Source organism: Diabrotica undecimpunctata, chromosome 3, assembly GCF_040954645.1.
Source record: "Diabrotica undecimpunctata isolate CICGRU chromosome 3, icDiaUnde3, whole genome shotgun sequence".
Lineage (NCBI taxonomy): Eukaryota > Metazoa > Arthropoda > Insecta > Coleoptera > Chrysomelidae > Diabrotica > Diabrotica undecimpunctata.
In genome coordinates this window covers 40,926,860-41,215,217 of record NC_092805.1, presented here as the reverse complement: position 1 = coordinate 41,215,217, position 288,358 = coordinate 40,926,860, and the positions used below count along the sequence as shown (strand labels likewise).

The 288,358-nt window shown below is 33.8% G+C and overlaps 4 protein-coding genes across 5 annotated transcripts; 1 reads left to right on the top strand and 3 right to left on the bottom strand.

Moving 5' to 3' along the window:
* Positions 1-12,215: 12,215 nt before the first annotated feature.
* On the bottom strand, positions 12,216-44,664 carry Nop17l (PIH1 domain-containing protein Nop17-like). The gene is made up of 4 exons (XM_072525781.1): positions 43,911-44,664; positions 35,136-36,399; positions 28,240-28,585; positions 12,216-22,593 (listed from the first exon to the last, which is right to left on the bottom strand). Exons 1-4 carry the CDS (start codon positions 44,313-44,315, stop codon positions 22,410-22,412), a joined length of 2,199 nt encoding a protein of 732 aa, XP_072381882.1. The 5' UTR covers positions 44,316-44,664; the 3' UTR covers positions 12,216-22,409.
* A 6,947-nt stretch (positions 44,665-51,611) lies between these two features.
* Positions 51,612-98,732, top strand: LOC140436724 (uronyl 2-sulfotransferase-like). Of its 2 annotated transcripts, XM_072525780.1 has the most exons (7): positions 51,612-51,949; positions 67,811-68,013; positions 73,855-74,206; positions 78,325-78,482; positions 83,743-83,877; positions 91,882-92,048; positions 98,491-98,732. In XM_072525780.1, exons 3-7 carry the CDS (start codon positions 73,862-73,864, stop codon positions 98,643-98,645), a joined length of 960 nt encoding a protein of 319 aa, XP_072381881.1. In that variant the 5' UTR covers positions 51,612-51,949; positions 67,811-68,013; positions 73,855-73,861; the 3' UTR covers positions 98,646-98,732. The 2 variants fall into 2 exon arrangements, with proteins under 2 accessions (XP_072381881.1, XP_072381880.1); XM_072525779.1 differs by lacking the exon at positions 67,811-68,013 and having other exon boundaries at positions 51,614-51,949.
* A 4,711-nt stretch (positions 98,733-103,443) lies between these two features.
* On the bottom strand, positions 103,444-283,769 carry LOC140436728 (obg-like ATPase 1). Its single transcript, XM_072525783.1, has 11 exons — positions 283,665-283,769; positions 270,885-271,070; positions 239,846-239,902; positions 205,556-205,683; positions 203,329-203,504; positions 188,699-188,776; positions 176,190-176,287; positions 139,919-140,065; positions 115,466-115,562; positions 108,808-108,937; positions 103,444-103,747 (listed from the first exon to the last, which is right to left on the bottom strand). The coding sequence occupies exons 2-11, from the start codon at positions 271,067-271,069 to the stop codon at positions 103,647-103,649; spliced, it is 1,197 nt and encodes a 398-aa protein (XP_072381884.1). The 5' UTR covers position 271,070; positions 283,665-283,769; the 3' UTR covers positions 103,444-103,646.
* On the bottom strand, positions 251,274-266,092 carry LOC140437889 (adenylate kinase 9-like). Its single transcript, XM_072527683.1, has 3 exons — positions 261,696-266,092; positions 257,694-258,043; positions 251,274-252,707 (listed from the first exon to the last, which is right to left on the bottom strand). The coding sequence occupies exons 1-3, from the start codon at positions 266,090-266,092 to the stop codon at positions 251,467-251,469; spliced, it is 5,988 nt and encodes a 1,995-aa protein (XP_072383784.1). The 3' UTR covers positions 251,274-251,466.
* Positions 283,770-288,358: the final 4,589 nt, after the last annotated feature.

Genomic DNA, 288,358 nt, shown 5'->3' with positions numbered 1-288,358 from the left:
AGACGACTTTTTTGATAAAATAGCTCCACCTTACGTAAATAACCAGATGGGTGTAATGACATCTGAAACGCTCCTATCTGATCAGAAACATTTTCTCTTAACACCTTTTTCAAAAGCTGAATTAGAGTTTGCCCTTGATAATCGCATCAGTACCTCACACACAATGTACATTTTCTCTGGATTAAAGCACATGCAGGATTTGAACATAATGAATATGTTGACTTATTAGCCAAAGAAAGCATTTCAACGAACTTGAAAAAAGGTACTTATTGGTAAAGTATCGATAAATTTCAGCTCCGAATAAAACGTGTTTTTTCTTGGTTTATACCAAAACTTTAAATAATAGTTTGTACTAAGAGTAAAATTAAAGTATTTTCTAATTACATGAGAGAAAAATTAAGTATAATTTTTATTTGATCCACATAAAACCATTTAAAGGATTTTATTGAAAACTAAACAACAGAAGATCTATTTTATTTTCAAATAAAAACACCGATAAGCCTGCTTAATTACCTTAAATCAGTAGCGGCTCTAGTATTAATACTATTATACTATAAGAAAATAAAAATTAAAAATAAGTAACAATTTAAAAACTTACACAGTAATCACCAAACCATTATTAACATCTTATGCACCAACCTCTTCTTCAAAATTAACCTACTCTAATGCCGTAAGCAACTTTAACTTTCCATCCAAAGAACAAGCAATTGTTTTGTCATCAGTGCCAGATATAAAAATACACGAATACATAGCATCAAAAGGAACTTTAGTACAACCAAAAAATATCATCTTCGCGTCCAGAATCTCAAATAACAGAGTGTGCATTTATCTCAGTAACACTACAATCTTAGAAAAATTACTACATAATCACAAATCCGTTTCAATACAAGGAAACGACATAGAAATTAGAAGATTAATTACTCCTGCGAGCCTACTAGTCATATCAAATGTCTGCCCCAGTATTCCAAACACTATTATCGAAGAAGAGCTCAAAAAATTGGAGCTTATTGCAGTGTCTAAAATAACATTTTTAAAAGTTGGCATACCAGAATCTGAATACAATCATATATTAAGCTTAAGGCGTCAAGTATTTGTTGTTCCAACAACTAATAATCATATCCCAAATTCAGTTCTAATATCTCATGACAATACCCCCTACAGAATTTATCTTTCCTTAGATGGCCTAAGTTGCTCTAAATGTAATACCACAGGATACAAATAGAAAACTGCACTATCGTACCAATTAATATACAAAATATTGACCAGCTATCTCAACCAATAAATGTTAATATTTCTTAAACAGAAAATTATCCAATAAATAAAACATCCTTTACATCACAAACCCCAACTGCTCATCAATCCAGTAGTCCTGCTAATTCTTCAACCAGAATACTACCAAATACCTCCTCCAACTCACAAAACCTACCCGAATCACTATCTAATAATACCAACATAATATCACATATTTCTATAAAAAGACAAATGTCAACATCTCCTGAAATAATAGAGTCAGAAAATCAAAAAATAATAATTCCTGTTCCAAAGAAATCTGCACCTAAAAGAATTAAAAAAGCTTTGAACATCTAAACCTGAATGAAACCTATAGAAGCCATTTTATCGTCAGCTACTACTCCTTACACACTAAAATACACAGAACTATGCGACTATATTACAAATGCTATAGGTTCAAAGTTTCCTGAAAACGTAGCAAAGGTTTATACAAATGACCTAGAAGGACTTAGCGCTGAATTGCAAATGGTACACACAAACATAAACGACCGACATCTTAAAAACAACATATTAAATATCTTACAAAAGATACATGGAACAGACAACTCTTCTATTACTGAGGAAGAAAGTGACGGCAACTCTATCCAATAACTAAATTTATAGTTCAATGGAATTTGAATGGCTTTTACAGCCATATCGAAAACTTAAAAATATTAATCAATGAATTCTCACCTTTAGTAATATCTTTAAAAGAAACACGACTTTCTTATATTAATGTAAAATTGAAAAACTATACACCATACATCAAAAATAGACCGGTGCAGCAAATAGCTAGCGGTGGTGTTGGCATCTTTGTGAAATCTACGGTCGGGTCCAAAGAAATTCCGTTAGATACAAATCTGGAAGCTGTTGCAGTCTCAATAGTTCATCATTTCAAAATTAACATTTGTAGTGTATATTTACCACATCCGGAAGAATCCATACTCCTAGAACTACAATAAGTGATAGAACAAATTCCATCTTATAAATCAATTCTTGCTGACACAAATTGTCATAACGAATCTTGGGGATCCGCGAAAACTGACAAAAATGGCAAAACTCTATTAGAAATAATTAACAACCTCAAACTGGAAAAGAAAAAACTTTTTACTCCAATACAAAGCAGATACCGTTCAGACAGATCGACAACTGATAACATTGTTGCACTAGAATCCAAAATTCATAAAGCATTTACAAATCAGCAAAAAGTAATCGCAATATTTTTCGACATCAAAAAAGCTTTCGACACAACATGGACGCATTATATCCTCAAAATTATGAAAAACTGGAAAATAGATGGTAACTTTCTCGCTTTCACCAAAAACTTTCTTCAAAACAGGTCCATACCAGTAAAAACGAATGGATTCATGTCAACATCGAAATCACTCCATAATGAAATTCCTCAAGGATCGGCCTTCAGTCCACTATTATTCTTAATCGCAATAAATAATATAACAAACCACATCAAGCTTACCGTAAAAGCTAATCTTTTTGCTGATGATCTAGTAATATATGTTAAAAGTAAAAATATAGAATTAGCTACGCAAATTTTACAGAGAAAATTAAACAACTTAGAAATGTGGTCTTTAGAGACTGGTTTAACTTTTTCAACTGAGAAGACGAAAGTACCTAATAATGTTTGACAAAAGAAGAGCAGAATACAACTTAAACTTGTATCTAAACGGTCATTCTCTGAAACAAGTTCGCGAAATCAAATTTTTGGGTGTAATATTTGACTCACAACTCACATGGATTTCACATATCAACAATTTGATCAAATCCTGTCAACAAAGAATAAACCTACTAAGAGTTTTATCCAATCATAGATGGGGTTCAGATACTAAAATTCTTCACTGATGCCTCCAAAGATTGCAACGGAGTAGCAGCTGCTACTGTATCAGAAAACGTAATATCTGCCACTAGATTAACTTACGGCTGTAGTATTTATACCGCAGAGCTCCAAGCAATACTTGACGCACTAAATCATTGTAAAACCACAAATGAAAAACAAATTCTAATATTATCAGATTCATTAAGTTCTTTACAGGCCATTAAACATGTTTATCCTATACACATCAATCTATTACTAATTAAAGACGCGTTGCAACAGCTCCAATTTTCTGGGAAAACCGTATCATTTATATGGGTCTCATCACATGTCGGAATAACTGGTAATGAGCTAGCAGACAAAACAGCGTTTGAAGCAATAAACAATGTGAACATTCCGACTACAATAGGTATACCAATATTAGATACTAAAACTTTATTCAAGACTCATGTAAATAAAATCTGGCAAGAAATATGTTATCAAACAAACACAAATCTTAAAAGCATCAAACCAGACGTATCTTCAAAAAATATTAATATACCACCAAAACGAAAAGACCAGGTAATTATCAGCAGACTCCAGCTTGGGCATACACGACTTACGCACGGCTACATAATCTCCAAAGAACCACTACCAATGTGCCAAAGATGCCAAACACCTTTCACAGTAAACCATATAATAATAGAATGTCCAGAGTACACCTCAGCCAAGGCGATATTCAAGATACCCAAGAGCCTGAAAGAAGTACTGGTTACAAAATTCAATGAAGTTCTGTTTTTTTTAATTTACTGTAAACTCTAAAATAAATTATGATTTAATTTTTGTTACATATACATACATGTACATTGTACCATATTGTTGTAAGTCATGACTTTTAAAATGTACCTTATTTTCTCTATTTGTATCATAAACCTACCGCTAATAACCCCAGTGGTTGATGCGGATAAATAAAATAAAAAAAAACAATTTCAACCGATACTGATATTCTGCATAAAGTAACGCTTTCTGATAGTATTATTTCTTGCAAGTCAACATTGCTTCGAGAGTGGAACTACCAGTGGAAGGAATACTCTTTTGTGAATCAAAATAGATACTCGTTAATTCAGCCAGATATTCCTAAATTTCCTTGTCTTGTAGAGCTTCCAGGAGGAACATAACTTCCATTATTAGAATACGATTCGGGCACGCATGTTATCCTAAACACTTATTTAAAATACAGGTTTTGGATGATGACAAATGTGAAGAGCATTGTGGAGAGGAAAGTGATTTAGATCATATATTTTTTGGTTGTTCTAAAAATACAGTCTACTCATCCAAACTTATAAATGATTTATTAAAATATAAAATAGCAGCTCCTTGGAACATACTATATTTATTATCACTTGGCTCTGTAGATGTTTAGAACTCTTTAATTAAATTTTTTAAAGACAGCAGATTATCATTAAAATTCTCTAAAAATTATTTAGTTAATCTTGTTACCTTTGTTTTAAACCATTTGTATAATTTCCTTTTCTCCGTGACCTAAATCAATGCCTTGATAGGTCCATAGGCGAGAAGAGTGTATCTCTGTTCTCCTAATATCGATGTAATCTTTTATTTTGATAGGGCACTTAGGTAAATTATAATTATGTATATTGTCTTATTCCTTTTGTGTCTGGCTATATGACGATAAGTCTAAGAAAAAAAACTATTTCCGGACTTATTTTGAACGTATGTTTTTGTTTTTGTTTTTCACCCCTGAGTAGTGGTGGCTTTCACCTCCCAAGTAAAAGCCACCCTGGGTTGAAGTCCAAAAGTGAAGTAGAGAGTAAGAGGAACCTAAATCGAAATTTTCAAACAAATCAATCATGACGATGAAAATTACACTCTAAAACGGTCATTTAGTGACCTACTGTATTATTCCAGTAAAAATGCTGTAATTTTCCGATCAAAGCATATATGTATTACAATTTATAAAAGTCTTATAAATGTTCCAAGATGTTTTAACATTCTACACATTTCCCAGCATCACCCTACATCCACCACCACAGTAACCTAAAAATCTTTCGTCCGTTTACAGTCAAAGCTCGAGTTGAAAACTTCCGAAACTTTTTATTACTTTCTTTTAATATTCCCCGGACATCTACCTGACAATAATATATATCTAGAGATGCTTTATTGTTTTCGGCGTTTTCAAGCTTTTGTGGTTTGACAGAACTTTTGGAGATGTCATTAAATATCGTTATCAAGACAAACGATAACGTTATTGCAGAAGTTCTAGATTCAGGTATTTCATTAAGAAGGATATTGGATAATGTGAAGTAAGAAAACGTAATCTAGGTCGCAGCAATATAATTTATGTGAAGTTTTGAAATTTTAAAACGTAAAGAAAAAATCAAATTAAAATTTGAACATTCTCGCAATAAAAGGTCTTCTTCTATTACGAATTGAGCGTTGACCGTTATATAATTTCTTGGAACGTGCAATATATTTCTATAATTACTTAAATATATTTATATATTTTTATATATTTATCCTTCGCTAAAATATATGCAGGATATTTCTTATTTAATTTTATAACAACCAAGTTATTTAGCCTCTTATGTTTGCTCAATTCTAAGAGCAAGTAAATTAATTTATATTTAAATGGGAATAAGCCACAATTAAAGGTTAAAATACGTTTATTGACGTTTCAATTTCCACTTCGGAAATCGTTCTCAAAATACAAACATTGTATTGTTTATTTATATATAATGTTTGTATTTTGAGAACGATTTCCGAAGTGGAAATTGAAACGTCAATAAACGTATTTTAACCTTTAATTGTGGCTTATTCCCATTTAAATATAAATTAATTTAAAATGCCACAAGAAAATAGCTTCAGAACAATACTAAGAGCAAGTATTATAGGCGTACCGTTCGCGTCACACACACCCACAAAAAAAACAATTTTTGTAGAATTTCAGCTCCGAGTGACATCTGTGTTCCAATAGAACAGTGTGGCCCACACGTTTGAAGATCAAACCGGTCACACTCCGTAATGGAGCGGTACCTATCTGACCCCCAATCTATAATCAACTACCTCTTCCCATCGCAGGACATAACGAATGAGGAGGCTTTGTACTGAAAGTTACTTTGGATGCCCTGGGTAATGAGACTCCTCTGTTTTACTTTATGTGGTTAAGCCACCTGATGTTAGGGGTAGGTAGAAGAGCTTTTCTCCCTATGAATGACTGAAGTTAATTTTTACGTGACTTTGGACTTGTGTCCCAAAATATGTGTTCCGGACAGCGAGTCACCAACCTTAGTCAGTGGTTACTCAGCCGACGAATTGGCAAAATAATTATTGTTCTCCTCGTCGGCTGAGCGTCCGAATGGTCAGGCCATCAAGCTCACGTTTGTCGGTACGTGACCTCGATGCTCAAGTTACGCGAGCTTTTTACCTACTTGAAAGGCCTTTTGCCTGTACTGCTTTTCTGCCTGTACTGCTGATCAGCATTCACTATACTTTTTTGTATTGTATTGGCGCTGCATGGCTGCTTTAATAGAAGGTTATTGTTATCAGTATTAAAAATAAAAATAACTAAATAAAATATAAAGATAGGGTTTTTTGGGTCTTCTCTAACTGCGTACATTCGACTACTACATGGCTATCATTTCTTCACTGTTCTTCTGGGTCTTCTCTATATCCAGCTAGCTGCTTTTTGGTCCACCTACGTACTATCCTTTGGTTTTCGTCATAGTTTGTCAACTCTCTTAATGGTCTACTAGGATGGCTCCTTAGATCGTTGAACCTTTCGCATCATAAAACAATTGGTACAACTCTTATAACCTAAAATCGTGTTTTTCAAGTTATGTAAGTTGATCTTGTCACATGCGTCATTCCGCATTTGCCAATTTCTAGGGCAACATTGTGAGTTTAACAGGGCACACACGCCTTACACATGGACACCTAATGAATTCCAGTAATCAGATTTTGTGCCAGTATTGCAACACCACGACTTCCGTAACACATGTACTTCTTGACTGTCAACACTATCTAGTGGCCAGAAGAAAATACAATCTTAGTAACAACCTAAAAGACATACTTATCTCAAACAGCAGCAACTATGAAAATGTATTAAATTTTTTTAAAAACACAAAGTTATACAATTTAATTTAAAACAAAATGTATTATCAAAGATGTATTTTAACTAACTTGTACCCAATGTAAAGTATTAACCATGTAAACATGAATGTAAATTGTACCTGTGTCAACGACCATTAGCTGTCGAGACACATATTTTCGAAATAAAAAAAAATTGTTCATGAACAGCTAGAGAAATCTCAAAAATCAAATATTGTGTTATTACTGAAAAAATAATTAAAATTTTAATTTATATTTGGTTTCAATAATTACTAAGTAGTATTATTGTATTTTTAAAACAATATAATATTCGAATAATTATTTTGCAGTATCCGTAAATCGTTAAACTTTGTTTAACAAAACTTATTGGGTTGTAATATTCTGTCCAGATTTGAAACTTTTTCCTTGGGACTTAAAAAGTTTACCGATATAAATTAAAACAACCGAATGCGTTGGCCAATCCGTTGATATTTGATATTCAGGCAAAAAACTGGACGATAATTACGTAGCAAAACTTATTGTGAGTGGTGTAGAATATATTCTGCCTCTTCCTCTTTATAAGCAATTCTGCTTGTTCATTGGCGTATTAATAAGTACCTGTATGGAAAATTGTCACACATTCACCTGTACGGAATGCATCACATGTTGCATTCTGCTTATTTGGTTATTCCATTCTTTTTTTTCTGTCCATTCATTTATACACTCTACGTTACATTGTCTTCTGTCATCACTTCTCTTTCGATCTCTCCTTGTATTTCCTGTAATTCTTCTCAGTACTCTTATCTCTGCCATTTCCAGTAGCCTTTGTGTTGTGGCTGCGTCGGGTCTTATTTCTGAGGCACATGTCATTATTGATCTTACACTGGCTTTATAAATTCTTGACTTCATCTTAGTGTTAATGTGTCTGCTTCGCCATATAGTGTTATTAAGGCATCCTGCCAGTCCATTTGCTTTTTGTACTTGATCTCTCACTTCTTTGTCCAGGTCTCTATAGCTGGACAGTGTAATGCCAAGGTATTTTGTTTCCATTACTTGTTGAATACTGAAGCCATAAATTTCCATTTTACATCTGGTTGGTTCTTTGCTGATTACTATTGTTTTAGTTCTCTGTCTGTATTAGGTGTAGGGTGAACTGAGTAGCTTTACACCTGATACAGCCGGTCCCAAGCCCGGATAAAAGAGGAGGGGAGAGGAGTAAGACCTCTATAAAAAACCAGGATTCAGCTGGCCCGGCTGATAGCACCCTGTAAGGGCCCCTTGTCTAGGGTTACAGATAAACCGAATGATTGCGTAAGCAATCTCCCACTTACTGGCCAACGGCTTCGGGCGGATGAGTTGCTGAGTGGTAGGGCACTCTGTTGTCCTAAGACCGAGAAATCGATCTCAAAGGCGGAGGAACCAAGAAATGGTCAACGGCATCAGGATGTAGAAGACCAGGAGAAGCCACTACATTAAAGATCATTGTGGATATCTCTAGTACAGCTTTCCATGACAGGGGAAGAAAGTATGCATACTTTTAATGATCATGGACTTCGGAATCCAAGATCCGGCAGGGGAGGAAGATCACAACCAGACCACGGGGCCTCTCAGGTCGTAAACCCACGAAAACCCTCTGTCGAGGAAGTCCACAAGATGGCTACGTGTAACGTCACAACTATGTTTGAAGGCTCGAGACTACACAATATTCAGCTAGAAATGGCCAGACTAGACCTTCCTATCCTAGGTATCTGCGAGACGAAATGGCTAGGGTCAAACATATTCGAGAGCAATGGATACATTGTCTACCACTCGGGAAAGGCAGAAGGACCCAGATGTAACGAAGTCGCAATTATTGTCAAAGAAGAAATTCGTAACTGTATTAGAAATTTCGTTCCTTTCAATGATCTCATCATGATGATACAGCTGCAAAATAAATTATTGAATATTAATATAATACAAGTCTATGCACCAACAGCTGACAAACCAGATAAAGAAATTGCGCAATTCTACAACCAAATCAAACAAATTCTCCGGAGCACAAAAAAACATGAAGCTACAATTATTATGGGAGACTTTAACGCAAAATTTGGTGCCGAAATAACACAAGATATAACCGGAAAGTATGGACTTGGAGAAAGGAACGAAAGAGGGCAGAGACTAATACAATTCTGCCAAGAAGAGAATTGCATTATAGCAAATACATACTTTGTTTCAACAACCTAAAAGACGACTATATACCTGGAAATCTCCAGCTGATCAATAAGGAAAGGTAGTCAGAATTCAAATCGACTACATTATCATCAACAGAAGGTTTAGAAATAGTATTACATCTGCAAAAACATCCTTAAGTGCAGACGCAGCAACTAACCATAATCTGCTCTGTGCCGGATTTAAACTAAAATTAAAAATAATAAAAACCCCGACAGCTTAGAAAAAACATAATAATCGACTCCTAAGAAATGCCGAAATAGCAGATGAGTTCGGAAATAAGATAAATCATGCAATTAAAAAACAGCTAGAAAGATCTGAACAAGAAAATATATGACAAAATATAGATATAATGAATTCCGCCATGGTTACCATAGCAGACGAAGTATTGAAATCAGAAAAAGAGCCAGTAAAGAAAAAGGATTGGATGACCGATAACATACTAGACCTTATTCAGCAAAGAAGAAATTGTAAAAATAAAGATGAGACTCGATATAGAGAAATAGATCGAGAAATAAGATACGAGATTAAGCGAGCAAAAGAGGCTGGATGGAACAGAGATGTCGTGAGATGGAAGAACTACAAAGAAAACATGACGAGTTTAATATACACAAAAAACTTAAAGAAATTACCTACACTCAGAGAAAAAGAACTCCTCACTTTAAGAGAAACTCCAAAGGTAAAATTATTCTCGACTTAAACGACAAAAAGCAAGAATGGACGAACTACATGACACAGCTCTTCCTGGATACGAAGCTACCACTTAACACCACAAAGTATACGAATAGTGGTCCTAGTATTTTAAAAGCAGAAGTAGAGAAAGCCATCAAACAAAGCAAAAATGGGAAATCTCCAGGCCCTCACCAAATACCATCAGACTAGCTCAAACTTCTAGACGACGACAATGTCTCAGAACTAACAACCATTTATAACCACATATACGAAACTAGAACACTGCCACGAATTTGGTTGGTCTACGTTTATCCCACTTCCAAAAAAACCTAATACATCATCATGTAAAGACTTTAGACTATAATTCTCATGAATCACTCTCTCAATCTACTTCTTAGGATAATTCTTAATAGAATCAAGCAGAAATGTGAACACAGGATGGGAAATAAAAAATTCGGTTTCAGAGAAGGATTGGGAACAAGAGAAGCTTTGTTGTCAATGCTAACAGTACTTCAACGATCATGGGAAGTACAGAAACCAATTTACGTCTGTTTTATAGATTTTGAGAAGGCGTTTGATAGGGTTCAACATGGTAGGCTGTTTGAATATCTAGAAATGATTGGAATAGATGATAAAGATCTAAAATTTGTATTCAAAGAGGTGTTAGACAGGGTTGTGTGTTGTCCTCGACTTTATTTACGTTTACTCAGAGTATCGAAGATCTGCAATTCCTTATAGATCGAGTCACTAGAGAATGCTCTAATAACGAACAGCATAAATACAACAAAGACAAAGTTACTTGTGGTTGGTAAACAAGACCTCGGTGCTATACAACTAATTGTCAATAATGAACCGATAACAAAAGTTAACCATTTTAAATACCTAGGATGTTGGATAAACGAGATACTAAATCCGGATGAAGAAATTAAAACTCGTATAGAAATTGCAAGAGGAGCATTTATGAAACTTAGATCTATTATGAGCAATTCTCAACTGAACTTACAGTTGAGAATTAAGTTCCTAAAATGTTATGTGTATCCTGTATTACTGTATAGATGTGAAACCTGGATTATATAGTTTAACATAATGAACAAATTAGAAGCCTTCGAGATGTGGTTATATCGTAGAATGCTCAGAATATCATGGGTTCAACACATTTCAAACAGAGAAGTCTTGAACAGAGTAGGTCAAGGTGAAGGCGACTTATAAAGATGATAAAAAAGAGAAAACTCGAATATCTGGGGCATATAATGAGAGGAAGCAGATACAGGATAATGCAATTGATACTCAACGGAAAGATCGACGGAAAAAGTGGAATTGGTAGGAAGAAATACTCATGGCTCCGAAACCCTCGTCAATGGACTGGCTTATCAGCAGATGAGAAGCTCAAAGAAGATTGTTTTAGTTTTCTGAGATGAGATTTTTATATTAAATTCTTTTGTTTTTATGTTAAATCTGTGGACCAGTCTTTGCAGACTATCTTCATCTTGGGCTATCAATTGCATCGTCTGCGTAACAGAGTACTTTTATTTCATTTTTCCCATTCTCCGCCTGCAGTTTTGTTATGTAGATCGAGTAACTCGACAGAACTGTTGCTGGTCCCAAGCCCGGATAAAGTAGGAGGGGGTCTAGAGCCAGGTTAGCACACTATTGATATACTTTAAAACCATACAGTCATAGAAACAGGATTATGCCTCGGAACAGGAATGATTTCATTACGACGACTAACGCGAGAAAGGGGACAACGAATTTATGGAAAACGTAGAAGATATTAGACGATCTTTTTTATTTGCTGTTATTTTATGTGATGTGGAAATTAAATTAATTGTGTAAATGGAAAGTATTATAATCATTACACAGAATAATATTTTAAATTTAATCGGGTTTACTTTAATAAAATCTACAATTTGTTTTGAAAAAAAAAAAGTCTTAAGGCATATATAAAGTTTATTTGAAAACTTTGAAATGACTAATATTATTGTTTTATTTACTTAAATGTATATTTTTAATTTAATGTACAGGGTGATTTATTATGTTAGTATAAACATAGATCTGAAATCCGTGAAACGTCAAGATACACCCACACAGAAATTATCCAAACACGACGCGGTCTAGACTCGAAAAGAAGAATAAGTGGTAATTAAAAAATAACATCTTTTAACGTTTGAAACATTTTATTCGTCTAAGAACATGTATAAAATTGAAATATTCTATAAAATCAGTGAGTAAACTTAATAAAACACAATATAAAGCAAATTGTATATGTAAACTTATCACATTCATTTTTTTTTGTTTTTTTTTCTTGTACTATTTTACTAATCCAAAAAAACCTTCCAATACAAATACTACAATTATCCTTCGTTACGTTACTGTTATTGATTCGTATATTGACCATCTAATTGATAATATTTAAGTGCTTAGATAATCTAAGTTCTCAATTATACATATTAAAAGAATGTTTCCTGAATTACGTTCTGCATTATATTATTACAAATAAAAAAATATTGTTCTTTATAAATAGTACGTACATATGTATCACAAGAATGGGAGATAATTATTTCCAACAGTAATAATTGAAGCAAATTAAAGAAGGGCGAAAGAAGGGCGGAAGTTGACTAGGTCCCCTATCTATTCATAGGGGACTACATATTGGCTGAAGTACGATCGGTTTAATCAAAAAAATAAATGGTAAGAGAATATAATATGTGAATGTAGGAAAGACCTTCAATGAATGCGGTTTTTTCGTAGAGATCTGTCTTGGGACCCCCCTTGTGGAACATATACTATGAAGAGGTGCAGCGTCTGCAGGTGCCACTGGGTGATTGGATCTGTTGTTGCGCACCTCAAGTGAGCTAAAAAGGCTATTTTGCATCCCTAAGAGACCGATGGCAACTATGGAAGAGTCAAGATAAGCGTAACAACATTACTACTATTGGTCTCCCACTCCATACTCATAGATTACAGACGTGGGTAGAGACTATTTTTGTAGCTTGTGGCCTTGGCGAAGACAATTGGCCAGACTATTTTTTGTACACAATCAGTGGCTGGATTAGTGTAAAAGGATTAGTTTTTGTTTTTTTTTTTTTGAGATCGAGAAATACGCCTCCAAAATTAGATGGCCTCAGAGGAAGGCAAGGAAGAAAGACGTATTGAAATTGCCAGGTCTACCTTTATAAAAATGAAAAAATTATTTTGTAATCGTGATATTAGTATTCAGCTACGAACTAGAATGTTAAAATTCAGTATTTAGTACTTTGCTTTACGGTGTTGAGGCATGGACTCTTAAACAGAGGAATGTTAAACATCTTGAAAGCTTTGAGATGTGGTACTACCGCCGTTTACTAAAAATAAGTTGGGTGGATAAAATTACAAATGAAGAAGTAATACGCAGAATAAATAACGATCCAGAAGTTATACTGAATATAAAAAAGAGAAAATTTGAATACTTTGGCCACCTGATGAGAGGACAAAAGTACACATTCCTACAAAATATAATGCAAGGAAAAATCCAAGGACGCAGAAATCCAGGCCGTAGAAGAATGTCCTGGATGAGAAATTTAAGAGAGTGGTTTGGCTGTACCACTAACGGATTATTCAAAACAGCAGAAAATAAAATTAGAATCGCCCTAATGATATCCAATCTCCGATAGGAGAGGCACTCAAAGAAGAAGCAGAGGAAGGCAATGTTCACAGTTTGTAGTGGCTATCCTATTGTGTAAGTAATACGATTACCATGGTTTGGCTACCTAAAAAAAACATTAATCTAAAAACCATACTAATGACTGCTACTTCTGTTTCACTCCCAATATCCCAATCTTCCATCAGCCATTCGACCTATTTCATATTCAGATAGTCTATCAGTTCTAATTCTACTCCAAAATTATTAGTTGGAATTAAAAAATGAAGATAATGTTACAGAAGATATTACGGAAGAAAAAGAATCAAACAAATCTTCCAAATCCTGTGACCCCAGTTTTGAGTGGACGATGATAAATAGTACAAATTAGGTCTTGACTTCTCATAGTAGAAGGCAAAACTTTTGAGCCCAGATTAAAGCAACCGAATCTTCACCGAAAAAGCGAAAAACATTTAATTTTTTTAAGCATGTGTAATCATTCAGGTCCAACGACCATCCTCAAAATTTAACACACTGATCGAGGAGCATTGAGTACATTTTTAAGACAACCAAATGAAACTCAAAGCTAATTATAAATATTCAGGTTTCCTACCTCTTAACGTCTTACAGTATGACTTTATGTATTCCGATGTTCCAGTGTTTACATTACGTGGTAACAATTGATAAGAATGATAACAAAATTAAGTTAATTAATCAAAAGTTTCTTGAGCCGGTCATACGCATATGAAGGGTGACAAAATTCATGCCTCCATCGTAAAAGTCAAGCTAAACACAACAGTCAAATTGATATACCAAAAGATTGGGTAAATTGGGTATTAGATTAGTTTCTAGGAAACCAATAGAAGTACGTAAATTGGTTCAAAATCATTTTTACAACTTTAAGAAACTATTGTCAAGTAACTTTGTTAATCGGAAACAAAACACAGAGGGTGAAACAGTGCAATGGCTAAAAATAAAATGGATTCAGTACCGAACAGAGTCTAAATTTAAAATGTTTTACAGATATTCATTTAGTGAAGAAAAATAGTTCAAAGTACTCGATTTAACAAGAGTAGAAGTAATAATAACCCGTTCAAATCTTAATCACCGATCTATTAGAAAGTGATACTATCCCCAGAAGCTAAATTAAAAGACCTTCAATCCTACTAGCCACACACTTATGTTTAGATTTGGGTGCTAAAGCTACAAACGAAGATGAATACCTGCCACATGAAGAAAATGACTGACAATATTACTTTTTTTTTGATAAATTTCATTGGTAATTATGTTTGACTTAAATGTTTTCACCAATCAGAAACTTTGTATTATTTTTGCACTTACAATTTTTTGTTTAATAAAATAATAAAATACTTATGTGTGAAAAAAAAACTAGAAGACTTTAAAATTGTTTCTTATTGTAACAATGCTAAAAGCCACAGTGAAATTAAATCAATGTCCTTGGAGTTTTCAATTTCTTTAAAACAAGAAGTACCAATATCACAAATTAGTACAATGTACCAATAATTTCGAAACGATTATGTAAAGAAATATATCGTCGGTATACTGCGAAAACCAGGTAAATGACAAATTTTAAAATATTGAGTTAAGTATACCAAAATTCTCAGCTTTTTCCGCTCTACATACAGGTAAAACCCAATAAATGATACGACTTACCATGCAGCAGATAATTTATGTAATAAATAAGTTACACCTAACCAACTTTCCATTTTCAAATAAAACAATATATCTTTACTTACTTCCATAAAATTAAAGTTCTGTTGTACGTAAAACAAAGTAAGCCCGCATATATTATTATGCCGAACAACAATATATTTCTACTACTGCATACCATATTCAGTAAAAAGGTGTAAGGTAAAAGGTCTTTAATATATTTTACGTGTATGATTTATTAAAATTTCTCTTTCATATCGAGTAGTAAAAACCTTTAAGTACACTTACTTCATTCTACCTGAAAACGGGTTGAGTTAAAATTTAGAAATGATTACTAAGCTAAAACCATAAATGATCTTAATGGTGTTAAGTTAAAAGATTATGCTAAAATTAAGCAGACTATTAAATGAAATTGCTTGTCTTCTATATTTGTGACTAGAAAGTTTTGAAATACTTTGTTAATAGGTATTAATTAGTTACTTGTTGTGCAATATCTTGGGTTTTTTAGATCTCTTTGAAACTGAAGACAGCAGTTCAATTCTTGATGATTCTCAGAACAATATAGTCTCAATTATGGAATTCATTTTTGATAGTGACTTTTTAGATGTAGACCCCACATATCAGCCAAGTGAAGAGGGATCACTCTCTCTAGGAAGTCTATATGAATTACAAACAGCTGACCTTGATAGCCTAAATGATGAGAAAGAAAATACTGAAATAGGTGCACCCACGAACAATTTAGTGTCAACTGAAATAGCTAGTTGGATATTAAATCTACTTTTTGACAAAGTATGGAAATACCTACATCCACTAAAACGGAGAAAAGCTAACTCCAAAGAATGGGTAATAAATGTCGCAAAAATGAGGCGTGCTAAGGGTTTGCCTTAGGAGATAAAAAAAAATAGACTAGCAAAATTGGCAATACCAGTTAATTGTTCAGAGCGCGTGTACAAATGTGCCAGTTATTTCAGCGAAGATTACAGACAAAGACTATGTCCTGATTATTGGAAGTTAGAACACATAGGCCAGAAAATTTTTTTAATTGCACGTATTAAAATGGAGCCACCAAAGAGAGTCGTTGCAGTTTGTCGTAGTTTAAAAAAACCACATGCATTTTCCAAAAAGTGTTACTTTTCTTTGAATGGTCAAGACATACAGGTATGTGAGAAATTTTTTTTTAAGACAGGAAAAATCGTGAAGGCTCATATTGAGTCTTTTCCAACCATGGGCCCACCTTATATTCGCCAAAGTTCCAAGCGTAGATATTTGGACAAAAATTTAAGTATAAGAAAAATGTACCAACTTTATATAAATGGCTGTGGGTAGAAGAAACTGGAAGGTGTTAGCGAAATTACATATCGAAGAATATTTTCTAACGACTATAATTTAAACTTTTTTAAATCCTAAATCCTTTTTTGTTCCTAAAAAATATCAATGTTTAGTTTGTAATAAATATGACAGGGCTAATCCAACTGACAATTCGAATTTAGAAGACAGTTACAGAGAACATCAGAAAAGAAAAGAAGTATGTAATCTTGAAAAACAAAATTCTAAAATTTGTGTGTATATGAGCATTACCAAATGCAGCTTACTGTTTTGCCTGGTCAGAAATTAACGAAATTAACGGTAGAGGAGGAAGTTCTGAAATAGGAAGCATTATATTCCACTACTTATCAAAATGTGTTCCAGAATATGTAAGTGAAATAAGTATATTTTCTGATACCTGCAGAGGACAGAATCGTCATCAGCATATCGCAGCCTCACTATTGTGGGATGTTCAAAACATAGACCATTTAAATATTACTGAACACACATTTTTAGAGTCTGGACATTCCTATATGGAAGTTGACTCTATGCATAGTAGTATCGAAACAGCTGAAAAACACAGATCTATTTATGGGATACCAGATTACTTGTCTGTTTTTCAAAATGCAAGAGAAACTAAAAATATCAAGGTTGTTCATAAAAAAGTATGTATAGAACCATACAAATGTAAAGAATTTAAATACTACGACTTTTATGATTTAAAAAATTTGTCACACACTTTAATTCAAGGCCGGGCAAAAGACCAAAACGGCGAAAAAATAATGTGGTTGAAGATAAAAAGAATGAGATTTGTAAAAGGAGAGACAAACAGGATCTATTTTAATTATTGCATGTCAACAAGCTTCAATTATTTCCTTACTAATACTGCACGGCAGTCAACAAGAAAAAAGTTATCTCTAAACTAGTTATCAACTAATACAAACAAGCAATCTTGAAGGACTTAAGCGACTTTATGATCCACATTTACCAATTAGCATAGCAAAAAAGAGAGATTTGGTACAGCTATGTAATAAGGGAAATGATGTAACAGACATCTTGCCAGAGCCTGCTTTCAGTAACGAATCAGCTACTAACTATATAACTATAGCTATATAACTACAAACAGCTGTTAATATAATTTTCAGCAAAAACCAGTTAAATGTCATAAATATCGACTAATACCTTAAAACATTGCTATTACCTAGTAAAAGTCTCATATCTCGATCACAAAACAAAAATATTATATTTGTGTTAAATATATTATTTGAAAAGTAACTGATTTATTTAGATTTGCAGGTAAAACCAGATAAGTGATAGCATTTCCAACTTAAATTTAGCACTAGTCAGATAGGTGTCTCAACTTTTTCAAACTAATGATAGAATATTATTTCAGATATATGCATCTTTCACTAGAATACCTAATATCGAAAACAAGCTGACTGCTTAATTCACAATAAAAAACTAAACTTTAAAAACGTTTTTTCTCGATTTCGGTATTCCCACATTTACCTGATTTTCGCAGTATACCGACGATATCTGAGATAGTAATTATCTAAATACTTTATTGCCAAAATATAAAGCACGTGAAATAAATTATAGAAGAACAGTGACTAAAAGAAATTGCAGCCTTTTTTTGAATAGTGAATGCTGAAAAACTAATTTTCTAATATTGGCACTTCTTGAACCAAGGCGCAGATATAAGCCACGAAACTAAACAAATCAAACAAGAAAATAAGTCAGCAATGGGACACCACGGCTATGCCTGATCATTATGTTTTACTTCACCCACCTTTCCCAGTGCGTGTCTCTGTACTACGAACCGACTTAAAAATTTGAAATGTCTCGTATTTTCCAGAAAAAAATTTCTGTAATGACGATAATTTTACAATAATTACAGAAATTTATAACCTGCAGAACTTTACGTAATTATGGATCGGAAACATTCTTTTTATTAATTATTCATAAACATATAGTGTTTTATGAACGTTAAAATCAGTGGAAAGGCATCTTATATTGTTACAATTATCATAATATGACTAAATAACAAGAATTCTTTTTGGTAAATATATCCTAATTTGGATAACGATTTCCTATATACTTTAATATTTCATTTAGTTAAAGCAACTAATAGTACGAATAGTTTTTTAAGTAAAAAATAAAGACTCAAAAGAGTGAATAATAAATAAAAAATACTAATGTAAAGAGTAAAAATAAAATTAAAAGATGTATACACTGGAAAAAATAGACTATGTTAAATCTTTTCTTTGGCTTACAAATTTAGTCCAGTTACTGAACAGTTTCTGCTACGAATTCTTTAAAACTGTATTGATTTACCTGAAATGTAAACAGGAGTTGTAAAATAACTCAAATAACAAAAGTTATATAGTTCCGATTTGTGCTTTTACCCTGGGGGTGAGTGTCACGTCTTCTTAGGGGTGAAATTTAAAACGTCAAAATAACATCACCGAAATCGACAGATAACCAAATTTTAAGCCAACAATATCGTAAGAATTTTTTTGTTAACCCAATACTTTTTGAGTTATTCGTGATTGAAAACGTCCAAAAAACATTTTAACTGTTTTTAGCGACGACTTCAACGTTAAATAACTGAAAACTGAGCAATACATAGGGAAAAATTATCCAACATTTTTGAAACTGTTGCAAAATGAGCTTTTATAAAAAATGTCTTTGGGACAAAAATTGAAAAAGTTATGCTGAGAATAAGATAGGCCTCACAATTTTTGTAAGAAAATATTAGCAATAAAAGTGAAGTCAAAACCTGTAAACCCTTTAACAAATCATGTAAGTTATGCCACAATAATCTGTTACAGACGTTTTAATATTTTAGAAAGCAGAGATTTAGGAAAGAAGTGGTTTAATTTTTACGTTTTATTTTCAAAACAGCTCTGAAAGTAATAAAATTACGAAAGAAAGTGTTCTTAGAAATTTTTTTTTTTTTATAAAGATTTGGTTTTTTTATTATTTTTTGTATTATATGTAGTAGCATAATTCTCAATGAAATATTACCATTCAAAAGTTGCATTTACGTATGAGGGAGGCCGTGTCCAAGCACTTTAGTTCACAACTTTCTAAAACTATGAATTCCAAAGGATTTAAACATGACATTGTATCCCATAAAATTCCCTACAAAATGGTATTTTGATGGGTAAAATAGCTCAAAAAGGAACGGACTTATGGCCAAAGAACTAAATGTACTTTTTTAGAGAAAATTCTGAAAAATTCGTTTTGAAATAAATTAGGTATGTTTTTAAACTCTAAACTCCATTGAAAACTTTAAAAATACAGTATATTATTATGATACCCCTTTAAATCTAATATTCACATAATTCACCTCTCAAGCCGTTTTTAATCACAATACATTTGGGACAATTAATAGAAAGTACACACACAACCAAACTTATATGGAATCATCTGATATTTCTTAATGTTTTAATTGACTTTAAAAAAAAACCAACCTACGAAGTCAAAGAATATTTATTTTAAAGCAGTTTAATCACTAATACATAAAAATTAAAGAAACCCATAAATTCTTAAATAATAAAACTGAAATTATTTGTTTTAAAGTCAATAGCATACAAAATTTCAATGTACAAGGAATGATGTTTAAATTGCTTTTATTTATTTATGTTGTTTTTGGTAGTTGGTATTATTAATCCTAGTCCTTATACAAGCTCCAATTCGTGTGGGCATGCTCCTAAACAAATTGTCAAGATTTTATTATGGTAGATTGTTTCCATTCTTCAAGAGCAACTTGTAATAGCTGTACGGTGTTTTGTGAATTCCCACAAATACTCTATTGAGTTAAGGTCGAGTTAGTAAGCAGGTCACTACAGAATAGTGATATCTTCTACTTCAAGGAAGTCTGTAGTGACTTTGCTGGTATGTGGAGGGAGGTGCATTATCATGCATGGAAATTAAATTTTTTTCACTGCACGTTTTCAGAGTCTAACTAAAGGTTATAGAACCAAATCAACATACCTGTGAACTATTAAAGTTTTTAGAGTTTTTTCATCGACCATATTACCTCCCCTGAACATAACACTTCCTCCTTTATGTCTGTGAACAGATCTGTCTATTTACGTTCGTGCTTGTCATCCTAGCCCTGTAAGTACACGAATTCATTAGTTATATGATTTTACACAAATCCTGGTTTCGTCTGAAAATAGCACATTTTGCCAATTTCCAATGTTCCAGTTTTGGTATTGAAGACACCAATTTAGGCGATCAATCTTGTGCTGCCTGGTTAACTCGGGAACCCGTAACTGTCTACTACTGTACAGTCTTCGAGCACGAAGTCTTCTTCTTATAGTTTCAACTAAAACATGTATACCTATACCTTCCAAGAGCTGCTTTTGGGGTTGCAGGTGAGAAAGTGTTGGTTCTCTTCTAGCAACTTGGACAATAAAACGATCGTGGCAAGCCGTTGTTACTTTTTGGCGACTGTATTTTTGTCTATTGTTAAGCGTTTCTAACTCCTGATACCTAGCATAGGTTTTTAACACAACGACCTGTGTTACGCCTACCACTGCAGTTATTTCCCTCTGAGACATTATTTGCTCCACAAGACCAATAATCTTTCCCCTTTACACATTCGTTAACCCCACATAAGGCATATTTTCGGTTTTGAAAGTGAAAGTTAGTTTATTTTCAATAAAAACCTTCATTCGTCGCAACAATAACAAGTTTTTTCAAAAGAAATAAATATTGGTTGAAATATATGGTGATTCCATATAACATTGGTTGCGTGTACACACATCAAGAGTTGGTAATATTCTTAAATATCATAAATCAACATTCCAGAACATAAAAAAAATAAGAATTGAATATATTCACACATAATTCAATCCTATAAAACCCTTAAATCTATTAAAACAGATCTTTTCTATATTTTCATTATAAGGGGTGATGTTTAAGGGTTGAAACATTAAAATTAATTTATTGTACCATATATACTATAAGGAACCATTTCTTCTATATAAATTTCATTAAAAACATTTTAAACTGTTAAAAATAAATTTTTATAATTTATTTCGTTATATAAGTGATGGTTTTTAAGGTAAGAAATATTTTTAAATACCATAAATCAACATCACAGAATATAAAACAATAAGAATGTATGATATTTAAACATAATTCTATCCTATAAAACGCTGAAATATATTGTTTCATGTTTTTAATTCAATGGCCTATTTTCACACCCTAAAACCAAAAAGAACATGACACACTTATATAACTTTTGAAGTGGAGGGTACGATGAGCTTAATTCTAATTTTTCCAGTGCATTTTTAAAGAATTTGGAGGTAATATCCCATTTTTAGGTTCAGTAACCAGACTAATTAGCCAGTAAATAAAGTTAAAATTAAATTCATTATTTGATATCTTATTTGTTACATACCGTTTAAATGTTTAATTTTATCTTAGGAGGGTTATAATTTGCGTTAATACTAATTAGAACAGGTCGCTTCAGCGTCACATGTATAGGTATATCAAACACTTTAATAAATTTCCCTGCGCATGTCCACACTCTTAGTTACAACTTTCACCGATAAATTCACGTATCCTTTAACGAAAATAAACGACTAAAATGATCCCTAAAAATGACTTTCCCTACATAACTAACAACATAAAAGATGCCTTTCTAAGAATCGTTACACTTAAATCAATGCAATCCAAGTCATTATCATATTGCTGCGTATATCGTTAATAAACCTAAACAATCAAAACCAAATCAAGATTCTAGTTATCCACCTCCAAATGAAAAATGTTATCTTCTTTCTTGTAACTGCAGTCCGTTAAATCTCCCTCCTTCTTCTCATCGCCCGAGGCTTCGCTCTCGCTATGTCGACGTTCCAGAGCACGTTTCTTATTTCTGGCTTTCCTTTGATTTTTCTTCTTTTGTCCTAAAATACTCGAGTTGGACCTAAAAGAAATAAAAATGTTTATTTTTTTATATACACGAGATATAAATAAACAAAAATAAATACTAAAAAGTACTAGGTCTGTCCCAAGGTATCCCTAGGTATCCAAAAGGAAGCCATACGTTCCAACGCCCTCTGTGGGCAATAGAACGAACATAACCAGTGACACTTCACATATATATTATCACAGTTTCCAACGGGAAGAATCTAGTTCGTAATAACATACTTTTCAACAATGTCTTTTTTGCGTTTGTCATATTTTGTTATGGCTGCAAATAATGATCGAACGCGAATAATGAATTTCCATTAAGTGGTGCTTTAAACGCGAAGAAAGTTGATGGGAATCTTAAAATTATGCAAAAATCCTTTAGATTTGAATGAATGAGCCAAACCTAGGTAAAAGAATGTTTCAATTGGTTTAAAAATGGTCGCACCGAAAACCAAACACCGGAAAATATCGAACATGTCAGATTTTCGATTTAAGATGATTGTCATTTGACACTGTACGAATTGAAAAATGAACTTGGAATACCGAAAATTTGTGTTTCGTTAATTCTAACCAATAATTTGGAAATGAATCACATGTGTGTCAAAATGTATACCAAAATTACTCACAGAAGAACAGACAATTCGTTTAGAAATCGCTGTGAATAGTTTAAAAACGATCGGTAATATAAATGTATATAATAATTTCCGGTTCATAGCGTCATGCGCCTTCCGGTCCACTGTCTCTATTCACGTCCAGTCTCCTGGTTGTAGATCGCCCCCTGGCATTGAACTCCATCAAGCCATGTTGTGTTTGGTCTTCTTTGTTCTTTTCCCTCAGGTGGTTGTCAATCCAATATTCAAATCAATCCAATAAATAAGCCGTTTTTGCTGTACTTTTTTTATGACGGTGGTTATTCTGTCCACGATTTGTCTTAATCTTTCATTTGTTACGAGCATCATTCTGGATATACCTGCTGACCTGCGCCAAAAATCCATTTCCAGAACAAGGTGTTTTTGTTCCATTCTCTCGTTGCCAGGTTTTATAATTACAAAGTAGAACTTCTATTTCTGTTTAGAGACAGGTTTAGACTAGAGTAGTGAGTTCAGTGTGCCTACTGTTTTCCCTTTTATAATCTGTTCTTCGATTTCTGTTTCAGTGCGTCCGTTTCTTTCCATCTTTGACCCAGATATATTCGAAACATGATGAAATTACCTTTCCATCTTCTAAGTTCACCGTTTTTAACGCATATGCATGAGCATTTTTTTTTTTTTGCCTTAGGTTCAAGCAATGAATGATCTCGGAATCCGACAAACACTAATAAAAGCAGTTAAAGCACTATACAAAGAAAACAAAGTAGCTATTAAATGTGGAAATAAAGCCTACAATCCATTTAAGACGACAAAAGGACTTCTACAAGGCTGTGCTACGTCCCCTACTCTGTTTAAAATATTCTTGGAAAAGACACTCAAACCATGGAGGAGAAAGTGCGAAGGAATGGGCATACCAGTAAGAGACGAATACCTATACACCTTAAGTTTTGCCGACGATCAAGTAGTCATCGCACAAGATGAAGAAGATCTCAGCTTTATGCTCAGAAAACTAGAAGGAGAATATAAAAACAACGGAATGGAAATAAACTTAGAGAAAACCGAATACCTAACAACAGAAAACAAGGATATGAGAAACCTAGAGATAGACGAGGGAAGACAAATAAATGGAACAGATAAATTCAAGTATTTAGGAACCATAATATCGAACCAAGGAACAACAGAAGAAGATATAAACAACAGACTGAGACAAACAAGAAACTGTATAAGACAACTAAACTCAGTGTTGTGGGATAAGAACATTACGATAAAGACAAAAAAGAGAATATATAACACCCTGATAAGAAGTATCCTGACATATGGGTCCGAAAACTGGACAATAAACAAAAGAAATAGAGGTAGAATAAGAGCAGTAGAAATGGAGTTCCTGAGGAGAAGCTGTAGACTTACAAAAAGAGACAGAATTGAAAACGCAGAGATTAAGCGGAGAATGGGAGTGCAATCAGACATAATCGACTATATAGAGGAGAAGAGACTATCCTGGTACGGCCACGTCAGAAGAGCGGACAGAGGACGCTGGATAAACAAAATCACAGAATGGAGCCCGATTGGAAGAAGAAAGAGAGGAAGACCCCGAAGGTCATTCAGAGATGAAATCGACGAGGCTATGGAGAAAAGAACCCTGCGAGATGGAGACTGGAATGACAGGGAAAATTGGAGAAAACGGTTGAGTGAAGAAAGACAGTGAAAACTGTGGAAATCCTTAGTAGTAGTAGTAGGTTCAAGACCTATTTAGCCAGACAATTGGTTGAATACGTAAAAACAATTAACTCCTACACTTTGCCTGGTCTTGTGCGATAGTTACTTGGTCGTCCGCGAAATTAAGAGTGTATAAGATTGTCCTCCTCCATTTCTTCAGTGTCTCATTCAGGTAGATTTTGAAGTGTTTGACTGCAGCCTTGCCTTAGTCCCTTATTTACCATAAAATTATCGGAGAACTGGTTGTTAATCTTTATTTTTGATCGAAGTTGATTGTAGAATCGTTGTATTGCTTTCAGAAGTCTAACAGTAATAGGTGAGCTTTCCGATACTTGTCATAGTATACACAGGGGTATGTATTGTATTATAAGCTTTCGTTAAGTCCACAAAAATTTAGGTGAGTTGGTCTATCCCTCATTATCAATTGGTGCTATAGCCCTTCGTGAGCCATGGCCTGCCTCAAAATATTCTTCCATCCTTCCCTGTCCAGTGTCTGTCTTCTGTCTTCCCTGTTTTCACGATATCTGCATCACCTAGCCTAGGTCTATTCCTAGCCATTATTTTTTCATTTAGTTCGGTTAAAGATCGTCCAACTCAAAATCCTGTTTGCTGTTCCAGCTCCAATGGTTAGTATTCGTTTTCTACTAGAGTTTTTATAACTTTTAGTGGTTTTGTGTCCTGGTGCTGAGTATATCTATGTATCATTTTGTGGGGATAGAAACCACTCCTGATTTTTAGGTCAAATTTGTAGATGGGGTGATAGTCTATTTCCGTTATTATTTGTCACTTCTTCGCCGAAGTTACCTATTAATTATTAATTATATGCTTAAAAAGATCTTAAAGCGATTGATGATATAGTTTATCTAACGAGTCAATTACTAGGTGATTGTTTTCTGTATATAGATTTATTCCAAGAATCCATTTTCGTAGATTGTATTCTTACGATGTAAATATCCTAGAAATACTATCTTAGACTTTCATCTTAGAGTAAAAGAACCATTAACAAGTTAATTAACTGACTGAGCATAAGACTGAACAGACTGAACAGAAGATTGTGCCCATAAAAATCATTGGTTTGACTATGAATGCAAGAATGCAACAAAAGGAAAAAATAAACCCTACAGAAAGATGCTTATCCGATGAACTAGAATAACTGGAGATAATTACCAGATAAAGAGAAGAGAATAAAAGAGGATACACAAAAGAAAAAAGCGAAATCACTTAAATAAGGAACTTAAATATATAGAAAACCTTAACAGAGAGGAAGAATTCAGAGCATTCACATAATATCAACAGAAAAGAATTCAAGGTAACCACAAGTCAATGCAGAAGTCAGAATGGTGACCTATTAACAACAAAAGAAGATAATTGAATAGATGGGTGGTATACTTTAACCAGGCACTTAATATAGAGGAAGAAGAAAACTTGGACACCGAAAGAAATGAGATACGCGGAACACACGAGAGTGAAAGAGAGGGAAGAGGAACCACCAACGATTCTCTAAGTTAAAGACGCAGTTAAAAAACTAGCCAGAAACAAATCACTCGGAATAGATTCTCCCAGCTGAACTGTATAAAGAAGATAGCAACGATACCATAATGACACTACAGCACCTCATAAAAGAAATATGGACACAGAAATCCCTCCCCAGTGATTGGAATATTCGAATACTTTGCACCATACACAAAAAAGGAGATATGGTCTAACCACAGAGCTTCTAAATGCAGCGTAAAAAAAATTTTTCACAGTAATATGCCATCGTATGGCACCATATGTAGAAAGAATAGTAGGAAAATACCAGGCTAGTTTCAGAGGTGGTAAATCGACAATCCATCAGATTGGAACTCTGAGACAAATTTTAGAAAAAACACTGGAATATGGCATAGATACTCATCAAATATTTATAGACTACAAAGCAGTCTGTGACTCTGTAAATAGAAGAGAAATGCTCAAAGCAATGAAAGGGCTGGGAATACCAAATCAGTTGGTAAATTTAACAAAACTAACTCTTAAAAAAGTTGAATGTAGAGTACGAATCTAGGGGAACTGTCTGAACGTAACAAATAACGGGCTGTCACAAATCACAACCATCGGTTCAATATAATAAATCAGTGCAAATCCTTGCATATGCTGATGATATCAATATTGTTGAGAGAACAGTAAACGCTGTACGAGAGGCGTCATCATCATCATCATGCAACCTCTTCTGTCCACTACTGGACATAGGTCTCTCCCATTTTTCGCCACTCTTCACGGTTCTGTGCTTCTTCTTCATACGAGAGGCGTATGTAGTATTAAAAGAATTAGCTACAAAAATAGGTTTAATAAAACAACAAAACGAAGTATATGAAAATAAGCACGCAACCACAAATCCTACGACCACTTGTTATAGAAAACGATATCATGGAAGCAGTGAACGAATTTATATACCTGGAAGCACTCAACAGGGAAAATAACACTACTGCAGAGATAAACAATAGAATTTGCACGGTCAGCAGATGATATTTTGGGCTCAATTTTCTTCTTAAATCCTGAATTATATCGAGAAATACAAAAGTAAAACTCTACAAAACAATAATGCGCCCAGTCATAACATATAGTTCAGAGACCTGGACTCTATTAAAAAGTAATAAAAACATGTTAGGATGTTTCGAAAGAAAAGTAGGTACTAAGGCGAACCTGTGGAGCAGTGAATGACAATGGAGTGTGGAGGAGACGATACAACTTCGAACGTGGTCTGTAGAACGAAGATAGAACGTCTGAGGTGGATAGAGCATGTAATGGGGATGGAACAAAATCACCCAGCTAGAAAAACGCTTCTTGAAAGACCCATTGGTCAGAGAAGAAGAGGAAGACCCAGAACAAGGTTCCTTGATAACATCGATGAAGACATGAGAAATATGAAAATACGTGCTGAGCGGAGGAAGGCAATGGATGGGGACGACTGCAGAGAAATTCTTGAGGAGGCTAGGACCCATGCAGGGTTGTAAAGCCAGAATAATGATGATAACCACTATCTGACTGGCTGATTTTGACTTTCTCTCTGTGGGTGAAAGTAACTTATCCAGTCTCTAATTATCCTTTTTAATTTATTTTAATTAAATATATTTAACCAACTATGAATACCTAATAATTTTATTAGTTATCTATATTCACTAATGGCGCCATGATCTGTATCCATTAATTCCTTAATGATCTACATTTTATCAGTTGTGTTTTGTGATAATGCATTACCAATTTTAAACCTTTGTACTATGAGAATAACAGAAAGAAATTTACCTTTTTTGACAATTATTATTTCTTATGGCTTGTATACTCTTATTAAAAAAAAACAATAAACCTACGAAACTTACCTAAATAACTGGCTCATGACAACATCATTGAACCTCACAGTCTTCTTTTCACTAGACGAAACTTCGCCATCTTCGGGTATTACCGAATCCAAACTGGTGTAGCAGTTTTCTACAGAAGAAAAAACGAAATTGTCCAAACTGGATTCCGATATACTACGACCTACGGTGAATCGTTTGGAAGACATTCTTTTAAGAATGCCTTTGTTTCTAGATGGACTAAAGCTGCTACAACTTAATTCGTCACCGCTGGATTCGTAAGACGTGCCAACGATGTCAATAGCTTTGGACTGTTTGCTGTCAACGGAAATAGAATCGTCGAAGCTGGATGCTACTTTTTCTTTGGGTTCTAAACAGAAGAAATAGGTTTACATGAAAAATATCAAGAGCATTATATTATGATTATATTAGATTATATAATTAAGATTTAAATACAAAATCAGATTTTAAGACGGGCATCCTTTTTTAAGACTCTAAGCAGTTCGACTGGGTTTTTATCGAAAACAGTTGAAATTATCATGTTTAAACAAGAGTACCAATTTTACGTAAAAATTATGTTTATGTCATATTTTCTAATAAAAATTACTAAAAAGTTTCATCAGAAAAAGTTTAGACTCAATTTGATCATTAGGAATGATCCACGTGGCGCCCTCTATGACAAAACGTAAAATTATAAATAAAATACTATTTCTTGTCTAAGATTATGCCTCTGTGCCAATTTTGATAGCAATTTATTAATATACAGGGAAACTATTGGCAAGAAACGAAAAACAAAAATTAACTTTAACACCCCGTATCTTTTTTCTCAGCAACATTTTATTAAGGCATATTTGGTCCAATAGCCATATTTTGGTCCAAATTACCTGTCCTTAGTCTATGTCCCAATTGTTATGACTCACCCTGTACAATCATTGTATGAATTAATGTTTTTGTATTCTTTTTCCATTTTTTTCTGAAAAACTTCTTAAGCAGCTTTTTCTCCGAGATTAAGCATTTTATTATTTCCGATAAAGTGACCAATAGATAGTAATCCCCCATCATGTTGCTCCAACGTCCCTGGTATCGTTTCTCCATCAACTTGATGTCTTGATGGAATCGTTCGCCTTATTCTTCACTAATATCACCCAGATTTTCAGGGAAAAAGTCAAGATGGATGTGCAAAAAGTGGACTTTAAGGCTCATTAGACATACCAATTGTTTAAACTTATCTAGGAAATAAGCTACTATATAGCTCATAGTTAGTGTCTTTCACATTACCAAATACTTGGCTATAACTTGTCTAAATGCAATCCAAGCCTCTTTTTCCATCATAATATAATGTTTGTTTCGAACGTGGAATCGGACATGATTTTACGAATATGTGGTCTAATAAAAAGAATAAAAACACCTTTTAATTTGGTTTGTGATAGATTGGTAAATTTTTTACTCAAATGCTTTAAATGTTTTTCATCTTTAGGCAGGACTTTCACAAACATATATCAAAGTTTTGTACAAAAAGTTTCTCTCAGCTAGTATTAAAACTTTTTTTATATACCATTATTTTGTGGACCAATGTTTATCTCTTGCTTTACTTCCTACTACTACTACTACTAAGGATTTCCACAGTTTTCACTGTCTTCCTTCACTCAACCGTTTTCTCCAATTTTCCCTGTCATTCCAGTCTCCATCTCGCAGGGTTCTTTTCTCCATAGCCTCGTCGATTTCATCTCTGAATGACCTTCGGGGTCTTCCTCTCTTTCTTCTTCCAATCGGACTCCATTCTGTGATTTTGTTTATCCAGCGTCCTCTGTCCGCTCTTCTGACGTGGCCGTACCAGGATAGTCTCTTCTCCTCTATATAGTCGATTATGTCTGATTGCACTCCCATTCTCTGCTTAATCTCTGCGTTTTCAATTCTTTCTCTTTTTGTAAGTCTACAGCTTCTCCTCAGGAACTCCATTTCTACTGCTCTTATTCTACCTCTATTTCTCTTGTTTATTGTCCAGTTTTCGGACCCATATGTCAGGATACTTCTTGTCAGAGTGTTATATATTCTCTTTTTTGTCTTTATCGTAATGTTCTTATCCCACAACACTGAGTTTAGTTGTCTTCCCATTCACAAATAAAACAAAATCATTGTAAATCCTTTTTGTTGAGCATCCAAATAACATTTTGTTGAGCATTATCACTTTCTCGGGCACTTTCATCAGATTCTGATTCACTGGTCTTTTGAACGTAATCAATACACTGAGGAGGCTCAGGGACAGGCAGTCCAGGTCCATTTTCTACAGGACGGATAGCAGGCGAAAAGTTTAGATAAACTATCACTGCCTTATTTTTTGAGTTACACTCAGAAATATCCAAAGTACAAAAATATTAATCATTTGTATGATTGTTTTGCTCTCTCCATACCACAGGCACTTCAAATCTAATAAGCTTTCTTTTGTTTTTTAGATCACTTCCTTAAATGTTTAACATAAACATAACAAACCTTTTGGGGGGCACCATCTTTTATCTTAATCACCGATTTTAATACCACAATAGGCAAAGTACACTTTTTATGAAGTCAGTTATGTTTTGTAATGTATCTTCATAAGAAAATCACCACAGATATAGCAAAATGTATTAGGAACATTTTTAAAACCACCACTAATCGTACTTAAAGCACATAGATTTAACACTGAAAAGTAAGGTTTTGTTTATTGGAACAAAACGACTGTACAGCTGTTATTAAAGAAGAAGAACAAAGCTATTGAAAAAGGTGTGTTACATATTCCCTTAGACAAGGAAAGAGAGAGGACAGGTAACGTTCATTAATAAACCTTCGAAAAGTGAAGCCTGTTTCGGTGTGACCGCCATGTTTTGAGACTGTGCCTTGTCCATTACTACCTCTCGCAGGGTTACCAGCTCTACTGATTTTTCAGTAGATCTACTGATTTCAACTTCAATTTAGTGAAACACTACAAATATATTTTATGATTGTATATCGCTAAAAAATATGTAATGATAAAATCATGTTCAAAAAGTGATCATTATGTCAGTGTTCAATTATAAATTAAAAAAAAATATTTATTGATATGTAAATATATATATACATATATATATATATATATATATATATATATATATATATATATATACATATATATATATATATATATATATATATATATATATATATATATATCCATTATTCTTAATCTCCTGAACAAATAAAATATGACCTGTCAACTTCTTTGGTGTCGGTTGGTGCCAATTTAGGCTTCAGTAAATTCCATGCGATTACGCGTCCCCTCTCTTTCCTTGTCTAAGCGTATTCCATTCCCCAGTGCTACCAACCTAGTAATCTTTATTTATCTGCCTGTTTAACTGTAATAAAATTAAAAAAAAACACAAAAATGTAGTTTATTTAATTTTAAATATTTAATTGTGAAAATTGGTGGGTGCTACAGCATTTATATTATGATTTTCTTGACATCTATTCGCAAAAATTTGACCTTTGCTCTTGTGAAGCTCGTGCAGCTTATAATTTAAACAGTTTAATGTAATAAAGTTTGTTTATTGCTAAAACAAACATTGTGCAAAACAATGCAAGAGATCAAAATTGTATAAAATACAATTCTCTCCATTTTTTATGTACATTCATGTCGTAAAGTTAATAATAAAGGGGATAATTCAATAATATTATGCTTCCCCCCTTCCACTATTTTCCTTATCGTTTTTGTCGAAAAGTTGAAAATGGCGGAGATATTGAGCAAAAACGGATCTCCTTTAAATTTAAGATGACCGCTAAGGCAACTTTAAGGATTTTAAATTTACAATATTGATCCTCCCTAAAGGTTGAAATAATAAAATTTGGAGTAGCTCGCCATGCAAGGGTAGGCGTTTTTTTCGTCCAACCCAACTGGACTACTAAATGAAAGTCAACGTACTTAGAGATCGGCTGGTGACGATTCGTGAATTGTACAAGATCATCCATGGTGTTAATATCAACAGTGGTCATCCATGGTGTCAGCGATAAGATTTTCGATAGAACAGTTTAATTACCGTAACATATGCCTCACCATGACTTACCAATGTAATAGTATATTTCTCTTAATTTTAGATTAGTTAAATATCCATCAACAAGGCGTTTTGATTGCCATTTAAAAATTTGATATCAACAAGAATACTAGAAACAACCAAACGGATGAGGTATGTAAGCGTTTTAATTTTTTGCTGTGTACGAATTTGATACATATTAATATACCATATACAAACTTGATCGTCTTGAGACCCAATGCTTATTGTCAGTGGTTTTTAGTTATACTATTATAGTTTTTAGATAGTCTATATCTAGATATGTACAAACTGTGTATCGTGCGCCCAAAAAAAATATAACTATCAAAATTGAACCAGGCAATGCAATTAATAAATCAGGTTGAATTAGACCGATGACATGGGTTATGTTGGCTTTGAGGGCTGCTGTAATTTGTGGCTTGTTCGCATAATCTTTAATTTAAGAAAACCCCAAAAGAAGAATTCTAACGGTGTCAAATCACACGATATCGGTGGCCAGTTCACATCACCTCCTGGTGAAATGGCTGTGTGGCACGTATCGCGGTTCTGTCTGTTAAAACCACATGTCGTTGATGACATGTGGTTTTATTGTGGGTGGGATGACCTATTATGCTCGTCGCTGACAGCAATGGCCTGGCAAACGCCTAAAAGAAATATGTACCGATGTCCCAGCCCAAAATTCACACTAAAAACTGACTTGTTCGGGCGGGATTGGGCGCTCTACATTCATATCTGGATTGGTATCGTCCCAATTTCGACAATTATGTTTGTCAACACACGTCTTTGTCTATGGTCGTTTACATTCAGTACCTGGGTCAGTTAAATTTTATACGACTGTAGGCCCAAGTCACGATTCAAAATTCGATAAGTTGTAGTATTTTAGAGGCTGAGTTCTTGTGAGCGACGTGAAATCAAATTGCCTTGGATTCTCCTGAACACTCCCGAACAGCGACGATGTTTTAAATAGATCTTGCGTTTTGTCGACGTACGTGTTTTGGTTAATTATTTACTTAACCACTGGACTCAAATTTATCAACCACACTGCGGTTATCAATAGTCCTCTCGGTAGAACGATTATGGCGACCGTAAAATAAGGAAAGCTCGCCGAACATTTTCTGAACAGAACATTGTATTCTATTATATTATTATATATTGTATTAGAATACACTATATCCATCCACTGTGATTTAGCAAAACAGACTGAATAAAATGACGCTAATGAGATATAGCTAGAATAATGTAGTCACTACTAACTGTCAAAGGTCGAAAGTCCCTATTGGAAGACCCTGTATATATGTATACACATACTTATCTCTTTTTCATATGACTATACCTACATAACTCCCAAATACAAAAAAATACTGTTGCTATGCAAAATAAGCTAACTTTTTTGTTTATTTTGATATATAGCCATAGATAGCAATTCATTTGATATTAAAATGACATATGTAGGAAACACATGGTATCCAATATAAAAGATTACTTATCAATCTAAAAAAAAAAGTTGATAACCCACTAAAAACGAGCATATTCGATTTAATAAGCATTTAAAAAATACATATAAACCTATTATCATTGCATTCTTTATAAAAATTAAACAAACAAAAATATTATAATATGAGATATAAGACAAATCTCAGTATAATATATTCAAACAAGATTGCATTGAAACAGAATTTTCCAGAGAACTCTACAATTATTATATTTGAATATATTTTTATTATTAAATCATAAATTAAAGATTTCATATTTAAAGTTTTCATAAGTACTATATTATCGACATAGGGTGGTCAGATAATATTCCGCCTTTAACACTCGTGTGTGAGTCGCTCAAAGTAAAGGAGCGATCTCATAGAAGGTGGAGTGGCGTTCTACATCGGCAAAGAGAAATATAAAATACGTGATAGAAAAAGACAAAATATAAAGAGGGGAACCAACACAACGTGGAATACCGTTTTTCTTCTCAATATTTGTGGTTTACGATACCTGGTATAGAGCGAAACAAAAATTAACAACTGATTTATAGCACGCACTTATCCCATCAAACCTTCCGATATGACTAGAGACCGTCAGTGTCATGGTAATTTTACTATGAAGTGATCTAACGAAGTTGTGTTGGAATTTTTATTAACAAAAAAGACTAAAGTGGTATGGACATGTAAGAAGAACTAGCGACAGCAGATGGATAAAAAGAATAACCGAATGGAGCCCCATAGGAAGAAGGAAAAGAGGATTCTACAGTGAATACTGTAGAATCCCTGAATATATATAAGAGTGCAGCTTTCGTACTTATGCTATTTTTTCTATTTTGCCGCAAATGAAGTCAGTTTCATAAATCCGTTAAATAAATATGTTGTGAGATTTTGCCACTTTTTCCTATTCTAATCAAGATCAATAAAATTAATCAGTTCCTTGTAGAATCCTTCTTTGCTGTTGAATTTTTTATTGTTAGGGCCTAATCTTCAAAATCTATGTTTATGAAGAACGTATTGAAAGTAGCTTTTTAATCAATTCTAATCGTAAACAGACAATAACGTATAATATAAATAGATGATGGTAATTAAAATAACAATTCAAGTCAACGTACTTGCAACATTCTCAGCAAAATTCAGCTTGTTTATATTATTTTTTAGAGGTTCAGTGGCATTTTCGTTTCTAGAGTATACCATTTCATATGAATATCTACACCAGCAGTCAGCAAGCATATGTGAATTATCTATCATAGAATTTTTTGTCAGTGTGATTATTTTACTATTATCATAAATAAATAAGACTTCAAATTTTTATACAATAGTGCAATATATTATTCTCAACTTAGAAACATATAAAATGACATAACATGAGCACATTTTTAAATATTACCTGTTTTCTCTTTAACCATCTCTATGGTATGCACAGGAACATTCACCTCTTCCTCCTCCTTCACCTCTCCAAGAACTTGATTAATAATCTCGGGGTCCTCCACATGTTTCTCTACCAGATCATTCTCACTAATACCATACATATAAGAAACAATGGGTGTATCACAATTGACGGGTACTTGAAGTATAACATTGTTGTCCCATACTTCCACGGTTGTGCATTCTTCATCAATCTTGCCTAGAGAAAATTTGACAAAGAAAGCATAATGACTTGGGTAAAAGCTACCTCCTATACTAGTAAATTTTATATGAACACATGAGTCTGAATTAAGAAATACTCTCTCAATTGATTTTTCTTCGACATTTTTAACATTCAATGTAAATGCAACAGTTTTTTCAAATACATGACAAGTAAATTCGGGTAAATTATAATGTAAACTGTTATCCAAAAACTTAGTCCGGAAATCAACAGATTTCTCTAGGTATAAATCACTGGTAGGTTCACTAGGTTTATTTTCAGTAACTAACTGTTTTTCACTAATGTCTTCTTCAGATTCAGGAGTTCCTGGCGAGCACTGATCACTTTCAACACCACTATCACTGAAATCGCCAAATGCTGATGCTGCACGCTTCACTGGTAGGGTGATAACCAATTTTTTCTTATCTTTATCAAACTTAGCATTACCTGTGGATTCATTCACTTGATAAGGTAATGTTAGATTAAGTTTGTACTTCGCAGGTTTTTCACTAACAACCTGTACAGTTTTTTCTGTAACATCTAAAGATATATCCCCTGAAGATTTCAATAAAGGCAAACTGATTTCCACAATAAGTTCCTTAGGAATAGTAGAGTTCATTTTGGCTCCTTTGTGTTCAGTAAATTGCTCCATCTCTATATGACTTCTGTGTTTAATGAAATATGTAGGAGTAGTGTACATTGATTTTTCATCCTCAAGAATATTTTTCTTGGGTTTTTTGTACTTTTTAGGACTGGATTGATTTTTATCAACATCTTGAAATATTTTCTCATACAATTCTTTTTCTTCTATAGTACGTTCAGGTTTATTTTCTAATGGCTTTCTGATAACACTTGCGTGGCTCTCTCCTTTGTATGACAGCTTGGGAAATTTCAGATTCTTTTTGTCGAGGGTTACACCAAAATTGTTTTCAACAGCTTCCAGCGCCGTTTTGTTGACCATATCGCGAAAAGCTCTGTTTTTGCTTGCCAAGTGTAGGGTGTCTGGATGGAAAATAACGTCAAAGACCTGAAAATAAAATCAAATTAATAAAAATGAAACATTATGTCAGTTTGATATTTTTCATGAAAACTTTTAATAACAACAGATACCAAAATATGTCATCAGTTTAGGAAAAAAGAATCAGCAGTAACTAAATTTCAAGTTTGGTTAATATTGACTATTAAATTCCATTCTACTTTAGTGAGTGTAAATGGGGTGTAGCGGGTAGGAACTCCTCTGGATAGTCCTATCAGGGAAAGTGAATCAGTCCCTGCCCTCCGCAGATTTTAGGGGTTTCCTGACCCGGGAAACTAGTACCTGCTTAGGGTCCCTTATCCAGGGTGACGGATGAAGTCCACAACGGCAGCCACGGCGGAAAAGAATACCTTCGGTACGGCGTGGATGGCGGAAGTGGCAATCCCCTGATTTTAGGGATTGTATAGAATCACTCGCCAATCCGCTCGGCAAGCGTGGCGTTTTACATATACTAAAACCTACCAAGTTGAAAATGTCGAGTATCAATACGAAATTACTCCAGGTGAGTAGAGTTACAATCAGAATCTCACACTGAGCAATCAGTCAGCCTCATGGATTCTGGGGGAGTCAAATATTCGACTGAATCTAATAAGAGAAACTACCCATAATTGCTTCGTATAGCCACTTACAATATAAGAACTATGAGGACCCAAGAACACCTTGACGAACTGGAACAAGAGCTCTCAAATATCAAATGGGATATAATTGGACTGTGCGAACCTCGCTTACCAGGAGAAGCACGTACCATCTTAAAATCTGTTCACCAGCTATACCAGAAAAACTCCGTAGAAAATCATCACATAGGCGGTGTAGCGTTCCTGATAAACAAACGAGCTCCCTATAAAGTAACGAAGTTCTGTGCAGTATCAAACAGAGTCATATATCTTGACATCGCTTTGAACAGCAGATACAGCTTACAGATAATACATGGATATGCACCGACAGGAAACTCAACAGACGAGGAAGCTGAATCATTTTATGAGGATCTGACAACAGCAAGGAACCAAGAAAAATCACACTTCGTAATAATCACAGGAGATTTTAATGCGAAAATTAGAACAAAAGAAGAGGGCGACACACAATATATCGGTCGCTTTAGGCTGGACATTAGGAGCGAAAGGGGTGAGATGTTGTACAACTACTTAAACAACGAAAATTTATTTTGTCTCAACACTTTCTTTAAAAAATCTAAACAACGTAAATGGACATGGATCAGCCCAGACAAGAAAACTAAGAACGAAATAGACTACATACTCTCCAATAACAAAAACGTATGCACCGACGTGACAGTACTAAACAAATTCTATACCGGGAGTGACTATAGATTGGTTAGAGCGAATAATAAAATACAGACGAGAGTAGAACGAAACTAACTTATTAAACGAGAACGATACCCAACCACCGATGTCCCGTTTCAAAAACAAACGGATTACCAAAAAGAGCTAAGCACAAGACTAAAATCAATAGAGACATTGAAACAAATGGATATAAACGGACTAGCCAATAAAATAAAAGCAATTGTAACAACATCGGTTAAGAAAATATGCTCAAACACGAAAACAGCCAAAACATCTAAACTCCAACCTAATACAATTAAACTACTCCAAGAAAGACGAAACAGAACAGATCGAACTTCTTCTTCACGTGCCATCTCCGCGACGGAGGTTGGCAATCATCATGGCTATTCTGATCTTAGATGCTGCTGCTCTGAATAGTTCAATTGATGTATATCCGTACCATTCCCTCAAGTTACGCAACCATGAGATTCTTCTTCTTCCTACACTTCTCTTGCCCTGGATTTTCCCTTGTATAATCAATTGAAGTAGGTTGTATCTCTCATTACGCATAACATCCCCCAGGTATTGCAGCTTTCGTGTCTTGATGGTTTCCAATCGAACTTCGGACAGCTTCAAAAGTTTAAACAAAAACGCGAAGAAAGAAATTAGGAACGATCATAGAAACTATACTAACAATCTAATAAAAGATATAATACAAGATAACTGCAATATGAAAGTACTGAAAGCAAAAAACTACCAGTAATAGACCACTTGCACAACGTAAGAACACTGATAGAAAAATGCACCGAGTATAATGTTTCAATTCATATGGCGTTCGTCGATTTCCATAAAGCATTCGATTCCATCGAATTATGGGCAGTGCTTGAATCTCTTGAATGCACGTATAGATTCAAGATACACTAACATAATTAAAAACATATATGAAAATGCCGCCATGCAGATAAAGCTGAACGAAAGCACAAAAACTAATCCCATAAGAAAATAGTTTGGGAGACAAGGAGACACCATCTCTCCTAAACTATTTACCCTTGCTCTAGAAGACCTTTTTAAGAAACTAGAATGGAACAACAAGGGTATCAACGTAGACGGATCATACTTAAACCACTTGAGATTCGCAGATGACATAGTTTTAATAGCAGATAATATCCAGTAACTAAATGATATGTTACAATTGAATGCAGTTTCAGGAGCGGTAGGCTTAAAAATGAACTACAACAAAAATACTGAACCAAGACCAGACAAATATAACAATATAAAATCATACCACAGAAAATGTTGAACATTATGTAAGTATATCTAGGTTATGACATCCAACTGGGAAAACCAAATCAAGATGATGAAATTAAAAGAAGAACACAACTGGCATGGGGCGCTTTCGTCAAACTAGCATATATTATGTATCTTGAAAAACACCTCCATTCCTGTCAACTTAAAGAAAAAGGTAACACATGCATACTACCAGTTTGTACCTACGGCTTGGAAACAGTAGCCCTTACCAAAAATCTGCTAAAAAATTAGAAACAACGCAAAGAGCAATGGAACGAATCATGCTTGGAATATCACTGAGAGACAAGATTAGAAACACTAAGATGATAAGACGTAGAACGAAGATTACGGATATTGTGGAAGAAATTACAAAAATTAAATGGCGCTGGGCAGGTCACGTAGCCCGATATAATGACAACAGGTGGACACGGAGAATTCTAGAATGGAGACCAAGGACGACAACCAGAAGCATGGGAAGACCTCAAAAAAGATGGGAAGATGACATAAGAGCAGTGGCAGGCAAACAATGGATTAGATTGGCGCAAGATAGAGAAAGATGGAAGCAATTGGGAGAGACCTACATTCAGGAGTAGATAGAAAATGGTTGACAAAGAAGAAGAGAGAAGTGGGGTGTAAATTTCAAGCCGACAAGCGGTTTTTTTTATTCTGCTGTTGATCAGAAAATACGATAGGAACTAGAAGGAACAGGATTCAATATTTCGAGTAAAATGAGAAAGACAAATGTTTTGAACATATCGATTAAAATCAATTAAAAAAATTGATTTGCTAATTGTGGCACTTTATTTTTTTCAATAACTAGACTTTCTCTCTCTAGACTAGATCTCTCTCTTGTCGTTTCCCCATTACTGAGAATCGTGATTTCTTCCCATATTCCTAACAATTTTTCTCCATTGTCGATTACCTTCAGCTGCTCTGAGAGCTTCGCAGAATGACTTTCCACCTGAATTCTTAATTTGGTCGGACCATCTAGTTGGTAATCGTCCTCTTGATCTTCTCCCCGGAACGTTTCCAGAAACAATTAATCTCTCCAAACTATCGTCACCTCTGCGAACCACATGACCGAAAAATTGCAGAATACATTGCAGACATATTGTGGACAGCCTTTTTTTAATCTCGAGTTGTTTTAGAATGGAAACGTTTGTCCAATGAGCTGTCCAAGGTATGCTTCTCCAGCACTACATCTCAATGGCATCAATTTTTGGCGCTCGCGTCCGCGAAGGGTCAAAGTCTCTGCCCGGTATAGAAATATTGAGAAAACAAGGGCATTCACCAGTCTAATCTTGATATTTTGAGAGATAGATCTGTCTTTCCAAACTGTAGTTAGGCGACTCATCGCATTTTTTAGCATACCAATACGTCTCTGAACTTCTACTTCACAGTTACCATCGTTAATTATACTAGACCCGAGATAGACAAAACTGTCCACTATCTGCTATTCCTGTAACATGTTAGTCAGTTGAATAGCGTGGAATCTGTCGACCACCATTATTGTTGTCTTAGCTTTATTGATTTTCAGACCAACTTTATTGCTTTCATACTCAACTCAACTCAACTCTTCGCAGACTCATTTGCTGCAATAAGTGTAGTGTCATCAGCAAATCTTCTTCTTCTGGTTCCTATCCGTTTCGGATGTTGGAAATCATATTGGCAATCATGACCTTGCTCGCTGCGGCTCGAAACAGCTCCGTTGAGGTTTTCTTAAACCATGTTCTTAAATTCCGCAGCCATGATATTCTCCTTCTACCGGGTCCTCGCCTACCTTTGACTTTACCTTGCAATATAGACTGCAGCAGGGAGTAACGGTGCTGATTTCTCATAATGTGTCCCAGATATTGCAATTTTATGTGTTTGATCGTAAACACAATCTCTGGTTCCTTCTTCATTTTTTCTAGAACTTCCTTGTTCGTGATCCTTGCTGTCCATGATATTCTCAGCATTCTTCTATAAAGCCACATCTCAAATGATTCAAGTTTTTTAACAGTGGTGTCTGTAAGCGTCTCGTTGTCCCATACAACACAGAGAAAACATAGCATCTCAAATGTCTCATTTTTGTATCTAGGGATATGTTGTGCCTTTTGAAGATGGCGCTCATTTTGTTAGTTGCTTTGTAAGTAAATCTTAAATTGGAGATTTTCCTACCAGCCACAGTTACTCCATCTAAAACCATCCTCATGACATGTTCACCATAAATGTTGAATAAGTCAGGTGACATCACGCATCCTTGTCTAACACCTCTCTCGATCTTGAATTGGTTTGAGAACTTCTGATCTAGTCGTACTGTTGCTATATTGTACCAGTACAGTAAATGTCTTCTGGTAGTCAACAAAGCATATAATCATAGGTACTTGAAATTCTCGAGACTTTTCAATGAGTTGTCTCAGGTTCAGGATTTGTTCCCGGGTACCTTTATGCTTTACAAACTCCGCTTGTTCCTGATGTATTTGGTAATGTAGAAAGGTTTTCAATGTTTTTGATGATATGCAACAAAATTTTACTAGCATGTGTTATTAGTAACAGTGTGTGGTAATTTTCACATCTGGTGGTAGTTCCTTTTTTGTGTAACGGGATATAAATTAAGGCACACCAATCAGATGGCCATTTTCCTAAATTCCAAACAGCGACACAGATAGAATGGATGATATGTAATCCTTTGTTACCTAGTAACTGTAGTATTTCACCGGGTATTCAATGCCTGGGGATTTATTTCACTTTAGCGATTTAATTGCATCTTTGACTTCAGCGAGCAAGACAGTAGGTTCTCTAGGGTAGGCAGAGGGCCAATAATTTTCTGCTGGTACCTCGTTATTATTTCGTCAGTTGTTTTCAATATTTCATCAGTATCAGTCTTTAGATTACTTTCCTTATCTATTACAGACCACATTTGAGATTTAAATTCTCTGTAGATCTCTTGAGAGATGTAATCAGCTTTGTCTTTGCGGCACTGTTTTCTGATTCCAATAAACAAATGTTTTAAACAGTAAATTAAAACAAAATGTTAAAACGAAACAACCCTGAAAATTTCTGATCCCATTTAAAATTATCTTCTACATAAATACAGCAATATTTAATGTTTGTCTTTTGAATTAATGGTAAACCATAGTTTACCATTGTAAACTATGGTCAGGTATGCTTTATTGTGAATAAGTTGCGGCAATTGTTTAAAATTCAAATTAATATTTTGAGATTCTCTGTGTTATTCTATGGATTTCTGTGTTTTCTACATCTATTACATACTTGTATTTTATATTGGCTATAATCCCATTCTTTGAGTACATACCGGTAGATATTTAAAGTTTAAACAGAAGCAGCTGTTGCATGTACTTTAAATGTATTAAAATGTTTCCAACAAAGCAATAATATGCATGTAAGAGCTTAATTGTTTTGTTTGCATGCTGTGCTCTTTGAATTAAACTTTAATAAAGTAATTATAAACAAATATTTATTCATGTGTCTAATCTAACTTAAATAGATGAAGGCAAAGTATACTTAAATAAATACAATAATAGACACGTCATTCTCTAGAATCAAACATAACAACATGATTGTTGAAGAAAATTTTATCTGCTGGCATAATCTGAATGAAGTTGGGCAAGGTATGGGTAGGGAGCAAGCATTGTATGTATATGAAATTAATTGCCAACATAATTTGGCATCAAAGTTGTTTATTCTACACAATCAATTAGATAATATATATTAATCCCAATGTTGATCCTAGAAAGGGAAAGGTAGAGTAAATATTTTAATGTGAGTATTGATGTCAATATTTATGTAATGAAATTTTTATTATGTTGGATTAATTGAGGTAAATCCAGAAAAAACTGTAGAAAGAGCAAAATGGTAGAATTCTCAGGCAGGATCAACTCTGTCTGCTCTGTCAAGCAGTGCTAAAGGCTGTGGAAGCAGCCAAAGTCAGCTCTAATCTGAAGAGAGCAGTGGCTGATCTCAACAATCAAAAATCAACGATAATATTTATAGTATACTACCAAAGAATATAACTGCTTAATTCTTTGATACTACTTAACTAAGTCTTTGATGAACTAGAAACCTAAGTAACTGAAAGAAAGCACTAAAAAAAATAAAAGTAAGTGTTAAGACAGACCCAAAAAGAAGTAAATTATTGTTGTAGATTTCAAAGGGGTCACTTGGCCTGGTAGAAAATTCCACACCACAGTGACCTCAAATCCAAAAGATTTTTTTAGATAGAATGACATTATAAAAGAAGAAAAATCAAAGTAAACAAAAAACAATAAAATATTCATCTAAAGAATAAATAAAATTACTCTTCAGTTATAAACTATACTATTTAAATTAGGGGAAAATAAAATCAGTCTAAATCATATGTAACCAATAAAATCCCCTAAGGTTTTGGATAGAAATGGATAGAGACAATGACACCATAATATGAAAAATAATAAATTTTAGAAATTAATAATAGAAAGTTAGTATCTATGTAATATTAAATTTTGTGTTTAGCACAAGGGAGCTCTTTGAATTAATTCCATTATTTTTGCTGTGCATAATTTATTGTGAGCAATTAGCAAACTTTATATACCTTACCTATCTTATATATTTTGGTTACTCATATGAATACAATAAGTACTCATATTTTTATTTATTGCATCAGTCATGATGGATTAATAATAATATCTAGAATATTCTGTACTTCCACAGGGTAATGGTTCAATATAAAGTCTTAAAAAATACTTAATGCTCTTAAAAAAATTAAAAATTTTCAAATAAAAGTATAGAGAAGGGCATATTAAACGTAATTTCCATTTAGTTGCTACTGTAGAAGAAATACATTTCCTTAAACAGTATGTAAAGAAAAGAAAATCATAGGATGTAATATTTACAGATATTGATTAATTTTTTTAGTTCCTAGCCTTAAATAAGAGAAAATAGCATAAAATTGTGTACCTGGCACTGTTGTCTTTTATTATCGATGTCTTCCCTTGGGGGCGATAAAGAATGAGGTAACGACCAAGTTAACCCTTTTTCTCCTTCCTTGACAGTTGGTGTAGATGATGGTTTGCCGACTAATTCGTTACTACAAATATTTATAAAACCTTTTTGATTGCCGTCGACACTAGTTTTAACAACGTAACACGGTTTAGGATGAATAAAAGTTATGTCGTTTCCTCGTTCTTTTTCGAGCTCTGTTATTTCCTTCTCGAATATGGCCTTATTTTTAGGATCTTTTATTTCCTCAACGTATTCCGCCAATAACTTTCGAAACTCTGGTTTCTTTATTGCTTCTCCTATACGTTCTACTTCGCTACGAGACAGATTCAACTCCTTTAATCGCTCAAAGGTATCTGCCATCGTATTTTTATATTATGCAATCCACTGATAAAAATATGATAAGACTAAAAACACGTAGTAGCGCAACAACCAAAATAAACAAACTGCGTCTGGAATTTTCCGTAGCTCACGTGGACTGTTATTACAGGAACCACGAAAATCAGCCGGTTTCTGTTGACAGTTCGTAATAATCGATAGTCTTTCTAGCGGTAAATTTAAATAGGGTTTGTCTTTACACTTACGAGATTAAACTAAAAAAAATTAAGTTAATTCACAATAACGGCGTAGAAACAACAGTTCTGAAATACAACGTAATATTATACTACGATTTTTACTGGCTGGGTTAACGACATTTCAGACAATAGCCTTGAGAGATAGAGATAACTAACCTAATTTTATATATAACTCTTGGCAACGATTTTAGGAAAACCAGATTAGCAAAGAAGTAAGACCAAGCTACTGATTGAAATACAAAATGTTAACTTTATATTATAAAAATAACTAATTTTATATTATCTAAGTTATGACGTTGGTTTACAAAACTAAAAAAACACAATTAGGTATATTAGATTAGGTAAGTATGGTAGCGTATATTTGAATCGAGAAAACATCGATACACAAATGTTTAAGCAAAAATTTATTTGGTTAAAGAAGAAAATAAAAACCAACATAATAGTTAAATACTGTATTTTATAATGTTCAATTTACATTTGGGTTAAAAGCTACTAAGTTATAAAAAACAGAACCAGTAACCGCAAAATCGAAACACAAAAGTGTTTCGATTTTGGTTTGGACGTGGCTAATAAACCGTTTGTATTAGTTTATATGGATCAAGAGAAAAAAATAACAATACGCAACCTCAAATAATTACAGTAAAAACTGGGGTACTAAAACAAGGATCAGATTTAATGCCCAATTTTATCAAAATCAGAAAGCAAAGAAGCCCTGAAGAAAATGAAAAATAATCGAACCACAGGTGAAGATCGAATAGTGTCAGAGGCATTAAAATTTGGAGGAGAACTATTATTTGAAAATATCTGCCTTTACAACGCTAATATTCCAACAGACTGGAACAACTCTACTATGATTCTATTGCATAAAGGAGGAGACAAAGCAGGTTTAGGCATATGCTTAGGTATATTGTAGCGTGTGTTTCACTAAAAAGATCCTGTTGAACTTTTGTTGTCACGCCTTATCTAGCACTCTTCCTCTCTGCGTAATCAGACATAAATTCATTAAAGCTTGGTCGCCGGTCATCTTTGATCTCATGTTGAAGGGTTCGTGCTCCTTCTGTTTCATTTGAGACAGCATATGATGCAAGACGATTTATGTGAACTACTTTTGGTTTACCTTTCGGCAACTTCTTAATTCGGTATATTACGTCATTTATTCCCTTTTTAATTTCATACGGACCTTCCCATTGTCTTTGCAGTTTAGGAGACAAGCCTCGACGACGTTGTGGACTATGAAGCCAAACAAAATTATCTACTTGATAGCTTTTATTCTTGCATCGAGAATCATATTGATTTTTCATTCTGTTACTGGCTAACTGGATGTGTTGTCGGGCAAGTTCATGAATGTTGTTCATTCTTAACTTCAGGCGGTCGACATATTTTTCGCTTGCAACATGGTCTCTAAAGTCGCGGGGCAAACGAACTTCACGACCTAACATCTGGCAGGTTGGAGTCTGACCTGTAGTTCATTCATTCACGGCCGAGCGGTAGGCCATTAGGAATAAATGAATATGCTGGTCCCAATCTCTTTGATGTTCTGATACAACTTTGGACAGGTGTTTACCCATCGTTCGGTTCATCTTCTCGACCATTCCATCTGATTTAGGATGTAGGGGTGACGTTCTGGTCTTATTGACCGTATTGATGATCAATCAATTTACAAACGTTTTGGAAAAGAGTTGACTCGAAGTTTCGCCCTTGGTCGGAGTGGATCTGCAAGGGAACACCAAATCGGCTTAAGAATTCTTTAACAGAAAAAGGAAGAATTTTGGAGGGAACTTAATTGCGAGATGCTCGAGATTCCTGTAGACGAAAAGTGTTTCATTGGAGATGATTTAAATGGACCTATTGGTACAGAAAGACCGGGACTAGAAAGAGTTTATGGAGGTTGGGGATGGAAATAAGAAATGAGATTGACTTTGCAGTAGAATGGGATTTAGCTGTCAACCAGTATGTTGCCTATAGTAGCGGGGAAAGGCAAAGTCAGATAGACTTTATGCTGGGTAGAAAAAGTCAGCTAGGCTACGAACTGTAAAGTGATAAAGTGTAAGTGTGTAGCTAGTCAACACCAACCGGTGATACTGGATACGGAGATAAAGGTGAGGCGGAAGGAAAGCAAGTAAGACAATAGAAAGTAAAATGGTGGAAGTTAAAGGATAAGAATTTGGCTAGAGTCTTTAAGAGTAGAGTGCTGGAAGACCTTGAGGAAAAGATAAGGTAAATGACTGGTGAGAAGCGAGTGCATTGTGGGACATGAAGTACTAGGAAAACATCTGGTAAAGGGCTTCCTACAGACAAAAAAAGTTGGTGGTGGAACGATGAAGTGCAACAGCAGGTTAAAGAGAAGGAAGAGGCTAGGGAGAGGTATGAGAGGTCTAAAAGAAAGGAAGATAAGAATATATACAAGGTAGCAAAGTGCACTGTAGCTACTGCTAAGGAAATACCGTCTACACAGCTGTATGAAGAGTTGTAAGTAGCCAAGTGAATCAAAAGTTTATACAGCATTGCTAAAACAAAGGAAAAGTCATCAAAGGACTTAACTTATGTGCGGCAGATTAAGAGTGCGGATGGAAGACTATAACCGATGTTGAAATAAAGCAAAGATGGTATGAGTACTTTAGAAAGTTACTAAATAAATAACACCAAAGGAGAGACAAAGGATACGGGATCCCAAATGAGAATGTAATACCAGGGATATCGAGAGATGAAGTTGTCGACACGTTAAATAGGATAAAGAATGGTAAGGCAGTGGGACCTGATGGAGATTTGGAAGGCTCTAGAATAGGAAGGGGTTAATATTATTCACTGAGTCCTTACCTGCAAACCTGAAAACGGCACCCAAACTTTTCATTACTTAAACCCGAACCAACATCTGCTGTAAGGGCTGAAGCTTGAAGCTAAAGTTTCATGGCGCCTTTAGCACGATATTGCGATATGGCATTAGAAAAGTTTCTTGATAACAACCCAGGCAGAGTTGCAATGGCTTTCCAAATCTGTAAAATTTTTGGTGAGGCTTTCTTATAAGCTGTAACACCTTTGACTGCTAAACGCTTTTAAAAAATGTGGAATAATTCCTTATGATCCCAATATATTTACAGACCTAGATTTTGCGCCATCTGCTACGACTGAAAAGATTTGGAGAATAATAGTCTACCGCTGCCAAGTCAAGATGAGGCAATTGCTTCAACTTCAACTGCAGAACCTCAGCCAAGTTAAGATGAGGCAATTGCTTCAACTTCAAGTGTAAAGATTCATACCGGTAACGATTTTCACTTGACAGTTTCTCCTGAAGTCAATATAGCAACAACTTCATTTGGAGCAAACAGCCCTAAAGACATTCGTCCTCTGCCAAAGAGAAATAAATTAATGGAACCAAAGAAGAAAACTAAAAAGACATCTAGTCCATATAAGCTAGAATTAGAACTTAAAATAAACACGAAAGAGGCAAAAGAAATAATGAAAAAGGAAAAAGCCAAGAAAAAAATAAATGATGATAAACACGAAAATAGCGAAAGAAGTAAAAAAAAAATTAAAGTTTGTCCTTCCAAAGATGGTAAAGGAAAGAAAAAAAATAAATGTAACCACGATGTACATGATAAAAGCAATGATGAAGATGCTGAATGTTTCTACTGTAACCAGTAGTTTTCCTCATCGGCCGATGAAGAAGGATGAGTACGTTGCTCGGTCTGTCTGAAATGGGCTCATGAAGCATGTGCCGGAAGATATTCAGAAGATGATGAAGCATTTCAGTGTGAATTTTGTATTTCTGAATAAATATAATATGTATCTATTTTTACTAATGTTCTCTTAACAGTTTTCTAAGTTTTTTTTAATAGCAAATTACTTTTTTCTTGATTTTATTTGTAAAACATAGCCATTAGGTGATGAAATAGTTTGATTTTCCTCAGTAGTTCGCATTGCCCCACCCTATTGTTCAATGTGAACTTTTGACATACAGTCAGTTGTCATTTTTTGCTGCAAATACGTTAAATGAATCCAGTTTCAATTGCAGCTAAATAACCGTTCTTAATAAATTAACCCTGCTTAGTGTGCGTAGATAAATTAGCACGAGAAGTGTGCCGGGGTATGTCATACCCCAAACTAAACTAACGCAGGAAGTTAATATTTTTAAAATGTAATACTTATTTATATTTCAAATAAATTTAATATTGTACTGTAAAAGTTTTATATTTAAATGTTAAACATCATTTATCCAACATTTTGCAATTATGCTAGTCAAAAAACACGAGTGAACAATAATACATTCAGATAGGTATGAAACTTTTTATTGATCATACAACTGTAAATAAACTAATAGCTTAAGATTCTACAAATTAAAGAAAATAATGTTTGCCAAAATAAATTGAAAACTGAAAAAGTTACGACTCCTCAAAATTGTCACAATTTGAACATGTCATTATTGCCCGTTCCAAACAAATTGGAGTATCACATCGCATGGATATGTAAAAAGTCTTCCTATCTTTATTTTTTGGACAAACAGAACATCTACTGCTTGTCCTACGATGCTTAGGTCCCAATTGATATACCTCTGTTTGCTGATTAGCACGTAGTGGTCGACGAAAGGTAGGGTTTTGTCTTCGTTGGTTTCGAAACTCAGAAATCAGCTGCATATCCAGTTCTTTAAAAAGAATTCGTATTTTAAAATTAAAGTTTTTTGTATTTGTTTTATATATAACTCGAGCATTCACTCCAGCTGTATTCAAAAACGAAAAAAATAGTGTCAAAGTCCGACGACGATTAGTTCTTGATACGCTGTAATTAACAGATAACTCATCCAATGTGTCTACACCACCTTTGGTTGAATTGTAAAAGTCGATAATTTCAGGTAATATCTTTTGACCAGTTTCTTCAATTATAGTATCATCATGATGTAATGTAAAAAATAGGATTACATTTTTTGACTTTTTTGGCACATATGAGTCAGCCGTTATATCTTGTTTGAAGGCAAATTTTAAACTGCAAATTTCTCTTCCTCGTGTATTCAGAACTGCTGTTGGAAATTGTCTTTTATTCTTCCTATTTGTCTCAACTGATGTAAGATGATGAGTCTGAAGTAGATTGATCATGAGCGGATAACCAGTTATCGAAAGTAATATTACCTTTAGTACCAGAAACTGGCTCAATCAAACGTTCAACAATGTTTTGCGGATTGTTACTCTGTCGGAAAGGTCCTTCTGGCTGTGTGCCGATGTAAACTCCCATGTTTAGACAGTGGTAAGTTTTGGAATCCACTAGCGCAAATACTTTTAACCCGTACTTCGCTGGCTTATTCGGTATGTATTAAAGAAATGACACACGTCCCCTGAATGATCCCAGTTTTTTGTCCATTGTAAGATGTTGACTTGGTATATAATATATTTTACAGTTGCCAACGAATTGATTCAATAATCCTCTAATTGCTGCCAATTTGTCGATCTGTTTCCGTTCTACTCTATTTTGCACATTGTCGAATCGCAAACATTGCAACAAAATGGAATATCTTTGTTGTGACCTTGTTATTCGAATGAGAATAATACTGCTGAAAGAATAAGAATGAGAATAATACTGCTGCCAAAGATCTGAAATATCTTCTCGGTTTGACTTACAAAGTCCCGTCAAATAGAGCAGGCCTATAACAGCTTTAATTTCTTTTTTGTCGGTCTCTTTAACTAAATACCGATGTCGTGCATCGTACCTTGAGGGTTTTGTCGCCAATTTTACATTTGTGTAGTGAACAATGGCATTTAACATTTCTTCTGTAAAGAATAACAACCAACAATTAAGAACACTCTGTTTTTCTCATGGTATTCCTCTTACACCAGGCAAATATGTAATTATATTGTCCAACCTTGTTCTTACTTTTTTGTTCTTTGGAAGCATGAACCACTTTGATTTGTTTTTATATAAAAAGTATCTCTTACCAATATTATCAGTACCACTTTCTGAATCGCTTGAAAATTCACTTTCTTCTTCAGTTTCCACTTCTTTGTGTGCTGTCCCCCCTTGAGCCTCTTCTTCCAATATGATTGTCTCGTGACTTTATAATGCGGTTTGTTCTACTTCAGATTCACTATAAATGTTTTTTCGTAAGACATAATTATTGTATAATTCAATATCGGTAAAATAAAAATAAAAATCATAGAAAATATCAAAAATATCATGTAAATTTACATCTAGAAAACAAAACAACTAAAAGTTACAACAGTAGTGTACCGGTGTTCCGGGGTATGACACACCTCAACCGTCTTTGACCAAATCCTAATTGAAAGTGAAATTGTATACCTATTGTATGGACAGTTGGCAACAAGGGCATCGCGAGAAAACATGTATAGACTATAGCACCTAGGCGCTATTTCATCGACTTTCGATTTTATAGTAATAAAAGGAGTACCTGGGGTATAGTATATCCCAGAACACTAACCAAGGGTTAAACAAAAAAAATTATTTCTTGTTTAACTATATGTACATATATTCCTTAGATGGTTCACAATGGCGCATCCTCCGATAACAAACACGGAAACATTAAGAAAGATGAAAAAAAAAAAGAAATACTTAATGAAGGAAAGAAAAATGAGCTACTTTGGTCACATATTAAGAAATGAAAAATATGAGTTGATGCGATTGGTTATACAAGTGAAAGTGGAAGCAAAACGAAGACCGGGGAGACGACACACATCCTGGTTGAAAAATGTATAGCAGTGGACTCTTCAGAACTGCTGCAGACAGAGTAAAATGTGTCGTGATGATCGCCAATGTCCTTAAAGGTTGGGGCACACGAAGAATAGAAGAAGTCTGCGATCTCTTAGTCCTACGGTATAAAAGGAAGATAACAGGGCCAGTGCTGCGCTTCAACCGCCTATTATTACCCCTGATTTTGCGTATTATTACCCCAGTATTTGGTTTTAAAATTTCTACCTTAGTTTGGTAAAAATATTTTCATTAATCTTCGTAAATATTTTTAACCAAATTAATAGAATGTTACTAAAAAAACTGTTTGTTGTTTGTGGAGTTTCCCAAATGACTCACACATAAAAAATTTCTCGACAACACTCCTAATAAAACCAAATTGCTTTGCATACCAACACAAAACCATCCTGCTCTCATATTACATAAAATACGATAGTTACACCTACTTTCGCTGAAATTTTTTTAACGGTGAGTTTTGTGTTGTGAATTGAATTGAAAGTATGTAATGTTGCTGGTATATTCTTTTGTATGACGCTAACGATAAAATCGCTATAATCGTGATTCTCGTTGAAACAGCGGGAGATGTGCAGAGATGGTTTACCTTTCACCTTTTTAAATATCAATTTTAAATTCCAGTTGGTCGTTGTTGGTGCACCCATCACATTAATATTAAACATTAGATAAAAAGAATTGTTCAATGGCAAACTGCATTTGGTAAACAAATAATTTTAATTGGTAAGTTTCTTTAATATATTTAAAAGCAAATGTATGTGTACTTATTTAAGTATTTAAACGGATGCTTTTCTTGTGAGACTGAAATGTTGATATTTCGATGGGATAATTACGCAGAGAATTTCAACAGTGAAAAATATACAAGGTGTTCTCTATAAGTGTTTCAGAAAAATGTGAAATATTATACGTTGACTAATTATGTCCTCTTTTTCTTCTTTCTGCATTATGCTTCTTTCTTGGTAGGCTTGCGCCTGCTCTATCTTCGGATGACATGTTATTGAAAGACCAGTTTATCACTTTATCCTTTTCTTGGCATTCAGAAACTTCTTTGAACGTTTGATGATTTAGCTTGTGCTACTTTTACTAGCAAGTATTCTCCCATTCTACCATGTGGTTGTTTCACTCCTTTTTTCTCTCCTGTTCATTCCTTTTTTTCTGTCTTTCCAGCTTAATCTAGTAGTTTATGTTCTCTATGTAACATATTTACTTCTGATCTCTACTACATACCTGTTCCATAGTGATTTGTCTGTGATATCTCTAACTGTGTTCATTTTACATGTTCTTGGCCTCAGTATTGTTTATCTTCTTCTTCTTATTGCGCCGTCTCCTTTCGAAGGTTGGCGATCCAAATTGCAATTGTAGCTTTGAAAACTGTTGCAAGAAAGATTTCTGTGAATGAGCGGTAAAACCATCTTCTCAGATCTTTCAGCCACGAGTTCTGGCGTTTATTATTGTTTATCCAGTATAGTTACCTAAATCTGGTTAAAATGATTTTCTTCTAATGCGATTTTTGGAAATTACCACACTTTTTGTTTTATTTTTTGATATTGCCATATTAAATTTCCTTTCTGTTAGATTTTTAATTGATTTGATATAGATCATCTTCACCCTTAGTTATCAGTTTGACGTGTATTTATAATCTTTTACCAATTTACAATTCACGGTGATTGACACTTTATTTTTAAATCGGAAGATTGTTTATAAAAACAAGAAATATTTTTGCCAAAAGAAAAATTTATGTTTACTTTTATAAATATGTCGCAAAAGTTTAAGTTTGAATTTTTGATTCAACATTTTTTAGCGGCCAAATAAATGTTGGGAAAATATAAACGTGCGTAGGTGATTCTTATTGCGTATCACTGATCGGTAAAAATACAGGTTATGAAAAAAATTTCTATTATTATTAGGAGATTGGATTTTCTTAATTCAAGTATTTTTTAATATTGGTGTGAAGCTATTTTTTTAATAGTGGAATTTTAATATAATTTTCGATTTTTATTGGGAATTAATCACAATTTTAAATTAAAATATGTTTATCCTTAAACTTCGATTTCTACTTTGGAATTCGTTCTCAAATTATAAATAAAACAAATTTCGTTGTGTTACTTATTAACAAAAAAACATTTTCCTAATAATTTAGTTTGGTCTGACTCATTCATATTATCAATTCAGACATAATATTATCATTTTTAAAATATATGACTTAAAAATGATATTATCAATATATTTAAGTTGTGTTCCTGAGACTTTATTGGAAGATAGTTCATTCGATTACATGAAATCATCTTTAATTTAAGAATACCCTTCAAAAAAATCATAGCATGTTATTTCTCTTTAAAAAGACAACCACACGTAATCATAACAATAAAATTCTCTCGTTGGTGATCCCATAGTAAATCATAAGGAAAAAGTGGGAAGAAGCTTCTTTGATTTTTCTCTTTTCACCATTTGCTTTTTTCAGAACTATAGGTACTTAAATCGTTCCATTGAACCGTATGTTCATTTTCATAAAAGTACCGTATGTCATAAAAGTATGAGTGTAAAATTGATCGTGTGCATGAACATTTCCTTTGTATGGTTACCATATATGTTGCCCACCTACCTAACCGTGGTTTATGTCTTGTTTGTTAAAATAAAGCCGCTCTGATGAATCCCTGAGCGTGAAAAGTGTCCTCCTTGTACAATCCTGTATGAATGAATACTAATATTCATATGTAATTACGTGCCTAAACATTCCAAGCAAAAGCCAATAAGCAAAAAAAAATCTATCAAAATTTCTATTTTTGTTCTTATGTATACTTGTTCTAATATTTAATTGTCTTGATGTTTCACCTAAATAATATTTAATAAAATTAATTCTTTTTATCTAAAACTAGCTGACCCAGCGACCTTCGTACCGCCTTTAGAATAAAAAAAATTGGTATAAAAATTAACAGAAAAAAAACAAAAAAAAATTCTCAAACATATTATGTATCAAAAAAGTTGAATCAATTTAATGCTTTCTGATAAAAAATATTGTTATTTCTTTTGAGTTGCATAAATATACAACAATGTTGGTTTTCCAACGCGCGAATAATTGTCCACACGTGAAACATGGAAGTTAATTCCGCACACTTCCAACAGTTGGGGTTGGAGTGATTTGTTTATTGTCACTGCAAAAGCCAAACGTATGGGAAATTGTAAACGTTTAAAATCAAATGGTACAATACTTGGAATCATCGGTATACGCGGGATCAGGAATCCTATCCTTTGCATTTTTGCTTGATGATCGTTGCTTTAATGATATTATTTATTAGTCTTCTCACAGTGTGGCGATCATCGCACTATCAATCTGATGAGTCATATACTGAAAATTTTCCTAAGAATACTGCACTCGAGAATTTACAACAAAATAGAAGTACAACTAAGTGAAACACAATTTGGTTTCAGAAACAACCTCGGAACCAGAGAAGCACTCTTCAGTTTGCAGTCATGCAGGTTCAAAGATGTAGGGATGTAAAACAATCAGTATATATGTGTATTATCGACTTCGAAAAGGCCTTTGGCCGAGTAAACCATGACAACAGGTGTCAACAGGTGTCTTGCAACAGGTGGGAATTAATGACCGAGACCTCCGTATTATCAAAAAATTGTATTGGCATCAATGTGCAAACATACGAGCTTGACACAACACGACGGAAGCAGCGGAAATACTACGTGGAATGAGGCAAGGATGTATTCTATCGCCTCTACTTTTTAATATCTACTCCGAATTTATTTTCAAAGAAGCCTTAGTTGAAGATACAGGCATTAAAATCAACGGAATTAATGTCAACAATCTCAGATATGCAGACGACACGGTACTTATTGCCTCCAATGAAGAAGACCTGCAACGACTTATAAACAGGGTAACCGAAGTATGTGATAAATATGGGCTAAAACTTAATACTTCTAAGACAAAACTTATGGTTGTCAGCAAAACGGAGTTACAACCAACGAACGTCAGAGCGTATGGAATAGAGTTAAAAAGAGTCCACAATATTACCTACTTGGGTGCAAACGTTAACGATAAATGGGATATAAATAAAGAAATAAGAATACGCATTGAAAAGGCCAGAGCCGCCTTCTATAAATTAAAGAAAAGTCTAATTAATAGAGATATTACGTTAAACCTTAACGTCAGATTAATACGCTGCTACATATTCTCCACATTGCTGTATGGTATGAAGAGCTGGACCCTTACAGAGGGATTAATGAAAAAATTAGAGGCCTTTGAGATGTGGATTTATCGACGAGTATTGCGGATAAGTTGGGTTGATCGAATAAGAAATCAAAATAGTTTTACATCGAACGAAAAAGAGCACAGAAATAACAAAAACGATAAAAATGCGAAAGTTACAATATTTCGGTCATGTAATGAGACATCCAGAGAGGTATAACCTTCTACACCTCATAATACAGGGTAAGATCGCTGGAAGGAGAGGCCCAGACCGACGAAGAACATCCTGGCTCCCAAATCTCCGAGAATGGTATCAAGAGACCACCGCTAATTTATTTAGAGCCGCCGCAAACAAAGTTATTATTGCCAATATGATCCTTCATAAGCCTTCTCACAGGCAGCCTCGTTCCATTGCACAATCGAGGTTGATTAATGTTACGCAGCAAAATACCAACTGATCCTACTTTTAATTGTAAATTGTTAGGTGGGAATCAGCCGATTCAAATGCATTCAAAACCTCTGTAGGATAGTTAACTGCGTCACCCTAATTTATAACTATGTCAACTGATTTGATAATCGACATCTGTATTTTTTGCCGCCAATATTTCTGGTCCAGTTATGGTTTTTGAACTGATAAGCTATATCCGGAAAAAAAAAAACATTGAATAAGCTCGTCCTAGCAAATTATTAATAATTTTATTTAAGAATTACATTGCTTAGGTAAAATGATAATTGTAAACGTCACTACTACACTTATTGACCAGGCTTTAATGCCATATCATAAAAAACTAAAAATAAAAAATTTTGTGTAAAAAATAAAAAATTTTGTGTAAAAAATAAAAAATAAATGTTTGGTGTGACCATCCTCATCATTTAGGGGTATACAAAATAAATTACGACTGATTCTCAGACCTACCGGATAGAAACCGATAGAAGATTGCTATCGAGGATCCATAGAGAGACCTTGTCTAGGGTTAACAACCCCTGGGAGTCTTGAGTTGCCATAAAGTAAATCTGTTTAAAACAACAACATTTAAAATTATCGACAAATATGTAATAATTAACACAGTTAACATAATTTGAAGGGCCGCATATTTAGTGTCTTTGCCCGTCACCATCCGACGGGGGATCCAATCAATTGCCATTTACAGTCACTCCTCTTAACTTTTTTTGCCTTCCTCCTATTTAAGGTAAAGTCATCTTATGAAATCGACCTAACTATAAAAACCAACGTAATTTCAGTTTGGCAATTGATTTTTTGTGTCAAATGTATGTGTTGAAATTTTTCTTACAAACTAATTATTTAGTTATTGCTCAGAAACCGTTTAAGATATGTAAGTGAAATTTGGTGAGTTTTAAGAGGTAGTTATAATGAATTTTTTTACATACAACTAAGAAACATCTTAACGCATATTTTTTATTTATTTAATCAATTCTGAAGAACTATCTAATACAATAACATTAAAGCTACAAAAAATGTTCAAAATGATCTCCCCGAAATCTGACACATTATTCAACTCTTGGCCTCATTGTTTGTCGTATTCACGCAAATATTCCTGGTGTATTCGTTATTTAGGTTATGTAAAAGTGGTTCAGTTAAATTTACTGAAACTTTGCAGAGAGGTAGCTTTGGTTATGCTGATCAAAACTTCTTATTGAGCAACAACTAAGAAATCAAGTTTTCTGAGTTATAGAGCTTCAAAGTGTCGGTTTTTAGTCCATCTTTCAAAATCATAAATTTGGAAATCTCAATGACTTTTTTTTGACAGGGAAAACTAAGAAATATTTACTGAATTTAAGATGCCGTATATTGAATGTATCTGATATCACGTTAACAAATTCAAAATGTTCAAAAATTTACTAAAAACCGCCACTTTAAACTATATAACTCACAAGCAATTGATTTCTGAGTCTTGGAGTTGCAAATATACCTAGTTTCACTTTTAACTATTGTTACATATGTATTTAGTGTAGAGCAGTGCCATTTTTTTGTATAGGGTACGCCTACAATTTTTTTATTTCGTAATAAGCTTTGTTTCTGTGTATAACCCAACAGTTTGATGTTCAATACTCTAGTAATCAAGAAATAGTTTTATACTTTTTGTTCAGCTAATTTGAAGGTATATTTTATTAGATAGTAAGTTATAAGTAAGTTATAAGTTATATAATACCACTAAAATACGATATTTTATAACTTAGGTAATGTCATAATATTTTTGGTAATTTTTGCTATTTAAACTAACACTTTAGCTTTACTCAATTATAAAGGTATTGTCTAAATTTAAAAATTGTTAATATGTAGCAATTATTTGTTACTCTCTCTTCCTTTCTTTTGGGAGATAATAAGATAATTCTGACAGGAATATGGAGCGACAAGGTAAAGTAAGTGTGTTTGTTTCTCTCTCTTTTTGACTACGTTTGCATTTTGGTTTTCTTAGAGAGACTTAGCATATTTATCATTCTTTTGGAATATTTCTTAAACCAATCTTCTCATAGGTTAAGTGTCGAGTTTTTCTCGTCCCTTACCAAAGGACAATGTGCCCTTTATATTTCCCATTTCTTTTCGTACCAAATTCTGTCATGTCCATTAGTACGTTTCGATTCCCAATGTTTTATCTAGATACACCCCATCCTATATCTATATCAAACACATTCCAAAGCTCACCTTTGTGTCCTTACAAACACCTGAGCGCGGGTTTGCAAGGTGAACATACTTGCACCTGGAATTCTCTTCTCTCTTTTAACCCCCAATATCCCTTGCGGGCAAGTTACGTTACATTGCATTAGATAGTTCTTGAGAATGTATTAATGAATTGAAAAATACGCGTTAAGATGTTTTATTTTTTTGCATAAAAAGGCGCCTCATGTGAAAGAAAAAGAAAGATTTTTTGTCACAAATTAAACGAAGAAATTAAAATTAAATTCTCAAAAGTAAATTAAATTCTTAGTTGTATGTCCAAAAATGCGCAATAACTACTTCTTAAAACCCACCAAATTTCATTTGAATATCTCAACCAGTTTCAGAGCAATAAATAAATCGTCTCTTTGTAAGAACAATTTTAACAAGCCGTATCTCGCAAAACGAAGCATTTGCGGATATACATTTAACAAACTGTCATTATTTTTCATGCAGAGCTACTCTCTGACGTTTGTTGCACTTATTTACTAACATCCTGCATATTATACAAAAATGTACTATTCAAATGGACTAAAAACCGACATTTTAAGCCTCTGTAACTCAGAACCAATTGATTTCTTTGGGCAACGAGAACTTATGATCAGAATGACGAAAGCTACCTCCCTGCAAAGTTTTAGCCAATTTAACTGAAACCACTTTTACATAAGAAAAGTGTTGAGGTCCTTTCTACTTGTATTTAAATACGATTAAAAAACATAAAAATTGCACATTAATATCTTAAACAATTTCTCTCACCTTTGTCATCATTGAAACTTTAATTTATGAACTGAATTAATGTACCAGTTACTACGTTTTATGCATATTTAGTATATATAATTTTCATTCATTTTGTTTCAATTTGAATAAAATTTAAATATAAATAAAGCGTAGGAGGTTTATAAAACTTGTCCGAAAATACTGAGTAGGACAAATAAGTACTATTTTTATAAAAGAACTAATACATTTGTTGAAAACATAATTTTAGTAGATCAGTTTAACAGTTTTTTGTATTTTGGTATATTTTCAATTCTATTTTCAACACTGTATATATTTGTATGTTCAAATTTAACGACTTTAAATATCTAAAATATCAGAAACACAAATTCGGGGTGCTGTATAGAGTCGTAGGCAAGGCAATGCAGATCTGTAACTATGATCAACACAAAAAGAGTAAAGAGATTGGAGAAAGAGAATATGAATCGCTATGCAACTTTTTCAAGACTCTTCAACAGTATATAAAAGACTGGTACAATTCCGCAAGATTGGTTAACGTCTACGTTTGTGCCTATACCCAAATCAAACTACGCAAAAAAATGTAACGACTTTCGATTAATAAGTCTCATAACCCATATTCTGAAGCTATTTCTAAAAATTATCTATAACAGAATTTACAAAAAATGCGACGAAGATATGAGTCCGGAAAAATTTGGCTTTCGAAACGGTATGGGAACTCGAGAAGCTTTGTTCAGTTTCATTGTTCTCATGCAAAAGTGTCGGGATCAACAAAAAGATGTCTACTTGTACTTTATAGATTATGAAAAGGCTTTTGACAAAGTCAAACACGACCAGCTAATAGAATGCTTGCAAAAAAAGAACCCGGATCCAAACGACATTAATACAATACGTGAACTCTACTGGAACCAAAACGCTTCTGTCAGAACTGAAATGGGTGATACTGAAACCATAAACATCCAAAGAGGAGTTAGACAAGGTTGTATACTATCACCATTATTATTTAACTTGTACTCAGAGAACATCTTTGCACATGCTCTAGATGAAGCACAAGAAGGAATAAAAGTCAATGGAGAAATCGTGAACAATATCAGGTATGCCGATGATACAGTACTGATTGCTGGCAGTGAAGAAGAACTAGAAATTCTGTTAACCAAAGTAGTGCGAGAAGGAGAACTATACGGCATTAAGGTGAATGTAAAAAAAAACCAAAACAATGGTAATTTCAAAAAAACACACACCAGTTATAAACATACTAGTCAACAACAATCTAGTTGAACAAGCGAAAAAGTTTAAGTATCTAGGCTGTTGGATACATGAAACCTTAGACAAAGAACAAGCGGTTAAATGTAGAATAGAACAGGCAAGAAAGACCTTCTTAAAGATGCGACAGTTACTCACTACCCGTAATCTTGATTTGTCCCTACGATACCGCATGATAAAGTGTTATGTATATAGTGTACTGTTACACTATATTTAGACACGATAGGTATAACTTCCTTCAGCTTATTATAGCAAGAAAAATAGAAGGCAGACGCTGCCCGGGTAGACGACAAATGACCTGGCTGCGCAACATCAAAGATTGGACAGGATTAGACTTTCAAAGTTTAATAAGGAAAGCCCAAAATAGGGAAGACTTTGCAGAGGTCATCGCCAACCTTCGCTAAGAAGACGGCACCTAAAGAAGAAGATGCAACATTTTGCATTCGATTTTGGAACGTGTCAAAAAAGTTTGTTGAACAAAATAAGGATAATGTATTTCCAAAGTGCAATGCAATACGATGACGAAGATAGTCCCCGAGCTACCTGGTGCTGAGAGTGGATCTCGTCTCCTGGAGTGTTATATTTTCATTCGAAGTCATTACTGTGGAGGCTTTTGGAGATGCTAAATACGAATAGTACGACGGCGATGGTATCCAAGATATCTGGTGCCCAGATTTGACCACGTCTCCTGAAGTTTTCTGTTAATTTGTTACTTAAGATTTTTATGAAAGTGTGGGATCAAATAGTAGTTAAAATATGATTACTTAATTATAAATACAACACTATTTTTTAATTGAAAAAAGATTACCAAATAATCGTATCATTCAAATTTATTTTTTCCTCATCTTCGTTTGATAATTGATTTTCTTCATAGTCCTTTATATTTGTGCAATTGGACAAATTGCACAATATGGACATTTTCAGCTGTAGTGAAACCCCATCTTATTCCATACCTAAAGAATATCCAAAATCCAATTTTTTAAACAGGACAATGCCAGACCCCATGTTGCCAGAGAATCGTTAGGCTTCATGGATCACATCAACCATTTATCTTGGCTACCACCATCGCCTGATCTGTATACAATTGAACATGTCTGGGACATAATAGATCGCAGGTTCTTAAATTTACAACATCATCCACAAACTATATCAACTCTTATTCACCAAGTTACAATAATGTGAAATGAAATGAGATACCGTAAAAGTATGTCGACCATATAATCAGAACGATGCCCAGTGGTATCAATGACTGTATAAGAAATCATGAATCCTTAACACATTATTAAACCAGCTTTTGGAGAAAGTTGATGAATCAAGCTTAAAATTTAATCATTTTACTATTATGGGACACTGAACATTTATACCAAAAATTTTTAAAATTGGATAAAGATTAATATATGTAGGTGTTTACGTTTTTTTGTCACTCAGTGTACAGATAAGGAAAAAATTTATGGTGGTTATTACAAAATTAGCTAGAGATATTTGCACTTATTAGACAGAGCTCAAAATTATATTTCCTCCTAGTCTGCCGATTGAAACCCGACTGTTTCCGATTGGGTCTATCACTGTTTAAAATAACATCCTACGTTGCCAGGCGTATGATACTTATCGTTTTATATGATAATTTTAATGTTGGCCTCAACGTACGATAGTGCTTATACCATAATAGTAAACTATACAATAATTTCAGTTGATGCTATGATTATCCTCTTTAAATTTTTATCTCGAATATATTGTGTAACACATACCACCGTTAAAATGAAAACAAACCTATCTCGGACACAAAGTCTTAACGTAACGCAAGTAAAATAAAATTAAACGTAGTGGATGAATTGGAACAGGAAATTTTTTGCCTACTTTTATAAACTACTTATTACAAATTTGCACAGCGAAATGATCACAGTATATAAAGATCTATTGCTTGCTTACATGGGCCCACGATATAGAACAGTGGTGCTCAGACTTATACTGCATGGGATCTACCACATAAACTGCAAGCCTCCGGAGATCGACTGCTATACCCTGTTTTTAAACCAGGAGGGGTAATTCAAATTTACCGCACCGCAATGTTTGTTTGTAATTGGTCCAACCTCAGGCAAGTTTACTCCACTGTTACGAAATTTTGACACTAATGGCATTTCAGAGGTTAATTAAGTTATATCGGCGATTTTTTTGTGTTTTCTGCGTTATTCTTTTAATTTTTAGATTTTTAGTCTGCTTTTATATAAAAACAGTTGTTTTTAGAACTCTATACATTTTTGGATTACCGTCGAAGGCCGATATGATCAACCAAAAAAGAAGATGTATTTGGTAACTTTTCTAGTGACTTTTTTGGGTGTGAATCTGTCTCTTTAGTTTACTCCTCCTGGTTTAAAAACAAAGCATAGTAAAAAACAATTTTGAAAATAAAAAAATTAATTGTACATTTCTAGTTGATAAAAAGTATCTACAGAGAGTTGTAATTAAAGTCATGTTTTTCATATTAATTTTATTTGGATGTTGATGCATGGCACTGCATATCATCCACGCGTATTTCATAATATGATGGTACGTAATTACCGAGGGCCAAATGCAAGCATGAAGAGAGATGTTCGTCAGTTAGCCGATTACGATATTTTGATTCACTATCTTCATTTGGGAAAATACAGACTCACACAAGTATGTTGATCCAAAGAATTCTGTGAGCTGCAGAGCTACTTGTCTCAACGACGGATATTTCTCAGATGATATGAAAGACCAAAATTTCGTATCGGTCGCTCTTTATTTAAGGTGTATATCCGAAATTATTTTCAGTACCTCATTTTGGACGAAAATAAACATAATTCAAATGAGCGGCTACCCTTTTTTTTAACAATGGAAAGTTGTTTAAATCCTTTCTGCTAATTGGCTTAATTAATAATTTCAGTTTGTTGACAAAAGAATGTACTGCGCTCATCATATCGATAATTGTTTTATTTCAACGAGGTTTAAATGATTTGTTAAATCTGTTAGGAAAGCCAGATCACTGAGCCATTTTTCGTGTTGAAGTAGATGAGTGTCGTCCCCTCGTTCTTCTAAAAAAGAAATTATTTCGGGAAGTAGCTTCTGGAACCTATCTAAAAATTTTCCACGGCTCAACCACCTCACATCTGTATGCAGAAGTAAATCAGTGTGTTCAGCAGAGTCGCTAGCTTCCAATTTCGCTTTAAAAAGACTTCGTTGCAAGCTTCGCGCTCTGATTGAATTCACAGTTTTTGTTGTCATTTTCATGATGTCGTCCATATTTAAAATTTTGGAACACAAAACTTGCTGGTAAATGATGCAATGAAATGAAGAAAATGATGGAAATTCATCGTTAGCTCAACATAATGCAACAAATCCATTGTTAACGCCAGTCATGGATGGTGCACCATGTGTTGTGTGCGCAAACACGAGTTTGTAAATCGGTAGCTCTTTTTGTTTCACAAAATTTATAAAAACGTTGTATATATCTTCTCCGTGAGTTTTTTCTTTCAGAGGCAGCATTGGTAACAATTCTTCTTTAGCCAACATGTCAGAAAATACCATCCGAATGAAAATACACATCTGGGCGGTGTCAGTCATATCGGTTGATTCGTTAAATTGCAAAAAAAAAGTACATATCATCATAATAATTTCGATCATGCACGTGTAGTGAGTGAAGACAGTCCCCGTATTTTCATCGTTGAATCGCGATCGACTTCAAAAACTTTGGCGATCGACCTTTTGAGCACCGCTGATATAGAAGAATAACTAATGTTGAAACAATTGTTCCTCAAGATATTACAAAATTTGTCAACATTAATAACATATATGTAGGAATTGGGGTGACACAAAATATTAATGATTTAGATGATTAACTGATACAGGATTTTTACAAAAGTTGCAGGCGTTTCTTGGTTATAGCTTATATGAAATAACGAAAAGAAATGATATTGCAGATCCAGTCATGAGCAAGATTTACCTTCTAAACAAAAGTAGCTTTAACAGTTGTCAAGGTCTTTTAACACGAATTTCAAAATTGGACCAAATTTTTAATCCTACAAACGATGCAAAAGATCAATAGCGAATGCAGGAAACTTCAACAATACCAGGATATTCCAATAGCATTCAAAAATCTGTTCATTCAAAATTCGTTTGTTTCTTTTACAAAAATTAAATATATTTTTTTTCTTTGCTAATTTCTTGTTTAATAGAATATAAGTAAGTACGATAATCCGTACTATAAAATACGATAATTTGAACAGCAACACACCATTTTCTGACTTTGATAACCTGGTAACGCTGCTCTTATAGAAACATACCTAATAATCGAATTGGTTTGGTGGCCCGACCTGCTAATGTAGCTATATCGTTTAATAGCTAATAAGCATTAAAAAATTAATTTATCGCAGTCTAACACCAAAATTAAAAAATTCTTTTGTTTTAACACTGACTCAGTTTTTTTTATATTCACATACAGGCTGTTTCAAAAAAAGGTAACCCCGTCTCTAGGGTAGGTAAAAAACTGAAAAATAATTGGGGTTTGCTTAGTAAAAAATTTTTGTAACGCCATCCGTTTTCAAGATACAGGGCGTTGAAGAAAAAAAAATTTTACGCATTTTTTACGATTTTGCCAAAACTACTGGGAACATTGTAATGAAATTTTATACGAATATGTTTTGGAAGCTGATACATTTCATGAATTTGTTTTTATATCTGATTCTCATAGAGTGCGCTAGTTACACGGATCGTACTAAGTATTAGTCAATATAACTTTTTTAAGAGTATAATTATTAATCAAAATTTCAAGTAAACTTATAACATCATTCAATTTTACACGAAAAAGGTACTCTTGGTAAAACTCGATACTGTGTACCGTTTTCGGAATATTTTGATTTGAAAATTATGAAGTAATAATTGATGCTGGTAGTAATGATAAAGTTCTAATAGGTATACCTCTATTTTCTCCAAGTATGCCATAGAAATCTGACATTTATTGATTGTTATGACGATAAATCAACAATAATTAGAGTTTTGAAACCTTGTTATTTGTAAAATCAAATCAAAATGTACTCAAATGTTGAATACACTGACATGCTATTAACCTTAGACGAATGTTTAGGATGTTCTAGTGCAGCTGTGACACGTTATGCAGAAAAGTTTCCTAGAAGAAACTTACCAAGTAAAAAAACATTTAGAGCCGTTGAACGACGTTGTCGAGAAACTGGGAATGTGAGACCAAATAAAATAAATTCTGGTAGACCAAGAACAACAAGAACAATTAATAAAGAAAATAATATTTTAAATTTACTTGATCAAGATCCAACAGTTAGCGTAAGGAATATAGCAAGACAAACAAATACTTCTTCTTCAAGTACTTGGCAGATACTGAAAGAACAGCAATTAAATCCTTATCATTACAGACAAGTCCAAGAGCTCTTGCCAGATGATCTACCGGTTAGAGTGGATTTTTGTGAAACATTGCAACAAAGGACAGCGTACAATCCAAATTTTTTAAAATGCATTCTTTTTATGGACGAGGCCACCTTTACGCGACAAGGTATGTTTAACTCCCATAATGCACACTACTGGTGTGATGAGAATCCACGAGTCAAAAGGGTATCACATTACCAACACTCATTTAAAGTTAATGTTTGGGCAGCAACTTTAGGTAACAAATTAATAGGTTATCATATTCTATCTGGAAATTTAAATGGTGATATGTATCTTGATTTTTTAAACAATTCCTTATTTGAGATATTAGAAGATTTAACGCTAAACGAGCGAAGATCCTTATTTTTTATGCACGATGGAGCTCCACCACACTTTGATAGAAGGTGTCGTAATTGGTTGAGTAATCATTTTCCGAATCGATCGATTGGTAGAGGTGCAGAAGCTCCGATTGATTGGCCTCCTCGGTCATGCGATTTTAACCCTTTGAACTACGCAGTTTGGTCGTATATTAAGGAAAAAGTCTATGCTACAGAGGTAAATTCACGCCAAGAATTGGAAGAAAGAATTCAACGTTAATTTAATGACATCATAGCTGATCCTCTACCGTTTAGAAGGTTAATGGAATCTTTAGAAAAAAGAATAGACTTGTGTATTCGCGAAAATGGAGGGCATTTTGAACACTTACTGTAATTGAATTTTATTTTATGTTCTTAGTCATTAATTTAATTTTCTTCTTGTGAGTTTTGTTTAATTACTAACTATTTTATACCAGCATCAATTATTACTTCATAATTTTCAAATCAAAATATTCCGAAAACGGTACACAGTATCGAGTTTTACCAAGAGTACCTTGTTCGTGTAAAATTGATAGATGTTTAAGTTTACTTGAAATTTTGATTAATAATTATACTCTTAAAAAAGTTATATTGACTAATACTTAGTACGATTCGTGTAACTAGCGCCCTCTATGAGAATCAGATATAAAAACAAATTCATGGAATGTATCAGCTTCCAAAACATATTCGTATAAAATTTCATTACAATGTTGCCAGTAGTTTCGGCAAAATCGTAAAAAATGCGTAAAATTTTTTTTTCTTCAACGCCCTGTATCTTGAAAACGGATGGCGTTACAAAATTTTTTTACTAAGCAAACCCCAATTATTTTTCAGTTTTTTACCTACCCTAGAGACAAGGTTACCTTTTTTTGAAACACCCTGTATAATCCAGACGCTAGAGATTTTACACCTAAAAATCATATAAACAAGCTGAATTTTGCCGAGAATATCAATTATAAAACCCCAAAAAAGATGCAAAAAATTTACCACTTCTACCCCCGGTCTTCCTCCTAAAACTCCGCTCGATTTACCAAGAATCTGTACGCCGTAAAAAAATGTTTTAAAGTAACAATGTTTATTAGCACTTTTTCTGTAGAATAAACCGTTCTCTCAGAAACAACGCTTGCAGCGCCATGTGTTTATAAAAATTGCATACGAAAGCTGCTCTCTTTTCCTTTAAAACGCATCTTGAGTTTTGTCAATAGAATACTCGGATCAAAAGATATCCAATTTTTACCGTCGAGCTGATACAAATGTTATTGAACATTGATTTCGCGCGTGTAACTGACATTCAAAATCACCGATCGCTTCAATCGTTGTTTCTGAGAGAATGGTTTATTCTACACAAAAAATTCTTATTAACATTTTTATTTAAAATTATCTTAGCTACATTTTTTATTTGAAACATTTTTTTCTATGGCGTACAGATTCTTGGTAAATCGATTTTTTTCCGCTTTCCTTCCTCTAGGAGGGGGCTTTTAGGAGAAACCCCAGGGGTAAAAGTGGTAAACTCTTTTGCACCTTTTTTCGCGTCCTAAAATTGACATGTTCGGCAAAATTCAGCTTGTTCGTATGATTTTTAGAGGTTCACAGTGGCATTTTTGTCTCTGACGACTGGAGTAATACAAAAAATGGTAATTTTCATAATAATGTAAAATAGAACAGAGAGACAAAAATGCATGTTAACTATGTAACTTAGAGGATTATGTGTAATGGTACGTGTAAGAGAATAAGTATAAGAGCACATGTGAAAGTAAAAGGGGAAGATACTATAGGGGAGATAATAATATGTATCACCTGGTACTTCATTAGTGCTACCAACTGCTTAAATGCACCAAATTTAAATAAAAATATTTTGGATAATTTTTTGAAGATTTATATAGTTGTAGTTATAAAGTTGCATGAGGTATTCTGAGATGATTTATCGACGAAATATTCTATTTCAGCGACCTAGAAAACCCCCGAGTAATGACTTAAACATGAAACTTCAAGAGACGAAGTTTACCCTGGGCACTAGATAGCTCGAGGATCATCGTCGTTATCATATTCGTGTTCGTCCCCCTAGAAAACCACCGAATAACGACTGTCGACTCATTTAGAATAAAATTAACAGAAAACTTCAAGAGGCGAGGTCCGTCCTGGGCACCAGGTAGCTCGAAGACCAACTTCGTTATAAGATTAGTGTTCAGCGACCTCGAAAATCCAGAGTAACAAAATTGAACCCATTTCTGTCGATATTTTTCAAATTTTAAATTTTTCATTTTCTATGCACTTTGGAAATGCATTTTCCTTATGCACAAAATGCAATTTTGATTTTATCATCATAAATTTTGTTCACAAATGTTCTTGACTCTCCCGAATCGAATACAAAAAGTTTCACAGCGAGTCATCTGTCATCTTACTAGGTATTGGTAGGCTTAGTGCTTCATTACCTCGCCTATCCGTCGCGAAACTCATTGTTACTTCCAACTATAGAGCACAACGTTCTTTACACAAATAAGAATACAATAAGGTGATGCAACAACATACAAACGCACTTTCATGAGTATGCGGGTTGTGCGAAAACTATAGTAGAAGCCACAGTTAGAATGTAGTGAAGGTAAAATAGGCATATTCACACATATAGACACATAGGCAGGATAGGTTTATACATAATCGATGTATAAACATGAAAGTTACATTGTAGAACTAAACAATAATATGAAGAAAAATACTATAAAAAAAGTAAAATATATCAAAAACTCAATTTTATCCATGATTTAGTACCTAAATCATGGAGCCGTTGCCAGTATCTGTCATGAATTTCAAACCGGGTATGACTCTTAGAAATAGAGGTAGATCTCCCACACGATACACGGACCATATTGTTGCTACCATTGGCGCTCCATTGTCAGAATGTGCTAGAATTTCAGAAGATAGAAAAAAGTGGAGGAACATTGGGAAATTTAGCTAATAGCTTCATGATATCACGATACCTGCATCAGGTCAACGACTAAGAAGAAGAAGAAGATGACTCTTAGTGTGCAAGGTACAACGTGTACAACAAATTGCATTAAACTACCATATGAACTTAAAAAATGATGACAGCTTAACTATTACTGTGAAAAAAATTTCGAAAATGTGCGGTGTGAGTGTTCGCAAAATGTATGACATCCGCGAAGAGGTCCAACAAGGCGAAATGAAACCGGTACAAAAAAGGAAGAAAAACAGTTTCCAGTCCAATTCACCTGAGAATACTTACGATAAGGGAGTGAAATCTTGAATAAGGAAAATTGTCCGTGATTTTTTTTTTGAAAAACCTACCACCAACCGTCAACAGCGTAATGAACAAAGTGAAGGATGATGAGGACCTACGAGCTCTTTCAAAAACCACATTTCGTAGGCTACTAAATAACATGGGTTTTCAATATGGTATTAGAGGTGGAGATTCGATAATGATGGATAGAAAAGATATCATATCCTGGAGACACAAGTACCCTAGACAAATAAAAACATTGAGGAAAAAGGATAATGTAAACCTTGTTTTTACCGATGAGTCTTGGACTAACGTCGGTACTTCAGTCAAAAAGGAATGGAGGGACGCAACCAACAAGAATCCACGAGATGCCTTCATAAAAGTGTTCTCTACTGGACTGAAAGCTCCAACCCAAAGAGGTCCTCGGTTTGTTTTTCTTCATGTTGGAAGCGAAACTGGTTTTGTGGCATGGGCCGAATTAACTTTCTTGGTCAAGAAAGGAATCGCTGATTACCACGACGAAATAGACGGGGATTTATATTAAGAATGGTTTGAGAAGACGTTAATTCCAAACTTGTCGAAAGACAAAGAAAACGTCGTTTTGTCTAATGCGTCATACCCCTCCCGCAAATTTGATTTCCGGAAAAAATTGTGGAACAAAAGGCAAATCAAGGATTGGATAATCGAAAAGAAGATTTTATTCGGAGAAGATTACCTAAAAAGTGAATAAGTGAATTACTGGATACTGTGGCCGCATTTAGAGACGAGTACAACAAATACAAAATTGAAACAATTGCTTAAAAATATGGAGTTAAGATTTTTGAGACTGCCGCCTTACCATTGTGAGCTGAACCCGATTGAGATAATGTAGAGTCAAGTGTAAAGGTATTTGGTTTCAAACAATGTCGGTTTTAAAGAAAAAACGGTAGAGCGGTTGATAAAAGTTGTGTTGTGAGCCACACTTTGAAAATATTTCTACGCATCATCCATAGTAGAATCAGAGATAAATGTGAAGAAGACCAGGATGAAACACAATTTGGCTTCAGAAATGGACTGGGAACTCGGGACGCCCTCTTTGCACTAAATGTATTACTGCAGAAATGTCGAGATCAAAGAAAAGACGTCTTTGCTGTATTTATTGACTATGAAAAGGCCTTTGATCGAGTACAGCATCACAAATTAATTACAATATTAAAAGATAATGGAGTTGATATTCAAGACATACGATTCATAGAAAAGTTATACTGGCGTCAAACAGCGACAGCTCGCATAAACGGAAAATCAACAGAAATATGTAAAATACAAAGAGGTGTCAGACAGGGTTGTATACTATCCCCACTGTTATTTCATTTATATTCAGATAGCATATTTAAAGAAGCGCTGCATAATTTGGAATGGGGCGTGAAAGTTAATGGAATTCTGATAAATACAATCAGATATGCAGATGATACAGTTATTTTAAGTGATGACATGAATGGATTACAATGCCTTTTAAATGCCATTGATACAGTGGAAAGAGAGTTTGGCCTAAACATAAACTGTTCAAAAACAAAACACATGGTGTTTAGCCGTTTAGCACATCAAGATGCGCGATTATATGTTGATGGTCATATAATTCAAAGAGTGTAAAGTTTTAATTATCTTGGTTGCCATATTACTGAACAACTATATCCAGATCAAGAGATAAAACGTAGAATCGAGATAGCTTGCACGACATTTTTAAAAATGAAGTCATTCTTCTGTAATGATAACTTGCAACTTCAACTTCGAAAGCGCATGGTTCAATGCTACATTTGGTCAGTCCTCTTATACGGTGTCGAAGCATGGACATTAAAAATATCCACCATTAATCGTCTGGAGGCCTTTGAAATGTGGCTGCACAGACGTATACTAAAAATTCAATGGGCGGCTATGCTGACAAATGTGGCAGTCCTTGAGAGAGCAAATGCTGCTCGCGAGCTGCTTGATAACAACAAATGTATAAAGATGGCCTATTTTGGACACGTAGTAAGGGGAGACCGATATAATATTCTTCAACTATGATGGGTAAAATCGAAGGAAGCAGAGGAATTGGTAGAAAGCAGGCCTCTTGGTTGAAGAATATCAGGGAGTGGACAGGAATGAGGAAAGCTGAGCAACTCTTTAGAATAGCTCAAGACAGAGACAGTTTCGCCATGTTAATCGCCAACGTCAAGGGGACTTGATAGGGCACGTTAAGAAGAAGGTTGATAAAAGAAGCTTACCAATGCGTATCTAAAGAGCAGTGGCAGAATTATGTGAACCACGTCAAGAAAGTAGAAGAAAAAATGTTTGCAGTGGACAATTTGCAGGAAGATATTAAACTGGTGATAATTATTATAGAAGATTATTTAGAGGATAAGAACGATTTAGATATGGATTGCGATTAGTATTAATTAATGAGAAATATCTCAGATTTAATGCTCATTTGTTTTTTTAGTACTGTACGTACAGTACATTTCAGTTATGATCTTCTTGTGTATTTTATGTATATATACTTCTTTAGAAGTATAAAGTATAAAGTACTAAAGAAGTAAAACAGATAATAAAGAATGAGATACAACCCAATAAGGCTCCGGGATTCGACCTCATAACGGGTAAGATCCTCCAGGAACTAACCAATGACTGTTACAGAATAATCACTATGATCTTCAATGCTATGCTTAGTCTGCATTACTTCCCTCTGCAATGGAAAGTGGCACAGATTATACTCATTCAAAAACCTGGTAAAGATCCAAAAGATGTCAACTCATACCGACCGATTAGTCTACTCCCAGTCATCTCTAAGGTCTTCGAAAAACTTCTGCTACGAAAAATCAAACCAATATTGGACGAAAAGTGCCTCATACCTGACCATCAATTTGGTTTTCGTAACCAACATGGTACAATCGAACAAGTTCACAGACTATACACAACAATAAGAAGTAGTCTCGAGAACAAACAATACCGTACTGCAGCCTTTTTAGACACCTCTCAAGCTTTTGACAAGGTGTGGCATACAGGACTTCTGTACAAATTAAAGCAAAATTTATCTTACCCTTACTTTAAACTGCTTCAATCATACCTTACAGAAAGGAGATATCTGGTAAAATATAGTGAAGCCTATACAAAACTCTACCCCATCCTATCTGGTGTACCCCAGGGTAGTGTGCTCGGACCGATTCTGTACCTGATATATACGGCTGACTTGCCAATAAGCAATAACCTAACGCTTGCAACATTCGCAGATGATACTGCTTTCTTGGCCTCTCATAGCAACCCAATAATAGCATCAGAGAGACTGCAACTACATCTGAACAAAACAAATGAATGGCTTAAACTCTGGAGAATTAGAGTAAACCCCTCAAAATCCACACAAATTACATTCACTCTAAGAAGAGGCACATGTCCACAAGTTAACCTCAATGGACATCCTTTGCCCCAAAAGGATGACGTAAAATACTTAGGTATTCACCTTGACAAACGTCTAACTTGGACCAAACATATATGGACGAAAAGGCTTCAATTGGGAATTTTATACAGAAAACTTTACTGGATGTTGGGAAAAAACTCTCACCTATCGATTGACAACAAGCTGCTGATATACAATACAATAATAAAACCCATTTGGACATATGGCTCACAGCTCTGGGGTTCAGCTAGCAAATCTAATATTATGATAATACAAAGATTCCAATCCAAAACTTTGAGAACAATCGCTAATGCACCTTGGTATATCCAGAATGATGCAATACATAGAGATCTTCAGGTACTAACAGTCTCTGAAGAGTGCAAAAAATCTTCTGAACAATATCAAAACAGGTTGCGGGTGCATCCTAATACCCTGGCACACAATCTTCTCAACAACCAACAAGCGAAGAGATTGAAGCGACATGACCCCTTGGACCTACCACACCGATCCTGACAGAGCCTACAGCAGTGGGAGTTACGCCTTCAACAGCACCCAGCCATTGTGATCAGTGCCGCTTTTAGTGCTCGCGTATCAGTGTATGTGCGCATCCTACCGGTAAACAAGCCAATTTGTGTCGTGATGATTTGGTCACTGGACCTTACATCTCTCTGTCATGTAAAGACAAAAATTTTACTTATTGTTTTCACTGCAAAACAGATTGTAAAAATCTTAAATGTTAATAAAAAAAAAATGTATATATATTTATCGTGTCTTATAGAGTAAACTACTTTTTGTGTACACACACTATATATATAATATATATATATATATATATATATATATATATATATATATATATATATATATATATATATATATATATATATATATATATATATATATATATATATAAAGTATTTACAAGGTATTAAATATTTTATGTACACAGGCATTTTTTATAGAATTAATTTGTTTTTTTTTGCTTATTCTCTTATTTAACTCAGTTAAATTAATAAGTAAAGTTTTTTGAAACAAAGCGCATACGATCCTGATTTCTGTCTATCGCCAAACTACCACACACCTACCACTGCGCCGACATAAGCGGCATCGCTGCGCAGAAGACCAACACTGCATTCTAACATTGACTTATACCAAAGAATATAGACCCTTCTATATAAGCGTCTATATTCTTTGCTTCTACTATAGTAGCATTTAAGCGCATACCGTATTTTAAAAAACATTAGTTTATTACTTATAATATATTTACTATGTTTTTATAGATATTTGTGTGAAACAGAAGTTTCACACAAATACAAGTTATATTACATGCTTAATTTTCTTCGCAGATACAAAATGAAACTTTACTGCAAGCTTCAATGGTACAGTATTATTCTATTTTTTACGATTATATTAAGTGCTTCCCTGTTTTTTAAAAAAGAGGATATCGGATTGTCAAAAACAACACCAAAAACGACGGAAGGGGCAGTTTCTTTAGCAAACTCCAAGCACGTTACAAAATCCTTGGCGCAACTAGGAAGAATGGATGAAGTAAACAGACATTTGCTGTTTTTAAATCATGTGCCAAAATGCGGAACGGAGATATTGATTTTATTGTTACAGAAGTTACAAGGGTATAATAATTATAGACATGTAAGATTAAAATATGGAAACAAAAGGCTGCTGTCTAACTTACAACAAGTAAGTAGGAAATATTAATATTCTCAAGATACTGACACTATTTTCTTGTGACATGTCTAATTTAAATATTACTAAATTATGTGTATGTGATTAAGCCACAGATATTGGTTGTAATGAAAATTACACTTTTAACCAACTAGTATTTGACGTTTCGACTTGAACTACATGAACAGCATGTAAACGGTGTAAAAAATCGTAGGTTGGGGGTTTTAATGAGGTAAATCCTCAGATATTTTCAGCCATTTAGATGCTGTTGTCTAAAAAATCGAGGCCAAGTATATCAATTTCGAAATCACATAACCTAACAACAAACAACTTGTTTATACAGTATCGCAGAATCCTTTAAAATATTTTTTTTTGAGAACGGTCTCCGGATGGAAAATTAGACACGTCAAACATTAGTTGGTTAAAAATGTAATTTTCGTTACAACCAATAATTGTGACATAATCTCATATAAACATAATATTTAAACTAATATTCTCATTCTTAGTCGCATTTAAAATTATGTCTTTTTAAATTCACTTATTCATGTTTTATTTTAAATTTATAGGTCTCATACACAGCCTCTATAGGTTGACAATTCAAACTAGTTGGGCCTAACTCGATGAGTTGGACTGATGATTAGTCATCAGCGTTTTTTCTTAAATTTTAATGTAGTAAACTATAGCGAAATCGTTAACCAGAAATGTGTCTTTACACTAATATTGACATATGCGCGTCAAGCAATCATGTCACTACTAACGTTCCTAATTTCCTAATTCAAAAAACTCTCAGATCCTGCCTAAGGAATATGGAGCCAGCATTCGGAAGAACAAAGATGCGCTTTACGCATAGCTGATTGACTATCTCTTCGGTTGAAGTTTACATTCTGATCAAATAGATGTATAGATAAATAATATGTAATGTAAAGGTTTTATGGCAAGTTTATACTTTTAGATACAAAATAAATCAGTTGCGTTAACCTTGAGAAATTTTCTGCTCCATTGAGCTGTATATTAAACTGTTCTAATCAAGTGACTTACTCTTTTATATCGTCCTTATAACGTGTTAGACCGAGTGGCAGATTGATCATTTTTTGACATTTGACTTTTAACTATTTAAAAAACAAAGGAATATAACGTTTTGTTTTTTTCTGAAATTAGATTTCCCTGCTCTTTGATTGTATACATATTACACATTGTCATTTTATGATTTAGGGGAGGATGGGGCATCATGGACTATGGGGGTAATGTAAACCACATCGGTTATTTTGTTTAAAATTGGCAACACTGCATCTAGTAACTACTACAAATATGCGTAGACATCTTATCTACTTTTAGTATGAGTGTGAACGCACGGGGAGTACGTTCAGACGTGTTATAATTAAAAACACGTGTTTCGTCGCTGCTGATCTAAGGAATTTACTACTTTTGACTAAAGATTTCTCGGTAAGTAGACATGATTATTTTAACTTTTTGATACTGTGGTGTTGCTTGTAAAATGTGCTTTTAATAATTAAGATTTGCTTTTGATACGTTGTGAACTGGTACGTTAATTTCCATATTTTGAATGTGTACTACGCATGGGGCAACGTGGACTAGGAGTGGTTCACATTGCCCCATTATATTTTCTTGACACTTTTTTAATTATATGCTTCTTTTGCAGTTAGAAATGGTACGAAATTATGTGAGGAAAACTGAGCAACAATCCTGGTCTCTTGTTGCCTTGAAGAATGCTATCCGGACAGTTAAAGCTGGGGAAATGGGCTATTTAAAAGCTAGTAAAGTTTATGGTATCCCGAAAGCAACGTTAATTCGCAGATGCAAAGAAAAAGTAACAAGAATTTCTCCTGACGAAAAGGGTCTAGGTTTCTACAAAACGGTTTTTACCAAGGAACAGGAAGAAGAATTGTATAATTATATCTTAGATATGGAGAAGCGTTTATACGGAATTACTTTGCTTGATCTTCGTCACCTAGCTTTCCAGTTAGCCGAAAAAAATAACATAGACCATCCATATAATAAAACAAACAAACTTGCAGGTTTAGATTGGGCGTACGGATTTCGAAAACGGCACCCAGGGCTTTCATTACGTAAACCCGAATCAACATCTGCTGCAAGAGCTGAAGCTTTTAATCGTTACAATGTAAAACAATTTTTTGATCTGTATAAAGCTACTTTGGATTCTAAACATGTCAATCCAACGCGTGTTTTTAATTGTGACGAAACAGGTCTAGGTACAGTCCCCAAATGTAATAGTAAAATCTTGGCGCATAAAGGACGGAAACAAGTTGGACGGCTTACTTCTGCTGATAGAAGTGGAATAACAACAGCCGTTATTTGCATGTCATCATCAGTAATCTTCATACCGCCGATGTTAATATTTGCAAGAATGAGAATGAAAGTTGAACTCCAAGCTGGTGCACCTCCAGGTTCAATATTCGCCTGTAGCGATAGTGGCTGGATAAATAGTGAACTCTTTTTAATATGGTTTCAACATTTTCTTCAACAAACGAAACGAAGTGAAGACGATCCGATCTTATTGATTTTGGATGGACACAGCAGCCATACAAAAAACATAGAAGTAATTAATTTGGCTAGGGAAAAACATGTACATATCATTTGTTTGCCTCCACATTCCACCCATCGAATGCAGCCAACCGATGTTGGTGTCATGGCTCCTTTAGCACGATATTATGATATGGCATTAGAAAAGTTTCTTAATAACAACCCAGGCAGAGTGGTAACAGCTTTCCAAATCTCTAAAATTTTTGGTGAGGCTTTCTTACAAGCTGCAACACCTTTGACTGCTATTAACGCTTTTAAAAAATGTGGGATAGTACCTTATGATCCCAATATATTTACAGACCTCGATTTTGCACCATCTGCTACGACTGAAAGAGATTTGGAGAATAATAGTCTACCAGTGTCAAGTCAAGATGAGGCAATTCCTTCAACTTCAACTGCAGAGCCTCACTTAAGTCAAGATGAGGTAATTGCTTCAACCTCAGTTGCAAAGCTTCATACTGGTAACGATTTTCAATTGACAATTTCCCCTGCACACAATAGAGCAACAACTTCATTTGGAGCAAACAGCCCTAAAGACATTCGTCCTCTGCCAAAGAGAAGTAAATTAATGGAACCAAAGAGGAAATCCAAAAAAGGTAAAACGGCTGTACTGACATCTAGTCCGTATAAGCTAGAATTAGAACTTGAAATAAACACGAAGGAGGCAATAGAAACAATGAAAAAGGAAAAAGCTAAGAAAAAAATAAATGATGATAAGCACGAAGATAGTGAAAGAAGTAACAAAAAAATAAAAGTTTGTCCTTCCAAAGATGGTAAGGGAAAGAAAAAAAATAAATGTAACCATCAAGTACAAGATGATGGCAATGGTGAAGATGCTGAATGTTTTTACTGTAACGAGTGGTTCTCCTCATCAGCCAATGAAGAAGGATGGGTACGTTGCTCGGCCTGTCTGAAATGGGCTCATGAAGCATGTGCGGGAATAGATCCAGAAGATGATGAAGAATTTCAGTGTGAATTTTGTATTTCTGAATAAATATAGCATGTGTCTATTTTTACTAATGTTCTGTTACCGGTTTTCTAAGTATTTTTAATAAAAAAATTCTTTTTACTTGATTTTATTTACCAAACATAGCCATTAGATAATGAAATAGTGTGACTTTCCTCAGTAGTTCACATTGCCCCACCCTATGGGGCAATGTGAACTTTTGACATATAGTCAGTTGTCATTTTTTTGTTGAAAATACGTTAAATAAATTATGTTTCAATTGCAACTAAATGACAGTTAAATGTTTAATGAACGTCCCTAATTAATTAAACAAAACAAAATCATTTCTGGTTTAACAGTATGGGCATATCTTCCTTAGATGGTTCACAATGCCCCATCCTCCCCTAATTCTTACATCAATAAATTTCTGTCGGTGAAATAACCAATATCGTGATACGTCCCTGGACAGCGACTACTCGAATTTCTTGAACATTTACACTGCCACATTTTCCAATGGAAGATAGAAATATGGTGGAAACTATACTCTTTTTATCTGACAAACACCTCGTATTATACGATTATAAAAATAATTTTGCAAATACTCAATTGTAAAAGATATTTTTAGGAACACCTAGTATATGAGATATATGACATAATGAAAAAAGAAGCTGTGCCAGTAAGCCTAGATAGACACGTTTTCTTCATTAATTTTACTCAATTTGATAGACAATTTCCAACGTATATCAATTTAATCCGACATCCCGTTGACAAAATAATATCTAGGTAAGTGTTAATCGAATCTAATTAATCAGTTATATAAAATTAAGGTAATTAAAACAGCGAGGAGACGTTTTAAATGATTTCGAAATTAAACTATATTATTAAAAACAGTGTGCAATGAATTAGGAAGATATTATTATATTTATTAAACATTTCTTAACAAATTAACATAGTCAAATAAAGTAGGGTCGAAGAAACCAACTGAATGACCAAAAATGTAAGAAATAAAATTTCAGTAAAATATATTATTAAACCATGGGTAAAAGACACCAACGGAATAATAAAAAGTGGGAGAAATGAAGTTAAAAAAAATGAGGAAGAATTAAAGTCAAGAATGAAACAACAGCAATATCGGTGAGATCTATGCATTAAATTATAAAATTATAAGGTTAAAACTCTTCCAATGTTCTTGCCAACAGCACAATATCGTCTGCGTACCTTATATTATTTATTATTTCTCTATTGACGAATATTCCTTTATTTGCTATATTGTTTGGTTGATAAAACTTCCTTGCAAATTTATTCAAAATAGCAGGGGCGGATACACACGAAAGGAAAATGAAGAATTTCCCCTTCCCCCGTCATCATTCTGGCTTTACAATCCTGCGTGGGTCCTAGCCTCCTCAAGAATGTCTCTCCAGTCGTTCCTATCCATCGCCTTCCTCCATCAAATACGTATTCCCATATTTCTCACATCTTCATCGATGTTATCAAGGAACCTTGTTCTGGGTCTTCCTCTTCTTCTCTGACTAATGGATCTATCAAGGAGCGTTTTTCTAGCTGAGTCATTTTGTTCCATCCACATTACATGCCCTATCCACCTCAGACGTCCTATCTTAATATGTTCGTATGCTGTTTTGTAGTCTATAAATATGTGATGAGTATCTATGCCGTTGTTCAATTTTTTCACATGCGAAAAATCATGACATTTTTTCGCTGTATTACTAACTACCATTCTACCACAATTTTACAATTATTTCCCCTTCTCCAACCCTTCCTACTCATATTTTAACCCCATTCCATTAGAAATACAGATAGTTGTAAGATAGCAAAGAAGAAAGACTCTCTCTTGATTGTTGACTGTCGCTAGGGACAGTCGTTGGCTCTTTCGTCTGCTGAGTCTCGCTAGGCAGCCGTATAATCTCTCTATCGCTACCTATCGCTTGGTACAGACTTACCGCGCTTTTTCTCCACTACTATAGTTACGCCAAAAATACCGCAAATACTATTTTAAATCGTGTACAGACGCAAATGTGCTATATCTCGTGATCTCAGTGTTAATACCGCGAAACACGTGTTCAGAAACCGGTACCCGGACAGATCCCCCGTATGAAGAATAACCGCGACTGAAAGCCTCTAAATACCGCGAGTGTGTGTGTGCAGCAGAAGAATTGGTAAGACTTTGTATAAACTTAATTTGCTATAATCTGTATAACCTTTTACACACATATCCTAATTTATTTGAACCAGCCCTATGTAATACAGCCCTCATTAACTGAAATTATAGTCATAATTTCACATATGTACACCCATTTTTGTACAGCCGTATTCCAGTGTTTTTTCAAAAATTTGTCTCAGGGTTGCAGTATGATGAATTGTCGATTTACCACTTCTAAAACTAGCCTGGTATTTTACTACTATCCGTTCTGCATATGATGCCATACGGTGATATAGTACTGTATGAAATATTTTATACGCTGCATTTAGAAGCGTAATTCCTCTGTGGTTAGAGCATTTAAAGATATCCCCTTTTTTGTGTATGGTGAAAAGTATTCCAATATTCCAATCATTAGGTACAGATCTCTGTGCCCATATTTCTTTTATTAGCTGCTGTAATATCATTATGGTATCGTGACCACCTTCTTTATATAGTTCAGATGGGAGATTATCCCTTCCGGGTAATTTGTTTCTGATTAGTTTTTTCACTGCATCTTTACTTTCAAGAATCGTTGGTGTTTCCTCATCCTTTTTATCTGTTCTCCTTACCTCATATCTTTCGTCTTCCAGGTTTTTTCTTCCACTATATTAAGTGCCTGGTTAAAATATTCCACCCACCTATTCAATACATCTTTCCTTGGTCGACATTCTGACTTTTGCACTGACTTGTTGTTGCCTTGAATTTTATTTCTCTTGATGGTAACTTTCTTATAGAATGCTCTGAATTCTTTCTCTCTGTTGAGGTTTTCTATATACTTAAGTTCCTTATTTAAGTGGTTTCTTTTTTTTTCTTTTGTGTATCTTCTTTTCTTCTCTTCTCTTGGTCTGGCAATTCTATATAGTTGTTCTAGTTCGTCGGGTAAAGCATCTATTTGTAGGCTTCATTTTTTTCTTATGTTGCATTCTGACATTCATCGTCAAACCAATGATTTTTACGGGCACAAATTTCTCTTCCTATTGTATCTTTCGCTGCTACTTTAATGTATTCCTTTATTCTGGTCCAGTAGGAGTCTATATCTGTCTTACCTTCTTCATATACATTTTGATTCCTTAGCCTGTTGGTGATGTTTTCCGAGTACTGTTCTGCAATTGTCGCATCTCTCAGCTTTTGCGCATTTCATTTTTTTCTACCGTGTTTGAAATTCTAGCCCTCAATGTTGAGATCACTAGGCAATGATCTGAGTCTATGTGTGCGCCTCTATAACTTCTGCAGTTTATTACGTCATATTATGATCAATCTGACTCGTTTTTATTCCATTCCTCTCCACCCAACAAGGTCCAAAATTAAAGAAAACCTATGTCTTTTATGTCGTTTGTGTTTATCTTTTTTATGTCTTTTGGTGGGTGTTTCATTGAAAGTACTCCTCTCAAGGCAAATCTCTAGATTTGCTACTGCACTGTAGATGTTAAACAGTAGTGCTCACTCACTCCGCGCATTATTCTTATTATATTTGCTCGCTGATTCCAGTATAAATTCAGGATTATTCTCAGATGTTTATCATCTATGCCTTTGCTCTCAAGAATATCTTTAAGTAAATCAGGAGGTACCCGGTCAAAAGCCTTTTCGCGACACCATGACTCCATCCAGACTTGATTGAGTCCTAGCATCGCTGTGTAAGATCATTTTGAGCAAACAGAGCTTCTCTAGTGCCTAGTCCTTTTCCGAATCTCAATTGTGTCTCGCTAATATGAAGTTCCAACTTTCTGTGTAACGAACAAGCTATCAAGAGTAGATGGTAAAAAAACGAAACATTCACAAAAGTTTAACAAAGGCTACGTTGTTCAATTCGGCAGCTTCATTAGGTGTGGATAAGGATGTAGTTAATATAGAAATAACAGATCAACGACAGATAGATAAATAAAAGGTAGATAATAAAAAGATAATAATTTGACAGAAATAGAGAAAATAGGAAAACAAGAAATAATAAATACAGCAAAATTGTAATAATTAGGGCAACAATAAGTCTTAACCTGAAAATTATAAAGAAACTCAAGATTAAATTAATTAAACAATAGATCTATCTACATTTCACTTAAAGACGTCAAGATCCCTTCAGAAAACATAGCAAAGAATTATCAATACAAAACTATAAAATCAGAATATTTACCCATAAAATGAAAGAAAAATTATATCTCCAATAAAATACTTCAAAAAAAGTTATACCATCTCTAAAATATTATTATTTCAAAAATATGTTTATTAAATACTCAAAAAAATATAAATAAATACCTGCCAATATCAGGAATTAACAAACATGTATTTACTGAATACTCCACAAAACAATAAACATTGTAATCCACAAGGAATCAAAGCTCCTGTAGTTTGGCTGCATACCATATATAACAAAATTTTTTATTAAAAATCCTTTATAAAAGGTATATAATTTAAAATACCCAATCTGGCTATATCACAAAACGTTTTCGGAATCCATGTTCCATCATCAGTGCACTAGGTGGGTATACATGTATTGAGCCACTAAATATATGGGTAAAAACCCGTTAAAATTTGTTGTTTAAATTTAGATTACATATTATTGTGATAAATTCTAAGATGTTAAAGTTACCAGTGGATTTGGTAACATGGCGACGTATGACTCCACGTGAAGTTGCTGGTCCTGAGACGATGTGTTTACGAGGACATGATGAAAGCAACGGAGTTGCGACATAGTCTTCACGAATGTTGTTATTGTGTATGTATCTCAAATTTAGAAAAAGCTATTTCACGTGGGATACGTCAGTCGGTTCGTCAAATATCACAAAGTAATAATTTGCACTTTAACCTTGATTCATTATTTGTTCAATTATTTCTTCACCACAACATGCTACCAATCGATTTTGACTGGTGCTACTAATGTATCTTACTCTGGAAGATGCTGCAGATAGGTGTTTTTTTAGAGTCTCATCTCCTGATGCGATTTTAAACTTTACCAATTCCCTGAAATTCCCCTCATTGCTAGGTCCAGTATCTTCGTCCAGAAGCAGAAGGCCATCATCAAGATGAAAGAATGGAAGGGGGACGGCAGAGGCAGACGCTCAGTCTATTGCTTTTTGCAACAAAGCTCGCTTGTGTTATACATGCATAGATAAGGTTAACTCACACTTTACCTCGTTCGGCATAACGTCTACTACCCTCAAAACTAAAAACATTTTCTCGTAGCAAGCGGGATATGTGTTTGAAACTAAAAATATTTGAACTACAAATATTTAAATTTATATTTTTTAAATTCTCAGGAGGGGCCCCCTCTCTGGATCCGCCCTTGGTGTATGCTAGACAATGGACATAATTAATCATCCCTTCAGTAGAAGCAATTTTTGAATGTCCAAAACAAAGATTGTGAACAAATATTGAAATAACATATCGATTTTAAATTATGTACACGCTTATATGAAAGCTGGAGACGTTTAATTCACCTATATATTTGTTTCTAATAATAGAATACAGGTGTCAGTCACTCCGCGAATATTTAAATCAGAATACATTATTTTTAACTTTAATATATTGGTTTTATTAATAGAAATCTTTATGTTTAATTATTGATTTGCAAATAATTTTAAAATTAATTTTTCCACATTCAACTCATTATATGAAGCTATAAAGTCAGAGATCCGCTTGTTTAAAATGTAGAATAAATAAATCTTTATTTCGTATTTACCTGTTAGTATGATTTCTATTTACTCGTATATTCTGTAATACTGCAATCATTAAACATTTAGTGATTATATTAAATATTACATAAAGTTCTGACAACATAAAAACAAAAATATCTTTCATTATTGATTTATTGTACCTAAATATTATTGTTTAAATAACTTATTACATTTACAGGTCAATAGATAAAGAAGTGAGGAAAGATTATTTTTATAAATGCTTGGTAAGCAAGAGAAACGGTTGCAATTTCAAAAACGGACAACCTTACGAACTTTCCATTCCGTATTTCTGTGGGCATGATAAACGTTGTATGTAAGTAAACAAAATGTGTAAATAAAAACAAGGAATAATCTATAGTAAATTGCCAAGGGTCGTTTAAAAGTAATATTTATACAGCAAGTGCATAAAGTAGTACAGGGTATTTACTTTGAAAATATAAGTATTACAACATGAACTTAGTTTTTCTCGGGGATTTTAAGGTTTTTACAAGAAATTTATAAACATGCATAAAAAGATGTAGGCCTTTATTGAAGGTTAAAACTCAATTCTCTCTTAAAACTAACTTAACTAATGCCGTATGTATTTTATCTAAGTTTGGGTACCAGATAACAAAACACTGCTTGGATTACATAAACACATTAGACCACTTGACATCTTCTGATGCACATGGCTAGTTTATCCCTCATACCCTCATGGGCATCACGGTAGGGATTATGATTTGTTACAGTCTCCCTTTTTTGGCATCGAACTCGTTGGAGGAGGGACCAGCAGAAGATGCAGGTTTCTTTCTGCGGCGTCCTCGTCTTCGTTTTGGCACTACAGGCGTGGGAGCTTTAACATCATTGAGGTTAACGTGTAAGAGCAGGTACGTGGAATACACCAAGAACAGTAAAGGTGTCCACTTCACAAAACTCGTAATTCCTGACCTGCCTGACCTTTCGAGCTGTTATTGGGAGCGGTGGTTTTAGCCCATACTGAATATCCTTCTTTAAATGAACTGGGTTCTTTCAAAGGTAGATCAGCATATTTCTTTTGCCTATCTTGGGCATTGTCATGCTCCATCCTCGATTCATGCCAAGTTTCAGCCATGTGTTTTAGGTATGGGGTCATCTGAGGTATAAAATTCTCAGATTCTATAACTTGACGGATATCTCGATTAACTTGATCTAGAGTTCGTAGCTCACGTCCAAAAGTTAAGTAGGCAGCGGTTTGTCCTGTGGACTCGCTCCATACTGAATATATGGCAAATTTAACCATTGATATCATCTCAGGCCAAGTGTTATACTCAATTCTTGCACACCATTATCACTGATAATTCTTCGGGGTAGGCCAAATCGTAAGAATACCTCGTCAATAATATAGCGCATATCAAGAATACCTTCATAGCGCATTCTTGTGCGGATGCTTGAGTTAAGGCAAATATCTCCACCCACTTAGTAAATGTGTCTTCTACTATCAAAATCCAACGTTCACCTTTTGATCCTTCAGGTAACAGTCCAAATAAGTTGATGGTAAGTGTTTCGAAACTTTGCGCATATACAGGGGTTTGTAACAGTTCACCTGATTTCTGGTAGAATAATCTTTGACAATTTGGGCTTTTATCAATATAATTAGCGACAAAACGGCGCATGCCTGGAAAAGGGAATTTTTGAATTCTTCTCAAAGTACGTTCAATGGCCAGCAGTTGGCACATCATGATATTCCTTCATAATGGCTTCACACTACTGTGGGTACTACTAACTGAGCCTCTTCTTCCGACGAGTAACGGTAGAGTACTTCTTGTGTGAATAAGTCTCCACGGTCTGTCCATTTTACTTAATCATTCGAATTTGGGTCTTCGAATGATTGGATTATTTTGGCAACATCTGAATCTTTCAATTGTTCTACCCTCGTCTCATATGCTGACCGATGGAGCAAGTTAATTTGCACTTCAAATTTCACGCAGGATAGTATATTATTCTGTTCACATGGTAGTCTGACAAGTGTATCGGCTACCATGTTACGTTTGCCGTAATCAGATCCTGCTGCACTTTGCCGAGGAATTTGCGACACAATTGGTCTCATTTAGCATAATTATAGCCGCTTCTTTGATTTTTCTCTTTTTACCATCTGTTTCTTTTAGGACTATACTTAAATCGTTTCATTGAACCCTATGTTCATTTTCCCATGCGTGTTTACATATTTGAGATGTATCAAATTCTCTATTTTTAATGGCCTTGATGTTTCACCTAAATAAAACTGATCGCATTCACAAGGTATTTTATAAATACAATTATTTGTTCTTTCTTGTTCATTGTTAGGTTTAGTTTTAGATCAAATAGATTTCAATGTGTTTTTTTTTTAAGTTTTTCTAATAATCCTTTTATGTATGGTATTGTTATTTTCCACGTACATATTATTCCTTGTGTATGCTGTAGGATTTCGTTCTAAATTGTTTTGTTCTATTCGGTCGATTGTTGAAAATTCCTTATTTTTAAACAATAAAGGATAATCATTTTTTAATAAAACATATGTTAACAAATGTTTCTTCTCTAAGAACGATTTTTAGTTAAAACAAGTAATTTTGGCTCTATCGTATAAGGATTTAATGATTCCCTTTTAATTATTGATGTTGTGATTTGATTTGTAATTTAGATATCTGTTGGTGTGTATTGGTTTTCTATAAACCTGAGTCTCGTTCCAGAATCTCATATCCAGAATTGTTCTTAGAGATTAAAACTCAAGGATAGGAAGTGTGTTATTATATTCCTTTTCTATGCTAAATGTTATTGTCTCTCCTTTACCGTTTATATCAGTCAGAAATGTGTCCAACAACTCCTGATCCATGAGGCCATGTTCAGAGTACTTCATTCTACATATCTTGTTTAGAAATAATATTTGTTTTGTATAAAACTTAAGAGGTCGCTGGTTAAATGATATTAGATAAATAATATTAAAGAAAAAATGCAATATTTTGTTTGTAAATAAATTAGCGAAATTAACTAGCCATACTCATTATTGTTGTCTGTACAAAGAACATAGACTTACCCTTTGAAATATTGAAGTCGTATTCTTAGCAAGTGAAATCTCGTTGGTATACCATGTCGGGACGCCCGAGGCTCGATAGGACGAGAACCGATCACACTAGGTCCGTTTGGTTCGCTGTCTTGGAATGAAGTGTAAGTGTCGTCTTGAGATCGTCAGAAACCACCCTCTGTCCACGCTTCGAGGTGGTCGGTAGCAAGAGGGTATACCCATAAATAACTCTATTGTATTGCGATTTTGAGTGGCGATAATTTAAGTTAATTGTCACCGTAATGCGATACTGTACTCTTGTGTGTATTGGCGACACAAAAATAACAAAAGAAGTCAAATTCTCCGTACTTAAAACATAATAAATGAGATAGCCAGTTTAACAATTTTACGAAATAACAGGAAACAATATATTTTAACAAAGTCGTTAGGATACACCATTGAATTAGATCACATTATAGTACACTAAAAGAAAAATATTATTAGTAAAAATATGAAAAGAAATAGTACATACTTTCCCAAACAATATTTGTTTTAAAATCTCCCATAAATATATCGGCTAATGGAGATTGCCCATTGCTAGATCAAAATTTTGTTTATAGAATTAATTATTTAGTTAAAAATAGGTATTATCAGTACATAATGTCAATAACTCCATTACAGTGGACATATTTAGTTTTGTTCTAGTTGCCAATGTATCATCATTTTGAATTTATTTAAAAAATGTCTATTTTTTATAAGTTTAAGAATTACAGTGAATTCTCATTTTTAGTGAAATAAAGTACAAGTTAAAATACAGTATACAGTATTGAATAAAAGTTATGGCAAAAAAGTAAAATGACTGACTTTCAAAGAATAATTTGTTAGCTTTGGATGTTAGATGTCTATACTTCCATTGTTCAGGTAACAGTTTTCCGCAGTTGCAGCCTTCATCGCTCCAGCATATCACCAACACAGATTACGCAAACTTCACCAATAGTGTCTCACCGCTTTCCAAGAAAACAGCGTTTTTGAAATAATATCAATCAGTAGCGCACCTAGAATTTGCCTCTGGGGGGGGGGGGGTTTGGTTGGTCACCAAATTTTTTTTGTGAAGTGAAGTATTTGAGTCCACACCAGCACATACTTGCAGATCATCTAATGAACTTACTGTAATGGATACTGATTATAGGTCAAATAATATATTACAACAAAATATAATAAAATATATTTGCGGTTATTTAATTAACAAAACTCTTTAAGTTCATATTTGATACCTGTGACAATTATTCAAAAATCTATAGTCTATACAGGGTGAGTCATGAGGAACTTTACATACTTCTACCATATGTAGAGTCCCTCAGGGAGCATATCATGTGGCCACTAAAAAATGTCAACTCCTCTTCTTTATTAATTAACAGGGTGATTTGTGTAATTGACCATTTATTTCATTTTACTGTAGTGTTTATACGGCTCATTTGATTTTTTTAATTTTTGCATGATACAGTACACTACTATCAAGCATTCGACTGGTATTAGCTAAACTAAAAAATTCCAGGTCTGACTTTGGTTATTAAAATTCGTATTAAATATTACACCCTGTATAATTTTTTTTCAAAATGCAATAAGTGATTTTCAAACTACATAAATAGCCAATGAAAACGACATATGCGACAATGTTGTCGCACTTTTATTAAATTTTTAGTGAACTATCAAATCTTACCAAAAATAGAACAACCATAATGAAGTATCAAATTATAAGGTATTAATTTAAACAAATGTTATAAATTTCAAACATTTTAATTAAAATGAGTTCCTACAATATAATCTAATACGTAGAAAATTAACATCTTTACTGTCACTTTGTATTATCTCTACGATAGAATCAATTGTTTTTCAATTTTAAATTTTTACTCATAGATCGTATTGGGGCATTATTTTCGATAAATAATAAATTAAATTGATTAAAAAGTCAAACCTCTTGTATGTGTTAGTTTTTGTTGATTGTAAATGATTAAAATTTTATGTCAAATAATAATGCATTGCATCAACTGTACTAAATAAAAATAAATCTAAATAAGTTTAAAATGAAGGTTGGCGTTGACCGTTTGACGTTTCTGGATATTTTATACCCATTGTCATTATTGTCATTATCAATTGTTATTTATGTGTACAAGAATACATATTTCTTCTGTCATATCTACGTTAAGTACATTGTGTTAGTTTTGGTAGAGCTTTTGTTACTTTCGTTCAAAATGCCACATCAGTTTTCGACCACAGAATATGCAGACATAATATTTGTTTATGGATTCTGTAATGGGAATGGTAGGGCTGCTAGTAGAGAATATCGCAGGAGATTTCCTAATCGTCGAACTCCCAGTCATTCAACATTTGGGTCAGTTTTTAATTATTTGCGAGAAAATGGCACTTTTCCTAGTGGAACAACAGAGCGACATGTAGATGAAGCGCAGGAAGATGACATTATGGACGCCGTTACTATGAACCCTACAATAAGCACTAGACAAGTAAGTCGAGAACTCAATGTTACTCAATCAAAAGTAAGTAGAGTCTTACAAAAAAATAATCTATACCCATATCACATTCAAATGGTTCAGCGACTACATGCTGGAGATGAGATCGATAGGTTGGAATTTTGTAGATGGATTAACAATAATCGACCAACGCTATACAGGACACTATTTACAGATGAAGCCCAATTTACCAGAGACGGGATAAATAATTCACGAAATTCACATGTGTGGGCAGAAGAAAATCCCCATGCTATTCGAGAACGTAGTTCTCAATTAAGGTTTTCGGTTAACGTGTGGATTGGTGTCATAAATAACCAATTAGTAGGTCCTCACTTTTTTGATGGTCCTTTAACAGGGCAGGTCTATTTGAACTTTCTACAAAATATTTTGCCGAATTTGCTTGCCAACGCGAACGTTGCTATCCGAGGGATGTATTTTCAGCATGATGGGGCACCCCCACACTTTTTACTGGCAGTGAGACAACATCTCAATAATGTTTATGGCAACAGGTGGATAGGACGTGCAGGTCCTATTTCGTGGCCTTCAAGATCCCCTGATTTCAATCCCGTTGATTACCATATTTGGGGACGATTGAAGCAACTAGTTTACGCAGTGAATATTAATAACCGACAACAATTAATTGATAGAATTATACATTGTTGTAATACTATTAGAAACGATCCCCAGAGTATCCGTAATTGAATACGTCAATTAACAATTCGGCAACAAAAATGTGTACAGGCTGCAGGGTTCCATTTCGAAAATCTATTTTGAATTATTTTTATTTTGTTACCATTATTGTATCTTTTCCAGTTCTAATTTATGGGTTTATCATAACTATGTACATATTTTTAGTTTTTTTTTAAATTGTTCTTCGTTATTGTTAGTAGTTACTGTTTTTTGTTGTGCAGTGACTCAGTTTATCATTTCAATTAAAATGTTTGAAATTTATAACATTTGTTTAAATTAATTACCTTATAATTTGATACTTCATTATGGTTGTTCTATTTTTGGTAAGATTTGATCGTTCACTAAAAATTTAATAAAAGTGCGACAACATTATCGCATATGTCGTTTTCATTGGCTATTTATGTAGTTTGAAAATCACTTATTGCATTTAAAAAAATATATATACAGGGTGTAATATTTAATACGAATCCCTAAATTAATTTTTCCAAAGCCAGTCCTGGAATTTTTTAGTTTAGCTAATACCAGTCGAATGCTTGATAGTAGTGTACTGTATCATGCAAAAATTAAAAAAATCAAATGAGCCGTATAAACACTACAGTAAAATGAAATAAATGACACAAATCACCCTGTTAATTAATAAAGAAGGAGTTGATATTTTTTAGTGGCCACATGATATGCTCCCTGAGGGACTCTTCATATGGTAGAAGTATGTAAAGTTCCGAGTGTCGATCGGATAGCCAAGCGGGCTGGGCGGCTGGCTTCTCCTTCGCTTCAATGCGAGAGATGTCAGTTCAAATCCCCGGCCCGGTGAATAGAAAACAAAAAGGCTAACGCAGCAGTTTAAAATTCTAAAATGGATCTGCGGCTTAGTCTAGAATATGCTGGTATCTGATCGGCCTATGGTGGAGCAGTACGGCAAGAGATAAGGGCTTGCGGCTAGGTGATACTCCTCCATAGATCCCTACCGGAAGGGCGTGAAACGCCTAAATACCGGGTATATATATATGTAAAGTTCCTCATGACTCACCCTGTATATAAATCTATAAAGATTTAGATGATAAAACTGGCTCCTTAGATACATATGGCAACTTAAGGATAACAAACAATAATTTTGCATTGTTCATATCTTCAGAAGTTTATTTTTGATACAAATTTTAAATAAATGATATTGCAAAATAATGTTGGTAATTTTGTACAATGTTTAAAAAATTTTTTTATACATCCTTGTCAAAATTTTCTACTTATATTAAAATTGTATATTCGAGTACGACTATTTTCTACTTTAGAGTATATAAATCGTAATTTTAAAAATCAATTTAATATTAACAATTATATAATATTTATATATAATTTATATATTATATATATATATATATATATATATATATATATATATATATACACTAATCCCAAATAGTGAACATCCTAACACGCGCTACCATTGAACTTTTTAATGCACCAGATAAAATTTCACTACACAACACTGGTTCCGTTTAAAACATGGCTGATTCCGTCTGCGCGGACGAGATGCGCGTACTTATCTTGACAAGCAGAGTGGGCATTCTGATTGTTTTATTATTCTGTGGTGGTAGTAGTAGTAGTAATAGTAGTTGGAAGTACATTTTGGTATAATACAATTGCTAGTCATCTTAAACACATACGTTGTTTTAGCTAGGTGCATGTGCATTCATTTATTTAAAATCAATTTTCAGAAGAAATGATTACCTACATATTATTCAGAGATTAAATATACATAAATGGTATGAAACAATTACTGTGATCTTAGTAATTCAACGACTCACAATTCACGTGGTTAACTTTACCAGCATGCACCAACAAAGTATTTACCCTTGCCAATTGTTTAACATGTGAGGAAAATATGGATTTTTATATTATATACGATTATATTAACAACATACCATACAAATCAACTATTAAACTCGTCTACCTCTATTACCTCCATTGCCAAATATACAATATGAGAGTTTGAGAAGTAGAGATGGCTTTGTCGCTCACTGCATAGTTTTATATCGTATATTTTACAGTACTGTTTTGAAGAACACGTTTACAAATATCGTATTATATCTTATGTGTATTTTTATAGGAGTCTAAACAACGAATGGGCTTTACAACGTGCCAAACAAAATGTAGCGAAATATTATCCAGTCGTTGGTGTTTTAGAGGAACTCAATGCTACACTAGAGGTTTTTGAAAACACAATACCGTACTTTTTCAAGGGGGTACAAAAATTGTACCAAAAAGAGTTTCTTCGTAAGTATGCTAACAGATGTATAGTTTATTTGTAGAAAAAATATGTTTTCATACCAAAAGTTGCTTCTATTTTAGAAGTAGGTACGTACATAAATCGGATAATTCACTTTAATTATTTTTATCTAACCTTAAAAATTTATTTTTTTTATAAACATAATTATTTAGATATTACACATTGTTTCTTTTTTATATTTCAGTTAAGTATGAAATTTCGAGCATTTTTATAATTTTGTGTAATAGCTTTATAAATCTGGTACTCGTTCATGAAAACTTTCATGAGCGTGTATAGGGTTAGACTTGTACCCTTTGTTTATCCTATATGTAACAATACCTTATCCGTGGTCCAGTATTGTTTGTCTGTTAAAATAAATGTCTTGACGGACCCCTAGACGAGAAGCGAGTGTCCTTGTATTTTCCATCGACGTGTTCTTCTATTAATTATTCGTCTATTTCGTTTTAGGGATATCGGTGTGCATTTGTCTGAGAGAAATAATCTCTACTTATGTGTATATACTTTCTTAAGGAATATATTATAACCTTTCGAGACTGGCTGAATGACGAAAGACTATGCCACAAAAAAAATTGTGTATAATAGTAAAAACTCATAAATTACTCAACTCAACCAAAATGTACTTCCACTTACCACTTAAGTACACTTATATAATTGAAATAGATTTACCTACGTCTGCTACATTTATTCTTTCTTTTTATTAACGTATATTCCTGAATCGTCGAAAACTATTTGCACGATTTTCAGTTTATCTACTGCTACTTGTAATAGTAATTTGGTGATAACGTTTATCTTTGATTAGTTGCAAGAGCTTATATTTTTGATGTCAAACATTTATTGGTGCGCCTAGTGGGCGAGAATAGTATGGAATAATCGTAAGCACGGTCCCTTACTGGTATAATATCAATATTAACTATCAATTTCATTTTCACCGTCCGATCGTCCAGTAAGGGCCACCTTTGTTTTTCTCATGGCAGGATATAAAAGGGGTTGTGTTATATAGGTAGCACCTTTTATCGGAACGGCCACATAGATGAGAGATGATTCTGTATAACTGGTGCTCATAAGACATCTAACTCTCACTTATGGCTCCACGTGCCATTTCCCGTATTGGTCTGCAAGATAAATTGAGTATAAGCAATTCACTTCCATTTACTGGCCACTATCCACAACAACTTCGGGTGGAAGAGCTGGTAATTGAAAGAACACGCTTTTCTCTTGAAACTTACAAATCGGCCTCGAAGGCCGGTAAGGATGGAAAAGACAAGAGAAAACTATTGTGTTAAAGATTTAACGTGATAAATCTACTATAATAATCAGTACTAAAGGTAACAAAGATTGTTTATGGGACATTGCAGGTTTGTGACTATGGGAATTGAAGCACAAGATCCGACAAAGGGGGAGTAGAAAAGGACTACCAAATCGTTAAGCGGCGAAATACAGAAAAAAAGACACTAAAATTGTCTAACGTGACAATATGTACATGGAACGTAAAAAGGATGTATCAAAACGGTAAAATGCATAACATTATTTAGTAAATGAGTAGACTAAATGTAAACATTGCGACATTTTGGCCTAATTCAGGATATATTTCGACAAAAACTGGTACATTATATTACTTTGGAAGATTTGATAACTAAGATTGATGAGAAGTAGCAATTCTTGTCGATACAAGGGTCAACAAAGCAGCCGAAGGTTTTGATCTAATTTTAAAAAGAGTTATGCTGCTTCAAAATAAGGAACTCTCACACAAAACTAAATTTGATTCAGGTATACAGAAGCTGGAACAGAAACATTACCAACATATTGAAGATGACTTAAAAATAACTAAGAACAGACAAATCAATATAGTTATAAGCGACTTCAATGCAAACGTCGATGGGGGGAGAGCTGGAAAAATAATGGGAGACCAAGAACTACGGAGAGTAATAAAAAATGGATCTATTTATTCTGCTAAGAATAGGAGCAGGTAATTACAAACAAGTTTTTTAACTGAGAGGGTTGTACACATTGAGCTTGCCGGCGGATAAGCCAGAATATCTAGTAAGGGACTAAATAAAATATCATGATAAAAGCTTACATATAAGAAAATAGGAAAGAACCCCAAAACTAGAAGTAAAAAAACTGAAGGAAGTTGGTGTAAAAGAGAAACTCGAACAAAAAATATCTAAAAGCCTTGACAAATCGGACACCAACATCAATGAAATCAACAAACAGTGAGAGACGCTAAAAAACTGCACCTTCGTTCCATATCAAGGGATGTTAAAAGAGCCGGTAAGAAACAAAGATAATTGGATGAGTGATGAAATACTGGATATGATGGACCAACGGGGACAAGCTAAGAATAAAGACAATCACAAATACGGAACCATTATCACTGAGATCAGAAAAAGGATAAAACACAAAACAAATTGTAAAGAATCATGTATAGATTGAAGATCTTCATAACAAATACGACCTATTTATCCTACATGGTTAAACCTACAGGGTTAAAAAAATTATAAATAAAAATTACAAAGCAGAAACCAAACTGCAGATCTCTTAGATAAAAATGGGAATCAAATAATGAGGACTGAGCAAAAGCTAAAACGATCGAAAAAGCACATTGGGTAAAAAATCCTGGGCCAGACGAACTGCCTAGTTACATCCTTAACATAGTAGAAGATGAGCACCTGGATGCACTGGTAAAGCTCTTGAATCTACCAAAAACTTGACATGGACATAGAAGAAACACAATTTGGATTGCGTGAGACTTTCGACAAGTCCGCCACAAAATGATAAAGGATAAATGTCTTCAAAACAAAACAAAGAAACTACAAAACTTCGAGTTATAGAGAATCTATAGTATTGGCAGCGATGAAAATAAACATTACACACATAATCGTTTCTCTTCTACCGTTATGTGTCGAGGGATGCAAAATAAGCATTGATGAGCACATAATCAGAATAAGTCTGAAATTAAAAAAGGGGGTTAGGCAGGGTTGTGTACTTCTCGCTACTACTGTTCAACGCATATTCTGAAGAAATAATATCCTAGAAGAAATAACAACGGAAAACACAAAAGCTGCAAGTTAGGCATTGTGAGAGATACTACGTTCCTCAATTGATTATGCAAGGAAAGATCCAGAACAAAAGTTACAAAGGAAATAGAAGAACCTAATAGCTTCGTAACTTGAAGAAAGTGGTAAGGCATGTAAGATTAAAATAGTCTGGATAATTGCCAACCTCCGTCGCGGAAATGGAACGTAAAGAAGAAGGATAAAAAATAATCAAATTTACGATATGGCAGAAAGTAGGCCTGATAATGAATAAATCAGATTGGCTTGGGCGGCATTATGCAAATTAAGTTATATATTGAAAAACAACAGATATTTACAATACCTTCAAACGAGAATATTTAACAAATCTAATATATATACTCCCTATTTTCACATATGATAAAAGTTTGTAACATCAAACCCTTACAAAGGCAAGTAAAACTTAGTATATAAAACCCGAGTAACAATATAGGCACTAATGTGAACAAGACAAAATTGTGAGTGAGGGAATAAACAGGTAATATAAAAGAGGAGAAATATGCTCCTGGGACAGGGGTGCTCGATCGACAGCAATAAGTTCTGGGTAAGTATTTAAGTAATAGCTTAATTGTTTCATAATGTCGACGGAGTTAATTTTAACATCGTTCGTCTAGTCCCTGCTCTCTCTTGCATAATGGCTGTTATTCCGAATGTCAGCTTCACACGGGTGCTCTCAGAGTAGAGTTCTCTGAATTCCTAATATTCAACAAACCCTTATATGTCTGCACTATGTATATATGGTCAGACCTACGTCGAAGACAGAGTGCTGATAGTTGACGGACACTTCTTTCAGAGATCTTTCGGGCTTGTTGGGAAGTAATACCATGAACAGTCAGTTGCTCGGAGTAAATTCTGGGAAGTCATGTGGTCCTCTTTATCCGAATGAGCGAGCTTTTGGCTCACCTAGAGAGGTTTTTTTCATGGGAGATCTCTAACTAACTTTGTGTCAGTGAAGATATAGAATTGATCGTGGATTAGTAAGCTGTCATGGCGGAAACACCTGGAACGATTTCATGTAAAGAAGTCCTCTGCACCCTTCTGAGTGTACAGGAGAGCTTTTGGATCTCAAATGGGGTCTGCGGCCAAAAGTTGGATCAAAAAACTCTAGAGACTCACCTTTTTCTTCAGGTGAAAATCTCATCCTGCCACAAACGATCGATTTAATTTCGATCCATAACATAGAAAAATGATTTTCGCCCCTTCTAGATCTACTTGTTCACGATGACGCCAATACAAATGAAAGTTGCTGACTATAGTGGCTGCAGGCTAGGCTGTATAGAAGTTATGGGCATACAAAAGCCTTTGATGCCATATTAAGCCATCCGGCTCTTTACTGTATAGCACTGGCTATGATAGCCGTCGATCACCGAAAGTAATTGGAGGTGTAGGTGGAGGGGTACAGTGGTTGGAGGCGACCAATCTCCAGGCGGCTAGACAATAACCAAGGAGGTTATTGTGAAATTTGGAAGCAGGTTCTAAGGCACTGTCCTGTGCTTTCCAGTGTACAGCAAATTATAATCCACAATACTGAGCTCTCTTTAACATTCTCTGTTCACATTCCTGACGTAAATGTGAACAGCTTACAGAAAAAAAAACAGCATGGACCTGAGATGAAGTGACGATATTAATCAATCTGACGATCAAGACGGATCATTAATAGCCAGCGGAATAAACAACGTGATTCATATGTCAAGAATCAATAGAAGAATATACAGTACATACATGCTACTTTATGGTCTTCTGAACTAACTTGTTTAAACTCGCGTTCATATTATGAAACCTACTTTCTTTTATTTCTTATAATGATGGGAATAAGCCACAATTAAAGGTTAAAGTACGTTTGTTGACGTTTCAATTTTCACTTCGGAAATCGTTCTCAAAATACAAACATTAGTAACTTAAACAAATTTTGTTTTTTTGTTACTTCGTGAAAAGTTATTCCCATAATTTAATTTTATCTGACTCATTTATATTGACAATTCAGACATACATTATACATTTTAAAGTAGACGACTTTAAAATGATATTGCCAATATTGTTAAGTTGCGTTCCTGGGACGACTTTACTTGTAAGATAGTTCATTCGATTACATGAAATCAACTTGAGAATATCCGTCAGAAAAAATCATAGCATGTAATTCGTCTTTAAAAAGACAAACACATGCCATGATGACAGTAAAAATCTCCTGTTAGTGATTCCATAGTAAATTATGAGGGAAAAACCAGGAAAAAAACCTCATAATACTATCCCCACATGGTCAGTATTTGGTCGTGCATTTAGTTTACTTTCAATAAACACCAAATTCTGATTTTATATGTTTTTTATTAAAAAAAAAAAAACATAAATGATGTATCCTCTATATGTTACCGACTTATAATACCGACTAATACTGGCATTTCTCTTTTAATAACCTCCCCTTTTAATACGGTTTAATATCTTAGAACGAGATCCTACAGCATATACAAGGAATAATACGAGGAAAATAACAATACCAGACATAAAAGGATTATCAGAAAAACTTAAAAGGATAGGAAATAAATTCAACATTTCAACAACATTCAAAACAACAAACACATTGAGATCTATTTTGTCTAAAACCAAACCTAACATTATATTAAAAGGAAAATATCAGTATTAGTAAGTCGGTAACATATAGAGGATACATCATTAGTAGTAAACTAAATGCACGACCAAATACTTACCATGTCGGGATAGTATTATGAAGTTTTTTTCCTGGCTTTTCCCTCATAATCAACTATGGAATCACTAACAGGAGATTTTTAGTGTCATCATGGCATGTTTCTGTCTTTTTAAAGACGAATTACATGCTATGATTTTTTCTGACGGATATTCTCAAGTTAAAGTTGATTTCATGTAAAAGTCGTCCCAGGAACGCAACTCAACAATATTGGCAATATCATTTTAAAGTCGTCTACTTTAAAATGTATAATGTATGTCTGAACTGTCAATATAAATGAGTCAGATAAAATTAAATTGTTAGAAGAATTTTTCACGAAGTAACGAATAAACAAAATTTGTTTAATTTCCTAATATTTGTATTTTGAGAACGATTTCCGAAGTGGAAATTGAAACGTCAATAAACGTACTTTAACCTTTAATTGTGGCTTATTCCCATTTAAATAGTAATTACTTTAACATGCTACAAGAAAATAGCTTCAGAACAATATTCTTATAATGAAAATATAACTCATTTTATTTTCACTAGTTTTTAAAAATATGCATCACATCTTTGCATTTCGTGTTTTTTTTTATTTACTGATAAATATTAGAAGAAAATTTAGAATATGTAAGTATGCAGTTTCTCATTCTGTTTGTATAAATATTTATTTTGTAGATCTCCAAAATAATAGGAAAAAAGCGGATGTTCCCAAAATAGTAATACAACAATTAGAAGACACTTTAATCAATGAAATAGAGTTTTATGAATGGATAAAAAGTAGACTATTTAGGCAGCTACAAATTTTGTATGGAGAACATCATAACCATTAATACTCAGTGTTTACTAATTTGGAAGGTAGTGCAGACATCGACACTACTTTCACATTGATATTTGGGAAACAAAGTATTAGCTTTATCAAGTAAGATATTAATCTGTATTATATGAAATTTAATAAAAATATGTTTTCAGTATTTGCATTATTTTTATTTTCAGTATAGTCATAGTTACATAATAGGGAACAGAGATCCAAATAATATGCAGACCGAAGATGATCTCCAAAGATTAACGGACATTTTCAATACAAGAGCAAAAAAAAAAAGAATAAGAAAATTTCAGCAGGAAAAACCAAATGTATGGCAACATCGAAACCCACTACGATATAAAATCGAAATGGACGGGAAATTTTTTAAGCAGGAAATGCAGTTTAACTATCTGAGAATAGATAAAACTATGTATTTATGGAGATATTGAAGAAGTTTGACAAGTCTTGAAGCAAATAAAGTGGAGGAATCTCTTAATGATACAGTCTGGAAGAACAAGCACACAAGGATCTATAAAACGGCAATTAGACCTGTAATGACATACACGTAGAAGACATAAATACAGGTTACATTAGCAGAACACATTAGCGGAATGACAGAAGATAGGATGGTAAGAACAGCACGATCATCAAATGGTCAAGAAGTGTTGGAAGACCAAGAAAGATATGGTGTCATAATTTAAACAATGCAGGAGGCTAATATCGCAAAAGAAACAGGTGTAAGGAGCCTATATATAAAAAAGAAAAAAAAGCATTGATTGAAAATGTATTTAAACCCTTAGAGACAAAAATACATATTTTTAAACCAATAAAATTATTTATTTGCTATCAGCACATATCCAGAAGAATGGTTATAGCTTAGATCATAGACATTTTTTAAAATTTAGATCATGGAGACACAATGTTTCGTCTATACGTGCCCCATCATGTCTATCTTACCCTTTCTATTATTTCCAATAATTCTACAATTAGCATATCTTATTATTATGTAATACTTCCTTCTACCTATAAAGTCATTAACGCAAGATATTACAAGTACTGGTATATTCCAATTGTCTTTTTTCTTTTCCTGACTTACTATTTTTAAAATTATTATTCCTTTTCCTCACTTTTAGTTCTGCCTTAAGTCTTTCCAAAAAACAACATACCATCAACATATTTGCAAAACCAATATATATCTTCCTTCAGCTAAGTAAAGACAATATTGATCCCTAATTCCACTTGAAATTGGTCATCCTTTCCAACAAGTTAATATTCTAACTAATCAGTAGATACTTCTTCCGCATTCAATGCATATGACAAAACTTCTTGGGATATTTAACAGATTGGTGTCAGGTATTTCTGTTTATCCAAGTATTGGCATTCTTTCATTCTCCTTTATATTTCAAATTAGCTAAAGGTTGTTCGGAAGATATTTTTGTTTAAATTATTCCATAACGAATCCAAGACGATAACATTTACAATCAAATAATTAATTTCCTAATTCCTATCGACATAACAATAATTTCATCGATTCCGGTCCTGATTTAAGTAATCAGCAAATAATTCGCTCTGCAATAATTATTCTAATCAATCTCTAATTTATTTGTAACACCCATTCCATCAACGCAGATCCAAAAGTCTTTCTCTCGTGCATGTCATATGCAATTTTGAAATCTAAATACAACTGGAGTACAACTAACACTTATCTGTAATTTGTTTTACAGAAAAGAGCTGGTAGTTCGTAGATCTATTACTCTTAAAAACGCCTTTCAGGACAGCTTCAGCTATAGGAAATCAGTCTTACTTCTAATATCCTAATAGCAAAAATTTTATACCTACATTTGTCAGTCAAATCGCTCTATAATTTGAACAATCCAGGACATCGTTTTTCTTACAGAGGATAATATTATCGTTGTGTTCCATTTTTTTGTCGTTTCTTCTTTTTATTATATTATGCAATTTCTCTAACGAAATGACCTTCTGGGTCACATTGTGTTATATAGCTAGATGCATATATTTTTTGGGTATCAACGTCGCTTGCTGCACACTATTCATCTATAGCTTCCCATAATTTTTTTCGCATTCATTATTGTATCCACCATTGAAACAAACTTTATCTTCCACTAATCAGCTGGCCTTGCTTACCTTTAATCATTGGTTGGAAATCCTTCTTTACTGTTCCCTCTTATATTTTTACTTTGCTTATATTCTTTTAACTCTTCTAAAAGGGATTTCTCATATCTATATTTTTGTCGGCATTTTTCTTTACGTTCTTCTTAGCTTCTGATTCTTCATAGCTACCGATTCTCTTATTCACCTGTTTGTCATTTCCAGCCAAGAATTAATTTACAAACTGTTCACATTGAGCACCAAACTAATCTGTTTTCCTACATCTGCTCTTGTTTTCAAGTATATCCTCTGTTATAAAATTTATAAGTCTCATTTGTTGGAAATGATGTTGGATTGATGTCTTCACTGTCATCTGCTGTTGGCAAATGGACATTAATTAATGTACATATCCTATGGATAATGGTTTAATTTGTGAGATGTTGATTATCAATAAAATCCACTCCTCTGTCTTCGTTGTATATTGAATAAAGTATGCAATTTCCGTTCCATCTGTTCTCCTAAACTGCAACAATTTTTATGTTATACTTCAATTAATGTTTTATTATTCTTAATGCTGTTTTCTGAGCCACAGTGGGTACATTCCAAGTGGCTAAAACTAGATGATTATTCTTTCGTAATCCGTGTCCTCACCGGGTCATATTTGTGAATCCAACTATTCCATATTTGTAGGTCTTTCGCAATAAGAGTATTTTACGGAATGAACTTGTTAGCCCAACTCCCAAACGCCAACCTGAAGGACCAGGGATTTTTTGTTGTGGTCTGCTTCCCCTAGGTGGTGTTCCTTTTTCTCAATTCTAGTTATTCCACTGATTTTCGGTCGTCAGTGCCTCGTTTGTTATTTAACAGGTAGTGCCAGGTAACAAGTTACCACTTGTGAATGTGAGTGTGACATTTAAGAAGAAAAGGCTATTCGGGTAGCTTCCTACCCATTGCTTCCCTAAAATGAGTCTATCTATCTATACAGCCCTTGCTGTCCAATTTTGGACATAGGCCTCCTCTTTCTTCTTCCACGTCTCTCTATTGTAGGCAGTTTGTATCCACTTCGAGCCTGTGTATTTCTTGTTTCTCTAAAATGTGTATATTATACAAAAAAAGCATGCAGAACATGACAAATACACTAACTGACAGTAACACTAACAGTTAAGTACATTCTTAACTGTTCTCTTCTTGAAAGCATTGTCGCAATGATGTTGATAATACTTCAAAGGAATTAAAGAATTGGAATAATGTAGACGATCTTTATTCCAACTGAATGTTCTTAAATAATGAGAAATTGGCTTTAAGGTTTGACGAACAAAGCCTTAACCTTTTAAATATTATCCCAAAGTTTGGTGACCACTGAGCGACCTAATAAATTACAGTGACATCATATACCTTCAATGTCACCTCCAGATGATGCAACCTGTAGACTTGTAAGTGTTTCACCCGAAGTAGCCAACCATATTAACCCAATCCTAAAGCCAGTCGACTTCGACTGGCCACGACACACATGGAAGAGCCGTGGAACCTCATTATAACGAGACATGATAATGTATGTCCACATAAATAGTAATGGGACGAAATTTCACTACCGGTGATTTAGAAATCACATAACTACCGTTCCTTGCTAACTTCGGTAACCGTGATCACTGACCAGATATATCAGTTACTAATTTCGTCATCGTCTCACAAAACTTGTTTATATAATAAATATTATAATATTCACGGTGAACGCTACGGTCACGGGGACTAAATCATCACTAAATCAGACTACCAGGTTTCGTATAAGTGACTTGTGTTGTGTGATTCATATCAAAATTTCAAGGAAGGCATACTTCTCTTCTAGCTTGATTATCTTCTGTTGTGAAATATTGCGATCGGGTTAAGTTTAAGTAATATTATATGCCTATACAGTATATCTGTATTATCTAAATGCTTAACCTCAAATTGAATATACCGAATAACCTCTAGCTTTGTATGTTCCAAAAATGGAGCTTGGCTGTATATGTTGCTAATTGAGGTTTTTCTTTTTAGTTTGGGATTATGGGTGTGAAAACATTTTATGGAAAGAAAACGAGTTGTTCAGCTGACACTATGAACAATCCAATCGATGACCTAACTGAGAAGCAGTTTGATTATGTAGATATATACTAAACTTTTAACATCTGGTAATTTAACAAAGGTGGATTTTAGGAACGGCACTTTTTAAAATAATAAATTTAAAATAATGCCATTAAAGGTATTGAATATATTTTATGAAAGTTCATAAAAAAAAATTAAGTGAAATACTAGAGTTAATTTTTAGTTGTATTTAAAGAGGAAGAATTGTCAAGAAGCTTTTATAGTGATTTAATAGATCACTTTTCACTTTATTGTCGGCATTGTAAATTTATTATTATGTCAGACCATCTAGTTCGATCATGTTGTTTAGTTTACGATTACTATGACTACCTGTTATTGTACATAAAAGAACGGTGATCACAGTCACTATTTAAAATTACGGTCATTGATCAAGGTGTGATTTAAAAATCACCACCACTACCACATAACCAGCATAGGTAGAGAAAACGACTTATTTCAAGCTGAGTTTGTGGTGCTCCATGGTGATAAATACTTTATCTTTATTACACTTTCAAGCATTAAACGGATAGCTTAGGGCAATTTTTGATAAATTTGATTTAAGAGGGAATTTATAATTTCTTTTACAAATGCTAGGATAATATTTAAAGTTATTTATTTAAGACAATGTTATAAGTTTAAAAGGCTGGTATATCTATGCAAAATTTAATTTAATGGCAATAAAAAACAGCGTCATATAACAAAAGTGTAAAGATATTTTTCAACAACTAATGCTTGCATAGAAAAAGATCATATTGATGTATAAATAAACCATAACACAAACAGTAACGGAAAGTGTTAATCATTTCTTCTTGGCCTGCAGACCTGCTCCAGCATTGAATTTGAAGAAGATTATATCACCATCCTCGACCACGTAGTTTCTTCCTTGTTGGCGGTATTTACCTAAAAATATTGAAAATTGTTAGAATACTGTCAAAATACCATCGTTTTGTTTATTTATTATGTATGGCTGTAGTCGATTCATTAAGCTTAGGAAATTTTTGAGAATCATTTTTGCTAACATACAAAACGAAAATTCCTAGCGCTAATTATTAATAGCTAAAATAAACCTAATGGTGGATATTTATATTTATCCACCATTAGGTTTATTTCTCCACTCATATAAACCCCATTCATACGACAGGACATAAAAGCTTTTATGTGTAGTGTATGTGCTTAAAGTACTGTTACGTAAAAATATGAGTCATATTAAAAACCTGTAAACATCTTGTTTATTCACTTATATGTTTTAGATTTTACGAGACCCTTAGATTAGCTGGCAGAAATCTACCTGAACGGAACCTTCCAGAAAACGGTCGAAACGATGACCCGGATTGACCTTCTAGTATAATCAGGCTGAATTCTCGACCGGCTGTATTTTGATATAATAACGGAGCTTTCATGAAGGGAACAGTTAGTTAATATCTGAAGACCCGCGCCCGCGATTTTAATTGTAGCGTTCGTATAAAATAAATTATGTATTATTAGTGATTAAATAAACTGATATAAATTATCGTGCTTTTTAATAAATTAAAATAAGAACAATATAATAAATTAAATAAAGACATAGCAGTTAAATAAATTCACAACAATACACTGTGTAAAAATCTTATTTAGTCAAATATTATGTTTATATGGAGTTAAGCCACAATTTATTGGAATGAAAATTACATCTTATGTAATTATTTTGATTCTTCATCTAAATAAATATTATAAAATTTTTATTCTACCAAGTCAAGTTTGAATGGAGAATATTAGAGAATTTTATTTTATTGCCCTGAAAGTCTGTTAATGAATTTATAAAAGCATACCTACATTATGTTGGTCTCAATTGTAAGTATTTTTTTAAAGTACGTTACATGATCTTACATGCTAAATGTGACTTGGGGCAATAGTATTATTTTCATGTTTCAAGCTGTTGGGTACGAACATTTACGGAAGAAAGTTCATTTTACTTCTTTACACACAAAGTATGATGGTAAAAGCGACATAATATTTATCGATAATTCTTCGATAAGTGACACTAGTCTAGTATATTGCGGTACTATTAATTCGTAATTGTTTCAGTTAGAATGGCTAGAAAACAGTGGTCCTTTAGGGAGTTAGAAAACTTAGGGTCAGATGAGATTGAAAATATGTTTCTTGAAAACAACGAAGGACACATAAATTTAGCATATAATTCAGATTTTGGTGGAGACAGTGACGCAGAAGATGTTTTGCCTACATCGTTTTCAATCGATGGTGCTTCAACGTCAAGAGGAATATCATTTATGCAAAGACTGTCTAAAAGACTAAACACGTCGAAAATAATTTATGACTCGGTATGATTCTGTCGAGGATCCGGACTACGTTTCTGATACTGCATCTGAATTAGAAAAATTAATGACAGGAGCATTACGAGTGAGCAGAAAATTGAGGAAAGCGAGTTTGACCAGCAAAATGGAGGAGAGGATGGAGAAGACGAACAAAATGATGAAGGTGGATCGGATAATGAAAACGGTGAATTTGTGTGGTCGAAAATAGCAAAACATCCGGTAGGCTATAATAGTTTTAATTTTAACGAAAACACATTACGCATTGTACGAGAAAATTTAGAAAAACCTATTCAATATTCTTGTAATTTTTTAAATGAAACTGTATTAGATAATATTATCAGAGAATCGAATAAGTACGCAAATCAAAAAGGAGTAAATTTAGATTTGAATACAGATGAGCTAAAGGCGTTTTTGGGCATTTTGATAATCATGGGATTCCATCAATTACTTGGTGTAAGATTATACTGGTCAACAGAAGCGAATTTTCACGTAAACCGGATTAGTAAAGTCATGAAACAAAAGAGATTTCTACACATTCCTAGATATTTACACTTGAATGACAATGAAAACATGGCTCCACGTGACAGTCCCTTTTTTAATAAACTGTACAAAATTCGTCCACTGACTAATATTCTTAACAACTTATTTTTAAATTCTTTTAAGCCTTTTCGTCATATTGTAATTGATGAAAGTATGGTCGGATTCAAAGGGCGCACGTCCATGAAACAATACATGTCCCAAAAACCTATCAAGCGAGGTTTTAAAATATGGGTAACAGGTATACAGGTACATATCCTATGGAATATGGTTTAATTTGTGAGATGTTGATTATCAATAAAATCCACTCCTCTGTCTTCGTTGTATATTGAATAAAGTATGCAATTTCCGTTCCATCTGTTCTCCTAAACTGCAACAATTTTTATGTTATACTTCAATTAATGTTTTATTATTCTTAATGCTGTTTTCTGAGCCACACTGGGTACATTCCAAGTGGCTAAAACTAGATGATTATTCTTTCGTAATCCGTGTCCTCACCGGGTCATATTTGTGAATCCAACTATTCCATATTTGTAGGTCTTTCGCAATAAGAGTATTTTACGGAATGAACTTGTTAGCCCAACTCCCAAACGCCAACCTGAAGGACCAGGGATTTTTTGTTGTGGTCTGCTTCCCTTAGGTGGTGTTTCTTTTTCTCAATTCTAGTTATTCCACTGATTTTCGGTCGTCAGTGCCTCGTTTGTTATTTAACAGGTAGTGCCAGGTAACAAGTTACCACTTGTGAATGTGAGTGTGACAAGCGAGGTTTTAAAATATGGGTAAGGTCTTGTTCCGTAACAGGGTATAATTTAGGATTTAAAATTTATGAAGGTAAGGAACCTATTACCAATAATAAGTGGGGTCTTGGTGATAGAACTATTCTGCAAATGTCACAACCGTTTCAGGGTAAAGGTTACTGCTTGTATTTTGATAATTTTTTTAATAGTTTTCCTTTGTTGCATAAATTGCTAGAAACGGATACTTTTGCTTGTGGAACCTTGCGTCAAAATAAAAAGCACTATCCCAAACAACATCTAGTAGCTGATAAATCTCTCAAAAGGGGAGAGTACGATTATTGCACAAATGATGATTTATCCATTTGCAAATGGAAAGATCGCGGCCAAAAAGCTGTACTACTTGCTAGTAATTCACGATCCCTCATCAAAAACTACAGTCGAACGAACAAATATTAAAGGTGAGAAAGAAAAAATTCCTTGTTCTCAAGTAGTACATGACTATAACATTCACATGGGAGGTGTAGACAGGTTCGACCAGTATATGTCTACTTATTCAATTCAATGGAAAAGACGTCGATGGTGGATGAAGCTCTTCTATTTTCATTTTGATGCTGCTATTGTAAATACATATGTTCCAGAAATAAACATATTGTTTTTAAAATATAAAAAAAAAATGTAATGTTTTAGACTTTTCTTAGTGTAGAATAAGTAAAATAGTCAATTTATCAAGTTTGCTCGGGACACCCGACTCATTGGCGCCACAACCTCTTAAATAGTTTTCACACCTAAATAAAAGAGGGGTAATGTTCACTTTTACGCATCAAGTAGTATTTTATCAGTTCGTTCTCACACACCGCCCTTGAGGCATGTGCATTTTAGAACACTCTCAATTCATGTATAAAATATTTCTCTACGCCGAAATCGGGCATTTTTCTCATAAATACGGTTTTCTCTTTTACGTGTGATAAAGAAAGAATTATTTGATATTGTACAGTCAGCTACGGCCGTATTGGGCCACTCTACTCTAAAAATATTTAATTATAAGTCGATAAACTTAAAGTGCTTTTATTTCTCTGGAGCTATATTTGCTCACATTAACAATCCTTATCCTTCAACGGTCACTGAAGAACCAAACCTATGGAGATACATCCACTCACAAGTCCTTTGAAGTAAGGCTTGAAATCAAAAGATTTCCAACCCTCTTATGTAGGGAGCCAGTTACAAGGCTCCCCCTCAACATATATTTTGTATCGATGCAATGTTCTTCAAAATAACAACAATGCAAAACCAATGACCCATCTATCATTTCGCAACATATTAGCCAATGAATTAATAGGAGACTGTATGGGGCGCAAAATAAAAAGTCCTTTGCCAAATTATGGTAAAGATAAAATAAATAAAATCGACGGGCGCAAATTATTTGTACTAAACCTAACTCGAAAATATGATGTAGGTAAGCATATGCCAACACCAGGAACAAAACGGAGATGTGCTTTGTGTAGCACTAAAAAAAATGTAAAGACAACAAAAATTGAATGGAAACAATGTAGTGTAGGACTATGTTTATCATGTTTCGAAGCATTTCATAAAAAATAAATATATTTTGTTTTTAAAATAAGTGGTACTTTATTGATACCATCCAACATTTCTTTCACTTTAAGTACATAAACGGTCAGTGGTTCCTAATCGGACCACCCCTTAAAACATAACTAAATCAAGAATAATTTTTTTAAATAATTTTTAAGTGTTTCCAAAGGTATCCCAAGTTATCAAATCGATCATAATAGACAAAATAAAAAAAAATTCCGCGCGTTAAAGGGTTAAACCAACCAATTGCTGTGGCATAAAAACGAATGTTCACTAATTTCGAGTAGGAACTGTCCATTGGTAAATATTTATCTGTTTTATCAGAAGACTAAGTATGTAAATTCGATTTTGAAATTATTATTACAATAAAACTAAAATATTAAAAAACTATTCTTCAAAATAAGTTCAATATTATTTTATCGAACTATACAAAATTATATCTACATTTCATAATAATTTGTTTACTGTAAATTGGTAGCTTGTTAATTGTAAATTACTATTTATGTTTAAAAAAACCATTTATTATAATTAACGACACAGAAAAGTGTACCACAAAATATAAGATTTAAACTTATTTATCTTATGAGGGATAGGCCGATTTGAAGACATATCTAAAAAAAAACGGCTGATTTATGAACAGAAATAATTTTAGTTTTGCAAATTTAACACCTTGTATCTACCTCAGAGCGAATTATTTATTTCTGAATATACAGTTATAATTTGGTACATTTTTATGAGTTACTCTGAATATAAATCCTTTAACAAAACAAAAAAGTAAAAAAATTACCTGCAGCTTTGCATGCTGCTTCTGAGCCCTCTTCTTTGAAATCCTGGAACTTCATTACTTCGGCCATGATGAATCCTTTCTCGAAGTCCGTATGAATGCGACCTGCAGCCTGAGGCGCTTTAGTTCCTTTCTGTAAGTTAAATTAAAATTAAAAGAGGGCGCACAACGTCTTTTAGGAAAATTCAGTATAATAAACGTTTAAAGAACAGTTTAATTTGGGAGGAAAATTTTTTATTGCTGTAGAAAAGTACCTACTCAACCAACTAAACATTCCCATGTTGAAATATTTTGTTCAATACTACACTAGGGAATATAAATAAAACTCTTATACCATGAAAAGTGTAGAGGTATTTGTGATGAGACATGAGACATCATGCTTAATATTCGATAGTCATCGCAGTGTATGGCATTGGATTTTTTTGGTAATTTTACGAATGTATTTGTCGTTTGTATCCTACTGGATTTGTTTTATGTTTTCGTCTTACGTCAATGAGGTCCATGATCTCTTGCATGATCCATTCTTGTTTTCTGTTATTTTTCGTGAACCCGATGTCGTGTTCCTGTATCTTTGTTATTTTCGTTTTTAGAGCAGTCCATGTTACTTCAACGTCCGTCTGTACCAAGTTCTCTAGCCTTTCTATTTCTTTCTTAATCTTGATACTTATTCCGTTTTTATTTTCAGGGTTCTTCAGTATTTTATTACATACAAATAATATTTTATTACACTTTATTAATACTTATATTAAATATATTACATTTAATTCAAAAATATTAGTTAACATCAAAATATTTTCAGTCTTATCAGACCATTATTAGTGATTCTTGTACACCTGCAAAATGCGACTTACAACTAAGTATAAAAACATTTGTTTCACATATTAAAACTTATATAAATTAGAAATTGATGGGATAATGCGGATTATTTTTAACTTTCCCCATGTTTAATAAACAATTATCAGTTACTGTATCAGAGTTTAGTTTTGTTGCGTATGCCGAAAAGCACACACATTTTAAAAAGTTTAAGACGCTTATTTAGAAGGAGGACTTCTAGTTAACATATCTTCCTCCTCATTCCCGTGCCATATGGACGGCCTCATGTAGAGATTTTCCCACCAGAGACTTCATTTGGTCTGCCCATTATGTTACAGATATTTGACTTGGTCTTTGGCCTTCTACCTTTCCTTCTACTACAAACAGATAGATGGTCTCCGTTCTTCTAGCGATGTGTCTGAAGTAAATTAGGTATGATCGGTTTACTTTTTTAATAGCCTATCTTTTATATGAAGCTCTTCCAGAATTGACTAGTTGGTTCTATGTTCTCTGCAGGACAGGCGTAGAATTCTTCTACAGACCCACATTTCGAAGGCTTCGATCTTACTCCTATCGATTTTTTTGGGAGTCCATGTTTCAGCAGCTTTTCCTTCACTTGCTGCTGATTTTTCTGCCTCCTATAGTGATTCCTCCATCCCATTCGTCTAGTACCTTTCTCATTGTATATTCAGAATATATGTTGTATAATAATGGTGATAGTATGCAGCCCTATGTAGTTCCTTTCTTTGTTTTGAACGCATCTGAATATACGCCGCGTACTTTCCTTTGGTTGAGTTTTTATTATACAGATGTCTTATTAGGTTAACTAGCTGGTTAGGTACTCCCATATTTTCCATTATACTCCAGAGGGGATCCCATTTTACTAAATCGAAAGCCTTTGTGTAATCTACGAAACAGAGCAGCATTGGTATGTTGTGTTCTCTCGCTTTTTCTATTATCTGTTTGGTGTTCAGTATCTGCTCCCGCGTTCCTTTTCCTGGTACGAATTCGCATTGTTCTTCGGCTATCTCTGACAGAAAGTTCTTGAGCTGTTCATTGATTATATGTAGCATGGTTTTTCTTGCATAAGGAATAAGGGCAATAGTTCTGTAATTACTGCATACGATTAGTGATCCTTTTTTATGGATATGGATAAAGGTTGATTCGAACCGTTTATCAGGCGATTCACATGTGATCCATATCATTTTGCACATATCCAGTATTACATTATCGATTCTTGGGGATTTTTTGTTTCTTAGTTGGTTGAGAGCCTTTTTTACTTCTGCTCCTAAGATTATTGGTTCTGTCTATCTGATTGCATGTTTCTTGTGTTCTGAGACTGATCTTTTAAAATGTCTTTGTACGGTTCTGAGCAGTAATTTTTCCATGTCTCCTGTTTGATCAAGACTTCGATGATATGCTCAATTGTGCCAGCGAAGTGAGAAGAAAAATTGAGTTTAGACTATAATAAGTTCTATCACGGAGCATATGGAAAGTGGACATAGAATTGAAATAATTTTCATTCAGATAAAATCCATCTTTTGCAATGATAATATCAATTTAAAGCTACTACAACGGATGGTAAAATGTTCCAAATCGACAACGCTCTTATACGGCATGGAAAACCCGACTCTGACAGTACCAATATAAATCAGCTAGATGCCTAGGCGTCCCCTAGACGATCAATTATATTGCGCAATATTCCTTTGAGCTCCTTATAAACTGTGCAATATTCGTTTAAACAAGAAAACATTGCGCAGTTCGTATTATTGTACAATGTTATTGTAGGTCTAACGGTCGCCTTAGAGATGTGTATTCATATAGGAATACTACGGATATTATGGGTGGAAAGACGATCAAATAAAGAAGTCCTACAAAGTTCTAACACTTGTTGGGAACTAATAACCATAAAATGTCGAAAAATTTACTAACTGGCTTACATTCTTCAAGGCAACCTGTATTTTATCTTACAACTGTAGGCAAATGAAAGGAGGAACGGTAGTTGGTTTAAACAAGCATCACGGCCCTGCCGAACACCTCTTTAAACTTGAAAATGTAAGAAAGACCGGGTAAGGTACAAAAATACAAAGAAGAATGTAGATCGACCGTGACCGTAGACCAACTGAAATATCGACATTCACAATACAAATATAAAGAGTAAGTAAGATAATAATTATTTTAAGAATAAGAATATCACAAATAACCACAATTTGATAAGAAGGGGAAATGGAAATATAATTTATAACGTGAAAAATAAAAATGGGTGGGTGATAAGACTTAAAGATTAATGAAATGACCAGGGCAGTAAAATGACAAAAAATATAATAACATAAATAACACTAATTCAATTACCAATCGGTGAATGAATATTGTCAGGCAAGGAAAAGATGGTATAATTACTTACAATTAAATATCGAACAGAATTTGCATACTATTATAAAATGTTGATCTAATTTATTTTTTTTTCCCTTTGTTAGAAGAAAACAGATCAAATTGAGTATACTTTAGAAAAACACTGTGTACTTTTGGTTTCCAATAAAACTCAACTTAGTTTTCGTCGACATACCGAAGATGATATATTCAGAACGAAAGCCCCCTATACAAAATTCATCACCATTCCGTCTACTTTTCGAGCCCATTCACGTGAAATTATTCGAAAATTTGAGCGTGTTCTTGTCGTTTTCCGTCATTCCGTATTTTTCCGGCTGGCAGAAGAGAGGTTATTCTTATGCAAATTCAGTCCAGAGACAATTTCAGAGCATGGGTAATTTATTTACTTTCGCATTGGCAGTTAAATGGGACCTTTATTTTCATTTGTAGCAATTTCGCGGAGCGGAACGCCACCATTCAACGAATATTCTAATAAGGATACTCCCGCTGTTGGATGGAAATGGTGAACTTTCCATTTTTGAGATGATGAAAGACGACCCGAGTGAAAAGTGGAAAGTCGGTCGGTATTTTAACCGGGTAATTGAGATTATGATTCATTGTGATGTTAGATATTATAATAGAAGGATATCAGCCGCGTATTTTATAGTAATGATGAATGTATATGTCTAATAAAAGGTTAAGATTTTATTAATTTAACAATGAAACTAAAGAAAAGAAAAACTTTATTGTTCTATTATTTTAAGAGCATTACTTATGAATTTATACTAGTTTAGAAACACAAATAATTGTTTAAGAAAGATTTATGAAGTAGCAAGAAATTCTGATGCAGATACTCGGTTGGGTTCTAAAGTAAATGTATGAATAAACTGTGGATGATGAAACACTTGCTTTCTTCGAAGTCTCGTAACCGTTGTGTCTAATATTAACAAATATAAGTCATGATGGACATTGTTTATCTGGAAATATTATTGTTCAGAAGCTATTTTCTTGCGACATCTTAATGCAATTGTAAGCCAAAATTTTACTTTTAAATAAGCTTATTTGACGTTTCGATTTCAGAATATCCTTACTCGGAAATTTGACTACTTCATCAGTAATTAACATTTTTCGCAAAATTGTTAAAAATATTGGTTACTGTAATTGTAAGGTAAGATTTACATACATTTACATATATCCCTTATTATAAAAATAAAATGACGTTTAACAAACGCCAAAGTGTTACCAAAATAAAATAAAATAAAATCAAAATTATACAAAATTAAATCACGTTAAACAGAATTAAATAAAATTACGTAAAATTAAATAAAGATAAATATATTTAAATAAAATTAAATAACGTTAATAGTTATTTAACCAACAAGTGTATTAATAAGGGCGATTAACAATTGAGATATTTTAACGCGTGAGCGGAGCGAGCGCGTTAATGTTTGGGGTTGTTAATCTCCATTTTAATTCACGAGTTCGTTACAAAACTTTACCGTCGACCGTACTTTTCAGAAATAAAGAAATCTTAGTTTAAATTTTTATTTAATTAACGATAAACCACAATTTTTTCAGCTTTCATTAACTTTATTCAAATTTTAATTTTCCTTAGTGGTAGTTTTATTATTGTAAACATTAATATTCGAAATAGTACAATAACTGAAATTAAAGGAAGGTATTGATAAATGATTATCTGCTGTATAGTATTTTGATAAATTTATATTTAAGTCTTCTTGGACCTCTGTAAATTATGTGATAGAAGAAGAAGCGGTGTTGCTGAAGGAAGTACTTTGACAATTTTTATTGATATTTTGTCCTAAGAGTTTTTCAGCCGTCTCAAGTTTATTCTGCATAGAATTATCTATATAACCTTCTGCTACAGCAGTCGATTTCTAGCCACCTAGTCTTTTAATAGCTGAAAAGTCTGCACCACTGTCATACAGTATTGAGGCAGAGGAACGTCTAAAACAATACCCAGTGTAGAGATGCGGGTGCTCTAATTTTAAGAATTTAGCAATAACGGAAGGAATTTTGGAAAACGTATTTATGCCAACTGGCTGTGTGGAACATTTGTTATTTTTATAAAAAATGAAAAATCGTTTATGTGGTGTGTGTGCCGGTCTTAAAGTAAATATTCTATTTGTGTGACTTTTTGATACTTTTATTGTGACAAGAAACTTTGACCCCAAGTCTTGAACGTTATTTGTTTCTAATTTCAATAGTGCGTCCTTTCTTAACGTACCAGCCACTCCGAAAATCAATGCAACCTACAAAATGAAATGTTATGAAATACGAGTATTAAATATATAAACTTAATTAACTGGTTTGCCTTTATCATTAGAAACAAGTCGTTAGGAGCATCAGAGATGAATTTCTGGACTTGTTCTTTTCAATTGTTTTTGATTTCTTTGGTACATAACCTGTTCTTTTTTTCTAGATAAACATAATTAACTTATTATATTTAGATATATCAATGTTTGATTTTAAACTTAAGGTTGATTTTAGCATCGAATATTTGGGCCACAAACTTGCTATTAGTCCTTTTTCGGCAATGTTTGAAAAATATGTCAACAATACAGATTCTGAATATCGTATTATTTTTCTCTTGTCACACCATGCAATAAATTGAGCGTATGTTTTTTCGTACAACACTCTGCTTTTTTCAGGCAGTAAACTTAAAGATATTTCATTTGCAGTTTCTGCCACTTCTGGTGGAGTTAAATTAAACTCTTCGTCAATCCATCTTTTGATTTTTCAAATACACATAATTTTAAACAATAAAGTAAATAATGACATACAATGACAGATAGTACTAACAGCGGCTACTTCATTTTAAACTTTTTAGTGGTAATATAAATAGGTATATGTTTGGTTGCCTATACAACTGTTCACTGCCAATCACAGAGTTTTTAATTAATTTATGCAAGCAATGTATGTTGTGTTGAGTATAATGAAATAGTTCATTAATAGAGAATCATTCATTAATAGGGGTCATTAATAAATGATTTTGAGGGTGTTAAAATTGATCATAAATGGACGGTCGACAGAAAAGATAATTAAATAAAATTCAATAAAATTAAGTGACATTTAATAAAATTAAATAAAGTTGAATAAAATTCAACAAAAAAATGAAATAAAGTTAAATAAAATTCAACAAAATTAAATAAAGGTAAATATAAGAATTAAATAAAATTAAAGAACGCTAAAAATAAAATTAAATATAATTAAATAAAGGTAAATAGATTTAAATAACGTTAAACAGAATTAACTAGAATTAAATAAAATTATATAAAATTAAATAAAATTAAATAAAATTAAATAAAATTAAATAAAATTAAATAAAATTAAATAAAAATTTTAAAGAAAAAAATTAGGATTTTTAAAACTTTAAAGGGCTTAAATGTGTGGTCATATGATAAAAAAATATTAACAATTCAGTAACTTGCCAAATCACTAGTTAAATATAAATAATTACCTGAATGGTCCAAGCCTTTACTTCGTCAGCTCCAGCAGTGAAGAAATATTCTAACTGCAGCGTTTTGTATCCTTGAACAATGATTTTATCTAACGCACTGCAACAAAAATGCATAATGATAAAGAAGCAAATTTTGATAGTTAATGTCACATGTTCCAAAAAGTAGAAAAAGAAAACAACCAAAGGAATCCAGATTTAAAAATCGATATTTTAATAATATTAATAAAAATTTAACAGCAAATAAAAAATATATAATTACAAATATATATATATATATATATATATATATATATATATATATATATATATATATATATATATATATATATATATATATATATATATATATAAACTGCTAGGCATAAGTTAGGGATATAGTTAACAAAAATACAACAATTATACAACTGCATAAATCAATTAACTCACTTATCTACATAAAAAAATAACACTATTTTTTTGATTTTTTTATTCAAAAAAGTAAATAATTAAATTAAATTAAATTTATAAGTTGTTTCTAGTTTATTAATCTCTGAAATGAAGCCGAAAAATCACTTGAAAAATCGAACAATTACTGGGTGCTATTTTTAAGTGGAATATCCGGGGGAAGTGAATAGAAAGGACTATCTCGTAATTATCGAAACTTTTACTGCATCATGACATTTAAGCAAAAAAAGGGACTTTTTAATTCATTTCAATATTGTAAAAAAACTACGCATTCTAGATAAAAACGTTCAACAGACGACTGTCTTGAAATGAAAATACTTTCTCTTTAAAATGAGATTTTCTAAATTAAAAAATGTTTATAAAAAAAAATTGTTTATAGTTATTAAAATAAATAAAATAATTTTAAAATACATTTCATAATGTGAGTTTTTATGTATTTACTACATTTGCGAAATATGGTCACCATCGTGAAGTATGCATCAACATCGGTCAAGTAGTTTTTTAACAATTATATTTGTTTATCCTATTTGAAAGAAAAATAGATCATTTTCAAATGGCTGTACAGGTGCTTTGTTAAGATTTTAAATACACTTTCGCTAAAAATGGTAATCGCATTTTTCTTTTTGCTGCTGTTTGACATTACCAAATTAACAGAAACATTTTCGTTTCTAATGAATAAATAAAAAAATTGTTACGTAGAGATATTTGTAATCATTTACATAATAACCAGTAAAGTCAGCTAGGGTTAAAGCCCAGTTGATTTCTTTTCATAAATACATGCTTCCTCCATGTTAACCGTGTCGAGGTGCATACCCAGTTATTTGATATGATTTTTTGTTATAACTCTTGGTTATTTAAAGATACTGGTGGGCATGTGTTTTTTCTATTAGTGAATGTTACATGGAATGACTTGCTCTCGTTTACTGGTATTTATAAAATGGTATTTTGTTAACATTGGCCTGTAGTAGCTGGCAAGCAACATTGGGGTTTGGGTGTGAAGCTAAAATTGCTTCGTCGCCTGCGTACGTTGGCGTCATGATATCGTTGCTCGTATTTAGATCGGCTATAAATATCAGGTAGAGAACAAATCCCAGAACACTACCCTTTGGAACCCCTGTTTTGATTGGATTTAGAGTTATGTACTGATCGTAATGTCTTACTAGGAAATGCCGGCCATGGAGGTAGGACTTGAGGATAAGGAAATAATTTAAGGGAAGGACTTACTCGTTATTTAAAATTAATATACAGAAACAGTTCGCGCAACTGTCTAACATTGTATTTAAGCCGTATTAAAAAAAAACTGTTTAAATAAACGTTATTAAAATTTCAAACAATTTTTCACAGAAAATCAGTAGTAAATTTAAAATAAAGTTGAACTTACGAATATTTGGTTTGCACCTACTCCCACCCCCCTTTGTCTCATATACGTTTTTTACGGTAACTATTAATATTCTTATTAACGTTGTTATAATACCTATGCAAACGGATATTAAAATTAATATAATTTATCGCTAAGGTGAATTTGTGATTTGCGTGACATTAAAAAACGTAATTATCCCTAATAAATAATAAGTGAAGAATCAGAGAATGGGAGTTCCGGCATCAACATACCTGCTGAATAATACATTAGAAAAAAAATTCAATCTGCTCTCGCCCATTTTAAAAAATAACGACCCAATGACAAATTCATTTCGATTTCTGACCACGATTCTTCTTCGCCGGCCCGGTATCTTTTCGTCGGTAATGATAGGTTTCGGGATCGAATCCTTCGCTTTATCTATCTCCAATCCAGGTCATTCTCTCTCGGAAAAAATCAACTAGATAGAGAGGAAGAATAACATAAGCGCAGATGCTATTATTGTCATTAAGTTTAATTTTTCCATTGTGGGGACGTATAAGGCATCAAAATGAGATGAACCATTTACGTCGGCCAATGTGGGCCGGAATCAGAATAATTTATTTTTTGGTTAGTTAATCTGCACGTAATAAAAAACAATCCTTGAACATATTTTCTTCTACGGTGTTAATATATAATAAAAAATATCTCCGAAGTTGATTTTAGTGCATCGTTATGTCATCAAATAGCGACGTTATTAGTCCAGTCGTCAGAGAGTTGACATCTAAAAATTATACGAACAAGCTGAATTTTGCCAAGAATATCGATTTTGTGACTACAAAAAGTAAGCAAAAAAGTTTACCACAGCTACCCCCGACTTACCCCTAAAAGCCGCCCTCGTAGCGGGGGAAAATCGATTTTCCATGAATCTGTATGTCTTAGAAAAAGTTATAAATAAAAGTTCTAGCAACTCGACGGTAAAAATTCGATATATTTTGCGACAAAAATCAAAAAATAAAAAAAAGCGTGTTTCTTGACATTTTTTATGATTCTCATGAGATCAATAAAATTGATCAATTCCATTGACCGGTGGTAGTGGAATTTCCATTGCTAGAGCCTAATCTTTAAAACCTATGACATGAAATTTCGATTATAAGTTTTGACAGCAAATATGACACATTTGAAATATGCCTAAAAAACGCAGATTTTAAATTTTCACATTACAAACGATCGCACCTAACGGGGAATACCTAGACGAAAACGGTATTGGGTGGAATTTGTAGCTGAAGTTGAAAAGCGTACTTGTCAATCATAAAGGAGCATTTTGAAACGTTTTAGATTGTTTGTAATATGAACGTTTAAATTCACCGTTTTTTAGGTACATTTAAAATGCCTCTCATTTGTTGCCGTAACGTCATGCTATAGGTTTCGAAGATTAAGCTCTAAAAATGAAGACTCGATAGTGACCGGTCAATGACAGTGATGAATTTTATTGATCTCGTGAGAATCGTATAAAAATGGCAAAACTCACGCAACATTTATTTAACACCTTTATAAAAACTGACCTTATTTGCGGCAAAATATAAAAATTACATACAAAAGCTGCACTCTTCACCTTTAAAAAGCATTTTGATTTTGGTCGATAGGACTCTCTGATCAAAAGATATCAAATTTTTACCGTTGACATGTGATCATGAATTTGATGATAAAACTGATCGTTAAGGAAACTAAATGAATTATATAATAAGTAAGTTATCGAGAATAACATTTCACGAAGAAAGATGGACTATTTATTAACACAGAACAAACTAAAAAAACTGTTGCTTCTTATAAGATTAAGGTCCGGGGGTTTAAGGAACATCATCGCCTCCTCATTCCTTGAGCTCTTGTCAGGGCGTGGTGACACTCTAATATATTGTTAGCTTGCTGTCTACATTGGCTGCGATCCTATGCCAGATGGGCTTTCATGTACAAATTTTCCCACCAGAGTCTTCAGTTGGTCTGCCCATCGTGTTGGAAATATTCCTTGCTTTCCTTCTATTACCAATAGTTCCATGGTCCCCGTTCTTCTATGCCGAAGTAATCTAGGTATGCTCGGTTTACTTTTTTTACTAGCCTGTCTTTTAGATGAAGCTCTGCCAGAATTGACAGTTTGGTTCTGTGTTCTATCCAGGACACGCGAAGAATTCTTCTGTAGACCCAGATTTCGAAGACTTCAATCTTCTATCGATTTTTTTCAGTTTCAACCGCGTATGTCGCAATGGGAAAAATAAGTGCATTAAAGAACCTGTGCTTAGTATTCCTTGTTATAGTTCGTTCTTTTCATATTTTATTTAATTTATCTGTTGCGGTTCGGGCAATAGCTAGTTTACGGTTGATTTCTAAAGAGCTATCGCCCTTGTTGGTTATCAGGGAGCCCAAGTATACAAATATGTTTTCTACTTTAAAATTCGCCACTTGGTGTATGTGCGTGGGGTATGTGATGTATATGTAGATTATTATTTGCTCTGTCTACGAACATTATTTTTGTTTTACCAGTGTTAATCTTAAGTCCGAAATCTTTGTTAATCCGGCTTGCTCGTTCTTCTTATTGCGCCGTCTTCTTTTAAAATTGACGATTTAAATGGCAATTGTAGCTTTGCAAACTGCTGCACGAAAGATTTCTGCGGATGAGCGGTCAAATCAGATCTTTCAGCCATGAGTTATGGCGTCTCAATCATTGTATTTTCCTCTCTTTGATTATTCTTAGTAATTCTTTTTGTTTGCTCATGCGCCGAAGTACCTCATCGTTAATAAACTTTTGGGTATCCATGGGATTCTCAGCAACTGTCATATATATATATATATATATATATATATATATATATATATATATATATATATATATATATATATATATATACCTCGAAGGCATCTTCTTGTAAAAAATGTTTTCCTGGCTTGTTCGATTCTTGTCAAAATCAAATGCTTTTCGATAATCAATAAAACATGCACATATATCTACATCTATATCTATGTTTCTAAAATGAGCTTCTCGAGTTCCCAATTCGTTTCGAAATCTGAATTGAGTGTTACTCATCTAGAACTTACCCTTCTTGTAAATTCGTATATGGGTGATTCTGAGAAAAGTTTTAAGGACATGAGACATCAAACTTAACATTCAAACATGTAAAAAGCCTTCGATAATATAGAAATATGTGTAACCGCAGAGGATCTAGTAAATTGTCACATATATTTAAGATACATGACGGTAATCCAGAGAATGTAGAATGTAGACCGAGATTAACAAACACGATCAAGTCGAGAAGTAAGATAAGAGTATATAATTTAATCCAAACGATTTACTCTGACGTTGGAAGATTCTTTTAATCCATGCAGAAGTCTTAGGTTCAATACAGATGTACTACTGGCAGCAACACACTGATTAGAAAAAGTATTGAATCTTTGACAACATATAAGGACAGTAACCAAAGTACTGAATAAGATAAGAATAAATAAAAGAATAAGAATGGGTTAAGCGGCATTTCAAATATTTTCATAGACCAGTAATAGCCAAAAAGTTCTTTTGAAATAAAGAGCGAAGATATTTAACTAATGTCTCGTACTGTTCGGCCTACGAAGTCCATACGTAGATATCCATCAGCAAAAACTCACATGAACTGCTAACTGCAAAAAGGGGACTTCTAAATCAGCTCATTATACTTCTCACGAAATGCAACATCTTGATTCCACACTTTATGTGTAGAAAATGTACAACATGTACAAAGTTAAACAGGCTGATCATAAACGTAATCGTAACTTGTGAAGAGTTAGGACTAAAAATAAAAAATAAATTTTTAAATGACAACGCAAAAGAGTGGTTGTTGCTGAGTTGCTAGTTCATAAGCCAATATATCTTTACCTATTATACCTGCGCAAGATCTCTACTATTACAGAAAATTTACAGTTAGTTTCGGAATTCATAATTTGAAAGATGGACCGATGGTCTATGTTTACCAAGAAGGAGAGGGTGGCAAAGGCCCGAACGAGGTTTTAAGTCTTTTGAGTAATTATATTGAGACATCCATTTTATGTGACCCTCACGTAAAAAAATTTAAAATTTGTGTTAATAACTACGCTGATCAAAATAAAACCCAACCTATTGCAAGGTTTATCATGACACTTGTTGAACTAGGTAAATTTGAGAGCGTTGAATTGCTCTATCCGATTAGGGGTCACTCATACATGCCGTGTGATCGAGATTTTGCCCTGATCAAGAGAAAGCTAAAGAAAATTAGCAGGCTGTATCTGATAGAAGAAACTCTTAATGTAATAATGAGTGCTTCTAACAACCCGTCAAAAATTCGCGTACATCTGCTGAGACACGATGCTTTTCTCGACTTCAGTAATTGGTGGCCACGTTATTATAAAAAAACGTGTCTTAGTAACTCATCCTGTGGAATAAAAGTTCTCAAGGAAAGAAAAATAAGATTTCAAATTTCAACTTACCATCACATGAAATGCGATAGAGCGGAACCTGACATCCTCGCATGCAGTGAGTTTATTAATGGTGCCATATCTGAGAAGTTTAACATTCGAAAAATAATCGAAGAAGTAATAGTTTTGCCTTCGACGCGAGCTTACTCTGAAAAACGCCCATTAATGGCATCCAAGGTTGAAGACATTAGAAAAATTCTAAGATTCATCGACGATGACAATATCCAATTTTGGAGGGAAATAACAGAATGGCCCACTGTCCACCAAGTTGACAATTAATACTTAGTTTATTACTTATAGAACTGGTACTTTATATTACTTATTTGTAATGGCAAATAAAGGCATTTTCTGGCAAGTAGTGTTTATATTATATATGTATTTAGCACTTTGCTTTACGGTGTTGAGACATGGACTCTTAAACAGAAGAATGTTAAAAATCTTGAAACCTTTGAGATGTGGTGCTACCGCCGGATACTAAAAATAAGTTGGGTGGATAAAATTACAAATGAAGAGGCAATACGCAGAATAAATACCGATCCAGAAGTTATACTGAATATAAAAAAGAGAAAACTTGAATACTTTGGCCACCTGATGAGAGGACAAAAGTACACATTCCTACAAAATATAATGCAAGGAAAAATCCAAGGACGCAGACATCCAGGCCGTAGAAGAATGTCCTGGATGAGAAATTTAAGAGAGTGGTTTGGCTGTACCACTAACGAATTATTCAAAACAGCAGTAAATAAAATTAGAATCGCCCTAATGATATCCAATCTCCGATAGGAGAAGCACTCAAAGAAGAAGAAGAAGTGTTTATATTATTGAATTATTCCTCATAATTTTTATTTGAATTACAGTTAACTGCAAAAAGGGGACTTACAGATAACATTAAAACGTGAATATTATACAAATATAATTAAAATTATGTACCACTTATTTACATCATTGTATATAAAGTTATATTGAACATGTATACGAAGTTTCCCGGTTCTCAGTGATTTGGTTACATAATTATTTAGTTTTTATCTTCTCCTGTAAAATTTACTTTACTTTACTTATGCAGATACCCCCTTTTTGCAGTTAGCAGTTCACACACAATAAAGAAGACTAAATGGCCATGGAGATATAAACCCCGGGGATATCATTGAAAGACAGAAAAGAAAAATAAATAGATAACGCGCAAGACAAAGACTACAGACGGCGTTGAAGACGCTTTAATTATAAAATGAAGATACGTCAATTGAGAAAACAATTCGGATTCAGATTTTCTGAACATAAAAAAATAATTTAGAAAAGTTCCAGCTTGTTGCTGTTGCTGGGGACTATAAACAAATAATCAACTAGAATTTGTTTAAATAAAGTTCCAAATATTTGACATGATAAATTACTAAATTCGCGTGTTTTTTCTTTAAGGTTCAACAAATAAAAAAGCTGAGACGGTACTGTGATAATGTTAGGCCCAAAGGAAACGAAATTTCGATCGTTAAAATGTACTTTTTGGTCGTTAGTGTCCATTTAATGAATTCGAGTGTCCCTAAATATTTCTAAACATAGGTTTAACGTTTTATTAAAAAATTTTGATGAATAGAGATAGTTTTATCAATGGAGAATGCGGTCCAATTGACGGGCATTTCAGGTCATTTCTTGAGTTCGAATTATGCGATATATCATTATAGTGACATCAGATACATAGGCTAAATTTTAGAAAGCGCAAGTGTGAATAAGGCAGGTGAAAATGATAATTTGAAAAAAGGGCAATCTGCAATTGCTAGGGCAGGCAATTGCAACTGGCTATTTTTAGTAGAAACAATATAAACTTCAAGGCTACTTGTGTACAAAAAAAATATGCAGGTACTACTTGCCCGTTGGTGTTGAGTCTATAATTTTATTACTTAAAATGACTTTATGAAATTAAACTAAATTAAATTTTAATATTATAATAAAAAACTACAGCAGTCACCAAAGAATTTCTATTAAAAAAAAAAAACAGAAAAAAAAGACAAAAGCTGGAGTAGGAATACTTATCAAAAGGTCGTTAAAAAATAGGGTTAAAATATGAGAGCCAATTAAGGAACGAATAATTAAAGTTTAGATAAATATAGGTATAAAGTACGGAAATGGTGATTATTGGGGTATTTGCTCCAACTGGCATAGGCATGCCATAAAAATGGAATTTTATGCAACAACTCGCTATACTAAATAAAATTTAAAAAAAAGAAGTTAAAATTAATTAGGTAGTAGGAAAGTTAGAAAGGACAAAATAAATGATATGCAGAGGATTGATAGAAATCTACGACCTGTACAATCTACACTACCACGCAAAATTAACCAGACACATAAAATTCCAAAGTTTCGTACATTTAGTTTTGTTTGAATTGCGCTATATAATAATTAAATATATTTATCAAAATATAAGTTGTCTTTATCCATTCGTTTTTTAAAAGTTTGTCATTTTTTGTGGCTGAAAACAAAGTTTTTGTTAAGATGCCTTTGATAAATCGAATATTTGCTTATAAAATAATGGTTTTTAAATCGATTATATTCCTTTTTGGTGTATTGTTGGCTGCTTTTTCGGGAAAGAAAAGTGTTTTAACAAAAAATAATTTACAATAAGGCCAGATCAAATAACCCAAGCTATTGCTCGGCATAATGATGGTCGTTCCATTTGGTATATCGAAGAAATTATCGGCATTCCGCAAAGTACAATAGCCGATGCTTTACAAAGATTTTGAGAAACTAGTTCTTACTCAACACGACCTAGAAAGGGAAGACCAAGGTTACCAGAGGATTGAAAGACCGGCTTATTAGACTTTTATTGACTAAGTGCTTTGAGAGCTCACAGCAACGAACTCCCTGATGAATACATTGACATACAGGAGGCAACACGCCTCTATTATCGTCGTCGCAATAACTTTTAAATGCTTACTTCGAGCTTGCCTAGACAGGGAGGGGGGGATCGGTTTTCTGTGGTTTCCCGATCCCATTGCACAATGATACTTGTCTATTGCAGAGGATACAGCCACAGCTGCCCTTACGCGATCGCGTTTCAACCCATTTATTAATCTATCAATTTGTAAACATACATATTCACATATACACTAATTTACTCTTTAGAACAATAAATTCTGAAAAGGACCGTTTAACCAATGCCCCTTGATTTTCCAGTGCGCTCCTCCGACGACAAGTCCAAAAAAAACCACCAGTGGAACCAAGAAGCCAGAAAGAAAACAACAGCCAACACAAAAAACAAACCACGTCCTGAAGAGGTGGAAAACCTAAAACAGGACAACATAACACCTTCTTCTTCTTCCTATGCCGTCCCCATTAACGGAGGTTGGCGACCACATTTTTAAAAGCTTCTCTGTCTTTTGCAACGTGGAATAATTCGTCTACAGTCATGTTTGTCCAGTCTAGAATATTTCGCAGCCATGACTTCCTCTTTCTACCTATTCCCTTTTTGCCATCGACTCTTATCGTTCTCAACAATTTTTTGTCTCGACCCATCCTTCTCAGCACTTCCTCATTGGTGACCCTGGCAGTCCATGGAATTCTCAACATTCTCCGGTATATCCAAAGTTAAAAGGCTTCAATCTTCTTAACTATTTGCGCTTTTAGTGTCCATGTTTCTACCCCGTACAATAGTTGCGACCAGACGTAACATTCAACAAACCTCAGTCTCAGCGCAGTATTCAGATTTTTGTCACAGAACAATTGCTTGAATTTTAAGAATGCTGCCCTTGCCATTTCTATTCGTACCCGGATCTCTTTGTCTGGATCTAATTCTGTGTTGATGGAAGCTCCCAGATATTTATATTTGGTCACTCTCTCTGTTTGCTGTCCACCAAGAGTTAGTTGTTCATTATTTATTGGACTCCTTGATACTATCATAAATTTGGTCTTATCTGTGTTGATATCAAGTCCCATTTGAATGCATTCACTATTTATTGCATCTAGTAAAGTTTGTAGTTCTTCTATACTCTCAGCCATAATTACCGTGTCATCTGCAAATCTCATGGTGTTTATGATTTCTCCACCAATTCTTATTCCCTCTTTTCTTTCCCATAAGGCTTTTCTGAATATGACCTGTGGGTACACGTTGAAAAGCGTCGGAGACAAGACGCATCCTTGCCTAACCCCTCTCGCAATCGGTATATTATTTGTTTCTATATCGTTCACCTTTACTACTGCTTTCTGGTTCCAGTATATAGCCTTAATAAACTCAATGTCTTTTTTGTCTAAATTGATGTTTTTTAATTCATCTATTAACTTCATATGCTGCACTCGGTCAAAGGCCTTCCTAAAGTCTATGAAGCATACATATGCACTCTTGTTATATTCCCGACATTTCTGCAAGAGTACCGTCAACGCAAATAATGCCTCTCTTGTACCCATGCCTCCTCTGAAGCCAAACTGAGTTTCATCTATCTGCTCCTCACATTTCTTATAAATTCGGTTTTGAACAATTTTCAAGAGAATCTTTAAAGGGTGGCACATTAGGCTTATCAATCTCATGTCATTACATGATTTGGGATTGTTGTTTTTTGGTAGAGGTAAAAATATCGATTTAAGCCATTCTTCCGGGATGTTGCCCTCTACATATATGTGGTTGAGAATTCGGGTGTCTCTTTATATTACCATCATCTAAGGCTTTTAACAATTCAACTGGAATTTGATCAGGACCCGCTGCTTTTCCTTGTTTTGCATTCTGTAGGGCATTCTTTACTTCTGAGGGTAAAATTTGTAGGTATTGTTTTTCTTCACCTATATCTTGTTCAGTTTCTCTCTCGTTATGGAACAGATGAATTATATATTGTTCCCATACTTCCTTTATTTTGCTCTCTTCAGTAAGTATTTCTCCATTATTATCTCTTGTTATGAGTGTTCTTCTTTGTCTGGTGTTGCCTGTAAGTTCTTTCATTTTTTTATGTAAGTTTGAGGTGTCATGTTTGTTGCTGAGTTCTTCCAATTCCTGGCATTCTTTGTTCATCCATTCCTCCTTAGCCTTTCTGATTTCATATTTGATTTTATTCTTGATGGTTTTATATTTATTTTCATCTTTATTTTTGTCTTTTCTTTTTTCAGTTATTAGCTCAACTATTTCCGGTGTCATCCAGTCTTTTTTAGTGGTTTTCTCTTCTTCGCCCAAGACCTCCTTTCCCGCTTTTAGTATGGCCTTTTTCATATCTGCCCATTCAACGCTTCCTTCAGTTAATTTATTTATCTCTGCGTTTAGTTGCTGTTGGCAGTTGTCGTCTTTTAGGTTTTTGATGTTAATTTTGGTGGTTTTAACTTTTTTCTCCGGTTTCCTGAGTTTAATGTTAACGTTTGCTAGTAATAGATTATGATCCGTATCTGCATCTGCGCTTGGATAGGTTTTTGCACTTTGTACTCCATTACGAAACCTTTTGTTTCGTAATGGAACAAAAGGTTGTGAAACATAACACCAGAAACAAAGAAAACACCCACAGAGAGAAGCAACTAACAATGAATTATTAGACCAATTGAGAGCTCACAGTTCCTGCTAAAACTTTGACTAGGAAACTGGGAATTTTCATGGAATCAAGTATCACTTTACAACATACGCAGTAGAGTAGAGAAAACAAAATTTATATAATTATGTACCTGCTACAGGCCCTTTTTTATAGAAGACTGTCAAGCCTGGTGTACAAAGATTCCGATTCCTTGAAAAATGTATGGTTTTCGAAAGTAACGGTTATATTAATTGACAAAGATGCCATTCTCTAGAAACCAAAGTGAACGAGTTATCATTCAGTGTGCTGGACATGAAATTATTGGTTTTTATTTTGTTGGAGGACTAAAATCCAGTTATTGCCAATAAAGCGCTTTATGAGGATGTGCAGATTTCAGACTAATAAGTCTTATGAGTCAAGTACTTAAAATTCTACTAAAAATAGTTCACAACAGATTATAAAAAATAAATGTGAAGAATAAGTGGGATACAAGGATGCACGCGGGACGTTCTGTCTCGCACTTTGTCCCGCGGGATAGGAAGGGTCGCGGGTGAGCGATTTTTCTGCTGGATGATACTCTGTACTGCGGGACGTCCGCAAAAACTGCACTTTTATTCTTATCGGAATGATTTGGTAATTAAAGATATACAAGTATCTGAATTATTTTTGCAAAGTAAAAATATTTATAGGAATTAAAAGGTTTTCTAATTTAATAAGTCATACTGATGAAACATATAATTAAAACATTTAAAATAACAGCAACTTTTAAAATGTTTTCGACAATTCTTTTTGATTTATTGCGATGCACGTCTGGTATGCAAAATTGTTTTGATTTAGGTCCTCTTATTAAAACGACACTCGACATTACGGCGACACCAGCAGATGATGAAAACTTTGAATCTCACCGTGAACGTGATAAATAAAAAAAAAACTTTTTTTTCTCTTACTTTATTCTGTATCACTAAAACAAAATTAAAACCATTCAGAATCCAAGAATCAGAATAGGAATTACTAATACCAATAGGTTTCTTAAAAAAAATTGCAAAAAAAGTTATAGACTGAATAGAAGGGAAAAGTATGTCACGCTTCACGCAACACTTATTGTAGGATTACGATAAGCGATAATAACCTCTTTTCAATAACTGTTTGTAAACACGATGAGTAAGCCTCAAAATCGTTATGAAGTTTTTTTATATATTGCAATTGCAATTATGCACGAAAATATCGGGCAAAACCAAACCAGTTAAACAAAACGACTGGTTTGACAAGGAGTGCCAAGAAGCAACAGATAACAAAAATAGAGCATAGCTAAATCCAAATTAAGCTAGATGCACAAGAAAAGCAAAGGAGGAATACCGGTCCCTAAAAAGGGAAGAAAAAAAAACATGAAAAAGACAATTTGAAGAAAAGCAGTTAGAAAACATAGAATGGCTAAGAGATCAAAACAAAAAGAGATGTAAACAAAATGAGTAAAGAGTTTAAGCCTAGGGAGCTGTAAGGATGGAGCAGTAAACATCCTAAGTGATACGGCCTCAATCTTGAACCGATGGGTTGAATTTTTCGACGAGAAATTTAGCGGCCACTATAGAATATATTAAGAAGCAGATAACACCGTAGCAGATCGAAATGATTGAAATCTATTCAACCCAAACGAAAGACCACCTAACACTAAAAAGGTTGCCCAAGCCATTAAATAGCTTAAAAATAATAAATCAACAGGAACTGATCAAATTTGTAGTGAGCTCTAAAGAATAATGGCAACGCCCTGCTACAAGCACTGCATAAACTTTTACTTCTTGTCTGGCAAAATGAGACCATGCTCTGTGAATGGTCTCAAGGCGTGATATACCCGTTACATAAAAAAGGATATCAGCTCCAGTGTGACACCTACAGAGCTATAACCCTGTTAACAACTGCTTACAAAATACTAGCAAATATTCTCCACGAAAGGCTACAAGTTTACACAGTTGGCATATTTGGAAAATAGCAGGCAGGATTTACTCCAGAAAAATTAACAATTTACCAGATTCATTCAATAAGACAGATCCTCGAGAAACATTAGAATTTAACATTGAAACCTATCACCTATTCGTCATGCGACATCAAGGCCGCATACGACAGTGTCAAGAGAACAATACTATACCAAACTTAAGGATTCACTGGGAAAATTCTCGATCCTTTGAGATAAAGGATGGACTCAGACAAGGGGATCCCCCCGCTAGCCTCCTATTTAACATTGCCTTGGAAAAGGCACACGGTGCCTTTTCCAAGGCAATGTTAAAAAGTCCGAGACACACGTATTAAAGACGGCGGTACTATTTACAATAGATCGATACAAATCTTAGCATACGCTGATGACATTGACATAATTAGGGGTAGCGAGATGTTGAGCAATATTTCCTAGAATTGAAAACGGCGGCGAAACAGGTCGGTCTAGTCATCAACGAAGACAAAACCAAGTACATGTTGGTTACTAAGGATCCTATAGCAAATGAGGAACGGGAAACAGTCTTTGGAAATCATATCTTTGAACGTGTTGACAGCACATACTTTGGCTTGCTAGTGACTACTACCAACAAAACAAGCGAAGAAATTAAAAGACCAATGGGGCGAAAACATGGACTCTACGGCTGAAGGATGAAAGACTTCTGGGAATATTCAAGCGTAAGATACTGTGCAAAATATTTAGAGCTTTAAACGATTAAGGGCAGTGGCGCACAAGATATAATTTCGAATTATACCAACTTTTTAATGAACCAGATGTTGTAACGTTCATTGAAACACAGCGACTTAGATGAGCTAGACATATAATACGAATGCCTGACAATATGAATGGTATAAAGTTAACGACAGAAACTGCTATAGAAAGAAGAAGCAGAGACCGACCGCGAATTAGGTGGTAAGATGGAGTTGAGACCGACTTAAGGATACTACAGATCAGAAGATGTCATTACCAGAAACCAAACAGAATGGCGACGAATCTTGGAACAGACCAGGATTTACAAAGGAATGTCGAGCCAAAGGTGATAATGTATACCTTCTTTTAACCCTTTCGCTACGGGCCAAGTATCGGTTGCGCGTTGATCATATACGGCACCGGGAAAATTTTGCACTTCGCGATTGAGATGGCCACTCAGTAGTTTACATTCTTTATATTGAAGTGGTTGTATCGTTTTTCGTTTGTCGGCAGTTTGTTTATATTCGTTTTATCGAAGTAGTGGAATTTTTTTTTTTCGTAAAACTTAAAAAAAAAACGGTATTCAAAAAGTACGGCCTAGGGTGAGTGATGTGCTGCCGTGTATGTACGGCATCAGTGTGGTGTATTTGTGGATCGTAACGTACATGAATGATACTAGTAAGCCAGATGGACAATGTAGAATGTACTATTACGATTACAGCTCTTTAAAGATGTAAATATTTAAAAATTGTAACGTTATAAACGTCACATCTCTATTAATTTATATTTAAATAATTATTTCATTTTAATTTCTTTATTAATTTATTAATTTCTTTATCTTCAGTTTAATTTTTACTATTTTTTATTTTACAAAATAGTTGGCGCACTCTGTTTTTTCTTTTCTTCCTCTGTCTTTATTTTCTCTCTCTTTTTGTCCCGTAGAATAAATATTCGCCCTCTCTCTTTTTGTGCGGCAGACTATTCTGTTCCGTGTTGACAGACAAGCTAGTTTCATGATATCTATAGCAACATCCTATGACATCTGTGCTAACTTCATTTAGTCTTAGTCTCCCACTTTCTGTCAAAACAACTTTTCTGTGGTGGGATTATTTTTTGCCTCTTTTTGAAATTTATAAAAGAAGGCAAAAATTATTATAAGACTCATTTTTATGGTCTACAAATTCTCTTGAGGTAAGTACTTTCATTGTGATATTTATTCTATAATTCTGACCGCATTTCCAATATTTGTAACCTTACTTTCTTTCGAAAGCACATTTTTTTTCTGATATATGCATTAGGACTCTTTAACAGAATTTAACTAAGTAGTAACATTCATATTTCATTTTATCCTTGCCATACGCTATTTGTTTAAGTGTAATTTTGTAAGATGACAAGGAAGTTAAACTTTTCTTTTTGATGTGTTTCTAATGCAAGTTGTTCCTTATCTTTTAGTTTATTGGCTTTATTGGTTTATTGGAATATCAAAACTTTATTGGAATATCAAAACTTTATTGGACATATCAAAACTTTATTGGGTCATTTGGACATATTAACCAGATCGAATTGATTGGCCATATTCAATTTTAACACCAAAACTCAGGTCATGTCATGTAATGTCAGGACATATAGCCACGTGTGACTGCAGCTCTCCAGAAGCCACAACTTAATTAGAGGACCTAACAGCTAGAACACACAAGCAGCCCATCGAAGCAATAAGTAGCACTTATTAACTGTTAAGCTTTGGCAGGGTTAATTATTGTTTTTTTATTCTTTTAAATAAATATGTTTGGTTAAAATTTGTCTTATTTGCTATCAACTGAGAACTCAGGTTCAATCCCTAGTTTATTTGCTATCAACTGAGAACTCAGGTTCAATCCCTAGTTTAAGACAAGACGAACTCACCCTTGAGATACTGAGCTAGGCAAGGTATAGACGATAAGCTCCCATGGTTGATTGAGGTATTATTTTTACAATAGTACTTCCATTCTCTTTGGTAGTCTTATCGTTACAAAATGTACGGTGACAGAACCTGAACGATGCGCGATGGAGATTAATTTGCGTAATAGTACGGCGGTCGCTCATCAAAGCTGCAAATGAGTTTCCCGCCGATACACATATACTCGGTTTTTTGGATATCGATGTCAAGTCCCCATTTTTTATACTCCTCGATTAATTTTCGAGTCATATACTCAATATCTTCATAATCTTGTGCTATTACTAGTTGATCATCTATGTGAATTTATCATGTTACACTTTTGTTGCCATGCCTCATTTTTCTTCCGACATATCATTCTCTTCCGACTCCTTGTAGACTATTTTATCGGTTATATTCTTTGTATTTAAGAATTTTTGATATTGGTCTCTTTTCTTCTTTATTTCTTGTTCTATTTCTTCGTCAAACCAATATGGAAGTTTTCTTTGATTCTGGATTTGCTATCCAATGGCTTCTGTTGCTGCCTCCTGGAGACCCCTTTTTATCTGAGTGTAATGTTCTTCATTATTATTAAATTGTTTATTTTCCAACTTTTGATTTAAAAATAAACTTTTAAAATTATTATGATTTTAAAATAAACTTTTTGAAAACGATTTCCGGAGTGGAAATCTAAACGTCAAACAATTACAAAATATAATTGTCATTAAAATAAATTGTGGCTCAATCCCATCTAAACATAATATTTAATGTTAGGATCTTATAGCCGAGTTATGTTCATGAAACAACTTTTTCACCAGCAAAATATATATCGAACCACTTTCGTAATAAAAACGTTTTTATCGCTAACAAAAACGCATCTTGTTCTACTGTATTGACTACGTATAATTAGAGAAGATTTATGTTTAAATATGGATTTCCCTACGTAGATACAAGTTGTTTATCGCCGCCTGGTATAAACCGTTTAATGTACATATTAAGCAAGAAAGGCCGTTGCGTGACAATAACCGTAAGCTAAGAATTAAATCGAAACCATAAAGCCTAATAAGATGTTTAGCGACCACGTTAAAAGCTTAAAAGCTACCCAGTCGCGACCGAAAACTTTTTCTCTCTCGTGTTTGACGAATATGAAAAGTAGATATTCGGTGTACGTTCTTTTTTGTTTTTCATGTTGTAATCACAAAACTTTTTCTAAATGGCAAAAGTGTTTTTTACTAGATTTTTCCAAAATTAAAGTGCACATATTTATTACACAGCCCAACAAAAAAAAATTTGTCATGCTGCCGAAAAAAAAAAATCAACTGATTTTGGTTAATTCATCTGTGCTGATTCCAAAAATACAAACCTTTTCTTTTAGTTTTCGAGATATAACATAATCATCAAATACTTAAATCTTCATACATTTCTGTATATTCCATTACTATAATTGCAATATGTTTATAAACAAACAACAAATTCTAAGACACATGCATAGTAATGACTTCTACTTAAAGTGTACTTATTGGAAATGCCCATAACTTGAAATTAGCGCTAATCGCTTCGTAACTATTGTCCGATAAGTAAATAGTATTTTCTCTGAAACAGCCTTAATAAATTCCTATAAAGTCAACTGCGTTCTATTGTAAAATTTAGTTAGAGCTTGAGTTTCGTTGCAAGAGTTTGTTTTTGACAACTGAAAACCATGACTTCTACAAGCAGGCGTTATTGTGTGAATAACCCGGATGTTTTTTGCTACATATGAGGCGAGTACATTGTAAAGGAAAGTAGAAAACCAGTTTTTGATTTTATAAAAAGAACATATCAAGCCTATGTTGGTGTTCATTTAGGAGATCAAGATAAATCCTGGGCTTCAGATGTAGTGTGCAAAACTTGTCTTGATAACTTGCGACAGTGGACGAAAGGACAACGAAAATGTTTAAAGTTTGGTGTTCCAATGGTATGGAGAGAACCGATAAATCATTTTGACAATTGCTATTTTTGTCTTGTAAATATAAAAGGCATTAATCTTAGCAATCGCCATACGTGGACATATCCTAATCTGGATTCAGCAATAAGACCAATTCCACATCAATTTGAGAAGATACCCATTCCAATATTTAGCAGTCTACCTACGTTACCAGAGGATAATGACGAAACGTTATCTGACGAACTACAGACTAATAGATTTGAAAGACGACAGTGATTTTGAAGGGGATTCAACACGTCCTGAGCGCTTTACTCATGAAGAGCTAACCGATCTTATCAGAGATTTGAACATTTCAAAGAATTCTTCTGAGTTGCTTGCCTCCAGACTAAAGGAACAGAATCTTCTTCACACATACACCAAAATTACATACTACCGTAATAGAGAAAAAGATCTTTTGCCTTTTTTCTAAAGGACTGTTAGAAAAAATGGGTGTATCGGAGTATACATCAGATCACTGGTGTTTTTTTTATCGACAGTTGCAAACGAAGTGTAAGGTGTGTCCTTATACATAATGGCAACCAAATATGGAAGTATACCAATTGGGCAATCTACAAAAATAAAAGAAGAATATAAAACAATATCGCTGGTGCTGAAAACATCAAGTATGACCAACATCTGTGTTGACTTTAAGATGGTGAACTTTCTCCTGGGATAACAAGATGGCTACACAAAATATCCTTGTTTCCTGTGTCTTTGGGATAGCAGGGCTAAGGACCAACACGGAAGTAGAAAAAAATGGCATTCTAGAGATGCTGTAGTTCAAGAAGAAGCTAACGTAGTTAACGAAGCATTGGTCGACCAAGAGAAAATAATATTACCTCCTTTACATATTAACCTATGGCTGATAAAACAATTTGTAAAGGCACTAGACCAGAATCGTCCTTGTTTTGAATACTTGTCCAGCAAATTCGCTGCACTTAGTAAAGGAAAATTCAAGGCCGGAATATTTGATGGGCCTCAGATACGACAACTTATCACGACAGTGATTTTGAAGGGGATTCAACAGGTCCTGAGCACGTATTTTACAGAATCGAAATGGTGCTCTCTTGTAAAAGTTGTGGAAACTGTTTTCTTGGAAACAATAAATCGGAAAATTACCGGGATATAGTGGAAGAGATACTCAACAATTTGAAAAAACACGGTTGTCATATGAGTATTAAAATTCATTACCTCCACAGCCACTTAGACCGTTTTCCAGAAAATCTTGGTGACCTTAGTGAGGAACAAGAGGAACGCTTCCACCAAGATACCGAAACGATGGAAGAGAGGTATCAGAGGAGATGGGACACTCACATGATGGCGGATTACTGCTGAAGTCTTCAAAGGGACCATCCTTTTAAAGCCTTTGCAAGAACATACTATAAAAGGAAGTTTTTAGGTGACGCCGAATAACAGATTTGTGCTGCGATGCTGGTGAGGTTAGATGAAAAGTTAAGTTTTTTTGGCAGATATGTGTGATGATTTTTGTAAGTATATTGTTGTACAATAAATATCTTACTTTTTATTCGTGTTTTGTTTATTTGATGGATAGCAGCACTACATATTATATGTAGGTAGTGCTGCGTTAAATTACCCTATATGTTAGAAATGTGATTTGTTGTCGTATTTTCTGAAAACGATCTGATGGACCAAATCTGGTGGCATTTTTGGATTCAGCAGACCCAAATTGCCTAGAAACAGTAACAAAATTTCCGGCAGCAAACTGTGTTATCAATCAATACTCTACTTGGTAGATCATTTTCCTTTTGATGCATAGCATTTTACACCACATTGATTCAATATTTTGAAAATAGTTAGAAAAACCATAAATATTATTAAATAAACGTTAATATGTCATGAGCTTCTCTATTTCTTTATTAATCTATTAACCTTATTTTTAATATATATCCATTTTTAGATATAGTATTTATCTTCTACGGAACACAAAAAGAAATATGGAGAATGATCAGAGGACAAAGAAAAGAGAAGAACGAACTAATAAAAACGAAACACATTTAGAAGGAAATATGGGCAGGCTACTTTCGATCCTTATTTGCTAAAAGCAACGATAATGAACTATTAACATCAGAGGTGACGGTAAACGAAGAACATATTGAAGAGGAAGACGTAAAGGGAGCATTAAGGAAATTAACCCTTATCCGGAAAAGATGTGTCCATCGGACACACTTATAGATATGTTACTGTATATTTCAAAAATCACAGTATATTACCTCAAAAATTAGGACTTTGTCGACTTTAAAGTAAACTTATTGGAGACAACTAAATATTTTGAACTAATCAAAATTAAATATAAAAAAATAAAATTATTTTTACTGACGTAACCGGACAGTGTGTGTTCGTCGGACACAATTTGCTTTTCGATGCGGTTACGCCACTGATCATCAATATTTATTGACTGTCGAGCTTGAAGATATAACTGAGAACTTGTCTGATTTTGATGATGACGAATACTGCGTAGAGGATTTCCACGACGAATCTGAATCAGATGACGATCATTTGTTGGAGGCTAGGGAAGAGGAGGATGAACAAATTTCAGAGTAAAATCCATGTAAGTATAAAATAAAACGTAGATTGAGACTAGTATACTTTATGATAAAATTTCAGCTCTTGAAGAACACATCAGAAACAGCCAACCAGAAATGTATGTTGTTAAAGATAAAACTGAGTGGTCATCACAATCTTTTCTGACTGGACGAACACGAGTTCAAAATTTAGTAAAAGGACCACTACACAGAGTTCAACTTCCACCTGAAACACGCATTGAAGAACCAATAGATACATTTCGCTTATATTTGACTAAAAATATTGTGATGACATTGTTCGTTATACCAATCTAGAGACTCATCGTGTATTGCAAAATAAACCATGGAAGTCATGTGATAGAATTGAAATGTATGCTTTCTTTGGTCTTCTGTTCACCGCCGGGCATCTAAAATCGAACTATGCAAGTATGAAGCTTTGTGGAATTCAGTTTATGGACCACAGATTTTTTGAGCCACTATGGGTATAAATCGGTTCAAAGAGCTTTTGCGTTTTATTCGTTTCGACGACAAAACAACAAGATCCGAGAGACGTAAAAAAGATAAACTGGCTGCTATACGGGATATATGGGATCAAGTACTAGGAAATTTGAAAAAGCATTATTTGCCAGGACGAAATAAAACAATCGACGAGCAGTTGATTCCTTATCGTGGAAGATGTCCGTTCAAACAATATATTCCCTCAAAACCCGACAAGTATGGAATGAAAATATGGTGGGCATGTGACTCAAAAACTTTTTATCCTCTAACTAACGTAAAGTGGTAGAATCACTAAGCGAATCTTATTACCGAACCAGCAGAACGTAACATTTGATAACTATTTTACGGACTTAGATATGGCTTATAATATGCTATCTAATGTTTAACAATTGTTGGCACAATTAGAAAAAATAAGTTTATTCCTCCTGAGTTTTAACCATGTAAGAACAAGGAGCCATTGTCTTTTACATTTGGTTTTACAAAAAAGGCAACATTGGTATCATACGTGCCTACGTGTCATAGTGTTGTCAACAATGCATTACTTGAATGAGATAAGAGAGGAGATGAACCATAAACCAGAGATTATTCTCGACTATAATAAAACAAAAGGTGGAGTTGACTCGCTCGACCAGATGGTGCATCAATAATATGTGCAAACGTAGAACAAACCGTTGGACTTTCGCATATTTTATGAATATGTTTGATATATGCTGTCTAGCATCTTCTGTTATTTGGATCAACCTACATCCAAACTGGAACATAAAAAGACACAGAAAAACACGTCTATTCATAATTGAAACAGCAAAACAACATATAAAGCACCATATTATAAGCAGATCGAACGTAGGACTATATAAACCGACCAGATCCGTTATGGCGAACTTTGCAGGAGAAGCAACTGCCATAAGTGCCACACCTCAGTTACCATAGAAAAGAAGATGTTACTTATGTCCATAAAAAAATCAAGAATACAAAATCAAACTTGTAATAGTTGCAGCAAGAACGTTTGCAACGAGCCCAGCAGTGTAAAACGTGAGTATATTAATTGCCTAAGAAAGTAATAAAATTTCATATCATTGTAGATACTTTAGAATTTTATAGGTTAAGATTTGCATTGTTTTTTTAATTTGCACTCACTAATTACTACTTTATTAGCTAAAAATAAAAATTCAAAAGAATTTATACATATTTTATTAATTATAACATGAGATACCATAATATTGTTACCGTGTGTCCGACGGACACAGTCTGTCCTACTACGCCAGAAAAAATAAGTATCCGGATGAAGGTTAAAAAACAGAAAAGGAGGGGACCAAGAGAGTATATAATACCAAACGAACTTCTAAAGTACGGACGACCAGATGTGACCAAACAACTACTAAAACTAATTCAAAAAATAATAGAACAAAACAGAATTCCTCAAGAATGAATATCAAGCATACTAATACCTCTGTTCAAAATGGGAGACAATTTATTAAACATAACACTAAAATTAACAACCAAAGTGATAACAAATAAACTGAATGCAATTATTATAACACTAGCAGACGAACAACAAGGTTTTAGGTCGGGAAGATCCTGCACCGATGCTATATTTATAATGAGTACAACAAACCGGCATATCTATATTACGGGGACCTGGCATATCTATGTTTCGGGGACCTTAACAAGGCATTTGACAGAGTCAAATTAAAGGACGTTAACCACTTATTGTAAGCAAGAGAGATACTTCTAGGAAAAATCAAAACGATCGAAAATATCTAACAAAACAACACAATAAAAATAAAAGTAGAAGAACAACTAACTGACCCAATTGAAACTAACAATAAGATAAGACAAGGAGATTCCCTGAGTCCTCTATTGTTCAATTTGATCATGGATGAAATAATAAAAAAAGTGAGAACTAAAAAAGGATACCAAATGGGAGAAAAACAACTTAAAAATAATTTGCTATGCGGATGACGTAATACTATTATCACAACGTAAAGATGATTTATGATGACAAAACATATAACAGCAAATTTACTAAGATGTAAATTTTGAGCTGGAAGGTCAGATAATAGAACAAGTGATGGATTTTAAATATATAGGTATCACACTATCTACATAACCACAGAAAGTTCGAAACAGAAGTGGAAGATTAATTGAATAGAGCAAACATAGCCGCAGGTTGCTTTAATAATACAATATGGAGAAATAAAAATATCGGGAAAGAAATGAATGGCAGAATTTACACAACATTAGACCAATAATGACGTACGCAGCAGAAACACGACCTGACACAGAGAGGACAAAAATAATGTTAGAAACAGCAGAGATGACAACTCTTAGAAAAATTGATGGTAAGATACTATTGGACAGCTAGAAGTACAGATATACGACGTAAATGCAAGGTGGAGAACATCAAGGACTGAGTAAGAAAAAAAAAAGAGTAGAATGGAACGATCATATAAGCCGAATTACAACAAAGACGGAGAGACGGTGCTCCATAGGAAGACGATCACTAGGAAGACCACGAAAATGATGAAACGACAAATTACTGGAGGCACATTGAAAAACAGATAGAGTTATGTCTACATAACAAGAAGAAGAAGAAGAAGAAGAACTTTTAATGCTGAATTCAAATCAATCATCCTATTTTCTGTATCTGTTTGCATGCACTAAACCTCGAACGGACATATAAACCGTACAAAGCTACAGCATCGGCATTTTTAAAATGTGTCGATTTATATACCAAATAATAACAAGAGTACAGTGAAGACACTGCTATAATGAATGGTATTGATACCTTTGACATGAAATATCAAGGTAGTTAAAAACGATTTAGCACCCACTAGAAACATCAAATTTGATTGAGTTGCACTCAATTTTGACAGAACTTTATTAACAATTTAATAAGAAGGTTTTCAAATAGGATAATAATAGTACGAAGACCTAAGAGATACCCTACTCGTTGCAGAAATTTGAATACAATTAAAAAGTCTACAGGAATAGAATTTGAATCGATTTTTTTTTCGTGAAATTTATATTTTTTGATATAAAACAATTTCTTTTAATCATTCTTGACGGTCTTGTACCGCAACAGAATACCAATTCAGAAATTATAACACATATAAAAAATGTATCAACTTACCTGGTGGTACCTTTTTCTTCCAAAAAGGCCTTCCTTCGCACGGGATCCTCGTATTCTTCTACTAGTTTGTGTTCGAACACGCCGGAAAAGGGTACGATGAGAGCACCGGGATCGTTTTTGTCAACCCATTCCTTGATTTTAACCAACCTGCAACAATACAAAGATATTTTTATGACCTGATTCTGCTCGTCAACCACATGTCAGTTGTGTGTTCCGTATTATTAGTAAATGACGCTTTTTCAGTTCTGTTATAAAAGAAAACCGCAAAAGAGTGAAAAGTATCTTCTTGAGTGACAGGATGTTATTATATATATTTCGAGTATTATTGATTTCAAAGTAATGGGAACAATTTATTTGTAGGGCTTGTTAAAATATAAATTGGTCTGGGATGTAGGTCAGACCAATTAGACGAATTAACCAGAAGGAGGTACACAGCTATTTATTTATCTCAAAATAAGGTAAAAAGAATATATAATGTTTTAAAATTGGTAATTAAAGTGGTCTTAACTAGGGATCTTACAGTTATATTAATAACCATTCCATTTTTCCAGATACGTTTGTAGTTGCAATACAAAATTTAGTTCCAGCAGGAGTTTTTTGATAAATCAGCTTAATGTATTCGCTTATCTGCTTTTTTGGTAATGCTGTAAATTGTTAAGTAAACTACTACTTGTTTATTCAATACTGTATTTATAGATATTATATTTTTCTTGTGTCATCTAAAATTGTTCAGGAATAATTGTGGTCTATTTTATTTTAACGACTTATGTACACAATAGATATGTCGATGTCTTAGTCCAATGTCTGATATTTCAAAGAACAGCAAAAGTATCTTCTTTTTCAAACGACGACTTCGTTTCGAAGTTTTGGCTATTATCATTGCTATTTAAATCTTAGACACAGATGTACGCAACAGGTGATTGGAGTTACAACCAAACCACTCTCTTAAATTTCGCAACTAAGAGATCTTTCTTCTCCCTATACTTTTTTTACCTGGATTATCTTTCATAGAAGTTGGTATTTATCTCCCTGCATAATATGTCCAAAATATTGGGAGATTAGGATTCTACCTAAAAAAGTAAACAAGTCTTATCTGTTTTTTTATTCACGATAGATGGCGATGTAGTTACAGAAAAATATATACAGATCTACAGAGTCTGCAAACTAATTTGAATGGTACTGAATACAGTTTCTTAAGAAAGTTTTTATAACAACTGTAATTTGCAATTTGTAACTGTCGAAACATCGACAGTCGCGACATTAACATCATATCCAGGTTGTACTGGGGACAAACAGCAAAAATCAAAGTTGATAATGAGTTAACCGAAGAAATTGAGATTCGTCGAGGTGTGCGTCAGGGTTGTGTGCTTTCTCCACTATTGTTCAATATATATATATAGCGAAACAATATGTCAGGAAGCGCTCCTAGAGCAAAACATTGGTATGAACATTAACGGAGAGTTAATTAACAATATACGATACGCTGATGACACGCTAATAGTAACAGTTAACCTAGCAAATTTACAGTTTTTGATGGAAAACATAAACACCCATACCAAAAAGTATGGTCTAAAACTGAACATCAAAAAGACTAAATTCATGATTGTAACAAAGAAGCTATACACCAATGTGAATTTAACCATAAATGATCAGCCAGTTGAAAGAGTTACGTCCTACAAATACTTAGGGGTTTGCTTCACTGATACTAATGACCAGACCAATAAAGAGAAATCAAGAGGCGAATAGAGATAGCGAGACAATCGTTTGTCAAAATGAAAAAGTTCCTATGCAGCCGGGACATAAATATAAACTTAAGAACGAGAATGTTAAGGTGCTATATTTTCTCCGTTCTGCTGTACGGCATGGAAGCCTGGACACTGAAAAAGATAAACATCAAAAACATTGAGGCATTCGAGATGTGGTGTTACAGGAGAATGTGGAAAATACCATGGACAGAAAGAGTAACAAATCAAGATGTTCTGCTGAAGATGGGGAAGGAATGCGAAGTCATAAAAACCATACAATCGAAAAAACTGGAATATCTGGGCCACATAATGAGAGGAGAAAAGTACTTTCTGCTTAGACTCATAATCCAAGGAAAAATCTCGGGAAAGAGAAATGTGGGACGTAGGAGGATTTCCTGGTTGCGAAATTTAAGGGAGTGGTATGGGTGCAGTTCAATACAGTTGTTCAGAGCTTCAGCCAACAAAGTAAAGATTGCTGTGATGGTAGCCAACCTCCGATAGGAGACGGTACTGCAAGAAGAAGAAGAAAGTTTTGTAGAATCAGAATCTGCAATAAAAAAGTTGTGGGTTCCTATTTAAGATTTCAAACTTGCATCCCACCCCACTCCCAGGAGGTGTGTGAGCGGGGTCGTGTTTATTGCAATTCGATAGATTTTTAAAAAAATATTTAAAACATGTTTTTTGATTTTTCATTTTGAAGTGTATTCCTCGAGATATTAAACCGTTTTTCTAATTTTCCTGTGGTGTCACAATAAATCGTTTTTGAAGTTATACTTCTATACGCACGGTCGGCGTTGGAAATTTGCACGGGAGTGAATCTGTGAAACCATTACATATGTAAGATAATGAGTAAGAGAGAGATATAAGATATATTTTCTCTCTCTTCCTCTCTCGAGAATAAAAATGTTCCTTTTGTATATATATTTAATATTATAAATATATTATATTATATATAATATTATATATATATAATATATATATATATATATATATATATATATATATATATATATATATATAATATAATATATATTAATATTATTGTTTATGTGATACGTTTTGTATTATTTATTAAATGTTCATAATTATTTTAGGCTTTTGTATTTCAAAATAATCACTGTATGACAGACAACTGTCAATTTTGAAATCCGTTAGTATCATGTCTAATTGGCAAATATTTTACGTGTTTGGTTCATACGCTGGTGTACGTGAGTTCGAATCCCAATATGAATTTTCGTTTTTATTTTTGAAATATTTAAAAACCTCACGTTAATGTTATTAAATATATGTAATATACGCAAAAATGCTAAATTTTAAAATAAAATGAAAATTTACAACATAATCCGAGTTGTTGGTTTTTTATTTTTATCTTCGTAAAGTAACTTATGTATATTGGCAGTTTTAAATACTTATGAATATTGCATTTTAATTTGTATTGTATTATTATATTGAATTATATTGCAGTGTATTGTAGTGTAATTTTTATATTAATAACAAAATTAAACAATGAATTTTACTGCAGAGTATGTGTAAAAAAATTTTTTTGCATTCAACTCCTTTTATACATATATGAAAATAAAAATATATATTTTCATTAAAATATTGATACAATCCTTCATTTACTATACTCCTATTACAGAAATGTTTATATACAGCAGACGATGCACCATATACCTATATACCTAATTCTTTTTCTCTTTCTGCTCTCTCTTACCTATAGCATTAAATATGTAATGATTGTGCAGATTGATTCCCATATAAATTTGTAACGGCGAACGCGTGTATAGAAGTATAACTTCTACCGGCAGTCCTACTGGACTGCCACACCCGTTTTTTTCCAATTATAAGCCATCTATCAAGAATTCGAAAAAATGTCTCAAATAAAAGTTACCTATTCTTTATGAGGGAATAAAAAAAGGGAGTTTCCATTTAAGATTTTAAATTTGGTCCCCAACCCGCTTTAGAGGATGTGGCTGGGGGGTCGCGTTTGGTGCCATTCGATAGATTTTTTTAAAATATTGAACACATGTTTTCAGTTTTTCGATCCGATGTTTAATACGCGAAATATTCGACCGTTCCGCTTCTTTTAACACACTCTATATAATGATTTATACTAATTGAATACTGTGAATAAAATTACAATATGACAACTATCATTCAGTAATGGACATGGCACGGAGTGAAGAAGAAGATGCTATGTAGGACTTGCCATAAACTTGTCTTGCCAATGTGACCAAATTCCCTTTCTTTTAATTTAAACAAATTTGAAACAAAGTTGCATGTTCCCTATTTATTATGTAGGTGATAAATTAGAGTCTTCTTCTTCTTGTGGTGCCTATCCGTTGGCTACTAGCATAGCAATTCTAACTTTATTAACCGCAGCTCGAAATAGTCCTGAAGTGGGAAAACCATTTTCGTAAGTTCTGGAGCCAAGATATTCTTCTTCTTCCTGGTCCTCTCTTTCCGTAGACCTTTCCCTGTAAAATAAGTTGCAGCAGGTTATATCTATGATCGTTTCGCATTATATGTCCAAGATATTCTAGCTTGCGCTGTTTCACTGTGGAAATAATTTCACACGTTTTATCCATCCGACGTAGAACCTCAATGTTTGTTATTCGGCCCACCCAGAAGATCCTCAGTATCCGTCTATAACACCACATCTCAAACGCCTCGAGTTTTCCCATGGATGCCTCGGTTAGTGTCCATGATTCAACTCCATAGAGCAGCACTGTAAACACGTAGCATCTTAATAAACGGATTTTCGTTTTTAAGGGTAGGTCGTGGCTCTTAAATATCTTGCTCATTCTGACAAATGCAGACCTGGCATTTTCAATTCTTTGTTTTATCTCAACTGAGTGGTATTAGAGTATCTACATTTAAAACACATCTTGGCGTTTTCAGTAAATCAACATGAACAGATTTTCACAAAATTAAAAATATAAAATTTAACGATAAATAATATATAATATATATATATATATATATATATATATATATATATATATATATATATATATATATATATATATATATATATATATAATATATAATAAATTTGACGATAATTAATATATTGTTCTGAAGCTATTTTCTTGTGGCATCTTAAAGTAATTACTATTTTAATGGGAATAAGCCACAACTGAAATTTAAAATAAGTTTATTGACGTTTCAATTTCCACTTCGGAAATCTTTCTCAAAATACAAACGAAGTGGAAATTGAAACGTCAATAAACTTATTACATGTCCAGTTTTTTCTGGACTCTTTTGACTTTGCAACCTTTCTCTCTTGTCTGAGAACTGAGATAAATATTCGCTCTGTTTTTCACGATCAGCCATTTCCCAAAAAAAATTAAATAAATTGAGTCTATCATTTTCAGAAAATTTCGATTTACATTTTTTGTTACATTTATCGTTACATCCAAGTCCCAATTCACTCATTTTCGTCAATTTTCCAGTTTTACTAGTATATTCTTGCCCAGAGTTCCACAGTTTCTTCAAGACATTCATTTTCCAGACCAGTGGATTCCATTGTCTCTCTCTTCCCAGATTTTTCTTCTTTGGATATTGTGTTTCCATAACAGACGTATTTAATATGAACTTGTACCTTTGGTTCATGTAGAAGTTTCCGCTGTAGATGTCTTGAATACGTAATGCACTGTGAACATTTGGTACCTTATTTTTATCAGTAGAAGTTAGTTATTAATTAATTAATGTTGATAATCTGCGCATTGAAATCGTTGCGAGAGAGTATAGGAGACAAATGGACAAGGAAATGGAGAGCCTGGAGGTGGGGGAAAATGTAGAGGAACTGTGCAGAAAATGTAAAAACATAATATCTGAGAAAGCAACAAAAATATTGGGGAAAACCAAACCAGTAAAGAAAACGAATGGTTTGACAAGGAGTGCCAAGAAGCAACAGATAACAAAAACAGAATGAAACTCGAAAGTTCTACAAAAATCTAAACAAAATACGCAAAGAGTTTAAGCCAAGAATAAGGAGCTGTAAGGATGTAGAAGGAAACATCCTAAATGATACGGCCTCAATCCTAAACAGATGGGTTGAATTTTTCGATGCAAAATTTATTGGCCATCATATCGAAGAAGCAGATAACACCCTAGCAAATCGAAATGATTGGAATCCTTTCAACCCAAACGAAAGACCACCTACCATCGAAAACGTTGCCCAAGCCATTAAAAAGCTTGAAAATAATAAATCACCAGGAATTGATCAAATTTGCAGTGAGCTCTACAAGAATGATGGCGATGCCCTACTACAGACACTGCATAAGCTTTTACTTCTTGTTTGGCATAATGAGACCATGCCTTGTGAATGGTCTCAAGGCGTGATATGCCCGTTACATAAAAAAGGTGACCAGCTCCAGTGTGACAACTATAGAGGTATAACCCTGTTAACAACTGCTTACAAAATACTAGGAAATATTCTCTACGAAAGGCTGCAAGTTTACACAGTGGGCATAGTTGGTAAATATCAAGCTGGATTCACTCCAGAAAAATCAACAACTGACCAGATATATTCAATAAGACAGATTCTCGAGAAAACATTAGAATTCAATATTGAAACCCATCACCTATTCGTCGACTTCAAGGCCGCATACGACAGTGTCAAGAGAAGAGTGCTATACCAATCAATGCATGAGTTTGGTATACCAGAGAAACTTATCCGACTAACGAGAATGACAATGTCTAACTTAGAAGCCACTGTTAGAATTCAGTGAGAGAATTCTAGATCCTTTGAGATAAAGGATGGACTCAGACAAGGGGAAGCTCTGGCTTGCCTCCTATTTAATACTGCCTTAGAAAAGGCAGTCCGAGATACACGAATTAGGGACGGCGGTACTATTTACAATAGATCGATACAAGTCTTAGCATATGCTGATGACATTGACATAATAGGGCGTAGCAAGCGAGATGTTGAGCAATATCTCCTAGAATTAGAAAACAGCGGCGAAACAGGTCGGTCTAGTCATCAACGAAGACAAAACCAAGTACATGTTGGTTACAAAGGATCCGATAGCAAATGAGGAACGAGAAACAGTCTTTGGAAGTCATACCTTTGGACGTGTTGACAACTTCACATACCTTGGGTCGCTATTGACTGCTACCAATAAAACAAGCGAAGAAATCAAAAGACGAATAAATCTTACAAATAGGGCATACTATGGACTCCAAAAGCATTTCCACTCAAGAAACATTCAAAGAAGAACTAAAATTATTATATATAAAACATTGCTGAGGCCGGTCCTCACATATGGAGCAGAAACATGGACTCTAACGCAGAAAGATGTGTTGCGTTCTGCACATACGATGACCTCAATATAACAATTTTGGTCATCCTGAAGGGGGAGAGAAGATATTCTGTTCAATCTAGAACTCGCTGGTTGCCCCCTTTCGGATTGGGTATGTATATTAAAATAAAAGAAATGAAAACAAGTGGACTGTATAAAACTCTATTTTAAAAAGAGGTGAAACAAACCATAAATATACATAACCCAATATACAATTATAAATAAAGAAGGATATATTACTTAAAAGAAGAAGAATATATGTAGTACAAACTTACACACAAAAAGAGAACCATAAACAAAACAAAACTGTCGATTGTATATATATACCACGTTATAGATAGAAATAATATACAACAAATAAAAAATATGAATATATATGTCATATAAAAACAAATTATTAAACTCAATGCAAAAGTATACTCATAATACACATTATGAGTTAATATTAGGTAATAAAATACACAACACTGTGATATATATACAAAAAGAATAGTGAAATTATTATAATATAAAAAATATACAAATCTACATAAAGGTAATGAAATGTTCTCAATCAAGTTCAATCGCGATCGCGGCACAACAGATAAAAGTTCGAAGCAAATATGACATCTATATACCAAGTAAACGTACTTGATATATGCAGCAACAAAATTATGGTGTATTGTAGCTTACCCCATAAATCACAGCACCAACCGCTATTACCAACGTCTTCATCGACGTACACCAGGAACCACAAAATTTCTAATTTCAACTTTTCTGCATCAAACCGACTTCCTCGGTCAAAGGACCGCTGGCAAGTGTCTTAAGGTACTCTTAACCCAAACGCACACACATGTGTGTGGTTTGAGAGATAAAACTCGACTCTGATTGTGTAGATGCATCCCTTATCTCCAATACACATCTGTGTCATTTTGCAGATTGCCCGTCTCGTAGCATGTAGTTTTTAACCCAGATGCACCCTTATACATGAAATCTTGATATACGGGGAGAATCAAAACTACCATAAAGTCTTAATATTTAATAAATGTTTATTAACAGTTGCGAAACTGCAACATTCTCCCCGCGTTGGCATACGTGCCAATAAAACATAACTGTACTTTGTACTCCCGACGCACTGTACAAATTAGGAAACCGTAAACACTTCTTCGGTTACGAAACGAACGCCACACTTACAATCCTACAAAGCTATACATTTACAAAAGAGCACAAAGAACAATAACTTATACATACAACAATAAACTTATACAACAAACGATAATAGGTTACAAATACATAACTACATACTAAATATACATCACTACAATTATACAATTCTCAGTACTATACATAAAACGGATTTCCTCTCTTATAGGAAGTGCATATCTATGCTCTATTATCTAGGATACAATACATGAACTTGACGCCATCGAGATGTGACTACTCAAGCGAATCCTCAGGATATCATGGACGGACCAGTTAACCAACGGGACCGTATGAAAAAGAACGAGGAAAGAAAGAAAAGTGATGTATATCGTTAGAAGGCAACAATCAGAAAGTCTCGGACACATGATGAGAGACGGCACTCAATATAAATACTACAAATAACCTTCTAATAGTTCTCGACAAGCAAGGAAATGGGAGAAGACAAATATCCTGGTTAACAAACCTAAGGAAATGGTTCTCCGCAACAACAAATAAGTCAAGGGCAAATAAACAGAATATTTGTAGCCGGAATGGCCACTAAAATATTCGAAACGAATAAGCAGCAAAGGCAAAAGAAATATCGTATGAATTATAACACTATCCCTAGATATTAGCAATCTACCTGGACAGACATAATCATGACGAAAATGTAAAATGAAGAAACTCTATTCTTCCATAAGCTTTATCCATAAAAGATAATTATGATAATTTAAAAGCAATAAGCAAATTATATCTCAGGTTGAGACTTAGCTCCCTCTCGATAAAAAAGATAAAAAAGCGGCGACTAATTCTAAGAGTAGACTTAGTCAATTAGAATAAATCAAAATTGCGATAAAGAAAGAAATAAAGAGAATAGATAAAATACGAACATTTATGCTATTCAATAAACAAGGCTTTTATACATAGTAATGCAATTTTGAAATGAACAAAAACAAAAATGGTGCGGCTCCTAAGAATTCTTTGTACCTAAAGAATTCATACAATGTCAATAGAAAATGTCTTAACTCTCCAAACGTTGAAACCGTTATTTTATTATAACGTGGCGCAAATACATAAACAAATAAAGCTACGCAAGCTTTAAGCAAAAAGTATATCCCATAATCTATGGCAATAAAAAGAAATCTCGAACAGGTAACACAATGATGGATGGGACTCTCAACATTATAAAATGTGCAACAACTAAGTCCGAAATGATGTCTACAATTAGACGTACCTTGGGGCCCTACATGTTCCAATACGTGTGTTTCAAACATCTTTAGAACAACTAGATTGTTCGAGGAAAAAGGTAAAGGATGCTTCTTAGCATAAGGAATAGTATCATTCCTCAACATACCGCTAACTTTCGCACGGTGAATAATTTCCTCTGGAAATAAATTCGGAATATCAAACTGATTATCCGGATTGGCAATACCGGATGGCAACGATTTCAATAAACGAGGAAACGAGAGACTTTTTAAGTCTTGAACGATAAGCAATTCAGCTTGCTTTTTAAGAACGTTTCTGATGAAACAAAACACAAATGCCTTTACTCGGCGTAAACTAGAAAGATAGGAGTACGTTTTAAACATATGTACTCCGAATGCTAAATCTAGAGATGGGTGTAATGCCACTCTAGGAACTTTTGACCCAATTATGGTCGCAATATCTAAGTTATTAGATTCTTTAAAATTGTCTCTGTCACGAGACGACAAGAATTTCGGCTAACAATGCCAAGATTTTGATCGAGCAAGTGTATCGGGGTTAGCTCCCCGCGAAGCTGTATCGGCAGCGTCATCATCAGACACCCCATCATGTAAGTCGTGCAAAGAAAAATCCTTGGGTAAGGATTGAATATTAAAATGGACCTGAGGTCCAGAGAGATGTACATTATTAAAGGATAGCCCCGTAGAAGAACTCGCGTTTGTATGAGCGTCACGAGTCTTGTAGGACTCTCTATCATTTACCACTGCAACAGGTGGAAGGGAATATGCAATACTGCTAAGGCCCGTAGGTAACGCCTTAGGGACAGTATCTACATGAGCTAAAGTCGAGGATAGCTGACCTGACGAACTAGGCGCCATCACACGAGGTGTTTGAGACGTGGATGTCTCGAAAGAAGGTTGAGGTTTTGAAAAAGATGAGTTTTTTGACATATGATTTTGATAAGATTTAACTACATTGAGTAGATGGCATAAATCTGAAATAAGTGTGGAAGGTCTTTCCCCCACATGTAACCTAGAAGAACAATGGGATGCACTACCTACTTTATAATACGTAAAGGATGAGAGGACGGGCTCCCATATTATAAGTCCAATTGCCTTACAAAACAAATCATCTACAATGTTTCGATCCTCGCTATCTTCAGCAGAATCTACCAATAAGTTCTCGATTGCATCCTGTGCGCATTCATATTTATCATATTCAACCTGTAAATACTCACGACGAACTTTCAAAAGATAATCAATATCGACCAATGAAACATTTTCTGCAATCCAATTACAGTGACGAATAATTGCATTCTTTGCAGACCGTCTCTTGAATTGGAGGGTGTCCATTGTTTAGACAAAAATGGAGCAGCTTATATTTAAAACTCACAAGACAAACAAGAAAAAGATTGTGAATGAGTAAGAGTAATTGTAAATCCCTGGATTTTTTACAGAAACAAACCAAAGAGATACTTGTATTAGTCGAAACAGGTCTCTATAATAAGACAACTACAAACAAAATAAAAAAGAACAGTCTCCACAGACCAGGTATCTTATCAAGGAAAAGATATATCCCAACATAAAACGATTACAATCTGTTACTAATGTCCCTACAATCAGGAAAAATTAAACAGAAAAATGGTTGTAATAACCGAAAATACTTTTTCCACCCTCACAAACACTAACGAATACAAAAGAAGAAATGTCTCTACAGACTGGGTATCTTTTTTCACAAAATAAATACCCCAATGTAAATGATTATACTAACCGCAAAAACCGCAAAAAGGTCTCTAGCATAAGAAAACCCTAAACAAGTAAAAGTAAGAATGTCTTTCGGCAGACTGAGTATATGCTTAGACAAAAGAAATACTCCACTAAAAGCACTACGAAAAAATCAGCAAGAAATGGGTATACAAACCCGAAAAAGGTCTCTGTCATAAGAGCACCTTTAAATAAAGTATATAAAAAAGAAATAGTCTTTCGATAGACTAGTTATCTTTCAGTATAAAAGACGTCTCAATACAAAATGGTTATAAAAACCGTAAAAAGGTCTCTGTAAAAAGAGCACCTTGAAAATTAATTAATGTAAAGTACAAAATCGTCTTTTTGTAGACAACTGGATATCTATTAGTATAAAAGATATACCGTAATGTAAAATGGGTATAACAACCGCAAAAAAGGCCTCTGTCAGAAGAGAACCTCGAAAAAGCAATGTAAAAAAAAAGAAATAGTCTTTCGGCAGACTAGGTATCTTTTAGTAGAAAAGAATTATATATACAATAAATGGTTATAACAACCGCAAAAAGAAGGTCTCTGTCAGAAGAGCACCTGGAACAAGGAATGTAAAGAAGAAATAGTCTTTCGGCAGACTAGGTATCGTCTTTCGGCAGACGAGTAGGTATCTTTTTACATAAAAGAAATACCTGACTATATAGTTATGATAACCGCAATAAGGTCTCTACCATAAGAGAACCTCGATAAAGAAATAGTCTTTCGGCAGACTAGGTATCGTCTTTCGGCAGACGACTGGGTATCTTTTCAGATAAAAGAAATACCCGACTATACTCTGGTTGTGATAACCGCAATAAGGTCTCTAGCATAAGAGAACCTCGACAAAGAAATAGTCTTTCAGCAGACTAGGTATCGTCTTTCGGCAGACGACTGGGTAACTTTTTAGATAAAAGAAATACCCCAACAAATAGTTATCACAACCAACTAGGCTCCTACCATAAGGAACCCGTGAGCAAGACACATAAAATGGTTATCATAATTGATAAGGTCCCTACCATAAGGAAACCGTAAACAACGACATATTAACTGGTTATCATAACCGACAAGGCTCCTACCATAAGGAAACCGCAACTACACATGAAACAGAACATGGAAAAAAGGTATTTACCCTCAGAGAACTCTAAACACAAAAAAAACAGAAAAAGAAGAAGAAAATCCGGCTCGAAGGACCATTATGTTGCGTTCTGCACATACGATGACCTCAATATAACAATTTTGGTCATCCTGAAGGGGGAGAGAAGATATTCTGTTCAATCTAGAACTCGCTGGTTGCCCCCTTTCGGATTGGGTATGTATATTAAAATAAAAGAAATGAAAACAAGTGGACTGTATAAAACTCTATTTTAAAAAGAGGTGAAATAAACCATAAATATACATAACCCAATATACAATTATAAATAAAGAAGGATATATTACTTAAAAGAAGAAGAATATATGTAGTACAAACTTACACACAAAAAGAGAACCATAAACAAAACAAAACTGTCGATTGTATATATATACCACGTTATAGATAGAAATAATATACAACAAATAAAAAATATGAATATATATGTCATATAAAAACAAATTATTAAACTCAATGCAAAAGTATACTCATAATACACATTATGAGTTAATATTAGGTAATAAAATACACAACACTGTGATATATATACAAAAAGAATAGTGAAATTATTATAATATAAAAAATATACAAATCTACATAAAGGTAATGAAATGTTCTCAATCAAGTTCAATCGCGATCGCGGCACAACAGATAAAAGTTCGAAGCAAATATGACATCTATATACCAAGTAAACGTACTTGATATATGCAGCAACAAAATTATGGTGTATTGTAGCTTACCCCATAAATCACAGCACCAACCGCTATTACCAACGTCTTCATCGACGTACACCAGGAACCACAAAATTTCTAATTTCAACTTTTCTGCATCAAACCGACTTCCTCGGTCAAAGGACCGCTGGCAAGTGTCTTAAGGTACTCTTAACCCAAACGCACACACACGTGTGTGGTTTGAGAGATAAAACTCGACTCTGATTGTGTAGATGCATCCCTTATCTCCAATACACATCTGTGTCATTTTGCAGATTGCCCGTCTCGTAGCATGTAGTTTTTAACCCAGATGCACCCTTATACATGAAATCTTGATATACGGGGAGAATCAAAACTACCATAAAGTCTTAATATTTAATAAATGTTTATTAACAGTTGCGAAACTGCAACAAGATGAAAGACTTTTGGGAATATTTGAGCGTAAAATACTCCGCAAAATATTTGGAGCTATAAACGACCAAGGGCAGTGGCGCAGAAGATATAATTTTGAATTGTATCAGCTCTTTGATGAGCCAGATGTCATAACGTTCATTAAAACATAGCGACTTAGATGGGCTGGACACATAATACGAATGCCAGAAAATACGATTGCTAAAAAGCTAACCACAGGAACACCTGTAGGAAGAAGAAGCAACGGCCGACCGCGAATTAGGTGGTTAGATGGAGTTGAAACCGACTTACGGATATTAAAAATCAGAAGATGCCAACATGTTGCCAGAAATCGAACAGAATGGCGACGAATCTTGGAGCGGGACAGGATCCACAGAGGATTGTCGAGCCAAAGATGATGATGAGAAGTTAGTTCGGTCGTAAATGATATAATAGGTGTTACTATTTTTGTTTGAAATTCTAAACTAAAATTTTTAAGCCAGTTTTTAAGATTTAAGACATGCTCACTATGCTTAGCAGTTAATAATAAAGAATTTACTTCTTGTATGTCACCATCCTGATTAGAATAGCCTGGTAAATTCACTTGAATTTTATTTATAATAATATTGCACTACCTTGCTTTCTTGTATCACAACTTACAATGAAGTTGTAAGAACTTACTTAATAATTTTTTCGAGAAAAACATGGTATACAATGTTACAATGTTTTTATTAAAAATTATTCATCAATAATAAAATTTTTCAATATTGTAACATTGGTTACAACGTTTTTTCCACCAAGTGATTCAAAATTTGCACTTACAATGAGGTTATTTTGTTGAATAACTTTATATTTACATAAGATAGGATAACAGTTATTAGACCAAAATAAAGGTTATCCTTTATAGATGTTATTTAATCCATAGTTGAAAAACATTGTAAGTAGAGTTACAATGTTTTTCATATCAGGTGTCGATATATACCTTGAGTGATAATATGTTTATTTTACTTATAATACCTACTGTAATATGCCTCCTGTCTAATAAATTACGCCTGGTTATTTAGTATTTATTTATTTAGTATAGTTATAGTTTATATTTATTTTATAGTTAATGTATTTCTTTGTTAATAAATTCTTGTGAATGAAGCTATTTCTATTCTATGAGGTACCACTTAATTTATCTACTTTCATCTTATAATTAAAAATATTTTAAACCACTGTATCTAAATTTATTCTCTTAAATTCTCAAACTTATATATGATTTGTTAATTGTTTTAAACCATTAATACTAAAAATTGAGAAAACAACCAAAAATATTTTAAGTAAGTCATGATAATTTTTTTTTTAATATTAATTATATGAACGTCTATAGCATTCGCTATAATAGCTTCGTATAAAACCAGTCGCCATAATGTTGAAACGAAATTGATTTGACTCCTGAAAACACTTCATTATCGATCTTTACAATTAGCTATTCAACATGCCCTTGTTAGATAGAAGTATTCGCAGCAACACATAAGTTAAATAGTCTGAGAGCGCATTTCTCAAACAATCAGTGCATTATTTTAAAATTCCTTTAAAATAACACGTATACCTAAACTCATTATTCTCCAAAATATGTTTTAGTTTTCTTCAAAATTCATGAATACATTTAATTTTTGTAAGTAGAAATAAGTATTGAGTATTGAGAATAATATAACAAAATGATTTTTATTCAATAAGTAACCAACAAAAATATAAACCATAATAATACGTAATGAATGTAACAATTAATGCCATATTAGGGAAATAAGTCTAAAGTAAATGTTCAAAATGTCCACCTTCAACGTATATACAAGTTTGTAACCGATATTCAAATAACCGAGCCACATTTGTAAGTAAATTTTATTAAAAACTTCTCTTATTATATTTTTCATATCATCTTGCGTTGTTGGGGGCTTCCTGTTGTAATAGGTATTTTATATAGCCCCACATTAAAAAATCAATTTTGGAGAATCACGGTGGCCAAATAGTTGTTCCTTCTCTGCCTATCCACCTATCAGGAAAGTTATTATTTAGATGATTGTGAATAGGAGCAGTGTGGTGAACTGGAGCACCGTCATCGTTGTCGAATATTAAGCGGTACATTTTGCAGAAGTATTGGCAAACGATTATTTAGAAAATCCAGATATATGGCACCATTCACACGACCGTCAAAAAAATGTAGACCAATCACATAATCGCCAACAATACCACCCCAAACATTTATAGAGCACCTAGTTTGAGTATGAATGTTAACAAAATATTGGTTGCTTGATGCATCTCCAAAAAGCACATAATCGAAAAAAAAATCGGTCCCTTTGTACTTGCTGCTGATATTATTGACAAAAAGATAATCTACGTTGATAATCATCGACTGTTAATTCTTGATGTAACTGTATGCGGTAAGGATGCGGTACGAAGGATTTTTGCCGCCGAAATTTGACTAATGTCATGTTGACGTGAAATTTCACGAGTGCTGATGTGGGGATCTTTAGTAGTAGCTATCGGTACATCATATTCCTTTTCTTCACTTAGGTTCTCTCATTTTTTTCACATACAACTGACCCAGTTCGAACAAAACAATCCATTCATTTTTCAAAAGCTCTTGCGTTTGGCTTCCTCCGTTCAGGATATCGCTCGTGATATATTCTGAATGCAAGTAAGCAATTTCTCGAACTTTCTCCTAATACACAGATCATATCTGTTAACTCTTCTACAGAAAAATTCATTTTTAACATAAATACAAATCACACAGACCGATTAAAAAGGTAATAAGATGAAAACTGTCATTTTCAAAGCCTACCGTTTACGGTTTATTAATATAAAAACTGTCATTTTTTCATAGCCTACTAGTGTCATCGAATGCCATAGTCTGTGGACTAGTACGCATTTCGATGCGCATCGCCCTGCCTCGAATTTTCCCATTGGCTCTTGACCTGGAAATCCCTATTTATCGCTCGACCAGCGCATATAAATATTGGCGATTTTCAGGTCAGCCAGGAGTTATGTATCTAAGAATATAGTTAATAGTGTCATTATGATAACCATTGTACTTTCTATTCTTTATGTGCATTAGATTAATAGAAACATATAAATAAGAGTAAATATAAACTTAAATCACTTATGCTTAAGATTTTGTACTGTCATTATCATTGTATTTAGTCCGTGTTAATAAAATTGTTTTTTAAAAAAGTAATTTTTAACTCGTAAAACTTAAGTGGCGCAGTCAGTAGGATTCCTGAAGGCGAATTGGCTTACAGTACAGTGTCCTTTCGTCGCTGGTTTCAACCACTCATCTGGAAAGAAGACCTAGGCTGAATTCTGAAGACTTCTTGATCAAGTAAGTGTTGAGTTCAAATCCTTTATTTCTTTTTCCTTTTTTTACTGTTTGTGAATTTTGAATATTTTTCGAATCTATTGAATTTACTACTTTATATATACTATTTTATTTTACTTATTTTATGCCTATTATATTAAATTCTTTGCTAGAAGCTATAACTGAAATTGAAATTGATAATAATATGGCTACTATTCAAGCAGCTAAAGAAATTGCAAATACAATCCGTCCATTTGCTGGACGAAGCGAACATTTAAATTCATTTTTAAATTCTGTTGATAAATTTTATGACAGATATGGCAAAACACAAGACAATAGTCTTAGCGAATTCGTATTTGCTGCTATCTGCTCTAAAATTATTGAAGAAGCTGGTGATTTTTTACTCTGCAGGCCTGATTTAAATACATGGCCAGAAGTAAAAAATGCCTTAAAAATAAAATTTGGTGACAAAGTTGACCGACATGTGTTGCATCAGCAATTTATCTATTTAAGTAGAAACAGAAACGAAAATATTATAGATTTTTTAGAAAGATTAAAAATGATAAAAATGAGATTAAATTTAAAAATTAATTCAGATACAGATATCGAACCAAATACTAAATTAATTTTAATAAATCAAAATGAAGTTACAGCAGTAACTGTCTTAATTTCCAACTGTCACGCAGAATTAAGAACGTTGCTAATGTTAAATAAACCAAAAAATATTGAAGAAGCTACAAACTTAGTTGTTAATCATTCTTTAATGGAGCAACAAATTAATTTAAGGCAAATAGACAGACAACCACAAAGACAAAATATAACGACAAATAGGACTACAAATAACAATAATCAAAGACCAAATTTTAACCGTCCTATATTTAATCCTAATAAACAATTTTCAAATAATCATATGTATTCACCTCAATTTAATTATCAACAAAGACAATTCAATAATCCTCAAAATGTACCGACATTCCAAAATCAAGCTTCATTTAGTAATTATCAAAGACCTTCTTTTCCAAGTCAACCAATAAAAATTGAATCAAGACCGATTCCACAAAAATACTTTACTAATGCCCAAGTATTCGGAAAACCAGTAAATGTGTTTTCTCCAAAAAATTCTCATAAACCAAGTAATGACCCAGAACCAATGTCTACATCATCAAGAATTCCATCATTAAGAAATAACGTTATAAATTCTAGAAATAATAATAATTATTTTAAATCTACCGGACCACCTAATTTTATATCAGAAGAATTAACTAATGTTGAAATTTTCGAACCAGATCATTATGATAATTACCACATTAAAAATCAAGACCATTTTGACTATGACGAACAATCACAAAACGACAATCAATTAGAAAACAATTTTCAATATAACGATAATTATACCTGTGACGAACAACAAATAGAAAACCATATTATGTATAATGAATCAATAATCGAACAAAATTTTCCAGAAACTTGGCCCCCAAAAATCGAGCCATAGAAATAAATAACTTTGTACCTAACTCTTTACCATATATCGAGATAAGTAATCCACCTATAAAGCTTTTAGTAGATACCGGTTGTCATACTTCTTTATTAAGACCTATAATAGCAGAAAAATACTTTCCACATACAATTTTTAAATCAAATACTTCTATTATCACTTGCACAGGAAATAGAGAAGCAAATTTCAAAGCTAACATTCCTATATTCAAAGAATTTCACTCTACAATTCAAAAACTTAATATCACTTCACTAGAATTCGTACTTTTTGATTTTCATTCATATTTTGACGGAATTCTTGGAATAAAACATTTAATAGACTTAAATTTAAATATTGATTTAAATAACAAAATGCTTATAAATAAAAATGTAAAAATACCTTTAAAATATAGAAAAGATTTTGATACACAGAAACTTGAAATACCTGCCAATACTTCAATACTAAAAAAAATTAAAACTAATATACCTGAAGGAGACATTGTTATACCAGATTTATCAAATAATAATATTTGCATTCAAGGCGGCTTATTAAAAATAAAAAATGGCTTTACTGTAATAGAACTCTCTAATTACACCTCTGAAACACAATTAATTGAAATAAATGGAGATTTTTTGAATCCTTTTGCAAAAAAATATCTAAACGAAGAATTTGAATGTTTTAATATAGAAGAAATAACTCAAACCAACTTAGAACAAAGTAACAGCAATTTTGATTTTTCTCTTATTAGAACAGACCATTTAAATGAAGAAGAAAAATTAAACTTAAAAAACTTGTTAGTCAAATACAAAAATATATTGCATCAACCTGACGACAAACTGACATTTACTAATAATATAAAACACGAAATTAAAACGACTGACGAAATTCCTATACATACAAAATCCTATAGGTACCCATTTGTCCACAAAGAAGAGGTTAGAAGACAAATTGAAAAAATGTTAGCTGACAACATAATAAGACCATCTCAGTCTCCTTGGAGTTCGCCAATTTGGATAGTTCCAAAAAAACTGGACGCCAGCGGTACTCAAAAATGGCGCCTCATAGTAGATTACCGTCAAATTAACCATAAGACCATAGACGACAAGTATCCCCTCCCAAATATCAATGATATTCTAGATAAATTAGGTAGATGTCAATATTTTACAACGTTAGATTTAGTCTCAGGGTTTCATCAAATAGAGATGCACCCAAACTCAATTGAAAAAACTGCTTTTAACGTAGAAAACGGACATTATGAATATTTAAGAATGCCTTTTGGCTTAAAGAATGCCCCTTCTACCTTTCAAAGGGTAATGGATAATGTTTTAAGAGATATACAAAATAAAATCTGTTTAGTATACATGGATGATATAATTATATTTTCTACGTCACTACAGGAACACTTAAATAATATTAAAACCGTTTTTGATAGACTAAAACAAGCAGGATTAAAAATTCAATTAGACAAATCAGAATTTCTCTGTAAGTCGGTCGAATTTTTAGGACATGTAATAACACCGGAAGGTATTAAACCTAATCCGACGAAAATAAAAGCTATTAAAAATTTTCCTATTCCTAAAACAGCAAAGGAAATAAAATCCTTTCTGGGTTTAATTGGGTACTATAGAAAATTTATCAAGAATTTTGCTCAATTAACAAAACCCCTAACTCAATGTTTAAAAAAGAATCACAAAATAGAACATACAACTGAATTTATGAATGCCTTTACTACTTGTCAAAAGATCTTAATGAACGACCCAATACTACAATACCCTGATTTCTCCAAACCTTTTAATCTAACAACAGACGCATCAAATTTTGCAATAGGAGCAATTTTGTCCCAAGGTCCGATCGGTCAAGATCTACCTGTAGCATATGCATCAAGGACATTAAATCCAGCAGAAATTAATTATAGCACGATTGAAAAAGAATTATTATCAATAGTACATGCAGTTAAATATTTTAGACCATACCTCTTTGGAGTAAAATTCAAACTGACCACAAACCACTTCAGTGGTTATTTTCTCTTAAAGAGCCTAACTCAAAACTAGTCCGATGGAGATTAAAATTAGAGGAATACGATTATGAAATTATATATAAAAAAAACAAACTTACTGTCTTTATTTCAAAGATAAAAATCTAGAACCATCACTCTTAAGAGTAATTCAAAAATATTTTAAGCATAACTCTTTTAGATTAATAATATCCAATATATTTCTCACTGACGTAATAGACACGGATGATCAAAAATTAAAAATTCAGCAATACCATGAAACTAAAACTTGTCATCGTGGTATACAAGAGAACTTAAAAGCAATCAAAAGACTATTTTATTGGCCGAAAATAGACGAAGATGTAAAGGACTATATAAACACTTGTGATATTTGTCAAAAAACGAAATATGAACGACACCCAACTAAACTCGTTTTTAAACCAACTCCTATAGGTCATGAATCATTTGATTTAATTTACGCGGATACTTATAAAACACATGGTCAATATTATTTAACACTAATTGACAGTTTTTCAAAATTTGGACAATGCTATCCAATCAATGCATTAACCGCTATAGAAATCGCTAATAAACTTGTACAATTCTTTAGTCACTACGGTTTACCCAGAAGAATAACTGTAGATAATGGTAGTGAATGGAAAAATGAAATAATTCAAGATCTTTGCAAAGTTCACAATATTGAGATTCACTATGCGACAATATACAACCCTAACAGCAATTCACCTGTAGAAAGATTTCATTCAACAATAGCAGAAACAATACTGTCATTAAAACATAATAAGCCGAATGAACCTATTAATTTTCTAATGAATTACGCCGTATTATCATATAATAATTCCATTCATAGTACAACAAATTACACACCCTTTCAAATTATTAAAGGCCGTTTAGATTATAGAAATCCTTTTGAGATTGATGAAGATACCAAACTTTCTCAATATATCCAAGACCATACAGAAAATATACGTTCAATAAATAAATTAATCCTAGAAAAATTAGAAAGTAAACGAAAGGCTAGTTTAGAAAAATTAAATAAAAATAGACAACCAGAACTTAAAATAGACCCAGAAATAAATCTGTATAAAACTAAATTAAGAAAAGCATCTCAAAAGAAAACAGTAGACCCTTACGAAAAAGCGGAAAATAACGGAAATATAAGTGACAATAAAATTGAAATTAATAGCAAAACATACCATAAAAAAATAATTAAACCTCAACGTCTTGTTTCAGGCAAGAAAAAATGAAAAGTTCCCTGTTATTAATCAACTTAGTAGCATTAGCAGCAACATTCCAAATACAGGAAGTAAAAAATCCAATACTCACAGTATACATAGGTCAAACAAAAGTAATAACAACAAAACACACTTTTCTCTTCCACGTAAATTTAACCTATCCTGAAAATTCATTAGAATTAATAAAAAATTCATTAAAAACTTTAAACACAGTTACCGATAATAGCAATAATACCTTAAATTATTTCTCGATTCTCCTAAATAATAAAATAAATAATGCTAAACATTTAACTGAAAATACTAATAAGAAAATTAATATTTTGTTTGAACATACTAGAATTAAAAGAGGTTTAATAAATGGTGTAGGAAAAATTCAAAAATGGCTCTTCGGAACATTGGATTCTGATGACGAAGAACATATAAATAATTATTTTAATATGATAGAATTAAATGAAAATAATTTAAACAAAGATCTAAAAACACAACAAAGTTTCCTTAAACAAATGACAAAAACTTATACAGACAGTTTTGAAAAATTAAACAAAAATCAGGGAATCTTAGAAAATCAGATACATGGTCTCATTAAAGAAATTAAAGAAATATCAAATTTAGAACAAGCTTTTTCAATAACTAATACAATTGATAATTTGATAATGCAATTACATTCAGTCGATAACATAATAAACAATTTAGAAACATCATTATCATTTGCAAGACTTAATATCTTACATAGCTCAATTATAAGTCCATTTCAAATAAAACAAATGTTAAATGAACTTGAAAGAATATATGGCATAGAACAAGTACCAAAATTAGATAAAATCATTAATTATTATTCTTTATTTTCTACACAAGTTATTATTCAAAATAAAACAATTATATTCAAGATTCACACACCAATAGTGTCCTCAATATATAAATATTTTCAAGTATGTCCCGTACCTCTCCTGAATCAAACTGTTTTACCCGAAAATCCATACCTATTACTCAACACTGAAAACTACTGGACCTCCGCAGAGAAATGTCCAGAAGTAGAAAATTGGTACTTTTGTCTACAAAGTAAATTACATAAACAGCAACAGTGCCTAGCAAATCTCATAAGAACAGGAAAAAATCAATGTCCACCAACTTCTATTCATTTTACTGAGACGAGTGCCATCCAAATAAATTCAAAAGATATTCTAGTAATACCAGCAGCTCCATTCAATATCAAATCACAATGTGAAAAAGAAGGCATCAAAGAAATCAAGATCCCAAGCATCGTAACCTTAGAAAACTGCCAGATATCGATTGGTAACAAGATTTTTCAAATAGAACAAACCAGTCATGAAGAATTTGTTCTTGAACTACCGCAAATATACTTGCCACAACAAGAAGAAAATAGACCAGAAAGAACATTTCATATAAAACAAATAGATGAAGAAAATATACAAAGAATAAACTCTCTTGCCACCGACTTACAAGTTAGCCAACTACATACAGTTCAAAGTATCAGCCATGCATGGACCAACACAATCATCATTATTGTGAGTTTGATGATAATAATTTGTGCCTTTTGGTATATTAAAGTCTACAAACCAAGACAGAAGAAGAAGCTCACCCCCAAGCAAGAACCACAGAAAATAAAGGAACCCTTATTTTCTGATCTCGGAAGGGAGGAGTTATGTATCTAAGAATATAGTTAATAGTGTCATTATGATAACCATTGTACTTTCTATTCTTTATGTGCATTAGATTAATAGAAACATATAAATAAGAGTAAATATAAACTTAAATCACTTATGCTTAAGATTTTGTACTGTCATTATCATTGTATTTAGTCCGTGTTAATAAAATTGTTTTTTAAAAAAGTAATTTTTAACTCGTAAAACTTAAGTCAGGTCAGTCCCTCACGGGCTCTCCGAGAGCTTATTGCTCTCGGGGCTCTGCTTCCTGCATTTATTTTCCATACTCTGTGGCTGAGAATTGTTTCAACTTAACTTGGTGTTTTTATTTCGACAAAAAATTGTCATGTAAGAAATATCTTGCCTTTTTCAAGGCAAGACACCGAAGATAAATATTTTCTAAGTCCATAACCCGAAAATGGACTTAAGTATCGGAGCTCTCGACGTTTACTCCGAAGCCCTCTACAGAGCACCCGGGGATATCAGAAGGTGGTTAGACCCTTATTTGTTCCCCCGAGGTGACACTAGTTTACCTTTGTAACTGGCACAAATGGCCTTTTACTTAATAATAACTGCGTGTCACAATCGGCAGTTAGAAAGGTTTTATTAAAAATTCCTGGCATAGAATACTATTGATATAACAATCTAAAAATTGTTACATCTATCGTATATTGTTTTGTTTTCTGTTTTGTGTGAGTTATTTACTGAATAAAAATAATCTTGTTATATTATTATACAAAACATATTATCTTGTAGGAATTTTAGGAATCTTGTATTTCTTAAGTAAATATGATATTTCCATAATATCACATTTATTGATACATTCATTGCATATTGTTATGGTTTATATTTTCTGTTAGTTACTTGAATAAAAATAATTTTGTTATATTATCTCTCAATACTCAATACTTATTTCCACTTATTACCACAAAAATTAAATGTATTTCCGAAATTTGAAGAAAACTAAAAATATCTCGGAAAGTAATGAGTTTAGGTATAGGGAATGCTATATAAAAATGAAAAAGTATCATAAATACAATATTTCTAAAAAATAAAATAAAGGGTGATCTATTTAAAAAAAATTGAGAAAATCGAAATTTTGTTTTGTAGTCCACCCTGTATATAAATTTTTTTCAATGATTTCAATTAAACTTAATTTAAAAACTAAAATATATTAAAAAAATATATAGGGTGTCCCAATCACGTAGTTTCACTCTATCACTCTGTAGAATTCAATATATTTTCCAAGTATGAAAAATATCATTTCCTACATTTTTTCTAAATAGGTTTTTTGGATATTCTATACCATAATGGAATTATCGACCCATGTCGCACTTAAAACTCATTCTATATATATATATATATATATATATATATATATATATATATATATATATATATATATATTCTAAAATTGATCTTGCTGGTTACATCAAAAACCGTTTTCGGACTAATAAGTACATCATCAATGCAGTTACCAGGTATACATTAGGGAAGCACTAAGTATGTAGGTAAAACGCCTTTAAGTGATGTTAACTTTGTTAATTAATACACATTTATTGTTAAATTTAAATGATGTAGTTTTAAACAGATTCACTTCATGGCAAATCAAGACTCCCAGGGGTTGCCAACCTAAGACAAGGTATATCTATGGGTTCTCGATGGCAACTCTTTGTTTTTTAGCACAGACTCGATTCTACGAGGCATGTAGTTCACCAAATCTTCTGATGTAATAACTCTAAACCAGTTTTGAAGAATTTCATTAATAAATATCCCAATCTCAAAAATTTGGAGTTCATAAAAGAATATCTTTTATGAAACAGAAAACAGATATAAGCATATTACGCAAATAAAAAAATGCCAACTTCTAAAATACTAGGGCAGAATTCGAAGATGTAATTGTACAAAACACTAATAAGACCCATTTTGTTAATTATGGCTGTGAAATATGGACCTCCTAAAGAAAGACGAAGATGCTGTGAAAAGATTTGAAAGAAAAGTGCTCAGAAAAATTTTTGGGCCTGTCTGGAACTTTGAACTTTGAGCTCGATGAGTTAATTATAATATGCCACGTAGTAACTTAATTTCTGTTGTTTCAATGCAATTTTATGGTTTTTGTTGTTTCTTATTTTGTTGTTTGAAAAAACCCTTCTCAAAACAGTCACTAAACAAACTAAGAACTGGATAAACGTTCCAATAGAAAGGACAGTGCACTAAGAACACAATAAATTCGACCGACCAATATAGTAGGATAAACAAAGGGTATATTGTTAAACGCGCAAAATTTAAAGAATCTCTAAGTTTTCTGAAATACTCCTCTTAAATTATCGTGACGTAAGAACCTTCTACAAAGTATTAGAAAACTATTATTTTGTAAAACATTTACATTAACGACTATTAACCACTCAGCTCTCGTACTATAAATGTGTGACCATCATAAACATCATCCATCAAGATAATTAAGTCCTCCACACATGATGTTATCGCCTGCTCATCTCAAGTGTGTGCAGTGTGTAGTGCAAAGCCCGAAGCTCACGTGACTTACCGGTGTTGAATAGTAAATTAAGAGCGATTGATAGTGTCGAAGCGTAAATCAGAGGCGGTCAGATCAAAGTCAATCAGAGTCCATTATGGTTCCGATCCGTACACGGTACTACTACGGGATAAGGGTTAGTGTGTGTGTTGTAGCGATGGATAATTAGGTGAGCTTCCTGTTCTTGTTGTCGAGTATTGTGTTATGGCGTTCGACCGACTTTGTGACCTGTTAACTTTAATGTATCTACAACTATGTCGACCGTTATATACATACAATTTTCATAACTGAAACATTCAGTTCTTAATATTTATTACGCTAATAACAAATGTAACAAATTCTAGGTGTAAAGCATTAACTGAAATTGTATTTATTTATCTAAAGAATTCTTTTCAATTCTATTCAATCCTTTGGTGTGTTTTTGACTTCATGTTACTTCAAATTTTCATTTCATCAAGCGAGTAGACTATAACTCTATTTAGAGACAAGTAAAATCAAAAGACAAATATACATACATTCAAATATAATAAAATATAAAGAGCTAAAAATTTAAATATTATGTGATACGAAACCGATAAGACAACGAATATTGAAATAAGTTTACAAAAGGCAAACAAATTTTCGTAAAAACACAGCTGTTTTAAAAACTAAACATTACGAGATGAGTTGTGGATATCTATAGGTTTCTTCCATGGGGTATGATATTGCGCAGGCCACTCCCCTACTGTAGACGTAGTAATGAGAGTTGCCATCATTGTAATACATCTGTTTATAACGAGAATTTTATCAATGTTTTAACTTTTGACGTCTTTAATAAGCTTGTAGAAGATTTTATAGTGTTTTTGTGAGAGTTAAGTTGATTTGTAGGCATTTTAGTAAAAAATAATTATTATTAAGAATATTTTCACCTCTCTATGCGAGTTTTTTGAGTGATAGTGGCTTTGTAGGTATACCTACTTTATATGGACAACATTTTGGTCTTTTAGAAATTGTAAATAAGGTATGTTTAATTATTATTAAGTCAGTATTTAATACTCAACCATACTTATACCCATCTTGTATTTTTTAGGGGGGTTTTGCTAGGAATAGTTTATAACCTAAACATAAAATGCGTTGTGCAGTAGCTAGTTGTTTAAAAGTGATAATCAGACAAAAGGTGCCGATAAATCTATTAGGTTTTATAGTTTTCCCAAGGACTCGGTAGTGGAAAAACTGTGGGTTATTGCTTGTTGCCGTAAAGACAAATTTAATACTAAAACTTCAAGGATTTGTTCCAAACACTTCAAGCCGGAAGACTTTAACAGAAATTTGCAGCATGAATTGCTGCAATATGAATCACATGAATCAATTGTGAAACAGATAATTACACAATCTAGGTAAACATTATTTTATTCTACATCTTTTGGTAGAAACACTTTTAAGTATTATGACAAGTAATATCTTAACATTTATTTTTTAGTTCTACAGCTAGAGAATCAGGTGTGGACTCGGTGTGTCAAGAACTCAAAACTCATTTACCTCAAATTATAAAATCAGACGGGTATGTAAAATGTTCTAAATATGCTGTGATCAGTCGTCAGAATGAAAACATAATATCCTTAACTTTATGCAATATGTATAGTAGATTAAAAATATGATTATTGTTTTTAGATTAAATACAGATAAGGAACCTGCACAAGATCTTGAACTTCAAAAGTTACGTGTCGAGAACAAAGCCTTACTTCAGCAGGTTAATGAATTAACAGAAATGAAGTCAGGAGTAGATAAGATATTTACCAAAAGACAGCTAAAAAGACTGCAAAGGCCCGAAGTTCGAACAGTATGGACTACTGAGGAAGTCTCCCAAGGTATTGCCATAAATGCAGCTGGACCAAAAGCATATAAATTATTGCTGAAAAAAGGTTATCCATATCCTGCTGTTTCAACCCTTCGCTCATAGACCAAAAAAGTCAAAATTGTTCCAGGCATAATAAAACCTGTTCTAAAAATTTCAAAAAATTCTCACTTATCCGAATCTAAAAAAATATTTGTTGTTTCCTTCGATGAAATGAAGATTCGAAAAACCTATGCATACGACAAAAGCAAATGACCGTCTTTTAAAACCTTCCAACTATGTTCAGGTAGCAATGATGAGAGGACTACTGACATCCTGGAAACAGCCAATTTATTTTGATTTTGACAGAAAAATGGAAAAATCAATTCTGTTTGACATAATTAGGGAAGTAGAAGAAGCAGGATTTCATGTTTGTGCTATTGTTAGTGATTTGGGAGGTGGTAACAGAGGCCTTCATAAAAATCTTAAAATAAATGAAGAAAAGCCGTGGTTTATAGGCCCTACAAATCATAAAATCCATGTTTTATGTGATGTACCACACCTTATAAAACTTATAAGAAATAATTTTCTTGATAATGGCTTTTTCTTTCGTGGAGCGGAAATTAATAAGAACATTATTTCTAAATTACTAAAACTTACTTCTACATCAGATTTAACAATCTCATTTAATGTAAATTAAGAAATGCTAAATGTACGTAAAGAGCAAAGGCAAAAAGTAAAGTTAGCAACAAAGTTATTTTCAAATAACACAGCTCAAGCTATTAATAGGTGTGGTACACTAGGTTACTTTCAGGGCGCAAGTTGGATAGAAACTGCTCAGTTTTTTAAATTGATAAGCTAAATCTAAAAGTTGGTTATGTTTCAGTTCATACATTTTTTTATTTTTTAGGTAAATGATTGGTTCGATTGCCTTAACGTTAGGGTACCCTATGCAGATTCCCGAGAACGAGTACAAGGCTATGGATTAAATCTAGATGTTCCAAATAAGATTATTGACGAGATGTCAGAAGCTATGAAAGCTTTAAATATTGAAATATTCTAATTAAAACTATTCTTTGGGGCTAATAATTAATATAAATATTATCTTCTTTTTGGCTAAATTTAATTCTGTTGTTACTTTTAGGAATAATTTAAACTAACAATTCCTTAAAAAATTTATTTGAGGATATAAAAACTGAACACAATATAAAATACATCCTTACGTACAACATAAATCAAGATGTACTCGAAAATTTTTTTGGCAATATTAGGAGGGTTGGTGGATTACATGACCATCCCGATGCGGTGGAATTTCGCTACCGGTTAAAATCCTACATTTTAGGCAGAAATGAAGGTTCTTTATCTGAACCTGGCAATACAGAAGCTGATAAGGTTATTGATGGACCAATTGATAACTTGGTAGAAGTTTTGTTAAGTAAAACATATTTTTCAAATTTATCCTGCGAAGCAGAAAAAGAAGAAGTGGATGCAGACATGGAAGAACTAGACCAACTATATTATAATGCATCGTCCGAAACTTCACTACGAACACAAGATTTTATTTACGCATGCGTCTGATGATTGCCAACGGTTTCCAACCGCTCTACGAACAAACCTTATATCACACAAACCAAACCGCCCGTCTACAAAAGAAATTTTGAATAGGTATGCTAAAATATGAAAGAAAGAAAAATGACCTTAACAGCTGATTGCTACTTAAATACAACACAAAGAAATATTGATAATGGTTTTATCATACACAACGTTCAAATATGATATTAAACAAAATGCATTCGAAAACGAAATAATTAAAGTATACTATATGCAATATAAAGGTAATATTTATAAACATATGTTGATAACAATTAGCAACATAAATATACTATAAAGTTTATATTAAAACGAAAGTAAAATGTTCAAAAGAAAGTTCAATTAAAAGGTTCAAATCGCGACAGAATATGAAATAATTTAACACCAAGTAAACGTACTTGATCTATAACAGCAACAAGATATGTTGTGTTGTACTTTACCCCAATAGAATGATAGCACCAACCAATATCGAAAAGGACGTCTTCAACAACATACAGGAACCACAAAAGTATTGATGATGGAGCAGCCTCCACCCCTACTGGATAGAACAATTGTTCCTAACAAGACTGGTGGTCACTGAGTGCTATGATGGTCACTGAGTGCCACGGCCATTAGGCCAAGAGTTGTTTTGTACAAGCTGACGGTAGGTGTCGCCGATAATTACCCAGCGATCTGCACTTTTAAAGAAAGCCATTCATTTTTCTATCGTTCTTTATTAACATACAATATAAGAAAGAACACTCTTTTGTCTGCAACAATGTATTTCAACTAACACAAAGTCTCTTAATAATTTAATAAGGTTTATATAAAGTTGCAAAACTGCAACAACTATAATAGGTGATTTTAAGGCACATGTGGGTCAATCCAAGAGAGGATATGAAACAATACATGAAGGACTAGGCTTTACAACTAGAAATGATTTGCTGGAATTAGCAACAGTATTAGACAACTACATTTGTTATGAATATTTATTATTTGTATGGAATATTTATTCAAACACCCTGTAGTTTAGTTATTTTTTTTAGTTTTATCATGTTACCCAACATTTCCCGTTGCTACTGTTCTAAAGACTATGTCAGATATAATATTAAAACTTCAGAAAACAAACTGTCACCGATTAGATTAGATAAAAATTTAAGTAATTTATTACAGCAAGAGAACAGTAAGTAATGGGAATTAATTAGTTTTCTATATTGTTAATTTTATATGTTGTAGGAATTTGAGTTGTTTTTTCGCAAATAAAAACAGTTTACTACAAATCCGTCAATTGCTGGCTGTACAATAAAACCAAATTCCCAACAACTTTTAATGACAGACAGAAAAGAAGATATACGTGATTGTAAGGACTGTAATGGTGAGTGAGACTGTAAGTCAACAAAATAGGTTACTTATGATAGACATCGCAGTATTAGAGGTATATCTTAGAGGGAAATGCGTGTACTGCAAGACAGCGTGTGGTGTGTTGTGTAATAGAAATATTCCAATGAAACTGAAAAGAAAATTCTATAAAACTGCCAAAGACCAGTTATAATGTTCGAAACTAAATGTGGGGCAGTTAAAAAGAAAGACGAACAGGGAATGCATGTAGCTGAAATTAGAATGCTAAGGTGGATAAATACAGTGACAAAAAAGGATAAAATTAAGAATAAGTCGATTAAGGGTGGTAACAATTCATTCCAAAATGAGAAAACATAGATTAAGATATTTCGTGCATGTTTATGTAGAAAATATATAGAGATAGCTGGTTAATTAATTAAAGGCGCAAAAAATGAAATGTATATAATTGCAAGAAAAAAAATTGGCATAACTCATAAATTATTATCAGCATAAGAAAAGAAGAACAGTCAAGTAACAAAGATGTCTGCTAAAACGTCGCGAAGTAATGAGATCTCGGCGATCTGAACTTTAAATGCTCGCTTCACCAGGTCTAAATAAGTTGTTATATTCTCCGAGGGGTGGGATTCTATTCAAATAGGCTGATCGTGTAAAATTTACAAAATCACGTTCGCGCCCTTTTTAGGAGACGTAGTAAATTAGATAATTCACAAGCAGTTATTAAAGCTATTATCTCTAGCGTTTTTGCTATTATATATCTAGCGTATTGATTTTTCTACAGACGTGTGGGAATTTCTACAATTTTACCGTGGGAAATTTATAGAAGATAAACAATTAAATAAGTAATTAAATAACGTCATATGTTAAGAACATTAAGAATAATAAAAAGAAAAACTGCTGATTTGCTAGTTCCTGGGAGGAATATCAAGCCCTGGGGAGACGCTTAAGCGGTACTAGTAGCAGACTTGGATTTGTTGGATTGATATTGGTATGACCCAATTATCACGTAAATTACATAATAATTCATATAATTTTTCATTCGTGCTGCCAGTGAACTAGTATACTATTGAGTGGTTCAATTCCAGAACCATTTTATAGTATACACACATAAAAAAAAACATTGATTTAAGGGCGACTTATAAATATCCGTGCCGTGTCCGTTCCGTGTCAGTGCCAAGTCCGGGTATTTTTAATGTTATATTTACGTAAACCGCGTTGTAGCAGTGTGCATACCGGGCCGAATAGAGAGGAAAAGTTATTACATATTTGCGTGTAAAAAAGAGTTGAAAATATGGCGGCTTGGATCGAAGATCTCACTGTGTTGGCATTATTACTTGATGAAGAGGAAGAGAAAAAGCAGAAAAAGTGGAAACAAAAAAATATGGAGTGTCCATCCTATGTGGAAAAGAAGACAACCCGAAGAAGAACTTAAAATATACAGAGAATTACTGCACAATGAAACAAAATTTTACGAATATTTTAGAATGTCACAGTACTCTTTTCTTTTTTCTTCATTACATATAAAAAACCATAACATACTAACCCTACAACATCTGCTTGTCTGTTTACCAGCACTCGCGTTCACAAAACAATAAAATCGTATATATAAGTCCGTGCGGTCCGTGTCATTTCTGTGCATCGCCGGTGCCGAAAACAAAAATATCGTTTGGGATTAATTTCAGGCCGGACATGGGACAGACCCCATCCAGACCGGCCAATTTTGGGGGTAACACCAATTAAAATTTAATCGAAGAAGCCTTAGTGATGAGTTTCATGAAGGTCGATCGACAACATAAAAACAACAGCAGCATTCGTTTCATCAAAATGAAACAAATAAAAGTTATATGATAACTTATGTTTTAAATAATTGTATAAGGATAGATTCCACATAATGTAAATGAGGATAAAAAAAAGCTCGTGTCACATGGTACAAATAAACACTATATACCACTTATATAACTATATATAACTCAGGGGTATTAATGTGATAGATATACGACATTGTTAGTGGCAGGCTTTATGCATACAATCCGGAATCAGAAAGTATCAGAAGGGATTGTAACAAGAAAGATAAGAATGTAAAAGGACGGCCTGAACATTAAACATCATCGGAGTATATAACTCAGAAAATAACAAGCCTCAAACAATAAGAGAAATATTTTATGACAAATTACAAGAAGTAATAGATCAAGTCAGAGGGAAGATGATAATACTGAGAATATTTTACGCTCGAATAGGCAACCGAGTAATATCCCGGATTAAGCAAAAACACAAGGAGAATGTTAAAAACAAAAATGGAGAACTGATGATAAACTTCTGCACGAATAACGAACTTAGAATAAACAACAAATTTTTTTACCACAAAGACCAACACAAATATACATTCAATAACACCCGTGGACAAAGATCAATGATATAATATTATACAACTAACAGAGACATACATCTATAAAAAAAAAACGGGTGTGGCAGTCCAGTGGGACTGCCGGTAGAAGTTATACTTCTATACACGCGTTCGTCTTTACAAATTTATATGGGAGTCAAGCTGCACAATTATTACATATGTAATGCTATAGGTAAGAAAGAGCAGAAAGAGAAAAAGAATTAGGTATACAGGTATATGGTGCATCGTTTGCTGTATATAAACATTTGACCTGTAATGGGAGTATAGTAAGTAAATGAAGGATTGAATCAATATTTTAATGAAAATATGTATTTTTATTTTCATATATGTATAAAAGGAGTTGAATGCAAAAAAAAAATTTTACACATACTCTGCAGTAAAATTCATTGTTAATTTTGTTATTATTATAAAAATACAATACAATACACTGCCACATAATTCAATATTATAATACAATACAAATTAAAATGCAATATTCATAAGTATTTTCACAAAAGGAATATTTTTATTTTCGAGAGAGAAAGAGAGAGAAAATATATCTTCTGTCTCTCTCTTACCTATATCTTACATATGTATTGTAATGATTTTGCCGATTTACTCAATATATACGAATACACACAAATTTCCAACGTCGAACGCGCGTATAGAAGTATAACTTCAAAAAACGTTTGTGGAAGATAAAAATAAAAAACCAACAACTCGGATTATGTTGTAAATGTTCATTTTATTTTAAAATTTAGCATTTTTGCGTATCTTACATATATTTAATTAAATTAACGAGGGGTTTTTAAATATTTCAAAAATAAAAAAGGAAATTCATATTGGGATTCGAACTCACATACACCAGCGTATGAAACAAACACGTAAAATATTTGCCAATTAGACATGACACAAACGTATTTCAAAATTGACAGTTCTCGATCAGTGATTTATTAAGATTATTATTTTGAAATACAAAGGACTAAAATAGTTATGAACATTTAATAAATAATACAAAACATGTCACATAAATAATAATATTAATAAATATATATATATATATATATATATATATATATATATATATATATATATATATATATATATATAGTATTAAATATATATACAAAAGGAACATTTTTATTCTCGAGATAGGAAGAGAGAGAAAATATATCTTCTGTCTCTCTCTTACTCATTATCTGACATATGTAATGATTTCACCGATTCACTGAAGTCATGTTAGGGGCGCTTGCGCGACCTGAAAATCCTAACACTAGACCTTAGCCAGAAGGTTACACGAACTTTTTACCGATTCACTCCCGTACAAATTTCCAACGTGGAGCGCGCGTATAGAAGTATAACTTCAATAATCAACATAAGATGATGGAATCAGCAGCAATGAAGATGGAATATTTATTCCAAAACCGTTCTGTGATTTATTTTATGTTTTATTTTTGTAGTTTCTGTATTAAATAAATATCGAGTGAATACTAATTTATTTTCAAAACAATTTTTTAACCACAAAAAATATTAATATTTACAGAAAGTGATATAAGCTAGTTGAGAAAGTATTTTTCCTGCTATCAGGTACATAAAGTGAGGTAAAAAGCCGGTTCATAACGCTTTTGAAGTTTAAAATCCATCTAGTACTAACCGATAAGTAACATGTTTTCGCCGTACTGATCATCTGCAAATATGGATCAAAAACAAGCTCAAGATCAATAACACAAATAAATACAAGCTAAAGTTATATGTAAGTTAACTAAAGCCATATCTTCTAGTATTTACCACGATTTAATATTCGTGACACGTATAGCAATATCGAGTGGTAAAACTAGAAGAATATAAATGAAAAAATGCAAAAACACTGAATAGGACGTTAAAATTAAAAGGTCCTAAATAAACTACCTATAAACAGTAAATGCATAAGCAAAAAACTAATAAGATAGCTTCCAACCATTATTTAAATATCTTTCTCTACACAGGTATATTCTTCTAGTCTAATAAATATGTTTACATTTTCATCATTAATGTAGCTTCTTGCATCATACCCTTCTGCAGTTTTACACCCGTCTGTGTACTAGCTGTAACCTTGCAGTCTCGAGTCTGTGTTTCCTTTGCTCCATCTCTTTCGTGAACAGATGTCTACCTGGAAAAGTTCTTTAGGCCTTCATTTGGGTACCGAATGGTGGGTAGTCATCATCTATAAGATATTCCCAATTTAATTTATGGTGTTACTAAGTCCTGGTCTAACCAGTACGTTATTCAGGTCTCAGTCTACAATATACCATTCGCGCTTCTCCGCTTATAAGGAAGAGTCACAGTGAAAAAAGTACCGCCCCAATAACTGCTAGTGGTGTGCCCCTCAGAGCCCATGTAATTATAACGAAATCAGTCCTTGGGCCTTGCTAAATTTAAAGATTGTACGTTTTGCACCAGCTTTAGGCTGCACTCAGAGTCTGTTGCATTCTATCTCTGACTACGTCATTAATTTTGACGACGGCCAAGATGACCAGGTCATCCGTCATACAAAACATGCTATCTATCGTTGGTGAGTCTAGCTATCAACCTATACATGACCGGATTTCACAAGACGAGATAAATCTACCATCTGCGGACAGCCTTTGCCTACCTTTGCTGACACAGATATACCCAGTAACGTTGCGTATATCAAACGGCCCTTCAGCATACAGCCTATCCATCTACAGATAATTTCGTCTATTCTTTTTAGCGGAATCACTTTTCTGATTGCTTTGTAGATATGTTTCCTCATTACCTCTTCGTTTTTCAGAATGTACTCCATCCTCAAATAAAATTTTCAACCAACACACCATCGCTAATGTGCCTAGCGAGCAGTTTTTCTAGAGTCTTCAGTACACATGACATCATATTTATCGGTCTCAGACACTTAGCTTTTTCCTGTCCAATATTGCCAGGTTTAGGTACGAAAGCTACCCTTATGAGCCTACATGTTCTCGGAATGACCCCCTATAACAGCCATGGATTTTCCTACACTTTCGGGATATTTGCGACAAAATTTATAAACCAATGTTTAAAAGATGCGATATTTATTAAAAGTAGCATGAAAAACATAAGTTTCTTAAACTATGCATGCATTTCTGCGTTGATATAAATAGTCCGGTCGGGATGTCATTTGACCTTGCATGGCGAGCTACCCCAAATTTTATTGTTCGAACCCCTAGCGGCAGTCAATATTAGTGTAAATTTAAAATCGCGACTGAATCCAACCGTTGCGTTAGTGCCATCTTGTATTTAAAGAAGAACTGTTTTTGCTCAATATCTACTCCATTTTCAACAAAAACAGCTGACTGACAAAAACAGCTCGCCATACAAGGTTAGGCCTTTTTTTTTGTCAAATTCGACTGGACTAAAATTTACAGTTTTCATTCGATTAGTATTATTACACCGTACACATTTCTAATAAGTGATTTTTAAACATACAGAAAAGCAAAAACTCACCATTTGTTCTTTTTCTTGATGTAGTCCTTTTCAGAGAGGTTCACTAGATACATGCCTGGTTTTGATGTTAAAAACAGATATTTGTTCAATATTTCTATCTGCAATAAAAAAATTTCATTGGAAGTTATAAACACTCTATGGTTTTCTGTATTGTGAATACAGCGTTTTTAAGCATATTTCAAATGCCTCACATTTGTTGCGAAAACTCAAAACAGAAATTCCATGTTACAGGTTTTGAAGATTAGGCTCTAACTATGGAAATTCCATTCTGATCGGTCACTGGAAGTGATAAATTTTATTGATCTCACGAGAATCTTAAAAAATGGCAAAAATCGCGAGTCGATTATTTATTTAACACTTTTATAGACAGTTACATCATTTGCAACAAAATGCAAAATATTCATACGAAAGCTGCACTCTTGACCTTTAAAACGCATTTTGATTTTTGTATATAAGTCACTCTGATCAAAAGATATCGAGTTTTTACCGTCGAGTTGATACAAATTTTATTTAAAATTTATTTCGCGCGCGTAACTGACATTCAAAATCACTGGTTGGTTCAAGCGTTGTTTCCGAGAGAACGGTTTATTCTACACAAAAAGTGTAAATAAACATTTTTGTTCAAAATTATCTCATATACATTTTTTATTTGAAACATTTTTTTGTACCACAAACAGATTTTTGGTAAATCGATTTTTTCTGTTTTCCACTCCCTGCGATGGAGATAGGAGTGATAAACTTTTGTGCATATTTTTTGGGGTCTCATAATTGACATTCTCAGCAAAATTCAGTTTGATCGTATGATTTTTAGAGGTTCACTGTCATTTTTGTTTCAAACGACTGAAGTAAAAAGGTATAAAACTAATAATTTCATAATACACAGATATCTAGACGTAGTGAAAGGCCCGAAGAGGAGTAGACAGAAGATCCATGTAATTTCTTCGCCATATCAGAGCTTGGACGGTCATAAACGTTTAACAATTACTAAGAGTGGCAGAAAATAGAGCGAATTTTGATGTAGTGATCGCAAACCTCCAATAATGCAGTGCGCTAGAAAACGTAGTCACTGAAAATTATTTTTTTTAATAAAATGAATATGAAACCTCTCAATTGTGCATAAAATTCATTGTTATGTAAATATCCCTAAGACACCAAACAATTTATTGTTTGAGGATCCTTCAAGCTAAAACTAGACTAAATACATTATAACAGTTACACAATTACCTATGGAATTTTACTTATACAAATTATCTCTTCAATTACATCTTTACTTGTTTAGAGCTAAAGTGTGTTCATTTATCGTAATGAAAAGGTGGAGACCAATCAATCCACTTTATTTAAAAACGTCGCTCCAAACCCTGAAATTACTCCATTCCTTGTTCTCGCGATAAATAAAGAAATGAAATTTTTCCCTTTTATTAAAATAAATATCCTTGGTTGGCTAAACATTCAATACGAAACACAAACAATTTATAGCCTCGTAGGTGGAAAGTACATGAATTCAATTCAATGCAGACGTGTAATGATCTTATCATTTCTATTCGACGAATTATTTCATTTATATCTGGCACGTACACTGTACAGTCCGCGGTAGAAGTTTTAGTTGGCTCTAGTTGGTTGACGTATAAGCTTTCACGAAAAGTTTGAACAATTCTGTTTCTGCTATTATAACAGTTAGATATTTGACAAAATTGTTAAATTATGCATTATTTTTCCAACATTATTAAAGAGTAAATTTTTTGGACATGTACGAACTCACTTTATCACTTTAAAGCCCCCATAAAATTATTAGACGCTCCAAGATATAAGCAAATTAATCACCGGGATCCTTTGGGGACTCGTAAACTCATCACCAGAATTTTTGACCCAATGCACTGGTTTCTAATGAGGAAGATTGCCTGTTACCTGCCATACTTCTTGTTTAGTTGACTTCGAGCAGTTCACTATTCATGTTGAAGGAACAAGGGCAAATGATGAGAAATTTAACTTTTGCAATGCAATGCATTGCATTTGCATTTAATACATCCAATTATTCTTTCAAATTATTAAATCTTAACGGTTTGCAAGCATTTTATGTATGATTTTTACCTGCCATGAGGTACAGGTAATTCAGTAATCAATTTGCAAATCTCTCTGGGTCTATTTTAAAATCCTTGGTTTTCTTGCAGTGATGAGTTTATACTATCTACGAGTCCATTTATACTAATTGTTGATGAGTTTACGTGTTTTTCCATTCGGAAGATTTAATTTGTTATCTCATCTCACTTCATTGATTAAACACCAATTTTACATTTTTGAAAAGTTGACAAAAATTTAAAGTTGCGTACTCACTCATCAGCGGACACAAGATTTACGGATGCATTTTGAGCAGAGAAATCCATTTTTAGTTACTTATAAACTTGAAATCTATTTGAAGCATACCCTCAATTGTAAAACACGTTTATATTGAGCCACAAATCTCTTTACGTGAACGACAGCCAATAGATCGTTCCGAGGCTATTCAGCAAGTATCCCGACCTTGTTTTCCGGGTCTCAAACCGACGTTCAAACTGACTTAACCTATCCTAGCTCGAACGTCCTCGGTTTGCCTTCGTCCGTCTTCTGACTGATACTCCAGATATGCAATGCAAGATAAGAAAGACTTCTCTATTTATATTCTCGGGATACCGTTGGATTTCTACCGCTTCAGGAATTTTTCTAAAATTTGAAAAAATAAAGGGTTTTTCACTGCAGAATGGAAAAAAACCAGATCTATTTAATGTTTCATAGTCTTGGATTATGGTTTTAAACAAATAACTAATGTACACGTGGCCAGAGGAACAGGGAGTGGGATAATACATACCAGAAGAATAGAAAGGCGATGGTGGATAATTTAAAACAAGCAGAGATTCTTAAATTTTCCTAGTTCATCATTAAGTAAACGTGGTGCATTCTTGGGGAAAAATCTTCTGTTTGTGACAGAACGAATATATGAAAGAAACGCAATATCTGCATGAATATAGCTTAGAGGCACGTCGATGCGTAGGTGAATTTAGATGTCGATGGATAATCTCAGAGTTTAAACAAGTATTAGGTAAAGTAGGACTAAAAATGAATACGGAGAAAACTAAGGTAATGAACACTAAAGAAGTTGATTTCACTTTTGATGATGGAAAGATTGAAAATGTAGAAGAATAAGTGTACTTGGGACATAAAATAAAGCAAGGGAAATAAAATCAAACTGTAGAAATTACAAGAGTACGGATAACCTGGGTAGTAGTAAGTAAAGTAAACTTTATTATAAAAGATCCGAAAATCTCAATTAGGTAATTTAAAACGAAAGGTTTGACACATGTATCCTTCCTGTTATGACTTATGAAATGGAGACCATCAGACTTACTAACCAATCTCTCAATAAACTTAATAATTAAAAGAGATATTAAGAGAATCATGGTAAATGTAAGCTTAAGAGATCATATGAGAAACGAAGATCTAAAAAGAAAAACCAAAGTAGAGTCCAAGCTCTCGCAAAATCTAAGTGCAATATGGGAAGAGAGTGAATAGAAGTGGACAAAGAGACTTATACAAAGGCGAAGAAGAGCAGATAAACGGGGCATAGGAAGGCCACAAAAAAATGGATCGACGACAAGAAAGAAAGTGATACCAGATAGCTCAAGACAGGCGAACATGGGGGACAAAACACAAGGGGAGGACTATGTCCAGGGGTGGACCAGAAGGGGCGGCTAAAGAAGAAGGATAATCTTTTGGATTATGTGCATTTGGTGTTATATGGTGTAGAAATAGAAATGGATAAGATAATTAATAATAAAATTCATTTGATCTGGATAGTGATTATAACGAGTGACCCAATCGACCAATTAGCTTATGAAAGACCTACACATCAAGAAAAGATATAGCCCAGTCTGGTTATGCAAAAATCATCGATTTCACGGCAAAATTTTTCGCAGATATCTGAAGCTTTTAAGTCATAGGTATGCGAAAATTTTTTCGACCTATTTTAACCATGCTGGGCTAATAGGGATCAGTTATATTTAACGTTCATTAAAAACTGATATAATAAAAAAAATTGTGGATGTATAAGATAATTCAGAAAAGGTGAGATGATAAATATATCATCGAACCTGAAACGTAATTTCAGTTTAAGAAAACATGATTCCAGAGCTGAAAACTCGAAGGCTTCCTTAAATATACCCGATAATCCAGTATTCCAGATACTTGTCTGAAAAAAGGAAAAGGAAAATAGGTAGAAGAAAAATATACCGTCAGAAAAATAACAAACAAGAACCATCGCCAGATGCTCCCGCAAATTAGAGAATCTTGAATGAAAATTTTAGTAAACAGGGACGACAAATTGAAACTCATAAAAATGTCTTGATTATGTTCGTTATTATCCAATACACTAAGTATCTAATAACAAACCGAGAATTAATTTACTTCGTTATTCTAAATATTTCGGTATTTTGTTTACACGGTAGGCGGCATTTTGTTTAACCGAATGATCTCATCGCACCCTTAGCAGAAACAATTTATAGTCGAACACCGACCAAATTTAACTGCGAACATTCTTTGTGTTCGTCCCAAAAACCGACAGGCCGTGGTTCCTGACGAGCAACTAACGAACAGCTCGCAAGCGGTTCGTCCCGGCGTACAAATTAACGAATATAGCGTTCACAAACGGTTCGCTAACAGTTCTGCCCGCATATGTGTACCCACCTTTAGGTGCGAAATCAGGAAGAATTTCGATCAGTACAAGGATTAAATTGATTTGATAAGTATTTTGTGAGTTTGTAGATTGTGAGTTAATACTATTGACAATGAGGCAAGCTTGTGGATTTTGGGACGACCGTCAATTCTGGGAGACACAATTATAGGAATTATAGATTTTTTGATATTGCCAGTAAGCTTTGATTGGTTGATGATGAAAAATTTTGTATCTTCGATTATAAGGATGGGCTAATATTAATATTATTGTAAACTGACATATCCTTGAGCAAGTCGTGGTTATTAAGTATATAGGAAAGGGCATCGAAAATAACAATATCGTTGCCATTGTCCATTGGAAGGATTAATATATCAGAAAGACAACGATTTTTAGAGCTGCGAACTCGTTGTGGGTAATATTAGAAATAGTCGGCAGCGTTTAGGACAAGACAGAATTTTTGGTAATAATTGTTCGGAAAGCGGAAACATTTTCTTCAGTTCGAATTCGTTGAGGTCTTCAATTGATACATATTCCGCTTCTAACCGAACAACATCTTCAAACAATAAGATGATAAATCGACTTCTTGTCTGATTGAAATCAGATTTTAGAGAGGGAAAAGAGACTAAGAAAGAGGAGAACATGGATTTTTTTCTTAGAAGTACGAGATTGTATTTTTTTTGTATAATTTCTCTAAGAAATAAGGATTTTTATTTTATTTCTGGTCGTTAAGTACTTAAATTATTGGGAACAGCAACGTTTTCTGCTCCTAGTGGATTTTACCAAGAACGTACAAAATTTTCGCCAATGTACTGAGTTGCAGACTTAATCCAATTGCTTTTAATGAATGCTGGGGTTCTCGAATACCAAGAATCGACTAGTAGTTCTTGTCACAAGTGAATTGTTGTTCACTTGAAACAAGTGAAAACATAAGGAATACATGTAGGGTAGACGATACTAACGGTTGGGTGCTAAACATGTTAGCAGAATGGAAGAAAGAAGAACGGTGAGAATAGCTCGAGATAAATCGCCAACGGGACGAAGAAGTATATACCGACCCCGAAAAAGGTAGAGCGTCAATCTGAAAATTGATGTAGATGGATGAAGTTTAAACGTTCAATTCGCCTAGAATAAAGAAGGACGAAGAAGAATAATCTTAAACTAATCAGATTGGATTAGGATGCCACTTGCAGAAAGAAACCAAAAGTGTTGTGAGAATAAGTGGACGAATGTAGGGACCATTCTCAGTTGAAATTGGACACTGTGACAGGGGGGGAATTCTTTCAAGCCACACTGACAAGCCATAGTTTTTAATCTTGACTAATAGTTAGGGTTCTTTTCCTATTAGCTCCATACTAAAGTAACTGAATATATAAGTGGCTGCGAAAGATATCTTCTTCTTCATGTGCCTATCCGTTACGAATGTTGGCGTACATTACGGCAATCTTTATCTTATCTGCAGCAGCGCGGAAAAGCTGCACAGATGTTGTATTGAACCAGATTCTGAGGTGCTTTAACCAAGATATTCTTCTTCTTCTTCTTCCTGGACCTCGTTTTCCAAATATTTTTCCTTGTAGGATGGCTTGAAAGAAAGCATATCTGAATTCATTTCGCATAATATGTCCGAAGAATTGTAATTTTTGAGATTTGATAGTGGTCAGTACCTATCGGTTCTTATTCATTCTTCTGAGGACATCCTCATTTGTGACTCGGTCAGTCCACGGGATTTTAAGTATTCTCCGATATAGCCACATCTAAAATGCTTCCAGTTTTCTGCACATATCTTCGTTCAAGGTTCACGATTCAACATCGTAAAAAAGGACAGAAAAGACCTAGCATCGCAGCATTCTTACTTTTTTTTCAGCATCCGATTGAAGGTGGATCTAGCTTTTCCGATGCGTGCTCTAATCTCCTGGTTGTTGGTCCATTCTTCATTTATTATGGTGCCGAGGTAGTTGTAGTGTGTCACTCTTTCTGCAGGAGATTGATTGACGTAGAGTTGACCGTAGAAGCTTTGTCTTCTTAACGTTTATATTGAGTCCATATTGTTGACTGTAATACGTGATTTTGTTCATAAGAACTTGTACGTCTCTAAGTTGTCCGCAAATACTATGGTGTCATCTGCATATCTGATGTTGTTTAGCCGGTAACCATTTAGTAGAATACCTTTTTCAGTTTCGTGCAAAGCTTCGATAAATATTCTTTCAGAGTACAGATTGAAGATTAGAGGAGACAAAATACAACCTCTCTAGTACCAACAGCATTTTGTGAACCAGAACTGGTTGGGGGAAATTTGACTTTCACACAGCTTGTAGATTCTCTTGAATGAATTATCTGTAGGAACAATTTTAGGAAATGACCTATAGTACGGTAATCTTCGATTAAGATTGAGAAATAAGCCAAGTGGGGTCGAGACTCAACTGGAGCTAAAGCATCACTAGTAATGATGACTATTATAGATTTGAGTGGAAAGAGAAAAGGACAAATTTTTGTATATTTTATTGAGGATATAAGTATTTCGTTGTCAATATTTTCTGAATTGACTGTATATCCACTTCACCATGACTAGGTACAATGTTAATGTGGTATAATAGTATCACCACCTGGTGATTGATTCTGTGCCCAATAACACTGACACCGTCGAGGCTGTTTTTTTGGCACAGCGGGAATCACTTTAACGCATTGATCTAACAGATTGGACTGCGGCTTCGCTGACTCGACACATTTTTGAGCACAATTTATCATGTGATTTTTTTAATTTGAGGTGACATATCATCGATTTTGTAAGTAGATATATGAATTTTAATTGGGTGTGAATTCAGTTAATTGATAAACGAACTTTACTTATTTATAACGCTACTTTAGACTTTACTTATTTTTATCGTTTATACAGTGTGACCCATTTAGATTGGAAACACCTCTATAAAATTTGAAGTTGTTAACCGATTTTAACCAAATTTTTTTTTAATGTCATGTAATAAAAGGTCGATTGCGGGACAAAATATGAAATATTTAGTTAAATTTTCAGAGCAGTCTACGATACTTTTTCTTCGTCGAAAATGGAAAATTTCTATTAGCGATTTTTTTATTAAAAAAAATTCTACGCCACTGGATTTAGAGTGGCTTCAAATAGCTATGACAAAAATTTCAATAAAATATATTTATTAATAACGAAGTTATGACAACTTAAAATTTTAAAACTCACTAAGCTACGAGTCAAAAAAGAACACCCTGTATCAACAGATAACCATAAAACTAATTATTTTTCAAATAATTTTATTAATAAACAGTTTAATAATATGCACGTAACGCACTTACATTATTAACTTTACATGATACAACTTAAATCTCAGTTTCCATGATAACGATATTACTGTTTGACATTATTTGTGTCATACAAATTTCAGTGCTAGCATAAATTTATGCATAATATCTGCAGCAATATTTACTTCAAATTATTTTAATATTATTTTGTGTCATGGCTGCAAGATTAAGTTTGAGAGAAAAAATTGAAATTATAGGTCTTTTGGGAGATAACGATAGAAATGCCAGGGAAGTTTGTACAATATTTAATGACAGACATGTGGATCGTCCTAATATTAGCTGCGGTACGGTAAACAAAATAAATAGAATCTTTAATGAATATGGTGCAGTATCAAAACTAATTTTAAAAAATAACCCGTTACAAAGAAGAAGAGGAAACAATCAAATCATTTTAGATCAATTCAGAAATAACCCTAATACCAGTTTAAGGAATGCCAGTTTATATTTGAATGTGCCTCGAGAGAGCATTCGGCGATGTCTTAAGGTAAATAATATTAAACCTTTCAAACCAAAATTATTACACACATTACAAGAAGGCGACGAAGCAAAACGTTTATAATATTGTTTATGGGCCCAAGGGGAATATTTAAACAATATAAATTTTCTAAAAAACGTGTTGTTTACCGACGAAGCCACTTTCACTACAAATGGAGTAGTATCATCACAGAATTGTCGCTATTGGACAGTAGATAATCCCCATTGGGTAATAAACTTTAAAAGCCAGTATTCTCAAAAAATCAATGTCTGGTGTGGTATACTGAATCAGCGAGTTATTGGTCCTTTCTTTTTTGAAGAAAACTTGAACACACAGAACTTTTTAGAATTTTTAAACACCGACTTGTGGGATGCTATTCATGAGCTCCCAATTAATGAACGAATTTGTATATCCAGTTAGATGGGTGTTCTGTTCATTACGCCAGAACCGTGAAGCAATGGCTAAATGAAAATTTTCCGAACCGTTGGATAGGCCGGGGTAGTCCGTTGATAGATTAGCCACCCAGATCTCCAGATCTCACAATTTTAGGCTTCTTTCTCTGGGGAGTTATCAAACAAAAAGTTTACCAAACCCGTGCAAGAGACGTAAACGAACTTCGTGCAAGAATTCGACAGGCATGTGCAGAAATTACTGCCCAACAACTAAGAAATGTAATTAGAAATATTTATAAACGCTACGACAAATGTATCCAATTAGATGGTGGATTGGTAGAGGCAACTAGGATTTAAACTAAAATTATGTTTCCATATTTCTGTTAATACAGAGTGTTTTTTTTAACGTTAATACAGTGTTTTTTTCTTAGTGAGTTTTAAAATTTTAAGTTGTCATAAGTTTGTTATTAATGAATAAATCTTAATGAAATTTTTGTCATAGCTATTTGAAGCCACTCTAAATCCAGTGGCGTAGAAATTTTTTTAATAAAAAAATCGCTAATACAAATTCTCCATTTTCGACGAAGAAAAAGTATCGTAGAATACCCTGAAAATTTAACTAAACATTTTATATTTTGTCCTGCAATAGACCTTTTATTACATGACATTAAAAAAAACTTTGGTTAAAATCGGTTAACAACTTCAAATTTTATAGAGGTGTTTCCAATCTAAATGGGTCACACTGTATATATTTTTGGATGACATTTTCGGCAACGAATATGATGTTTTGCTTTTGAAACCATATAATTATAGCATATGATTTGAAAATCATTTATCATAATATTAAAAAAAAAAATCGAAATAAAATGTGTACAAGACGTGTATAACATTAATAGCTGGGTATCTTATGTGGCATAAGACAAAAGGCTTTATAATCCACTTATTGGGAGAAAGTTCGTTATAATAGAGCAATGTTTTACGTATGAATTAAATTGTGAAGAAAGTGTGTAGATCATTGGATAATATTTCAATTAATAAAGTTCAACATTTTATAAAATAACTGATGAGTGAATTTGCAGTAGTATTTAAAATCGGCAAATTTTTTATTGCAGTAATTAATGCCTACAATTTTTGTTTTGATTTACAGATTCTCAGAATAATGTGGAAAATCTGTTAATTAAAAAAATTAGAGAAAACTATAAGTTCCGTTGTGGCGATGTTCATATATCGTCCCTAACGATCGCAACACTATACAATGTAGTCTGTAAGTTTCTGTAATTCCTTTAGGCTGCTGGCAAGAGCAACTGTATCATCAACATCTCTTATTATCAATATCATCAACAGTTGATTATGATTCCTGTACTATTACCTTTAAGAGCCTCTGCGAAGATATTTTCCGAATACAGATTAAAGACAAGTGAAATACTTGTGGCACACTTTTCACACATTTCTTATGGTTATCTATTTCGATAGATTGGGTAGCGAGTGGATACCTCTGTGCGATCCCGGCAGGGGATAGATCTACTTCAGAAATAGCACACCTGCCCACGCGAGCTCATGGATTTCCCCAGTCTCCGGCGGCTCCAACACCCCCAACCAAGGTAGCGGTTGGAACAGGTTTGGAGCAGAGGGTGCTAAGAATCCCCGGAAAAAATCAGGCTACTACAAAGAGCGACAAATGCATATTACTTCATACAATGTTAGAACTCTTAGATCAGACCAGAAGATGATGGCACTGGAGGAAGAGCTGAAAAACATAAAATGGGACATCATCGGCCTCAGTGAAATAAGACGAAGAGGAGAAACCCAAATTACTCTTAAATCAGGATACGTATTTTTCTTTTTAGAGGTAAAGAAGACACTTCAAATGGTGGAGTAGAATTCATTATACCTAGAAAGCACACACAAAATATAGTTGAAATTATCACCATAAGCCTCAGGATTGTATATATCATCTTCAAACTAAATGCAAGATACAACCTTAAGGTAATTCAGACATATGCTCCAACGACTACCCACTCGGATGAAGAAATTGAAAAATTGTATGAGGATATAAATGTGCTCCAACGTTTACCCACTCGGATAAAGAAATTGAAAATTTTTATTAGGACCTAGAAACAGCGTTACATGCCACACCAGCATATTACAGAATAATTATGGGCGACTTTAATGCGAAAATGGGATTTAAACAAGATGATGCAGAAGTAAGAATGGGTAAGTATGGCTAAGGCGAAAGAAATGTACGAGGGCAAAGATTGCTGAACTTCTTACACCAGGAAAATTTATTCATGATGAACTCTTTTTTCGATAAATAGCCGCAGCGTAAATGGACATGAATCAGCCCAGATGGCAGTGTCAAAAATGAAATAGATTATATCATAACAAACAGAAAAGAAATATTCAAAGACATCGAAGTACTCAAGAAATTTCCAATAGGAAGCGACTACAGATTAATCCGAGCTAAGATACTATTAAATGTAAAATTGCAAAGAACAAAGATGATCCTAAAAACAAGAAAAAAGAAATGGATTCCATCAGAAAACAACGACATGTATGAAGATACACTAACCAGACATATACAAGACTGCAAGACGAAATAGAAGATGTAGATCAAGCAAATGATGGCATAATGAAGGTTCTAAAAGAAACGGAAAGGGAGTGCTGCCGGACCGTTCTAACCCATAACGAAAAACAAAGCCAAAATACCAAAGAGCTAATAGGTAAAAGAAAACAGCTGACGGAAAAATACGGCTCCAACTACACAAAAATGAAGAAATTAAATAAATATATCCATCGGTCAATCCGAAAAGACGTAAGAGAAAACAATACAAGAGAAATAACTAAAATTATTCAAGAAAACAACAGTTTAAAAGTTTTGAGACAAAATACGAACAACATAGGCAATAAAAATATGTACAAAATAAAAAACAAATTTGGAAACATTACTACTGATAGAACCAAAATCCTTGAGGTTGTCGAATCCTTTTATCGCCAAATGTATTAGAGCACCGACGAAAGACAAGATCAGCCCCTGCCCAAAATCACAAACCAGGGATCAGAATTAATGCCAAAAATAACTCCATACGAAATCAAAACGGCACTTTTAGAAATGAAAAATAACAAATCCCCCGGCGATGACGGAATAGTGATCAAACTAGGTGAAAATAAAATGATCCAGGCTTTGGTCAAGCTTTTCACCGAATGCATCTACCAAGGAAAAACTCCTCAATGGGACAATGGAGTCATTATTTTATTACACAAGCAAGGAGACAATACAGACCTAAAAAACCATCGTCCTATCAGTTTGCTTTCACATATATAAACTTTTCACAAAAATTAGTAGAATGGCAGAGGATAGGATAGTACGAATAGCACGAGATAAGTCACCAAATGGACGAAGAAGTATTGGCAGACCAAGAAAAAGATGGTGCAACAATTTAAACAATTTAGGGGGCTAATATTGAAGAAGAAACTAAACTCATTAAAGTCTCTAATGCGCATTAGTCGCTTATATTTCGCGGATTGTGGTTGATGAATGTAGAGTTACATTCAATGAATTTTGATGAATGTAATACGTGAGCTAGATCATCAGTAGTACCATAGAAATTAATGTACTTACGTCTTTGCCATCCCAATCTGCAAACCTAATATGTTTCTTCTCGTCAACTAAGACTTGTTTTATTTTAAGTAGAGTGTCCTAGAAAAAAAATTCTAAATAAATATATATTCAATTAATGAATATACTTATTGCTAGTAAAAAATGAAATAGCAAAACCAATAAAGCATCCATTAGTTTTATGAGAATATAAATCGGAAATCGAATTCAGGATTCAGCATAAATCTGTGCTTTCTAAACATTGCAAAGCAAGCAGACACGAATACACTGGTATGGGGATTTACGATTGTATCCACGTCATGCCAATCTGTCTAGACAGAAATCCCTTAGTGAAAACCATCTCCATACCTGAGTAAAATATTACAAATAAAATAGACGGTTTAGGTTTGATTTCGTTACAGCGTACCACCATGCGCTTATATGCATATTTCTGCCTCTTGGCTTCATGAGAGCGAACTCATGCCAAGCTCTAAGAAGTTGAGCTAATTTGTTAGGTGGTTGGTTATGCTTTTTGTTTGTTTGTATGCAGTAAGTATATTGGTCGTTAATTCTCGATGTTCGCTTCAGATATAAGACTTGAAATGACTTTAATTAGATTAGTTGCCTTCAAACAATATTTAATGGCATTATCATCAATAAGAGAAAATTTAATGGTTAACTGTATATCATATTAAATAAAAAGTAGTACAAAAACTTGTTTTTGTAGAAGGCATATATTAAATATATATTATAATAGAAGGATTATTTAAAATTAATCAAAGCGTTTTCGGTCCAAAGAGGATCTTAATAAAATCATGCGTGTTGGCACATAATTTATAGGAGTAAAACTCTTTAATTTACATTTAAATCCTTAAAGTAAATTTAAACTTTAACTATAACAGAACGTTGTAAGACCCCACTAAAAACTAGGTAACCCTGAAGGTGTGCTGCCAGTACAGCGGATGAATGCTCAAAATCGGATGGAACAAGTACCTTATTCTATTGGTATCATCATCATTGTTGGTGCTACATCCTATCCGGCCTCGACTTTCTTCTTCTTCAAGTGTGCTCTCCGCTACGGAGTTTGGCAATCATCATTGCTATTCGTATCTTTGAAGCTGTTGCTCTAAATAATTGGTTAGATGTGCACTGGAACCAGTCTCTTAAATTGCGCAGCCAAGATATACGTCGTCACATGACCAAGATATTCCAACTTTCTTCTCTTGATGGTGATCAACAGCTCCAGTTCTTTGTTCATTCTTCGAAGAACTACACTATTTGTTACTTTGTCTGTCCAAGGTATTTTCAAAATTCTTCTGTATATCCACATTTCGAAGGCCTCTAGTTTATCGGTATTGTTCTTGTTTAAAGTCCCAGTCTCTAGTCCGTACAGCAATATCGAGAAGATGTAGCATCTAACCAATCTCATTTTCAGGTTGAAGTTAATGTCATGACTTCCCAGAATGTCCTTCATATTAACAAAAGCAGCTCGAGCCTTTCCAATTCTAGTTTTTATTTCTTCTGTGATGTCATTGTTGTTATTAACGCTTGTTCCCAAATATTTATATTTGTGCACCCGTTCGATTTCGTTATTGTGAATGTACAGGTTTGCATTCAATCTTTGTTTTTTTGAAATAATCATGAATTTCGTCTTCTTGACGTTCATTGTTAACCCTTTCTCTTCACTAGCTGTGATTACCTTGATTAAAATGGCTTGCAGGTCTTCTACTGTCTCCGCCATTAAAACCGTATCATCTGCGTATCTAATATTATTAATTGGTTGGCCGTTAACTTTTATCCCAATCTCTTCTTCCTCCCATGCTTTCTTCATAATTTCTTCCGAATAGAGATTAAATAGCATTGGTGACAGCACACATCCTTTTCTAACTCCTTTTTTAATTTGAATTGTTGTGCTATTTTCGATGCGTGCGACTGCCTTCTGATTATAATACAGAGTAGATATTATTCTTATATCGCGAGTGTCTAACTGTCCAAACACCTCTGTGTCAAGATGTTAAAGGCAAATAATTCTTCGCGAGTTCCATATCCCTCCCTGAATCCAAACTGAGTTTCTCCGATATCTTCTTCCAATTTTCTGTAAATTCTATTGTGAATTATTTTGAGGAATATTTTTAAGGTGTGGCTCATCAGACTGATCGTGCGATGATCACTGCACTGCGTAGCATGTGCCTTCTTGGGAAGAGGGACAAACGTTGATCTTAGCCATTCTTCAGGAATTATACTGTTTTCATAAATCTTGTTAAATAAGTCTACTAACAAGTGGATTCGATCATCGTCTATCAACTTTAGTATATCCGCTGGTAGCTCGTCTGGTTCTGGAGCTTTGCTATTCTTTGATGACTTCATCGCTTGCATTACTTCTTCTTTGCTTATTTCTGGACCTGTCTCCTCTGGAAAATGATCACAAGGAGGCTGCCTTGTGGCTGCCCACAGGCTCTTGCCTGTGTTAACTTTTTTGTCTTTTGAATATTTATTTCTAGTCCGGTCTCTTTTGCCTTTGATTTTAATTGTGAATATATTTCTGCCGCCTCTTCTGTTCTGCGAGACATGATGCTGATATCATCGGCATAGGCGGCAATCTGTATTGATTTATTTGTTAAGAGATTACCTCTTCCTATATTCAGCTGTCTTATCACATATTCCAAGGTCAGGTGGAATAGTGTCGGTGCCAGCCCGTCTCCTTGCTTTAATCCTTGGGCTATCGTAAAGTTTTCAGTGAGCTCATTTTGGACTCTGACAGTTGCTATTGACGAATCCATTGTTGTTTTTACCAGTCGGATGTATTTTTGGGGGATATTAAAGCTCTGCAATATTTGATATAACTGCGAATTTCTGAGATATAGGTGTTGTAATTTTTCTTACAAGGTCATGATTTACATATTGCTCTGAAACTGGTTGAAATAAGCAAATGAAATTTGGTGGGTTTTAAGAGGTAGTTATTGCTCGTTTTTTGCCATAGAATAAGGAATTTTATTTTAAAAAACTAAGAAAAGACTGAAAAGACATAAAAGATTTTTGTAAGTTACTCACTCACTTCTTGTAACTTATACAAAACTCTTGTAAATTACAATTTTTGGTCTTTACTTAAATATGAGTTCATAAAAAAGACTACAAATCGTTCAGCTTCTATGGTCTATCGGATAACTATCAACAGATCATCAAAATAGACATATTTAATATACTAACATTGTAAAATGAGCCCATATCAGGGACCACACAAGACGCATGCGTCTTCATTTACATAATATTGTAGAAACTTTTGTATAATTTCTTTTGATCGTTTTCATGTTTCGTTAGCGTATTTCCCAAATTGCAGCGTCATTTCGAGTGTTGTATGTTGTCGAATGCAAAACAGGTAAACGTTTTGTGTCGTGTCATTGATATTTATGCTTTTGATTGATGGAGTGTTGTTGCTATCGAAAAAAATACTATCAATTAATTCTATTTAAGAATGAACACAATGGGACAAGGACGTCTAATCATGTTTTATGAATGTGAGGCGGTTGTTACTAAAAGTATATTAGAAAAATATATATTGTCTTCTGTAAATACCTTCCAAGAATACTTGCAAATACGAATACAACGAATAAAATATTAAAAGAAAAAGAAAACTGATGTGTAAGAAGAATTCATCCCCAAGCCATGATGAATGACTACTGTACTTCTAACATCTTATAAGGGGATATTGTAAATTTATCAAACATGCATACAAGGAGCATTTTTATTAAAATAATGGTTTCTTTAATCTTGAATGATAACTGGCATTTAGAATTATTTAAATTTAGTAGGAAGTGTATCATTTAAGAAAGAGGTAATGAACGCTTTACGAGAGAGAAGGTGTCCGGGTTAGTTGGTGAAAGGGTCACGGACTATCTGTTAGAGAGGAAAAGTGTGGTAGAAAAAGAAGTGGTGGTTGACGTAACGGCTGGAGTGCCACAGGTGTCGATCTTAGAAGCCACGCCGGGGTTCCTAAGTACGCGCACACACCGAGGCGCCAAACCTCGCTCCAACCATAGGATCGTACCATATTATCGATCGCCAGGTAAAATAAATGCATTATTTTAAATGCGAGCATTCACTGTCAGTGCTATGCTCTAGGCGAGGATACGATGCGATGGTCTCCGTTATAAACGTACCCTAAGACTGACGGCGCAGTGACCTACTGATATGACGGGGTTATGAGCCAACAATACGGAGAGGGTGTAACCTCTTTCGCATTTGTGGACAAACTTGTTATGCTGGTAGTGGCGCGGGACAGGGAGGACCATATCTTCGGTGCGCAGCGTATATGCGACCAAGTCGAGGAATTGATGAAAATGCCTGGACTAGATCTGGCTGCAGATAAGACCGACGCTATAGTTTCCAAGGGATCGCGGAACCGGGACCGAATAACAATTGAAAGTGCAGGAGAGTAGTTCCAACGAAATGTGTAAGACATTTAGGTGCGACTCTAAGTAATCAGAGTGCTATGGTGAGAGCCGCTGCGCTGGGGGCCTAATGCCTAACATCGGAGGGCGCAAATCTGAGAGGAGATGGGCCTTTCATTTTGTTGTGCAACAGATCGTCCTCTATGTGGCACCTGTCTGGGGTACGGCAGTTTTAACAAAGTAGTCAGCAAATTGTTGTACGGCTTGGTGTGCTGGTAATATCTCACCTAAGTCTACAGCAATCCACTTACCTACGTCTAATGGATCTAGGATATAGATAGATAGATGTATCTAGCCCGACGTAATTGTCATTTAAATACTCAGTAGCCAATGCAACTTTTTGAATAAAGCAAAAAGAATGCCAACGGAACGTTGCCTTTTCTTTGTTGCCACAGAAAAGGCAACAAATGTTTGTAGCAGATTATTTTTTAATAAAAATTGTTCTTTTTGATTGGTTGTCACTTCCACGAAGTTCAATGAGTCATATACTTCTTGCACGCACTTCGGAATTTTGAGAATGACTTTTTTCTGCCATTATAAATATTTTTTCTAATCAAACATACATCTTCTACAGTAAAAGTTACAGTGCCAGTTCGTGTAAATTTCATGTATGTAATTTCTATGTATATATGTAATTTCTATGTATCAACTTCAATGGTTGTCACACAAATCGTCCATTGCCTTCCGCTTAACCCCATTACTTAATGTTTGCCAGTTTAACAATATTTTTGATAAAGTTTCATGGTTGTGGTTATCACTACATTAAACTACACTGTTACAAATACTTAGAGTTTTAACAAATGCTTTACAACTTCTTTATACACACTGCCAACGTTTGAAATTATTAGCAAATATTTTATTGAAGTTATTTGTAATTGTCAATAACTAGCATAGAGTTGCCCTTTTAGATTAACATTTCCATTATTTCAAATTTCTTTATGATGTACTAAAGCCATTCAAACCCAATGCCAAGCCGTTTAATATATATATATATATATATATATATATATATATATATATATATATATATATGTATATATATATGTATATATATATATATATATATATATATATATATATATATATATGTATATATATATGTATATATATATATATATATATATATATATATATATATATATATATATATATATTAAACCTAGATAAAGTTTTGAGGAATGTCTCCCTTATTTTTCTAGCTAACGTAATCCTGGTATAAAAAATTGTCGGTTGTTATGTTTCTTCCCGTCATTTCTATGTACTACATTAGACGTTTTACAACGTCAAAGGCCCAATTTGATATTTTGTATGCGCCACTTGGCTGCTTACGGCAATATATATCTAAATTGGCGGTATAAAATGTTCGGGTATCTCATAACGCATATATTTTTATCCCGTACTTCGCAGGTTTGTTGGGTACATATTGTATTCTCCTATTGTACACCTACCTTCATGATCACCCCCAGCCCTTTGCTGGATCACCCCTATGCTGGACATAGGCCCCCTAATTTTTGTCCATTGTGCTCTATCTTGAGCACTCTTCATCCAATTTCTTGAGATCGTCAGTCCAACGAGTAGGGGATCTTCCTCTACTTTTTTTTGTCTAACCTCAAGCAATCTCTTTGACCACGTTTCATCACTGATTCGGGCGACCTGTCTGGCCCAGTTTCCATTTTCCTCTGAGCTATTTGCAGCGTTTTAGAAGTTGTAGCTGTCAATGTCAAAGTTTCGGCACCACAGGTCATTACAGGCAACACACATTGGTCAAATGTTTTACGTTTTAAAGAAATTGGTATATCTCTTTTAAATGTCTTTGAGTATTCTTCTTCATAATTCGCATGTTTCGTTGTCTCTTATGATCTTTATTTCGCGTGTAAGGTATATGTATTTTTCCACCAGCTCTACTTTTTTGTCTCCAATATTGATATTTCCTCTACTAGGTTTGTCATGAATTTTGTTTTGGAGATGTTTATTTTAAGACCCACACTGGCACACACCAACTGAAGTTCATGTAGCATTGTACATATTTCCTTGAGGTTGTCCGAGAACAAAACTATGTCGTCTGCGAATTTCAAATTTTTTAATCTTCTACCGTCACTGTTCGAGCCTTTCTCTTCCCAGATAAGTTTTTTACAAGCATATTCTAGTACTGCGGTAAACAGTTTAGGCGATAAGGTATCACCCTGTCGAACTTGTCTGCCGATTGGGATATGATTCGTGTTTTTATATAGTTTCACCGACATAGTTGCGTTCTTTTATGCATTGTAAATTAACCTTGTATATCGGTAGTCAATGCGGCATGCTTGTAGTGCTTCCAGGATTTTGTTAAATTCCACCGTGTCAAAGGCTTTATGGAAATCTACAAAAGCCAGAACGAGTGGTCGATTGTAATCGATAGACTTTATTACCGTTTTAATGCTCTGTAGGTGATCATTTGTCTCAATCCGGTACGAAATATCGCTTGCTCTATTGGCTGGTAGAAATCAAGTTTTTTCTCAAGACAATTCTGTACTATTCTTGTAAGGAGTTTGTATAGGTGACTAGGAAGACTTCTAGGCTGTAGTTTTCTAATTCATGGGAATCTCCTTTTTTGTACAATAGAGTTACCTCAGCATTGTGACATTTGTCGGGTATATTACTATCCAAAAGTCACATGTTAAAAAGGTTTTTTATTTTCTTAAGTAGGCAAATGCCAATTATAATAATAATAATAATAATAATTTATTCATCCTAAAAGATCATTTACATGATATAGGATAAGTCGAATAAAAAATATAAAATACTTATAAAACATCACAATTTCAGAATTAAAAGATAAACAGTACATAGGATTAATTATTTACATCACCCAGATATTCACCTACACTATAGAAACAATTTTGCAATAGAAAAGATTTTAATTTACCTCGAAATTTATTTAAATTCGATTCAGATTTAATACTGTTGGGAAGATGATTGAAAAGTCTTATACCCATATAATACTGGGATTTTTCAAATCGTACTGTATTATGTTTTGGTACTCTGATGAAGTCATTATGCCTAGTTGAGTACTGGTGATAATCAGAGTTTAAATGAAAAGTAGTTATATTGGCTTTTATATGTAGTATACATTTAAAAATATATATAGAAGGTACTGTTAAAATGTTGTATTTTTTAAAATATTGTCGACATGAATGCCTATATGGTAAATTAAAAATTAACCGAATTATCCTTTTCTGAGAGACAAACACTCTTGCAGCAATCACAGCACGACCCCAAAGATTTATATTGAAGGCCAAGTGAGAATAAACAATAATTGCATAATAAACATTCAATAACTGTTCCTTTTTAAGAAAACTTTTTAATTGCAATATTGCGTGATAACTAGTATTTATTTTTTTGCAAACATGATTATCAGTAACTACACAATCTTCGTCTGGAAATTTGTTATTCTTAGCTCTTTTTAGGGCTAGTTTTATTTCGTCTATTGTGATTTAAAAAAAATTAAAATTAAAATTTTCGGTAGTAGTTCTGATCCTTGGTTGACAATGAGCTTTTCCCTTGTTAATATTTCTTGTACTTGATCTTCTCTGCTATTTGCTTTGTGTTGGCTTGTGTACAGCAATTTGTAGAAGTCTTCAACTATTTTAAGGGTTTCCTCTCTGTTGTTTGTAAGATGATCATTTTTGTATACTCTGACAAATTGTGTGAGTTTGATAATTTTTTATAAATTTATCAAAAAAACCATCTAATGGCTGACAGCTTCTCTATTTTACATCTATCACCACTTGTGTGTTTATCATCAAATCTCAATGAACGCGCAATGAATAGGAAACGTTTATAGCTCATAAGTGCTCGAACAATTTCAATTCCGATTCCATTTATTTCCCAAAGTTCCATCACATTTGTGCGATTGTCGTGCTTTATGCCAATCAAATAAAGGACTCCGAAGAAGGCCAACAACTCACTTCCGACCACATTCCTGCAATCTCTATCTCTCAAATGTTGCATTTTATTTCTATGTTGGTATAAATTGGTAAAAATTATGATTTCATCAACCATATCAATATTGATAATAGTCACAAACGCATAAATTTGCAGTTCCTTTTAATCCCTAGTTTTGTTGCTTTGTCTTAGATGTGACAAAAGAAATTTTAAATCACTTAATTGTTTTATCCTTGCCAATGAATGCATCTTCAACGTTTTCGTAAAACACGTGCTCCTCATTTGACATATCTTGCTCTGAACATGTATAGTCTTGGTTCTCCTCAATTTGTTGCTCATCCAAATCACTATCACTCTCCAATATCTCATCTGTTTCGTCTTCAATATGTGTCATATTATTTAGTTGTTATAATATTCTCTAATTGTGCTTGGGTTAACATTTGCTAACTCTTACTCAAAGTGGTTCTTTCAAGCTCATGCAATTTCACAAAATAAAGTTTTAAACTTATTGCCCAGAAGAATGAATGCTAATACAGGCTCGTAGAGGTAATACGAGGTATTAATTAAATCGAGAAGTAATTTGTATAGGTTTCCTTATTTTTAGTTTGTTTCTGAAGATTATTGAATAGGTACCAATTTGTATTATTTTATTTTTTTGTATTCTTTTGTAAGTTTATATAGTTCTTTTTAAATAAAAGTTTTTCATACGCATTTCCTGTCTAAAATATACCTTAAAATTCTGTATCTGAGCATGCCAATCGTGCATAAGGGTTCAAAAAAAAAATAAATTCAAGGGGTTTCCGTTTTCACTCGCGACGGTGAGTGTATAATCATATATCATGGAGTGTTACATAATTTTTATTAATAAAAACATACAAATCTCTGTTGACCGTTACTATGATCAGCATTTAACCAAGAAACATTACTTTTGATTCATATTAACAATCATTGATAAAAAAACAGCGACTCACTTTTTCAATTCTACCAACACAAGCCTTATCTATGACTCTATTGATTCCCGGTTACAAAAGAGGTAATAGTACTTGTTAGAGATCACGCTGATCCTGCGTTGACTGCCCGTTAAGTTTACTAATGGGACAACACCTGCGTCACTGCATGCCCGCCCTCCTGCAGCGACTCTCTACAAGGGGCCGCCGGCAGGGGCCGACCCTCGACCGCCCAAATCTCAGCAGGGTCCGAACGGCCCGTGCCCAGAGACACGATCCGGTACGGATCTGTCGTATGATGGACATTACAATCCCTTTGTTTTTTAATAAAACATTTATCCAGTAAACATTGGCATACAACAAAAAATATATTAGGATGAGGAAATTAATAAATAATGACTTAGTTACGACTATACGTAACATTTTATATTACTATTTTGAGTGTTTTGTATGTGAATAATACAGCTTCAGCAAGTTACATTAATCCTGTTATATATAATTATAACGTATTTTTAAAAAAAGTATGTAAGAAGAGATAAGCGTGCCATATGCTTGAATTATTTCCTTATAGTTTAAGATTTTTTAAGGTAAATACGATGTCTGAGGATAAATGGTCTATTGGTCATATATAACAGTTATTAGACACATATTACCTATGCTGCTCTAATTTGGTAGAACAAATAACACAGGAAAAGTGAATGTCAGAGTTGTAAAAAGTGTAAAGGCTGGCTTGTGTAGAAATTATGGATGCAATGATATTGTGTCCCTACTATAGCCGAACTTCTCCCTCTGCATATACATGTAAGAAGGGTTGCTCTAGAAAGTGACTCTACGCTAACACAAGCTCAGTATCTAACACTCGGCGACGTCTGGAAATTTGGATAGGAACTACGCAATCCATGAAAGTGTCCACATACTTTATGTCTGCAAAACAAGATTTTGAAATTACACTAAATATCATATATCATTGCTTCTGGTTCAAGCTCAAATATCCCTTTAACCTCAGACAAACCTGAATATCATCAACAAACTCATTCAGCTTTGGATTTCCCAGATTTCGCAGATTTTTAGATCCAGATTATTACGCCGAAAAGATTTGCATTAAAAAAAATCTATACTTAGAGTCAGAAGTAAATAAAACAAGAACCATGTGGATATTTTATCTTCCAAAAAATCGGATTGCAAGTAGTCTAAAAAGACAGATCCAAAATAAAAAGCACCTACCATAGACGTGCTAACTAAAGTTCAAATAAGAAACAGAAGAGGACCATTCTCATTTGCCAAAAATGTGACGTAGCATTATACAAGGAATGTTTTTCTATATAACATCAGAAATGAAGTTTGAAATAAATTTTTTTTTCTTTAACAAATTTTGTGTTAGTGTGTAGATGTAGTAGTAGAAATATTTACCAGTGATTTGTAGGTACTGGTAAATGCGAAGACGCTCACTGGTGGCGATATTTATCACCTCATAAAAGAAAATTTTCAAGATAATTTCGGTTGCTTTATCTCAGGTAACTTATTAACTGAGTAACTCAGAGTAACTTCACAATTTTCAAATTCGTCTTAAAAAGACAAAATGAGTTCTGCGCCTTAAAGGGTTAAAAGCAGCCGATAGCTGCTTATACATAGACGGTCATACGGTCCGTAACCATCAGCAGAACAAAGCAAAGCGGAGTATAGAAATAGATAGTACTTTAATACTTATAGAAGCGTGTTTAGCGAGAGACTTCTATTGCATAATACAGTGGGTGATCAAATTATTATGATCAATCACAAAAGTTTAGGTTTTTCAAATTTATTCAAAAATTTTATAATAAAATCATATGCTGCTATACGATTAAGGTATGCCAATATATTTTGTCACTAATAACCTAACTTTTTTGACGTTTACAGCTCTAGAATTGTCATTTGTGTCAAATTACGTGAAAACATACACATTGTGGTGAATTTGCGCTTGGAGTTTACAACTGAATTTGTATGTTTTTGTATTGTTTTTGAAAGATTAGTATCGTTTTATCTTTGTAGTATGTTTTATTAATATATTAGTGGTGATTGTGGGTGAAAAAAAAACGATCAGTTTTAATTTTAAAGACATTTTCAAAACATTTCGATTTTTGAGAAGAAAATCATAATGGGTAAGGCTAAAGACGTCCCTGTGTGTAAAATGGTGGAGATAAAGACACTTTTATTGAATACAAAGCTTTCCCAACGTCAGATAGCTCAACAATGCCAAGTAGCGTAAGCAACAGTGAGCAATATCAAGAAAAAAATGGATACCAACAAACCCCTGACTCACCAGCGTGCCCAAAAATGTGGTCGAAAGCATGTCACTACACCCAGAGACGAAAGAAAAATGAGGGATATCTTCGTAAACAATAGAAAGAAGCCAAGAAGAATCCTCACGAGACTTATTCGTGAAGCTGGGATGCCAGTTTCTGACATGACAGTCTGCAGAAGGCTTGCCGAGCAAGGTTTCAAATCATGTCGCCCTGCCAAAAAACCAAAGTTGACCATCGCAATGATGAAAAAGAGACTAGAATGGGCCAAAGAACACCAAAATTGGACAATTGAGGATTAGAATAAGGTAAATTACGTCACTACTAAAGTTTAAATCCCTATAACCACTGTTTTTATCCTAAAAAAATATCTTATAGTTTTTTATATTCACAGGTTTGTTTCTCCGATGAGTCTACAGTGGAGATACTCATGGATAAGTCAGCCTTCGTCCAAAGGTGAGTGGGTGAAAAATATCACAAGGATTGCATAGTGGAGCGAGTAAAGTATCCTCTCAAGATCATGGTATGGTCTGTGATCAACAGTAAGGGTACAGGTAGACTGTACATTGTGAATGGCATGATGAATCAACATCAGTATATTGAAGTTCTGGAAAGAAAGCTCATGCCACAAATCAAAGACTGGTTTGGCTAATCAGAGGATTTTACCTTTATGCACGATTCAGCACCGTGCCATAAGACAAAAACAGTAACATCGTACCTGGAAAAAAAGAAAATTAAAGTACTGATGTGGCCAGGTAATTCCCCAGACCTCAATCCGATCGAAAATCTATGGGAGCTTATGAAGAGGCAGATTGCCCAGGAAACTGTCACAAATAAGCAGCAGTTAATTGAGAGACTCATTGCCACCTGGCACAGAAACGGTAAAATAAAAGAAGACTGCCTGAGAAACATTCAAACCATGCCAAGGAGGATCAAAGCTGTCATTGAAGCTAAAGGAGGTCACACAAAATATTAAAAAAAATTGTTATTTAAGGTCAAAGAAAAAAATATTTTAAAATTTTGTAAAAGAACGTGTTTATGATCTATTTTTATATTATATTCACATTATTAGACGCTTATATGCAGTTTTATTCTTTATTAAACAGCAAAATACAAAGTTTTTTGGAGTGATCATAATAATTTGATCACCCACTGTACATGCAACATCATACAATCACAAGAGGTCGAGATTAAAGACAAAACCGTACTTTTTATAGGAGGGTCAAAAACAGAGAAGTAGGAAGGGAGGTTACAGTCCTAATACTAGACTGTCAGTATTTTGTACCGCACCTACTGATCTAGATTATGACGAATTAATTCTTCGCTTGTGTATAGCGATTAAAACTTCGCTATACACAAGGCTCGACGGTTTCGTTGACCAGTACTGGTAGATTATGGGCACAGGGTTATTCTTAGTGGTAAAAAACATAAAAACGAATCGATAAAAAAAAAAACAGAAATGGAAAAACATAAATAGGAAAACTGTTCTGGCTACGTAACATTAGACAATGGACAGATCGAACTGCCGAGGAATTGTTTTACCTATCTACCGACAGAGAAACATTTCATCAGCTTGTGAATATGACAGCCAACGCTTGAAAACACGCACGACACCAAGAAGAAGATAAAATATACCACAAAAGAATTAGAGCAATTATATATCATATCACACAAAGTAGTTAAGTCCGTTTTTTCAAGTAGATACCTACTCGTAGCGTTGTTATTTGACCCAGTTTAGGTTCGGTAAAAGGCAGTATTAATGTCTATCTGGTAGTGTGTCATAAGGTTTTATTGTTTTCGGAATTCTTATTTAAAAGGTAATCAATCTTTTAGTTTTCTTATTTATGCATTTTATACGTAAATATATGGCAAAAAATGGTTTATTGCTGATATAACTCACTTTATGAAGTTCGTACAGCCGTTTAAAACGTTGAATTAGGCGGTTTACTTTCTTCCTTTAAATTCTCGGATTGGAGCGGCATTATATAATCGCACCTCGCCTCTCGCCAACACCACAGTGTAATCTCAATCATTTTGCAACTTAACGTGTACCAAGTAAAATTCTCTTCGTATGTAGCAGAAAAATAAGAATAAATTTAATTTAGTTACATACGTTTTGTAATAAAGTATTTTTGTAATTGTGCTAAATAAAATAAAGTGCTTTAACCTCACCAAACATTATTTACTGCCAATTCGATTTGTAAAATTTACTTTAACTTTAAAATTGTTTCGACAAGGAATTCTTAAATCCAAGTGTTAATAGTCAGCCAGTTCCAACGCCTACTTATGTTGTAGAGAAGACAATTCACAACAATTAGCACAAGGAAACATGAAAACTAACCTAAGTCCTCTATGCAATGGATTAACTATGAAAATAAAACAAAACAGATAAAACATAACTAACAATAGAATATATTCAATTATGCTTAAGATTCACATCGGACGCTAAATAAATGAGAAAAATAAGAATGTAAATAGGCGAAGAAAAGCAAGCGACAGAAATATAAAGAAATACGAAAAAAATATCTTTTCCGTGACAGGGGTCTACAAAACACAAGTCGAACTACACTTACATCGTACAAAGCGGAAAATGAATAGAATCGAAAGAGTATGCCTATTTATAGGAAAATATCCAAATAGTAGAATACCGTTGACTTGTTGTGTCGTGTAAAATATACTTCATAGAAAATTCGTAACGGATAGGCACCATAAGAAGAAACGAAGCATATTATATTAAATTAAAGGGTTTTACTCTAAGTATGCCTATTTGTCGATGGTTTGTTTTGAATTTTGCAGAGAGCTCGTTACAATTTTTAAAAATATCATATTGCTAACTTATCAGCTTGTCATAATTTAACGATTGGAAAAAATCTTACATAGAAATCTTACGATATATCATAATCTATTTAATGCCATTGGATCAAACATTATTTTTGTTATAGCAAATAAAATAGTGTACACGCCATCACCTTTTGCGAATTGCGAATGTATTTTTAATTATAAAATGTCTTAATTTTAAATAGATGATATTATGTACCAAACACGAGTTAACTTACATATTCTGGCTTTAGTTTCTTGTCACCACCCCTACCAACGGTCCTCTCGAGTTTTTCCAAATGTTTCATTAACATCTCTTCATCTTTCAATCGCAACTCTTCACAGATAATATCCAGATCTCTCACAGGATCAACTTCTCCTTCAACGTGAGTAACATCGTCATCCTCAAAGGCTCCTGGAAAGAAGGTTTAATAAGTATTTATATTCTATCAGCGCCTGCCAACGTAAAATACGATACATTTTATACTAGTTTTATGTAATCTCTTCTCAATTAGAAAAAGTGAATACATTAGTACAAATAAGAATAGTTTCACAATAAAATGAGACAAAGTGTAATACGTGAACCGAAGAGTACGACATGATCTTACCGTACCATAGCTGTGTGTACGACTCAAAACGTATGACACCCAATACTATCATTACTACGAATAAACTACTTTTCTTGCTCTCTATTTTGTTGATATACTTTTTTCCTTTGTTATGTAGAGAATTCTTCGGACAGATCCATTTTTAATTTCAATTTAAATCGTTCTCATGCTACAAGAAAATGTACATGATCATCCACATTTAAGTAATGACGTTGCTGGCATCTTTTATTCAAATATATTGCTGTCGGTCAGTAGTAAAGTCAACGTTCGCAAAAATATTTTTTATTAATTATTATTTATTTAAAATTATTTAATTTTTTATTTAATTATTAATTGAGGCATAGCCTTGTTTGAAATCTATGAATATATTGTGGACGTCAATGTTATATTCCCACGATTAGTTTAGAATTTGTTTCACTGTGAATAGCTGGTCAGTTGTAAATCTTCCTTGTCGGAAACCAGTTTGATATTCCCCAACAATGTTTTCAGTTAGTTGCTGGAGTCGTTTATTTAGTATATAAGTAAAAACTTTGTACGCTGTGCACAAGAGGCTTATGCCGCGATAATTTTCTCATTTCAGTTTATCCCTTTTTATAGATTGGGCATATAATGCCGGTTTTCCAGCCGTTACGGATCTTTTCCTCATTCCAAATCTTGTTGATAAGCATATGCATTTGTCTTACTAAGTGTTTGCCACCTAATTTATATAACTCAGATGGGACTTTGTCCATACCTGGAGCTTTGTTATTCTTCTGTGCTCGTATTGCTTGTTTTACATCTTCCATCGTCGGGGGTCCTATATTTTCTGTGTCTCCTCAATGTGATACATGTCAATATGCTATTCATTTTTTTTGCATTCCTAGGAGAGTTAGCTAATAGGTTTTCCCGACTGATTTTATTTCTTTTGAATCACTGGTTATTTGCTTTTCTTGATTTTTGCATAGATTTGTTTGGGGTTTGTATCCTTCTCTTAAATTGCGTAGATATCTATACGCTTCCCTTATATCGTTGCTTTCGAGATTTTCTTCCAATTTCTGTATATTACCGTTCTCGTATTTTCTTTTCTCTGTTCGCCATATTTTATCGGCCCTCCGTCGTAGCTGGATCTTCTTTCTCTCTGGTTCTTCTTTTTATATATATGTATATATATATATATATATATATATATATATATATATATATATATATTTCTTGTGTTCTTCATTACTTTTCTGTATAGCCTTTTTACACTCGTCATTAAACCATTCTCTTTTTGTTTGTTTCTTTTTTTTGCCTATGATCTTTCTTGCTGCGTCCATTACTTTTGTTTGAACTTCTTTCCAATGTTCTTCGGTGCCTAGGCTGCCTGTATTTGTCAATGTTTGTGTTATTTCTGTCTCATAGTTCTGTTTGATATCTTGTTAAATTCTGCATCTGTATTTTATCTGTACTAGGAGATGTTCAGATCCGCAGCATGCTCCTCTTCGGCTCTTTACATCTTGTATGCTTGTTGCGGCCCTTTTGTCTATCAAGACATGATCAATTTGGTTGGCGGTTGTTCCAACAGGCATAAGTTGATAAGTAATTCTTTATTTTCATTGGTGTTTTGATGGAGTGAATGTTTAAGTAATATTCTTTCAGTATTTCCCCAACTAAATTTGTAATAGAAATATTTAATAAAATGTACTTGTTTGCTATATTGATTATTTTTCATTTTTTAACCTTCATTTGTGAATTACAACCAATTATTTATTATGAACACATTTTTTTTCAGAAGTGGGCTCAACATTTACTGAACTATTAAGTTTCAGGACTTATTTGTGCTTATTTCTAGTAAAGAGTAAAGAGAAATTTAGATAGAAAACAGCGATATACTTACTGCATAAGTGAAATATGGAATCACAGGCGCTGATGTGTGAAAGGAATGCATTTCCGAGTCCCTGGCCTTCCGACGCTCCTTTTACTAGACCTGCGATATCGACAATGTTGAGAAAAGCTGGCACTTTGCTAGAAATAAAAGAAAATATATTAATTGTGAGGATAACTTTTTTGTGAGGATAAGTTTATAACGTGGTCCTTTTATTCACGAATGGAATATATGACGGAACGACTAAGCAAGTGCAAATTTCCATGACTGCATTATGTTGCACACTTACATTACAGAATAAATTGCAAAATTAATAAATATTTGTGATATATTAACTAAAAATCTCTGAAACATTATAGTGCAGTGAATAAAGGTTTTAAGTAAGAAATATGTTAGCAAACAATATCTACCCTATGCCGAAGTGTCATTTTCCCTTGGGGGTGGTAACCACCCCAACAGGGGTTTTAACCTGAAAATAACCTCAAGGATCGTTAGAAATATATTCTAAGCAAATAATGTTCTTTTTTTTTATTTTTTTTTTGAAAAATCAATACTTTTAGACTCATTCGTGATAATAAAATGAAAATTTCAACTTTTCTTACGTTTTCAATCGATTTTTCACGATTAACTCAAAAAATTTACAGTTTATCGACAAAATTGTTAATGGATAAAATGTAGTTTATAAACTGTTGTTCCCTTGTTCGTTTGTTCCTTTGCTAGACTTGTAGCATTTGCATTTTCCTTGATATAAGTTTTGAAATCCACTCGTATATGTATTAAATTGAAATCCCCTCATATATGTATTAAAATAACGAAGAATGTCTCTCTGTTCCTATCTCACGAGTCAAAACCCAAATAGTATTTCCTTCTTTTTACGTCGCCGAGTTAATGTAAACCATTTTAAAGTTTGTTTATATCACGGAAGCAAATTCTTTGATATTTTTCTTTGATCGAAACCGCTAAATATTCTACGTTTCAAATAAACATTCATTGAAATCGCTGAGAAGTTTTTGCCGGCAAGATAATTGCCACACTCTCGCTGAGGCTGAGGCGTGGTCAAGAGCGGTGGGCCTCAACGTTATGTCCAAATTCTACGTCGAATTTGAAAGTTTTCTGTTTTATTCCTTTTCATGGAAAATGCGTAGCAGTTTAATCAGTTTAATGGTTCAGTTGCAGTTTAAGTGAGGTTTGGAAGAATCGTTATTTCCATTCTCGTTTTGTTTCTCCCTGGTTGTCACCCCAGGTTTTTTGGCAGTTTGGAGATGAATTTTTTCGTGTTCAGAGATTTCCCATCTAGTTCTACCCCAAGAAAATTTAATAGATCCAGTTCCCGACCCCAGATATTATGCAGAGTGAAATTTAGTGAAATTCAAGGTAACTTTTTGTGTTTAATTTTGAAGTAACGACAGACATTTTTTTTAAATAATAATTGCTTTCACAATTTAAATTTTGATAATAAATATTGTAGATCTTATGACAGCTAGTTTTAGCATTTTTGACATTGGTTTGTTGGGTTTTTTAAAAAAGGTTAACCTCTTTATGATAGTTTTATTTAAAAAGATAATTCTTTACTTGTAATAATTTTTATTTGCCACAGTTTATAGCCGAGTAACATTTGTAAGTTTTTGTAGCATCTCATCATCATCATTGTCGCTCTGCACTGTCCCTCGCTTGCATTTTCCAGTTGCCGACTCCGATCTTCTCGGCATCTTGTATTACCCCGTCCATCCACCTCAGCTTTGGTCTACCTCGTCTTCTCATTCCCACGGGTTGCGCTGTTAGAATCTTTTTTATCATGTTTGACTCAGGGGCCCGGGCTACATGTCCTGCCCACTGCAGGCGGTTTCGCTTAATTATAGTGTTAATATCTTTACCACCAAACGTATGCTTGTAAATATTCTGCAGTTCAAAGTTATATCTACGCCTCCATATTCCGTTCTCACAGACCGCTCCGAATATCTTGCGTAGCACCTTTCTTTCAAAAATGGATAGAGCGGATTCATCTGTTTTCGTTAGCGTCCATGCCTCTGATCCATATGTGAGAACGGGGACTATCAGTGTTCTATACAGCCTTATACGAGTTTTTTGTGACAGACGTTTGTTAGCTAAGTACTTTGATAGACCATGATAACACCTGTTTGCAATTATTATTCGCCTTTTTATTTCCTCAGAAGTGTTATTATTCGGGTTAACCGATGTCCCTAGATATATGAACTCTTTGACTGCTTCGAAGTTTTGGTCATTGATGTTTAAATTTGTGTCAACATTTCCAGCTCTTGTGTTTGTGTTAGTCGCCATGAATTTGGTTTTATTTTGATTTATCTGTAACCCCATTCGTTCTGCTGCTGCTACTAGCTCGGTTAGGATTTCCGAGGTTCTCGCCCTAGTTTTTGTTATAATGTCCACGTCGTCTGCATATGCTAGAATTTGGACTGATCTATTAAATATTGTTCCCCTGCTATCTAAATTAGCGTCTCGTACAACTTTTTCTAAGGCGACATTAAAAAGCTGACACGCCAACGCATCTCCCTGCCTTAACCCCCTATGTATTTGAAATGGGGTTGACGAGTCGTTTTGAATTTTTACTGCTGATATCATCTTCGCCATTGTCACTTTTATCAAACATATGAGTTTTTTTGGAATTCCTAATTCATTCATAGCGTTGTAAAGACTTGGTCTTAAGACACTGTCATATGCCGCTTTAAAATCGACAAAAATATGATACATATCTATGTTAAACTCTTGCGCTTGTAAGAGTTTGTAGCATCTCCCGAGTTTGTAAAAGGATAATGATATGTAAGTTTTCTTTGTTATTTTGCTTTAAATCTCTGTAACTATTATTATAGTGTTTTTTGTGCCATCTGTAATTTTTTAACTGTTTGTGGTGACACAACAATAAATGTTTGATATATTTCTCTGAACCATTTTGTCTTTTTATTTTGGAAAAGTCTCCTAACCATATTTTGTATTTCTAATTATTATTTCAATAGTTACAACTAGTTGTTGTAATCGTTATAATTGGCACCTCGAAGCGGCGTCCACTTTAATTTGCTAGAGGTCCCCCCTGTTGTTTTTTTGTCCGTTTGTTCCAAGAGACTTATGTAAGAACCCCCTTTGTTTCATTTTTTTTGTAGTTGCCCCAATCCAACCCCTTACCATTCAGCTTATCCACGACCCAGCTCTCCAAACAGACCCTGAGTGCCGTTCGCATAGTTTAGTTTATTTTGCTTGCCCTATCTCCACCCCCGTAACTTCTGTCCATTTGCAAACCCCTATAATTATACCCTATGTGGTACGCAAAATATGACGTTACAGACTTCCTTTGTTCATTTGCTAGAATTCTACAGTCTCTTTTTAATGCTTTTTTTAAGTAGGTACTTTAAAAAAAGTGGTGCAGTAGGCGGTACTGTAGACTAGCGCGAAGCTTCATACTATGTTTTCTGTATTTTTAAATTATAAATATTATCTTTAAAATTAAATATTACATTAAATTTTAACCCTTTCAATCCCAGACGAAATTATAATTTGTCGACCTTTACCAAGTCCCACCGGTACACGTAAGTACCACTTCATTTATTTTACATTAAAACTACCTTGACTAACTTTAAGCGATTATTTCCCAGCGATACATCTAAGTCTAGCCTTAAACAACGCGATTTCATTGGTTGTAGTTACTGTCATGCGATGTGCAGCGCGAATTCTTCATTTGTTTGTATCATTGTTATGGTAATCAGGGCTGTCTATAAGTGCTTCCTTTAAAGTGTATTTTTTATTGTTGAAATAACGTCTACAGTGTTTTGTTTGTAAAAAATGGCAGGGTAAGTTTTTTGTTTAACTAATAAATGTTTTTAAATGGTTTTGAATTTTTAGTCACTAAAAATGACACTTGTTTTATTGGTACTTGAAAGTACCGTTCGGCATAATTGTAATATATTTTTTTCATTGCAGACATTGTCCATAGTGGTGGAAAAAAAGGGTTTGACTGATAACGAATTGTTAGAACTTATAAAAAATGATGATTTTGATGATTTTTTGCCTCCGTTAGATAATGTTAGATAAACGTACTGATTTTGAATCAGATGTCGATGATGAGCTGGATATTTCTACTGCTGGAATATATTTACAAATAAATCGAGAAGATGAGGCAAATAATGAAGACTCTAAATTAGTTCCTGATGACCAATCTAACGAACGACAAATTCAGGAACCTAATGAACATCAAGATCAAAAGCCTAATAACTACATGAAACCTGAATGTCCATAAAGAAAATGGAGTAAATTGGAAAAAACCACAGAAATTCCTCAATATAGAGAAGCTGCCTGTATTTGGGAAGAAGTTCATTCTAGAGAATATGAGACCGCCTTAGATGTTTTTGTTAAGCTTTTAGATAAAAGAATAGAACATATAACTTATCAGAGTAACCTTTATGCCACACAAAAGGGAAAACAACTGAATATGTTCAAGGAAAAACTCTTAGCATTTATCGGGATAAATTTTTGAATGGACTACCAGATAGTTCCTCTAGTCTGAAACTATTATTTAAGTCAAGAAGATCTATCTGTTTCATTTGTTGCAGAAACTGTGCCAAGGAATAGGTTTCAGACTATTTTAAGATTTTTGCATGTAAACGACAACTCGCTAATACCAAAAACTAATACCGATCGGTTATATAAAATTAAATATTTGCTGGATTGTCTAAATTCTCAATTTGGTAATTATTGTGGTGAACAGAAAATGTGTGTCGACGAGTCAATTATAAAATTTAAAGGCCGATAATCTATTAAACAATACAATCCGACGAAACCGATAAAAAGAGGGTTTAAGCTCTGGTGCGATTCTGACATGAATGACTAAAAAAATTTCAAGTATATCAAGACAAAAACGAAAAAAGTCAAGTGAAATACTCCAAATATAATTTAAGTGAACGAGTTGTTTTATCTTTGACAGAAGCAGACTAGGAAAAAAACAAAATTATTAAAAAATATATCTGAAAGCTGAAACAACTTTAGCCTGTAGAACGATCCGAGCTTCATAGCTATAAAGGATCTTCCTAAAAACCTGTTAGAAGATAAAAAACTTGCTAGAGGTGACTTTGACTACCGTATTTCTAATACAAGGATTTCCTTTTTAAGTGGAAGGATAACACTGAAACTGAAATAAGTTAATCAAACACATTGAAACGAAAACAACGTGATGGCAAAAATATCAACATCCCAGCACCCCAAATAATAAAAGATTATAACGAATCTAAAGATTAGTATTAGAGCCACCTCCAAAAAAATTGTTGGATTTTCGTAGAGACCTTACCAGTAGCCTCTGTTTTGCTTCCCTACACAGAACAAACAAGACTCCGAGAGGAAAAAAACGACGGCATAATATTAGCGTTTCTTCGGAAATACGACTACAGAGAAAAAGTAATACAACGCCATTTAGAAACTTTGCATCAATGTATTACAAATTATTCCAGCTAAATAAAAGCGTTTTCCTGTCACTCAATGTTGAGTGTTCAAATATTACATAACCTTAAAACTTAAAGCTATAATACTCAAAATACTGTCTTCTACTTAAGTCCTATATGAAAGCAGTTTTGGAAAATTAAAGGTTAAACAAAAAATTTAAGGTTAACATTTGGTGTAAGACAAATTTTTACTGTATCACCCATATTATTCAATATATATGGAGAATATATTATAAGAAAGATCTTGCAAGGTTGGAGAGGCGGAATATCGATAAATGGCAAAAGAATCACCAACCTTAGATTTGCCAATGACCCTAATATTCCCATGCTCAGAAGATGAACCGGTTCAAATAATGAACAAGTTGGAAACCGTCTGCAGGGAATAAGGTCTTATGGTGAACAAAGAGAAGACTCAAATCATGATAATAGGCAATTCATTTAACACCAAAAAGATTGCTGATTTCGAAGTGGTCAGTAGGTTTGATTGCTGTAACGAGGAAATCAAATGCAGATGGTCAGACTCATGGAAAGACTCAGCAATATCCCAATAAAAACAATAAAACTATTAAACACATTAATCTTTCCTATTGAAACATATACATCTGAGATATGGGCATTAATAGTCGCCAATCGAAGAAAATTAGATGCCTTCGAGATGTGGGCCTACAGAAGAATGTTGCGAATATCACAGTATCCGCACCAACTTTTCAATTATAAAACAACTAAACGTCTACACAATATTTTCAACAAGAATAAACCAGTCCTAACTCAGGTACTTTGTTCATATTCTAAGGAGAAGGCCTAGAAAAACTGATTTTCGAGTGTAAAATAAATTATCAACGACCACAAGGAAGGAAGAAGTCACAGGAACTATTGGCCATGGCTTACAAAAAGTTTCTCTAACGGTCTAAAACAAAAAAGGATGGAGAACCAAAATACAAGCGATCGAGACATGATGTCACTATACTTTTTCGAGAGTCAACAGACAAAATATGATAACAGCAATTGGCTTATTGCACATTGTGTATGTTGTAGTGTCTGGGTTTTGAGTAACAGCCTAAGTATACTAAGTAAAGTCTATTTCATTGTCTTTACGAAAAATAACCAAAATACTACAGTACCTCGGCTGGGAAACGAACTCATGACCCCTGAGTTTTCATCCACAGTTGACGCTCTTGCCAGTGCGCCACCAAGGCAGTTTCGTGTCAGTTCTTACATGCGACTTTGAAACAATCACACTCGAACGTAAGTCCGTAAATAAGTTCTAAACATCACAGCTAAACACCTCAATGGACGTCTGGCGTGCAGGCCAGTTTCATGTAATCCATTTCGCAAAGTTTGGTCACATACAGTAATGTCGTGGGTATTTTCTAAGGTCCCATAGAGTTCACGTGCAGTTATATGCACATTTCGATGGGCTAATCCTACCACATAATATATTTCAGCGACATTACTAAATCACGCTCCGAGACACGTACAAATGACGTACAAAATCAGCTTGTGAAAGAACAGCTTGAATCATATTCACAGCACCTACCATTTGAACATGTGTTAAATGTCAACGCTACATGACTATCTTTAAAATTTAGAACACTATTTCTTTACAATTTGAAGCAATTAATCGTACGAATTTGAGGCACTGTCACTATTGCCTTAATAAAACAGTGCAATTGACAGATAATTTGCATGGCATATCTTGATTTGTAGAGAACAAATTTTTAGATCGAATGGTATCTATTAACAAAAATTTTTTTTAAAGTTTTTATTGAAAAAACTGGAAGAATAATGGAGTTCCTTAGACATTTTTGATGTGTGTAGTTATGGAATAGGGTATATAATAGTTATCGGAATACGTTTAAGAAACAGTCAAAAATGAAGAAATTCGAGCAATGGACGTTCTTGAAAGAGCTGCTAAACTTAAGTGGCAGATCACATAGCAACAACCCTCTAATAGCTAGATACATAGATTGTTAGTTTGGCTTTCTAAAGAAACCAAAAGAAGTGTAGGGGGACCCCAGAAGAGAACACGGGACGATATCCAAAGTATCGCTGGACAAAAATTGAATTAAGATGACCCTAAACAGAAAAAAAGGAAATCATCTTCTCATTGCGCCGTCTCCTTTCGAAGGTTGGCGATCCAAATGGCAATGGTCGTTTTTGACACTGCTGCGCGAAAGATCTCTGCGGATGAGCGGTCGAACCATCTCCTCAGGTCTTTCACCCACGAGTTCTGGCGTCTTCCTACCGATCTTTTGCCCTGTACGTTTGAAGTAATTCATATCTTTCGCCTCTCAACACATGACCCAAGTATTGCATTTTCCTCTCTTTGATTATTCTTAGTAATTCTTTTTGTTTACACATGCGACGAAGTACCTCAACATTAGTAACTCTTTGTACCCATGGAATCCTCAACATTCGTCTGTATATATACATCTCAAAGGCATCTATCAGGAAAAAAGGCATCACTAAGGAAATCATAAGTGGCCTATATCTAGGAGTAGATGGGAAAAAGTTGGGAAGATATATCAAAATCAGAAGTGTATAAGAATTGTCAAACTTTAAGTAAAAAAATTTGTAACTCTTATATTCAATAGATTTATGTCTTTTTTATTTTCAAACTTCCATAGTCGTTATTGTAGACTTTGTATTTAGGAAAATAAGTCTGCTGTTCACATATATGTTATTAATCCTCGACCTACACCTCTTCTGCCTTCGAGCTTATTCTGACATATCAACTGTAGCAGAGGATATTTATTATTTCGCACCACGTGTTCAGGATACGTTGATTTTCTACTAACGAGACTTCTGGTTCGATTCCAATTTATTTCCGAAGTATTTTATAAGTATAAAACACTGAAAACTTTGTTTTCAACTGTTTGTCTCAAGTTGGTCACTCAGAATTATGTCTGTATTTTTTAATTTGTTAATTTCCATAGATTCTAATAGAATTTTGAAATTCATCATTAAAAGAATGATTATGATTTAGAAGGTGAAGTGCGTATGTAGAATTTGTTTTTCTATTATTGAAAGGTATTATTTCATGTTCTGCTATACGTTTGCTAAAAGTTCTACCAGTATGACCGATATAAGTTTTTGGGCAGTCGCCACATTTAAGTTTGTATACACTACTGTGTAAGTGCTTTTTATTTTGGCTCTTGTTGTTTTTAATATATTTGCCTAAGTTGTTGTTTGTTCTAAAAGCTGGTGTTAGTTCTTTCTTTTTTATTTGTTTGGCTATTTTTGTATTTGCCTGTAATCTATATGTAATCGAGCAGAAGGTACTGGGTTTTTTCTCTGGTGGTGGAAATACTAATTTTAGGGTCTTTCTCTTCTTTTCTTTTGATTTAAAATTTTATTAATTATTTGTTCGTTGGACCCATTGTTTACTGCTACATCGAACAAACAATGTTGTTATATAAAATGAATTTCCATCAAGTAACGATCGAATCCATCACTCATTTTATAAATGTTACGGTAGATCCAAGATACCAATAATGCAACGATAACACCAGATAATCAAAATCCCGGTGTAACATTAAATTTTTAAAATCCACAAGGAAACTAAGTTCCTGTGTTTGGCTGTATACCATATATTAAAAATTTTGAATAAAATCCTTTATAAAAAGGTATATAAAAAACCCAGTTGGGCTATGTTAAATTGGCAAAACGTTTTCGGAATAAGTATTCCATCATCAGTACCAAGTTAATACATGGATGTAGCCACTAAATATGGGGTTACAAACCCTTTAAAAATTGTTAATTTAAATTTAGTTTACATAATGTCTGTTTTACAATTTAGATGGTAAAGTTACCGTTGGATTGGTAACATGGTGACATATGACTCTGCAATAAGTTGCAAGTCCTGAGACGGTATCTTTTTTTACTCTGTTAAATTTTTATTTTAGAGTAAAATTTTTTTTTACTTTCTTTAAAATGTTAAAAAAGTTAATATCTATTGAGTATGTTTGTATTGTTAAATGTGATTGTCTTAAATTTTTTTGTTGTTTTACTAACTAATTCTGGTTACTAATAAAGAAATCAACTACGGAGCTCTTCATAGAATGCAGCAATATTTTTAAATACCGAATTGCGAATTAGAATAGTTCAAAGAAGATAAGCATTATAAAACAGCGTAAATAATGTAATATACAGACATTATAAATGAGAAAGATGCGTAAATAATCATCAAATGGCAGTAGTAAGTAAGACAAGTGGAGATGCCGTAAAGCTTCAAAAATTGTTCTCTCAGAGCTGTATGAGAGGGCAGAGCAGAGATAATATTAAAGGTTCCTCATTTGTACCTGCACACTGAATCACTGAATTGAATCACATATCACAGAAAGTGATGGAGTCGAAGAGAGCTGGGCCAAAAATTAAGTCTAATATCTTGGCCTCGGCCAAGGAAGTTCTTGGTGAAAGAAATACAAATAAAAATAAATCGTACTAAAGGCGAAGAACTCCATGGTTTTGTAAAGAAGTGAAGGAAAAATGTAAAGAAAAGAAAAAAGCTTACTTGAAATACATGTCAATCAAAACACAAGAGGCATACCATAATTACAAGACAATTAGAAACGAAACACATGCACTTTTAACAAAAATAAAAAATGATAACTAGGAACGCTTTTCGAAAAAAAATGAAACATGATTTTTACGGTCTGCAAAAGGAAATATGGAGCTTGCTAAGAGGTCAAAGAATGGAGGTAAAGGAACTTATAGAACCAAAACACATAGAAAAGGATACGTGGATTGACTACCTAAAAAAGCTATATGCAGAGGAAGAACAAACGACACTAGAACCGGAAACACCAGAAATTACCACAAATGAAGAACTTAATATAAATGTAAAGGAAGTTCGGAAAATACTTGAAAATCTGAAGAACAGAAAAGCAGCAGGTAAAGACGGGATACCAAAATAAATAACTGAAATATTGTGGAGCAGCAATGACAGAACAATTAACACCATTAATTATTAAAATTATAAAGCACAATAAAATACCTGAAGAATAAAGAACGAGCGAACTAATTCTACTATTCAAAAAAGGAGTTAAAAAACAGCTAGAAAACTACAGAGGTATAAACTTGTTAAATACTACGCTAAAACTTACAACTAAAATTTTACAAGTGCTAATAAATCAGAGGATAAGTTTAACAGATGAACAACAGAGTTTTCGTAGTGGAAGATCGTGTACAGATGCAATATTCGTTATAAAGAAAATTACTGAGAAATCACTAGAGTATAATAGACCAGCATTTCTGTGTCTAATTGACCTAAAGAAAGCGTTTGACAGAGTAAGACTCAAAGATGTAATCCATCTCCTGTATAATAGAGAAGTTCCCCTAAATATTATAAAAACTATTGAAAACATCTACCAAAACAACAAAATGGAAGTCAGAATTGATGGACAACTTACAGAACCTATAGAAATATACAGCGGAATAAGACAAGGGGATTCATTGAGCCCCATGCTCTTTAATTTGATCATGGATAAAATCATCAAAAGCGTTAACAAAGGAACACGATACAGAATGGGAAACAAAGAAATAAAAATACTCTGTTACGCAGACGACACAATATTGATAGCCCAAGATGAAGATAGTCTGCAAAGACTGATCCGCAGATTTAACATAAGAGCAAAAGAATTTAATATGACAATCTCATCTCAGCAAACTAAAACAATAGTATTCAGCAAAGAACCAACCAGATGTAAAATAAAAATTGATGGCATCAGTATTGAACAAGTAATGGAAATCAAATACCTGGGAATTATACTGTCTAGCTATGGAGACCTAGACAAAGACGTGGGAGATCAAGTACAAAAACCAAATAAACTAGCAGCAGGATGTCGTAATAACACTATATGACGAAACAGACACATTAACACTGAGATGATGTCAATAATTTATAAAGCCAGTGTAAGACCAATAATGACATATACCGCAGAAACAAGACCCGACACAGCCACAACGCAAAGGCTGCTGGAAACTGCAGAGACGAGAGTACTGAGAAGAATTACAGGAAATACGCTGAGAGATCGAAAGAGAAGTGAAGACATTAGAAGAAAATGTAAAAAAAATACGTATAGTGTATAAATGAATGGACACAAAATAGAAAAAAAATGGAATAACCACATAAGCAGAATGTCAAAATAGCAAGAGATAAGTCACCAATCGGCAGAAAAAGTATCGGACGATCGCGCAAAAGATAGAATGACAACCTTCCATAGAGGTATTAATCCGCCAAGGAACAAGCAGAATTGCTTACAAAGAAGAAGAAGAAGAAGAAGACATTGAATCTCATGTTGCAATGAGTCGGTGTTGATTAAACCAACGTCCAGCTTACTCTATTTAAATTTTTATTTCATGAGAGTGATCCCAGTACTCATTTAACATATATCCTAAGTAAATAACTTTTTGTAACAAATTTTTGTTGCAGACTCAGGTAGTTTACCGTTATTGGCATACAATTATTCTCTGTATTCTTGTTTTTGTGCACTGTAAGAATGTGTGTAAGTTTCAGCTTTTTATACCAATAGTATCTTGCGTTTTTATTTCAATGTTCACAGAATCATAGATGAAATTTAACTACTTAAAATGTTGAAAGGAATATTATGTGTTATGTAGCAATTTGGTTTTTCCCTATTATTACTGCAGTCTCTTATTCTAAACAACTTAATATACACGTGGAAATAGATTTCATTTAAATATCGATGATTCAAGCTAACCAATTAAGGATTTGTTATTTCAACACCCGATGCACCAAATTCCAATTCTAATGGGATTTTTGTCCTAATGATAATGCGCGTGTCGAATAATTCCTACGTTTCGATCGATTTTATTAATTCGATAGCGATGCCGATATCAATTTAGGTGTAGACTAATAGATGCTCTAACAGTGGTGGTGCGGTAGCCTCAATAGAAATATTCTTCGAGTTTGTCCCGACATGTTTGCGTTCCCACGCGGCCGTGAGGCGCCGTCAAATTGGCAGCCCTTATTAGAGTCGCAATTGTTATGGGTTTTTATGGGATTAATCTGGGGGAATACTATAATTTTAAATCGATCTATTGTTTACTAACATATTACGCGTTATTAGACGTTTTATAAGCCACTTAACACGAGATTTTTGTTTATTTGATATCTAGTTTTTCATTTTAATACCCTGCAACAATTTAATTAATTTAAAAACTACACATTGGGATTTTACAAAAAACCAAGATTTTTAGCTTATTGAAATACACAAAGCATCTGAATAGTTGCTTGCTTTTGTCACTTATGTTCTAGTAACGTCAACTATCATAATTATCATGTAGTGATTCGAGTTTCTTGTAATATCTACGTATGTATCTAGTATTTCATGCACGGCGATGTTCTGTGGGTTTCCAGTTCATTACTTACTTGGGGAGTCGTGTGTGTGACATCGATTGAATGTGTCCACACCATGTTAACTGTTTTTTCTCGATGCCATCAGTAAACATAGAAATCAAAGGTCATCTTAATTTTATTCTCATTGTTGAAAAATAAATTTCGGATGGAGTTTAGTAGCAATTGTGGCCGCTTTTGTAGATATAGAAGGGGAATTTAATAATGTTACTACCAGCTCTTTGATAGGAGCTATGAGTAGACGAGGCGCACCTGTGGTAATATGCAGATGGATAAGGGCATCTCTGGAGAATAGGACAGTAATGTCCACTCTGGATAAAGCAACCATCAAAGTAAAAGTAGGTGTAGGCTGTCCACAAGGAGGAGTTCTAACCCCTCTACTTTGGGCAACCTTGTAGATGATCTCCTCAGAAATCTGTCCACAGAAGGCTTTTATTGTCTAGGATATGCTGACGATATAGCAATCGTTGTCAGGAGCAGGTTTACTCAGGTGGTATCTGAGAGAACGCAAGCAGCCCTAAATATAGTTGACGACTGGTGTAAACAAGAGAGACTGATAGTCAATGCTCAGAAAACACAAATCGTCAACTTCACCCAAAAAACAGCACTACAAGGCCTATAACCACCGGTGCTAGGAGGAACAGAGATTTCATTTGCCAAAGAAACAAAATACCTTGGGGTGTATTTTGATCATAGGCTTATATGGAATGCCACACAGAAAGCCACACAGAAAGCTACTATGTCCCTGGGCAGATGTAGAAGAATGTGCGGTAAGAATTGAACTGGACTTTATGAGAAGATATCTACAAATTATCAGAGCGAATAGAATATGAACAGAGGAAATATGGAACAGAATGGAAGTAGAATGCTCAATTACAAAAAAGTTGGAAAATAGAGCCCTGCAGTTGTACGGGCATGTACAAAGAATGGCAAAGCGCAGGTGGCCAAAAAGAATATTGGACTGGGACCCGCCGGGAAGAAGACGGAGAGGAAGACCTGCTGCAAGATGGAAAACATACATAGGAAATGCTATGATAGATAAAGACCTCAGAGAAGGTGACTGGCGAAAGTGTTGTGGAGGACGAAAACGGCAAACTCATAATAAGAAAAACAAAAAGAGGAGAAGAATAGGTTGTATTTGTTCTGAATATCTTCGATCTTTTTACATTTTTCTTGTAAGTAAAATTGTTTTCACTCTCTTCTCTTTTTATGACCTCACTGTTAACAATTCTTATTAGTGACTGTCTGAAAATGTGTTAACATGTGCGTGAAGGTTGTCTTTTGTATACACTCATTTTTAAAGTTTATGAACAATACAACGGAACATGTTTTCATATAATGGAAACTGGTCAGTTAGCTAAGACCAATAGAATCGTTATTATTAGCATAAAATACACGAATGATACTGTAGTATTGGAAAATACTGATGAGCATCTGCAGATACTGATATATCTCTTCTCAAAAGCAAGTGCCAGAATGAGACTGGATCAAAATCACATAAAATCCGAAATTCTTGTAAAGGTAGAATAACATTACAAGTACAGCCTCCACAATACTATTAAATCTAAAAGCCTAACACGAATATCAAAGATTAGAATATATAAAACGGTGATTAGACCAGTGCGATGTATGGGTGTGAGACGTGGACCCTGACCAAAGAAACTGAAAGAAAACTTAGATGTTTTGAGGGGAAAATCCTCAGAAGAATCTTTGGGCCTTATCACGACATTAATAGCAACCAATACCGAATGAGAACAAATGCTAAGGTCAAGCAGATGTATAGATCAAGCGATACAGTCCAAGAGATTAAATCCCAACGTCTAAGATGTCAGATGCCATGTCCATAGACTCCCTAATAACCGCCTTGCCAAGTTAATATGGGAGGAAGCTCCCACAGGAAGAAGGCCCTTAGGATGTCCACGAATGCGATGGAGAGACAATATATGGTCATATCTAAGAACAATGGGGCTACCCACTGACCCAACTATTATGGACGACCGTCCAAGATGGAGGCAAGTTGTGCAGTCAGCCAAAACCCACCCCGGGTTGTACTACTACGAGAAGTTAGAGAAGTAGAATAAATCTCAATGGATTATATTATGCGAAAACTACATCTGCGAACATCAAAAATGTTAGGTTTGGTGGTTTGTCTTCTAAGGATGTGAATGATGTACTTTAAAACATGAAGGTTTATAGGCGAACAATACGAATTGGCTAGACTAGTAGAACAACCAATGCAGAAGCCCTAAAAAGATGAATACTACTGAGCTAATGGTCAACATAATTAAAGCTTGCACTAAAAGTAAATATAGTCGGGAAACGTAGCCTGAGTCGAAGAAGACTGGACAAACATCAATGGAAACAACCTCATACATATAGTTCAAAAGAGATGAATTTGCCATGAGGACCGCTAACCTCAATAGAGATGACATGTACGGTAATATTGGGTAGATTACAAAATTAGGGGATTATACTTCTAAACAAACTTTACCCATTTCTTGAGTAAAAGTAGGGATATGTTATTCTGTCCCACAATGTCAAATATTTATTTGCTACTTAATATTATTATATAACAAATAAGGGCAGCGGAGCAAGCTCCTATTATGCCCAAAAAACAAAAAAAAATATCCTTATAAAACTAATACCAATTAAGTACAAAAATTATGAAACAATAAATAAATAATGCGGACCTAAAATAACATCATCATCATCTTTGGCTCTACAACCCTGTGTGGGTCTTGGCCTGTTCAAGAATTAGTCTCCATTCCCCCCTATCTTTCGCCCTGGCTTTCCAATTTCTGACCCCTAGATTCCTCAAGTCATCTTCGGCTTGAGTTTTAAATCTAGATCTTGGCCTGCCTCTCTTCCTGGTTCCTACTGGCTCTTGATATAATATCTGTCTTTGGGGGTCTCCAGTGTCCATTCTTTCAAGGTGTGCTAGCCACCTTAGTCTATTAATTTTAATAGGCCGGACGATGTAGCATTTTTCATAGCAAAAAAATAACACAATACTATAAATAAAATGAAGCGCTATTAAGTTTATGTTCAAAGATGTTAACACTAGTTGCTAATATGGTGTCTTGATCCAAATTGTTTCAGATATTAAATATTCTATTTGGCAAGAAGTTCAAACTGGACCTTGCAGTAGTTTGTTCCCTCTTTAATTTGAAATGATGGCCTCTTAATCTTTCGTCTTGATTTAAAGTGAATATATGGTGTTTAGGTGCCCAAAATTATGCTTTAAAATATGGAAGGACATAATTAGGTCACCTCGAAGACGTCGCTGCTCGAATGTCGTGAGATGAGCCATGGATAGTCTATCTTCATAATTAGGTCTTACACGGTCGTATGCCAGTCTTGTAGCTTTACGCTAAACATTTTCAAGTAGGATTTTATCGCGACTGAGATCTAGATTCCACGCTGACCCGGCAAACTCAAGAATAGGTCTAACGTATATTGAGTAAAGTTTACTAACAGAGGTTAGAGATATACGTGTAAAACATTTACGGATCAAAAGCAGTTTCAAGTTTGTACGTTTACAAGCGACACTATGTGATCAGACCAATTTAAGTCACTATTAATTATCACTCGGAGATCGTTGTGGGAGGTTACCGAGTTTAAAGTATGTCCATTAATAAAGTACGGTAGTGATGGGTTATTTTTGCTGATACGTAAAACAACGCATTTTTAAATGTCAAGCGGAAGTAACCATTCTGAGGACCATTTGAATATTGCATTAAGATCGTGTTAAGAACATGTTGGTTAATAGTTGGATTCACATATCATTTCGTATCATCACCGTAAATGGAAACCTTACTGGATACAATGAGCGGAAGATCACAAGTGTATATTCAAAAAAGTAGCGGTCCACGTACTGATCTTTGTGGGACTTCACTCTTGACTGGCTTATCTAGTGAGTGGGCTTCCCAAATACGAACCCTGAAGTATCTGTCGGATAGTAAATCTTGAATCCAAATGTTTAACTTTCCGCGGATACCATAGTGATCCAATTTAGCTAGTAATCGACGTTTTGGAACACGGTCGAAAGCTTTGGAGAAGTCTAAGTAGACTACATCCATAGGATGTCGATTGTTTAAAGATACTGACCAATCATTTACACAATGAAATAAGTTTGTGATCGTTGAACGACCTTTGATAAAGCCATGCTGTTGGTGCGAAATGACATTTTCTTAAAGAAGAAACTCAGACATAGCTTCCGAAATAATCATTGCGATCAAGTTTATTTTCTTTCTTGAATATAGGAGTAACTGAAGTCAATTTCCAGGACAAGGAGAGAGGACCTTGATTAAAAGAAGCATTCATTATGAGAGATGTAGAGATGGCTACAGATTCTGCACATTATTTGAAGAAAAATGAGGTGAGTCCGTTTAATCCAGGTGATGAAGTATTGCGTAGTTTCCATTAATAATGTTTAATTGCATCCGGTGTGAAAGATATATTATCAAGAGTTTTAAACAAACGTGGGCACATTATCTGAGGAACGGTATCGTTAGGTTCATCTGTAAAAACCTGAGAAAAGAGTAACGATAAACATTCTGAAGATTCGTTATTCGAAGAACATAAAGATGTGCGAATGTACCGATAAACTTTTTTACTATTACCACTTGCAATTATAGATTCTTCAAATTCTGTTAACTTTAGCAACGATTTTTTGACTCGAAAATGTGTACTTGACTCGTGTAAATTACGGTGGACAAGAAAATCAACAAGGGAACCAGTAAGTTTATATGTACGCCAAAGCTTTCGCTTATGTCGAATTAAATGGGTAGCTGAGATGTTACTCCAAGGTTTTAGTCAATTTCTGTATAGCTGCCGTTCAGTTGTATGATCTGTTGAATTGACTGTATGAATTGTTGTAATAGCAGTATGAAGAAGAGATTCCCACATTGACGATGGATCAGAGTGATTAGGAAAAATGGATTGACAGTTTAACTGGAATAAAACTGAATTTACATTAAAGAAATCAGCAGTGACATACGTTACGAAATTATTTTTGCAAAGCGGTGTTAAACTAAATTGAATGTGAGCAGTAATAAGCGAGTGTGAAAAATAAATCTAAAATTGAAGGATTACTGTTGGCTCTAAACCTAGTAGGTTTTGTTATCAGTTGTAATAAATTTGAGTTCATGATAAAGTTTTTAAACAAATTTTGAAAATTGATATCAGTTTTGGATATAATGGGCCAGCTAATCTCTGGAAAATTGATATCTCCAACAATAATGATATTCTCCAACAATATTGTCCTGAGTAAGTACTGTATCTGGAGGTCGGTATATGCAAACTATATTAAATGTGAAAGAGTTATTATTATAAAGTAAGTGGATAATTTCTATACCGGGTACGTCTATTGTTTTATTACTGATGGAAAAAGTATTGGTAATTTCATTTGCTAAATAGATGCATACTGCTCCCCCTCGACGACTCTATCTCTACGAAATATAGTAAAATTATCAATATTTACAATGGCATCGGGGATAGAAGAATTAAGCCACGTTTCTGTTAAGAGAATATTAGGTTTTAAAAGTTGAAAAGTACTTATAAATTCATTAAATTTGGACATAAAAGAGTTTAGATTCGTATACATAATTTATGTACGTAAGAATTATGTACGAAATTTCATTATCTTTGGACAGCCATTCACATATTTGATCGTAAGGTCATTTTTTCAATTATTTTTACGAGTTTTAAGCTCCGTACGAAGTTCCTTTAAACGAAGTTGCTACATAGGTGTCTTCAATAACAGAATAATTTTCAGTAGATTTGTTTTAAAAAAGTTTATTTTTGTTACGAAGAATTTTTCGAGTGTGTTGGTTAGAACTCATTATAAATTTTATCATGCGGGGATAACGTTCATTTTGGTTTGGTTTACCGACTCTATAAAATGTAACAGGACTTTTTTGACATTCAATGACTTCTAGGTCTAGATTTATTTTATTTTTATCATGATCTTTTTTATTTTGTGCGTCTCCTGTGGGTTCAAGGACGCCCCTAACCAAAAAATTTTTGGAACAAGATATGCGGTCAGCGGCTTCATTGACAATGCTGTCGGTAAATTATATTGTGGTAATAGAATCAAGTTAATTTAATTTATTGCTTAGTTCAGATACTTTAATCAAAGTCTTCAATTTTCTTCTTAATGTCCGCTTTAAACTCCACTACTAGACTCTTCATTTCAGTAATATTCCCAATGTTTGAACTACATGCATTGCAAAGTATACATATCCCACGTACGTTTTGCCTCGTAACTCGACCATCGACCGACAGATCCGTACAAGCGACGTGTATTGGTTTCTTACACCCATCACACTGGAGGTTTCTATCAGAAGTAGAAGTTATATTTGAAGAATTAGCGTAAAACGATGTATTAGGAATGATTAACTCTGTGCTAGTTTTAGAAATGAATGTGCTAGTTTTAGATATGACTTCAGCGAAGACATTTATGACTTTGAATTTATTAGGGTATCAGTTATTTATTCTTTTTCGATCCGCTAATATGATATGTAGTGTTTGCAAATACGAATCAGACAAATACCGATAGTAGATAAAAAGTATAGATAAATAGCAAAACTGTACCCCAAATGATTATAAAATAGTGGTCGTCTTGACTAATAAACACAAAATATGTAAAAAATATTTGACTTATCAATAAAAAACCGCTACAATGGTGAAAATTATTCTTATGCCACTTTGGTGGTAATAATAAACTTTGTATGTATATTACAATGAAAAATGAGAAAAAAAATCTAAATTTATACGTATTTTATTCATAACAAAAACAATGTTATCGGCTCGGCCACATCACGACAAGCTCAGGGTGTTGCTGAACACAGTTTCGAGATATTCGTGCGATCAGTCAGTTAAGCTGCTTGCCTGTTCGGCCAATAGCGGCACATTAAAACAATATGGCCGCGACTGGAGACTCGTTACATGGCCTTTGACACGCGATCATCGTTTGTGCCAAAATTATGCAAGTAAGAATCAGTGGCGGCTCTCTAAATACAGCAAGTGAGCACGACTACAGGAACACTCAACTTTGTATGGTGCCTGGAGATAAATTCTTTTTTGCATAATATTTTATTAACAACATTGTATTATATATAACAATATAGTATTCTAAATTAACAACTTCAGAGAATAAGAGGTAGTAAGTTTTTGAGGGGTTCGCATATAAGCATGATCGGATCAATTCAGACCCGAATATTTATAATACGATTATACAGTGTGTTAATTCTGCATGAAAAAATAATGACAGTTTGCTATATAAACCTATGTCCACACAATGCTTTGTTTCCGAGAAACAGGTGGTTAAAAATTGTCTTACCAACTAACGATTTATTTATTTCTTTGAACCGGTTAATACAAACAAATGAAATTTGGTGGGTTCTAACAGGTAGTTATTGTGCATTTTTGACATTCAACTAAGAATTTCATATTCATAAATGACGCGAATACTGCTAAAGGTCTGAATAAAAAAAAATGGTAAGCCACTGAAATATTTAAAATTAAAAATGATTTTTGAATTAAATTTATGACAAAAATCTCTCTCTCTTGATTATTTTTCAGACAATGCGCCGTTTTTATGCAAAAAAATAAAATATCTCAACGCGTATTTTTCATTTCTTTAATACATTGTCCAGTATACCACTTATCAGATATTTTATTTAGTTGCTGTGAACATTGATCTAATTTTAAATACGAAATGTCAACTTAGCTTAGTCTGGTTATTTCAGAAATAAACAGCTTGGTAGCCGTTTGTTAGTTCTTCTCTACGAGCAACGATTCGTTACCGAATGTTAGCAACCAGAATGGCTATTCCTACTTTATTGTTCGCAGCACAGGAAATGTCTGTTGTATTTTTTTGGAACGATGTTCTCAGGTTCTTTAGCCAAGTACTCCAGAATTCCTTCTAAAAGGTATGTTTCATTGTATTTTTAGTTTTAACACTTGCATTGGGGCTTGCATTTTTGAACTGTTTGAAAGACTTCCCCATATGCCTATGAAGTATTCTTAACCGTCTTCAATTGATATACGATACTTCTAGAAAATCCCTCAACAAAACCGTATTTTAAAAGCCTTCAATTTTTTTGTGGATACACCTGTAAAGGTCCATGTTTCAGCACCGCAGAAAAGAACTGGTAAAACATAGCTGTTAAGTATTTAAACTTTCATTTTTCTTTTCAGGTCATGACTGCGAAATAATTTCGGCATCCTCCATGAAAATGATCTTGATTTTTCTATTCTACATTTGATCTCCAAATAATGATCGCAATTGGCATTTATTGTTGTACCTAAGTATGTGGGGGAGATCCGTGTATCTTGGGACATCTTGTACCTAGGCACTGCGATAGATTTACTTTAAATTTGGCGCCATAAGTGCCACAAGGGAACTTCGCGGTCTTTTATGTCCAACATCTCCATCCGTCTCCTCCTCCGTATTCACGTCAGTGGTTGCGCAATGGCAAACTTTCGATATATATATATATATATATATATATATATATATACTTACTTGTCTGCTAATGTGTATTTACTTATTTTGCTGTTTTTTGAAGGATTACTCAATCAGTTTACGTAATCTCACTTCTTTAATAAAACAAAATAATTTTGTAACTTGGAATACATATTTTTGTACCTTGGAACTGATCCAAGGTACAAGCTATTATATCATTTGAAAGTTCACTTCAATGCGACAATTTTTGTTATTTAGATGCCTCGAAGTAAGAACAAATTAACTGAACTTAGTTAAATACAGATAACTTCAAAGAAACTATAAAGAAGGCTATAGAATAACGATAGACAATTCGAAAGGCAGCTAAAGAATTGATTGTTCCAAAATCTATGATAGGCCGATAAGACAAGAAAAACAAATAAAGCAAAAATATAATATCATCATCATCATTGGTGCTACAGCCCTATAAAAGAGCCTCGACCTTCCCAAGTCTATTTCGCCAGTCAGTTCTATCCATTGCCAACTGTTGCCAGTTTGCTGCGCCTATTTTTCTACTATCCTCATCTACACCATCCCTCCATCTGAGGTTTGGCCTACCCCTACTTCTACTTCCCACAGGTTGTGACAAGGATTCTTCTATGAGGGTTGTTCTGCTGTGATCTTGCCAGATGTCCTGCATATCTTAGTCTTCCTAAATATAGAGCAGTTAGTTCAATATTGTTTGAAAACATCCAAATTTCACAGCATTTGCAAAGAGGAATTTAGCCTATAAATATGTAGTTTTTTTTTAAAGCCTCCTCAAGTTCTTGAGACACAAATAAAGCAGCTAGAAAGATGTTTTATGACTGCTTTATCAAACGAAAGCAAAATCTAAGCCTGCAAAAAAAGAAGTCACAAGCTTGGCCCATACTACAGCCTTTGACCAGGCTAATGTGTCCGAGTTTTTCAAAAATATACAGACTTGCTGCTCAAACACAATTTCACTTCTAAAAAAATATACAACGTAGACGAGTCTGGGCTTCCTACTGTACACACGCCCATAAAAGATTTACCCCAAAAACAAAACAAGTGGGTAGCGAGACATCAGGCGAAAGAGGTAGCAACGTCACTATTATTGCTTGTGTCAATGCGCTAGGAAATTCGGTGCCTCCTTGTGTGATATTTTCAAGAGTGCATTTTAAGCCCCACATGATTAATGGTGCACCCACAGAAACATTGGGTCTTGCTACTTTCAATGGGGGGTTAAACGCTGAAAAGTTTAAAGATTTTTTAAACGATGTCCGACCCAATGGAGAAAAAAGTGCTCCTAATCATGGACAATCACGAGAGCAACTTGGTTAACGAAAATGTTATCGTCCTATTTACAGTTCCTCCTCATACAAGCCCCAAGCTACAGCCCTTCAGACAGTCCGTTTTTGCCCCACAGAAGAAATATTACAGCAAAGCTTGCAACGATTGACGTTTCCATTATCTAGGAATGCCACTGACTATTTATAATGTAGCGGAGTGTTTTGGAACTGCTTTTCCTATGGCGTTTACACCTTCTAACATACAAATTTAAAGTGACGGAATATGGGCATTTAATGATAATATTTTTAGTGAAGACTTGTATATGAGCTCTTTTGTCAGCGCTACACCTCTGCTGGATGAGGTAACTGTTTCAGATGCGCTAAACGTGGTGTCAAATACCACTGATTACCTAGAAAATGTAGCTGCACTCAACGTAGTACTTTTTACATCCGCAAGTGCAAAAGAATGTGCTAAAAGATATACTCTATTGCCACCAGAAGTCGTTCGACCTTACCCAAAGGAACTGCCAGGAAAAAAAGTCTCGAAGCAGAAAGGGTAAGACTAGGGTAGTAACCGATACAGCCGAAAAACAGGAATTATAAAGTCAAGCAATTAAAATAACGGTTAAAAACTAGTGAAAAATTAGTCCCAGGTTGATATCCTCGTGGGCGAATCCCCGGGCATTTACACTGCCGACGCTAACAAAATAGTTGCAAGTACAATCGGTTTCGGAAGGTAGTTTTAAAACAGTTGCGCCGTGGGCGCTCGACCTAAGAGTTAGGTGCAAAAAAAAAGAAAACTGAAATAAAGAAAATAGGAAAGACTGTTAAAAAGTAATATTGTAGTCTAGTTCTGAGGAAGACATTAATCTAACCCTAATCTGGAAGCTACCCAGATATTTAGTGGCTTGTCTCATGTATGCCTGGTAAGTATTTAACCACATTGCTTTTTCGACCTTGGTCAAAATTTAACCTTTATGTTTGCTTTCACTAAAATTGTAATACTTTTCCAAGTAGTCCAGGTACTTACACTAATTTAGCCCGTTCTGTGATGTAGCCCGAAAGGGTATTTTTAATTATATACCTTCTATAAATAACTTTTTAATAAAACTTTTTTTAATAAGAAATATCTAAAAAAAATTGTCCACTGCGTATCTCTTAAACGTCGATAGTATTAATCATATTAATATTTTTTATGTCCCAGCCATTAATTATATAAATATTTTAGAATGTAACAACTGTCGTGTAATGCCCTGTATTTTTCTTTTATGGTACTTGTTAACTAACGCGACTATTCAAACATTTTCTTTGTGTATTTTTAGGTTTTCGTGTGCTTGTTTAAAAAGAGGAGCAAAACCTGTCATTTAGAGACCATCCTAAGGGTGAAATTGCCACCCTTACGGCAGAAAATTAATTTTTCTTTGTATAGTCACAAAAACGACATATAACGTACAATTTCGATAAGTGTACACTTTAGCAAATCTTTTGATTGGATCGAGTAGTTTCAAGAATAAAATACAATTCGTGACGAGCCCAAGGCACTTCCTCAACTTACATACCTGATCATTTGGTAAATGTTCGATTTGGTGAATGAAAATAATGCTGGTTTTCGTATTGAGGTATGAAAAAGGGGGAAAAACTTATTCACTCCCGTGTGTAAAATAACAAAGTAAGGCATTAATACAGAACAAGGTAATTTTTAAGCATATAGGTACGTTATTTTTTCCGAAATGTATTTTACACCGTTCTCATTTAACCAACGACAAATAAAGATAATGATTATTACACAAAGTCATACAGGGTGATTATCTGAGAGTTCTAATTAGACGTTTTAGAGAAACTTGACACAATTAATACCTAAAAATTTGGGATATGGGTTTTTGGATATGCCCAATTATTTTCAAATACAGCTTCCTACCACATTCGGTTACACTGCACGTTGACTAAGACTTCCATATTTTAAATATATCGCCCTGTATATTGTTACGGGTTACGATATAACAGTTCTTAAGAATTCTCTCAATATTTGATATTGAAAGATGTAACAGAATAGAGATATAAAGAAACAAGGAACAGTAAACAACGTAATGGACCAGGATACGAGAAGTAACGACCATAAAAGAATCCTTGAAGAAAGCGTACATTGTTACGGATTAACAGTTCTTGGGAATTCTCTCACTATAAGATATTCAAAGACGTAAGAGAAAAGAGATAAATAGTAAAGAATCAAGAAGACCATAAAAGAATCCTTGAAGAAAGCGCAGAGAACGACCAGGGTGAAGCAACATAGGACAAAGACAACTTCGAAGTAAATATACTCAGTGACATTAGAAGTGTTACACTCAGAAGGAATAATTTCTTGAACTTAATTTTTTGGCAACATGGTAGATTTACGTTGTCAAGAATGTTTATTAACAAGTAATCAAAAAAAAATTAATAATGTGTTTGGCGACTCCGTAGCTGAATACACTCCTGTATACGTCTAGGCATTGACAAAATGTGATGATCGATGTCTGCTTGTGGCACCTCGTTCCAAGCAACTTAAACTTCATGTATTAACTGTGCCAGAGTCTGTGCAGGATGGTGCAAAGTGGACAGTCTCCTTCCCATCATATCCCATACATGTTCGATAGGATTTAAATCCGGAACACGGAGCGGCCGTGGCAACACATTAACGCCAGCTTCTTGGAAAAAGTCCATAGTTTGATGAGCAATATGGGGACGCACGTTGTGTTGCTGAAGAATGACGTCTCGACGGCCGTCGAGATAAGGCAGTAAACTGGTTTGTAAGATGTCTTCAACATAACGCGCAGCTGTGATATTGCTTCGAATGAACACAAATGGTGATCGGATACCATAGGCAATAGCCCCCCAAACCATTACTCCAACTGTCCTGTATACATGCCTCTCAACAGTAAACCCGATATCTTGTCGTTCTCCACGGCGGCGTCTTACAATCCTACGACCATTATGCATTCCTAAACAGAATCGTGATTCATCGCTGAATGCTACATAACGCCATTCTGCTACCCAATGCTGCCGTTCTCTGCACCAATTCAAACGTTGATGACCGTGGTCCGCAGTCTAAGGAATCACTAGTCTTGAGCGGAATGAAACCAGTCCAAAGGCTTGAATACGACGGTATAGTGTACGCATACTAACAGGTCTACCTACTACTCCAAACCATTGGTCAGCAATTTGACGCGCAGTAGCAAAACGGTCTGGCAGAGCCAGTAATCTAAAGCGCCTACCTTGACGCTCTGTGGTATGCCTTGGTTGACCAGTTGGTCTTCCTCGCGGTCCTTTACCTTAGTTTGTCCACACACGACAGACACGCATAGCCGTCATTGCCGTAAAATTAACACGACGGCCAATTTCGCGATACGGCAAACCCATATCTTTATACGCAATAATTCTACCCCTGTCAAAATCGATAAAATGGTTGTAATTATGGTTTATTCGAACTCGAGGCATTTGCTTACACTGAATACAATTAGACTGAGGAACAATAACTAAAAATTCCTAACCAGAATTAGGATTATACCAAAATAGAGGTACGAAAGATAAAATATAATTATAGCTACAATTGTAACTTTCATATTAATAGGTCATTTTTGCGAAAAACTGTACAAATTCGCCTTCTACTTATTTAGCCCCTTTTACCTTTTCAAGAGATGGATTAGAAAATGAGACAAGCACAAAACAAAAAGATCAGGAAGAACTCACTAAAGGAACATGGAAAAACAACACAATAACAGGAAAAGAGGTATAGCTATGTGAGGAAATGAAATGAAAAACTATATTTTTCAGGAGTAAATGCTGACCAAAGAGGAAAGGAGGGAGTAGGAATACTAATAGCAAAAGAAATAGACCAAAAAGTCACCCAGTACAAATCGATAAACTCTAGAATAATGACAATAACTTTACGAATAAAAGAGATAATAACCTTAATACAAATCTATGTCTCAGTAGAACGAACACCGGAAGAAGAAATATTGTCTGGCTATTTAAGGTCGCAGTATATAAAATTAAGATAGCTATGACGATAACCAACGTTCTAATAGCACGTGGTACAATAAAAAGAAAAATATACATCCGGTAAAAGGTTACAATCTTCTCTATGCAGATGGCATGGTTCTTACGGCAAATTTAAAAAATAAAATGTAAACATTGAATAACATATAAACGCTTACTTTATGGTGTCGAGTTTTGGACTATGAATAAAAGTGATCTAAATCGCCTTGGGGCTTTCGAAAAGTAGTGTTATAGAAGAATTTTAAAATTTTCTTGGGTGGAGAAGATTCGAAACTCCACAATACTATAACGTCCCAGCAGGACTACTGATATTATAAAAGCATCAAGAAGAGAAAGCTGGAGTACTTCAGATATGTAATATGAGGTAGCAAATATAGGTTGCTACAAAATATTATGCAAGGGAAAATAGCAGGCAAACACATCCAAGACGAAAAAATACTTCACGGTTAAAGAACTTGCGAGATTAGCATGGTATTGAAACAAGCACGCTATTTAGAGTGACAGTGAATAAAATTAAGATGGCTATGATTGTAACCAACCAAATTTAAAAAATAAAATGCACAAATTGGTTAACATATGGACGGAGAAAAGGTAAAATGGAAATAAATGCAGACAAAATAAAAGTAATGACAGTTAACAAGGAATAAATAAATGACCAAGACGTAAAGGTCTTTATTATAAATTAAGTGCAAGGAAAAGGAACTAGAAAAGGGAATCACATTCGAATACTTGGTTAAAGTGTTAACAAAACAACTGCACAACATATTATGCACTAAACAAAACAATACTAGGAGATAAGAAAATTGAAGTAGAAGTAAAATAGAAAATTGACAATACTATAACAATACCACTTATAAAACAAGCTAGTGAAAACTGGATAGTTAACAAGAAACAGAAAAAAAAATAGAATTTATTAATAGAATAGCAATAGAAACACAGCATATTAGGAAAATAGCAGGAAAGACTAAGTGGCACCGTGTAAGAAGTGAAGATATAAGAAATAGCTTTGGTGAAGGGAGAATATTGACAAAAATCAAAAAGAAACAAAGGAATTGGTTCGGTTACGTGGTAATAATGGATCAAACTCGAGTGGTAAAGAGAATAATGGAAATGGTTGAAAAACAATAAGGGACAGACAAAGAAAGGAGTGACTGGACCAAATAGAAGAATATGGAAGGAAAAGAGAAACAATCGTAGAGCCGGTAAAAGAATTAGCAACAAATATGGATAAATGATAAACCGGAATCTCACTCTCTGAAAGGGTATGGGGAGCAATAAAAAAAAACAAAATGTAGTATTTCAGGACAACCCAACAGTGTAAAATGTTATAGATAGTAAAAAGGTCTCTTCTTTTGTGACGTAAAATAATTTGTAACTTATTCAGCTAGGACCTAAGTCAGTATACGTATTAAGGATAACGTAAAATGGGGTCACTTTGCACTCAATTTGATAATTTTGCACTAGAGAAGGTGTAGCGCGAATGTGGTTGTGACCACCAGTATTGTGTTAATAGAAGCCCAAATCATAATCTTAAAATTCGGTTTTTTTGTTAGGCTGTAAAATATTATTGTATAGAAAATCCCTGTGGTAAGTACAAGTTTAGGTGTACAGTTAGTTTGTTACTATGAAATTTAACGACTAAAACAAATGGCGTTAAATCAGAATGTCAGAGAATATTTTTTTATGTTTACAAATGTAGTTTCTAGTTTGTTTTAGTTACTAAAATAATGCAAATTATACTCATTCTATTGAAATGTATACTTATTTTACCGGCAAAACGTGAATACTTATTAGACTTATTAAGATATACCGATTATTCCGAGAAGGATTTAATAGTATGTTTGTCTGCCATATATTCGCCAATATTTACCTATGAAAAAGACAGATCGTTTGTTACATGAGTTTTGAGTCTAAGCAATTCGGGTTTCTCCAACACGAAAGTGGAATTGAGGCAAATAATTAAGTTGTATTTGAATCAAAAACGGATAAATATAGCTCGCTTCAAGGATAAACAGGATTCTTCCTAAACTGCTATAAAGACCTCACTACACGGATAGCTTGTAACACAAAAAGTAGAGCAACGCTTAATGCTGTCAAAATGACAAAATACATATTAAAAACGTATAACTAATATTTGCCGGAGTTAAACCATATGCCATTTCTAATTAGAACGATAATAACGGACGAACTCCGGCAAAAAAGGTGTTAACTAAACATTTCCGGGAATACAGCTGGTGAACTGTTGCCTCCGTATGAGGTATAAAAATTTAATCATTGGTGGGAGACTTGGACTAAGAATGGTCCACCTGGTACACCTGATTCGCAGATTAGTTCAAAGAACTAATGCAGTCCAGATTAAAAAAAATTGAATAAAATAATGTCATTATGGGGGATAATTTCTCCTTACATATTAATCTTGAAGTTGTAGATTTATGCAAAAAAAATTAAGATTAATTTTACTTGTTTATCTCCAAATAGCACTCCTCAATGAAGAAGTTCTGGAGAAAAATTCTATTCTATAAAGAAGCTCAAACGTTCTTGGATAAAGAGTAAATTCGAAGAAAAAAGGGGTCCTTGTAGACGACAAATATTCTGGTTGAAAAATATTCGCGACTGGACCGTGTTAAATACACAGACGCTTTTAAGAAAATCCAAAGATAGAGACGAATATGCAATGGTTATAGTCAACCTTCATTACTGGATTCGGCATTAGAAGAAGAAGAAGAAGCGTTCTTGAGAAACAGCATGCGTCTAGAATTGTTAATGGAAAAAATACCCAAAAAGTTATTAAAGTCTGGATTTAGTAAATTTGATATTGTGCCATGTAATGCACCTCGTAGATCGTTTCAAACCAAGTTATCAGTCCAATGCGACGAAAACTAGTGAGAAATTAAACTATAAGACAGCAACAAGAAAAAAAATCAGGAAACTACCTCGTAAGTACAATTCGTAGAAAAAAAAAAGAAGGTAGATTTACCTTTAGGGCTCAGTAAAGAAATATCTAGTTTTTCATCAAATAATGAAGCGATAGAGGAAGAAATGATTGAAGAAGGGGCCAGCATAACTCCAGAATTTTACTTGTTAGTAGACGTAGATTCGTTAAATGACGAAATAGACGAACTTCAAGAAACGGAAGAGGAAATTGAGTTTATCTGAGGTTCTAGGTTCTCTAGGAATCAATATTACTGACAAAGTTAAGAAAACATGATTTGAAGATTAAAAAAGCTATTGGTGCGTACATTATATTTTTTTATAAATAGCCTCTATATCCTGGAGTCCTTACAGCAGTAGATGATGGCGCACTAATTAATGCTATAGAAAAATCGCTAAGTTTTGTAAATGGCCAGTAAGACGGGATGAAATATCGTATAATTGGAAGAACGTAATTGGATCTATAGATCCTCCCAAGCAAATGTGTAAAAGAGGACTATATATCGCTCCAGACTATGACAAATTGTAGTGAGATTCGTTTTAGATCTTATGTTGGGAACCTATCTATTGGTAGTAACCTACCTATTGGTAATACACCTAAACACCTACAACTGGAGTTGCCATCTAGAACCCATTTAGACAAGCTCTGAGGGTCAGCAACAACCCCTAACGGGAGTCTCACGTTGCTATGAATGTTAAATACTTTAACATCACAACATATTTTCAACAATAATATAGCACACAACAAATTTTGTAATTTTTTAAGGGTTTTTACCCAGATATTTAGGTTAAGGTTAGGGTAATATTACACTGATGATGGACTTTTTAGTCCGAGAACTTTCTGTGATGTAGCCCAAAAGGGTCTTTTTAATTATATACCTTTTATGAAGGATTTTTAAATAAAACTTTTGTGATTCATGGTATACAGCCAACAGAAATTTCATTTTCCTTGTGACTAGAACATCGTTATTCAACAAAAATCTAAATGTTAGTATCAATGATATTTTTAAAAAATTTTCATAAAGAAATACTCTCGTTTGTCATTTGCCTAATCTTGCATACTCTAAAATGCTAAAGTTTTCAACTTTATTTTCAACTATAAATACTGTGACTAGTTTTTATCACCAGCACTAAAAACATACTAAAATACCACTATTATAATTCCAAATTGAGTCTAAAATTCAAATTGTCATTTGGTGATGCTCGCTCACAGCGTATTGAAATAGATTACAGATATTACTAACCAAAGACTATTTTTCCAAGAAAATAACACACAGAGTTATTGAAAAATAAGCAGTTATGTCGCCAACGCAAAAAACACCAAACTATATAACGTAACAACCACCTACGTGTATCCAATACCCATAATACTGAATTAAATGTACCTGCTGTCATTTACCCTAATTGGCGGTGTAAAGACTTAGCCACGGTCAAACTATAAAACGTCCTCTAATGATAGAAATTGTACAGTATGAGACAAATTGGGGCGAGCGGTGTGGTGTAAGCTCAGAGATTTTAGGTCTATAATTTGTTTCGATTTAGTAATTTGTGTCTAAGACAACGTCTGCTGCCCTCCGGCTGTCAATTTGTTTCGTTTTCAAGATTATCGAAAAATTCTTGGTGAATTCACAATACAAATCGCAATTCAATACTGGAAGTGATTGAAATGCAGTTTAATTTTTTGTTATTACTACTCAATCATTATGCATTAACATAATTCTTCTTCTTATTAGTTGTATAAATTAGCTCTTATTCCAGCTTTAATGTTTCCTCTTCGGTGATGTCCCTGGTGCTTTTTTCTATTTACTCTTCTCCAGGTTCATACTTATTTATGTAGGCATTATTACCTATATTTTTTCGTTTCCTATAGTTAATTGAAGTTCTGCACGATATATTTCTTATTTTTGTTGAATTTACTGCATGTCTGTCTAATTTCTTCCTTTTTTTCCTTATTTGCGGGAAGGCAACACCCGCAACACCGAATCTAGTAGCTGTTGCTTGTTGTTAAAAAACATCACTGTTTATTATTGCTATTTTGTTTGAAAGTTTTATATTCCCTTTACATGCTGCCATTGCTGCTGCACTCGCGTTGCCCACTGTCCTGCCCGAAATATTTCCACGGCAGCATTTAACGCAAATGACTATTTACATACAACTACCACAGTGCTGCATCAGTATACCATCAGTAAAGGAAGGCATAGAAATTACTGTGGCAACAGCTCTGTGTGTTTTAAGTTGAAAAAATTATTTTAACGTTTTAAAAACAAATGAGAACAAAAAACGTTAATGTAGAAAAAATCTTTTATTTGGATAATAATCTGAAAATGGCTTCAAAAATTTTTTTATAATAGAGGAAATATGACAAACTTTTTCAATGAACTGACTTGTGAGGAATCTGGAGAATTTTTTAACTTTTGCAGAATGTCACGCATAGATTTTAAATATTTGTTTCAGAAAATTGAGTACACGAAATTCATTTAAAATGTGGGTAACATATTAACATTAAGAAGTTTCCTAGAAGGGGAAACTTTCAATCGACATAAAATTTCTCATTGCCGATTTAAATTTCTGTGTGTGAAATTAAAGTGTCACTTAACAGTTTATTTGAAGACTATGGTGTTGAATGTATACAACGCTCTAGTACATTAACACTCCCCTAGTACTGTTCAATAGATTGCAGTGGAGTAACGTAATAAGCTCTTTGGGAGCAAGGAAGTTTCCTGGGTATCTGAGGAACGTGGTCGCTGATTATCTTTCCGAGAGGAAGATTGTGGTGGAGGATGGTGGATGTAACGGTTGGAGTCTGGTAAGGGTCCGTCCTGGGTCGTTGTGGAACCTGACATATTATGGAGGGGTCTTAAACTGCGAATATGGGGAGGGTGTTACCTCCTTGGCATTTGCGGACGACCTCGCTATGCTGGTGGATACACGGAATAGGGAGGAACTGTTGCTTCGGATTACGCGTGAGTGTGTCCTCGTTGAGGATTCGATGAGCGAGCAGTATCTTCTTCTCGCGGAGAATAAGACGGAGGCTGTAGTACTCAGAAGCTACAGAAAGAGAGACATTGTTGTATTTAAGTGCGCGGGAGCGAGAGTAACACCCATGAAGTACGTCAAGTATTTGGGAGTTACTCTCCACCAGGGCGGAAGTTGGGGAGAACATTTGAGAGGGGGTGACCCTCAGAACTATTTAGAGCATGGTTGCGCTGAGGAGGATAATGCCCCATGTGCGTGGACGTAACTCCCAAAGGAGGAGAGCGCTAAACGGAGTTGTGCAGTTTGTCGTCCTCTTCACGGCCCCAATCTGGAGAGAGGCATTAGAAATACCAACTTTCAAGAGGGTCAAGGTACGCGCCAAAACTAGTCTGCTGCGGATATCATGAGTCTAAAGGACTGTGTCAGCTGCAGCTGTTTGAGTGATGACCGGCTGTGTTCCTTTACATTTGCTGGCAGGTGAAAGGGTCCCGATTTATAGTAGTGAGGGGCGGAATATTATAGAGCGAGAGGCAAGTGAGATAAGGCCGGCCGATTGATTGGTTTCAATTGTCCAGTGACAGACAGAGTGGGAGGTAAACACGTGATGTGGCGGAGTGGACGAAGTCACTAATTCTGAACCTTTAAAGCTGGGTAGACTGTGGGCAGAGACAGCTGGATTATTACCTAATGCAAATCCTCACAGGTCATGGCTGCTTCCGCAGCTACCTTTTTAGGTTTAGGAGAGCACAGTCAGATCAGAGCCTTTACTGTAGTCTTTCGGATACTGTAACACACACGATGTTGGAGTGTGAGCGTTGGACGGATGAAAGAGAGAAGTTTGAAAGAAAGTGTAACTGCGGAATGCATAATTCCGTGAAAGAAATGGTAAAAAAAATTATGAGAAATGAGTGTTGGTGGGCACGAATCCATAAATTCGTTCGTGGTTCGTGTGCTAGTGGTTTTCCTAATGAATGTGTACGATGTCTGGAGTGACAGAGGACAGGTTTTAGATGGACGACGACCGTCTCTGGTGGTGACAGGACGAAGTGTTAAACGTCTAATTCCCTCGGGCATCTTGTTCTTGCACAACTTCCTTAGGGTATTAGGAAACTAACACCACCTAAGTGAGTCACAGGTGTCTGTATGCAAATGTTCCTTTTCTTTAAAGATGTAAAAAAAGTACTGTTCGGAGTATAATTTCTAAGTGTTAAACTATTAAGAGACTTGATTTAAAGCAGTAATCATTAATAGACGATGTAAAAAGTCCTTTATAAAGCTAAAAAATAGCTATAATTTGGCTAAAAATCCCAACTTTCTCCCTCCGAGTCTGTTTTCGGCTATACCAGTTAGTGTGAACAAAGACAGACTTTTAGAGAGAAAGGATAGGCACTTGATGATGATCTCATCATCTCTCTCACACACACTTGATTAGATTTTTTTATTTTGATGCTATATTTTGAAGAAGAAAAAAACAAGAATAAAAATATATAGGAGATGTAGCAAACAATATAAACATTAACCAATAAAGTATATCTTGCGTCTAGCTAATAATCCGCCGCTGTAACTATTACAGAAAAAATTTTGACACAGATATAGAAAACTAATCTTTGTCTAGATAGAAATTGCTAATAATTTTATGGTTATTGGTTTATGGTGCTAATACACCATCAACCAAGTTGTTCAAAAAATTTCAAGAATTCAAAAAAATTATATGTATTAAGATAAGCAGCCTTCAAATAAATTGAATATAGGAAAAGTACTTACCTAAGAGGCTTAAAATATTCACAAAGAAAATCAAATCTCTCGTCTGGCACTGGTACCCTACGTGCTGAAAAAAGGTGAAAATAAGACATCCATGTCCTAACTATTATGATTATGTATTATTCATACGCGTAGTAAAAACAGCACAACAATTAAAAATTTCATTGTTATTATTTCATTGGTATCTACTGTTAAAAGAAAAATACTGATAGTCAAAAATCAGTAAAATACACCAATCCATAAAAATTAAAGAAGACAATAAATACTTGAAATAACAAATTGAAACTATTTGTTTTGAAGTCGATAGTATAAAAAATTTCAATGTAAACGAATAATATTTAAATTGGTTTTATTAGCGTTAAGTGACACCGTCGAAGAAGCTACAGAAAAACTACAAAATTCAATAAATAAAATCCATGAATGGACTAAAAAATGGAAAATTAAGCTGAATACAATGAATCAGTCCATATAAATTTTACCAATAAGCGAATTAATAATATTCCAATTAGAATAAATGATGTCCAAGTGCCTATTGCAACATCAGCAAAGTACTTGGGCATCACTCTTGATGCGAAACTTCGCTGGAAAGCTCACGTGAAGAAGAAAAGAGAAGAACTAGGCATCCGCTACAAGAAAATGTATTGCTTGATGGGAAGACATTCCTCTCTATCCATAAATAATAAACTCCTAACCTATAAACAAATACTAAGACCAGTATGGACCTATGGCTGCCAACTCTGGGGCTGTGCCAAGCCTAGTAACATCAAAGTAATCCAGATATTCCAGAATAAAGTGCTGAGGAACATCGTAGATCGCCTTGGTACGTTAGGAACAACGACCATCACCGGGACCTCCAGATGGAAGAAGTCAATCAGATAATCAAGAAATTTGCAGGGAGCCATGAACAACGACTCCATCATCATGTAAACGTCGAGGCTATCCAGCTCCTCGACAATACGAACCTAGAGAGAAGGCTCAAAAGAACAAAGCCTTTTGAACTGGTATAATGAGTGAGTGAAAAGCAGAGTAAAGTGTTGTGCGAGTATGCATGCTAAATTTAATGCTAGTTATTAGAAATAATAGGAAAGATACTAGTGAGTAGACACCTAATTTTAAGATTTCATTAGTAATTTAAGTTAGAAACAAATTGATAATTAGTCTTACTGACCAGATTTTAATGTAAGTACACTTCTGTCATTAGTAAAAAAAAAATAAAAAAAAAAGATTTATGCTGTTTTTAGTAGTCAGGGTTATCACCCTTAGCCCTTATGCAAGCTTCAACTCGCGTGAGCATTTTGTTGTGGTAGGTTGTTTTATTCTTCAGAAGTCCAAAATCATGACATTTACTAGAAGGAGGAATTTATAAGTATTGGGTCCTCTAAGCCTAAATAGTACAAATATACTGGTGAGTGAAGTACCTGCGGGTAACAATAGACTCAAGGCTTACCTGGAATCAGCAGACAGAAAACGAATAATCAAGAAGAAGGTGACTACGTTAATAGTAGTCAGACGTACTCGTGGAAAAATTTGGGGTTTAAAACCAGAACCAGACATGTTCTATTGGATTTATAACATAGTGATAAAACGAACAATTACATATGCATCAGTCGTATGTTTTTTTTTGGGAAGACGTTTATTATTATGGTTTATTTATTATTTATATGGTTTATTAGCCAATTGACTAATTGTGCATCTTGAATTCGTGTAACCTTCTGAAGTTTTTGGTGTTAATCTTGTAGCGTTTTAAATTTTTCTTTTAACTACGAAATATTGATATGTTAAAAATTTCTAAAGATGCCCCTGTTTTTCTGTTTGCAACGCAGTTAAAATGTTAAGATATATTTCCTTCTATTTTTGTTTACGTTCTTGAATTTAAGTTGAGAAATGTCTCAAGGTTAATTTTCGGGTGGATTCAGCAAATGGTAGGCGATGCGGGAGAAGAAGGGGTGTTGCTAACCGGCGATTGAAATAAAAACGAAAAGGACAGTGGAGTTGAGTTGAGGAGGTTTGGGAACGAAGTCAGGTTGAACGGACGTGTGGGCAGTTTAAGTTGTCAAAACCGGCAAAATTTGTGGAATTTGTGAAAATTTACTCTCTGTAATATGACAGATTAGGAAAGAGTAACCACTACTTTGCCAAATATTTAAGGATTTGTGCCATGTACCAGAGTTTTGAAATGCTGTAAAAAGCTGCGTATTAGGGTGTGTCCAATAGTCCAACCAATAGGTTCCAACCTCATCTATATTTGTCTCTGGTCGTCTTCCCAGACCAGCTTGAAGTGAAGCAATCCCTTTTGTCTAGCAGAGGTTCCAGTATATTTCCATTTAAATCTCAGAAATTTTAGTGCTTATTTCATGTGAAAATCAAGGTAACTTTTTTTGTGTTTAAACTTTTAAAATAAAAATAGACATTTTTTTAATCATTGCTTTCATAATTTAAATAGTCAATAATATAAATAAAAGGTCTTAATAATTTATTCGTATTGTAAATCTTAGGGTGTGGCTATGCTGTCATTTTAATTGTTCTCTGTTTTATTTGACATACGACAGCTTTGGCATATGATTCATATTTTGTGACATTAGTATGTTTTGTTTGTAAAAACAAAGGTTGATCTGTATAAATAATTCTATTTTACTTGTAACAAATTATGTAGCAATACTCACTTGTAAACAAATAGAACACATGTAAGTTTTTTTGTAATTTTGTATTTTGCAACTTTTAATAATTTTTGTGCAATCTGTATGTTTGATATCTGTTTGTTTGAGACAAAAATAAACGTTTGATTTGTTTCTCCAACCATTTTGTTTATTTTACTTTAGAAAAATCTCCTAACCCCTGTTTGTGTTTCTTTATTTTAGGGAAAAAGAAATTTTCTTTCTTCCAGCAGGAAGTTTTCTTCGAAGCGGCGTCCGAATAAAAATAGCTAGAGGTATTTCTTCTTGTCTTTATTTGTCCATTTGTCCAGGAGATTTATGTAAGTATCCCTTTGTTTCATATTCTGGTAGTTACCCCAATCCGACACCCAGTCTTTTACTTATCCACGACCCCAGCTCTCCATTTAACCCCTGAGTGCCTGAGTTCGCATAGTAGCGTTTATTTTGCTTGCCCTATCTTGACCCCCATTAGTTTCTCTCCCCAATTTTATAAGTACCCCTATTTTCTTACCCTATGTTAAGCAAAATATTATCGTTACAATCTTAGACCATAAAAACTGATAGACACGCCGTAATGCTATTCTCTCGTCTCAAAGTGTGAAGCCAACATAAAACGATTCACACAGCTGTGGGTGACGTCAGTTTACGGCAGAAACGGTAGAGATTAGAAGTGTATAGGCATTGTTAATTTTTTAAAGTTTTCCAATTAAAAATTTTTCCAATACATTAATATTTTAATTATGGTGTTATCTTGCAGTGCATTTAATTGTACGCAGCGACAAAAAAGGGACAAATATATCATTTCATGGGTAAGTAAATTCACAAATTAAACTTGAAAAACATACCAGAAATTTAGCACCTATTATTTTACTTTTCCCTCCCAAAGTGTTTAAAATAGATACATATGAGAGAGAGAGAGTCTTATATATAATTTTCATTTTATAATTAGATTGAAAACTGAGAGAATAAGTAACTAAATTGTTTTAGATTTCTTAAAGATTCATCATTGCAAAAAAATGGATTATAGCGATGCGCCGTGAAAATTTTAAACCAACAAAGAGTTTTAAAATTTGCTCCAAACATTTCACAGCGGATTCGTATATTACTAGTGGTTGAAGTTCAAAAAAACAACTAAAAAAAGATGCTGTACCCAGCATTTTCGATTTTCCAACCATTTAATTAAGCAAGTTACTAGAAAATTTCCAGTAAAAAGAGAAACTGTCTCAGTCAAACCAACAGGATCTAAAAGGGAAAATATAAATATAACAACGAGTGAATCTACCACCATAAAAACTCCAGTAGAAATTTCAGACGAAACTACGTTAGAATCTCCCTTGAAAGAGCGAAAACATTATCTTGGTGACTTTGAACAAGGATCATCTAACAGAGACCAGGGATATAAAGTAGTAGTAAACAAATTAATTCAAAAGAAAAACAAACAAATCAAAATGTTGCAACAAAGAAATAGAAGGCTTATTAAAAAAGTAAATACCTTAAAATCTTTATTATAAAATCTTTATTTATAGAACATCTTAAAGAAAAACAGATGATCGATGAAGATTCCTCTCTGAAACTTTCGGTAAGGAAAATTATTAATACTTCTTATTAGTGATCTATTTATTCTCAGAATACTAATCTTCGCACCTCGAAATACATAGGCACATCTAACTAAAACGTAAACGTAAGAAAAGTTTGCGTTAAATTTATTTGGATATTTAGAACAAAGTAATTAATCAAATCCAATACTGGTTTAAAATAAAAAGATATATACATAAAAAGAATAAAAATTCTATTATTTGTGAAACATACAGTTAATATAAAATAATAAAATATAATAAATTATACTGAAACGTAAAATACATAGGTACACAAAAACTGTAAGTTTTTATATATTCCTATTAATAAATAATAATATTCTTAATACTAATAATATTGGAAATAAGAATGAAAATTATATTAGCAATAAAAAATAAATAAAAAATAAACAATGAAGTTGTCGGCAATTAGTTCAAATGTAAAATAAACTTCTGAGCTACAGTTTAAAGTTAAGCTTCCTCATATTCTGTTTCAGACGAAGTGTTATCCGATCCGGGATGAATTAATATAGGTTCTATACTGCTTTCTATTATATGATCAAGCTCCCACATATTTTTCTCAATATCCATAACGTGATTAATACATTTTTGCCAATGTTCAGTCGTTACTTCGGATATTGATTTATGAAAAAGAATAGTAACATCTGACAATTTAAAAGTTGTATTATTTCGAGCAACGTTACTTTTAACTTCGGCCCATACTAATTCAATCGGATTTAGCTCGCAATGATACGGTGGTAGGCGAAGTATTTCAATTCCTCTATTTTTGGCTATTTCCTCAATGACATATTTTTTATAATTTTGTTTATTAATTTTAGCAAGCTCTAATAATTCTGCTTTTGTCATTGTATCGTCAAAGATTAAATTCTTAGAAGTTAACCACATTGCAATTTCATCTTTCCTCCATTGAGTAGTTGGTAAACGTTCAACCAATCTAGAGTGGTAACTTGCATTGTCCATCACAATAACTGAATTTTTAGGTATGAATTTAATCATGTGTTCGAAATATTCGTCAAACACGTCTCCGTTCATCTGTTGGTGATAATCACAGGTCTTTTTTGATTCAAACAAAAGTAAACCCTCCTTAAGAAATCCATTCATACTACCTATATGGGTAACAATTAATCATCGATCTTTACCTGTTGGTTCCTTGAAACCAGGTGAATATCCTTCCAGAAATGCTTGTCGACATGTTTTTATAGTTTTGTCTTTCCAAACTCTCCCTACAGTATGCCCTTCATTAACCCACGTTTCATCTAAATAATAAATGTTCTTATTTTCTGTCCTCATTTTTTTTTATTTTTCTGAGGTAGTCTCGTCTCCAACACACAATTTCTTCGGAATCGATAATCATTGACTGTCTGCCCACTTTTTCATACTTTAAGTTTAACTCATGCAAAACGTTCCAAAGTTTGTCTCTACTTATTGTGGGTAAATCGGGATCGTCGGTTATGGCTTGTAAAACTTTATCGAAAGTTGGTATTTGTTTGTTAAAAAAAAGAAATGAGTGGACCATTCTACGAATTGCATTTTTGAAAAATTCATCCACATTCACTTTCGACAATTTTGGTCTTCCTGGTCTCGGTTTGGGTGGCGTTATACCAGCTGATTTTTCCTCTTTTAAAATGTTATATACAGTTGATTTTGAATATCCCATTACTTTAGACGAAATTTCAACTATACTATCAACATTATTGGAAGGATTGTGTTGCTTAAAATAATTGTAGACGTTAAGGATAACACTCTTTTCGTTAAGTGATAAATGATTCAACTTTAATTTTTTAACTGGTGTATAATCACACGTTAATTCCATATTCTATAAACTCACTATTCACTCTTGCAAAAAACAACTGTGTCAGATCTCTTCACTCGCTTATAATCGATTAAACAAAAATTTTCTGATATTAATGAATGACTATTTAAAGACCATTAACCATTTTATTCATTAACCATTTTATTAATCATTGGTTTTCCAAACAAAATCGAAATTTATACTATTTAAGATAGCGTTCACATTTATCAGAAACCATCTTTCGCTAATCGACTTTTTCTATCTAAACTATCAAAAGACCATTAACTAAATACTTATGCATTTTAAGAGTTTCTTTATTTCTTGTTATTTAATGGGTCATTATCATAACGACAAAAATAACCATAAATAACGTTACTAACAATAGCAGGTATTAAAATTTTACAATAGTCCATGTGACATGGAAAAATTTCTATCTAAATAGTCAAACCCAACGTAAAATAAGCTAAAATATTGGCGTTGTACGAAAAGCACACGTACTAAAATATGCTTAACAATTTAGTTTTTTTTCTGAGAATTTACTCCAGCTTATTCTTCAAATATACTATATGCTTCAAATATATAGCTTTGGCATATACAGTGATGAGTGCCTTAAGAACCGGCAAAATAACGCAAAAGATAGAAAACATAATACGTTGTGAAATAAAAAGAGATGAAAGTAGTAGAGGTGGGAAACTATCGATATAAACGTCTAATTTACATTACATTATATTAGGACTATCGATAGTTTCCCACCTTTAGACATTAGCTTATGAGCTAGTTGACTTCAGTCATAATATTACAAGTATGACGTCGAACATTAACATTTTTTAAATTTCGCATAAGGTAAAAACTAATTGAAGGCAATAAAGCAAAGTAAATAAACAGTTTAATTAGTAGTAATTTGATAATTAATTCTGTGTTGACGAATACAGAATAACAAGCTAGATAATTCTGTATTGAGAAGAGTGTATGCGACGTCTCAAATCACAGTTTATTATTTATCAATACTTTAATTTTGAATAAAAACATACTCGTACTTAAACTGTTTTTACTTACATTACGTGATACGTATTAATACGACTGAAGTCAAACAGCTCATAAGCTAACGTCTAAAGGTGGGAAACTTTCGATAGATCTAATGTAATGTAAAGTAAATTATTGGTTTATATCGATAATTTCTCACCTCTACTACTTGCATCTCTTTTTATTTCACAACGTATTATGTTTTCTATCTTTTGCGTTATTTTGCCGGTTCTTAAGGCACTCATCCCTGTATAACAGTTTATTATTTTATATTGTTTGTAGTTAGTCGATCAAGTTTTGATTATTGCTTTTTATTTTATTAGGATACGATGCATGTTTCTGCAAAAACTATCTTTAAGCAGCTACTTAAATCTAAGAGCACTAAAACATATCCACCGGAGTTAAAAAGCTTTGCTCTCACTCTTAATTTTTATTGACCAAAAGCTTACTTATATGTCAGGAAAAATTTTCCTAACATGTTGCCTCATCCACGAATTCTTCAAAAGTGGTATCAAGTAGTAGCTTGTGAGCCTGGGTTTCAAAAAGAAGCAGTGAATGTATTAAAACAAAAAGAAGTTGAACAAAATAAAGGAAAATCATGTATCTGTACTTTGATGGTCGATGAAATGTCTATAAACCAGAAAATAGAATGGGATGGTGAAAAGTTTTTAGGGTAGGTGTAGCTTAATATTTATTAGCAATTATAAAAAGTATCAACATTGTATTTTCTAGTTATATAATTGAAAACATTAATTTGAGGTATGTTGACATAGGAAGTAAACCTCAAAGCGATTCTTCCGAAATTAATACAAAAGAAGCAATTGTATTTTTAATTAATAGTTTAAATTATTCATGGAAGCTGCCGATAATCTACTTTTTAATCGCTGGGTTATCAGGTGTTCAAAAAAGTAATCTAATAAAATCGTGCTTAAAAATAATGCACGAAGCTGATGTCACAATTATCAGTTTAACGGTTGATGGTGCAGCATCAAATATTAGCATGGTTAAACAACTTGGAGTTGATTTATCGATTAATTCCAATAAAGTATATTTTCTACATCCAGCAACAAATCAACCAATATATGTAATATTTGACCCACCACATATGTTAAAACTTATTCGCAATACTTTAGGTTATTACAAAATTTTTTTTGACGGGAATAATAAAGCGATTAAATGGGAATATTTACAAAAATTAGTAGACATTCAAGAAAAGGAAGGCCTTCATCTTACAACTAGGATAACGCGAAGGCATTTAAATTGGCATAGGGAAAAATGAAAGTGAAATTAGCTGCCCAAACGTTCAGCCAAAAAGTTGCTAAGGCAATACATTATTTGAGAAATAAAAGCTCAAAAGAATTTGTACATAGCGAAGCTACTCAACATTTCATTGAACATATCAATAATATTTTTGATATTTTAAACAGCCGAAATTTATTGGCAAAACACCTAAAATCTAGTTTACAGCAACATAATAAACAAGCGATTTTTCAAAAAATTGAAGAATCTACAAAATATCTTAGTTCACTTAAGTGTTCCAAAAATGGTGAACCTCTATATCTAAACCAAAGAAAGACGGGTTTGATTGGTATGATCATTAGTTTAAAGTCACTAATGGTAATTTGGAAAAATTACGTGGAGTATATGGATGGAGGTCTGAAGTATCTTTCGGCCTATAAACTTTCTCAAGATCACTTAGAAGTTTTCTTTAGTTTTATTAGGAGTCATGGAGGTTACAACAACAACCCAACGGCAAAACAATTTAAAGCTGCATATAAAAGACTCTTAATGCACACAAGTGTTACAGGATCTACCCAGGCTAATTGTTCTATTCGAACCTTCTATAATATTAGCAATGAGCACAACAAATACTGTGAAAATGAAAACTGTTAATCATCAACTCATTGACAACTTTATAACTGATAAAAATAATAGGGAAACAATAACTAGTAACAGGATCAGGATTATACTGTAAATAATTAAAGTTTTTTAAAAACATTGTCATGTTATGTTTGTGATGTTGTTGACTATATCGCTGGGTTTGTCGTTAAGAAAGTTAAGAAAAAATTAGATTGTGACATATGTTTGTGTGCAATTGAATGTGATAATTTACAATCTCCATTCATAAGATACAAAAATTATAGAATATCAAAACATTTTTTAATTCAACCATCCAAAGACGTCATTCATATTTGCAAAATTGCTGAAAGCGAAATTAGATTTATGTACAATTGATCTTAAATTGATTATTAAAATTGATCTTAAATGTCATGAGTAACGTGCATGGATCTGTGTTTAACGTATACAAAGAACATATGTTTGATCATGATTTTGAAACAAACCATTTGTTTAATCTAATAAAGATAAGTTGTTTCCATTATTGCAACATTATATTGTACCACGAAGGTGAAAACCTAAATAATGTAATAAGAGTTAGAAGTAAGTTAACAAAAGCTATTTTGTTTTGTGGTCAATAAATTAATAGATTTCCTACATATTTTTTTTTACCTAACCTGAAACTTCCACCCAAAAGAAAATTACTCTACTTTAAATTTATTTTTGATTATCAAACAAGAAAAGATATACCAACGATATATATAATAATATATGTAGGTATGTACTTTCAAATAAAACATTTATTTTTACAATTTGAGTCAAAAATATTTATTAATTACTTTGCTAAATAATTTATCTTCTATATTTTTTACAAAATATTGAAGTTATATTAAAATTAATCTAAAATTTGGTAATTTTATTAGTGCTTTGCTAAGAATCCAAGCGGGCTCTTGCAGTATTGTGGTACAAGGCGTGTTTATCCGTTTTTATGGTCTAAGGTGTTAACGACTACTTATATGGCCAGGACCGACGACTTTATGTGCCCTCCAAACGGTGGTGGCTTAGTTAAATTAGAAAATAAAAAATTTCTATTGTTTTTGCCGGGATAGAACCGAGGCCGTCCGGCTTGGTAAGCCAGTACCTAGCCTATGAGCTATGGTGGTTCACGAAAATCTGAGCAATGTAATGGTTAGATCGGGACATAGTAGCATCATAAATAAAATCATAAATACAGGCCCAAAATATCCTTGGAAGTAAATATATGCTCACGAAAGAGATGGGACAGAGGAAACACACAGCCTAGGCTGCAGAGTTATACCTAGTACACAGACAGGTCTAAAACTGCAGAATGGTCGGGTGTAGGAATATTTTGGAGTGTTAAAAATGTAAACATTTCTATTCCACTAGAAATTTATGCAGAGATTTATGCAATGTTGCATTGTGCAAGAGAAATAAACATGAGGGCTTTCGAACGGAAGCGAATCAATATAAGCAAAGATAGTCAAGCAGCCTTAAGGGCTTTTAGAAGTCTTAAGTTGGACTCTAGGCTAGTGTTCGAATGCCGAGAAACACGCGACTGACTGGCGGAACATATCCGTGTCACACTGATAGTATGTAGTTTATGTTAGCGGAAAATATACTACAGTGAAGTAGCTGATGAACTTGGCAGATTGATGGCAGAAGAAAATCAACTACTTAATACTTCTGTCCAGAGTCAGCCAAAAGGATTTCCGACCGGAAAATCTGGATCCGAATATAACAGTTGAAGTACTTCGGAAAATAAGCAGGAATCAGCTTAGAGTCATACCAGGCATCCGTACTAGACATGCTCCATTCATAGAGCTGCAGACTCAACCTTACCGATATCTTGCATTACCGCGAAGCATTAATTGCAGGCGGCAGCCAACACTTTTTGGAAACCAAACACTAGACCTATAAAAGCTGATACAGGGTTCTAGAATTCTGCAGTGGGTAACAGTAATGAAAGAAATATGCACAATAAACCAATTAGCTTAAGTACGATCGATTTGTAATAGACTGCTTCCCAAAGGAAAAACTGTTTGATTGCCATTTTGTAGGAAAATGTTTAGTGGAATTTTCCTTTCCGAATTTGCTGTGAAATTAATTCGGAAAATGTTCTGTTTGAAGAATCATATCGTGACCAATATTTGATGATACCGTAACATATGTTTTCGTTGGACTGAACAAAAACACAGAGTACATTTTAAAGCTTGCCTAGATCTTCCATCGACATATACTCGTACATTTGTGATATGTATACTTTATTTTTACATTATTTTTGCGTGATCTACTAAACCTAGCTTCAGCTCTTTCATTTAGTATTATATATACCATCTCCTAAGGCTATTCGTTTCAAATATTATTGCATGTTTTACTTATTTTCTCAGTCACACTAAAAAAACTTTTGACCCTACATTCATTCAGTCGCACTTACCTTATTCTCGTCAATAAAAATAAGTACCAAAATAACTTTTTATCAAGTTCTCTAAATAAAAAATAAAATATTTTATTTGGGTTTTATTATTAGAATTATTTTTGACAAAATAAAATAAATATTTAATTAAAAATCAAAAATCTCGTTCATTTTTAGTAAATTCCCATTGTTGCAATCGATTTCTTACATCTCATGGACAGATTTTCTAAAACGACTTTCGACATTCAGATATTTGTCCAAAATATACAATACATTAAATCTCTAATTATTTAATAATGCTTATGTTCGGAATAATCATCTTCAATAGTACTAGGTGTAGGACTACTGGATTTAATACTTTCAAGCATTTTAAACTTGGGCAAAGGTTCTTCGTAGTGAAGGTATGGATTAATGACATGCTTCATTCTATCCAAAAACTGAATCAACTGCTCTCTTCTGGCATGGAATAATTCGTCGCCTTGTACGTAACGTACTTTGTAATCTGCTGGTATAAGACTATTAAAAACTTTCAGAAAGAGTCCGATACCAATGGCGGCAGATGCAGCAACACTCAGTCCAGGAATAACAGGTCTTCTTCTGGATATATATTTGACAGCTTTGATGAGGTCCGCAGCAACATACTGCTCCAACATACCTAAAATTGGCAGCTCATGGTAGTCTAAAGATGGATAGTTTCCAGGTGGCTTGAATTTAATACTAAATGAGTATTGCGAAGGTCTTTGCATGAATTCTTTCAAACAATCTAACGTATCGAAAAGGTAGGTCTTATAATTATAATCAATAGCATACTTTAATACTCCCTTGTTTATGATGGTTTTACTTTTGTAGCAAACAATACAGGCTCCGTCTTCGTAGACATTCTGGGGATACACTTTTAAATTTAGAAAAGTTGGCAAGTGTGGTGGTAATTTGTTGGCTCCGTAAGGCGGTAAAAAGATCTCTGGAGTTTTCAAAAAACGTTCAATATGCTGCGGACATAGCCAGTAATAATAGTGTCTCCACTGTACCAAACCTGTTCTATCGGGAACCTCTCCACCACTCGTAAGCATGTTACTGAAATGCAAACAACAAGGACAGAAGGTTTTATATGAGCTTTGTCTTTCTAAAAATTCCAAAGGAGTAACTTGCATATTAGCCAACCGTAGAGGCCAGTCATTATGACAATTAATGTAATAGTGTTTGATCTCGAAGAGAACAGCAGTCATTACTTTTTCTGACTCGTACCATACAGACCAATTATTTTTTTCTATAGAAATTTTATAGACAGACTGGTACTCTCTGTCAAACCACGGTTTAAATGTCTCAGCAACTTCTCGATATTCTTGATAGAGATGCTTGACAAAACGGAGACTGTACTTTGGAAAGCCGCGTCTACCTACATCATTTTCTAAACACTCAAAAACTTGCCGTTTAGTTGCTTGAAGGTCTATGACCAATTGCGGAATTAGACCGAGATACGACAAATGTCTAACCTCAGATATGGTATCAGGAAATCCGTCGAAGATTACACCTTTAAGAAAAAATTAATTTTATTAAAAGCTTTAGTAACTTATACTAACAATTAAGAAAAGAAAGACTTCGTACCTAGGCCGTACAATGAGAAATGATAAATATATCCTGATACGAATAATAATTGAAGGGAAGATAGAAGGTTAAAGAGGAGTAGGCAGAATATAAATGTCATGGCTTTGCAACATCTTATTATATACGTGTATGAACGTTCAACAATTACTAAGAGCGGCGCAGAATAGAATGAAGATTTTGATGTAGTGATCGCAAACCTCTAGTAATGGAGGGCACCAAAAGAAGTACCAAAAACTCTTCAAGCATTGTTTCTAACAGAACGTTTGATTCTACAGAAAAAGTGCTAATATATCCCTCAGAGACAGAGTTTCAAATCAAATAGGAAAAAAACTGGTGTTACGGACATAATTAAAATAATTACAACGCTGAAATAGAATTTGGCAGGCCATGTTACCAAAGTCAGAGATGGAACATGGACCAAGAAAATTTTAGAATGGAGACCAAGACACTATGCTTAGGTATCACGTCGTGATAGGCATCCTAAGCACGTCAAGATGCTTAAGACCGGAAGCAATGGAATTATTTACAGGAGGCCTATATTCAGCGTGGACCCAAAGCGGCTATTTTTGATAATCATTATGAATAATGAAAAATGGTGGAGGAACATCATTGTGTAAAATTATTTTAAATAGGACCATATGGCAAGTAATATCTTATTTGAAGCTCGTTTTTGAAAAAAAAATAGTTGAGAAAATTTATGCGGGGTGGTGTTTATGCCCTCGGAATATAAAATTCTGACTATTTTATGTCTTTTTGTATTATTTTTTTTTTGTGTATTATACGTTTGTGTATTGTGTGTTTATATATTATATGTTTGTGTACTGTGTGTTGCATATGTATTATGTATACTTGTAGATCATATGTCTCCCACATTCTATTAATCCGCTATTGTTGGTATAATCTTGTTATTGACTTCTGTTAGTATGGGCAACCAAAACCCTGTTACATTGTGCTGATCGGCATGCTACATATTTTTCTTCAATAAGAGCTGCATCTATGATTTTACTCTTTTTCATGCCTGTTTGTTTCATGATTATTGATGCATCTTTCTGCAGATTGTACTCTGTAGTCATTGACCCAGGCATGTTTGTATATCTGTTATTTGTCGAAGTCTGTGTTTTTGATGTATATTTCATGATCATTTATACTGACGGTATAAATGATCTTGCGATGATGAAATGGTCTTGCGGTTTCTCTCTCCCACATCGAAATTGTTGCATTTACAGGGTATTTTATAGATGCAGTTCTTTGATCTTTCTTGTGTGTTGTTGTATTTTGTTTTGGACAGAAATGTCCTATCCTTTTTGTCTTTTTCCGATAGGTCCTTTACGTATCGTATTATTGGCATCTTTGAATCTCTTCTTGTGTGTTTCGGGATTGCTTGTAGTGTTTTATTGTTTCCCTTCTTCGATCTTGTGAAATTCATTGTTTATAAATGACAATGGGTAATCATTTCTTGTCAAAACCCTTGTTAGCAGGTTTTTTTTTCTTCCTGAAATGCATGTTGACTAGAGCGGATATTTTGGATACAGGACATCAAAGTTTGCAGAAACCAGCCCACACCATCAGATATTTAAATTGCCTCTCAAACCACAACGTAAACATCAAAAAAGGACTTACCAAATAATTATAAGATAGAGCCCAAAACACTTGCTTTAATGAAAATGCATTTAAGAAAGAAAAAAAACCACCTCAGAGTTCATCCAGCTAAGTGCAGAATTTTCCACAAATTAAACGAAGAAAAGATCAACTTTGTATTTGAACATCCAAAACTAGTAACAACAAACTGGAATACTCCGCTAAAAACTCTAGAAATTAGTAAAGAATTTTTGTATGTAACTGATATAATTCAAGAAGTATTTTGGAAATCTATACCAGAAGCGGATAAGACTACTGAAACAAACATCATTCCACACTAAAACACCAAAAAATTTAAAAGACCGGCTTTATATACTCCATCTCCGACAGATCCAGAAAAAAAAAGTTTTTCGCCAAACAACGTTCGCTATTCACGATAATGGTAACATCCAAAATAAAGAGATCGAAAACTTCCTTAATTCGCCATGTCCATCTAGTAAATCTGCCTACAAAGCTATTCTCCTCTTTCAAAGTAAAAAATACCATAACTTCAAAGGAAAGTTCAACAGTATTTTGAGAACTACATACTTTCCTATAAAGTGGAAACTTGGACAAATATTAACAATTTTAAAATCTGACGAGCCAGCAAATGATATCAGCTCATATAGACCTCTGCTACTATTGATGTTAAAATTATTTAAAAGACTTTTGTTACACAGATAAGTCATAGACACTTAACTGGGCCAAATTATAACTAAACAACGATTTGTCTTTTGCTCTAATCATTCAACTATACAACAAACACAGAATTATAGACGAAATAATTACAAGCACCAGAAAAGTAGCACTGGTGTATTTCTTGATGTCGCTCAGACTTTTGATCGGTGTGGCACCCTGAACCTTTATACAAGGTTAAACAACTCTAACCTTTAAGTTTCTACCTAATCCTTAAATCGTACCTCTCCTAGCGTTATTTTTGAACCAAAGTAAATTCCAAATAGAAGCCACGTTATCGAATAAAAGACGGTATTTCACAGGGAAGTGTTTGGGGCCGATCTTGCACCTAATATTTACCAGAGATATACCAACAACAATTCACACAAAAATAGCAACATTTGATGATAACATCGCTGTACTAGCTGCACAGACGATCCATAAATTTCATCAGATCATCATTTACGTCATGATTCACGTTGCATTTATAACCAGTGCCCTCTCTAAAATCCTCGAACACTTCTTTAATATCTGTCTTGTTATATTTGTGATCTCGAATATGTTCGATTAGGTTCATAATTTCATTTGTTAATCACTCTAGCCGTTTCTCTATAGTTTCTGACATTATTTATTTGAAAGCTGTGATATTGATATTATTTTTGACTTTTTTCTTTTTTCCGTTTCAATTCAGTTTCTTAATACGTATGCTTTCCTTCAGTTTGACTTGGTAACAAGCGACAAAGGGGTTGTGAACCGAGGATACATCCGCTCCTGGATATACCTTTACTGCCTAGACTGATTACTTTCCATATAATCCCATTTAAAATATCTCACAAAATGGCGCCAGTCAGCCATTTTTAATGATTACCTAAGATCAATTTACAACATATCTTAACATCAATCTGCAAAGGAATATATACAAGGAAGTAGGATAGAGAGAATTATAAAAAATATACGTAGGTGGTCCGATAAGTACTTAGCGTTACCGCCCGATGGCGCCACTATCTTAAGAGAAATCTACTATCGTGTAATACATTCTTGTAGATGGCTAATGTCAAAATTTCAGCCAAATCGGACTCGTCGTTCTGTTTCGACAGCTTGTGAAAGCGGGCGTGTCCGCAGATTTTAGAAAATTGGAAAAATCGGTCGGTGATTCGATTCTTGTTTTTGCCTTACCGTACACAGCATTCTTGTATGCTGTGTACGGTGACTATTCTCTTTCGATGGTAACCCTCAAAAATTGGTTTAACGAATTTGAACGTGTTCGCACGTTGGTTTTTGATGAGCCTCGCCCAAGTGCCCCGATATCGTCCCGCCTAAGTGACAAAAAGGAGGAGGATAACGTGACAAAAATCCACGATTTCGTATTGGCAGACCGCCGACTGGAGGTATGCGAGATAGCTGAGGCAGTAGGTATCTCAAAAGACCGAGTATGTCATATCCTGCGTGAAATTTTGGGCATGCGAAAACTGTCGGCGCGATGATTGCCGCGTTTGCTCACTCCGGACAACAAGCTTAACGTGAGACCATTTCAGAGCAGTGTTTGACGCTATTTAAGCGTAATCCGAAGGAGCTTCTACGTCGTTTCGTTACTATTACCCAAAACATGAATCCAATGGTACACACTAGGGTCCAAAAAACAGTCCAAACAGTGGCAGCACCCGGAACGCGCTCCGAAGACTGTCCTATAGGCCGGAAAGGTATTGGCCACCATTTTCTGGGGTTCACACGGGGGTGATCTACGTCGACTACCTAGAGAAAGGCAAAACGGTCACAGGGCTCTACTATGCCGAATTATTGGGCCGATTCGACGCCAAATCTCAGAAGAAACGACCCCATTTGGCGAAAAAAAAACCAACATGACAACGGACCGGTTCATACCTTCGCCGTCGCTATGGCGAAATTGGACGAATTGGGCTAAGAACTGTTGCCGCATCCACCATATGCTCTAGATTTGGCCCCGTGTGACTTCTTTTTGTTTCCAAACTTGAAAAAGGCACTCGCCGGGCAGAAATTTAAGTCGAAACGGGAGGTCATCGCCGCCACGGGAGCCTACTTTGCAGACCTCTAGAAAACGTATTTGTCAGACGGGTTAAAGAAGTTGAAGCATTGCTGAGTCAAGTGTAGTATCGCGCTAAAAGTAGACTATGTTGAAAAATAAATCGCCCTTTTCCAAAAATTTCGTTTTCTTTTATAGACTAAGTACTTATCGGATCGCCCTAGTATGCCTATTTAAACATCATAAGCTTTATAACAAGTTATATGAAAAGAATGGGAAATGAAAATACGACAAAATTGGTCCTGCAGTAAAACCATTACGGAAGAGAATATATAAAAGATTGCGTCAAAGATAGAGTAATAATGTTAAAGAAGATATAAAAATATAAATATAAAAGATTGGAAGAAGAAGACAGAGGTAATTATAAAATATAAGGGGGAACTGTGGAATATATTACTGAATTTTGTAATTTGGAAGTTTGTAATTACCATTTTAGCAAGTAAATTAGTAAATAATAAAATGCACAAATATCTTACCCTAATATTAATTACTAATACTTATTTAGGGAGAGACGAAGCCTCAAGACCAAGGAAAGAAAAAAGGAAACAAATAATTATATACCTTGAGAAACAGCCCAGGGATCAATACTTGCTGCTTCCACGCATCTAGCAACCATTTCGTCCGTCGCCTCCCAACCTTTCCTTAAAACACTTTCCAGATTCATAGCTAAACTGGAGAAAGGAAGAAAGGCCAGCACGAATCGAATGGCTTGTCCTCTTGTAATGATCTTCATACCATATTCCATGCAAATTCTTTTAGCTAAAGTCGTCTTGCCGCATTTAGGAGGACCTGATATAGCCATTCTAAAGGGAACCAAGGGGAAATGAATGACAGGAACGTCTATGTATTTCAGAGGTTCTTTTTTAAATTTATCTACATTGGTTCTTCCAATCAGGTAGTATATATAACTTCTATTAAAAATAAAATTAGAATTTTATTAATCACATATCATAAATATAACACTTAGACAAAGACTAAACATCGTTGAAATGAACAACGAGAAAAATAAACAGAAGAATAAGAATGGGATGGGCGTCATATGGGCAGATTTCGTGCACTATTAACCCGAGAACGATCATGCTATGTTTCTTATTCTTTTTAGAGTTTAGGCCTTATCTAAATTTAGGAATGTAAGATAACTGTTATTTACGTTGTTGTTTTATATTCTTTATATGAAATGCTTTCTGTAATAATATATGCAAATATTTCGTAAAAAAATATAATAAAAGTAACAAAAAACATTAAGCGAATTGTCAAAAAAAAAAAACATTGGGAAATTAAACAAAATATGAAGAAACTATGATTCATAGTCTGTATCAGTTCTACTGTGACATTGACACGTTCTATACCACAACTTTGAGATGTGGATATTCTGCCACATTCTAAAAATTCCATGGACTGCCCGTGTTAGAAATTGAACGTTTTTTAGAGTATGAAAGATGTTTTTATACTCTAAAGTATGAAAGTTTTAAGACATATGAATAGAGATCGTGCACTTGTAGAATTTATTAAAAAACCAGATCATATACTGCAATACCAAAAAGTCGATAAGATATCAACTTATGAATTAAACCACGGGTCGAATATGGAACAAGCAAACTAAAAACAAGGATAAACGGAGGTAAATGGTAACACAAAGTCTATTAATAATCATATGCTTATGAAACGCACCTAGTGGCAGATCACATTTCAAGGCCTTCACATTTCACTCTTTTTCAACTTGTCTTAAGCAAAACGTCTTTAATCTTTCCTATCAGCCGCTCTTGGCTAACTCTTGTTTCTTCCGACCCTGAATGACTCTTAGTTTTCCGAGAACCAAGTCAGACGAAGTCATAGCAGAAGTAAAAAAAAATAATATCAGATATCATCGCAGTTCTTACATAAACAAAGAAAAAAGGCCAAGGTAGCGAAGACATAGGAGGTTTTATACATATTTATAGTGGAGTAGAGAAAGACAAGAGGGCACAAACAGGAGTATCAATATTGATAAAACAAGACTTAAAAGTAAACCTGAACAACTAGAAACAAATTAATGAGAGAATTATTAGAGCATCTATTATGCGGGAAGGGCACGATCTCAAGATCATTAGAATATGCCCACCATCAGAAAGTGCATCAAAAACAGATAAACAGATATTCTACGAAACTTTATCAGAACTTATTGAAAATATATATGGCCACAAATAAATATATATATATATATATATATATATATATATATATACTGAACTATTTTTTTATTACTAAAACTCATGGAATTCCTGGAACAAGAAAACATGTATGTTATGAATACCTTCTACAAAAAGAAACCTAACAGAAAATGGACATGGGTCGCACCTAACAGAACTACCAAAAATAAAATAGACTATTTTCTCTCAAACAACAAAGAAATATTTGAAGACGTCACAACAATAAACAACGTAACAACGGGTAGTGACCATCGTATAGTTAGACCAAAAATAAATATTAACATGAAAGAAGAGAGAAAAAGGATTTAAAAAAAAAACAACGAGTATATATGCCTTTAAACTAAGAACAAATGAAGAGCAATTCCGAGAGGTCCTTCACATAATCAAGATCAAATTGACGAGATTAATACAACCGTGAATAAAAACCTTCTCGCAGCAGGACTACAGGTCGCAAAGAAAACAAGGACTAAAGAAGACAAAATAAGCAATGAAACTAAACAGCTAATGACGGAAAGAAGACAACTACTAGCGCAAAACAAACGCTATACTCAAGAATACAGAGAACTTGATAAAACAATTAGAAAAGAACTAAAACGCGACATACAAAAATGGAACGAGAACTTAATAGAGCGAGTCATTGAGAAGGACAAATATAAAATAACAAATATTATCGAAGACTTCTACACATCCTTGTACAGCTCGCAAGGCCAGCCTAATGAAACAACAAAGGAGAACGTCAAATGAAAAATAAAAAACGTGGGATCAGAAGTACTACCAAATATAAAGGGATTCGAAATAGAAAGGGTTTTAAAAGAGCTAAAAAATAATAAAGCTCCAGGGCACGACGGTATAATTGCCGAGCTTTTGAAAACAAGCAAGACATTAACAATCCCTGTACTAACTGAGCTATTTAATAGATGTCTCCATAATAGCAAGATCCCTAAAGACTGGAACGAGAGTCTAGTAATACTTTTACACAAAAAAAGGGACAAATGTGATCTACAGAATTATAGACCTATATCGTTGCTCAGTCAAGTATACAAACTGTTTATGAGAATTATTAACAACCGGTTAACCTACAAAATGGACAATTACCAACCGGTTGAACAGACTGGCTTCCGCAAAGGATATAGTACATCAGACCATCTGCTGACAATGAAAACATTGATAGAGAAGGCAAATGAATACCAACTACCCGTATTTCTTGCCTTCGTCGACTATGAAAAGGCGTTTGATAGTATAGAGATGTGAGCCATAGAACAAGCTATTAATAATTGTAGAATAGATTCGAGATATAGGCAACTAATACATAATATATATGAAAATGCAACTATGATAGTACAACTAGACGAAAATACAAATCCCATTCCTATTAAGAGAGGAGTGAGACAAGGAGACGTAATATCGCCAAAGGTTTTCAAACTAGCCCTAGAAGACGTCTTCAAAACTACAAATTAGTCAACCTATGGCATTAACATTAATAGCAACAAGTTAAACCACCTCAGATTCGCTGACGACATAGTGATTATAGCGAGCACATTCGAGGAACTGCAATTTATGATGGGGAAACTAGCAGCCAGCTCCCAATACGTCGGCCTAGAAATGAATATGAAAAAAACAAAAATAATGACAAACACAGATGACCCCAGACGTATAACTATAAATGGCAGTGAGATAGAATAAATCCAGGAATATATCTACCTACGCCAAATCCTGAAACTTGACAAAGAGAACCAAAGTGCGGAAATTACTAGAAGAGCAAGACTAGCATGGGCAGGATTTGGAAAACTTAGTTGGATATTTAAGAACCGCAAAATACCCCAATACTTGAGGAGCAAAGTGTTTAACCAATGCATCATTCCTATCATGACATAAGGATGTGAAACCTGGACCCTAACCAAGGCAAACATGAATAAACTAGCCACAACAGAAAGAACAATGGAAAGAGCAATGTTAGGTATACGACTGTCAGGTAAAAAGAGGAACGACTGGGTAAGATCCAAAACAAAAGTCGAGGACATAACAACAAAAATTGCCAAACTTAAATGGAGCTTAGCGGGCCACACTGCTAGACAAAAAGACCAACGTTGGAATACTACAATACAAAATTGGAGACTTTACGAAAGTAAACGACCAAGAGGAAGACCACAGATGAGATGGGTTGATGACATTAAAAGAATAGCCGGAACAAATTGGAAATATGTTGCTCAGGATAGAGACCGATGGAAGGAGTTGGGAGAGGCATATGTCCAAACATGGACGACAGAAGGCTAAGAAGAAGAAGATTTTTTTATTGCTAAAAGTTTTCCTCTTAGAAACCAAGCCTAGTAATGATTCTTAACAACTCATACTTTTGTTAGATTAAAAGTATTACCCGTGAATTAGTGGAAAGACGTTATTCTTCTGTTCCATAATCTGAAACATATGAAAGGGATTTTTGTTTTCGCTATACTGAACAGGACAAAGTTTTCCAAACTTGCTAAGCAAATAGTACCCAGTAGACAAAAGTCTATCTGCTACTTCCATAGATATCTCGTAACATCTTTCGAACAGGGAGTTATTGCGAAATTTTATGTGTTCGGTATTATAATAAATACTTCTTTCGTTCCTCTCATGATTTTCCAAGTCTATAGTTATCGACGTATACGGTAATAGTTCTCTTTCGCAAACTGCTTGAACTGCCTCTATAAAATTCTTCTCGAGTGCAACATGCTCGGAAATCTGAGTTTCGTATAAAAGTTTGGTAGTCTCAAAATCTTCGGGAAGAGGAGGAGCCACCATCGGCATTTCTAGATCTAGTATTCTGTTAATTTCGTCTGCATCTTTTTGTTCTGCCACAGAATCAACGCTAACCTCGGAAATGTTGTCTTTCTCTAATTCTTCTAGATTTTCGATCTTCAGTCTTCTCTGTTTAGTATATCGTTCTTCACGTTTTTCGTCCATCATCTCTTTAAACCTTCTTTCTCGTTCACGTTCCCATTTCTCCCATGCTTCTCTACTAGTCCGGTCTTGTTTTTCGCGTTCCTCAATCATATGCTCTTGCCACTTTTGTAAACGCCTTTCCAGCATCTTAATCTTTAAAGAAAAATCATCCGTTGCAAGGTTTATGATTATATCTGGCACTACATTAAACTTTATCATCATATCTATGTCTGTAGGTCTTTTCGGAAAATCATCTAATACAAAACCAAGTTCTCGTACAGGATATGCAAACCACAAAGGGTGAATTTCATTCTTATACAAATCTTCTGGTAACGAGGACGAACCGTTAAGATACTCAGTTAAAGAATTTGGTATAGTAGTACTTCTCTTCCAATCTTCAAAAGTACTATCATATTGGATACGAAAATATTCTTTGACAATACTTTCAAAACTTATATATGGAAGACCATAATTAAAGGATAAAGCTTGACTTAATTTCGTTTTACCTGTATCTGGGAGGCCTACAACACAAATTCTTGGTGGAGGTAACCTTTTTGAGAATGTTGTAGTTAGATACGCTCTTGGTGAAACCAGAAACTTTTGCATATAATCTTCGCTGGATAACAAGTAAACCTGATCTTCGAATTTTACAGCAAATTTTTCGTTACCTTTCCATAATATCCAGTTATCATGGTACATTACTGGGCAGTAGTAAGAAGTATAACCATAACGCCTATTACTCTCTAGTAAACTATCAGTTTGTTCTTTTACTACAACTGGTTCTTCCGCTCCTTCTTCTGGTACAATATCCGTGGCAAACATTGCAATTTCTTCGGCCCGATCCTTTTCACTAAAAAGAGAGGCATGAACTCGGTACTGGTCTTCAAGCATTCTTATTGCTTCGGACATCAACTCTGGTAAGGATTTATTTGTAACTTGTATTTCTATGAGAGGTTTAGACAAACTCTGAAAATACTCTTCTGCTATTTCCCATTTCATCTTGTGCTTTAGCAGATCTTCGTAATAATTTTCGTCCCTGATCAAGTTTCCTGCGTTGGATATTCCTCCTAACTGACTATCGTCGAATATATCTGATAGTATGCTCCTACCTATTATTTGTTTGTATGAAACCGTCGATATGACTTGAGAAGGCGCTCTCCAAGCAGCATCAAGTTTCCCTATGCTCATAAAAAAATCTCTGTACTCTCTAAATACGTTAGCACCTCTAGTTTTAAATCTTTCACGTAAGAACTCAAAATCTTCAGTATCTTTTAATACGATAATGTCATCTGCAATGTAATTCGGATAAAGTTCTTTAAAAACAGCAACGTCACATAACATTCCATCGATAATCCAACCACCTCGATGACCTCCTTCTTCTACACATCTGTCCTCAACCTCTATTATGGCAGTTTGAATAATGTCAACGATACTTTGGTTGGAAACCTGTTTATCCTCAAAGACTGCATTCGCGACTGCTTCATTCACGTAACGAACTACAAAATCATCATGTACGGTAACAGGTTTTATGACATATTTTTTCTTCAAATTGTCTGGTAGATAAGTAAGGAGTTTCTGCTTGTCTTGTACCAAGGTTTGGTAAATGCTTGCTGTGTCTTCTGGAATATTCAACTGTGCTAATTGTTCTCTAATTCGTTTTAAAGCAAGTGTAGTTTCCGTTTCTATTTCAGCGATATCGTGTTTTACCATAGCCATAGCAAAAGAAGACAATTCTAGTTTGGTAGTTTCCTCTTCTATTTCTAATGCACGTGAATATGTTGCATATTCATCCACTAATTGCTTTATACTTGCTACCCAATTCTTTATTTGTTCTGCTCTCTCAGTTTCAGCTTCTTCGGCTTCCTTGGCCCTAATATCTTTTAACAAGTTTAAACCTTCTACAAGGGCTAACTGCCTTACTTGTTCAATAAATTCCTGATGTTTATGTTCTATAAAATGCTCGACTATAGAGGCCGTTGACAAAACGGTACCATTTAATAAATACCCGAGGCAATTGGCTATAGCTGTTTTTCCTGAACATTTTGGACCAAAAATAAATATTTTACAAGTCGACTTAGGGTAGGGTTCCAATAAATACGGTCTAGGGTTACGATAAAACTTAATAAACGATTCTTCATCGGACAAATAAAAGATTTTGTTTAAAAATTGTACAGCATAATTTTTATCGCCATTTTTAAGTATTCCGTTTTTAAGAGCCACTGGACATTTAGTCATCCAGTCAGACCATCTCCACTTAAATGCCAAACTAGGTATTCCAACTGTTCTATATGTTAAAAAATGATCTTCAAAGGACATGTTTTCATTATAGTTAGCCAAATTACCTCTCATAGGACTCGCGTCTTCTGCTCCAGGAAGTACATCAATAAAAAGTCTTTCGGGAACTAACACCTTTTGAAGTGGAAGAATATTCAATCTGGACTTCAAAATGTGAAACATTCTGCGAAGACTTGTTCTACCGTCTAATTTAATAAAATATTGAGGATCGTGGGTCATGATCCGTCGCTCTATAAAATTCATAGCAGTATAATGGTAAACATCTAGTTGGGACTCCACATTAATGGGAAAGTTTTTAGGAAGGGTTACTAAATGCTGAAAATTAGTTGAATCTATATCATTATCATAAACAAATGTTTCATAAACGTCCTCAGGAAATTCGTTTTCCCTATTTGTTTTGTGAGTAAAATATTTATATATTTTTTTATTGGTACTTTCTAGTAAAAGATCCATACTTAGTTTTGAATATATATCAAATTTTTCGTTTTCCCTTTTCTTGATCACATCTTTGACATTGCACATAATGTATATAATTAAAAATGGGGGTTTGAGCAAATTAAAGAGAAAATTAATTTGATCTTCGTAGTTGGTACTTATTTCTGCGGGTTGACAAACATTAAAATCTGGTCCAACGTCTACGGGAAGAGAAGGCTCCAGCTTAAATTGTGGTGAAAATGGGGAAGGAGTTTCTTCGCCATGAACATCCTCCCCAACTTGTTCTTGTTTTCTTTCTATTTCTTCTTCCTCTTCTTCTTCTTCACCTTTCATACCCCTACTACTAAATTTGGAGGTTTCTGAAGGTTGAGGTGGATGACTTGGTGGATAAATTCCTATTTCTATTGTAGTATCAAGGACTTCTTCGAATATATCTTTTACGGTAAATACCGCAGACTCTGAAGAAATTGGGTCATCTTTGTATAATTTGTTTGGAATGACCGGTAACCCACAAATAACAAAGCCACGATGCTTAGCTGTGTCCGAATTGATTCTTTTTTCTACCAATCTCAATATAACGTCAATACCGATAGCCCGGCCACATCTTAGATTAAATTCTATACACTGGCCTGCTCTACTGCCACTAAGAATTTCTTCTTCTATCAAGGTGGAAGGTTCTATGTACACACATCGCCAATGTTCAGCTAATTGTTTTCCTAAATTCTCTTGTCCGATACCAGGTTTTCCTAAAATAATAAACGATACTGGATCTGATTCCAGATATTTCTGCTGGGCATTTTTCGTGGTAGACGGCAGTTCTTTCAGTTCGCTGTCGGCATAAAAACTGTTTAATGAAACATAGGAAGGTTTATCAACTAAAAGATGATTCACTCTCTCTACGGGGTCTACGTCTTCTGCAAATGGATAGTAAGAATTTGCGTAAGGATACCAGTCAACTGGAACTGGAGGAGTATGTTCCTCGGTATCTTCATGTTCTAAACCGTAGGTGTGTTTAAAATAATTTTTCTTTATAATAACACACTGATCAGCAGTAAAGGGTTCAAAGAAAACACTGTCTCGCAAATACCCCTTTTGAAGGGATTTAAAGCTGCTTGTCATTTTTGACAAACACAATTTTTAATGCCAAATTTAATTTACTCCTAGATGAGTAGTTGTGGTAAAGAGCATGTGTGCTTAAGATAAAAAAATTGTTTAAAGGACAATGACATTTTAGGCCAATAATATTAATAGTTCATTAGATTTGTTCGTAGCGCCAATCCCGGTTAACGAGTGATAGAGTGCAACTTACACTACCGTGCACAATTTACCGATTCACAATTAAATCACTAAGGAATACTTATGCTTAAAGTAATATCGTAATTTAAAAAAAAATGTGGCTAATCCATCAAACGGATTTTTGCTACGAGAAAATGATAATTCTGAAGTTTATTTCCATTTAAAAGTATTCAATGCCTACTCAACGACAAATCTGCAACAAGATTCAATATCGCTACGGAAACATCTTCTACCATTGATCTCTCCATATCTCACACAACTCCATTGGACAGCAGTAAAAGATTTATATAGTAGTGACCACTTCCCAATCTTAATAAAACATACAGTTAATTTAAATACAAATACAATACCAACTCAAAAATGGAAACTAAAAAAGACAAATTGGATGGAATTTGAAAAAATTATATCAGAAGAATGAATCAGATTAAAATTTCAGAGTCGATTGACGACACAATCACGAGCTTAAATCAGCTTGTACTAGATGCTGCTAATATAGCCATAGGAAAAGAAAAACTCAACTTTTAAAGAAACACAAACCAGTTTTCTGGTGGAAAACACAATGTGAGGCCGATGTTCAATTAAGTAAAACAATTTGAAACCGATACAAAAAGTACAAAAATATGGATCTATTAACATTGTACAAGAAATGAAGAGCTGAAACAAGGAGAATCATAAAAAAAAGCAAACAAGAATCCTGGCAGAAATACATATCTAGCATTAACAGCAACATAAATATTGCATCGGTTTCGAAAAAATTTAAAAAAATAACAGAACAGCATGCTTACCAACAAATCGTAAGTCTAGAAAAAGAAGGGACGTAACTAACCGATCCACAGGATATAGTAAATGAACTAGCTGATACCTATCAAAAATTCTCATCCAGCCAAAATTACAGCAACGAGTTCTTAACTTACAAACAATAGGAGGAGGCAGTACCTATTACAATTTTCGAATTTAAGCCTATCAATACCCCTCTTAGTTATATGGAGTTTCAAGAAGCACTTCATAGCATGAAAGATACTTTACCAGGTCCAGACGACATACCAATACCATTTATTAAGAAACTTCCCATAGAAGGAAAAGAGTTTCTACTCTAAATTTTTAATATTATTTGGTCACAAAAATCATTTCCAAAAATCTGGAAAAATGCCATTGTTATTACTGTTATTAAACCAAATAAAGATAAATAACAACTAGAATCATATCGTTCTATATCATTAACATGTTCGTGTAAACTTATGAAAAAAATAGTCAACAAGAAATTAATGTGGAACCTAGAACATAATGATCAATGATATTGAATGTTCTAAGTACAACTACTAAGTACAACAAAACACCACGTCATAAATGATAACAGCAGAAATGTTCAAAGCTACAGAAGAAACCAACATAGCAGAAAATATTACAGAACTAAGAATTTTAGATAAGGTTGTTGCAGCGAGTGAAGAATTTGGTCTGTCACTAAACATAAAGAAAACAAAATTCATGGTTATATCAAAGAAAAATATTAGATATATCAATCTACATGTAAATAATAAAACGATAGAACGCGTTCAGAATTATAACTATTTAGGGGCAAACATTAATGAAACAAACGATTATACCAAAGAAATTAGAGTCTGAATAGAAAAGGCTAGAAGTGCATTCAATAATATAAAACAAATATTATGTTGTAGAGACCTCAGCCTAAATCTTAGAAAACGAGTACTAAGGTGTTATGTATTTTCTGTTCTTTTGTATGGTGTGTAGAAATGGACTTTAAATAAACAATGTCTCAATACATTGGAAGCATTTGAAATGTGGACATATCGAAGAATGCTGAGAATCTCCTGGACAGACAGAATCACCAATTAAGAAGTACTAAGAAGAATAGAGAACAGCAGGGAGATACTGGACTCCATCAAAATAAGAAAACTACAATATGTGGGTCATATAACAAGTAGTGACAGATATGAATTCCTAAAACTAATAATGCAGGGAAAGATTCAAGGAAAGCACAGCATAGGTAGAAGAAGAATGTCCTAGCTGACTCAGAAACCTCAGAGAATGGTTTAGATGCAGCTCAACTGAACTCTTAGTGGCTGTAGTGGGCTGTAGGGTCAAAAGTTAGAATAGCAGTGATGATTGCTAACCTTCGTCGCGAAGAAACCAGAATAAAATTGCTTCACTTGCTCTGTAACAAAATATGGCATTCAAGCAATGGTCTGACGACTGGACAAAATCTACAATAACGACAATACATAAAAAAGGCAGCTTCCATAACCACGATAATTATAGGAACATCTATCTTGTCTCACATACCAGCTAAATAATGCTACACATAATCAATGAGACTTTGAACTTTCCTATAAAGAGAAATACCACAAGAGCACACTAGATTTACCAAAGGTAGAGGTACTCAAAAACATCTGAACATAAGACAAATAATAGAAAAAACTAGAAATTCAATATTCCACTATACATTTGTTTTAGAGATTATCGGAAAGCATTCGAAAGAGTCAAATGGAAACACTTATGGCAGATACTAAAAGAAGTAAGCGTACCATAGCACTTAATTTCGCTTATAACTGAACTATACGAACACACTACTGGTACAGTTAAAGTGCTTGACATACTCTCAAACGAACTAAATCCAGAACAATGAATCAGACTAGGCTGACACTCTTGCAAATACTCAAAAAGAGTTAATTGATCTTATACGACTGGTTGACACTGAAAGTCAAATACTTGGTCTGCAGTTAAACATATCAAAGACAAAGATCATGATAGTGGATAGACTATAAATATAACAATCATCCACACATAACCACGATTGACAGCAAAAGCCGCCATAGGAAAGATAGCTATCTTATAATCTTGGATCCTAAGACAAACGGAAAGAAGCAAGATAGACGCCACTGAATTGTTTTGTTGGAGAAGAATGTTATAAATTCCGTGAAATGACCACAGGGCTAATATTTCAGTTTTAAATGAGCTAAAAGTCAGCAAACGGCTATCCAGCAAAGTCCATCTCAAACAATTAAAATACTTTGGACATGTTATGAGAGCAGATACACAAAACATTTCAAGACTTATTCTTCTTCTTCTAATGGCGCTACAACCCTTTGTGAGTCTTGGCCTGCTTAACAATGTTCCTCCATTCTGCCCTGTCGGATACTTTCCTTCGCCACTGCCTGATGTTCATGGTTTTATGATCCCTCTCTACGTCGTCTATCCATCTTTTACGGGGCCTTCCTCTTGTTCTGTTTCCTTGGGGCTTCCATCTCTGGACTTCAAGACTTATTATCCAAGGAAAATCTCCAACAAGATGGATCGATCAAATTACAGGCATATGCAAAAGACCTATACATGAGTTAAAATAAATAACCAAAGACAAAGATATTTCGAGACGGACAATACACTACATCACGATGACCGCTACACTCCCCCTGGGGGGTCAGGATTGAAGAAAGAGAATCTTCTATGAGGTAGTTTGTATTATTATGGTTATACAGTTTCTCGTTTTCAGTTTCGAGGCCGAAGCTTTTTCCCGTTATTACCTTCAGAGAGAAAAATATCGTAATCGCGTTCGACCTTTTATTCTGTGGCTATCTAATTTCATTGCATCCAACAATGTCTATTTATATTCGTTGCATTTGTTGTACATTAGTAGTTTTTTCTACTCGGAACATTTCAAGTACCGATTTTCAAGTTATTGGCATGCAGGACTGTTGCTGGCCTATTTGTGCCTTTTTCACAGGGATTTCTCTTTATTATAATTTAGGAGGCATGCAGGACTGTTGCTGGCCTATTTGTATCTTTTTCACAGGGATTTCTCTTTATTATAATTTAGGAGGCCCTGTGCTCTAAATGATGTCTGTCGGATATTGGTCTCTGCAAGCTATGATCATACTAACTACTATTGCAAGCCTTTACTGCAGTGTTTCCCTTTACTTTGTGCATTTGACCATTATATTGGTTCATCCGTCTATAAAGTCGATTTCTTAGCTTCAGGACAAAACAGTGCCCTAATAAATACTTAAAAGATCGTCGGTCCGAAGCTATTGGGCAGCAAGTGGGGTTTACTGAAGACATGAAGCCATTACTTGTCAATCACTCTGTGAAATTTCACCATATCTGGTTACGCCACTTATTTTAGCCTGCAGATCAATGCAGTTTACGTCATAAATAAATACTTACTTTTTTGAGGTACCGATGTATTTATCAATGCTATTTAACACTATAAAATAGAAATATAAATTACCTGTAAGCGCATGCCATCAAAATAATGATTTTTAAATCAAATCTAAAGCCGCAAAAATTGCTGCGTCTAATAGTAAAAATACCCTACGCTGTGGGTACAAAAGGCTCGATTTCATGCAATAATTAGTGAATTTTTGAAACCTACTCTGTGTTATAAAGGGCGATGTCAGAAACAACTCCCCAGTCCGTGCAAAAGCTGAAAGTACTTGACTTTATAAAATATAACCATAAAATCATAAAATTAAATTAGATAAGCTTTAATTTAAGCTTTTATAAGATTATCTTGGATCTTGGATCAATTGTTATTACATATGTGTTTGTTTTATTTATGTGCTGTTTTAACTTTTCGCATATATTAAGATAAAAAAAATACTTATTTTCATTTGGATCTATGGTACAAAAGGGAAAATTCTCTGCAGCTGCTGAGCTCTTCGTCAAAACATTGAAGAATGTAGATTTTCCAACGTTCGGTACTCCGACTATACCGACCCTCAAGTTGGTACCGACTCTCCCGATAAGCGGTTTTCTTTCCGGCTCTTGCGCTTTTTTGGGTGGCATGCTGAAAAGAAAAAATATATCAAAAAGAGAAATCAAACGATTTCTACCTAGCGAAACCGAATTCAAATTTTTACCACTGTGTTTCCTAAAATTTGCGAAACAAACAGCTGGATAAATTACTCGGCAAGGGAATCTAAAATTGCATTCCACATGCCGTTCATCCTGGTCAAAATTTGTAGTGAATTCAGTTTCTGGTACTCCAAACGAAGTAAGTAATAAAACATAATGACATTATTAGATTTTTGTTTTGATACAGGGCAGCGACAACCGCTGATACGTATTTCGAAGTCCTTAGGTCTCGTCAGAACGGTATAGTCACTGCTCTGAACCAAAACAAAAATCTCTCCCGTCCTAGACAATAGTTATTAAAATAACTATATACGGACGTAACTACGCCATCTAAAAACAAAAAGAGAAATCAATCGATTTCTACCTAGCGAAACCGAATTCAAATTTTTACCACTGTGTTTCAAATATGATTATGAAAAAATATATCATTTAGGCATCCATTTTTTAGCAATTCTAGAATGAAATATTGTGATTTAAAAGTAATATGACTATCAAGAATAAATAAGACAGCACGAAAAGTATTTTGGGATGTATGTATAAAAAATTTCTAAATGAACTGTAAAGTAAAATATATGAAGCCATCTGCTTGTCGAAACTCATACACTTCAGGGTGTCGGAGGCAGAGTTTCATTTTTATTTCTCTTCTATCCATATCCAGTTCGTTCATGTATTGATGTGTTTGTGATGGAAAGAAGTCATCTATGCCATCAAAAACACAAAAAAGGGCAAAGCTACTGGACCAGATGATGTGCCCATCGAATTATTCAAACTCAGTGATGAAGATGTTACCGATGTAATGGTTGAACTCTTTAATATAATATATCAGACTGCCACAAGCCCCAGACAATGGCTGCAATCGACCTTTGTGGCAATACCCAAAAAGTCAAGTGCAATATCCTACTCAGATCACAAAAAAAAACATTTCAAAGCATACCATTTGTAAGGTTAAGTTGCGGCCGAAAGGCCTGTTATCAGAATCATTTCTGGTTCTATAACGGGTTTAATTAAGTATAATGAGTTTATCAAATGATATCAGATCCGACTTTAAAAATTTGTCAACAGCTATGACTGACGATCAACAATTTCAAAACAAAACATCATACTCTGCTGTGCTTAATAATACTTCAATTCAGTTTCCTTCTAAGAATCAAGCAATTTTGTTTAATGCTATATGCAAACATATATTCAACGACTTGTAGATATAGATCTACCTTCTTCTTTCTTAATTACGTATGAACAAACTTCGCATCGCATATTTTTAAGTTTAAAGAAACCCTAATGTTTCATCTGTAAGCAAACAGATCACATTGCAGCAAATTGTTCGAGTCATAAACCACAAAATGATTCCACTCCTATCGTCCACCAATCACCACAACCAACACAACAACAACCACACGAATTCTACCAGTCTAACAATTCATCCTACATCTAACCAAGAAACAGCTACGAATTTAATAACTCCCGTACTTATAGAAACTAATTGTATATCTGAAGATCAGTCAACGACAAACAAGAGAACAATTTCGGAAATCAATACTACTCCTTCTCCCACTAAAGAAATAAATAAAGAATTTAAAATCAAAAAACCAACCAAAAAGAGACAAAAAAAGCAACCTGAAACGACCATATCAATTCAGGAAATGATGATGCCAACGAAAATAATATTTCACAATACTTAAGTCAAATAATTTTAACTTAACATATTATGAACAAATTTTGACTTTTTTGAAAATTATTCTAGCTCGTCTGATCCCTTCTGCTTACATACACATCGGATATAACCAACTTTATGAATATGATAACAGCAATTAAGCCGCGTTTTACAGAAAAAAGCAGGAAGATCAAATGCACTAAAATAATAAACAAAATACAAAAAATGCTAGACTCAGCTGAAGCCGCTAATCAAGACAGTGATACTATAATTATTATACATTATACAACAAATTCATCTCAAGAAATAAACTAAAATCTTCGATCCAATTCTTCAATGGAATGTTAAAGGGTTCTATATCCGTTTAGAAATGCTTCAACATTTATGTTCAATAATCTCGCCATCAATTATTTGTTTACAAGAAACAAACTTTAAAGGACAGCATAGTTATAACAAATATTAGAAAACATAATTACCTTAAAAAACCAAAATTGCTAAATGATGGACAATCAACACGATATAATATTCATACAGGTAATATCATTCATACAAGTTTTCATGGGATGTAATCCCGTTTTTGTATGGAAGTGATCATTATCCTGTCAAAATATCTTTCAATAATAATTATGAAGATATTAATATAACCCCAATTTCAAAATGGAATCTAAAGACAACCGATTGGTATTTGTTCAAAAAATATATTCAACAGAACTGCCATACCTTAAAAGAAGTCACCGTAAATCATCACATAGATGAACTTCTAAATTCGTTTATATCACGAATCTATCTTGCTGGTGAAAGACATATAGGTAAAACACAAACTCTACATAAAAGAAATTCATTGCCATGGTGGAACGCCGAGTGTACTGATATAATAAAAAAAAATATATAAAAAATCCTTTAACAAATTTAAACGTCACAAAACACCTGAAAATGCCATAGAATATAAGAAATTACGGGCTCAAGCTAGATATATAACTAAAAAGAACAGAAAACAATTTATATTGTACGTGGAATAAATAAAATAGATGTGATAATGTTTTACAGATGCACCAGAGAATATTCGTATGTATTCCTCAGATAAGAAAATTGTAAAAGATCTGCAAGGAAAAAAAATTGCAATAAAAGATCTTCAAATGTTGATAATCACTTAGAAGGGATTATACCAGTGCAGAAAAACTTTCGTTCTGGTAAGTAATAAATAATTATATGAGATGAGTCTGAGATGTCCTACGCCAGTAGCGTTGCTGCATCACTTCCAGATGAAATTCAGATTAGATTTCTCATCAAATGATAGTATTGCAGATCCAAATTTTGTTCCTGCACAGTATGAAAAATATGATAGCCTTGCCAAGAACCGCGATATGGTAGAAAAAAAAGAGAAGAGCCAATTCAGAAGAAGATATAAAAAATACTTTAGTAGACCAATATAACTTGGACGGGAAAGTCCGCGAGAAAGTTATAAAAGCACGAACTTTCTTTGTTCGAGAAAAATGAGACAGGAGAGAAAAATGAAATTTTGGTAACGCGTATATTACAAGAAAAAACTATGCTAAAAAGAGCTGATATGTAAAAAATAAGTGCAAGGAAAAATTAAAAGACAAAGTTTGCTTGCAACTTTTTAAAAAATTCTGGAAAATGGGAAGCTACAATCGTAGGTAAGAATATATAGCTGCTCTCATGGATGTTAAAGAGTAGAGTTCTATGCGAATTAGGTGTTCTGACCCAAACAAACCACGATACCGAAAGCATACCATAATTTATCATTTTCCTGTCCATTCGAAGGTATTACTTAGATTGGGTTGAGAAAATAACGGCAAGAGATCACATTTTATCTATACCCTCATATGAAAGTCACTATACAAGAAGGCAGTCATCGAGGAAATATTTACCTTCACACTACACAACACTCACTGCTATTTATAAGGCTTACAAGAAAATATACCCAGATAATTTTATTAATCGTAGAATATACGAAAATATATTTTACAGCTTGAACATCAGTATAAAGAAACCTACGAAAGACACATGCGGCATGTGACAAATTAAAAATGAAAATTAATATGCGCAAGAATGAGGATGAAATAATACAACTAAAAGAAGTATTAAACGAACAACATTTACAAGCTGATCAAGGATACAAAATCAAAAAAGTAGATACATTTCTGACTAAGGATCATGCGAAAATGAAAAATATAAGGGACTTTTGATCTCCAGCAATGCCTACCAACACCAGACCTTCAAAGCGGTGAGTCGTTTTACAAGAGGCAATTGTGGACTTTTAATCTTACAATTCACGACTGTGATAACTTACAAGCTCACTGCTATTTATGGCATGAATCTTTAGCAAAACAGGGCGGAAATGAAATAAGTTTCTGCCTGTATCAATACCTAACAAAAGATTTAGAACCTAAAGTCGAACACCTAATATATTCAGACTGCTGTCCTGACCAGAATAAAAACAGTTTTATAACAGCAGGTTGTTTAACTGTTTTGCAATGCTCTGCAAATTTAAAAACTATTAACCAGAAGTTGTTAATACTAGGCCATACACATATGAAGTGTATGGCCTAGTATCATAGTTTAATGAAAAAAAAAGAGGTAAAATTTAATAGTCAAATAGAACATCCACATCATTGGGCTAATTCGGCAAGTTGGGGAAAACATAAATTTTTAGTTACAGAAATGCAGGGCTCTGCTATCCCTAATTTTGGTGACTTATTTAATCCCGTACTGGTTAATCGCAAAACTTATATTCAGAATGGACGACTACTACAATAGCTGGTTTAAAGAAAATGGGTTCGAAATAGCACCAAGTAAATCTAGTATACCGATGTATTTTCACGAGGCATAATCTTCCAAAAATAAACAAGTTAACAGTGAACAGTCCGGAATATAATTTCTGTTCTTCAATTAAATACTTAGGGATGATTCTTGACCGTAAATTAACTTGGAAGTTACACATTGACTTCAAGTTAAATAGATGTAATAAGGGATTCAATTTCCTTCAAAGCAATTTCTAAAACTTGGTGGGGAGCCGATGTAGAAACTGCGTTACTTTTTTATTGATCGTACATAAGATCAATCATAGATTATGGATGTGTTTTGAATGGTTCAGCAGCTAAGTATATCTTGGGGAAAATAGACGTATTTCAAAATACAATATTACGTATTTGCCTAGGTACTATGAAATCAACTCCAACCAATTCATTATATGTTGAAGCACTAGAATTTCCACACAAATATAGAAGAGAATATCTTAGTCAAAAATTTCTGATTAATATTCGTTATAGAAACCTCTCTCTTTACTGCAGTATTAGCAAACTTAATAATGCAGATTTAACAAATAAATATTGGATTCACAAAAATTCTCCTCCACTTTGTGACGCTTTCATAAATCTCTCAAATTGCAATAACATCAACTCATACACATATGATAATTCAAACTTTGAAGAATTTTATGCTTTTTTGCAAACTATTACGGTAATTAAACCAAGGTACCATGTAAATACTGCAATCAGCTACAATATTTTAAGGAATTTATTAGAAAACTGGCCAGCATCAACAGTTCTCTTGGCACTGGATGCGCTTTTTATATTCCTTCAAAAAGTATAGAAAACATGTTTACTCTGGATCATAATTTTTCAATTTTTACTGCTGAAGCTATAGCAATTTATGAAGCATTAAAGTATTTTAAGAATTCCAATGACAACTCCGCAATAATTGCATCTGATTCTTTGTCGGTTCTTATAGCCATTGAGACTATATCTTTTCCTAACAAAAGGACAAATATTTACATCCTTCTAATCAAAAAAATTATTTTTAAATTACATCAGGAACAAAGAACAGTTAGATTTTTGTGGATTAAAGCTAACATAAGGTTTGAGCATAATGAGTATGTAGATATATTAGCTAAGAAAGCCATTGATTCTGGTAAGAAAACAGATTATAAGCTCTGCATCCTAGATTTATTTGTAACAATCCAGAATATTGTAAACAATCAGTGGAAACAAGAATATCATGAATACAGTCAACACTCTAAATCATAATATGCACTCATACAACCCTCAATTTCGAGTGAATTTTGGTGAATTTCGTAGATACATTACATCTATTATCAGAATGAAGGGTATATATAAGGAATGAAATAAGGGTAGCGGGTAGGAACTCCTCTGGATAGTCCTATTAGGGAAAATGAATCAATCCCTGCCCTCCGCAGATTTCAGGGGTTTCCTGACCCGGGAAACTAGTACCTGCTTAGGGTCCCTTATCCAGGGTCACGGATGAAGTCCACAACGGCAGACACGGCGGAGAAGAATACCTTCGGTACGGCGTGGATGGCGGAAGTGGCAATCCCCTGATTTTAGGGATTGTATAGAATCACTCGCCAACCCGCTCGGCAAGCGTGGCGTTTTAAATATGCTAAAACCTCCCAAGTTGAAGATGTCGAGTATCAATACGAAATTACCCCAGGTGAGTAGAGTTAAACACTCAGAATCTCACACTGAACAATCAGTCAGCCTCATGGATTCTGGGGGAGGCAAATATTCGACTGAATCAAATAAGAAAAACTACCCATCATTGCTTCGTATAGCCACTTACAATATAAGAACTATGAGGACCCAAGAACACCTTGACGAACTAGAACAAGAGCTCTCAAATATCAAATGGGATATAATTGGACTGTGCGAAACTCGCTTACCAGGGGAAGTATGTACCATCTTAAAATCTGGTCACCACCTATACCAGAAAAACTCCGTAGAAAATCATCACATAGGCGGTGTAGCGTTCCTGATAAACAAACGAGCTCCCTATAAAGTAACGAAGTTCTGTGCAGTATCAAACAGAGTCATATATCTTGTCATCGCTTTGAACAGCAGATACAGCTTACAGATAATACATGGATATGCACCGACAGGAAACTCAACAGACGAGGAAGCTGAATCATTTTACGAGGATCTGACAACAGCAAGGAACCAAGAAAAATCACACTTCGTAATAATCACAGGAGATTTTAATGCAAAAACTGGAACAAAAGAAGAGGGCGACACACAATATATCGGTCGCTTTGGGCTGGACAACAGGAACGAAAGGGGTGAGATGTTGTACAACTACTTAAACAACGAAAATTTATTTTGTCTCAACACTTTCTTTAAAAAATCTAAACAACGTAAATGGACATGGATCAGCCCAGACAAGAAAACCAAGAACGAAATAGACTATATACTCTCCAATAACAAAAACATATGCACCGACGTGACAGTACTAAACAAATTCTATACCGGAAGTGACCATAGATTGGTTAGAGCGAATATTAAAATACAGACGAGAGTAGAACGAAACAAACCTATTAAACGAGAACGATACCCAACCACCGATGTCCTATTTAAAAAACAAACGGAATACCAAAAAGAGCTAAGCACAAGACTAAAATCAGTAGAGACACTGAGACAAATGGATATAAACGGACTAGCCAATAAAATAAAAGTAACGGTAACAACATCGGTTAAGAAAATATGCTCAAACACGAAAACAGCCAAAACATCTAAACTTCAACCTAATACAATTAAATTACTAAAAGAAAGACGAAACAGAACAGATCGAACTTCGGACAGCTTCAAAAGTTTAAACAAAAAAGTGAAGAAAGAAATTAGGAACGATCATAGAAACTATACTAACAATCTAATAAAAAATATAATACAAGATAACTGCAATATGAAAGTACTCAAAGCAAAAAACTCAAACGGCACAAGAAAAATCATAGAAATAAAAAATGAGAAAAACGTCACCGTCCGAGACAGAAAGGAAATAAGCGAGGCCATTGAAAAATTCTACACTAAATTATACTCGGCAAATACACAACCACAACAACGACGTACTGAACGAACAATAATTAACACCGGCTCAGAAGAAATACCGGACATAACCGACTATGAAATAAAAACGAATAAATGTCCGGGAGAGGATAAAATTACAGTCGAAATGTTGAAAATCGTTGGAAGAAAAATAGAACAGGTATTAAATATTTTATTTAATAAAGTAATTGATGAAGGAAAGATTCCTCAAGAATGGTACAACTCCGAAGTCATTTTACTATTCAAGAAAGGAGACAAAGCAAACATCGAGAATTACCGACCAATATCCTTGCTCTCACATCTGTATAAATTACTAACTAAAATCATAACCAAGCGCCTAACACATAAGCTCGATTTCTATCAACCTATCGAGCAGGCTGGATTCAGAAAACATTTTAGTACCATAGACCACTTGCACACCGTAAGAACACTGATAGAAAAATGCACCGAGTATAATGTTCCAATTCATATGGCGTTCGTCGATTTCCATAAAGCATTCGATTCCATCGAATTATGGGCAGTGCTTGAATCTCTAGAAAATGCACGTATAGATTCAAGATACACTAACATAATTAAAAACATATATGAAAATGCCACCATGCAGATAAAGCTGGACGAAAGCACAAAAACTAATCCCATAAGACTACAACGGGGAGTAAGACAAGGAGACACCATCTCTCCCAAACTATTTACCCTTGCTCTAGAAGACATTTTTAAGAAACTAGAATGGAACAATAAGGGTATCAACGTCGACGGATCATACTTAAACCACTTGCGATTCGCAGATGACATAGTTTTAATAGCCGATAATATCCAAGAACTAAATGATATGTTACAACAATTAAATGCAGTTTCAGGAGCGGTAGGCTTAAAAATGAACTACAATAAAACAAAAATACTGAGCCGAGACCAGACAAATATAACAATACAAAATCATACCATAGAAAATGTTGAACATTATGTATATCTAGGTCATGTTATCAAACTAGGAAAACCAAATCAAGATGCTGAAATTAAAAGAAGAACACAACTGGCATGGGGCGCTTTCGGCAAATTAGCATATATCTTGAAAAACACCTCCATTCCTGTAAACTTAAAGAAAAAGGTGTATAACACATGCATACTACCAGTTTGTACTTACGGCTTGGAGACAGTAGCCCTTACCAAAAAATCTGCTAAAAAATTAGAAACAACGCAAAGAGCAATGGAACGAATCATGCTTGGAATATCACTAAGAGACAAGATTAGAAACACCGAGATAAGACGTAGAACGAAGATTAGGGATATTGTGGAAGAAATTGCAAAAATGAAATGGCGCTGGGCAAGTCACGTAGCCCGATACAATGACAACAGGTGGACACGGAGAATTCTAGAATGGAGACCAAGGACGACAACAAGAAGCACGGGAAGACCTCAAAAAAGATGGGTAGATGACATAAGAACAGTGGCAGGCAAACAGTGGATTAGATTGGCGCAATATAGAGAAAGATGGAAGCAATTGGGAGAGACCTACATTCAGGAGTGGATGGAAAATGGTTGACAAAGAGAGATCAGAATGAAATCAGGACACGCATGTTATCCGGCTCATCTGGCAAAACTTAAAATTGTAAATTCCAATTTATGCGAAGTTTGTCAAAAAGAAGCAGATTTAAACCACATTTTCTTTGAATGTACAAAATATAACAATAAAATGACGACTTGATAAAAAATTTAATCAAACATAAAATCCTTCCACCCTATAACATTTGTTACCTTTTGTCATTAAATAACAAAAATGTATATAACTACTTAACAGAATTTATTTCGAAAAGTAACCTCAATTTGTAAGTTCAGTCAAAAAAATAGTAACCTTTGTTTTATCCCATTTGTTTTAAACCTACTATCCGTGACCCTGTCTAGTTTGTTGTGTTTTAATTAAATGTCTTGATGGGTCCCTAGACGAGAAGCGGGTAACCATGTTTGTTCCATGGATAACCAAATAACCAATAATAAATATATTGTGATAATGATTTTCTTTTCTTTCCTTTGGGAAGAACTTAAAAAAGTTGTGACTGGCTGAATAGCAAATGCTTATGCAAAAAAAATCTGAATAAGTAACAAGATAAACTGACGACAGTTTCGTTGGTTACGGTAAGAAAAATCTAAACAGTTTTAATACAAGTTGTCTTTGACAAACAAGAACAAGTTCAAGACCGTACATTTAGGAAAGAGGGGAAAAGCGGCTACAAATTTATTACCCAAAGACGCATATAACAAACCTGTGCCTATAACGATAGAAAAGAAAAAACACCTGATGGACTTACCGCTGTACATATCCGAATCACTGTGGGACTTATACAAAAATCTACCCACAGATAAAGACTTGGCTGATGTGCTCCTGGATTCATTAACTTCCGACGACGATTAAAAGTTTGAAGTAGCTTTTAACTATTTTTGTATGCATATGTATTTGATGATATAGAAGAGTTTACAGAGTGGGGTTTGGAAGTGAATATGGAAAAAACTGAGTACATGAGTATCGGAGGAGATCAACATAATCTTCTCGTAGAGGAAAATCAAGAGATCAAATTATGTGATAACTACAAATACCTAGGAGTAAAGATCACTCAAGACGGAAAATTAGATGCAGCCATTAAGGAACGAAATACACAGGGAAGGAAAGGCATAGCCTTACTAAACAGCGTACTGTGGGATAAAAACATCTCTAAAGACAATAAAAGAAGAATATACAACACCATAATAAAAAGTATCACAACATATGGATGCGAAGTGTGGCCCCTAAAAGACAGATCAGAGAAAATGCTTAGAGCAACAGAAATGGACTTCTGGCGCCGCTCGGCGGGAATCTCCAGACGCGACAAAATAACAAACGAGAGAGTCCGAGAAATCATGGGGGTTACACATAATATTGTTGATGACATCAAAACGACACAACTCAGATGGTACGGACACGTAAGGAGAATGCCGGAGAATAGAATACCAAGACAAATTCTTGAATGGCAACCAAGAGGTAGGCGAAGACCAGGAAGGCCTAGAAGAAGTTGAAGAGAAGGAGTTGATAAAGAAATCAGAGAAAGAGAACTGGAGGACGATCTATGGAACGATAGAATGAGATGGAGATTGGAAATCGGAAGACGTCGAAGAACGTTGTAAACCGACATTATATATATATATATATATATATATATATATATATATATATATATATATATATATATATATATATATATATATATATATATATGTATTTGATGTTTAATGTTTTTAGTACTTAAGTATACGTTACACTTAAGTCAGCTTGTATTAACGTAATAAAATCGTTAATAACTAAATAATAGTAATAAAATAAATTCGATAAGTAAGAATAGTAAAGTAATAAAATAAATTCGATTATCGTCTATGTTATCATTATTATGTACAAAGGGGGTAAGTCATATGCTTATTTGTGAAAAACGAGGTAAGTCAAACAAATATCGCTTTAAACATATTTTGTACCCAAATACTGAGCAAAAAAATGTTAGTCCATTTAGGAAAAGTACATGTAAAAAAAATTACAGTAGATTATCATTCCAAACAACTGTAAAAAAAATCATTATTTTGTAAAATTTTAAATAGTGTTTTTCTCGATTTCAAGTTTTATGACTTGTACCCCTTTTCACGCGCAACAGCGAATTGTATGATCAAAGAATATAGACGCATATAATGTTGACAAAAGAAAATACAATACATTTCTTTTTTAAATAAAATCCTCTAGGTGAAGATGATCAATATAGCAACTTTAAATAGGGTTGAAAATATGAGACAATGAAATCCGAACCTCTAGTACTAAATAAAAATAAAAGACGGCAAATAATCTAAGAATAATATCAAAGTTTTAACTCATTTAAAAATGCTAAAATAATAAATGTCATGTTCAATTGCTCTTGTTGATTAGGGACTATATGATTTGTAGAAATAGTAGGAGTGGATTATAATAGAATATCTTGTGTATTATAGGTGAATAAAGTCGTAAATAAAGTGTTAAAACCTAATGATTACCGCGACAAAAGTAATTTATAATTTCACTTTTACGAGGGATGGCTACTTAAAGAACCCCGAAAAAATAGATATAAAAACCAAAACGGCAAAAGTAGGTCTCTAAGGTCTTAGAAAAGTGTAATTTATTCAAATTTCACCATTTTATCCATCTAATAACACACATTACTCGCTGCAACTTAATTTTCCACAAAATAGCAATTTTCAATCTGATACTGAAATTGTAACGTGCACATTTTTTCTGGAGGCATTGGCTATTTTAAAACTCACCTAATAACAAGTTGAACTCGAACAAAGCCTACAATTTCGAATTTACCATCAATTGCTTCTCGATATTAATATAATTTTATATACTACAGCCCTTCGAGGCATATGTTCAGAATAATAATTTTAAAATTCAAGAGATTTAATCAGTAGTTTACTGTTCTTATTAAGATCAATCTCTGAGAAATCCTAAATGAGTAGGTTGATGCTTCACAAAAAATTTAAACTGACCGCCATCGATACTTGTTGGTAGAGTACGTTAATAGATGGCGCCACTTAATACACTTCTGAATCGCCATATTTGGTTGTTAATATTGAATTATTTAAAAAGATACATATTATAAATAAAAGCTAGCTTAACGCTTATATCAATATATTTAATTTAAATTAAATTATAACATCATCAAAATGTTTGGTATAGTAAGGTTTTCTACATTGTTGTTTAGAACTTATCTTTATAATTCATTACTAATATTTTGTTAATTCTGATTAATTAGTTAAAGCAAGCTGTATAAATCTGTTCTAAAACTTCTCGTTTATTGAAGTATAGAAGTAAGCTCGTAATATTATTTGTAAGTAAAATATTATTGAATAAGTAAAATATGGTATAACCTCTCAATGTGCCAATACAATATTTTGTCTATTTCTTATACCTGATGATATTATCTACATTGCAAATAACTTTAATATTAGCAAAAGAAAGTTAAAGATAATTTTTTACCTTGTGTATTAGAATATAAGAGTGTTAAATCAAAAATTTTTGAAAACACTAATGTTAACCTCACACTTGCACCACCGGGTTGACAGTAAAGTGACAGATGATATATAATTTCTTCTTCTCTTTGGGAAAGTATTTTAATATTACCATACAAATCGCCAGGTCCGGCGTTAAAAATTTTCTGTTCTGATAAATTCGGGTCGAAATAATATTTTTATAATAACTAACTAAAGCATAATTTTTTAGACATATATGTTAGTTCTAGCTACCTAAATAATATATATATATATATATATATATATATATATATATATATATATATATATATATATATATATTTAAAAATTTTATTTTTAGAATAGTTTTCGATGACTTGTAGGACCCATACCAATAACCCAACAGTTTATGTTATTTTAAATTTTTTGTTTGCTACCTCCAGATCTGTTATCTTTCTTTGTTTTTAGCTGCCTGACACAAGCTGAGCCGTACATCATAGCTAGTTTTACATAATTTCATGGAGTATCATTGGAATTTTTCTGTTACACCACTCCCATATTTTCAGTTATTTCGTTTAACTTTGCATTGCATGCGTCTTATTCTACTTATCCGTTTTTGTTTCACTTCTAACTTCAATGTTCAGCAAAAGCATCTTATTTTTTAGGCTAAACTAAAAATTACGTGAGGCCTATGTAAGAGGGATGAACCAATGGTATTATAATGTGTGTAAAATGTATTAAATAGATCTGCAATTTAACAATCTAAAAACAAAAGAAAATTTTAAAGATTGAATTCTCAATGGAATATTGAATTAATTAAAATTGGTATTGACTGAAAATATACTACAATAGACAAAGAAGACTACCATATTTCGATCATGTATAACCTTCCACACCTCATAATACAGGGTAATATCGCCGAAAGGAGAGACCCAGGCCGAAGAAGAACATCCTGGCTCCGAAAATGCCCGAGAATGGTATCAAGAGACTACCGCTAATTTAATTAGAGTCTCCGTAAACAAAGTTATTATTGCCAATATGATCGCCATCGTTCGATAATCAGACAGGGTACTGAAAGAAGAAGAAGAAGATTGACTGGAAAATTGGTTTCGATGTCAAGACGATATCTTTAACTAAAAGTAGGTACATGAAGAATCATAAAGTATGAATTGAATGCTAATGTTAGTCAATAGCAGTACAGTGAGGATTAGATGTGAATAATATTTTAGGAAGATTAGTTTAACATAGTTAAACCAAGCCACCGAGGGGATTCCTTTAATGGTACAATTAACAACTAATTATATCATAAGGGTAATAATGTATTATCTTGAGTTTATTGATCGCGTACTAGAACATTTTTTTGATACTCTGAAAGCCGTCTGAATCGGTCTTTTAAAAAACAACATGAGTTAATTTTTGGCAATATTGACTTCATAAATACGTCTTTTATACGTCAAGGCACCATTCTAAGCAGAAACGACATCAGTCCCGACTTGCTGTAAGAACTATAGCTTAATATAATTACCCATCCCATTCGAAAACCAAATGGAATTATTACACATTAATTTTCTGATAATAATAATAATTCAGTGAAGTAAAAATTTTATTTAAAGATTTTCCAGGAATATTTTTCTCTATTTTTTGGACGTCTACAGGTAGACACTTGCTGTGAATGTGAACAGTTAGAAATAAAAATTAAGAGTCCATCTTTAATCGAGACAGCGAAGCGCGTGGTCGTTGCGGAATTATCTGTACATAAAAGACGTGCAAAGAAGTTCTACAATAAAATGGCAAAAATTTCAGAGATATGTAAGACATATGCCACTGTCTGTGGCCTGAGGTTTAATTATATACAAAATCTTCAACTTCCACTTATTCCTGTACAGGAGACTTTTTACTTACGTCAACTAACCTACAACGTCTTTGGAATTACCAATATGCAAAAAAAAACAAGGGATGTTTTACACCTACCACGAGGGTCAAGCCAGAACGGGTCACAATGAAGTTGCTTCATTACTTATGGATTATATCAAGAATGAAGTGTCTACTGCTATCCGGTCAAAACCGGAATCACACTATAGTGAGATTTCTGCTTTCGTTAGTAGATACTGGAAGTTTTAAACCATAAACCCGTACTTTCCACAACGTGGCCATTCCTTTTTGCCGAACGATAGAAACTTTGCGGCAATAAATAGAGTCATAAAAAACTTTGACCGTGTGTACCATCCAAAAGAATATATAGAAATGATAGTAAATTCTACAAGACGCTTAAAGTTTCTTGTTAAAATGGTGGAAACATCGAATATGCAGTGGTCTAATACTGATGCAATTAATGATGATTACTGCTTATACTTTGTTTGACAGACAATACAATTTCCAAAAAAAAAATATTTTTGGTTTATTTCTGTTCTGAAACACTTATTCAGTTCTGTCACTTTTTTTAAAACCATAATGTACAGGGTTTCTCATTATATTTTGACCCCCCACTTATTTTCCTTAATTTCGGGAATACAAAAAAAAGTTTGAATTAAAAGTTGTATTATTTAATCTGTACCGACCAACAGTGTAGCAACAGACCAAATGTTGTATTCAGGGAGTGCCCAATAAAATGCATCTTCAATATTTCAAGTGGGACACCCTGTATTTTCTTATAGTTTTGAGTAGCCCTGCATTTCCTAATTACAAATATATAACATAGTGTAGCATTAATTTTGTTCTATAATGGCGTATGGTACTACTATACTATACTAAGATAAGAAAAAAATATATTTAGAAAGTCAACAAAATAATGACTTACAATACTACATTGAAGATTATAATAGATGCTCAAAGTGACCTCCATTGTTATCAGTGCCAAGTAATATTCGTCTCAAATTTTCTAATGCGTCAGTATTGTGTTATTATGACCATTTAAATTTTCAATTTCCGCGCAAACTTTTGCCGTGATAGTGTTAATATTTGTATTTGAATCAAAATACACTTTTTCTTTTAAAAACCCCGATAAAAAGCTATCACATGGTGTTAAGTCGGGACTATTTGGTGGCCATGTAATGGTACCCTTATTGTCGATCCACACATTAAATTGATTATTTAAATGTTCTTGAACGGCGAATTATGTGGCGGTGCTCCATCTTGTTGCCATATCATACTGTTTAATTAATTTTGTGTATAATTTTGATTTAATAACTCATCCACTTCTGTAACGACTGTGTCCAAATATGATTCCCCAGTTAATTTATAATCATAAAACAATGGTCCAACTATTTTGTTTTGAAATATTCCGCAGCACACATTTATTAATTTTTTTCCTGACTTTTTTATTTGCTTAATTTTTCTTTTTCTATTATTTTTCTGTTCACACGAATACCTATTTCTTCTATTAAAAATGCCTGAAGTTGAAAAATTTGATGCATCTGTCCATAAAATGCTATAAAAATAATTAAGATCATTGTTCAAATTTGTAAGCATGTCTTGGCAGAACTGTAAACGCTTTCTCTTATGAACATCGGTAAGTTCTTGTACCGGTAATATTTTGTACGACTTATAGTTGTGCTTTTTTAAAACTCTATGTATCGTCGCACGGCTTTTCTCTAATGCATTAGTAGCATTGTTCAGACTAATTTCGGAAACTAGTAAAATAAAAATGTTATTATGGATTTAATTTATTATTTAAGTATTTAATTTTGACCTTCAAAGTAAAGCAAAGTATTCAGATCTTCATCATCATTTCCTAGGATAGTATGTTTCTTCCTTTCAAACATTTTTTCATTTATGATATGACGATAATTTTATAAAAATGTATTTGCAGAAGGAGTCTGCCGATCTGGATAAATCAGCCTATATTCGCTTTTTGCCGCTTGCTTGTTTTTATTATTTTTTACATAAATTGAGAATATATCTACTTTTTCATCTGCAGTATAACCCATTTCGGTATGAGGACTGACAGTTTATATTAAATTAATAATTGTTTCATTTTGAAATGTCAGTTACATAGCCACCTATGGTTACCCTTTTGTAGTACCATATGCCATTATAGAACAAAACTAATGCTACACAATATATTGCTAATCAAGAAATGCATGGCTACTCAAAACTATAGAAAAATACAGGGTGTCCCATTTGAAATATTGAATATGCATTTATTGTGCACTCCCTGTATACAAAATTTCGTCTGTTGCTACATTATTGGTCGGTACAGATAAAATAATACAACTTTTATTTGAAACTTTTTTTCTATTCCCGAAATTAAGGAAAATAAGTGGGGGGTCAAAATATAATGAGAAACCCGGTACAGGATAGTGAAATATTATAGTGAAACTATAATTTCTGACACAAGTTGTTTCTGAAATGACCGATTCGTATGTCCTAAACAATAATGTGTGTTCTAGTTTTGTTTTTGTATTTTTTTTACTATCCTTTTTGATTTCAGCTATTGTATATGGAATTTCGATATTCTTTTCTATTACATTATTTGTTAGATACCACGGAGCATTAATTATTCTAATACGGAGTACTTTGTTCTGGAATCCAAGTTCGAGTTGCTATTCAAACTCTACAATTGAAAGCCCCCGTTTGTCCGAGTAATCCTTGATCATTAATTTAGTAACATTGCTGTGCAAGCATCTGTTCTTAGTTTGAAGGTGACATGGATTGGTTTGGTCTAATTACCTTAAATTTTCTATTTTCTTAATAATTTATAAT

Excerpts from the sequence above, each read along its gene's own strand:
- Nop17l (XM_072525781.1), bottom strand. The coding sequence starts at position 44,315 with ATGGCAGATACCTTTGAGCGATTAAAGGAGTTGAATCTGTCTCGTAGC. Across the intron at positions 36,400-43,910 it reads ATAAAAGACAACAGTGCCAG|GTCTTTGACGTTATTTTCCA; the intron begins GTACACAATTTT and ends TTTTATTTTCAG. Across the intron at positions 22,594-28,239 it reads GTCATGAGCCAGTTATTTAG|GTCCAACTCGAGTATTTTAG; the intron begins GTAAGTTTCGTA and ends TATTTCTTTTAG.
- LOC140436728 (XM_072525783.1), bottom strand. The coding sequence starts at position 271,069 with ATGCCACCCAAAAAAGCGCAAGAGCCGGAAAGAAAACCGCTTATCGGG. Across the intron at positions 203,505-205,555 it reads TTCCATATTTCACTTATGCA|GAGCCTTTGAGGATGACGAT; the intron begins GTAAGTATATCG and ends CCTTCTTTCCAG. Across the intron at positions 115,563-139,918 it reads GAAGAAAAAGGTACCACCAG|TGCGTTAGATAAAATCATTG; the intron begins GTAAGTTGATAC and ends TTTTTGTTGCAG.
- LOC140436724 (XM_072525780.1), top strand. The coding sequence starts at position 73,862 with ATGAAACTTTACTGCAAGCTTCAATGGTACAGTATTATTCTATTTTTT. Across the intron at positions 74,207-78,324 it reads TGCTGTCTAACTTACAACAA|GAACACCTAGTATATGAGAT; the intron begins GTAAGTAGGAAA and ends AGATATTTTTAG. Across the intron at positions 92,049-98,490 it reads GTACCAAAAAGAGTTTCTTC|ATCTCCAAAATAATAGGAAA; the intron begins GTAAGTATGCTA and ends TTTATTTTGTAG.
- LOC140437889 (XM_072527683.1), bottom strand. The coding sequence starts at position 266,092 with ATGACAAGCAGCTTTAAATCCCTTCAAAAGGGGTATTTGCGAGACAGT. Across the intron at positions 258,044-261,695 it reads GTCTTTCCACTAATTCACGG|AAGTTATATATACTACCTGA; the intron begins GTAATACTTTTA and ends TATTTTTAATAG. Across the intron at positions 252,708-257,693 it reads TCCCTGGGCTGTTTCTCAAG|GTGTAATCTTCGACGGATTT; the intron begins GTATATAATTAT and ends TTTTTCTTAAAG.